The sequence below is a fragment of the Mirounga angustirostris genome, unplaced genomic scaffold (assembly GCF_029215605.1).
Source record: "Mirounga angustirostris isolate CCGP_5_RB_7025 unplaced genomic scaffold, mMirAng1.0.hap1 SCAF_7, whole genome shotgun sequence".
Lineage (NCBI taxonomy): Eukaryota > Metazoa > Chordata > Mammalia > Carnivora > Phocidae > Mirounga > Mirounga angustirostris.
Window position 1 is genome coordinate 49,227,406 of NW_026991715.1, and position 281,318 is coordinate 49,508,723.

A 281,318-nucleotide genomic window follows, 5' to 3' on the forward strand; every position below is an offset into this window, starting at 1 on the left:
TGCTCAGCTTTTTGCAGGCTTTTTTTTAGTTCACCTCCGTTCTCTGGAAACAGCCTCACTGCCTACCTTTACTACCTGAAACTGTGTTACTCTGAACTGTAACTCCAAAACAAGCCCTTCCTGTCTCAATTTTCACCAAAAGTCCTTTACTTTTTAGCATTACACTCCCCAAACCCTAGCACCACAACTCCAAACCTCTTCCTTTCCCCAATTCTTGCCCAGTTATTTCCTGGTGGAAATGCCTTTAATAGGAGTAGTAACTTTGTAGGGAGAAATAATATTTGAAGGTTGAGAGTGGGTTAGAGAAATAGACAGCTGAGTTCCTTTGGGATAGAGCAACAGCTGCCTAATTTTCTAAGTGATTTAGATCCTGAGACCCTGGATCTAGGAACAGACTGTAGTAATTAGGAAGAGTCTTTATGCAGATTTTTTTAGGTGTACTCTATTTCATTAATCTGAGCCTAGATGAGCCATGAAAAGAACCCGTATGATATTGCTCATTGCTCTCAGTTTTTGGAGGTGATGCACACATACCCTGTTTCTTTTAGTGGAAATTGGGAGAAATAGAAGCCATAATTGAGGTATATGGACCAATGCTTTATTAAACAAGGAGTCTCCTGTGGAAGCTTATATTCTCAAGGTGCCTTTGAATTTTAATCCTTTTTACTCAAACACAAATATTTTTTTTCCAAATTTGGTGTTATTTTTGAACCTGAGTACTATGCATAGCAGATTGTATTTTACAAAGATGGTCAAAAAAATATTTTGCTTTTCACATGCATTTCTGCAATGTGACCTTGATGATACTCCCTTATCAAGAAGCGGAGTTGATTTCCTCCACGTTCTTGAATCTGGGTAAGACTTGTACCTCTTAAGCAATAAAGTATAGCAGAATGGGTCTGGCACTTTCCTAACTTGTTTTTTGGAAAATTTCTCTTGGGGAGCTCATTCTAGAAAGCTAGCTGCCATCTTAGGAAAAGCCCAAACTACCAAGAGGAAACATGTAAGGAGTTCCAAGGCAATAACTCCAGCTGACCTCCTAGGGGACAACTAGAATCAATTCTCACTGTAAGAGTGAGTCATCTGAAATATCCAGCCCAGTAGAACTTTGAGATCATGCACACCCCAGCAGCTATGTGATTTGATTTAATGAGAGCCCTAATGTAGAAACGACCCAGTTGAGCTCAGTCAATCCATGGAACGGTGAGAGAAGATCATACTTTTCTTTTTTAAGCCCCTAAGGTTTGAGGTAATTTGTTAAGCAGTAAGAGATAATTAGAATACTATCTTAAAAAGAAAACAGAGGGTGAGTCTAAATAATTTTAAGACTAAGAAAGACTAAAAAAAATAATATTAGTAATAATGGTCCAGGGCGCCTGGGTGGCTCAGTTGGTTGGGCATCTGCCTTCAGCTCAGGTCATGATCCCAAGGTCCTGGGATCAACCCCCGCCTCAGACTCCCTGCTCAGTGGGGAGCCTGCTTCTCCCTTTCCCCCTCCCCCTGCTTGTGTTCACTCTCTCTCTCTGACAAATAAGTAAATATCTTTAAAAATAATAATAATAAGGGTACCTGGGTGGCTCAGTTGGTTAAGCGACTGCCTTCGGCTCAGGTCATGATCCTGGAGTCCCGGAATCGAGTCCCACATCGGGCTCCCTGCTCGGCAGGGAGTCTGCTTCTCCCTCTGACCCTCCCCACCTCATGCTTTCTCTCTCTCTCTCAAATAAATAAATAAAATCTTTAAATAATAATAATAATGGTCCAAATAGAGTATAAAATTTGTGTGTATGTATCTGTATGTATTGGTTGCCATACCAGTTCACTAGGGCTGCTGTAAAAAAAAAAAAAAAAAAAACCACCCAAAACTAGTTAGTGGCTTAAAACAGAAATTTTTTTCACAATTCTGGAGGCCCTAAGTCTGAAATCGAGGTCTGTGTTGACAGGGACATACTTCCTCTAACACTTCTAGTAGAGGATCCTTCCTTGGCTTTTTCAGCTTCTGGTCCCACTTGACATTCCTTGGCTTCCTTGGCTTGTGGCTACATCACTCCAGTCTCTTTCTGTCTTCATGTCACTTTCTTTTCTATGTGTGTGTCTTATCTACATGCCTGTCTCTCTCTACCTAGATAAGGCAGGATTATCTCCTCATCTCAAGATCCTTAAATATATTTGCAAAGACCCTCTTCTAAGTAAGATGTCATTCTCAGGTTCCAGGGATTTAATATGTTATCTTTTGGGGGCCATATTTAGGCCAACTGCAATTGGTATAGGAAGCAAGCACTGCAAGGAAGTCCCTATAACCCTAAGGGAAGGTAAATAAAGCTCACAATTACCAAGCAAGTGAATGAGTTCATTGCACAGAGTTTCAAAAAACAGACAGTAGTTTATGCTGCAGTGTGAGTTCTTTCCCTAAAGTTAATGACCAAGTGTGGGATACTGTATGTATTTGCCTTCTGTTCAGTTATTATGATCACTAACACTACATATATTAGTGTGAGATAAATGTAAGCTGAATGAGTATTTGTAAATGTATTTCAGTGAAGCTCAGTTAAGGGTTACGTGAATACTAACAAGATTAAGTTCATCAAACAATAAGGGATAAATTTTGTTACACCCCTTGGGGATTCCCCTGCAAACTGTTTTACACTGATCATATTTCAGTTGGTATTTAGCTGCTCTCTGACTTAGTCATCCTCCTCATTTATCCTCATATTATTACCGTAAGTATATTGCTTATTTCCTTTATTTAAATTCTGATGATTTTCCTCTGCTCTGTTCCAGTGATATCCTGGTACTTAAAACATTCTAAGCTGCTTATTCACCTTACATTCTCTAAAGCAGAACATCTCATAGGAAAAATTCATAGCTCTATTCTCACACTAAGAAGCATTAACTAGTTAAGTGAGATGCCAACTAAATATGCCAGTAGTATTGGCAGGTGGTAGGATGTCTGGTGGCAAATGCACTGAAACACCCAAGTCAGTTAATGTTGGAATTGCATTATCAGATGTTTATGACTTGTAAATGCAATCAGTATTGATTGAAACTCTGCAGTATCTGAGCCAAGCTTAAACAGATAATTAAATTCCTCTGTTGAGCCATCCATACGACCCATTAAAAACTTCTATTGGTGGGGCTCCTGGGTGGCTCAGTTGGTTAGGCGACTGCCTTCGGCTCAGGTCATGATCCTGGAGTCCCGGGATCGAGTCCCGCATCGGGCTCCCTGCTTGGCGGGGATTCTGCTTCTCCCTCTGACCCTCCTTCCTCTCGTGCTCTCTGTCTCTCATTCTCGCTCTCGCAAATAAATATAAAATTAAAAAAAAAAAAAACTTCTATTGGTCAAAGTTGATTCTGAAATAGAGAATGTTTAAATATGCTAATTCTCTCTGTGTCTCTATCCTTCTCTGTCTCTTTTACACACACACACACACACACACACACACACACACACTGAGAAAGAAGCAATGGTCATGATATGATCTGCCAAAAAAAAAGCGCAATACAGAAAATAAGAAATGTCAGAATTTTGAAATTCCTGCTTTTCTCTAGTTTTAGAAAATAAAGGCAAAATGAAAATAGAGCCAATATTTATTATATTACATTCCTTTCCTAGTCTATAAATCGAATGTTTGGAGACTATATTCTGGGTCAACACCTAAGCAGTTTATAAAAAATACCAATGCCATAAAAGAAAACCATCACTTATCTTGGAGCATATGCAATGAGATTGGCGACACATGTAGCTATATGTCTAACACCAAGGGTCCCAGTATTGCATGCATAACCAGGTTTTTGAACAATCTGAACAAGACAGAGTTTTATTTCAAACATAATTTACGAGATCTACCTTCCATGCTCCCTAATGACCTCTCATTCCCATTTTAGTGAGTATAGTTCAATTTTAGGTAGTTTTAAACGTAATATCTACCAACTGAAGTCTCAGGACCACTGTTTATTGGCTTTGATAAAATCTGTTTATGTCATGTGATTACCCTTGAACCATCACTGTGGACAGAGAGAACCAATATGCTGATTTGTCCAGTTCAGGTCTGCTCTTGGCACCAACAGAAAACTAAGCCCCACCCAAATGACCAAGAATTAACCAGAGGTAATGGATAACCAGGAGTAAAAATAACACTGGCAACATCTAATCTCAAGAAACTGTGGAGCACAATAAGACATAAAGTACATAAACAGCTGTTCTCTCCTTCCCTACCTCCTTCTTTCCCTCTTCTCTCCCTCTCTCTCTTTCCCTCTCCCTACCCCCTGTCCATCTATGTACATATCTACACAGACACACATGATGATGTGATGGTAAATGTCTAACTAGCTTTCTAAGGAGAAAACAAAAACCCTGATTTGTAGTGTTTGCCAAATCAGTCATGTAAGTATTCCTACAATAGCTGATTTCAGTCTACCAATGTGATGGCCCTGAATCTGGAATTGGAAAGAGATGCATGTTCACACTCAGCTCTTGTGATCCAGTATTAACTGTTGATAGTACACCACTATAATAATTAAAGAATAGGTGAGAGAAGTTATTTTCATTTGAGGTTGTCAGAGATGGTTTAATATAGTACATGGCATATGATCTGACCTTTAAAAGATCCATAGAATATTTACAAGTTCATTGTAGGTGTGGTAGAATAAAAAAAAAAAGTAAACATTTATTCTTATCCCAAAGAATCAGAGCTGGAAAAAAGGAGCTATTACAAGATACTTTGTTCTTAAATGTTTAGCTTGTATCAGTTAAAGCCCCATATCAAGGTAGCCTTGATGTAACATTTCATGGGAGGAATGGTTGTATTGGAGAAGATGAATTCTCCGTTCTGAGGGTCCCATCAGTAGAATTTTGAAAAAAATTCCAACATTTGCTTCATTTTCTAAAATCATCTTGTTTTATTACTTCAACTCTGCTAATGTCAGACCTGATTTATGTGTAAATGTAACTACAGTCATTTCAATTAAAAAAAAAAAGTCTTGTTTCCTCAAGAGAAGTGACCTGGGAGGAATAACATAAGATAAAATTTGCATAAAAGAGTAATGGAATTCCACTTTCAGCTCTGACCTCTAAAGAGTTTGGAAGTCATCACTACTGTCCTTAAAACAAGAAATAGTTGAATAAACTGAAAAGCAATTAATTTTCTTAGACCTCCATTAGAAAACAGTGGTTATAGGACAAACCATCATCCCAGAATCTGGAGAGAGAAAGGAGTCCAGAAAGTAATAGCCAATATGTGCTTACCTGGAGCAAAAGCTGCTAGATCCATTAACTGGTAGGAACACTTAAGTGGTAATTTTAATGACTTGCTGGAGGCCGAACATGGACTAGTATGAGAAGAGAAACTCCTGGAGGTCACAGTTTTAAGGTGAATCTATGCTTCACGAGTTTACCTCCAGCATTCCTACCATGTTCTCATAGTAAATATCTGACAAAGAGCAAACACTGTGAGATAAGCCCGAAGAGTTCTCTATATCAAAGGCCTATGCAGTAAGAGAAGAGGCTCCCAAAGCCTTATCAGAGTGGGGAGAAGGGCATTCCTTACCCTCCTGTGTACTCTAGCCTTTCTGATTTAGCTAAGGGGGGCAATAAAAACTGTATTATGGAATAATAGTTGTGAAGGTCACATACTCGAGACATGGGACCACAAATAATATCATAGAATGCATCACCTCCCCCCTAGTTTACCACTAACTGTAGAACCTTGTTACCACTACATAAACAACACTACAGTGAATTACAGCTCAAAAAGCTTCAAGACACAGACTTTATCTGAGGAGGTGTACTTAGGGAAACCCAAAGTGAAGAAGAGAGATAACACAAGATCCCTAGAGGAATTTTAAGACTTTGGCACTTATAACTACAGCAAACATTAAACAGCACAATTCCTAGCCAGATAATCACAGATCCTCACAGTAAAGGCTTATTTAATTCAGACCTATTACCTGATGTAAAGATGTCTGGCTTTCAACAAAGAAGTTACCTGGCATTCCAAAAGACAAGGGAAAAGCACAAGAGACAAGGAAATAATAAAAATCAGACTCAGGTAAGACATAGGTGTTAGAATTCTCAGAAAGGTATTTTAAACTTTCTAATTCCAGTATAGCCAATGTACAGTGTTATATGAATTTCAGGTGTACAATATTCATCAATTCCATATATCACCCTGTTTTTTGTTTTTTTTTAAAGATTTTATTTATTCATCTGAGACAGAGAGCATGAGCAGGGAGAGAGGCAGAGGGAGAGGGAGAGGGAGAAGCAGGCTCCTCACTGAGCTAGGAGCCCAATGTGGGGCTCGATCCCAGGACCCCAGGATCATGACCTAAGCAGACACTTAACCATCTGAGCCACCCAGGCGCCCCTCACCCTGTTTTCTGACTCAAAATTTATCCCAGTGTCTAAAAGATATAAAATAATTTTTTTTAGTTTTAAGAATCAGTATCTTTTTAAAAACTTTTTTTCAACATGGTAAGTGTAATATTTAATCCCCATCACCTATTTCCCCCATCCCACTTCCCACCCCAAACCCCCACTCATCTCTGCTCTAGTAACCATCAGTTTGTTTTCTATAGTTAGGAGTCTGTTTCTTGGTTTGTCTCTCTCTCTCTTTTTCCCTTTGTTCATTTGTTTTGTATCTTAAATTCTACATATGCATGAAATCATGTATGGTATTTGTCTTTCTCTGACTTATTTCACTTAGTACTCTCTAGCTCCATCTACGTAGTTGGAAATGGCAGGTTTTCATTAATTTTTATGGCTAAGTAATATTTCATTATATATATTATATATATATATATATATATATATATATATATATATATATCACATCTTTATCCATTCATCAGTCAGTCTTTAAAAAGAAAAAGGCCTGGATACTTGGGCAAGAAAAAGATGGGAAACGGAATAAAGCAGTTTATCAACATCATGGGAAAATGGGAGAGGGGGAGGAAGGGCAGGAGGACCGTGAGGAAATAAACCCAAAACTTGGTGCTTGAAATCCAACAAAATAAAGTATCCACTACCATGTTTTTCCTTGTTTAAAAAAAAAAAAAAAAAAAGACATCCAAATGGCCAACAGACACATGAAAAAGTGCTCAATATCGCTCGGCATCAGGGAAATCCAAATCAAAACCTCAATGAGATACCACCTCACACCAGTCAGAATGGCTAAAATTAACAAGTCAGGAAATGACAGATGTTGGCGGGGATGCAGAGAAAGGGGAACCCTCCTACACTGTTGGTGGGAATGCAAGCTGGTGCAGCCACTCTGGAAAACAGTATGGAGGTTCCTCAAAAAGTTGAAAATAGAGCTACCATATGATCCAGCAATTGCACTACTGGGCATTTACCCCAAAGATACAAAAGTAGGGATCCGAAAGGGTACGTGCACCCTGATGTTTATAGCAGCAATGTCCACAATAGCCAAACTGTGGAAAGAGCCAAGATGTCCATCGACAGATGAATGGATAAAGAAGAGGTGGTATATATATATACAATGGAATATTATGCAGCCATCAAAAGGAATGAGATCTTGCCATTTGCAACGACGTGGATGGAACTGGAGGGTATTATGTTGAGTGAAATAAGTCAAACAGAGAAAGACATGTATCATATGACCTCACTGATATGAGGAATTCTTAATCGCAGGAAACAAACTGAGGGTTGCTGGAGTGGGGGGTGGGATGGGAGGGATGGGGTGACTGGGTGATAGACACTGGGGAGGGTATGTGCTCTGGTAAGCGCTGTGAATTGTGCAAGACTGTTGAATCTCAGATCTGTACCTCTGAAACAAATAATGCAATATATGTTAAGGAAAAAAAAAAGGTAGCAGGAGGGGAAGAATGAAGGGGGGGAAATCGGAGGGATAGACGAACCATGAGAGACGATGGACTCTGAAAAACAAACTGAGGGTTCTAGAGGAGAGGGGGGTGGGAGGATGGGTTGGCCTAGTGATGGGTATTGAGGAGGGCACGTTCTGTATGGAGCACTGGGTGTTGTGCACAAACAATGAATCATGGAACACTACATCTAAAACTAATGATGTAATGTATGGGGATTAACATAAAAATAAAAAAAAAAAACCTATTAGGCTACAAAACAAGTAGCCGCTTGGGCTGTTTACATCTTCTACAACCTAAGTATTTTATTCTTTTTGGTACAATCGTAAATGAGACGGCTTTCTTAATTTCCCTTTGCACTGCTTCATTATTAGTGTATAGAAATGCAACAGATTTCAGTAGGTTGATTTGGTATCCTGTGACCTTATTGAACTCATTCATCAATTCTAGTATGTTTTGGAGGAATCTTTAGGGTATTATATATATATATATAGTATCATGTCGCCTGCAAATAGAGTTTTACTTCTTCCTTACCAATTTGGATGCCTTTTATTCTTTTTTCTTGTCTGATGGGTGTGGCTAGAACTCCAGTACTATGATGAATAAAAGTGGTGACCCTGGACATCCTTGTTTCTGACCTTAGGGGAAAAGCTCTGTTTTTTCCCCATTGAGGATGGGTTTATATAAGGCCTGTTTTATGTTGAGGTATTTTCCTTCTGAATCTACTTCGGTAAGTGTTTTTATCATGAATGGATGTTGTACTTCGTGAAATGCTTTTTCTGTATCTATTGAAATGATCATATGATTTTTATCCTTATTGATATGATGTATTATATTGATTTTGTGAATATTGAACCACCTGGATTTTGTGAATATTGAACCATCCTGGAAATAAATCTCACTTGTTTGTGGTGGATAATTTTTTTAATGTATTGTTCAATTTGGTGTGATAACATTCTCTTGAGGATTTTAGCATGGATGGTCATCAGAGATTCTGGCCTGTAGTTCTTTTTCTATGATACCTTTATCTGGTTTTGCTATCAGGGTAATGCTGGGTTCATAGAATTAATTCAGAAGCTTTCCTTCCTCTTCTATTTTTTTTGGAATATTTTGAGAATAGGTTTTAACTCTTCTTTAAATATTTGATAGAATTTACCTATCAAGCCCTCTGGTCCTGGACTTTTTGTTCATTGGGAGTTTTTTGATTACTAATTCAGTGTCATTGCTAGCAATCAGGATTTTCAAATTTTCTCTTTTTTCCTGCTTCAATTTGGTTGGTTATATGTTTCTAGGAATTTATCCATTTTTTTCTAGGTTTTCCAATTTGTTGGCATTTAATTTTCATAATGTTCTATTACAGTTCTTTGTATTTCTTTGGTGTCCATTGTCATTTCTCTTTCATTTCTGATTTTGTTTGAGGCCTCTTTTATTTTTTTAATGAGTCTGGCTAGAGGGTTATCATTTTGGTTGATCTTTTCAAAGAACCAACTGCTGTTTTCACTGTTCTATTGTTTTTTGTTTCTATATCACTTATTTCTGCTCTAATATTTATTATTTCCTTCTTCCTTCTGGCTTGGGCTTGTGTTGGTTGTTCTTTTTTTAGCTCCTTTAAGGGTAAGGTTAGATTGGTTGAGATTTTACTGCTTTTTGAGGTAGACCCATATGGCTATAAACTTCCATCTTAGAACCACTTTTGCTGAATCCCAACACTTCAGACCATCGTTTCATTTTCACTTGTTTCCATGTAAATTTTTTATTTCTTTGTTGATTTTTTTGTTTGACCCATTCATTGTTTAATAGTATGTTATTTAATCTCCATGTATGTGTGTTCTTTCCAGACTTTTTCTTGTGGTTAATTTCTAGTTTCATAGCATTGTGGTCAAAAAAGATGCATGATATGACTGATCTTTTTGAATTTGTTGAGACTTGTTTTGTAGTCTAATAGGTGACCTATTCTGGGGAATGTTCCATGTACACGTGAAAAGAATGGGAATTCTGCTGTTGTAAGAAGGAATGTTCTGAAAATATCTGTTAAATCCATCTCTTCCAGTGTGTCATTCAAAGCCACGGTTTCCATATTGATGTTCTGTTTGAATGATCTGTCCATCAATGTAAGTGGGGTGTTAAAGTCTCCTACTATTATTGTATTACTGTTGATTACTTCTTTTATGCTAGTTAGTAGCTGCTTTATGTACTTGAGTGCTCCCACGTTGAGTGCATAAATATTTACAATCGTTATATCTTCTTATTGGACTGTTTCCTGTATTATTATATAGTGTCCTTCTTTGTCTCTTGTTACAGTCTTTGTCTTAAAGTCTATTTTGCCCAATACAAGTATTGCTACCCTGGCTTTCTTTTGACTTCCATTTGAATGATAAATGTTTCCCCATCCCCTCACTTTGCATCTGCACATGTCTTCAGGTCTGAACTGAATCTCTTGTAGGCAGCATTTAGATGGGTCTTGCTTTTTTTTATTCCACTCTGTCACCCTATGTCTTTTGATTGGAGCTTTTAGTCCATTTACATTCAAAGTAATTACTAATAGGTATGTATTTATTGCCATTATGTTAGCTGTTTTATGGTTGTTTTCATAGTTCTTTTCTGGTCCTCTCTTTACTCACTCTCTTCTCTCATGGTTTGCTGACTTTCTTTAATGATATACTTGGATTCCTTTCTCTTTATTTTTTGTGTATCTGTTACTGGTTTTTGATTTGTGGTTACCATTAGGTTTGTATATAATATCTTCTGCATATAGGAGTCTATATTAAAGTTGATGGTTGCATGATGTTTTGAGCAACTAATGAAAACTACACCAAAAATGATGTACTACATGTTAGGTAATTGAAGTTAAAAAAAAAAAAAAAAGTTGATGGTCGCTTAAACTTGAACCTATTTTTTACTCCTCTCTTCCCCATGTTTTAGGTGTATGGTGTCATACTTTACATCCTTTTATTTTGTGAGTCCCTTGACTGATTTTTTACAGATACACTTATTTTTACTGCTTTTGTGCTTCCTACTTTTCTTACTCTTACTGACAGTCTTTTCTTTCCACTCATAGTGCCCCCCCTTAACAACTCTTGTAGGGTTGGTTTAGTGGTGATGAATTCCTTTAACTTCTGATTGTTTATTAACTTTATAAGCTCTCCTTTTCTAAAGGATAGCCTTACTGGGTAGAGTATTACTGTTTGCATGTATTTTTCTTTAAGCATTTTGAATATATTATGCCATTCCCTTCTGGTGTATAAAGTTTGTGCTAAAAAATCTGATAACCTTATGGGGCTCCCCTTCTATGTAACTGTCTTCTTTACTCTTGCTGCTTTTAAATTCTGTCTTGATCACTACCTTTTGCCTTTTTAATTACTAGGTGTCTTGGTATGGACCTCCTTAGATTGATTTTTGTTGGGGGATCTCTGCCTCCTGGATCTGAACTTTTGTTTTCTGTTTCCAGGTTGAGGAAGTTTTCAGAGATTATTTCTGCACATAATTTTTCTGCCCCCTTTTATCTTTCTTCTTCTTTATGCTGATGGAGTCACTGACTTCCCTAAGTCTATTCTCATTTTGCATAGTTTTTTTTTTCTTTCTCACCTGCTTAACTTGATTACTTACCATTATTGTGTCCTCAAGTCATTGATTCGTTCTTCTGCTTTCTCTAGTTTACTTAACTCCACCTAGTGTATTTTTCATTTCATTTATCGTGTTCTTCAGTGATTACTTCTTTTTTATCTCTTTGTTCAGGTTCTCACTGATGTCCTCCACTCTTTTCTCAAGTCTGGTGAGTATCTTTATGACCATTACTTTAAATTCTCTATGAGGCATATTACGGGGCGCCTGGGTGGCTCAGTGGTTAAGCGGCTGCCTTCGGCTCGGGTCATGATCCTGGAGTCCCGGGATCGAATCCCACATCGGGCTCCCTGCTCGGCAGGGGGTCTGCTTCTCCCTCTGACCCTCCCCCCTCTCATGTGCACTCTCTCATTCTCTCTCTCAAATAAATAATTCAAGTCTTTAAAAAAAAACTTTAAAAAAATAAAAATAAAAAAATAAATTCTCTATGAGGCATATTACTTATTTCACTTGTCTCTTGCTTAGGTTTTGTCCTGTTCTTTCATTTGGGACATATTCCTCTGTCTCCTCATTTTGTCTAACTTTTTGTGCCTATTTCTGTGTGTTAGGAAAGTCAGCTACATCTCCTGATCCTAAAAGTAGTTGCCTTGTGAAGATGAGGTCCTATAGTGCCATGCAGTGCAGTGTCTCCTGTTTACTGGAGTCTGGCATTTCAGGGGTATCTCCTATGTGTGTTGCTTGAACCTTGCTGTTGTGGCTGAGTCACTTTTTCTTCAATCCAGTCATCTGTAATTGTTCTCTTATACAAATGAAGAATAAAGAACAGAAAGAATGCCTTTGATGGGATCATTAGTAGACTGGAAATGGCCAAAGAAAGAATCAGTATGGGAGTGTTGAATCACTATATTGTCCACTCAAAACTAATATTACACTGTAACTGGAATTTAAATAAAAACTTTAAAAAGGGGGGCGGAGCAAGATGGCGGAGGAGTAGGAGACCTGGATTTCGTCTCCTCTCAGGAATTCAGCTGGATAGGGAGCAAACCATTCTGAACACCTACAAACTCAACAGGAGATCGAAGAAAAGAAGAGCAACAACTGTCTCAGCAGAAAAGCGACCACTTTCTGGAAGGTAGGACGTGCGGAGAAGTGAATCCGAGGCGATATTCGGGAGGATAGACGGCGGGGGAGGGGCCTCCGTCGGCCGCTTCTGGCAAGTGATAGAGCCGCGGAGCACAAAATCGGAACTTTTAAAAGTCAGCTCCGCCGAGGGACGTCACTCTGGTGGCTCAGCGGGGGGTGGAACCCTCCGGGACAGTGTGGTCTCAGGACCCTCGGGGTCACAGAAAGACCGGGGGTGCCTGAGGGCAGCAGAGCTCCCAGGTAACGCAGCAGGGAAGCCGGCTGCAGAGGCGGAGCCCAGGCGCGGGCTCTCAGCTGGGGTTGCCATTAACCGCGATCCGCGGCCCAGTCGGGCCCCTGCTCCTCCAGCAGGGACCCAACAAGCGGCCGATCCGGGGAGACTCACCTTCCTCCCCCGGGAGGAGCCGCGCGGGAGGGCACCGCAGGGATCTGCTGGGTTTGGAGACTCCAGACCGGGTCCGGTGCCAGAGATAGAAACGCGTGGTCACAGGCCGGTTGAGCACGGAGTGCAGCTGCAGACCGGGGAGACGGGAGTGACTGACGGCTTTTCTCTGGGGGCTCACTGAGGAGCGGGCCCGAGTTCTCGGCTCCTCCGGGGCGGAGATTGGGAGGCCGCCATTTTCACTCTCCGCCTCCAAAGCTGGACGGAAAGCTCGCAGGGAACAAAAGCCCCGGAGAGCAAACCCGAGCAGATTACTTAGCCGGGAGGGGGCAAGGGCGGGGCTATTCCGCCTCCGGCAGAGACATTTGGAAACCACGGCAACAGGCCCCTCCCCAGAAGATCAGCGAGAACAGCCAGCCAAGACCAAGTTTACCGATCAATGAGAACAGCAGAACTCCAGCGCTAAGGGACTACTGCACATAGAATTCACGGCTTTTTTACCATGATTCCTTAGTCTTTTAAAGTTAATTTTTTTTTTAACTGTCTTTTTGTCTTTTTATTTCTTTTTGAATTTTTCTTTTTCCCTTTTTCAAACAACATCTTATCAATCCCTTTTTTTAAAAAAAACATTTTTATTCTTCATTTTTAGAGTCATATTCTATCCCTTCATAGTAGTTACCCATATTTTTGGCTTATATATATAAGTTGTTCTCTCTTTAAAATTTTGAGATAGTTTCTTCTAACAGATTAAAATATACCCTAAATCTCTAGTATATGGTGTTCTCTATTCCCCTGCCTGATCACATCCTCTCCCTTTTTTTTTCTTTTTCTTTTTTCTTTTTTTAAATCCTCTTTCTTTTTTCAAACAACTTCTTATCAATTCCTTTTATAAAATTTTTTATAATTTCCATTTTTACAGTCATTTTCCATCCCTTCATCATATCAACCCTTATTTTTGTACATATATAAGTTTTTCTTTCTTTAAAATTTTGGGAGACACTTTCTTCTAAAAGACCAAAACACACCCCAAATCTAGTGTGTGGCACTGATCTATATACCATATAGATCATATTTGATCACATTCTGGTTTTTCTTTTGTTGTTGTTCTTTTGTTTTGTTTGTTGTTGTTTTTATCTTTATCTTTTTCTTTTTTTTCTTTTTTTTTTTTTTTTTTCTTCTCTCTTTCCCCTTCTTATCCCACTGCTTCAGGTCTTTTCTGATTTGTTTAGAGTATATTTTCTGGGGACGTGGTTACTCTGCTAGCATTTTGTTCTCTCATTAATCTATTCTCCTCTGCACAAAATGACGAGACGGAAAAAATCACCTCAACAAAAAGAACAAGAGGCAGTACCGACTGCCAGGGACCTACTCAATACGGACATTAGTACGATGTCAGATCTAGAGTTCAGAATCATCACTTTAAAGATACTAGCTGGGCTTGAAAAAAATATGGAAGTTATTAGAGAAACTCTTTCTGGAGAAGTAAAAGAGCTAAAATCCAACCAAGTAGAAATCAAAAAGGCTATTAATGAGGTGCAATCAAAAATGGGGGCACTAACTGCTAGAATAAATGAGGCAGAAGAGAGAATCAGTAATATAGAAGATGAAATGCTGGAAAATAAAGAAGCTGAGAAAAAGAGAGATAAACAACTACTGGATCATGAGGGCAGAATTCGAGAGATAAGCGATACCATAAGACGAAACAACATTAGAATAATTGGGATCCCAGAAGAAGAAGAAAGAGAGAGGGGGGCAGAAGGTATAATGGAGCAAATTATAGCAGAGAACTTCCCTAATTTGGGGAAAGAAACAGGCATGAAAATCCAGGAAGCACAGAGAACCCCTCTCAAAATCAATAAAAATAGGTCAACTCCCCGACATCTAATAGTAAAACTTACAAGTCTCACAGACAAAGAGAAAATCCTGAAAGCAGCTCGGGAGAAGAGATATGTAACCTACAATGGTAGAAACATTAGATTGGCAACAGACCTATCCACAGAGACCTGGCAGGCCAGAAAGGACTGGCAGGATATATTCAGAGCACTAAATGAGAAAAATATGCAGCCAAGAATACTCTATCCAGCTAGGCTGTCATTGAAAATTGAAGGAGAGATAAAAAGTTTCCAGGACAAAAAAAAACTAAAGGAATTTGCAAACACAAAACCAGCCCTACAGGAAATCTTGAAAGGGGTCCTCTAAGCAAAGAGAGACCCTAAAAGCAACATAGACCAGAAAGGAACACAGACAATATATGGTAACAGTCACCTTACAGGCAATACAATGGCACTAAATTCCTATCTTTCAATAGTTACCTTGAATGTAAATGGGCTAAATGCCCCAATCAAAAGACACAGGCTAACAGACTGGATTAAAAAACAAGATCCATCGATATGCTGTCTGCAAGAGACTCATTTTAGACCCAAAGACACCCCCAGATTGAAAGTGAGGGGGTGGAAAACCATTTACCATGCTAATGGACACCAAAAGAAAGCTGGGGTGGCAATCCTTATATCAGACAAATTAGATTTTAAACCAAAGACTGTAATAAGAGATGAGGAAGGACACTATATCATACTTAAAGGATCTATCCAACAAGAAGATCTAACAATTGTAAATATCTATGCCCCTAACATGGGAGCAGCCAATTATATAAGGCAATTAATAACAAAAGCAAAGAAACACATCAACAACAATACAATAATAGTGGGGGACTTTAACATCCCCCTCACTGAAATGGACAGATCATCTAAGCAAAAGATCAACAAGGAAATAAAGACTTTAAATGACACACTGGACCAAATGGACTTCACAGACATATTCAGAACATTCCACCCCAAAGCAACGGAATACACATTCTTCTCTACTGCCCATGGAACATTCTCCAGAATCGACCACATCCTAGGTCATAAATCAGGTCTCAACCGGTACCAAAAGATTGGGATCATTCCCTGCCTATTTTCAGACCACAATGCTTTGAAACTAGAACTCAATCCCAAGAGGAAAGTCGGAAAGAACTCAAATACATGGAGGCTAAAGAGCATCCTACTGAAGAATGAATGGGTCAACCAGGAAATTAAAGAAGAATTAAAAAAATACATGGAAACTAATGAAAATGAAAACACAACTGTTCAAAATCTTTGGGATGCAGCAAAGGCAGTCCTAAGAGGAAAGTATATAGCAATACAAGCCTTTCTCAAGAAACAAGAAAGGTCTCAAGTACACAACCTAACCCTACACCTAAAGGAGCTGGAGAAAGAACAGCAAATAAAGCCTAAACCCAGCAGGAGAAGAGAAATCATAAAGATCAGAGCAGAAATCAATGAAATAGAAACTAAAAGAACAGTAGAACAGATCAACGAAACTAGGAGCTGGTTCTTTGAAAGAATTAACAAGATTGATAAACCCCTGGCCAGACTTATCAAAAAGAGAAGAGAAATGACCCAAATCAACAAAATCATGAATGAAAGAGGAGAGATCACAACCAACACCAAAGAAATACAAACAATTATAAGAACATATTATGAGCAACTCTATGCCAGCAAATTAGATAACCTGGAAGAGATGGATGCATTCCTAGAGATGTATCAACTACCAAAACTGAACCAGGATGAAATAGAAAACCTGAACAGACCTATAACCACTAAGGAAATTGAAGCAGTCATCAAAAATCTCCCAAAAAACAAAAGCCCAGGGCCAGATGGCTTCCCAGGGGAATTCTACCAAACATTTCAAGAAGAATTAATACCTATTCTTCTGAAACTGTTCCAAAAAATTGAAACGGAAGGAAAACTTCCAAACTCATTTTATGAGGCCAGCATTACCTTGATCCCCAAACCAGACAAAGACCCCATCAAAAAGGAGAATTACAGACCAATATCCCTGATGAACATGGATGCAAAAATTCTCACCAAAATACTAGCCAATAGGATCCAACAGTACATTAAAAGGATTATTCACCATGACCAAGTGGGATTTATCCCTGGGCTGCAAGGTTGGTTCAACATCCGCAAATCAATCAATGTGATACAGTACATTAACAAAGGAAAGAACAAGAATCATATGATCCTCTCGATAGATGCCGAAAAAGCTTTTGACAAAGTACAGCATCCTTTCTTGATCAAAACTCTTCAGAGTATAGGGATAGAGGGTACATACCTCAATATCATAAAAGCCATCTATGAAAAACCTACAGCAAATATTATTCTCAATGGGGAAAAACTGAGAGCTTTCCCCCTAAGGTCAGGAACGCGGCAGGGATGTCCACTATCACCACTGCTATTCAACATAGTATTGGAAGTCCTAGCCACAGCAATCAGACAACAAAAAGAAATCAAAGGCATCCAAATTGGCAAAGAAGAAGTCAAACTCTCACTCTTTGCAGATGATATGATACTTTATGTGGAAAACCCAAAAGACTCCACCCCAAAACTGCTAGAACTCATACAGGAATTCAGTAAAGTGGCAGGATATAAAATCAATGCACAGAAGTCAGTGGCATTCCTATACACCAACAACAAGACAGAAGAAAGAGAAATTAAGGAGTCGATCCCATTTACAATTGCACCCAAAACCATAAGATACCTAGGAATAAATCTAACCAAAGAGACAAAGGATCTGTACTCAGAAAACTATAAAATACTCATGAAAGAAATTGAGGAAGACACAAAGAAATGGAAAAACGTTCCATGCTCATGGATTGGAAGAACAAATATTGTGAAGATGTCAATGCTACCTAGAGCAATCTACACATTCAATGCAATCCCCATCAAAATACCATCCACTTTTTTCAAAGAAATGGAACAAATAATCCTAAAATTTGTATGGAACCAGAAAAGACCCCGCATAGCCAGAGGAATATTGAAAAAGAAAAGCAAAGCCGGTGGCATCACAATTCCGGACTTCAAGCTCTATTACAAAGCTGTCATCATCAAGACAGCATGGTACTGGCACAAAAACAGACACATCGATCAATGGAACAGAATAGAGAGCCCAGAAATGGACCCTCAACTCTATGGTCAACTAATCTTCGACAAAGCGGGAAAGAATGTCCAATGGAACAAAGACAGTCTCTTCAACAAATGGTGTTGGGAAAATTGGATAGACACATGCAGAAGAATGAAACTGGACCACTTCCTTACACCACACACAAAAATAGACTCCAAATGGTTGAAAGACCTCAATGTGAGACAGGAGTCCATCAAAATCCTAAAGGAGAACACAGGCAACAACCTCTTTGACCTCAGCCGAAGCAACTTCTTCCTAGAAACATCGCCAAAGGCAAGGGAAGCAAGGGCAAAAATGAACTATTGGGACTTCATCAAGATAAGAAGCTTTTGCAAAGCAAAGGAAACAGTTAACAAAACCAAAAGACAACCGACAGAATGGGAGAAGATATTTGCAAATGACATATCAGATAAAGGGCTAGTATCCAAAATCTATAAAGAACTCATCAAACTCAACACCCAAAGAACAAAGAATCCAATTAAGAAATGGGCAGAAGACATGAACAGACATTTTTCCAAAGAAGACATCCAAATGGCCAACAGACACATGAAAAAGTGCTCAATATCGCTCGGCATCAGGGAAATCCAAATCAAAACCTCAATGAGATATCACCTCACACCAGTCAGAATGGCTAAAATTAACAAGTCAGGAAACGACAGATGTTGGCGGGGATGCGGAGAAAGGGGAACCCTCCTACACTGTTGGTGGGAATGCAAGCTGGTGCAGCCACTCTGGAAAACTGTATGGAGGTTCCTCAAAAAGTTGAAAATAGAGCTACCATATGATCCAGCAATTGCACTACTGGGTATTTACCCCAAAGATACAAAAGTAGGGATCCGAAGGGCTACGTGCACCCCGATGTTTATAGCAGCAATGTCCACAATAGCCAAACTGTGGAAAGAGCCAAGATGTCCATCGACAGATGAATGGATAAAGAAGATGTGGTATATATATACAATGGAATATTATGCAGCCATCAAAAGGAATGAGATCTTGCCATTTGCAACGACGTGGATGGAACTGGAGGGTATTATGTTGAGTGAAATAAGTCAAACAGAGAAAGACATGTATCATATGATCTCACTGATATGAGGAATTCTTAATCGCAGGAAACAAACTGAGTGTTGTTGGAGTGGGGGGTGGGGTGGGAGGGATGGGGGGACTGGGTGATAGACACTGGGGAGTGTATGTGCTCTGGTAAGCGCTGTGAATTGTGCAAGACTGTTGAATCTCAGATCTGTACCTCTGAAACAAATAATGCAATATATGTTAAGAAAAAAAAAAAAGAAGAAGAAGAAGAAGGTAGCGGGAGGGGAAGAATCAAGCGGGGGAAATCGGAGGGGTAGACGAACCATGAGAGACGATGGACTCTGAAAAACAAACAGGGTTCTAGAGGGGAGGGGGGTGGGAGGATGGGTTAGCCTGGTGGTGGGTATTTAGGAGGGCACATTCTGCATGGAGCACTGGGTGTTGTGCACAAACAATGAATCATGGAACACTTCATCTAAAACTAATGTTGTAATGTAAGGGGATTAACATAAGAATAAAAAAATTAAAAAAAAAAAAAAAAAAAAAAGAAACCAACCTGAAAAAAAAAAAAAAAAAAAAAAAAAAAAAAAAACTTTAAAAAGAAAAAAGGAAAAATACAATCAGTATGCTTGAAGATAGGTCAAGAAATAATACACTCAGAGCTAGGTCTAAGCAATGGATAATTCAGGTTTATTGAGAGCCCGTTAAGGCGTCCCATCACTACCTAGTAGTAGGCTTCTAAACAAAAGTGATAGTGCAATGGAGTAAGCAAAGTTAAATTGGGCACTTAAGTGCAATCATTATATAATCTCTGAGGCTTATATTAGGCATTTATAATTTTATGCAAATAACATTGTTACATTATCTCTTTTGGAGTATATTTGTATTACAAACTTTATATAATTGTGGATTTAAGTGTTGACTCCATTGAAGGAAATAACAGACTCCAGGGAGTAAATAGGAGATGGCAGGCCTTCTTATTAACCCTAGAATTACATCTCTGCCCCTACTCATAGGGCAGCCCTGCTGGGAATGTCAGGTATACTGCTCTCTAGGCATAGATGAGATCTGAGATCAAAGATAGCAGTATCAGGAAGGTGAGCAGTAGGGGAGTGTGCAAGGTAAGGGGAGGCCGAGCCTTGGGGACTAAACAACCAGGACTCCTCTGGTATCAGGACAACTTCATTAAGTTTTACATCCAAGGGCAGGAAGAACCTGGAGAGAATTTCAGGGAGATTATCAGTATAAGTTCAGGGGTGAGAAAATCAAATCCTGTGTGAAAAGGTTACATAAATTTGGATTGTTCAAGCTCAGAAAATAGATGGCAATATTTTTAACATCAATAAGGAAAAAGAAAATGTTGACCAGCTGGTCTTTTTCCAGATGACAGAATTCAGAAAAAGGCTTTAGAGTAAATGGAAGAGATTCAGAGTGTATATTGTTACACATTTAAGTGGGCTGCCAGAGAATTGTGGAAACAGAAGCAATTCTTATTAGCTCTGGATGATTTCATCTTTTACTGAAGGCCAGAGGATATATAAACTAGATCCCAGACCTTGATTAGAAGATGTGTCTTGGCCTGCATTCTGTTAACAGTTTGCTTTTATTTCATCAAAAAAAATTGCCAGCTATTTTATTCATCTGTCAAATGCAAATAGAGTAAAATCTCTTTCCAAAACCATTCACTTCAGTATCATTTTCATAAAGAAGCCAGTCTGTCTTAGACCCCATCCAAAGAGTATGTCAATACTGACAAACCTCTTATAATGGTTCTTATCTATTAATCATTCTCATGGCACACAATTCAAGGATGATGACACTGTGTTCCTGCACTGGAAACATCTTACTGATGTAAATAGAATCACTACTTTGCTGCCAAGCTTTTTGAAAAGAGAAAATGTTTTTTTACCCGATAACCAGTCCCTATTTCACAGCATTTAGCTGACTTTCTAGACAAGCTTCAACTGTAATATCTCCTCAGTGTATTCAGAAGACCAACAAGCATTTATCCAGTAACTGTTGAGGATAACTCTGTTTCTTGCACAAGAGGAAGAGGAGGAAGAATATTATAGACCCGCTCAGGTTTCACTTGGTGACTTAGTTTCTTAAATTGTTCATCTCGTTTTTTGTCAGTCTTCTAAAATTGTTGAAATTGGAGGGCCCATTTCAGTTAACTAAGTAATTATTTCATATAGAATCCAAGAGTTTTTCAAATTTAGTGATATTTTATTTTTACATGATACCCAAACATTAGTGTTATTAACCTCAAGTCAATATGTGTGTAATAAATACATCTTAAGACTCTTAGCCAGATTTTTTTAAATCACAAATTCTGATAAAATGGACAATTGTGCAAGTTTTACAAATCTTATACTTGGCTCAAAAAATCTATTCAACCCTTATCCTTCCACTGTAATGAGAATGATTTATCAGAAGGACAGTAAAGGTGAAAGAAAATCATTAAACTTCAACATAAAGCAAAGGATAAGATTTATGAAATATTCATAAACACAACAAGGAGCATTGACTGGGAACAAATGATGATAAGAGGCAATACCTGGAAAAAAAATGTAGAAATAATTCAGGAGAACTTAATTGAATGATTGTTCTCCATTGCTATCTATAGCTATATAGTGGCAAGTAAAGGATATTAACAGTAAATCTGGTTTTATTTACCATATTCTTAAAGACAGTCTTAAGTAGTAGGACATTGACTGCTCATAAAAAATGGGTCATGCTTTGAGAATACACAGGGACTGAGATACCTGTTAAGCTTGCTCAGATTATTTAAACCGGAGTGTTCCCCTATTGGGTAGTGTAAAGATGGCAGGTATAAACAATATAGCCAATATTGCCACTACTGAGTTACTAGATACTAACTTCAAACCTACCTACCCAGAATACAAGAAAACAAGCATGTTTATTATAAATTGCGTTAAATTCTGTTTTGTAAATAGATACACTAGACATAAATAAAAAGTGAGCAAGCCAGAACAAAGTAACCACCTAAATCAATTCTTCCAAAGGCTATTGAACAACATAAAATAATGGGAAGTACACAATGAATGGGACACTTACTTCCTATCCTAACCCTGCTGCTCTGGGCCTCTATTTCTTCATGACCTTTACTGGAGTTGTTATTAGACTAAGGATCCACAAAGAAACTTCAGGCTCTAAAATTCCATGGCCATAGACACTGCTGTACTAAAGTAATTAACATTTGTTCAGAGTTTTCTCATTTATAATGACCCCTTACAACAATCCTGTGAGACAAGGGTTACCCTTCCAAGTGTTCGTAATAGTAAAGACTTGAACTCAAAACCAATGAAGTCCAATCCCATGTACTTCTCAATGCCTCACTCTACATACCTGGCATCTCTTAATAATATAGGATATGATTTCAAAGCCCTGAAGTGATCCCTAAAATGCTAACCAACAGAATGAGGGTTTGCAAACACTTCAGGCTATGTATATGATCAAGCCTGTAACTTTCCTGAGAGAATATAAACTTGTGGATGGAAATTCCCTCAACTTTTTTTAAATTTAAAACCCAAATTTGTCTACACTCCCCATTTCAGTGGCAATCCTATCATTCTCCTTTCTTTCACATTTTCACTTCTCAAGACACTTAACAAAATATACCAATTCTATTTCTTTACTTTTCACCTGTTTTATCTGACAGAGGCAGACACAGAGAGAGCGGGAACACAAGCAGGGCCGGTGGGAGAGGGAGAAGCAGGCTTCCCACTGAGCAGGGAGTCCGATGCGGGACTCCATCCCAGGACCCTGGGATCATGACCTGAGCCACCCAGGTGCCCCACTTTTCACCTATTTTTAAAAAATTTTACATACAATGTTACATTAGTTCAGGTATATAATTTAGTGAATTGACAAGTTTATACATTACGTTCACCCCAAGTATAGACACCATCTGTCCCATTACATCTCTATTACAATACCATTGGCTGTATTTCTTATGCTGTGCTTTTTATTCCCATGACTTACTCATTCCATAACTGGAGGCCTATACCTCCCTCTCCCCTTCCCCTACTCATCTTCTCTCTGGCAACCACTCATTATTCAACCCGTGACAATCGGGCCTCTATCCCCACTGATCTAATAAAACCTTTTACATAAAGCTCACCTTTGAGCAGTTGACCCCATATTTTTATATTCATCCTTAACCTCCCTCTGAGTTTGATGACTGATTATGAGTTTGCCTCAAATTTCTGATGTCCATAATCTTCCAAAACTTGGTCTTCTTCCAGTATTGTCCAAATAAATGATTGAATGCACAAGTTACACAAACCAAAAGCCTGAGAGTCATTCTTGACTTCTCACTCTGCCTCACCTCTCCTATCCAGCCATCACCAAATCCTAAAAATCTGATGAATCCATTCCCTTCTCTTTATTTTCACTGTAAAAACAATGAGAAGTCTTAGCTACCATTGTCTCTTCTTTGCATTACTGCAGTGGTTACCCAATTGGTCACCTAACATCTGCTCTTAATACCATCAAACAAAAGGCCCAAGTGGTCCTTTTAAAATGCAAATATTAACTACATTACTTTTCTCAAAGTGGGACCACATTTTCCTACTGGTCTTAAGATACAAACGAATCTCCCTATTAACTACAGTGCTGCATGATTTGGCTCTTAGCCATCTCTCCAGCCTCCATTTATATCCTGCTCTTTCCTCGCATCCTCTCCATTCCAACCACATTTGTCATTTTGTTGTTTGTGCCATTCTTACTCCTAGCACAGCTGTTCTTTTGTCCTGGGAAGCTCTTTCATCCTCCTCTAAGTGCTAAATACCTACATGTTTTCATGTGTCAGTGATGCCATGTGCGTAGAATATTATGAAAACAGTAGAGGAGACATAGAACCTCTCTCGGGAGGAAGCCAAAGACTTCCTAAAAGTCCTGGGCCTCTAGTCTGATTCACAGAGAAACAGAGTCAGGGGAAGAGGTGAGAAAAAGCATTCCTGGCAAGGGAGTACTATGGGTAATGGAACAGAGGCATTGGTGTTGTTGGTGCCAAAAGTTAAGGGAGGAGTTGAGTGGGGGGTGGGGTGGGAGGGATGGGGTGACTGGGTGATAGACACTGGGGAGGGTATGTGCTCTGGTAAGCGCTGTGAATTGTGCAAGACTGTTGAATCTCAGATCTGTACCTCTGAAACAAATAATGCAATATATGTTAAGAAAAAAAAAAAGAAGAAGGTAGCGGGAGGGGAAGAATGAAGCGGGGGAAATCGGAGGGGTAGACGAACCATGAGAGACGATGGACTCTGAAAAACAAACTGAGGGTTCTAGAGGGGAGGGGGCTGGGAGGATGGGTTAGCCTGGTGATGGGTATTGAGGAGGGCACATTCTGCATGGAGCACTGGGTGTTATGCACAAACAATGAATCATGGAACACTACATCTAAAACTAATGATGTAATGTATGGGGATTAACATAAGAATAAAAAAAAATTTATAAAAAAATTTAAAAAAAAAGTTAAGGGAGGAGTTGAAAGAAGTTGCAGACTTAGAGGGGATCATTTCACCTGGTGCTAAAAGGGTTAAATTGTGTTCAGTAGCCTATGGGGGGTGGGGGAGTCTTAGAGGGTTTTAAGAAAGGGAAAAGTATAATAGATTTGCTTTAAGTTTGGTGAGCTGCCAATAGTCACCGGTTAGTTAAAGAAGCTCAACCTAAGACTTCAGTTTACTAACATTAGGATGAAATGGTATTCCACAAACCTAGTACGTCCATATAACCTGAGGGCTTGTTAACACAGAGATTGCCTGCCCCTACTACCAGAGTTGAATTCACCAAATCTGGGTGGGCTCAAGAATTTGTATTTTCTATTAGGTTTTTGGTGCTATTGATACTGTTGGTCTAGGATCTATGCTTTGAGAATCAGTGCCCTAAACTCTATCACTCAATAAATTAAATATAGGGCCATTCAAGGAGATTTGAGTATAAAAAGAAAGAAAAACCTAAGGCATAGAAATGGCAAAACAATGGATAACCTAAGAATCATTTATATTTAGTTGGGGAGCATTTTTTTTCTTAGTAGCAAACATAACCTTGGGCTGCAAATTAATCTCCTTGCATTTCAATCCCTTACCTATAAAATACAGCCATTGAACCAGATGAGCTCTAACATGTCCTCCAATTACAAACTTCTACAATCCTACAATTAGGCTTCTTAATTGTATTTTGCTAACGTTTTTGTTACATTACTTTTTACTCCTTAAATATATGTGTGGGTACAAATAAGGAGAGAGCAGTCTAAGAGATTCCTGGAAAGTAGTTAAGTGTTAAGACCAGGATGTTATTCATGACTGACAAAAAGAGGCTGGACCATCATATTAAACACACATATTATGAAGGAGGGTCGTCAGTGAAATACCAAGACAAAATTATGTGATTTGCTAAAATTCTTGAATTTTGAAATATTTAAAACTCAATTTTGAGACATCCTTCTAAATGATTCTTCATCTGAAACATAATCCAACTGTTATTTTCCCTTTACCAAACATCTCAATATCCTTCTTCACCATCTTATTAGCTAAGATTCCCATGGTGAGACAAATTTTAAGTACCACACAAATAGTAAACAACGTCCAGAGTCTATGTAGTATTACTGGGTCATTTTCTCTCCGAAAGCAACATCAAAAAATGTTGTAATAAGACTTTACATAATAGCAACTTTTTTTTTTGCTCAATTTCACTCCTTTTAAATTGATTGTTTAAGACCATCATATTTCTTTGTTAATTTTTTATTTCTTATTAATTATGTATTGGGAATTAAGTAGTATCCAATGTTATTATAGGTTTTGATTTTTCTGTCCTCCATGTAATTAGGTGTTAATCACATTAACATTTTCAGCTAGGTTATAAACAAGTGATACTAACCTTATCATCGCTCTAAAATTTGAAAAAACTGCAGGACCAGGGAAACTCCAGTGCCGTTGGAGACTGGAACCAGAGGCCCAAGCACAATCAGTTCCCTCTCCCTTCCTCTCTGATCTGAGCCCTTCTTTGTGCAACTTCATTCTGACCTACTGCAGGAAGGCTTTCTGCATACTGTGGGAACATGGCCACAGGCTACTTGCTAACCTAATAGGAAAAAGGGTTTTCTCCTCTAGCTCTAATCAAATGTGTAGGAATGGACCCACACTGTCCTTGGTCAGGCCTTGTGCCATCTCTTGGTCCAATCACTTTAGCAAAGGTAACATAGGAATATGATTGGCCCAATCTAAGCCACGTCCCACCCTTATACTGGTTAAAGTGTCCAAAGGTAGCATCCTGGTTGTACTGGAGGAGAAGTCAAAGACACAGGATATTTTCTCAGACAAGACAGTATGTCCACTACTATTCCAGTTATTCTTGCCATGTAACAAAACAGCCCAAGGATGCATAGCCAAACAGCAGATTTGGGCCATGAACAGTTACTCTCTGCTTATTTAGTCTGTAATGACAGAATAACAAGCCTTATCCCGAGCAGAGCGCCCTGTGGAGACCTGTGAGAAACTCTGGGCAGCAGCTCCCATGGCCATTGACTCCATGACGGTAACTTAAGAGGTCCAACAGCTTCCAGCAACAACAGTTCTGACTCTCTCCTTCCCCAGAACAGCTTCCACTTCCCTCCACACAGGCACACAGCCCAGTGAAATTCTTCCAAAGGGAGTTCACCAAAGAACTGTGCTGTGCTGGCCACAACAATGCTCCAGAACCCTTTCAACGGACTTGTTCAAAATGCCCTAGGATTACATTAGCAAAGCCCGCCCATGGAAACACCTGGTGTTGCATCTTAGCTGCCTCCTCAGCATTCTCTTACTGTGTCCTGAGAGGGTCCAGATTCAGCTCCTTCAAATCCTTAAATGCACCCAAAGGCTGGAGTGTTGGAAGTAATGCTCCACAAAAAGAATGCTGTTTGCATCCAAGTTTCCAGAAGACTCCCAAAGCGAAATTTAGGCTTCATTTGTCTCTGCATAGGCAAGTAGATTCTATTTTCCCAGCCCAAGATTAGTACATGTGATGTATTTCTGGAAGAGCATATTAGAAATTAATGCCCTTCTAAAATCCCAGGATATTTTTAAACACTGTAATCCTTTAATATGCAAATATATTTAATGAAGATTGAAGGTAGCAACGTAAGAGTACTTTCAAAAATGCTTCAACTCATAGCCGAAGTATTATCTTTAAATAAAAACTACCAAAGGGGGCACCTGGGTGGCTCAGTTGGTTAAGCGACTGCTTTCGGCTCAGGTCATGATCCTGGAGTCCCTGGATCCAGTCCCGCATCGGGCTCCCTGCTCGGCAGGGAGCCTGCTTCTCCCTCTGACCCTCCCCCCTCTCATGTGCTCTCTCTCTCATTCTCTCTGTCTCAAATAAATAAATAAAATCTTTAAAAAAAAAAAAAAAAGAAAAACTACCAAAGGTATCTTGCTGCTATTAATGAAAATAACAATAAAACAATAGAGAAAAAAACACTGGGAAAACTGATGACTGCCTTTGGAGATAGTGACTGTGCTAAACCCAAGGACAGTGAAGGCCAATGGTACATTCATTTCTTTGATGTGTTCGGCAATGAGATCAGATAGTCAATTATTAATGGTAGTGCCGAGACGAAAGGTCTTACAATTCCTTAATGGTTATTAAGTTTTATTTGGCATCCTGTTATCTCAAGTTGATTTTGTGTTGATTGCTTAGTACCTCCTATTACTCTTCTACAGATATCCATGAATTTCTGAAGACTTTCTTGATCAACATGATGGAGGAAAACATCCCCAAGTGCCTCTTTGAATATAATTTTATATCCAGTTTGTAAAATTGATGATAACAGATAGATCATCCTACAAAAAAGGCAAATCGTTCCAATCCATCTTTTAATGATGCAATATGAAGAAAGCATATTGACCTGTTAAAGACTTCTATCAACAGCAGTTAGATAATGTCATAAATGCTCTATAATACTAAAATAGTTCACCATTACTGAAATTTTTATTTTTGAATGGTCCATCTTAATCTTTATCCTTTAGTATTCATTTGATATATTGCATACCTTAATAGTTTTCAAACAGTGCTCTGATTTTTATGCTTGTTATTTGGTGCTCGTTCATGAAGAAGGCATACAACTAGTGCTATCTCGTAGTTGTGATTGTATTTCTCCCATGATGAATAATATTGAACATCTTTTCATTTGTCCGACATTTGTATATCTTCTCTACCAAAACATCTGTTCAAATATTTTGTCCATTTTTTTTGCATGTTTTTATTATTACTAAGTTTTGAGAGGTCCTTACTTACCATGGATACAAGTTTCAGATACGAAACTTAAAATATTTTCTCCCAGTCTGTGGCTTGTATTTTCACTCTCTTAACAGTGCCTTTGAAGAGCAGAAGTTCTTAACTTTGATAAAATTCTATCTGTATTTTCATATTGATCATACTTTTGGTGGTGTATATGAGAACGCTTTGCACTAACCCAAGGTAACAAAGTTTTTTGCCTGTTTTATGAGTTTCAGGCTATACATTTATATGATGCAAGGTAAGAATCAAAGCTCATTTCTTTCATATGACTTTCCAATTCTTCTAGTAACAATTGTTGACAATATAATCTTTGCTCCACTGAATTGCCTTTGCATCACTGAAAATTAGTTATTCATTCTAGCGTGCACCTGCTGCGGAATCCCTGTTCTGCCTTATTGACTGGTTTGTGGCCATATCACACTGGCTTGCTTATTGTAACTTCGTAGTAAGTCTTGAAGTCAGGCGGTATTAATCTTCAAATTTGTTCATCTTTTTCAAAGTTTCTTGGGCTATTCTAGTATCTTTGCATTTCACATAGATTTTAGAATCCATTTGTAAACTTATAAAAAATATTGACAGAGATTGCATAAAAGTATATTGGGAGATTGGGATTGGGAGAGAAACGGCATATTCCATCTCATGAACACAGTATAACCCTCCATTTGTTCAAGGTTTTTTAAATTTTTCTCACCAGTGATGTGTGAACTTCAAAGTATATGACAAGGGCTGTAAGAGAGGTAAAAAGAGGCAGGGTGAAAACACAAAAAAAGGGAGCACTAGGTACTGACCAGTCACATCAAGGACTTCCAGAAGGCCTGATGTACAAACTGAGTCTTCGAGGACATGCAGAAATTTTCTAGTTGAACAAGAGGATGTGGGAATGGGCCAAGCATGATAGGCACTGCCTAATGCTGCCAGTATTTGTACCTGTGTTCACAGTCCCAGAACTGCTAGCCAATACCTGAATTACAATGAATTAAAGGAATAAAGTCAGAGGTACAGTTAATTCATAGAGTCATGCCATGCGAAGACCAGACAAAGTGAGTTATGTGAATTCTGGTTTCATAAAAGTTCAAATAAAGAAAAGTGATAGGAGAATAAAGTCCTACATCCAGTAACAAAATAGGCCTTTAAATCTAAAATAAAGCTGCACCACTGAAGTCGGAGCCATGTTCACCTTGCAAGTGACAATTCAGTTTTAGCACCAACTTCTGCCACATTGAATTAATGTTCTTTATTTGTTCTCATATGGAGTTATAGCTCTAAATACCATCTATCTATAGGCTATATCTTCCAAAAATTATATCACTACCTTAAATTTCTATTCTGATCTCCAATTTGGTATATGTCCAATAGGCATCTCAACCAGAACACTCCCAAATAACTACTTCTGTTTTCTTCTCTATCTGTATCCCTCCAACCTGCTCTTCCCCAGATTTCTCCATCTCAGTAAATGGCAACTGCAACCATTTGTTTGCTCAGCCATCTGATCATCATTGAGCCTTCTCATTCACACCCATAATTAAATCCATCAGCAAATTTTCTACCTTCAGCATACACGCAGAATTTGACCACATCACACTATCTCCATTCTACCATGCTGGTCCAAGTCAGTGTTATTCCGCCACCTCCCTGTCCCTTGCCACCCCTGCAGTCTGTTCATCAGATAATCCTCAGAGTGATCTATTTAATTATGCCATGTCATGGCTCCCTTCTATTCAAAACTCTCCATTATCTTTCAGTCTGATTCAGAGTAGTGTGTATATTTTATACATATAAATTACATATATATACTGCACGGCCCTATGTAATCTCCTTCCTGTGCTACCGCACTTAGCTCTCTGAACTATGTCCTTCTACTCTCCATCATTCACTCTGCTCTAATGCTTCAGCCCCACCATCTTCCTTAATGTTATTCAAACATACCAAACAGCTTTCCGCCTTGCTGTTTTTTTGTTCTTCACTACTTCCCTCATGTCCCTTAGGTCTCAAGGAGAACCTCCTTGGCCTTATCTAAATGCCTCGCTCACTCCCTATCTCCCTTCTCAGCTTTATTTATTTTTGTAAAACTCCTGATTTCCCACATACTTTGTTTATGTATTTCTTGTCAGTCTCCCCCTGACTACTCTATGAGGGCATAGATTTTTGTCTATTTTACTCACTACAGTGAAAAATTTTTATGCAGCTTTTCATTATACACTAGCAGTTGGGAAAGCATATAATTAAAATACAATTCGAGAATTCATGAAGCCAATAGTTATTGTGGCTTGAAACCAGAAGGGGGCAGCAAAGCTTCACCAGCTCAATAGGTAGCCACCATGTTGGGTCAGCAATTCAGAAGGGACAGCAGAAAATTAGACCCAGCTCACACTGAGAGTCTGAGCTGAAGAGAGTGAGGTAAGAGAGCTGGTTCCGACTGTGTCCCCACCAAGAAGTAAGGAGAGAGGTAGGAAGAGAGGAAGACAGAACTTTTCTAGAGGAATGAGACCCACACTGGGGGTCTATGGAATGAATGGCTGGGTCGATAGGGAACCAAATCAGGTGCCAGAGAATTAGGCGAAGTATCACAATAAAGTCACCCAAACCTGTTGATAGTGGGCACAAAGAGATAACCATCTCAAATACAAGCCAATTTATCTTCGTAGCCAGAGTCTAGAGTCAAAAGGTACCTATCTCTAAAAAGACAGATGGGGAATTGTGCAGGTCCCATCATGGGTGGCACCTCTTCCCTGAGGGCCAAGTTTATTTTAAACATTGAGATGTTTGACATCTAATATTTTGTTAAGTAAAAACAATAATAGCAAGTCTTGGGTCCATGTTGCTGCAGAAGAAAACCAGATACTGGTGCTTCTGCGCTATCAAAACAAGTTAAAATAATTGTAGCCACAAATGGCCAGAAAAATACAGGGATTTTTCCCATTATCCACTCAGACTCTTGTCATTTACCCCCTGATAAATCCTCATTCCTCGAGGTAGGAAAAAAAAGGATACCATAGTTCCGCCAACCCTCTGTTTTCATTCTCTTCAAGTCCTTTTCCGAGTTCCTCTGTCCTCACGTTCCATTCAGCATCCTTCTGGTCTATGTTGCCTGAGTTAGTTACTCAGCTTAATATGGTAGCTATTGAGCATTTGAAATGTGGCTAGTGTGACTGAGGAACGAATTTTAAATTGTATTCCCTTTTAATTAAACTACATTTAAAAGCTCATACTTGATTCAGTTATTAGGAAACTTTTAAGTATGTTTTGAATAACTTGAGTTACACGAATCTACTTTTGACTGAAGATGATATGGAATGCAAATATATACATATTTCCAATGAAAATTTAGCATCTGAACTGAGATGTTCTACAAGTATAAAACACAAACTGAAGTTTGAAGACTTAGTACAAAAATATATAAAATATTCTATTAATACTTTTCATATTGATTGGTGAAATGATAGTATTTTAGATATATTGAGTTAATTAAAATATAAAATTAATTTCATCTATTAATGTGGCTGCTAGAAAAAAATATAAATTGCACATAGGTCTTACATTTTTGTTTATTTTACTTATTTGTTTTAAAGAATTTATTTATTAGCACACACAAGCAGTGGGGAGAAGGAGAAGCAGGCTCCCCGCTGAGCAAGGAGCCCGATATGGGGGCTGGATCCCAGGACCCTGGGATCATGACCTGAGCTGAAGGCAGACGTTTAACTGACTGAGCTACCCAGGCGTCCCAGGTCATATATTTTTATTGCACCACTCCAGTGTAGAGCCTTACTGCTGGAACTATGGTCTGCATATCAACAATAAAAGTGTCATCTGGGAACTTCTGAGAAATGCAAAGTGAAAATCTGCATTTTAAAAAAATCCCCAAGTGACCTATTCACTCACTGAAACTTGAGATGCATTGATCTAGACTGTAGCCACCAAACCTCACTCATCCACTCTTCCTCCGTATCTCTGGCATACCTAATCTGAACTCTGCATTCCCTCCACCTGCTACAATCATAGATTCCTGTCGTGCTGGAACTACATAATGACTGCATAGTTTCATTGCCCTGAAAGCAGAGCCTGAGACAGGGATTTCTGTTCAAGTGATTTATTCACAGAGTGAGCTCAGATAAAAGATGAGTACAAGAAGCAGAATAGGGCAGAGGAAAATAACACCGTATTGTATGGGTAGAGGTTTCTGGGATGTGTCCTGCATAACTGACCACCCCAAACTTCAGGTATGCAGGCAGGCTAAAGAATGTTGTTTGTGAGAGTTGTGCTGCATATGTGACCGTGAGAGCCTCATTGGTTGACATAAGCTGGCTTCCAGGTGAGAATTTGCCCTTCTGGTCTGGACACCTAGATCTATAAATTTTGCTTTGCATCCCTTCCGGCTTCCGCCTGGGCTGGCCCCCTAGAATGGAATCCAGGGAGGTGGGGAACGCAAACACACCTAGCCCAGGCTCCTTGAAGATGTAAAGACATGATAACAGAGAAACGCAGCTCGCTCCAAACTGCATGTAGGCAAACAAATGTTTAACTTCAGACCCCTTCACTTGCCCTATAAATACGCCCTTATGGGGATGGTCAGATGGAAGTCTCACCTGAGGGGAGGACACTCCCCCCACCCCCACCCCAGGCCTCTGAATCAGGACTCCAGCCTGGCTGTCTCCACGGGGCTTCCCCAGCTGATGAGGTTGGATTCTTTAAGTACACTTTGATGTAACTTTGATGATTTGACGTAACTCTGGCTTATTCTCCTTCAATGCTTACTATTGCCCTCATCTATGAGCAGATTTCCCTTTTTTCTTTCTGTTTCTATTAGATTTTTATAGTATCAATAAAGTGGTTTTCCCCTTTGAAACAGAGTACGACTGCCATTGATTGAGGATAGAAACTGCATTCTGAGGACAGTATGTCATCCTGATTTGGTGTGATTCTCAAGCTGGTAAATCAGTTGCACCTTAAGCCATTCCTTTGCTTTATCCTGAGTCAGAAGATGAGAGAGATCCCTAAAAATTTTGCAAATGTGGGAGGCCTCTGAATCTTGGTGTTGTATATCTCTCACCCTTTGGAGCATATGAATCTTAACATGCTTGCTTCATGTTTATCAGATCTAATTAACATATCATCAATATAGTGGATTAATGTGAAATTTAGCAGAATGATCAGATGATTAAGGTCCCTTCAAACTACATTAGAACAGAGAACAAGAGAATTAACATAGCCCTGAGACAAGACCACATATATATTCTGTTCTCTGTCTCCTGTGAATGCACACTGCTTCTGATCCTGCTTCTGATGTGGGCCCTCCCAAAGGATATGTTCAGTTGATGACTTTTCCGTTTTTAAAAAATAATGGAACCATTCAAGCGTTCCCACTTCTCTAAGTCTTTTGATTCCTTCCTCTACAGTTGGCCACCCCAGCTCCAACATCTGTACATGCCTGTCATTCCAGAAATGTATTAAAATCCTCACTTACCTCTATTACAAAGGGTTTAAATCCTTATCACAGAGGAGTGCTCCCATGTCATCAAACTGTCTCCTAGCCAGTTGATCATCCTCCCCTCGTGATTCAACATTGGGATTCATTCTCCAGCATCTCCTGTTTTGGGGTGGTATATGTTGTCTAGGAGCTGCAGCACTTTTGGCACGTAATTTCTCTGCTCTTTTGAACATACCTAGCGCTTGCCCACTTAGGATATGCTGAGATCTTATTTTCTGGTGGCCAGTATAAAACACAGGGCAGACGCTCAGAAGGGTAGGCGTTCTATAAGGCACCTGCCTCCATTGAAGTTTCTGCATCGTCTTCAAGCAAGTGGGCCTTTATCTTCAAACACAAAGAGTAAGCCAATCCTGCAGATTCAGAGCATTTAAGGGAATCCAGGAGTTCAAGTTTCTCAAAGGTTCTCATGTACATCTACCCAAATACCTGCTTCCCATGTCTCACAGTCACACTCCTATCAGGGCACTGACTTTGATGTAAAACACTTGCCAGGGTGGAGAATTCAATCTTCTGTGAATTTCAATGTTGCCAAGGAGGCCCGCTGGTCCTCACTCTTTGCTTTATAGTGTTAATTAATAGAAATGTTTTGTCATCTCTCAAGCATTGATCACACTTAAAGTGACCCATTGTCAGTCTTTACAGTTCTCTCCCCACATTGCTCAACCCACTGGACATTGAACCAGGTAATAGATCCCTTTTCAGGTATATCCCATCCCACTTCACCATGGTGAACTAAGTAATGTCTTAGCAGTTATTCTACTGCATATGCTAGGGACCATCAAACTCCACCTACCATCAGTGATAGTATCCTCATTGTTATCTAGCTGCAGAATAATCCAGAATGAATGAGGGAACTATCGAAATCCATCCTTAGAGTCTGCACCCTTAGAACTCAAAGATGCCAGTCTTACTCTGTTTCCCTGGAAGCAGAGCCTGAGGCAGGGATTTCTATTCAAATGATTTTTAATGAGAACTTTGAGGAGAAGAAAAAGGGAAAGAAGATAAGGCTTGCTCAAATTGCACCAGAGAATTGATCCTACCCTGAGGTTTGCCTGTCTACCACATGCCAATTAGTCATTGGTTGAGGTCTCCCCTGCCTTGGGTCAGGGATTTGGGGTAGTAGTTTAGGACAGCCTCCCAGGCAAGGTGGCTCCCATTTCCCTGAGGATTTTCCTTTAGGGAAGAAGGCATCTTGAGTTCTATTGACATGACAACAGCTCACAGGTGAGTGGACCAGCCTGTAAAGGGGACCTGGGCAGGCACCAATAGCATTTATTACAAGGCCTTAAAAAAATACCTCCGTGATTTTTAAAATTGTTCCCGCTTTTGTATTGTATGCTCCTTTAAGAAGCCACTGGATGCTGTGAATCCTCCCCACAGAAATATACGCATGCATTCAGATACTTGCATATACTGAAAGGAGGTTGACAGGTTAAGACTCAAGAATTTATATAACTCACCCAGAATTTATGCTGCAAGTTAGAGCAGAATGCAATGGCCAGACAACCAAAATTATAAACACCAAAACTTTTTGATGAAAAAATGTGTATAACGTATTATGCATGATCAAGGTATTAAAACAAGATAACTGAAAAGTTAACTGTTGAATAAATTCACAGATATGTTAAAATCATTCAGGAGATCCTCAATTTTTTGTATATGAATACTGGTATTGTAACTTTAAAACAATCATAAAGTTCTACTTAGAAGGAGGGGTATTATGCTAATGGAATTAGGGGAAAGGACAAACATTAAAGCATAAGCAGGGCTCTAAAGTGCCTTGATTTTACCAAAATGGTTTTTGGATGTCAACTTGCTACTTTAGGAGTTAATGGGGGAAGATAGAGAAAACACACATTATATTCCTAAAATATGGCTAATTTCAGTGACAAATTGAGCTCTTTGGGATCGTAACATTTCTAGTGTGATGTTTGACCTCAAAGTAAATAATTACCTGTTTTTAATAGGTAATATGGATTTGGGAAGAGGTGATAGTTATACTTTCAGAATGGTGATTGAGACCCAGGAAAAAATGGTTTTAGTTCTGGCATTGTGTGAACTCAATGACATCCTTGTCCTCTGTCCTTTAAAGCACTTCATAAGAAAGATTCACCCAAGGCAGAGGCAATAAAGTTCTAGTTATAGGATTCTGTCAACTTTCTGGTAAGATCAGATAACAGACACTTCCAGAAGAATCTCTACACATGACCCAGTGGAGTCCATAGGCTTAGGGTTAGGCTACTCTCAACAGCCTAGTCTCCTAGGATTAGAAGATTTTTATTAGCTATTCATGCAAGCATGGAGCTAACTGTGAAGTGTTTTTTGTTTTCGTTTTTGTTTTTTGCCAGTCTCTATACTTTGAACCACTGACAACATGAATAAAGAATCATTTCTAACATCCATGTACTAATTGTCAAAATTTTTGGTGTGGATCACTGATAAAGCTAGTCATTCTGATGGCTCTTTCAAACATCTCAGGGATATGGATTCCTTATTAATTTTCTCAGCCATTAACCAATTGTCCTAGAGTATAGATTAAAACTAGTTTGCATATTTATCACACTACTTCTCTACTTGGAGATTAATAGCCTTACTAGTTAATGGATTGCCCTTCATTAATTTTTTTCAAATAAAACATAGGTTGTTTTATTGAAGCATTTTCTGGACATAAATTGTCTACCTGCCTTATAACCTCTCCAAATAATTCATCCCCTCCACCCCTCCTAATTTCTCAGATTTCTTATTTTCCCCTCCAGTCTAATGTTTGAGTGTTTTAGTGAATAGCCTGTATGTTAAATCCAGTCTTAGGTTCCTCCCAATACTATTCTTTTCCCTGGAGTGGCATTGAGACACTGAGAAAAAGAGCCTGACTTTCCTTTTGTGTGGGAGGAATGAGAAAATGTTGTAAATATCTCACGTAAAAAAATACTCATTGTAATTCACAATCTCCCACTGCCTTGGGAGAATGGACCCTAGTATCTGGAAGGTCCTTTGTTGGTGAGCTCTGTGAGGTGTGAAAAGTTAGAGCTAGAAACTAGAAAAATAGGAAATTGCTCTATAGGAGAAACATTGAGAAGCAGAGATAGAAATTCCTGAGGAAGAAAGGGCCAGGAGCACAGACACCAGGAGGTCAGAGCTGAGGCCAGTGAGATGGGAGTGCCCAAAGAGGAGTCTAGTGATGGTGTGGCCAGAAGCAGAGACTTGGGAAGGGACAGGAGAGTCAGATTTTGAAAGAGGTATGCTGGGGGGGGGGGGGGGGGGTTGCTGGGCAGCGTGATCCTGCTGGGATCCACAAAACTGCAAAGATTGCAATATGCTTGGTGAGATTTGACTTCTTGTGGAAACAGAAAAGAGCTGACTGAGAAGAGGACAGACAGCTGACGTCTGGGTTATATAGAGATGCTTAAGATGCCTTAGAATTCAGCTCTGTGTATGAAGGATTGGGATTTGGAACATCATGTAGGACAGTGGAAAAGATGGAGCCATGTTCTGCATATAACCAGGGATATTGCAGCTGGCTGATCCTGATATCTTTATACTAAGTACCAGAACAGACACACAATGAATCAATAAAAGGAATAGCCTAGATTTACCAAAAAGCAATAAACACACATGGTTGCTATGTAACATTCTTCCCTTAGTCATTTTTCAAGTAAACACTTAAAGCATTTGGTACCTTAAAAATTTATTCACTTTTCTCTACTTTTTTTAGCTACCCAATTCTATCTTTTGAGGCTATCATACCAAAAGTACACAGCAGAAATAGGAAAGACACATATACCAAGAAGAAAGAAAATAAGAAGGCACAGGGGTGGCCAAAAATGTAAAATATATGCTAATAGCCCCGAGAACACTCACAGCTTGGAGAATGCTCTTGATGAGGATTTAGCGCTGTCTGGTTTAATAGTCACCAATGGGAGGATTACATGGAAAGCACATTACCACATTTCAGAGGGTTCAGAATAGAATCAAGATTTTTGGAATTTTGGTAGGTATGTATCATAAAACCAGTATGATGGTGACAAGCAATATAGTTTGCTGGTTATATGGAGACCTGTCTTTTGAGCTCCAGATCCACATTTCCATCTGCCTGCTTGTCCTTTCTCCTTCGATATCTTTATGGGCAATCTTAGGTTTCATCTACCCAAATTCACCATCTTTCTTTCTAAAGCATGGGTCTCTTAAAGTAGTCTGCATTTAATTTGAATGATACTACCATCCAGCCAGTTATGCAAACCAGAAATATAATGCAGTCATCATAGGCACCAACTTTCTCTTTTGTGACAATTTCGCCTCATGATCTCTCAAAGAGGAAAGGTACTCTATTTCTTCCGTAATCCCAACATTTCTCCTCAAGGTTACTATAGTAGCCCCCCAATTGGTCTTCTCGAGTCTCTTCTTAACTCCCTCCCTAGGAGGGAGTTCTGTACACGGTTGCCCGATGGGTATTATCAAAACACGTATCGGACACAGATGCTTGAACTCTTCAGTGGATTCTTAATGCTTTGGAAATTAAAAAATGTATGGGGATTAACATAAGAATAAAAAAATTAAAAAAAATATATATATACATTTACCATAGCCAGTGAAGCCCTGCATGATCTAGCCATTTTTTATTTTGTTAGCCTCATTTTTCCTTATACTTTTATTCTCTGGCTCTGTGTCAACCCTAAGGGCTTCTTTCCAGTTTCTTGAACTGACAATTAATTCATGGTTCATTCCTAGAGCCTTTACACATTCTTTCCTTCTTCTAGAATGTTTTTAATTTCCCATCTCACCAAATTGCCCACTATCTATATATATTTTTTTACTTTTATCTCAGTCATCATTTTCTCAGAGCAGTTTCCCTGAGTGCCCACACTTAGCCAAATTCTCCAGCTATGGTCTCTCATACTACCTTGTACCTTCCTTACCTAGCACTTATGATTTGAATTTTACTTTTATTTGTGGGATTATTTGTTGCCTACACTAGGCTAAGACTTCCAGAAAAGTAGAAACAACTCTCATGGTATTGACCATCAGATTCCCAGTAAGTAGCATGGTATTTGACATAGTAGGTGCCTATTAAATATATGTTTAATGAAAAAAAAGATAAAAGTTGATAGATATACATGTATAATCCTGTATTCTGTTCTAAAATCTTTAAAAAATTGAATTTGAGTTTATAACTAATCTATTAACGAAGAGCATGGCTACAACCTTTGACTACACCGATGGGCATATAATGCAGTGGTCAAGGGAGATGAGAGGCCTTCTGGCTCTGCACTCCCAGACTGTGTGTGTAACAACATACCTTTGTACTGGCGGCTCCTGGAGTACGCATGTCCTCAGGTATGCACATGGCTTACCTCTTCCATATCTGCTCAGACATCACTGTATCAGTCAGGGTCCCAACGGGAAGCAGCATACTTGGAAACAGGGTACTTCAAGGGAGGTTTATGACATGTCACCCCACCCCCACCCTCAGAACGTTTTGTTGGCCTTCCCTGCTTTACTCTCCTCCATAGCACGTTTTACTTTCTAACACACTAGTGGGTTTTACTTAGTTGTTGTCCTTCCTTGTGAGAATGTAAGCTCCACAGGGGAAGGATTTTTATCTGTTTCGTTCACTGCTGTATCTTCCCACTATAGATACACACATTTTATTGAGAGATTCTCAATAAAAATCTCTTGAGCGAATGAAGGCTCTAAATCCTGGGTTCTGCATTTTTAAGAAGGGCATCAGATATTAGAGGAGAGGATAATGAAGCGTCTGGTCTGCGCATGTCATAAATAGCTGATGGGCCTGATCACACTTAGCCTAAAAATGAAACGGCAATGGATTGCCTTCAGATCTTTAAAGGTTAACCCTATGAAACAGACATTCTATTAATATGTTCCATCAGAGGACAGAATTAAGGGCAGTGAACCAAATGTTATGAAGATTTCAGGATGATATAATAAAGAATATTTGATTAATTAGAGCTGTCTACTAACAAGACAAGGAAAATTTTGTTTTGTTCACAAGTAAATTGCTCATCATTGGAAGAGCCCTAACAGAACTGAATGGCTTTCTTCCAGGATATTATGGAAGCAATTGCTGAATTGAATCGAAAGTTTAACTAAATTTCCCATTGCAGTGCACCACATATACATTTTGGTTGAACAACTGAATGTTTATATCAATATTTGGCCAAAGTCAAGGCCAAAACTGAAAATCACCAGTGTAGAATGAATTCTAAAGTATCAGAATAAAGCTGAAAATTTATTTTAAAATATTACTGCAATGTTGTATTAAATTATATTAATAATTTTAAAAGTCTGGTATTATAATACAATCATTAATCATTGCTTAGCACCACAGCGGCTAGGTGCTCTCTACAGTGCACATTTGTGATTCTGAATGCTCGTCTTCACTTGAGATTGGTAGAGATGCAAGATACGTTTCAGCTAGCTCTGTCAATACAAGATACTGCCATTATGTCATTAATCTTTCCTTCCTCTCTGATAGTAACCAACTAATGTTATTCATTCTTAAGTCTCCCAACCTATGCCCTGTTAATGCTCTGGACCCAAAGATTCCACTGATAATCCCAAACGCTGAAGCCTCATTCCTTGACTGAATAAAATGCTCCCTGAGGGCAATTGTATTAACTTTTTTTTTGCTTCATTTCTTTCATGAACTCATTGCTTCACAAAATCACTTCAGAGAATTTTTTTCATTAAACTTTGAATATAGTAACATCACAAAATAGTAACGTAATTGGTTTTCAAATAAAGATGATGTCTGTGTTACACAAATGACACTCGAGTCAGCATTTGGCTTTTTGGCCCTTGAAGACTAAGGCTGAAGCTAAGTCCAGAGCTAACGCCTCTCGCTGTATGTGGATAAACACCACAGAAGTAGAATCGGCTTCATGACCCTGACTGGTATTCAGAGTGCCTTCCGGTCCTAAAATTCTAGGACTCTGTTATTTTATAGATAGGAAACTGAGATTCGGGCAGATGAAGTGATTTGACCAGAAGCAGCACAGAGAATGAACGAGCCAGGCTGAGGTCTTGCAGCAGAGTGGCATTCATTCTGTTCCTGTGAAATATCTAATTAAGTTGCCCAATTTCATGAAGGCACTGTGTCTAGAATTTTGCCCTCTGGGTAATACTCTCAGAACAAGTCTCTAACCATAACCTTTTCTTTTCCCTTTCTTTTCTTTTCCCTTTCTTTACCTCCCTTTCCTGTCCTTTCCTTTCCTTTCCATTCTTTCAAGAATTACTGACATGGCATCTTCACTTACCAGGTAGCTAACAGTAAAGTCTGCAAATGAAACTCTAAGACTGCAAATTTGTGAATTCTTCATTAAAGGACAGAAGTGGCATCCACTCTGAATAGTAACAGTTTATGGGACAGAGAGGTATATGAAATGATTTGCTCCAATATAAATGATGCTGTTTTGGTAAATTTGTGAATGTCATGTCCTCAGTGCCTAAGACCGTAAACTTAAAAATAAGGACACACTGCAAGTTGAGCCTTTTGCAGAGAAAGCAAGAGTAGGCAGTCTGATGGATTCAGACCCACTGCTGCTAAGTGAGCTAGAATAAAAACTGTTATAATATTTAAATGGTTATATTTGCTTAAATTATTTTGGCAAGGCAGCACATATAAATCACTTTTTTTTTTTTTTTTTTTACTTTTTCTCTTTTCTCCCTCTTTCACATTCTCTGATGAAAAACAATTGCTTCTGTAAGCCAATTTCCTTTAAATTCTGAAACCAGGGGTGCTTGGGTGGCTCAGAAGGATGAGCTTCCCACTCTTGACTTTAGCTCAGGGTCCTGGGATGGAGCCCCACATCGGCCTCCGCGCTGGGTGGCGAGTCTGCTGGAGAGGCTCTCCCTCTCCTTATGCCCCTCTGCGCATGCATGTGCGCACTGTCTCCCTCCCTTCCTCCCTCCCTAAAATAGATGAATACATCTTAAAAAATGAATAAATTCTGAAACAAAACAACTAACATTTGGAATAGGTTCCATAACAATATTTGAAGATGGAAGGGATATGTAACTTCTTTGAAACTAGTAATAGTCTCAGTTTCAATAAATGAATTGGTTGTATTGATTCCGATAAACATATTGATTGAAAAACTGCTTTGAATTATTAACGGAGAAAACACAGCTCAGGTGAGGGGCAGCAGACTCTGGGGAGTTACTCAATAATCTGGAAGAAAGCACTTAACTGAAGAGTTAGTGTTAAAATGTGTATCCTTTACGAGTAGGCTAGAAATTGTTAAGTCTACCTCATCATTATTGTAGTAGGTATCTAAATTGTAAAGTGTTCCTAATAAAAAATGACCTATTTAAATGATTTTGTTGTTTACAAGACATTGTCACATACTGTTTGCATCTGATAATCACAACAACAGGACCAAGACCTACCATTTAAGGTGAATCAGTTTGATAAGTTAGGTGACTTGCACAAGATAATGTAGCTAATAAATCTAAAACTCAAGTCGTCTTTGATATTTTCACAGTATCATGCTTTTCTTTGAAAGAAGGTTTTTCCTACTAATGTTTTAAAGATTAGGGAATGAACATACTTGGTAAAAAAATTTCTGTCCTGATTTTAGTAATACTAATTTATTCAAACTGTATTTAGGATAAATACATGTTATGTATTTTAATTAGTATATATAACTATATTATGTATAATTATAATTTAATATAGTAACTAAATAAGCCTCTGATTTAGTGTCACTAGAGTGTTTTGAACGGAGTCACATTTCATTACAACAGTAATAAAATACAAATTAGTGTGTATTGATTACTTGCAAATACAAAATCAGATTTATTCAGCTTTTTCAGATTTCAGTTAACTTGAGTTCAATTTACAGTATGTCTATTTAGTCTTACACATCATGAAGAAAGAGAGTAAAAGTAACACACAACTACCTTTTCTGAGGGCTTTTCCCATCTCCATTCCTGTTACCTACACATCTCTAGGAGCGTTGCTTTGCTCTATGCTTTCAGCATTAGTTGTGTAATATTTCTACTGCAGGAACATAGAGATTACTTTGCCAGTGTCTTTCTGGCCTTGTTGCATCCCTGCCCAATCTGGGTCGCACAGATTCACCAGCAGTTCTTTTATGAAATACTCATTCCTTTGATCCTTGTCTTTTGACCATGCTCACTTTCCCAAGTCTGGGCCTAATGTAAATCATAACATTAGACTGCTTTTATTTTTCTTCCTGAGATGATGAATATTTTGAAGAAAGTCTCAAAACTTACATAAAGATTTCTTCCATCATTCAAGCTTCAGCCTGGCTCTTTCTCTGATGTCCAGTAATCTTTTATTCTGTGCTCAGTTAACCACAGAGTCACCCCTTAAAATAGACATTTTATTTTTGCCTGCCTAAATACCCATTTCCATATTCTGATAATAGTACCCATATTCTTTTTGGGAATTATGCCTCCTCCACTTTCAACCTTTATGGCCTGGATAAGGAGGCTAATTCCTCCCAACACCCACATCTCAATACACTCACACATGAGTTTTTTTTTTTTTTTTAAAGATTTTATTTATTTATTTGAGACAAAGAGAATGAGAGAGAGAGAGCACATGAGAGGGGGGAGGGTCAGAGGGAGAGGCAGGCTCCCTGCAGAGCAGGGAGCCCGATGCGGGACTCGATCCAGGGACTCCAGGATCATGACCTGAGCCAAAAGCAGTCGCTTAACCAACTGAGCCACCCAGGAGCCCTCACACATGAGTTTTATGAGAAAATGACACTCACTTGGCCAACCTGCTAGTTACCTCCTTCTATTCACAGTGATTGATGGGAATGGGCATGCAATCCAAGTCTGTATACTAAGCCTCAGTTCTAGAACTTTGCTGCAACTATTGGGAAAGAGGTATTCTTTTTCCACTGCAATTGCTAAAGAGCCTGAATTTCAGCCTGGAGTTACTGGAGGCCAAATTTGCCACTGCATAGACTCATCCTGCCTAAAAATAAAGCCAACACAGAAAAATAATGCCAAAAGATTGAGATATCCTGCTGATGGCAACATTTGAGCACTTAGATCCAAATATGCATAAAACTATCATAGACTTATTCCTATGAACTACTGATTATTGTCCTTGGGTCAACTTGAATTGGGTTTGTGTCATTTCATTGAAATGAGTCCTAACTAAAGTACTATTCTACACAAACTCTTTTCATAAAGGTTAACTCCTCTCCAGGGTTCTGGTTTTTAACCTTGATCATACACTGGAGTCACCTGAGGTCCCACCCCAGGAAATTCTGATTTAGTTGTACCAGGGTGACCATGGGCATGAGTATTTTCATCAGCTTATTAGGAGATACCAATATGTAGTCATTGTTGGGGACCATTGTTTTGAGGGTTCACTTTTTAGGTTGCTGTGGATAACCAGTTGAATTTTAACTTCTAATGAAGCATTTGTTTAGTATAAGTATCTTTATACTAAAATCTTGTCCAAAATTTGATTTTAACTGGGTATCCTCTTTATTTGCCAAATTTTTCAACCCTGTCATTTCTCTGACTATATTCTGTGGCTTCTTGGGAAATAAGAGGCTAAATTACATGCCTTAATCAGAAAGTGTTAAGGCTTTTTGTCTTGTTTTTCTTCTTTCAGTCCGGTTGGTAATAAACTTTGTACTTCTAAAAATTTATTTCTAAAAAAAAAATAGGGGCACCTGGGTGGCTCAGTCGTTAAGCATCTGCTTTCAGCTCAGGTCATGATCCCAGGACTCTGGGATCGAGTCCCTCATCAGGCTCCCTGCTCAGTAGGAAGCCTGCTTCTCCCTCTCCCACTCTCTGCTTGTGTTCCCGCTCTCGCTGTGTCTCTATCAAAAAAAAAAAAAAAAAATCTTAAAAAAATTTTTTTTTTTTTTAAAATACTGTGAATCAGCCAGGTCTCTGGCTCTATGAGCTACCCATATTCTTCCTAGTGTTTTTCATATTGTTTTCTCTAGCACTGGGAGATTCTAGCAAGTCTCAGGCCTTAAATATCTCTGACTTTTCCTTATGTCTCATCTTTCTGATTGCAGCTGGAGAAGGTTTTCTGCGTCTAAAGAATTGTGATTACATTGGCCTACCTGGATAATCTAGGATAATCTTCCCATTTGAGTTCCTAACTCTAATTACATCTGCAAAGTCCTTTTTGCTATGCAATGTGACATATTTACAGGTTCTAGAGATTAGGATGCGAACATCTTTTGCGGGCCACTGTGCCTACCACAGTTGACTTGGGTGTAAATTTCACTTCTCTCTTCTGGCAAACCCTTACCTCACCCCTTTGTTGTAATGGAGCATATCCTTCAATTGTTATTTTCTAGTTTGGAAACCATTTTCCCTCAGAATTTATCTTTTATGTTTCCGTCAAAAAGGCCAATGCCATTTTAATTTCTGAATTTTCATAAATGATCTATATTTTTCCTCTCTGGAATCTATTAAAATCTTTGACTGATATGCTTTGAAATTTCACAATAATACACCTTGGTATAGATCATTTTAATCCGTTGAGCTGAAAGCTTGTGTCCTATTGCCCTTCAGTTCCAAGGACTATTGTCTTGGTTTTCCTCAATAATTCTTTGTCTTCTATTTGCTGTTAGGTATTTTACCTCTCTAGCCTAATTGTCCTAGCTAAAACCTGCAGTACAAAGTTGAAAAGAAGTAGGAAGAGAGGACATTCTTGTCTTATTCTTTTTTTTTTTTTTTTTTTTTTTTTTTTTTAAGATTTATTTGTCAGAGAGAGAGAGCACAAGCAGGGGGAGCTGCAGGCAGAGGGAGAAGCAGGCTTCTCGCTGAGCAGGGAGCCCGATGCGGGCTCATCCCAGGACTCTGGGATCATGACCTGAGCTGAAGGCAGACGCTTAACGACTGAGCTACCCAGGCGCCCCTTGTCTTATTCTTGATCTTAGCAGAAACTATTCATTTTTTTTTCCAACGTTAGGTATGATCTTAGCTTTGGGTTTTTTATAGATGTCTTTTATCACGTTAAGTTCCCTTAGATGAATGTTTTTATCATGAAAACGTGTTCGATTTTATCAAGTGCTTTTTCTTCATTTATTGAGATGATCCTGTGGCCTTTGCCTTTTATTCTAAGAGTATGACTTCAATAAACCCAGTTGCATTCCTCAGAGAAGTCCCTCTTGGTCATGTTGTAAAATGTTTTTTCTATGTTGGATTTAGGTTGCCAGTTTTATATTGTGGATTTTTGTATTAATATTCATAAGGTATATTGGTCTGTAGTTTTCTGTACTTTTTGATGTCTTTGGTTTTGTTATTGATTGCTTTGGATTCTCAGGTGGGAAATCATTACATACAACCCTGGGCTTGGACAGGAATCCAAATAAGCCACTTCAGGCAAATGGAAATTTCTATCTAGCAGAAAAAGCGATACAGTCTTTAGAGATTCCCGCCCCCCCCCCCCCCCCGAGCTTCCTTCCCCTTCCTCAAACCAACTAACAAAACTTGCTTTTTATGTCCTGAACCTTATTTATAGCCTTTGGATCATCTGTTCTCATTGTTTTGATGTACCTCTGACAAGTCAAGATGTACCCCAAGAGGGGCCCCCCTCGCTCCCCGAATAAGCACTTTTGATTTACCGCTGGTCATCAGCTCATATACGAACCGTAATTCGTCACGAGTGAAGTCAAGAACACTTTAGGGATTAATCCCAGTTGAATAAAGGTGGAACCTGAGGCACAAGAAGCAACAGACCCAGCAGGTGGGCTCAGAACTCAGCCCGCCAGAGGCACAGGCTGAGGCCAAGGTTGCAGAAGGCCCAGGAAACTTCAGTTGCTCCGGTAAGGGGATGGCAGGAGAGGACAACTTCGGCCCGGTCTCGCCGAGCCTGGCACCGCCGGCGCTGCTCGGGTAGGCACCGGGTCAGGGCGGGGCGCCGCCACACTCAGCCGGGGCGGAACCCACCGAGGTGAGCGAGCGGGGCGGTGTGCGGCGGGGAGCGCCCGGGCACCGAGACCCGGGCGAGCTAGGGCGCTTTCCGCGGGGTTTGGCTCCTGTCGCTTCCCGTCTCGTAGAACCGGCATCGCGGCGGCGGGAGCCGCGGCGCTGCGAGTCCTCCGAGCCGGGCTGCGGGGCGCGGGCCGCGCCGGGAGGGGGCGCGGAGCCGGCGGCGCCCGGACGCAGACGCAGGTAAGGGCCGGCGGCTCGCAGCCCGGCCGGGCGCGCCTCCCCGAGACCGTCGCCTCCGCCGGCCTCGGAGGACCGGCCGCGGTGGCTCTGCCGGGGCTCGGCGCGCAGAGCTGGGACCGCCGGAGGGCTGGGCTGGCCTGGCTGCCTCCCGCCCCGGCCTCAGGTGATGCGGCCGCCGCGCTTTAACTTGCGCACGTGAGGCGCTCCGCGGAGCCCTCGGGGCGTGACTGTAGACCGGGTGGAATTACACCGGGTCTGGAAATGTGAGCCAGGGCCGTGAGATCGGCGACCAGGCTTGGGGGAGGGCCGGTGGGGGGAAGCAGGGTTCCGGTGGAGGGCAGGGAGCGGGTGGTGGGCGGCTGGGTCGGCTGTTGGACGGTCTCCAGGTCGGAGTTGAGGAACCGAGTCCCGTTTCATCTGAGAGCTTCTGGGAAGAGTCGGCACACACCCCCTTCCGTGGCCCGTGGCCTCTGCACAGAGCCACTTTCTTTTGTCTGGTCCATTTTGGTACTGGCCTTTCAGCTGCTTTTGTTGCAGCCTTGGATCCAGAGCGCACAGGGTTGGCTAGGCTGAGGTTCTAAGGACGCCTTGGGCAGCGGGGTGGAGGTGAGGAGAGGGTTGGGGGCGGGGGGCTGTTGTTATTACTGCCGTATTTAGCACTAACGTGTATGTATTACAGTGTTCTTTTCCGGATAATACTCAATACTTTTGTAGCATCTAATAGTTTCAGGTGCACCCAAGACAGCATTCATTAGTTAACTTCAAAGGAGCGTTGTGTGGAAAGGTTCCTATTACCCCATTTTATAGACCAGACAGCTGAGGCACCCACGCCGAAACATGATTATATCAAAAATCAGCAGTCAGCCCTTGTGAGAGCTGTGATTAGAACTTGTCTGGCTGAGAGTTATTCTCAACCTTGAGTTATTCTCAACCTCATACAAAATGTAGGGCTCAGAGTGCCCGTCGGATACTTTTTATGTTTTGGTTAGTCATTAATTACTAACACCTCTCATTAAAAATAGAGTTGCGTCCTTTCAGACTCCTGGAATAGTACCCCTAAAAAGTGAAACTTAAAAGACCAGAATCATTTTGTTGTGGAAACCCAAGTTCAGCTGCCTGTCGCCTGCCTGAAAGACCAACACTCAAGAGAGGAGTTTTGATTGGAAAGGAATATGAGCTTTCTTCAGGAGACCAGCCACCTGGGGGAGAAGGTGGCCTCTTGTCCAAAGGCCTCCCCCCTAAGTTTCTGCCTGGCCCAGAGATTTTTAAAGGGGTTTAATCAATTAAGGGAGTACAGTACAATTAAGGGAGTACAGTTCCAGACTTGGTGATACCAGCTACAGAGTTATCTTGGTATTTAGAGGTTGTACGAGAAGATCTGGTTCCTTGGTACCCAGGGGTGGTTGTACAAGAGTACCCTGTTCTTTCTGCAGTGGAGGGCAAGGTTTACAGATGCACAAAGGGAGATCAATAAAGTCATTTGAGTGACCTTAAGATGAAAAAAAAACATTTTGCTAAAAGATTGCTGGGCTAATCAGAATGTTCAAGGTAGCTTCAAGCATCCTTGCTGGCCTCTGTGGCCTGGGAAAGTTCTAGTCTCTTATTCCCAAGGCCAATGGTCTGCAGATCCCAAAGAAAGCAAATTCGTTCTATTGCAGATCAAGGGCCTTAAATCAACAAGCAAGGAGTGTGTTCACTTAAAGCAAGTTAACCCTTATGACCAGCTGGAGTGCTGTTAGAGTTTCATTTGTTGAATAGGATCACCAGAGTAGTTGTAAGGACTAAATTTGTCTTTGGTCTGTCAAATCTTTAATATCCTATATAAATATGGTGCCACTGGGAGCCTTAAATATTTATTTAATGAATAAGTAGAATGGACGAAGTGGGCGCATAGGTATTGTAGAATATTGAGCAGCAAGTTTTCTTTTGTCAACAGAAGAATTAAACATTTCAGAGAACAGGCATTTCAATAATTTCAATGAAATTTAACTTGTAATCATGTGCATCTATGTCCTTGTACTTTTTTTAACTCTCCAGAAGCAACAAAAGTTCACCAGTTTCCCTAGGGTTTGCTCTTAATGTGAGTTTGCTGATAGATCTTTTACTGCCCATATTTCTTCCTCTCTTTCATTTATATATTTGGTTTTTCAAAGTGAAGATATTTTTTCTTCTAAAATCAAGTATTTAAAAAACCAAATATCCTTTTTTTTTTGATAAAATAGATTCCATTAGGATGCTTATGAGTGTATTTTAAGGTAGACACCAGCCTCTTTAATAAGTAGCTGTCATTACATCAAGCAAGAATTCTTTCAGGCAGCTATGCAGTGAATTAATAATCATTTTAATAGATCTCTGTAATATTTCATGACCCCCTTACCTCATTTAATGCCTTTTTATCAGGCAGTATAAAGCTAAAACATTTTATTTAAATTTTGCTCACTACATAGCACAAATGTTAGGGCATTATTGCCTAGACTTAATTATTGACTCGTGAAATAAACACAATTCTTTCCTTACTCATCCTTCATTCAGCCACCTGAAAAAAAGAATGATAATCTGGCCTTTCTCTTATAAGGGATATTTGGAGAATTAATGAAGTAAATATTGTTAACTACATGGAAAAAAAGATGCCCTGTGCCTGCAAAGTGTGACCATAGAGTCGTGAAACCCTGCCCCTCTCCCAAACATGCTGTTAATTATTTTTTGAAAGAGAGTGGTCATTCCAAGTAAATACTTCCAAAAGTACTGCGAGTTACAATTATTTTGAATCTTTTGAAATTTCTAGTCAATTTATAAGTAACAAAAACATGCTTTTAGGATCACTTTTATAAGTACTGGTTTTTGTATTTTTTAATTTAAAAAAAAACTATATAACTGAGTTTGAACCTGTATTTTATTTACTAAACTTACCTTGATAAAATGATGTCTACGTGATTCTGAAACTCATTTCTACCTTTAAGATTTTACCATTATTAAGGATGTTTAAAAGATTTTTGAAGCTGTGAAAGCAATTTCAAAAGGGTGATTTAGAAATAGTTTTAAATAATGGCAACATTGTTAGAATAACTTTGCATCCTTCCCAGAGTGACTACTCTGAAGGGGACAGTGCCTACCTGAAGGCTAAAGTTCTGTGTCTGTGTGTATATTTGTACATAGATATATTTATTTCTATGTGTACATTTGCATGTTTGTTAAATATTTTGAAACTAATAATTTGTATTGTACCCTAACAATTTATAGTAGTCCACAATAAAATGGGGACATAAAAATACCCACATTAAAATATCTTGTTTTGGAGCACCTGAGTGGCTCAGTCGGTTAAGCATCCGACTCTTGGCTTCCGCTCAGGTCATGATCTCAGGGGTCTTGAGATGGAGCCCCATGATGGGACCCATGAGCACAGTTTGCAAGATTCTGTTTCTGCCCCTCCTCCTGCAGCCTGCACAAGAGCGCTTGCGCCATCTCTCTCTCTTTCTCTCTCTCTCAAATAAATAAAATCTTCAAAAAAAATCTTGTTTTCACCCTAGTATATGATAGTGTATAAAAATAGAATCTTATTGATGAAAACTAAGTATTCTTGGTACTGTAAACATTAAGCACTTAATTAACAAGGTGTTTCATTGCTTTCTTAGATTTTGAAAAAATTTAAGGAAATGACTTCATTGGCAAATCTTTTAGAAAAGCTAGCTAAAGAAATCAGATCCGTTGCTTTTTATCCTGATAAATTTCTCTGTAGCAAGCAGAAGTATTAGGGATGGTTGTATTAATAGAACTGACCTCAAATTCTACAGTCTCTCTACCTGATTAATTCACTGATGGTTTGATAGCTGGAAAACTTTAGAAACAATCAGTAGATCATTAGCACGCATTTTTAAAGCCGCTTCAAAGCATCCCCTCATAAAATTGCTGAGATAAGCATGAGAGTTACTCTGAATGAGAATTGCTTGTCCTATTTAGAAGCCTATTAACAAATCTATCCACGGGGCCAGACTTGGAGTATGGACACCAGTGTAGCCAGCTTTTAATGACTAGTATAGACAGGTGGGCCAATGATAGAATGAGTAAACTGAGGACTGTTTACTTAAAGTTTCTTTAATAGAGATAGAAATTAAAACTGAGGTATATTTTTCTGGCCATCTTCTCTTTGAATTTTTGGTTTTAAGGCAGCAACTATTCTTTCTCAGACTACTTGTCTTTAGGAGAATATATAAGTTGTATGATAAATATTTATATAGCTACACTTGTCTGACTTAAAACCAGCTAAGGCTGTATAGTCCTAAATAAAGCTTTCTCTCTCCTAGTCGGGCATTATACTGTTTGCTTACCAAACAGCCATATCCTTTCCCAACTTAGTGTTTTGGCTTATATTATTTTCCTTGCTCAGAGTACTCATTTCTCTCCACTCTGCTTGACCAGTGCTCTCTAAATCCTCTCTATCCTCTAAGACCGGCTGTAATACCACTGTTTTCCACAAAGCTTTCCCTGACTCCCTAATTCTTGTTTTTAGTTTACCAAGTAGTTCTATGTGTTGGTTACTTTCTGTGTTTTTTATTATTTCATTTACTTTGTCCTTGAACTTGTTCTCCACCTAGATTTTTTTCCTCAAGGGCACAAGACATACCTTAAATACATATTTTTTTCTGAATCATGTGCATCGACTAGAACACTGGATAATAGCAGGGTGTATCAGCTTACAACATTAGATCTATGAAATAAATTTATTAATCAGATACTCAGGCACAGTGTCTTCATGCTTCATAATTATATCAGTTACTGTTCTAGTAGAAAATAGATTGCAGTCTCAAATAGGGTAATGGAGAAGAGTTTAACTTGAAAGAGTTTAACTTGAAATGCCTGCATTAAAAGAAACGAACAGTGGATGGTGAAGCATCCCAGGACTAGCAGCAGTGAGAGCCATTATCGTGTGTAGGCCTGAACGGATATAAGAAGGGAACCATGACTAAAACACAAAGAGGGTAGCTATGTGGAAAAGGCTGTCTAGCTACAGCTCTGGCCTTTCTGTGATCAGGCAGGGAAGGAGCTGCGGAAATAAATAACCCAGCTTCACTCTCTTGCAGTCCTGTGATGTCCTGTTTTTTTCTCGTCTAATTTAGTTACTAACATGCAAGAACACTTTATTTACGAATAATCCATTTCATTTGAACCACTATGTTTTTCTTCCCCCTTATGGTGTTAGATGGTATGGTATTATTATACATGCCTTCTCAGTTACTTATTTTTTCATACTTTATGTTTTGCTTGTACAGTGCACAGGAGACATAGAACTGTCTGCGTGTTATTGGCAAATCTGTTACCTTCACCATTTCAACCATGTGACTTGTCTAAATCAATCAAGGTTGCTCATTTTTCTCTTTGTGCCATTTTGATAGATCAGTGGTTTTCAGCCTTAGTGTATGTGGTTCTCAATGCAATGATTCTGATGCAAGCAGGTTTAGGATAAGGCTTGAGCATCTGTTTGTTTATTGAGCATCTGTTCTTTTAAAAAATATTTAGATATTTCAGATATACAACACATGAGAAGCACTAGCAAAGGTAATCACTTTGACCCAAAGGTTATGGTTGTAGCCCCTTTTCTCCTCATTGTATATATAGCACTGTGCATAAGGCTCAAATGCAATTCTAATATTGATTTATGTACTCTTGAAAGCAAAATAAGTGTTTTAGATATTTAACATTGAGAAATGCTTATGATGCAGAATGCAAAGTATTTGATTTCCATGTTATTAATAAAAAATTTGAAGTTTAGAAAAATTACACATTTCAAATAAACAATACAGTGAACCCTCATGTTCTCATTACTTAGTCATATAAAAATTAACATTTTATTATTTTTTCTGATTTTTTTAAACGGTAAGATTTAAGCCCTCTTAGACTCCTTCTCAGTGGTTACCATTATCCTAAACTTGGTGTCTTTTATTCCCATTCATGTGTTTAAACTTAGGCTACCTCAGCATCTATCTGTAAAGAAGATAGAACATTGTTGCACATGCCTTGAAAGTTTTTGTGACTGTTACTATGTTGTGTCATTCTTTAACGAGTATATTTCTGTAGCCTTTTTTCCTTATTTAATGTAATTTAGAAATTTTTCTAGATACATGTACCTTTAGTTTGCTTTTATTGCTATACAGTATTAAATTGTATCAATGAACAAAAATTTGTCAAATCTATTGTACAGTGTTGCTAACATGGGATGTTCCTATATATTTTTTATGTACATAAGAACCTAGATGTAAAACTGAAAATCAGTAGATAAACATTCTCTCTTACCAAATTTTGCTAAGTTGCTTTCCAAAATGCTTGTGCCTAGTTGTACTTCCCCATAGAAGTTTATGAGACTCTTGATGTTGCTTCATATCGTTTTTACATGGGATATTGTCAGACATTTAAATTTTCCCCAATGTAATGGTCGTGAAATGGTATCTTATTTTAATTTTAACTTTCCTGATTTGGGTGAAATTGAACACGTTCCATATGATTGCTAGCCATTTGCATTTCCTCTTCTAGAAATAGTGTTTTCCTAAGTTTTGCAGCTTTTTACCTTACTTATATAAATTATATCTAGATAAGAAGTAAACATGCCAAAAACTTAACACTGGAATATGCATAAAATTATTAATCTTTTAACAAGTTGTACAAAAGTTTCCCAGTTCAAAAGTGGTATCTGAATAGCAGCCTCCAGTGTAGTTTTTTCTCATTTGTATTAAGTTCCTATGAAGTAGAGTAAAATGAAAACACGACATAAAGCAAAACAAAACAAAAAAACTCATAAAACACAAAAACTAGGAGGAAGTGACCTTAGGAAACAGATTGTCCTCTGCTAAGAAGAATTTCCCTACATTAGAACCTTCATTCCCTATGCCACCCTTGCCTATTGATACAGACTGCCTGATGAATACAGACTAAGAGGCTTCTTTCTGCCCTTCAGTCAATTCCCTCAGGTGGGTAGGTCCTTTACCAACTGGCAAACTGGGAAGACATCCCTCTCAACCTCTCAGATACTGCTCTGAAACTCCTGGATGTTCTTTCACTTTCTGTGTTTGACGCAAATTTCAGCAAATGCACAGGTGGGATTGTAGGGGGTTTGTGGTGGATGCCACAGAGCATTTGCAGAGCTGAAATGCAAAGAAGCCTGTTGATAGTATTTGGCAGCAATTGCAGTTTGTACCTATTTTCATGGGTCCTGTCAGTTTCTCTCCCAGGGAAATGGATAGGTGATAAAGGGTGGTGCATGATGCCCCCTCTGAAGAACCGAAGAGAGAAAAGGGAACCAATTGGTGGAAGCCTGCTAGAGATAGGGAAACCAGATTGAGCGCTTTGTGTATCAGCAAGCTCTGCCACCATAGATCTGAGTCGGTGGGCAGAAGAGTGACCACGGTAATTTTTTTACTTTGTCTGTTTCACACCAAGTCTAGTCAGGCCTTCCTGTGATTCATTCCTAAAATGAAATCTCTGAAATACTGTGGAACAAAGGAAGATTGATTATTAAAAGGCATTGTGATATAACATTAATTTCAAAGGCTTGATAGGTAGTAGTTGAGTGAATACTATGTTTTGTATCCAGAGTATTCAATTTATGCTTCAGGGGTTCTGCAAATAGTGAAATATTTAAGCTCTTCTCTTCTTTTGTCAAGTTGATATTTGGGAATCCCTTTCAAGATTTTGTATGAGGGCAAAAGTGCCACTGCTGCTTTCTTAAATACTGGTATTCTTAAAAGAAATGTCATAAATCGAATCAGTTTCATTAGGAAATCTTACTGATCATCATTAAACATTTTGTTGAGAAATTATGGATGTTAGAGGTACTGAATCATGCGTAACTGCTCAGAATGTGGGATAAATTAGTTTATCACAGGTGCAGAAAGGCAAGCTAACCTATACATTCTTCCGTAGCCTCTGAGGGCCTCAGGGAAGGGGAGGACAGAAAGAACAACTATGCAGCATGTCTGTTTTAGGATTATCATAGGCCTCGTCTTCTTAGTTCAGAGCATCACTGAATTTCAGAGCAATCCATGATGAAGGACTGTCTCTGTAGAACAGCAGGTTCTGCGTAGACAAGCATTTGCTTGCCAGACAGTGGTAAATGGGAGAATAAATAATGGTCCATTAGGTATGTCGTGATGTAAAGTATGCAAAAATGCAAATGTTAAAAGCAAAAAAGTACCAGTATCCAGATGGTAAGCTAGGAGTGTGTGCAGTTTTTGTAGGCTCTGTTGATTTATTGGACCCTGTTTTATTGTTAGAATGGTTAAAGGAGAGTGCTTCCGATGCCACCCAAAAGCTGATCAAGACTGAAAATAGATCTTGATGCTTGTTGTAACTAGTTACCACTTCCATGCCTTACCTTCTGCCCTTCTTAACTGTAGTCATCTAAGATGCCAGCAGGAGGGGGGGTGGGGGTGGACAGCCAATGATGTTTTTGCCTTCTCTGTTCCAGTAAATAGCTTAACAGAGAGCACTTTGCACCCCCATCCCAACTTTAAACTGTCTGTGAGGGCTTCAATCCACTTCACTCCTCTTATCCTTGTAACTCTTAAGACTCAAGAAATTAAGAACTTTGTCCTCACAAAGTGGTGAGAATAGTTTAGGAAGTTACTTAAGTTCTCTAGGCCTCAGTTTACTTATCTATAAAATGAAGTTAACAATTCTAACTTCACAGGAATGTCCTGATGATTAAAGGAGCTAATGCCGTTAAATAAGTACTGTCCTCAAAAAATACTAGCTAGTATTTAAAATAATATCAACCCTTTGACTTCATGTTGTATATATAGAGATTTTAGTTTAAAAATATAAAGAACGTATCTCTTTCTGGCCCTTTGCTAATTAAAAAGAGAAAAAGTCTAGTTTTCTGATGGATTGCTCCATAGAGGTTTATAAATAATTTGAATACATCCAGTAACACACAGTCCTCAAACCACATATGATGTCATGCAACTCAGACAGTCTTCTAAGATGGAGCCTCTAAAACGTCAATCTCTATAACAGCTTTATGAGGCTGAGACCAGCTTCCTTTGGTGGTGTTTGTGAGAGTTCCCTGGTGATGCCAATAAATTGTGCCTTGACTTTAAGCAAAGTAAGGAAGTGATTTTTTTTTCTTTTTTTTTGGTCTTGCCTCTGCTTACTTGCTTACTCAGTCAACTGATTGGTGCCCCACACTGTGTCAGCACTATAGTAGATTGAACTGTCAAAGAGCTTGCAACTCAGCAAGGAAGATTGACATGGAACAAGTAATTAAAAGTGTGATGAATGTTCTGAGGGAGAACTAGAAAGGTCTTCAGTGGAAAATAATAGTTTATTATGCCCACCCCTTCAGAAAGGGTATTTAAGCTGAGACCTGAAGGATATGGAGGTACTCCCTAGAGGCTACAGGTAAGCTTTCCAGGGATCCAGCGATCGGAGGAGGAGGAGGGAGCCAGTAGAGTGGAGGATCTGGAAAAGGCTGGACGCTGGACTATAGGGCAGACGGGCCAGAGCATGGGCAGCAGCCTGGTCAGCAGAGCACTAGGAAGCCTCTGAAGGAAGCAGGAGAGTAATGATTGGTTTTGCATTTTCAACAGACTCTTCTTTCAGTGTAGAGAATTAAAATGTTTCAGATTTTCCTAAAGTAAAATTTTGGTGCCTAGAACCATATTTTCTGGCCTAGAATTTTTGAGGCCGCACATTTATTTGCTTATTGTTTATAGAATGTATAGAATGAAATGTCTTCCTTTCTCCACATTTCTCCCTTAGTCTGTTAGAGAAATTCCATTCTACCCTTCTTATTTTTTTTAAAGATTAGAGAGAGAGAGCACATGCATGAGTTGGGGAGGGACAAAGGGCGACCGAGAAGGACAAGCAGATCACAGAAGCCAATGTGGGGCTTGATCCCAGGACCCTGGGAATATGACATGAGCCGAAATCAAGAGCCAGACACGAAACTGACTGCGCCACCCAGGCTTCCCTCCATTCTGTCTTTTTGAAAAAAACTGGCAAGCAAGCTTTTGCCCTCAATCCACCTTAATCCTCTTCCCTCACCTTCCTTTCAGGATTTTCAAGTTTTCAGAACAAATTCTAAGACTCATGACTGTAACTCTGAGTGACATTGCTAAATAGCAGGAATAAGTAGTTTTTCTTGGAGTAGTTAACTGAAGGAAAGGCTACCAGTTGTGATAATCTGAAAACCTATGCTACAGATACCTAGAACTTGTCTAGAAATATTTGACTATGTATCATGTAGATTCATAGATGAAATTGTAACAAAGTAAAAGAAAGCGGAACCAAAAAGAACACAGGTGGGGAGAGCTTGGAAAGTAGACATGTGACAGCAACTGTCCTTGCTCCTAGGGTGAGGTCGCCTAGGCTCACTGACCTAGGGGCTTGTTGTTTCTTTTATTTTGTTTTTAATACTCCTACTGATCCAGGAGACCATATGGGTACATATGAGGGCAGGGAGTTGGCAACGGAAAAATCCCTGTAAAGCCAGGACTTAGAAAGGGCAACATTCTCAGTATAACAGTAGATAAGAAAAAAAACATTGTCTGCTGACACAGAGAGATTAGACCGAAGTCTATATTGGCCTAGTCTCTGAGCAGAACACAGAGAAAAGTCTCATCTAAAAATTTAATTTATAAAAAATTTCAAACATACACAGAAGTAGAGAGAATGGCATAAGGAATCCTCATGTATTCATCAGCCAGCTTCAATAGCTATTATTCTTTCATTTTTCTTTTTCCTACATTATATCATTTGTTTCTACATTATATAGTTTTGCCTGTGAATAATGAAAGTTACCGTATTTATCTCTAGCCTGAGGACCTTTGAAAAAAATAACATCATTATATTATCACGTCCACAAGGTTAACCATTTTTAGTATCATCCAATACCTAGTTAATGTGTAATTTTCCCCATTTGTATCAAAAACATATTTTTTAGAGTTGATTTCTTTGAATCAGGATTGAAACACGGTCTACACATTGCATTTGACTGATATAGCTCTTAAGTTTCTCTTCCCTCTTAAAAATTCATTTGTTTGTTGAAAAAAAAAAAAACCAAGTCATTTGTAGAATTTTTCACATTCTGTATATGGCCAGTTGTATGCTTATGGTGTCATTTAACATGTTCCCTTATTCTTCATTTAGTAAAGAAAATGGTTCTTGGATTTAGCGGCTTGCTTGATTTGATTACGGTTAATTTTTTTTTTTTAAAGAATATAGATGGTGCTGAATACTTTTAATTGCATTATATGAGGAGGTGCATGGTGTTTGTTGTTATGGGCTGAAATGTGTCCTTGCAAATTAATATGTTAAAGCGCTAATTCCCAGTATCTCAGAATGTGACTGTGTTTGGAGATAAAGCCTTTAAAGAGGGGCTTAAGTTAGAATGAGGCTGTTTGGTAGGCCTTTATCCAATCTTAACTGATGTCCTTATAGGCAGAGGAAATTTGGATTCACAAAAAGACATCAGGATGGGTGCCTCCAGAGACCATATAAAGATCCATGAGAAGGAAGCCATCTAAAACCCAAAGAGAAAAAACTCAGAGGAAACCAGTCCTGATGGTCCCTTGATTTTAGACCTCTAGCTTCCAGAACTGTGAGGAAAAATTTCTGTTAAAGCCATCCAGTCTATGGTACTTCGTTATGGTAGCCCTAGCAAACTAATACAGTTGTCCTGTATTTACTTATGGTTGTTTAGTTATGATGTTAGGGTTGAGTTCATGTGGTACAGCCTTATACATACATTGTAAAATGTTCACCACCCTTTTTTTCTAATGTTTTTAGTATGACTGATGGTCTTTTTCCCTAAATCTGTCATTTTATTAGAGGTTGAAAAATGGTGATTGTATTAATCATCCTACATTTGTTAGCATGATGCCTCATGAGTTTTTCCTCGTTAACTATTTGATTACCCTAAAATAGTTTGTATAGCAAAGGAAGAATAAGTGCTTATTTGATTCTTTCCCTTTATCCATTTTCAGATTCTCATGTCGTCTAAATCACCTGAGAAGCCTTAACTTCTAGATTTTAGGTCTCGAATTTATACTACCAGAATGAGCCAGGGACCCCCAAACTGAGAAACTTCCCTAAAGAGTATTCTTGTGCTGGCGATGTCCCTTAAACACCTGTTTAGTGTGAAACTGTTCCTTCTGGGGAGACAGGTCCACAAACAGGGCCCTATATTTGTCTCATGGTAGTTTATATTCCAAGATAATAAAACTCAGAAGGAACTGAGTGAGAATGAGGGGTCAGTATTTGGTTCTTTTTCATACTTAAGGCTTTAAGTAGATCTTAAGTATTTTCTGGCTTTCGAGAACCATCCCACATTTAAATCTGCTCAGACACTCTTTACAAGTCCAGATTCCTGAATCCAGCTGTGTACTTAATAGTTATATTTGAAAGTCAAGGGGCACCTGGGTGGCTCAGTCGGTTAAGCATCTGCCTTCAGCTGAGGTCATGATCCCAGGGTTCTGGTATCGAGCCTCACATCAGGCTGCCTGCTTCTCCCTTCCACTCTGCCTACTTGTGCTCTCTAGCTCTCTGTCAAGTAAATAAATAAAATCTTAAAAAAAAAAAAAGTCAAATAGGCCTCTCAAATTTAATATATCCTAAACTGAACTCCTGATCTACCCTCCTGTTGCACCTGCATCTTTCCCCGTATCAGTTGATGGCAGTTCCATCCTTAGAGTTGCTCATGCTAAAAAATTTGGAGCTATGCTTGATTCTTCTCTTAGACCCTATGTTCAATCTGTCTGGAAATCCTGTTTGCTCTATCTACAATGTATATCCAGAATTTGACCGTTATTTACTACCACCACCGCTACCACCCTGATCAGAGTCTTGTCTTTTGGCTGGATTACTGCAGCAGTGTTTTTCCGTTATAATGGCGTTTATCTGGTAGAAGAGGTAACGGATAGTTTTAATAACCATATTTCTGCTTTATACTTAGAATTTTATCTAAAACTTGGGGTACCTGGGTGGCTCAGTCAGTTAAGGGTCTGCCTTTGGCTCAGGTCATGATCTCGGGGTCCTGGGATCGAGCCCCTCATCGGGCTCCCTGCTCAGCGGGGGAGTCTGTTTCTCCCTCTCCCTCTGCCCTGCCCCCTACTTGTGCTGTCTTTCTCTCCCTCTGTCTCAAACAAATAAAATCTTTTTTTTAAAAAAGAATTTTATCTAAAACTAAATCTTACACCTTTTTCTGGGAGCTTACAGTTTATAGGAAGAAACAAATGTATGCGTTAGTGTCATACCTGCTGGTGCAGTGACTTGAGTATTAATCAGAGGCTTAAGTAACTCATGAACTATTCGGAGGTAAAGACTGCTCAGGAAAGAGCAAGCAGTAAAATACCAGGAGCTGTAAACCCTTTTGGGGGGAAGATGATGAGATAATTGAGTAAAATAAACAAGCCCAAAGTTTTTGGCTTCCAGGTCAGTGCTTTATCCACTGGGACAGAGCTACTTTTTTTTTTTTTTTTTTGGTCTCGTTATCTAGCAGTCTTTCACAGTAACCTAGTATATAGCTGCCTCTGTAGCTAACAAAAAGCCTCTCTGTATAACTGTTCCTTTTGCCTAGAGGAAAAATGGATTTTGAAGCCAGGTCCGTGTACTTGTCTTTGCTCCCATTTTCTCATCTGAATCACTTCTTGGCTGTGGATACTTGACCCATCAAAAATAATATAGCCACCCAATAAAAGCATGGCAAGTTAGACAACTACTTAGTACCACCTTTTGATTAAGACCATGACTCACATCATATTAAAATATTTCACATAAAGTAAATCCCTTATAGTCTGAGGGATTTTTTTACTTTTCTTTTTTTTCTAAGAAATCAGTCTGAGAAACATTTGGGGAGATAAGCCTCCATTTAACCTCAGGATCAATTCTTTCTTGAGGTGTTTCCCTCCCAGAACCCTGATGATTTTGTGTATGCTCTCCCACCCAACTGGCTTAGAAACCCTCTCAACCTCTCATATGTGTTCATAGTACATGTATGTGTTATTCTTCGTATTCCCTGAAAAAGTAGTAGGTGCTTGGCAAATACTTATTGAATGAATGAATATCTGTAGCTTCAAAGCTTAATTTTAAATTAATTAAATTTTAATTTAATTAAATTAATCCTGATTTTATTTTCATCTTCCTACTGTCTCTTCCAGTTAGGAATATTATTGGGAGTTTTATTTAAAATACATTAGACATATTTTAGATTGCTCAAAAATTCCCAAAATGACTAAATCTATTCCTTGAAACAAAAAATGGCAGACTTACTTAACAATGGTGACTTCTAATATTTACATGTGAATACAAAAATACACCATTTATTTGTAAAGTGTATTTTGCTTTCCTTACAGTTCTGTTAAATTACAGTATGTAATTTCTACCTTTTCTCATATTTTCTCCTTAGAAAGTAGCGTGAAGAAATTAGTGAATATATGTGTCCTACACACTATTATTTTCATTCATCTTTAGAACATCATTTCATTCCTTTTTTAATTTTAATTTTTTTTGACACACAGAAAGAGGGCATGTGCATGTGTGCACATGCGCGGGAGGAGTGGGGGCAGAGGGAGAGGGAGAGAGACTCTTAAGCAGGTTCCATGCCCAGCACAGAGCCAGTCGGAGCTCAATCTCATGACCCTGAGATCATGACCTGAGTTGAAATCAAGAGTCATAGGCTTACCTGACTGAGCCACCCAAGTGCCCCAAATTCATTCTTTCTTTTACCAAAGAATGGTAGCAGTTAAAATGGGCAAGATTAATCAAAATACAAGTTACAAAATGTCAATGTCTGTGCTTCTTCGATGATTTTTTTTTTTTTAACAATTCTTAAAAGTGTGACTTGTATTGAAAAACTGCAGTGAGCATTCAAGGCTGATTGAGGTATGTTTGTGAGAGAAAGAAAAGGAAAAAGGAGGAATTTAAAAAAGAATAAAGAGGTGGTATTACATTGTAGTATGTAGCTTAAGCAGTTAACAGGAGAAGGTAGGAAGTAACTGGTAGCTACTACAGGATCAAATTCATATTACCTTTTCTCCTTAAAATTGAATATGCTTTGCATCATGCCTAGGAGTTCAGCATTTCCAGGGGAGGTAGAAGAGAGGACGGGTGAGAGGTAAGTAGATGGAGATGAGGTAGTGTGAACTACTCAATACTTGGTTATCAACAAAAGTTGGGTGCTTTTCAAGCAAAATGTTTCTGGATGTGAATACCAAAGTATATGCAGCACCATTTAAATAAAGCTGTTGAAGTTGACTTTATCACATTTGAGTCCAGAAGTGTGTAACATCAACAGTTACTGAAGAAGACTGAGTGCTCTCTCTGTGATTTGTGACTTAGATATTTTTAGAATTAATAATTTGCTGGCTCTGATTGCCATTTTAGTCTCTATAGCTACTAAGTCTAGAATTGCAGGATTGGCAGTTTAGAAATCACCCAATTCAGTCCCTTACTTGTACTTACATGGGATCTGATACCCTTGAGAGAGACTGAAAACTAATGGAAGAGGAACGCTGAATTGTAAGCTAGCTTTCACTAAAAACGTGTGTTCTAGAAATAACTACTAAGCCACATAAGGCATATAAATTCCATAGGAATCTAGTCGTATCTGTAAGACCCCTTTTTAATTTCTGCTTAACATAAGGTTACTTTTGGGTCTTGATGTGTTATTATACAGGTCACAAACAAATGTAGTGACTGTTTATTACTTTGAAAACTAAGTCATTTATATTTTTGTAACTTTTTACTGACAATTGATTACAGTGTTATTGATACTTCTTTACTTTGGCTTGCTTGGATTTGGGCACATTTTATTCTTCTGTGTTGACAACACACATCAAGATCGACCATCAGCAAGGGGAGCCGACCTGGCATCAGTGAACAAAATAATATCTGTGCAGGCTATTTTCATTAGATTTACTACATCAGATGTCCTATTCATGTTCACAATCATGGTTCCAAAGCCCACTTCTGTGAAATAGTTGTGGATTACTTCTGGGGTTACTGTGTCCTATATAACAATGAGATTTCTCTTTCATTAAGAACATTCTGCTTTTTATATTACAAAAGGAATAATCCTTCTCATTTTATGGAGACATAATGTACCAAACACTTCCAGTATACAACCTTTAGCTGACAAACTATGCCTTAGTCTAAAAGCTGAAAATACACCATGATGCTTTTAAGCAAAAAAAATCATATACATATTTTTAATTTAAGCCCCCAGAAGGTATGACCAGTGTGTTCCTTAACCAGTAGTGGAATATACCTATTTTGCAAGTCATTTTCTCTGATTTTAGTAGTCATTCTCTAAAAAAATCCTGCCAGACATCAGTACATTTTTATTAACTTCATATATATAGGAAAGATATATATATCATATATATACCTATATATGATATATATATATATATATACACACACACATATATATGAACTACTTGATGCCTGGGTGGCTCACTGGGTTAAGTGTCTGCCTTCAGCTCAGGTCATGATCCCAGGGTCCTGGGATCAAGCCCTACGTCTGGCTCCCTGCTCAGTGGGGAGTCTGCTTCTCCCTCTCCCTCTGTCCCACCCCTGCTCATGCTCTCTCCTCCTCTCTCAAATCAATAAATAAAATCCTTTTTTTAAAAAAATAAATACTCAAATTTCTTTTAATAGAAATTTTTTACTGCTGTCATCATTGCAACAGAGTTAAGACTGACTGTCTCTATTTATTTATTTTTCCTCCATGTAATCATTCCTTTATAAGCGCTAATGTCTGTTTTGGTTGTACATTAAAGAGGAATCCTATCTCATCAGCAGAAAATAGACTCCCACTGTCATATTTATCTATGGCCTACTGCTTCCAAGCCAGTCTTCAGCAGATATGAGAGATATAGATGCCTCATCATTTAGATAACATAATAGTAACATGATACTGAGTTAACATGGTATTGAGAGTTGAGGTTGACATCAACTCTTACTGTAGTATAGTTTCATTAGTTTTTTCTTAAAAAAAAAGTTAGAAATGTTATTTGCTCTGAGATGGTTTGAATTGGCTAAATCAGTTTAGGGTTTTATTTTCTAATTTGGTATGTATTACTCGTATCACATTTTTACCAATTTTACGTCCTTTGGTTCTAATTTTTAAGAAATTCATAAATAATTGATAAGGGACCTGTACATTCTTTGGCCGTATTTCTTTCTTTTTCACTAACAAATAACTTTTGCCTTTTGAGGAATTATGAACTAAGTATTTTTTTCCTTTATGCCAGAACTTTTATTTTACACATTCTTTAACAGGAAACACAATAAAACATGAGCATTCTAATAATGTGAAAGTTGAGAAAATTGGCTTGGTATCTCTAGGTACTATTATGGACTGAACTGTCTCCCCGCCCCCATATCCATATGTTGAAGCCCTAACCCCTAATGTAACTTTATTTGGAGTAAGGGCCTTTAAGGAGGTAATTAAGGTTAAAGGAGGTCATAGGATCGGGCCCTAATCCAATAGGTATGTTGTCTAATTCCTCCAAAAAGAGAATGCCTTTGCATCTAATTAGCTTTCTCTACAAACACAGAGAATAGAGATGAGATACCAGCAGAGACACTGCCAGTTTGAACTGAAGGGGACAGAGGGAAGAAAGGCTTTTAAATTTATGGGATCCTATAAAACAGGACAAGAGAGCTACCCAGCTGTGAGCATATCTTATCCTTCAAGAAAAGGGAAGAATGACCCTGAGGGTAACTGAGATCAGCAGGATGGCCACTGCCTTTGCAGGCCCTGAGTACACAGGCCCAGGGGCCAAGGCTATGCCCTCCTGAGTTTCATAGTGTGGGGCCTCCTGTGTAGTTTCGTCTGGCCAGGCTGTCATTGCCCATAGCCTAGGGGGCAAGACTGCCTCCCGTGGTCAAGGTACTGAGCCACCTGTGCAGTGGACAGAAGACAAAACCACCACCTCGGTGGGCCCTCAAGGGCAGAGCAGTGAGCGCAAGAAAATTATTTTTGAGCCTTAATATCCAATGAAATTTGACTTGCTGGGTTTTAGACTTGCCTGGGACTTGTCTCCTCTTTTCTTTCAGATTTTTCTCTTTACACTGACTTTTTTTTTAAAGTTGAACACATCAGTCAGACAACAAAAAAAGACCTTTTTGTATTTCATGCATAGAACGGAGTCTGCCCTCTGCCTGTCCCACCATTGTATTTTAGAAGCACATAATTGTTCTGGTTTCACAGGTTCACAGCTGTAGAAGAATTTTGCCTCAACAATACTTCAAATGTCACACATAGTTGACTTAGATGCTACTTGGAATTGATTCTGGGATGGGTTAAGATTTTTGGAGCTATTAGGATAGGGTGCATGTATTTTGCATGTGAGGAGGCCATGCATTTTGGGTACCAGAGGAAGAAATGTTATGGACTGAACTCTGCCCCCCCCCCCCACCTACCCCACCAAATCCATCTGTTCAAACACTAACCCCCAATATGATGGTATTTGGAGAAAGGGCCTTCAAAGATGTAACTAAGGTTAAATGAGGTCATAAGGGTAAGGCCATAATCTAATAGGACTGTTATCCTTATAAGAATGGGAAGAGGCACCAGAAATGGGTGGTGGAAAGGCCATGTGAAGATCCAGGGCAAAAGCAGCTGTCTGGAAGGTAGAGAGACCCAAATTCCTGGCACCCTGATAGTGGATTTCTAGTCTCCAGAACTGTGAGCAAATAAATTTCTCTTGTTTAAGCCACCCAGTCTGTGGTAGTCTGTTACAGTATCCCAAGTAAACCAAAACAGGTATCATACCTGTTCTACAATGTAGAAATTGTTCTTATATTTAAAAAAACTATATCAAATTTCAGAGGAAGAGCTATTTTGAATTATTTAAGTAACCAAGGCAAAAATAAATTTACCTTGTTTTGTTAACGAATGCTAATAACTTTGAGTAAATAATGCTATTATTAGACATCAAAATAATTATATATTTTTTAATGCACTTTATTTTTAGAGCAGTTTTAGCTTAACAAAAAAAAAAAAGAAAAATGAGCAGGAAGTAAAGAAAGCTCCCATGTATTCCTCTCCCCCTGTACAGTTTCTCCTATTAACATCTACTGTTAGTGTGATAACGCTTGTTGTAATTAATGAACGGATATTGTTATATTATTTTTAGCTAAAGTCCACTGTTTACATTAGGGTTTGCTCTTTGTGTTGTATATGGTTCTGTAGGTTTTAACACACATATAACATCATGTATCCACTATTCTAGTATTCTAAACTGTAGTTTCACTGCCCTAAAATTCCCCTGTGTTCCACCTATTCATCCCTCCGTCTCTCTGCCCAAATATTAGGTAATAATATATAAAGATGATGAAATTGCTGGAAATCACTAATTTAAAACTGTCTCTTTTTTTTACTATTTTGATAGAAAAGTTAGAATACAAAGTTCTATGCATGAAACACAAAAATGGTTTTTTGTTGTTGTTGTTGTCTGATGTGTTAAACTTGAAGTTGGGGTGGAGAGTAGCACATTGCGCACTATTATGCTTATGTGAGAGGTCTTAACATTAGGTTTTTCTATCTTGACCCATTCCAACTTGTTCAGGATTTGGATTACAAAAGGCTTCTTTAGCATTTAACCAATTCTTTGGTGGTGAAAGGGGCTAGGACTGTATCCATGTATAAACTGATTTTTGGCACATCAGTTTTATAATGAGAGACCAGCAGGGGCACATTGCTACATTTTCTGTATTCTCCAATTTTTCCTTGGTAAAGGGTAAGTAATCCCGCTCTAAACAGAGGTAGGAAAACACATCTCTGATTCCTAGTCCCATTCCCACTGGAATTCCTTGACTTTCACCTATCATAAAAACTGACCTCGTAACCAGGACTGGATGATGAAAGTTGCCACTATAGATATTGCTCCATATTGAGCATTCTTTACCCACTGTTCTCAAATAGAGGCAACCGTGGGATTATATGGTAGGGGAGAGGGAAACAGGCACTGACTTAAAGTCACTGCAAGTTTTTAAAGTAATTTTTATATTGAAAGTTGTTACATAGAGAAAAGGAAATGGATCACAAGTGTACAGCCTGATGAATTTTCACAAAGTGAGTACATGTACCAGTAAGTAAGTACCCAGACTGAGAAACCAATACTACATTAGAATTAGTTCATTACTAGTGCCGCCATACCTTATTCTTAAATGTAACATTGTGTTCTAGAGGATTTCTTTGAGCAGCACACTATGTCCTTCCAATAAGGAGAACGGGTGAGAGAATATTTTCCACGATTTTTATTCTTACCATGTAAACTGGTAAGAAATGTACTTGGGGAAGGGGGTGTCCTTCTGCTCACTACTAACACTGGAAGTATTGAATGTAAATCAGAAAGTTGAATTCCGGGGCGCCTGGGTGGCTCAGTCCGGTAAGGGTCCAACTCTTTTGATCTCAGCTCAGGTCATGATCTCAGGGTCATGAGATCGAGCCCCAGGCCAGGCTCCGTGCTCAGGGTGGAGTCGGCTTGGGATTCTCTCTCTCCCTCTTCCTCTGCCCCTCCCCCTGCTCAAGAGCGCATGCTCTCTTTCTCTCTCTTTCTCTCTTTAAAATAAATAAATAAAATCTTTTTTTTAAAGTTGAATTTAAACATTTTAAGCCAAATACATATACCGATATATGAAAGTTTTATATACAGTACCACGTAAATAAAAGTGATGTAGTGGAGATGAAAATCAAGAGAATGAGCAACGTGGTAGGGGAACAAAGAAATCGTGTGTGTGTGTGCGTGCACGTGCGTGCGGGAGAAATGTTGTTTATCCAGACCTTTTCTCCTCAGTATCAAGGAACAAACTTGCTACCCACTGCGATGTATGTAGTCCTAAGAGGATGGAAACATCTGCAGCACAAAAAAGAAAAAAAAAGGATGTCGTTTATTAGAAAAGAAATTTAGTTTCGTTTTCACTTATTAACTCTTTTCTGTCCTTAAACCTTTTATGTTCCTTCTATTGTGTTAGCTAGTAGTTCTGCTATGAAGCTGAATAATATGGTGAATAGTGAGCATCATTGTCTTCTTTTCTTGATTTTCAGGGGATACTTTTAAAAGTTTTGTGATCAAGTATTATAATTACTAAAGTTTTCAATAAATTCCCTCCTTGTCAAGTTAAGGAAACTTCCTTCTATTTCTACAATGCTAAGTATTTTCATTTTTTAATGGTGATTAGTTTTATTTTGCGTCTTTTAAGGTGGTTGTGTGGTTTTTTTCTTTGAATCTTTTAGTTTGTTGAATATATTGAATAGATTTCTTTTCTATTTTGTACCTTCCTTGAATTTCTGAAAATAATCTTAGTTGGTCAAAATACTTTTTTCTTTTAATTGATGGGTTCTGTTGGCTACTATCTTATTTAGGCTTCTAGCATCTATGTTCATAAATAAATTGGTATATAATTTTCTTATACTCACCTTGTTTTATGTATCCTTGTCTACCTGATAGGTAAAAGTTGTATTTTCGGAGCTAGTCTTTCTTTTATATAAGTTATATAGTTACATAAGTTATAAAGACTACCCATTTCTTAAAGGATCAGTAAAATTTGCCAATTAGATCATTTTTGTCTGGACCTCCCTCCCTATTTTTTATGGGTTTTGGAGACAATATTTTGAGTTCTGTTTTAGTTTTTAAAGTTGTTAAGTGGTTTATTCATGTTTTCTAATTTTAGGTTAATTTTTAAAATTGATAATTTTGTCCACTTCAGGTCCAGTTTAAGCTCATGAACAACAGAGAAAGTGAGCAAATCTTGAAGACCCAGGAGTGTGGAATTAGTTCTGTACCAAATACTGATATTTTACCAGGAAAAGTGGTAAATAGAAATAGACAGGAATGAAGCTTCTTTATGGAGTTTATAATTCAGTTGTTAGCTTTACAGAAAATTTCAACTTAATTCATTATAAATATATTTCTCCATAGGGACTCATACATCCTTCTTAAATATTTTAAAAGATATTGGTGAGAAATAAAATTTTCATAGGCAACATTTTGGGGACAGCAGTTTTACATAAAATAGAAGTTCTCAAAATGTGGTCCATAGTCCCTTGTGTCTCTAAGACCTTTCAGAGAATCTGGCCAAACTGTTTTCTTGGTAATATTAAGATGTCATTTGCCTAAAATTTTTTAATGTGTTAACATTTTCATTAATGCAAAAACAATAGTGATTAAAACTGCTGGTCCCTTAGGAGAATCAAGGCATTGATGACAAACTATACTAGTAGTCATTTTATTCTTCACTACCCTCATATGCAGTTAAAAAAATTGCTTATTGAAGTGGTACATATTATTGATCTTAAATCTTTCCTCTGAAATACCTTTTTAATGCTCTATGTGAGTAAAAAAAGAAAGACTGCATAACGCACTTCTTTTTCTTTTTTTTTTTTTTTTTAAGATTTTACTTATTTGTCCAGGAGAGAGAGAACGAGAGAGAGAGCCCGAGCGCACACACAAGCAAGGGGAGGGAGAAGCAGCCTCCCCGCTGAGCAAGGAGCTTGATGCTGGACTCGATCCCAGGACCCTGGGATTATGACCTTAGCTGAAGGCAGATGCTTAACCAACTGAGCCACCCAGGCGTCCCTGCATAAAGCACTTCTACAGTATGCTAAAAGCTGATGGTGGTCTTGAGGAAAAGCCCTTTCAGGTGTTTTAGTTGAGAGCTGAACCATACACCTTTCCATGGCATACCATTTTTACTTAAATGATTGACAAACCATGGTTCTTTGGACTTGGATATTTGGCAGTCTTTATTTCAAGTGATGGAATTTTAGCTTTAAACAAAAATGAGCACTTTGGAAAACTTGTATCCACCACTATGAGCTTGACTGTGGCCCAATATTTAAATAACTTTTGCTGGGGGTGGTGGTGATATTAACTCATGTGACCTTTGTGATATTCTGTAATGAAATGTGTTGATATTTGGGAGATATGCATAACTCAAGAAAACATTATTTTCCAAATGCCCAGTGCATTGAGGAAATACCAGAAAGTGATGAGAGTATCAGGATAGGTAGTGAAGTACAGCCAAGGGGAAATCTATGAACAGGCAACATGGAGAAAATCAAGCAGGTATTAGTAGCTAGCTTGGTCCAAGAGACAGGTGTGGGATAGGAGATAAGAAGGTTAGCATGACAAAGACTGACATGGTGGGAAGAACTAGGGTCCAAGGGCAGCATTCCATGTTAGAAAAATGTATATATCTGATCTGACCAGAACTGGAGGAAGAAATGAGGACTAGGATTTGTGAGAAAAGCAGCCAGAGACTACTATGCCTGAATTCTTTTTTTTTTTTTTTTTTTTTAATTTTAGAGAGCCAGAGAAAGAGGGAGAGAGAGTGAGTGTAAGCAGCAGGAGGGGCAGAAGGAGAGGGAGAGAGAGAATATCCTCAAGCAGACTCCCCACTGAGCGCAGAGCTCTATGCACGGCTTGATCCCATGACCCTGAGATCATGACCTGAACAGAAATCAAGAGTCAGACGCTTAACTGACTTAGCCACCCAGGCACCCCTATACCTGAATTCTTAAGGCCTTACGCACTTGTAAGTTGCACTGTAGTCATATGAACAATAATATCAGAATTCTACAGTTTGTCCTCTGCATCTGTTGACTCAGAACCCAGCCCCTCTGAACAGTCCCTGTATGTGGTGAGACAGCCATATGCACTCGGCAGTTAGTTCATCTTTGTATTGTACTATTTGCCAAGATCACCTATCTCTGTTCCTTTTTTGTTTGCTTCTGTAGTACTCTAGTTGCTACCCCAAAGTCCTCAAAGTATTAAAAAGCTCTGTGGTGCAGATGTGTGCTACCCAAAATTGTTTGGACCCCAGGGTATCACAGAGTTAAGAAACCAGTTTGCACTAGTTTACTTATACAGTTCCCTCTTCCTAGAACCACTACTAGCGTCTAGGGTGCTGAGGTGGGATGAGTTTGAGTTATCAGCCAATGAAGATGCTGTGTTCAGATTTATTCAAAGACTACCATTTTGTTAATAGGTTCATTTACCATATTTGACTCTTTTAGCATAAATTCTTTGACAGAAGCCACCTCAGCTCTCTTATATCGCTGTTGGGTAACCTCCAGTTCTCCTTTTAAGCTAAGATATATATATATAAACATAGCTTTATTTCTTGGGCTCCTCACATTTTACAATAGGATCTCTATTTGATTTGTCCCACTGACAGTTGGCCAGACATACTTAACACTTGGTATTGGAAAAAGACTTTGTGTGAGCTGAGCTATCTCCCAGATCTTGTTGATTCGATTTCAACAAACGTTTGTTGAGTGTCTTTTTTGGTACCAGGTATCATGTTTGGTTGGAAGAATATAGAGTTGAATAGAATACTGTGCTTTTTAGGAACTTGTAGTTATTGATAGGACACGCGTACGCAGAGATAAGTGTGATGCCGCATGACTAGTGCTGCCATAGAGGTGTGTATGAAGTACTATAGGAACATGGAAGACGGTGTAATTGTATTTTCCTGGGAAGCATCTGTGAAAGAAAAATTTGAGTTTAGCCTTAAAGGGTAAAAGTGTTTCTTAACATAAAGTCAGGGGAAAGAGAAATGATATTATAGGAAGAGAGAACAGCAAATTGAAAGTGTGAGCGCGAAAAAGGTAATTTTAGGGAAGCGCACAAAGATCTGCATTAGTGTTGGTGGAGTGTTCATGGAGGGGATGCCAAGATTTGAGAAACAGTTGGGAGTCCGATTTTAAGGGTATAAAGAGGCTTTGGTTTTTGCTTTTTGCTTTTTTTTTTTTGAAGAGGAAAGACTATATGATATTCTTACTCTCCTTATAGAAAATATTCCTTGTACAAAGAGGCAATCAAAAAGTATGCAGCCAAAAGTATTGAGAAAAGGCAGTATAGAGGATTATATAAGTATGCCAGGACATTGAATTGGTAAAAATACTATGACTTTTAAAAATTTTGAGTTATTAATGTATGTGGTAAAAATTTTTTTTTAACTTTTCCTTTCGAGATAGTTGTGGATCTGACTGTGAATTGTGAATTATAGATTCACAGAAAGATCCTGTATACCCTTCAAATCGTTTACTTTATTCAGATCTCACCAATTACATGCACTCGTGTGTGTGTGTGGGGGGGTGTATTTAGTTCTGGGCAGTTTATCACATGTATAGATTCATATGAATACTGCTGCAGTCAGATTCAGAACAGTTCCATCACAGAGATCCCTTGAGCTACACCTAAGGGACCTTTTTTGACATATGGAGCGTAGACTGTATTCTGTAGGTTGGTGTCTCTCAAAGTGTGGTCTTTGGATCACCCTAATAATAACCTAGTGTGCTTGTTAAATATGCCACTTCCTACCATAGAAACATTGAACTAGAATCTCTGGGAATGTGGCCCTGTGACCTACATTGAAATAAACTCCCTCAGGTGCTGAGTATAGCATGCTACTAAGGGATAACTTTGAGCTCAGATCTGAGTGATAAGAATGAGGCACACACCTGTGAGGAGGAGGTCTGGACAAGTCCCATCCAACTGCATGACACAAGTCACAGATGTAATTTGAAAATTGTAGTAGTCAAATTAAAGTAAAAAACAAGTGAAGTTAATTTTTACAAAATAGTCTACTTGACTCTATATTAAAAAATATTTCAATGTGAAATTAATGTAAAAATATTGATATTTAGCATTCTTTTTTCCTACTAAATATTCAAAATCCACTGTGTACTTTATGCTTACTGCACATCTCAGTTGAAATTAGCCACATCTGAAGTGCTCAGTAATACAGCTAACTAGTGGCTACCCTATGGGGTAGCACAGATCTAGACAGCAAACAGCCAGTACAAAGGCCCTTGAAAGAGATTCATTTAGAGATGTGCAGTTGACATCTGGAAGTGGAATTATTTCTCTAGAGCTTTGGAATAAGACAAAAATCAGATATACAGATTTAGAAATCATTGATGTAAGACTTGTCACACAGTGTAATTTTCAGTGATTTTCAGTGAATACTGATTAGACCCACCTACAGGATTTTTTCTAATTACATACTTGCATCCCAAGAAAGCATGGAAAAATGTTGATATGTGGGGGAGGGGTGGAGGAACCGGGAGATGTGTGTGGATCTTAGGGAGAGGGGGGAACATAGGCAGATAGGGAGTTTCTCCATCATTGATTCTGATAGGACCCCTCCTTGCAAGTCCCCACTCTTGGCTGAGAGCTGCTTGTGGTTAAAAGGGAGATGAGGACATAAGACACTAAGAATGAAGAGAGGAGAAAGGAGTGCCAAAGAGGAGAGGGTTTCAACAATGAAGAAAGGCACATCAAGCAGGAGGAGATAGGACATTTGCAAATTAAGATATTATTGAGATTATTGAGGACATAGTTTAAACAGAGTAGGCAATTGGACTGAGTTGGGCTCTGACGATGTCCGTGGAGACAGAACTGGGATTAGCTGCAAGAGGGGCATGCTGTGCCCTCCCAGGCAGGGTTCCTTAAATCCTTTAAATGTGGTTAAGGTTCATCAGTGTTCCCTCTTTTATAGTCCTTAACAGCTGTTCCAATTTAGTTAATAGCTTCTGTAATACATCTCTGTCTTCACCCTGACCATACTTTAAAAAGTGCCCACTCCTAATTCCCTCCCCATCTCCAAATAAGTTAAAATTTCTAGGAGTGGGGCCTAGGCATCATTTTTTAAAGCTTCCCAAGCGAATGTAATGATCTCAGGTGGAAAACTGTTGAGCTATAGCACAGTGAGTACCTCTAAGACAGAAAATACATGTTACTCAGCTTGTTGCCCCCCGGAGTTTGACTCACTGTGTGGCATTTGATTAGCTGTCAGTAAATGTTGAATGAATGAATGAATGAAAAATGACAGAGCTAACAAATGGGGAAATGTGGCCAGGGAAGTTAGTCAGTCCCTTATGGATAGCTTAGTAGACATTTCCTTTCTTTCGAATAAACTGTTACCAAGCTAGTTAATAGCCTATTTTGGGATCCTTATTAGTGTGAAACTCTTCTGCCAGAATGGTCTAATTTACATTATTTACATAAAATCTCAGGTATAAAAATAGACTACACAATTGGTAGGGCTGTTCTCTAAGTCTTTTTGTTTGACTACATATACCACAAGATGTAGTATAGTAACTATTCCATTGAGTACGATATACAAGAGAAATTACTGCATTCAGGATAAGGAATTTTTGCCATCAATTTAAAATAAGTACTCCCCATTTTCACATAATTAACTACAACTCAATAAATTCTATTATATTTCAAATTTAATGCTGTGGGTATTTAAAACTTCCTATTTAGAAGAATAGTTATAGTTCTTTGTTAGGACTCTTTTAAAGCCACTGCATTAACTTACTTTTTTTTTTTTTTTTTAAGATTTTATTTATTTGACAGAGAGAGACATAGCGTGAGAGGGAACACAAGCAGGGGGAGTGGGAGAGGGAGAAGCAGGCTCCCCCCTGAGCAAGGAGCCCGATGCGGGGCTCAATCCCAGGACCCTGGGATCATGACCTGAGCCGAAGGCAGATGCTTGACGACTGAGCCACCCAGGCTCCCCTGCATTAACTTACTTAATTGGCCCTTCAGCAGTTGCCTTTTATGACTTTTAGTGAGAGAAAGGTGGAAATAAATAGGCATAATATGTTCTGCAAAAATAAAATAAGCTGGTAGTCATTAACAAAATGCATCATCATCATAATTAAATGGAATTTTCAATCCAGGGCATAGTTTATAGAGTGCCACTAGCCTAAGACCTGGTAACTAGTAGGCACCTCATTAAATGATAATTCTCTTTCTTCTGATCCACATGTAGCTAATGTTGTGGTTACGGTTTAGAAAATCACATTTAATCTGACACAGTTCAACATTTTAAAAACTGTATTAATTTTTCCACAGATGAAAAGAAGTGAAGAATTGATAACTCAAAATCATAATCAAGAAGACATAAGTATTCTTCGTTGTTGGAAATGTAAAAACTGTATAGCAAGTTCTGGTTGTTTGATGAAATACCTTGAGAATCAAGTGATTACGGTGAGTACTGGGAGCTCCAGTCTTCAAACACCGGTGCACACCTATCCTTTAACACTTGGCTTAGGTTCTTTTACCTTATTTTACTTTACCGCTGGAAACATTTCAAAGGGATGTTCAGAAGGCATCCCATCTTCCATGGCTAAAATTAATTGCACCTTTACCTGCTCACATTAACATGCCCTTAAAGTTTGAAGTGCAATATTTTAGATGTAAGTTGAAGATAATGGTCAGTGTTTTTTGTATCCCCACCATGAATGAACCTTAGTCATAATTAAGTTCAAGATCCTGGTAAGAAATGGAAAACCTATTTTTTTTATATATGTATAAATACATATGTATATATTTGTGTGCATATATATATATTTAGTATTCAATATGGGCCTAGAAGAGGAAGTTAATGTGTAATTTGAAAGTCAATAGGAAAATCTAGATATTTAAAAGCATTTAATTGGACATCCGGGTAAAAATAAATGGTTTTTAAACGATAAAAATAAAATCCCTAAACTGCTCTAAGCATTATGGAAGAGGCAGTATGAAAGAAATACAAACTAGATAGTAATCCATAGACTTTATAGGGAGCTCTCCTTTCAATACAGTGGCTATAATCACCTGTCATTGTTTGTTTCCCCTTCTTTGAGAGACACTCAGATTTTGGTTTTTGTTAGTTTTGGTTTTTTGCCTCAGCCATGTGTAATCATGATTATTTCCTTACCACCCTAACAAATTACCCAACTGGAATTGATAATAGTAGATAATTTTGGTTGCATACTTACTACATACCAGATACTTCTCAAAAACTGGCAAAACTTTTAACTGGGGGGAGAAAACTTTTGCTAAGAGTATTTTGTTGGGTATTATTTACATAGAGTAAAAAAAAAATTAAGTATACAAATTGATAAATTTTTTCAGTCCTTCCTGCTTTGAATCAGATCAAGGTATAAATTCCCATCACTCCAGAAAGTTGTCTTACCCTGTTCCAGCCAGTTCTCTCCTCTCCTCTCTCTCTCTCTCTCCCTCCCTCTCATAGGACAATCACTATACTGATGTGTCTATCACCGTGCACGAGTTTTGCCTGTTCTTCACCTTCATTCATATGGAAACATACAGCATGTACTCTTTTGTACCTGACTTATTTTTCTTAGCATGATGTTTTAGAGATTCATTTATGTTTTGTATTTGTAGTTTTTGGGGGGTTTTTTGTTTTGTTTTTACTGAGTAATGCCATTTATCATTTATGGGTATACCACAATTTATCAATTTTTTTCTCTTTTTGGATATTTGAATTTCTAGTTTTGGGTTATGAATAAAACTTCTATCAATATTCTTGTAAAAGACTTTCTGTGTGTTTTGTTTTTTTCTTTTCTGGTATATATATATAGGAATAAATTCTGAGGGCCCACAGAATAGGTATTTTTTTAAAAAATCTATTTACCAAATACTAGTATAACATTGCTAAGTCAGGCATTGTTTCTAAATGCTTTACAAATATTAATTCACTTTATAGGCATGCAAATCTCAACTGCAATCCTAAAAGGCAGTAACTAGGCCTTCTCATGCCTACCTTTTTCTGTCATGCAAAATCTAAATTAGGGAGCTTTCCAGGGTTCTTTTGGGAAGTCAGTCACAGTCCTTCATGTTCCAAGCTGAATCTTCCTAAACTTCATTGGTCAGTATTCCTTCCTGGGTCGTTAGAGCAGGTATATTTTAATTTTTTTTAGAAACTGGTAGCGATTTTCCAAAGTGAATGTTAATTTCAAACAGCAATGATGAGAATTTCAGTTGCTCTACATCTTTGTCAGCCCTTTTTCAGACTTTGTAATTTTAGCCATTCTGGTAGATGTATACTGGTATATCATTATTGTTTTAATTTGTATTTCCCTACTGGTAAATGATGTCAAGTACCTTTTTATGTGTATATTGATTAGGCATTGTTTTAAGTGTTTCATATTATTCCTTATGTATAAGAATATACTGTCTCGAGGGAGATAATCTCCACTTCATAGATAAGGAAACTGAGGCACAGACAATTAAATAATTTGCCCCAGATGATACTTTTTCTAAGCAGTGCAGCTAGAATTGGACCTGACATTGAAGGGCCGGGGCAAGTAGTCTAAACTGCACCCTCTCTTTGCTCCCTTTGTTCCTCCCTCAGGATATCATGCAATTTCACACCTTCTCAATATGGTGGCTGATACTTTTATTTACCTGCAGAACTCTGAGTCATTAATTCATTTAATAGTTATTTAATGAGCCAGAAAATTTTAAGTGCTACTTTAGGAGGTATTGGCATGGATTGTGGAAGAGAGTGATGCAGAATACAAAAAAAAAAAAAACATTCTAGTTCTCTAGGAGCTTTATTTTGTATTTATTTTTTATTTTATTTTTTTTAGGAGCTTTAAACCTAGTTGAAAACAGGCCAAGCAGTGTATCCTGATTTGATAAGTACAGTAACAAAGGGATGTGAACCAACTGCTCCCTGGGCTAGTTATGGAAGGCTTCCCAGAAGAACAAAAAAAATAAATAAAATAAACACACACACACATAAAACTTTTTAAGTATAATTTGTAAGCCATAAAATTCATCCATTGTAAGAATACAGTTAAATGATTTTTAGTAAATTTTGAGTTGGGCAACCATCACTACAATATAGTTTAAAAACTTTCCATTACTCCAGGAATTTTCCTTAGGCCCATTTGCCCTGCACCCATGCCCAGCCCCAGGTAACCACTGACCTGCATTTTTGTCAGCATAGCTTCATATTTAAAATAAAATGTATATTGGGGCGCCTGGGTGGCTCAGTCGTTAAGCGTCTGCCTTCAGCTCAGGTCATGATCCCAGCGTCCTGGGATCGAGCCCCGCGTCGGGCTCTCTGCTCGGCGGGAAGCCTGCTTCTCCCTCTCCCACTCCCCCTGCTTGCGTTCCCTCTTTCTCTGTGTTTCTCTCTGTCAAATAAATAAAATCTTAAAAAAAATAAATAAATAAAATAAAATGTATATGTATACTTTTATATATATACATAGACATATATAGCTATTGAAACTGTCTTATAAGATAAAAAATACATAAAATAATTTATGTTAAATATATATTTATAGAAATAAATCTATATTCAATGTTTGTATTTCCATAAAATATTAAAATATACACATGCAAAATAAGATATACATACATAAAACCTACTAAAAACTAAGCTTCAGAATAAGTCAGTGTCATTGTTAAGTCTAGGAGAAGGAACCTGTAATCAAGGATCCTAAAGGGGCTTCTGAGGTAGTGGTCATATATTAATTAAACTGAGTAGTGAGTATATTGGTATTTGTTTCTCTTTCAATCTTTCTTTAAACTATAGAAACGCTTTACATTTTACAAATGGAAACATTTCATAAAAATTACTAACGAACAAGAGATCAGTTTTAATTAAAGGAAACTAAAATAAAATACGGATTCTAAACATAATTTTATCAGATGCTATGCTGAAAGAATGCTAAATTTATCACCTATTATCTTTATTGCCTACTAAACTATGCAGTTAAAAATACATGTGTATAAAATTGTTTCTGAAAGTGTTGTGTTGTTTTAATTTCTGTAAATGAAATCACACTGTAAGTGGGTCTTCTTCCAGGAATTGTTGCTTTCACTTAAATCGCCATGTTTAGTACAGTTCCCGTTTGTTCTCACTTTGGTGTAGTATTCCGGCGAATTGACATATCACAGTGTATAATTCATTCCACCTTTGATAGACATTTGAGTCTTATAGAGTTTTGCTCTTATAAACAGTACTGTTGTGAGCTCTTGTACATACCTTGGCACACATGGGCGGGAGCGAAGTTGTAAGAGTAAATGCAGCAGCGTCCTCAGGCGTGTGCCCACTCCGCCTCACTGGGCAGCGCTAAGCTGTTTCCACTGGCAATGTTACCAGCGGTGGTTGAGCATTGCTTATCACCCCCCATCGTCACTAGCACTCAACATCTTACCTCTGAGGCTCTTTGTGTTTTCTGTAAAAGTGTATTTTTTTTTCTTGCCTATTTTTTAGTAGGTGGTTTTGCTTTGGTTTCTTAAAGGGTTTTTGTTTTTGTTTTTGTTTGTATTCTAAATACTAATCCTTTATTGATTTTTCTATTGCAAATATCTTTGGCCAGTTTGTGTAACTTGTATTTCACTCTTTGTGGTAATTTTTAATGAACAGAAGTTCATCATGTACTTAGTTGAATTTATTAGTCATCTCCTTCGTGTTTTGTACTTTTTGTTTAAGAAATTCTTCTGTGCCCTGAGGGGAAGATTTTTTCCTTTCCTTTTACTGAATACCAAAGTTGACATTAGCAAGTTTCCTTCTGTCTTCCTCTGAGCAACACATTTATTGCTCGTTCACCCTTACACTGAGATTATAACCCAACTTTATGTAGGAGGTCCCCCTTAGAATCTCCTCACCCTGAGTGAACCTCGGACTGTGTTTCCTGTCTTCAGCACCCCATGCAGACTTGAAATGGCCCTCAGAAGAACATAGAAGATCAGGAAACTGGGAGACAGCATCCATAGCTTTTGGCTCAAGGACCACATTTCTTTAGCCCTGTGCATGCCAGGAAATGGAGGTCTCACAGTCTGCTTTTCAGTCCCACAAAACTGGATACTGGCATCACAGTAACTTTTGCTGCAGAATAACCAAATGCCTTCAAAACCAAGCTTACTAGAGGAAACAGTACAGATGCAGCCATCACTTCTGCTTTCATAATACTGAGAAGGTCTATCAGCTTGGTGGAAGGTAGGTCATGTGTGGAACTTGAGCTGTAAGGGAATCTGGGACATTTGAACTTCAGCTTTCCAGCCACTGGCAGGTAGTAAGGCATGCAAGAGGGAATTTGAAACGGAATTTTGAGACAGTTTACAATGTCCACAAGAGAAAAGGGGCTCCTACCCCACCCTTTAGGCCTGAGATACATGGAATATGAGCAAGAACCAAAACCATAATCAACATAACAAAAACCCTAAAAACATAAAAATGAAATGACAGAAATGCTCTCCATTTGTGAAGTCTTGGCCAGTGGCTAAGAATGGTATCTCCTCAGTTTTAGTTCTTTAGTCAGTTTTGATACAGCTTTGGACATTTCAAGTTTATATGGCTGATAGAACATTCCAATAGAGATTTGTAGGAGGCTGCGGATTCTAAGGATATGGGATTGAGAACAGAGAGATTGAGAACTAAAAGTGTGGATTTGGGAGTCATCAGCATACAAGTGGAGAGTGCAACTGTGACAGTACATGAGATCACCATGCGTGCTGTGAATGGAGTGAGGAAGAGGGCCTAGGAGCATTTAAAGGATGGACAGAAAAAACGAAGTGCACACAGTAGAAAGAAAGAGGAGCGAGAAAGGTAGGACTGAAAATCACGATACAGTGTTACACAATTCAGTGGATGGGTATCTCCTAGGAAGAGGAATTAGTTAATAGCACTGGGTATCGTGCGGCGATGTCAAAGACCAAACACAGGCTTCCGAGTGCAGGTTGTACATTGCACAGTTCTGCAGGGTGCTGGTCTGTGAAGGGTGCCCTCCAGATTTGGGTAGAATTGGCATACAAACTGGCCATATGTAGAGACCCTGCATGACAATTAATAGTGTACGTTGGCTTTAGCAAAGAGGAGGTCAAGGTTTACTGTAGTTGAGAGAGTTGAAGGCCAAGTACCAGGTTCTGGTGAGTTGAGGAAAATGGAGACAGGAATGGTCCAACACTTAATTTAAAGCATTATAATTATTGGGTTATGACTCTTTTTCAGTTACAGACTGTGAGGTGGTTCAGCTTTAAAACTCCATTGCCAGCACCAAGGTGGCCATGAAATGATCACTGAATGTTGAATTGAGTATTGGGTTATACACCTCTTCCGCCTTTTTTGGCTACATATTTTGTTCATTTTCTCTCTGACTTTATTAACCTGATGTTATCTTTCTTTTGATGGCCATAATGTTGAAGTAAATCATATTGCTTATTTTTAAATATTTTTATGTTCCCTTTTGTTAGTGTCGGCATATATTTATTTCATAATCTTTCCACATGCTGTAGACTTAATGGTATCACCTCTACAAGCTCATGGTGAAGTCTTATTCCCTAGTGTGTTTGTATCTGGAGCTGGGTCTTTAGGAGGTAATTAAAGTTAAATGAGATCTTAAGGATAGGGCCCTAACCTGAAAAGACTGTGTCCTTATAAGAAGAAGAGAGAGATCTCTCTTTCTGTCCACCATGTGCACTCTCAGTGAGAAGGGGGCCATCTGCAAGCTAAGAAGGGATGTCTTACCAGTATCTGAGCATGCTGCCACTTTGATCTCAGATTTCTAGCCTCCAGAACCGTGAAGGATAAATGTCTTCTGTTTAAGCCACACAGGCTGTGGTATTTTGTTAAGGCAGCCCAAGCTAAGACACAACAAACAGTTCCAGTAATAGACACTAGAAATTCAAACAAGACCAGAAGAGAGATGCCCTGTCCTTGCGAAGCTTTTGGGATAGTGGTCGATCATAAATATTAATTTACTGGCCATGTTAATGGCAAAAAGGAAAAATATAGGGAGCCATAAGAACAGGACATAAACAGGATTGAACTGACTTATAACAGGAAGGCTTGTCTGAGGAAGTGACTTGTATGGAGATATGATGGATGAGTAGTGACAGCGGTACATGAGGTAGCACATTCTAAGCTTTGGGACCAGCATGTTGAAAGGCACTGTGGTGGAGAGGATGTGGGATATCCATGGAACTAGAAGATTTCCATGACTGGAGTTCAGAGATCAAGAGGGAGTTTGGCAAGACTTGAAGCTAGAAAGAAAACTATTAGATCACTTATGGTCTTGTAAACCAAATTAAGGACTTTGATCTTATATTCTAAGAGCTGGGAAGTTACTGAAAAGGAGTTGATCGACCATTGAATTTTAAAGAGATTATTTTGGTTGTTGTGTGAAGAGTGAAATTTTTAGAAAGTTGACAAGATTGAATGTGGGAAGACCTTAAGTGAGGCTTTCAATAATTTTTGAATTCATTCTGATCTTTTGAGTAAAAAAAAGTTTTCACCCTGAAGTCCTTTCTTAGAGTACAAATAGAAAAAAAAAAAAAAAAAAAAAAAGGCAGTGTAATCAAAAGGAATGAGATCTTGCCATTTGCAACGACGTGGATGGAACTGGAGGGTATTATGTTGAGTGAAATAAGTCAAACAGAGAAAGACATGTATCATATGATCTCACTGATATGAGGAATTCTTAATCGCAGGAAACAAACTGAGTGTTGTTGGAGTGGGGGGTGGGGTGGGAGGGATGGGGTGACTGGGTGATGGACACTGGGGAGGGTGTGTGCTCTGGTAAGCGCTGTGAATTGTACAAGACTGTTGAATCTCAGATCTGTACCTCTGAAACAAATAATGCAATATATGTTAAGAAAAAAAAAAAAAGAAGAAGAAGAAGGTAGCGGGAGGGGAAGAATGAAGCGGGGGAAATCGGAGGGGTAGACGAACCATGAGAGACGATGGACTCTGAAAAACAAACAGGGTTCTAGAGGGGAGGGGGGTGGGAGGATGGGTTAGCCTGGTGGTGGGTATTGAGGAGGGCACATTCTGCATGGAGCACTGGGTGTTGTGCACAAACAATGAATCATGGAACACTTCATCTAAAACTAATGATGTAATATATGGGGATTAACATAAGAATAAAATTTTTTTAAAAAGGCAGTGTAATAGAATTCAGTTCCTTTACATTCGTAACACTTTAATAATGTAAATGACATGTTTGTTACCCAATCTTTTCCTTGTTACACTTATAGCTATGTAATTAACTGTATAGTTGGCTCACTTAAAAGAAATTAGCTGAGGGAGTATTGATGCTAACATTGGAAATGCCAAATGTTAAACATCTTTCAAAATATCATATAATACTAAATTATCAGTGTCAACTTTTTACATTAAACCTGTCTGCTTAATTAAAAATCTTAAAATCACTTAATGATAAAAAGATAATAAAATTTGTAATTTTTAAAATTAAATGAAGTTCTCCCTATACACAGCAACCGGAAACATTACCTACCCTTAAAGAACAAACAAAACAACAATGCCTTAGCTCCCCCTGCTGCTTGAACAAATTATTTCATTTATGAAATATTTTGTCAGTGATTTCTCTGACAGCATTAAGTGAAATTGGCTGTTGGTTACTTTCTCCTTCTTCTCTTCCTTCTTCCCCCACATATAAATTTGAGACATGAAAAAACTGTCTAGTAAGGTTTTTTTAAGTCCTAATAATACAGTTTTTGTAATTTTCAGTTTAATTTTTTTCCAAAGGAGATAACCTCTCATGCCATTACTTTAAAGGTTTTAAATTCCTAAAATCACGTTGTTTCCATTGTAGTCATTCATCTTAAAATACATCTGTTAAAACTTGTCTTATCACATACATTTGTGATTCTTAAAAATTAGGTGACAGTAGACTTACAAACTTAATAGTGTGATACGTCCTACTTTACCTGTTAAACTATATTAGAAGTAAATATCATGAATATTACATATATTTTCTAAGACTATGTGTAAGTACAGGTGAAGTAGTTGGCAGTCTCATTTATAACTGAGGCTCCTTTGTTGACCCTGGCTGTCTTTGTTTGCTGATGTAAGTTTCCTGAAGAAAAAAACAGAACACTGTACATTCTTCACCCAGCCTTTCATATTCCTCTCACCTGTATCAGTTGCTGTAATTGATTTTCCTCTATTTCTGTTGACGTGAAACTATGCTTTAACTCTTAGTTATTTAGGCAAAAATGTGTGCTTGCTTTATATTAATAGTTCTCAAATAAAGATCAGGTTGGGGTCCCATTCAGAATCAACTGTAGAATTTTTTTCTAAATGTACCTTTCCTCTTGTATAAGTTAGTGTATCGTATTTGGTTAACTTAAAAGTAAGTTATGTCTCCGGGTTTTGTTTTTTTGTTTTGTTTTTTGTAAGCCTAGGGAAAAGTAGTATCATGGCTTAAAACACACTCATGCTAAAGATATCAGAAAGTTGATTGCCTGAAAACGATAGTATGTATTCGATACAGGAAGTAATGGTGGAAACTCAGTGACTGAGGACAGAAGTTCTGAAGCCTGACCGCCTGGTGGAAATCCTTGCTTTACTACTTCTGTGACCTTGGACAAGTTACTTAAAAGTTACTTAATTTCTCTTGTCTTTGTTTCCTTGTCTGTAAAACAGTAAAAATCCTTAAACCAATGCCTGGGCATAGTAAGCACAGTATAAATGTTAGTGAGCTAGTAAAAGTAAGTACCTTCTAAAGTACCCTTCACCTACCTAGAACTATACCTCCAATTTATTCTCACAAGAATGTTCAAGAAGCATCTCTACAATTTATAGCCAGTGATGGTTTCTTAGTTATTATGGTCAATCTTACAAGATTAAATATCATGATCACTTTATATGATTAAATAATATAATGGAGTATGCACAATGAAATAACAAAAGGAGGTAATAAATGTAAGGTACCCAGCATAGTCCCTGGCATGCATGTATATATAACCACATATTTATTACTTCATTTTTTGTGTGTGTATACACACACACACACACACATATATAAATTTTCACTCCCTTTATATGGTTAACACTGTGTCTAGTATCATTCAGTAAATATTGATAGGTTGATTGCCATTAACTTACTTAACTTACTTTGACATTAATATGCTACTGTTCTTTGTACCAATGTAGAAATATTTACTTAGTTCATATATAGATAAAACCTTGAAAAGTCAGAGAAAGTTTTGTATCTAATGATGAAGTAAAGATGACTTTATTTGTGCATTCCAGTTTGTATTCTCGATAACAGTCTTTTAAAGAATTCATCACAGTTAGACTAATCTCAATAAAGGTCAGCTCCTAATGTGAGTGTGTATGAGGCCAGATGTTTGTGAGATAATTCTATTCTGCCTGTGAGATTAATTCTATTCTGCAAAAGTATTATCTGTACCTTCATTTTGTTTCAAAGGCAAAGTATTTAGGTAAAGCTAAACTCATTATTATTGAGTCATTTTCGGTAAGTTTCTCAAGGTTCTTTAACAAACAGATTTGTATAGTCCACTTAAATTTGTTATGATGAGCTTTGGCTCATATATGACCAAACTGTTAAAAATTCGTATTTTTAAAGGAATTTTTTCTAAGAATACAGGAAGTAAAAACAAGCACACTTGAGGTTGAATCATGTTGTTGCATATATCAGTAGTTGATTTCTTTTTATTACTGAATATTACTACATTATATGGATCGTGTGGTGGTTTATCCATTGTAGGGTTGCCATAGTTCTTTGTGACATTTAGGGTGTTTACAGTTTTGAGCTATAATAAAGTTGTTAGGAATATTTGTACACAAATCTTTATGTGGACATACATTTTCCTTTCTCTTGGTTATTGCCAGCTACTACCAGTTCTTATGGTAAGTGTAGGCATTGCTCTTCAAGAGACTGACCGATGGTTTTCTAAAATGACTATACCATTTGGGGCGCCTGGGTGGCTCAGTTGTTAAGCGTCTGCCTTCGGCTCAGGTCATGATCCCAGGGTCCTGGGATCGAGCCCCGCATCAGGCTCCCTGCTCAGCGGGAAGCCTGCTTCTCCCTCTCCCTCTCCCCCTGCTTGTGTTCCCTCTCTCACTGTCTCTCTCTCTGTCAAATAAATGAATAAAATCTTTTTTTAAAAAAAATGACTATACCATTTTGCTTTCGCACTAGCAATGTATAAGATTTTCGGTTGCTCTTTGTCAGTGCTGATACCACTAGTTCTTTTTTTTTTTTTCCTTCTCCTTCATTTCCTCATCCTCCTCTTTTTCTTCCTTGTGAACTTTTTAAATAAATGTACAGTGGAATACGTTGTGGTTCGAATTTGCATTTCTCCAGTGACTAATGATGTTCTGCCTTTTTTCATGTAGTTTTCAACATTAGTATGACTCCCTCTGTGAAGTGTCTGTTAAAATCTTGTGTTCATTTTTAAAATTGTGGTTTTTTCTTATTTAGTTATAAGAGGTTTTTTTTTTTTTTAATATTCTGGCTAAAAATTTCTTGTTAGATACAGGTTGTGTGAATTTTCTTCCAATCTGTGGTTTGTGTTTTCATTTCCTTAGTGATACTTTCAAACGGTGGTTTTAATTTTTATGAAATCCACCTTATCGTTTTTGTTCTTTATTGGTTGTGTTTTTCTGTTCTGAGAATATATTTCCTATCATAGGGTTTTCTCCTCTATGTTTTCTTCTAGACACTTTGTACTTACAGCTTTTATTTTTTAGGACTCAGATCCATCTTGAGTTATTTGTGTGTGTGATATATCGTAAGCATCAGGTCTTTTTGTTTTGGGTTTTTGGTTCTCTTTTAAGCTCATATGGTTATCCAGTGGTTGCATCACCAATTATTGAAAAGTATATCTTTTCTCATTACGTTGGCATATTTACCAAAAATTAATTGACCATGTATACAGGTCTACATTTGGATTCTGTTCCATTGATCTAATAAGTGTTGAAATTAGATAGTGTATGGCCTCTACCTTCCTTTCTCTGTTGCGGAATTTCTTGGGGTGTTTTAGGTCATTTTGCATTTTCACATAAATTTTGCCAATCTATCAATTTCTACAAATAAGCCTGCTGGGATTTTGAATGAGATTGTGGTGAATCTGTAAATTAATCTGGGAAGAACTGATCTCTTAAAAACATGGTATATACCTTGGTTCAATTAGGTCTTCTTAATTTCTTTGTATAGTGTTCTGTAGTTTTCAGTGAACAAGTCTTAAATATATTGCATTAAATTTATACCTAACGAGGTCATGTTTTTGGATGCTTTTCTAAGTGATATTTTTTTTTCCATCCCACTTGTGTTTTTCTTTTTTTTTATTATGTTATATTAATCACCATACATTACATCATTAGTTTTAGATGTAGTGTTCCATGATTCATTGCTTGCGTGTAACACCCAGTGCTCCATTCAATACATGCCCCCTTTAATACCCATCACCAGGCTAACCCATCCTCCCCACCTCCCCCTAGAACCCTCAGTTTGTTTCTCAGAGTCCATAGTCTCATGGTTCATCTCCCCCTCCGACTTCCCCCCCTTCATTTTTCCCCTTCCTACTATCTTCTTCTTCTTCTTCTTTTTTTTTTTTTAAACATATAATGTATTATTTGTTTCAGAGGTACGGGTCTGTGATTCAACAGTCTTACACAATTCACAGCGCCCACCATAGCACATACCCTCCAATTCTTAATCTCAGGAAATCTAAATGGTATTTTAAACATTTTCGCTTTCCTATTATTTGTTGTTAATATACAGAAATGTGACACACAAAAATTTATATTGACATTGTATACTGATATTATGCAAATTTCTTAATTTAAACAGCCTTTTTGGTGAATCCCTTAGTATTTTCCTCATATTATGTTGACTGTGAATAAAAATGTTACATTGTTCTTTTTTAAAAATTGTACTAAAATATACGTAATATAAAATTTACTACTAGTGATATTTAGTACATTTACAGTGTTGCACAGCCATCATCACTGTCTAATTCCAGGACATTTTCATCCTCCCAAGAGGAAAGCTCATACTCATTAAGTTGTCACTCTCCATTTACCCTTCCCCCAAAGCTCAGGCAACTACTGATCTGCTTTATGTCTATAGATGCACTAGACTCTGGATATTTTACATAAGTGCAGTCATACAATATGTAGCCTTCTGTGTCTGCCTTCTTTTACTCAGCATAATGTTTGCAAGGTTTATCCATGTTATAGCATGTATCACTATTTTATTTCTTTGTCTTCTTCACTTATGTTCTCTGTTATTTTTTCTTTATTAGCCATCTTAGTGGATGAGGAGCTTTATCTTGTTGTTTTGTTTATTTTTAATCTGTGTGTCTCTTTTCTTTTTCTTGCCATACTCTGCTGACTTGGACCATCAATACAGTGTGGTATAGAAACAGTGAGGATGAATTGTATATGTGTACCACATCTTTATCCAGTCATCTATCAGTCAACACTTAGATTGCTTCCATATCTTGGCTATTATAAGGCTGCAATAAACATAAATGTGTATCTGTCTTTTCAAAGTAGTGTTCTCATTGTTTTTTGGAGAGGGGGCAGGTAAATTACCCATTAGTGGAATTATTGGATCATATGGTATTTCTATTTTTAATCTTTTAAAGAGCCTCCATACTGTTTTCCACGGTGAGTGTACCAATTTATATTCCCACCAACAGCGCTCGCCAAGTACTTTTTTCTCCACATCCTTGTCAACACCTATTATTTCTTGAGCTTTTATTTTAGCCCTTCTGACAGGTATAAGGTGATACCTCATTGTGGTTTTGATTTGCATTTTCCTGATGATTACTGATGTTGAGCATCTTTTCAGGGGTCTGTTGGCCATCTGGAAAAATGTCTACTTGTGACTTCTGCCCATTTTTTTCATTGGATTATTTTTAGGGTTTTTTTGGGGTGGAGTTACATAAGTTCTTTATATATTTTGGAGATTAACCCCTTATTGGATATATCATTTGCAAGTATCTTCTCCCATTCAGTAGGTTGCCTTTTGGTTTTGTTGATGCTCTCCTTTGCTTGTACGAAAGTTTTTTATTTTGACATAGTCCCAATAGTTTATTTTTTTCTTTTGTTTCCCTTGCTTTAGGAGACATATCTAGAAAAACATTGCTATGGCCAATGTCAAAGAAATTACTGCCCATATTCTCTTCTAGGATTTTTATGGTTTTAGGTGTCATATTTAGGTCTTTAATCCATTTTGAGAGGTTTTTTTTGTGCATTTGTATGGTGTTAGAGTGTGGTCAAGTTTCATTCTTTTGCATGTAGCTGTCCAGTTTTCCCAGAGGTATTTATTGAAGAGATGATGAGATCTTGCCATTTGCCACAACATGGATGCACCTAGAGGGTATTATGCTAAGTAAAATAAGTCAGACTGAGAAAGACTAATACCATATGATTTCTCTCATTTGTGGAATTTTTAAAAATGAACAAACAAAAACCAGAATCAGACCCATAAATACAGAGAACAAACTGATGTTTGCCAGAGGGAAGGGGTTGAGAGGATGGGCAAAATGGGTGAAGGGGAGTGGAAGATAGAGACTTACAACTCTGGAATGAGTAAGTCATAGGGATAAAAGATATGACATAGGGACTATGTTATATGGTGACAGATAATAGCTACACTTATGGTGAGCATACCATAACATATAAACTTGTCAAATCACTGTGCTGTACACCTGAAACTAGTAGAACATTGTTGATACACAATCAAATAATCAACCATAATCAAATGTAACTATAATGTCAACTATAATCAAATAAAAACATGAAAAAAAATTCTAGACCCAGAACTATAACCAGAAAGAGCAGGAGCATGGAGATGGCTAAACCAAGACCCAGGAACACAGTGTGTGCTGACAGAGACAGGACAGGAAGATAAATGTAAAGTAGGGAAGAGCAAGGAAAACCTGGCAACCAAGAGGATGAATTGAAACCTAAGCCACTTTCATTGACTCCGATCTTGATATTGTAAATATGTGTCAGAGAAACTAGACCCCTTCATCATAGTTAGATATACATCCCTCTGGCCCAGAGGTGGAGAAGCTGAACTGGGATTCAGGGGAAGTTGAAGTTACAGCCTTGTTGAACTGACCGTCCCACTTGAACAAGGTGAGCCAGCATAATAAAACTATGGGGATGGAGGACAGACTGGGAAATGGGGAGGAAGATACTGACTATGAAGGGCCAGCATGCAGGAATTTGAGGAAGATAATGGAACTGTTTCATATCTTGCTTGTAATTATGTATAGTCAACCCTATGCATTTCTCAAAACCCAGGGGACTGTATACTACAGAGTAATTTTACTGTACATAAAATGTTGTAAATGAAGGTGAAATAAAAACTATTTCATAGAAACAAACCCTACAAGTATGTATCCCCAATAAATTTTAACTACCAAAGGAAGTTCTTCAGGTATTAGGAAAAATTCATCAAATGGAACTGGAATCAACACAACTGAGTAAGATGATCTTGAAATGGTAAATATGTTGGTAAATGTAAAACATCTATTTTTCCTTTTAATTTTCTTTAAAGGACAATTTACTTGTTAAAGCAGAATGTTAGAAGTATATCATGGAATTGTTAAGTGCAAAAATAAAATGTCTAAAAACAATAATGCAAAGAATAGGAAGTGAGAAATGGAAGTATACCAAGTAAGCTTCTCACTCTATACATACTGTGGTGTAATATAATTTAAAGGAGGATTATGATAAATTAAAGATGCATATTGTAAACAAAGGAGTAACCACTGAGGAGAAAAAAATGTACCATAAAAAGCCAACAGAAGACATAAAGGAATCAAAAAAAACTTAATCCATAAAGACAGTAAAAGAAGAAAAACAGAAGAAAGGTCATGAGACAAATAGGAAATAAGGTATTGGATTTAAACTCAAACATATTGATACTTATATTAAATACAAGTGGTATAAATGTTCCAATTAAAAATTCAAGAATATCAGACTAGATGACAAAGATCAAACTATATGTTGTATATAAGAAATGCATTGTAAAGACAAAGGTTAAAATTAAAGGATAGAAAATTTGTATCATGCAAACATAAAGGAGAGCTGGAGTTGCTCTATTAATATCAGACAAAGTAGATTTCAGAACAATACTATTAAGAATAGAAAAAGAACATTTTTATAATTATAAAGGAGTTGATTCATCAGAAATACATAACGACTGTAACCATGTGTGCACCTAATAGAACTGCAAAATAATTGATGCAAAACAGAATTTAAAGAGGAAATGGGTAAATCCATAATTATAATTGGAAATTTCAGGATTTGTTTCATAAATCTGTAGAACAAGAAGACAGAAACTCAGTAAGAATACAGAACATTTAGGCAACACAACTGACATTTGTGAAACATGATACCCAACAACAGCAGAAAAGGTATTTGTTTAAAGGGCACATTTGATATTCTCCAGGATATACCATTTGTTGGATCATTATTTAGATTTGAAAGAAATGAAATAACATCAAATGTGTTCTCTACCTACAATGAAATTAAATTAGAAAACAATAGCAGAAAGTTATCTGAAACATCCCCAAATATTTGCAGATTAAAAAACATACTTCTACAGCACTTAAGGTCAAAGAAGAAATCACAAGAGAAATTAGAAAATGCTTGAAATTGAGTGAAAAGGTAAGCACACATACCACATTTTGTAGGATACAGATAAAGCAGTGCTCATAAGAAACTAGAGTGTAAATACTTACATTTGAAAAAAGAAGGGTTTAAAATCAGTAATGTATGCTCTCTCAAAAATAAATAATAAAAAGAATAATAACAGAGTGTAGTGGAAAATTTTTGTGAAAAAATTTGACAACCTAGATGAATTTGAAAGATACAAATTATTTAAACAAATCAGGAAGAAATGGACTATATGCACATACCTAAGTCAATTAAATAAGCTGAATTTGAAATGAAAACTTGTCCCCCTCCAAAAACCAAAAAAACAATTCTAGGCACAGGTGCGTTTTTTGGTAAACTGTGTCAGACAGCTAAGGAAGATACAAATCCTACACAAATTCTTTCAGAAAATTATGTAAGATGGAAAACTTCCCAACTCATTTAATGAAGCCAGTATTATAACTTAAAAAAATATATATTACTAGAAAAGACACCCACAGATCAACACCACTTATGAAAATAGTATCAAAAATCTTTGATAAAATATTAGTAAAATTTAGCAGTGTATATGTAGAAAATGCTAAGGAATTCACAAAAGGAAACCAGGGAGTGAGTGTAGTATGTTTGCAGATTATAAGGTCAGTATGCTAATTCAATTCTATTTAAACTGGCCACGGAAGACTGCAACAGGCAACTTGTAAAATACCAGTTATAGCTGCATCGAAAAACATGAACAACTTAGGAATAAAGGTACACATTATGTACAAGACCTATCTATTGAAAACTACAAAATACTGTTAAAAGAATTAGGGAAGAAATAGTGGTGTATATCTCAGGAATAAAAATTGGTTTAGCGTTAAAAAACCAGTAATATAATTCAATATACTAGTAGAATACAGAAGGAAAAAAATGAACATTTTGATACATGTGGAACAATTATTTGATAAAACTCAATACCCATTCACGATAAAAACTCAAAATGGAAAAGGAAACTTCTTTAAATTTACATTTTATTTTTTATCTGAGTGTAGTTAACACAATGGTACATTTTTCATTTCAGATAGAGTTTTTATCTTTAGATATACCATTTGTTTGGTGTTACTTTAAGACTTTTCTGTTTTTGTTTTACTTGTGTTTTACGTTTAGTATTTGGATATATTTATAGTAGCTGATTTAATGTCTTTATCTGCTTACTCAGTCATTTTCACCTTTTTTTAGGTATATTTCCATTGACCAGGGTTTTTTTCTTGGTTATGGGTCATTATTGCTTTGCACATTTTTTTTTTTTTTGGTAGGTTGGACAGTTAGATTTAATACTACTGAGTGTCTGAATATTATTGTCTTTAAAGAGTGTTTTAGCAGGCATGTAAGTTACTAGTGATTGAATTTCATCTTTTGCAGGCTTATTTTTAAGCTTTTGTAGGATTGCTTTTTAGTAACCTTTACTCTAGGGCTAATTTAGCTCTCCTCTTTAAGGCAGGACTCTTCTGGAATCCCCTAAATACCTGAGATGTTCATTGAGATCTTTCTACTCTAGCTAATTGGAACATGAACATCTTCCCTACTTGCTGTGAGCCCTGTGTCAGTAGTTAAGTTTACAGCTCACTAGTAGATGTCTTTTCCTTGGTAAATTTTCTTTATCTGGTTCTCTCGTATCTCACACAACATGTATTCCTACTGGTATTCAACCAAAGATTTAGAGGAATCTTTATGCAATTATCTGGAACTTTTTCTGTTTGTAGGCTTCTTCTTGTCAATACAGTGTCCCATAAACTCTAGCTATTTAGCCTCTATATACTTCAATCCAATCTTCATTTTATTAACAAGGGTGCTATGTTCTTGGGTCCTCCTCCCTACATCAAGATTCTGAAAGTTCCCTAGGGCAGAAATCAAAGGTGATTTTTAAGGCTCACCTCATTTATGTTTCTTCTCTCAGGGATTACAGTCCTGCAGTTCTTTTGCCCAACATCTTAAAACAATTTTTTAATATAGTTTACCTAGTGTTACCTATTATAATGCTGAGAGCATGTCCAATACCACTTACTTCTGCCTTGCCAGAATCAGAAGTAGTTTATTTTATTTTTACTTGAATCAATTTTCAAGTAAAATTTTAATTATATAAGTATAATTTAATATATTCTCCCATTAAAGCAATAATGAGAAAGTTAAAGTTTCCTTTTAGTAACTTCTAATCTTGGTCTGTCTTCCTTCAAATCTAACCAATGTTGTCAACTTGGTACATGGCCTCTTAGGTACTTTTTCTATTTATGTTTGTTTCCTTAGAAAAGTTGTAATACTGCTTATTTTTAGGTTGTATATGCTTTTAATAGCATAGCTCAGAGTACACTTATTTCTCTTTCACTTGACTTTTTAAAAATAACAAACAGTATGTAGTAGATGTGTATCTTATTAGTACAAACAAATCTAGCTCACATTCTTAACATGTCATGGTACTATTTTCGGCAAGAATAGAGATTGATCCCCAGTAGCTCATCTTCTGGACTTGCTGCAAATCCTTTCCATTTTTTCTGGGCATTTCCAGCCCTCCTGGGATGTTGCCCTATTTCTCTCTTCCTCACGTACACCTCTTGCCTGGAGACAGACAGACATCCATTCCACCCCTGATAAAAATAACCCAGGGCCTTTTTCTGTTTCTGGTTTTCACCACTTTGATATGGACCATTCTTTGTGTTCTTCTCATCTATTCTGTACTTGGAACTTGGATACATTGTGCTGTTTTCTCATTGATCTTTCAGAGGATCCTCATGATTTCTGGTTCACTGAAATCTCCCCATCTATATTTTCTAGTTCAGCTCTTGGTTACTTTTTATAATTGTCTTTGATAGGTTCTTTGTTTTGAGAGGGAGGATAGACTAGAATATGTACTTACTTTACTATCTTGAAACCAGTAGTTACTTCCCTCTGCCTGAATTTTTCCTTCTTTCATTTTATGAGAACCTAGAATAAAAGAAACCTTTGTATGCCTGCCCGACGCTCTCGTGAGGGCACAGGTATTTGGGAGCACTAAGATGATTGAGCTAGAGACTGTTCCTAGTATCTCCTCCTCTCTTCCTAACTTTGCTTCCGTTCAATAATACCTTCTTTATTTTGACATGGACTTGCCTTGCCCTTATTATTCTTACTATTCACATGGTAAGTTGCATTCTGTTAGCCAGATTTAGAGTTCAGGCATCATTAATAAAATTATAAAGTTTCTCTTTGGCCCACCGTAAACCCTTCTCAGCAGACTTTATATTTGCCTTTGAAATATTTTCAACCTGTGTTGTTGGTTTTTGAAACATTACAAATGGAAAATTTTCAGACCTTTTAACAAAAATATTTTTTCCCTGTTACATTCTTGAATTTGGCTTAGCACTATTGTTTATAGTATATAAAATACAGTTGTGTATGGTATATGAAATAATGAAATGTGGTCTGACATAGAACAATAGCTCATGTCCCTTTCCCATTTTAAATAATTTGTGGTTTTTTGGGAGCCTGACAGAAATCAGATAAAGATGATTTCTTTATAGATCTTTCTGATATGTAAATAAATCATACTGAAACTTTTCTTGTATACTGGGCCACCGTTTAGTATCTTAAGATGTATTCATGGAAGAGAAAAGTGATATAGGTCCCAAAGGAACCAACTTGGGAAATTAAACCTAGAAATTCTGGGTGATCTTGGTTCCAAGTCACCATCTAATGTAGATTATTCAGCAAAGGTGCTTAAAGAGATTCTGTCTTGTTTCATTCTTATCAATGTGAATATAGACTTAGCAGGTATGTTTAGCAATTTCCTTACCTATTTTGTTAATCTAATTATAGTATCTAATAATGCCACTGCTGGGGAAATCTAAAAAGCATTGTGCTTTGGCAACTTGGAAAAGCTACTTCTATGTAAAATCTGATCCTGGGAATGGGTATGTGGGCAGAAGCCTTATTTTCCCCTGTTCTTCTCAAGAAACTCTTTTCTGCCATCATAAAATGAAATTTTATATACCCAGAAGGGAGCTTAGCAATTATCTAGAGGTTTTTTACAGGTGAGGAAACTGAGACCCAGAGAGGTAAAGGCAAATTGGCCAAGGTTTACTCAGGTAATAAGGAGTCCTGTACCTCCATGCTGGCCTGCCCTGCATTCTTCTGATATGTATATACTTTCACCTCTGTATCACGTTTATTTCTACACATCTGTTTCAGAAAGCCAAAATTATCTCGCTCTGAAATTTTTTTCTTCTAATGCAGCTGAAATTTAGTTGAGGCTTTTCCACTTGCCTATACAACTCTTCTTCTCCCCCATCCTCTTGTACTTTTCTTGAGTATCTCAAGAGATTATATAGCAACTTCTTTATTTTATCATTAGTAGAGTCCAGATGGAATCAGGGATTAAAGACCTGGGAGAGTTGTCATGAATGGCATTATTTTTTCCTCACACACAGGAAAAAGAATAGGGTGCCAGATTTGTCTATTGAGTGACTTTTTGCTAAATTTTAAATCTAATTTGATGAAATCAATGAAATGGAGGCCTTTTTTTTTTAATTTACAAGCGGTTATTCCCTGAAAATTTGTTTTTGCCTTTGTGAGTTTGTTTTGGGGATGGGAATGAGAAGAGGAGAGCAGTGTATATTTTCTTCCTATCTAAAACTGAATTTATATTTTTGTGTTTTACTCAAATGTGAAATTTGTTCCGTAAATCTGGAACTGGTAATGACTAATATCATGCATTCTGATACAACAGGATAGACATGATTCTGCTGATGATCAAAGTATTTGTCATGTGTGGCACGTGGATATAGAAGCTCTTCCAGAATGGATAAACTGCCTAATACAAAAAGTAAGTTCCTTAGTTTCTGAGTAAAATTAGGAATTTACTACTTTCAGGATTTTTTATCCTCATTCTAGAGCTATTTTTCTTTTTTTTTTAATTTCTTTTTTTTTTTAAAGATTTTATTTATTTATTCATGAGAGAGAGAGAGGCAGAGGGAGAAGCAGGCTCCCAAGGAGCAGGGAGCCCGATGCGGGACTCGATCCCAGGACTCTGGGATCATGACCTGAGCCAAAGGCAGACGCTTAACCATCTGAGCCACCCAGGTGCCCCTCTAGAGCTATTTTTCTTGAATGCACTGTTTCAAGAGATAAGAAAGGGTCTGTAACTCTTGATTACACCTACTGGCTTCTTCGTTATTACTGGAGTGTTGCAGGTACTTTTCTGTCTCAGACTTTAAAACATGGTATTCCCCCTTCCTTGATTGCTCTTCCCACAGTTATTTACTGCTTCCCTTATTTCCATATATCTTTATTCACAGTGAGGCATTGCCTGTGGAAACTCTCCGTTGCCCTACTCCACTATTATCACTCTTCACACTTCCTTTCTCCCTTCTCTGACTTATATAGCTACTTATATTTTGCGTACACATACAATACGTAATATATAGTACTTGTAAATATGCATGAGAATATATGACCTATATAAATATAGACATAACTATACACATACATACACACGCACACACTTACCCATATACATGTATTGCTTACTGCTCTTGTTAATTGCCTAGCTCCCCTACTCGAATAAAAACTCGGTAAAGTCAGAAGTTTTTCTCCTCTGTTTATTACTACCTCCAGCACCTAGAACAATGCCTCCTGAGTAAATGAAATATCCTATATTATTCATGTATGCATACATATATAAAATAAACTGGATAATTAATGATTCTCAGTGGTACAATCAAAATCAAATTACCACATTTTTAGGGCTCCCTAATGAAATATTATAAGAGCAGGAACTCACCTTGTTAACAGTATGGTATTATTTCTCACATTTTGAAGCAAGTATTAGAAAAGTATAAGTAATGCGATTTTTAAAAAAAAAAAAAATGTAGTCGCCATTCTCCACTGACTTTGTTGTTGTTGTTAAAAAATAACATTTGATAGATATCCTCTGCATTCACTCTCACACTGTAATGATTTCCTGGGAACGTGCCAGCACGCTGGTTTTAACTGTCCTGAACTTTACAACATGTGTGAGGGTGCTGCAGATATTCCACTATCTCTCCTGAAAAAAATAATTTTAAGCCAGTTCATTAATAATTTTGCACTTGAATATAGAAAATGCACTCTTATGTATATAACCAATATCTTTTGGTTTTATGTAAAAAGGCAGGAAGAGCTTTATTCTGTTGGTTGGGTAAAGTTCCCTCCCACAGTGTTTGGTATGCAAGAAGGGTATCAAAACAGACACTTTTCTGTGAGATTTTACTTGCAAATTAAGCTCTGTAGACTGATTTGCTTCCTGGTTCCATAGTGTATTTTTCTTTTCATTAGTTCACACTATATCCATATTCAACCTATTGTTTAAGAGACTCTCTTAGAATGCTTAGGAGTATTATTGAGATGGGTGTGATGTGCAATATTTTATCATTCTAGAACATTGGAGTTGCTTATCTCTATTTATTAGAAGGCTTTTTTCCCTTTACTGTTCTGTCTACCAATCAGAAAACAGAAAGCTAGCCTTTTCTGTGGCATAGAAAACTTTCATGTGATTGGCTTTAAAAAAAAAAAAAAATACAACTCACATTCTCTTTGATTACTTTACAATGAAAGCATTGTCTTACTTTCCTTTATTACCTGTAGGCCCAGTGGACAGTTGGAAAACTGAATTGCCCTTTCTGTGGGGCCCGTTTAGGGGGCTTTAATTTTGTCAGCACTCCAAAATGTTCCTGTGGCCAGCTTGCAGCTGTACATCTCTCTAAGAGCTGGACCGATTATCAGCCAACACGGGCAGGCCGACTAATGAGACCATCGCTGAAATACTTGTCACATCCTAGAGTTCAGTCAGGTTGTGACAAGGAAACTCCGCTGACAGGTGGCGCCTCCAGAAACAGAAATCACGGGTTTTTAAATATGGCCCAAAATAATAATGGCCCTGGAAGATTAACAGAAGCACTCTGCCTGGAGGTACGGTCAACATATTTTCAGATGAAGAATGAGAAACTGCTCTTCAAAGCATCAGATCCAAAATACCAGCTTTTTGTTCCTCAGCTTGTGACTGCCAGATGCACTACAAGAGCTTTTCACAGGAAATCACATAGTTTGGATCTGAACATCAGTGAGAAACTGACTTTATTACCCACATTTTATAAAATACATAGTAAGACTACTGCCTGTCCCAGGCTAAATGAAACACAGCCTATTCACCTTTCTGGCTTGCCTTTAGAATCTAGTAAAAATAACTGTTCCTTTCAGATTTCATCCAATTTTGATCCTAATATGCTGCTGCAAAGATTTTCAGTGGCTCCCCGTGAGACCCAGACACAAAGAGGAGGAGAATTTCAGTGTGGTCTAGAAGCTTCTGCAGTGTACTCTGACCATGCGAGTTCTAACAACCTGACTTTCCTGATGGACCTGCCCTCAGCTGGCAGGAGCATGCTGGAGGCCTCGGACCAGGAAGAGCCCCTCTCTGCACTGGACTTCCTCCGCTCGGGCAGCTTCTCATTGGGGGCCATTAATCAGAGGCTCAGTAAGAGAGAAAGGAGCAAGTTGAAAAATCTGAGAAGGAAACAACGAAGGCATGAAAGATGGCTACAGAAGCAGGTAATTCTTTGAAGAGTTTACTAAAAATTCTGTGTTGTGAATCTTGGGGTTTGGAGAGAGGAGCTAACTTTGAATACCTTTATTATAAAAACAGTTTTAATGAGGGTTGAAATGACATTTCTGTCTAGGTGAACTTAATAATCATGCACCTCTCTTAAAATCGGCAAGTATAAACCTGTCTCTGTTCACATATGTTTAGAAAATGTCCTTTTGTGACGATTTCCTCAATTCTAATATTTTACATGAATATCAATTTCATGATATCGAGATGAGATCATCATATACATTTTAAATTTATTCATGTTGGGATTATTTGCAATGATTTTATTTCAGGTTAGGTTGAAACAAAGAAGTTTTTCTAATTCAATCTAGTGACAAATTCATTGACTTTCATCACTTTTAGCTTAAATGGATATTTTCAAGGAACATTATGTAATTATGTGCTCATATGATCCAGATATGGTTAACTCTACTAATCTGTGAAGTTTATCTTAATAATAACTGACCCTTACTGTAATTTTATAGGAGTGTGTGCTTGTCTATGGTTTAAATTCCTGTACCTATAATGATATGTTCAAAAATGGTTATGAGAAGGTATTGAACAATAAATTGCAGGTGCTCTGGAGACCAATTAAAGCCAATGGGTGAGGTGCTCATGAAAATTTGGAAGTTTGAGGACCAGTATGTTTCTATATAAACTTTTATTTGCAAATTGCCTTTGTTACCTACTTGTTTATAATAAATAGCAATCCTCATTAATCAGTATGTTGAATATTAACAACGTCCACAGAGCTTAAATATAGAAAGCTGCAACTTTGCCTAATAGTTCATTTTTTTAATTAAGCGAACTCGTTGCTTATGATCCTAGTCAGACTGAATAGAATAAAATTACTGCATCAAGTGCTTCAATCACGTTCATTATTTTTCATCGTTTGGTTAGATAGTATAATTATAGGTAATTATTATATTTTTGACTGGATGCTGACGAGAGCATTGTAGTTTGGTTTACTTGCAAGTGATGGTGTAATGTGACATCAAAGCATATATTGTAGAATGTTAAAAATGAATATATTTTAGCACCACTATGATATACTTCATGGCTAATTTATTGAAGCTATAAAATACAGTATCTTTTATTGAAAATTTGACTTAAACCCATAGATAAATTGGAGATGGTCATATGTTAAGTGAATATTCGAAAGTCAACCTTAAAAACAATGTAGAGGGCTTAAAATAATTCTCTAACAAATAGAAATTTAAAAAGTATAAAAATTATACTTGCTCTGTACTATAAATATGTGCAGATAACATCTTTGCGATGTAAAAAATGTGTTTAATTCTTGAGCTGGGTACTTCCGAAAACTTAAACTATATTACTGATTATTTTCCAGCATAGGAACAGTATTTTTATACAATTTAAAGCTAAGCAAGACCAACATCAGTATTTTGGTTTTTTTAATAAAGTTACTTTTATTCATTCACATACATGTGATTTAGCCAAACTGCTTGGCTAACTGATCAGAATGAATGAATTCTAGTCAGACCTGTCGCAGGTCAGGATAGGGAGTAATAGGGCAGGGTCCTAGGAGGTTTGTTTGGTTGCACAGGAGCTACTGACAAATGCCGAACGTCTCCTTAGCAAAGAAAATTTAAAAGTCTGTAGCATCATGAAAATGACGTGAGTTAGTGATGTGAGTGCACACATTGGTTATAGCCCGAAAGAAGAAGAATTTTTAACAGTTTTGCTAATTCAAGCAAAAAGATAAGTCTTGGAAAGATTTCCTATCTGAGCTAAATTAATGGCTTAGCTCTTCAGCTCATTCCATGTTTAGTAAAGAGTAGTTAATTCTGTAAACACATATCAAATATGTGTTTCATATACCATGCCTTTGAGTAATGACTTCAATGCAGATGCTGGTCTTTTTAATTCTTTTAAAGACTTATTTATTTTAGAGAGAGAGTGCTCACACAAGTGGGGGGAGGGGCAGAGGGGGAGAGAGAGAGATCTGAGCTGAAACAAGAGTCCAGCGCCTAGCTGACTGAGCCACCCAGGTACCTCCTGCCCTTTTTTAAATAAGGAAGATAAGCATACAAGATATAAAGGAAAGGTTACCTATTGTTAATGAAAATTTTTTTTTTTAAGTTTAAAATAATTGTTTGGGAAATCTAGATTTCTGACTTTCATTTGATATTTTTAGTGATTTTTTTTTTCACAAACTAGACATCTTTATGTGGCAGATACCATGATAGAAAATGTTAATGACACTACAAAAAGTTATTTAAATTTTTGAAGCTTAAGGGTATAAATGAGATTAATATTGAAACAGAAACTACAACCAATTTTCAGTGTTTTATTCAACAGATGTTAATTAAACTTCTACTTTGGGGAAAGACAGTGCTGAGCAAACCTCTTTTTTTATTCACCATAGCCTTGTTGGGTTTCTGTTTTAGTTTTTGTAATTATTATGTGATAAAATAGATTTATTCTTGGCATATAGCTCTATGATTTCAACACACAGATTCATATAACAACCACCACAGTGGGGATACAGAGCAGTTCCATCACCCCAAAATCTACCTTGTGCCTTTATAATTGTGCTTTGATTATATCTTTATAGTCATATCCTTGTCCTATCTCTAATCTCTGGAAACCATTGATCTGTTCTCTATTACTTTAGCTTGTCTTTTTGATGATGTTGTAAAATAATAATGCAATGCTATAAAATTATAATCTTATAGTATATAACCTCTAGAGACTGGCTTCTTTTATTCAGTACAGTTGCCTGTGAGATCCATCCAAGTTGTTGAATATATCTATTGTTTGTTTTGTTGCTCAGTAATACTGGGTTATATTAATAAACCACAGTTTGTTCATTGACCTGTTCAAGACAGGTGAGTTATTCCAAGTTTGGGCAATTACGAATAGAGCTGTTAAAATCATTCCTGTACAGGTTATCGTGTGAACCTAAGTTTTCATTTCTCCAGGGTAAATACTCAGGAGTGAGAATACTGGATTGTATGGTAAGTTATATTTAACTTTATAAGAAACTGTCAAATTGTCTTCCAGTTTGGAAAATGGTTATACCATTTTGTATTTCAAGACGTGATATATGAGAATTTCCTTTGCTGTGAGTCACACCTGGTATTCTCAATATTTTTTAAATTGTTCTAAGTAGGTATGTAGTCGTATCATATTGTGGTTTTAGTTTGCATTTTCCTGATGGCATTTTCCTAATAATGTTGAACATTTTTCATGTGCTTATATTTCTATTTGTATATATTGTTTAGGGAAGTGTCTGTTTAAGTATTTTGGTCATTCTTAATTGGGTTGTGTTCTTTGTGTTGAGTTGTAAGAGTTCTTTATATATTTTGGATGTAAGTTTTTCAACGCATATGTGACTTTCTCTGAGTCTGTAGTTTGTCCTTTTAGTCTCTTAATTTTTTTTTTCCTGTAGAGCAAACATATTTAATTTTGATGGTCTAATTTCCCTCTTTTTTTTAACGGATTATGCCATTGGTGTCATACCTAAGACCTCTTTCGCCTAATTCTAGGTTATAAAGATTTTTTCCTGTGGCTTCATCTAAAAGTTTTATAATTTTAAGTTTCACATTAAGAATTATGATTCATTTTGAGTTTATTTCTTTTAATAAAGTGTGAGGTTTCAGTTGAGGTTCATTGTTTTACATAGAGATGCTTGATTGTTCCAGCACCATTTGTTGAAAACACTGACCTTTGTCCATTGAAGTGTTTTTGCAGCTTTGTTGAAGACCCATTGGCTATATGTGTGGGGGTCTATTTCTGGACTGTCTATTCTCTTCAGTTCATTTTTGTGTCTCTCATTGCCAGGAGTCCTTTTTCTTAGTTATTGTAGCTTTAATAAATCATAAAGTAGGATTCTGTGATTCCCCTAACTTAATTGTTCTTTTTCAAACTTGTTTTATTTATTGTAGTTCCTTTGCCTTTTCATATAAAATTTAGAATCTGCCTGTTTCCTATTGGGATTTTGATTGTAATTATATGAAATCTATAGATCAACTTGGGGAAAACTGAAATCATTACTGTGTTGATTTTCCTAATCCTCGAACGTGGTACGTCTCTCCTTTTATTTAGGTCTTTGATTTCTTTCATCCATATTTTTGCACTTTTTAGCATTCAGAACCTGGGCATGTTTTGTTAGTTTATGCCTATTTACTTTTTGATGTTGTTGTTAATTTTTTAAAAATTGTTTAAAATTGTATATTGCTAATGTACAGAAACACAACTGATTTTTGTTTTAACTTTGTATCTTGTTATTTGAAAGTACAGATCTTTGACATCTTGTCAGATTTATCCCTAAGTATTCATATTTTATACTATTGTAAAATGGTATTGTTTTCTTAAGTTTGAATTTCCAGTTGTTCATTGATAATATGTAGAAATAAAATTGAGTTAGTATGTTGATCTTTTATCTTACAACCTTTCTAATCTTACCTAGTAGGAACAGTAGTTGTTCTGTAGATTCCATTGTATTTTCTACTAGATCATCATGGTGTCTGCAAATAAATACAGCATTACTTCTTCCTTTCCAATCCAGATTTTTTTTCCTTTCTTCTTTCTTTGTTTTTTGTTTTTTGTTATTGAAGTAGCTAGAACATCCAGTACAGTATTGAGCAGAGATGAGAACAGACATCCCTGTCTTTTTCCTGATACTAGGAAGAAAGCATTCAGTCTCTCACCATTAGGTATGATGTTAGTTTTAGGTGTTTTGTAGATGCCCTTTATCAGGTTGAGGAAGTTTCTTTATATTCCTAGTTTACTGAAAGTTTTATTATGAATGGGTGTTGACTTTTGTCAAATGCTTTTTCTCTTCATGATATGATTGTGTTTTCAATATTAATATTGATTATTAAACTGAGTCAGTTTTTCAGTTCCACAGTAAACACCACTCTTATTATGTTGTACTTTTCTTCCTATATATTGCTGGATATTATTTGCAGTAATTTTTGAGAGTTTTTTTCTAACCTCTGTACATGAGGGATATTGGCCTAAGGTTTTCTGTATTTTTGTGCTGTTTTTGTGTGGTTTTGATATCAGGATAGTACTGGTCATGTAAAATGAGTTGGGAAGTAATCTTTCCTCTTCAGTTTTCTGGAAAATATTTTGAAGAATTGATGTTATTTTTTCTTAAATATGTGGTAATGAAATTTTCTGGGCCTGAAGATTTCTTTTTTGGAAGGTTTTTAACTGTGAACTCAATTTCTTTAGTACTTATAGAACAATTTATGTATCTCTTTCATTTTGGGTAAGTTTTGGTAGTTGTTTTCAGTGAATTATCTAAGTTGTTGGAATTGTGTGTTAGTATTGTTCATAATATTCCTTTATAATCCTTTTAATGTCTCTTGAGTCAGTAATGATATCCCCTTTAAAATCCTTATAATTAATGGTGGTTTGTATCTTCTCTCTTGCTTGCTGTCTTTTTTCTTTTTTCTTTTTTTAGTTTTACTAGAAGATTATCAATTTTATTGATCTTTTCAAAGAACCAGCCTTGGATTTCAATTATATTTTCTATTGTTTGCTACTTTTAAATTCTTAATTTCTGCTCTTACCTTTAATATTTTCTTTCTTTCATTTTCTTTCCCCTTAGAAAAAAAATACTTAGCAACTTATTAATTGGAAACTTAAAAATTTAATGGTTGGAAATCTTTTTTTCTCATCTAAGTATTTAATGTTGTAAACTTCCCTTTAGTTTCTGCATTAGCTACATCCTATGACATTATATTGTATTTTATTATAATTCAGTTCAAACTATTTTCTAATTTCCTTTGAGACTTTTTTTTTTTTTGGCTGACCTTGTTTGTCTAAGTGGTTAGTACAATCATGAAAAGACTGAAATACTAGCATTTTGAGGAAATTAATCAAAAATTTCTTACTGTGGAAAATATTTCTTCCTCTGGATTGAGGGAAAGTAAAGCTGTCTCTAGTATAGTTGTATAATATTTTAAAATAATTCTTTGTAAACAGCATTTCATTCTATTGTGTTTTCATTTTTTAACCTTAAGTCTATTTAATATGAGTGAAAGAAAATGTCTCTTTAAAGCCCACAGGAAACTATTGTGAAAAGAGAGTTTAGCTCATTTTTCTCTGGAGTATTGTGCATGAGAATATAAAATAATTGACCTAATATCATGGTTTGTAATAAATCACTGAACCATCTACAATGACTATATTATTTTGTTCTCAGTGAATTAAATGAGTTAAGACTACTTGTATTATTACAAAGGTGTAATTTAGGCCCTGGGGAGAGTAGAAGCCAATAAAGTGTATTAAAGACATGCTTATTTGCGTTTATCTAGACAAGATACATATTTTCCACAAAGGCACTAAATTTCATTTTCATGGATTTTTACATAGCAATAATTTTGAACTTTGCATAGATTTTAAAGGAGTTCATTTAATCTTTTATCACTTGATACATCATCTTCAAATCATGCACAGATCATATTCCAACTACATACTTGGTTGTCCCTTTAAAAGAGAAATTTTTGTATATCTGAATTATAATAGTAATCCACATATTGAGCAATTATTCCCCATTTTTTTCTCTGCCTCCAGCAGAAAATTAATGGTTTATTGAAAGAAAAAGCCTTAGTAATGAAAATCTGACAATTAAAACTACATGACACAGATTACTGGTTTCATTAAACACAGAAACTTGGTCATGAAACAGTCTTTTAGGAAAGAATGTCATGACCTTTAGTCATACATGGCACAGAAAGATATTTATTTCTCAGTCTACTTTGTGTAAATTTATTGTTTCAGGTTGTTCGCTACTCTCTTCATTTTATTTTTTTATTCAAGTATAATTAGCATACAGTGTTATTTTACTTTCAGGTGTACAATAAAACAACCAGTTCTGTACATCACTCAGTGCTCATCAAGATAAGTGCACTCCTAATCCCCTTCACGTGCTTCACCCATCCCCCCACCCACCTCCCCTCTGGCAACCACCAATTTGTTCTTTGTATGTAAGAGTTAGTTTTCTATTTGTCTCTTTTTTGTTTATTCATTTGTTTTGTTTCTTAAATTCCACATACAAGTGAAATCATATAGTATTCATCTTTCTTTGTCTGACTTATTTCACTTAGTATTATAGCCTTAGTATTATAGGTCCATCCATGTTGTTGCAAATGGCAAGATCTCATTCCCTTTTTTATGGCTGAGTAATATTCCATCATTTGTGTATATTGTGTGTGTGTATATATATTAATGTTTGTGTGTATATAAATATATATACACATATACATGTACATATACATATACATACACACCACATTTTCCTTATCCATCTATTGGACACTTGGGTTGCTTCTCTATCTTAGTTCTTGTAAATAATGCTACAGTAAGCATAAAGGTACATATATCTTTTCAAATTAATGTTTTCATTTTCTTTGGGTAAATATCCAGTAGTGAAATTACTGGATAATATGCTCATTCTATTTTTGCTTTTCTGTGAAACCTCCATACTGTTCACCCATAGTGGCTGTGCCAATTTGCGTTCCCACCAACAGTCCACAAAGATTCCTTTTTCTACATATTCTCAACACTTGTTATTTCTTTTTTTTTTTTAAAGATTTTATTTATTTATTTATGAGAGACAGAGAGAGAGAGGCAGAGGGAGAAGCAGGCTCCCAAGGAGCAGGGAGCCCGATGTGGGACTCGATCCCAGGACCCTGGGATCGTGACCTGAGCCGAAGGCAGACACTTAACCATCTGAGCCACCCAGGCGCCCCAACACTTGTTATTTCTTGTTTTGTTTTTAATTTTAGCCATTCTGACAGGTGTGAAGTGATATCTCATTGCATATTTGATTTGCATTTCCCTAATGATTAATGATATTGGGCATCTTTTCATGTTGCCTGTTGGCCAACTCTTTCATTTTATTAATGAAACAACATTTAGGGTTTGCTCACTAAGTTGATACTTTGGCATTGTTTCTACCTTCCAGGAAGCCACCATCTAGTGAGATAATAAGATATAAATAAGCAGTCAATTGTAATGGGCATCACCAAATACCTTAACTTTGTTTTCCTGCCATTTCAATTGATTTCAAAATACAGATAAATGAATAACTATGGAGCAAAATTACATTGACTTGATAATTCCTTTACTTTAAGATCTAAATTTTCTAATGCTTAGCACAATACTTTGAACACAGTAAGTGATCAATAATTTTTTTAGGGGCACCTGGGTGGCTCAGTCCTTAAGCGTCTGCCTTCGGCTCAGGTCATGATCCCAGGGTCCTGGGATTGAGCCCCGCATCTGGCTCCCTGCTCCATGGGAAGCCTGCTTCTCCCTCTCCCACTCCCGCTGCTTGTGTTCTCTCTCTCGCTGTCTCTCTCTGTCAAATAAATAAATAAAATCTTTAAAAAAAAAAAAATTTTTTAATAAAACTTTTTTTTATTGTAGGATACTTTTAGATTTATATAAAAGTTTGAAACTAGTACAGAGATTTCCCATATGTCCACACCTAGTTTACCCTATGTTAGTGGGGAGCCTGGGTGGATCAGTCAGTTAAGTGACTGGGTCTTGGTTTTGGCTCAGGTCATGATCTCAGGGTCCCAGGATCAAGCCCTGAGTCAGGCTCCATGCTCAGCAGGGAGTCTGCTTGAGGATTTTCTCTCTCCCCTCTGCCCTTCTCCCTCTTGTGCATGCATGCTCTCTTTCTCTAAAATAAGTAAATAATCTTAAAAAAATAACATATTGGTATGGTATATTTACAATTAATGAATCAGTATTGACACATTATTATTAATTAGGCTATACCTTATTCACAATTTTTTTAGTTTTTACCTATAGTTCTTTTTTCTGTTCCAGGATCTCATCCAGGGTACCACATTACATTTAGTTACCATGTCTCATTGGGCTTCTCTGGCCTTTAAGAATTTCTCAGACTTTCCCTGTTTTTGATGACCTTGACAGTTTTGAGGAATGCTGCTTAGCTATTTTGTAGAATGTCCCTCAATTAAGAATGACTAATACTTTTCTCATGATTAAGCTGGGGTTATAGATTATATAATGGGTCCCCAAGACCACCCCCACATTCCATGATTCACTAAGAGGACTCACGGGACTCACCCTATAGTCATACTCATAACTATGTTTTATTACAGTGTAAGGATACAAACCAACTAAGCGAAGGGAAAAGATGCATAGGGCAAATTCTGGAAGAAGCCATGTACAAACTTCCAAGGTCCTGTCCCCATTAAGTTACATAGAATGAACTTCTTCCAGCAAAAGTTGTGACAACACGTTCAATGTTGTGTACCAGGAAAGCTTATTATAGACTCAATGCCCACAGTTTTTATTGGAGGATTCCCTAGGCCCACAAAAGTAGTGTGTGGCAGATCTAGATCCCAGAGTCCATGCTATTAACCATTATACCATGACCTCTCAAGAAAGATTCTCCTCACATGGCTTATCATTCTTAGATGATTAAGAAAATATCTTATTATCACATACCTTTATTTTTCTTTCATCCTTTTCTGCATTTAACTAATGTCCGTGGGGTAGATCACTCTTGGCCAATAACTACACTAAATATTGAAGATACAGCAATGAATGAAATAGGATTTCTCCACTCAGGGACCTTTGAGTGAAGAGGGGAGACACATACGAATATCAGTGATCTTTTTCTTAGGCATTTGCGGAGAGGTCATATCATAGTGAATTTTGGCCAACAGCTTATTTGATCTAGGATTGTTTTTGGCCAAGACAGTGAGATGCACTGGAGAATCCCAGAGCATTCACAAAGAAGCAAGCCTGATTGGGAAAGGGTAGGAAGATTGTGTGGAAGTGGTAAGATTGATGACAAAGAAGAGAGGAGAAATGGTTAGCTGAGAAAGAATTGTGATGGAGTGGTCAGAAACGTGTTTGATTATGAAGATGCCATGTAGCTGCTAAGTAGTTTTAGGCTAGGTCCATGGTAAGAGCTCAATATGGGGTTGCAGAGTGTATGAACTGAACAAACAAATGACATATCCAGTGCTGCAGGCATGGAAAATGAACCAAGTTTCCTTAACCCTAGCTACAAGTTGGAATCCTCTGAGGAGCTTCTGAAAATGCCACTGCCTGGGCTCTATCAGGTTATATTTCCCTTGGTCTAGACTGGGCATCACTACGTGTGTTTATGTTTATTAAAATATATATACATACAATATATTTTAATTTTCGAATGATCCCAACATGTAACCAGAGTTGAGAACTGTTGGGAAGAAGGAAGATCAACAAAAAAACAATTAAAAATGGGTTAAAAGTGAATTTCTGGAGTCTTTGACAAAGGATTTATTTACGAGAGCAATGAGAATTTATTCTAATGGATGGTACAGAGGAAAGGCAGCTGGCTAGAACCGGGCTGAGAAGGAATTAAATGAAGAACCATACTGGAAAAGGCAAGATCCTTTGACCTTACCCTCTAACACCTAATATAGCTCCTTGCATGTAGTAGAAGACAGTACAAATACTTCTGTCCAAGTAACAGCTTTTCTTAGTCTGGCATTAAGAGAATGAGAGTTTTGACTAAGCAAGCTGGAGGGAGGGAATGGAATGGAGAGTTTGTGGCCGTGGGAGTGATGGAAAGATTAGTTAAAAGTTACTGAGCTTCAGCATATGCTAGGTGCAGTCCAAGGTGTTTTACTTGTATCAGCTCTTTCCCATGAGCTGGTAGCTAGCTGGAGCGGGAGGAAGCGGGGAGGAAGGCAGGCTTTGGACATTACGGAGGAGCATGAAGGCAGTGACTCCCTCAGGCACTCAGGGGAAAAGGCAGTGGGTGTAAGAGAATGGCAAGGATGTATGCTGTCCTATCCCCCAAATTTGGAAAAGGCCGATTGGTTTGGGGAAGAGAAAAAACAGAATCATCAGTGAGCTACTGCCAAAGAGACACTTAGAGAAAATTGGAGCTTATCACATAGGACTGAACTTAGTGCTGGGTGTGTTGGATGAATAGAACTAGACTATGCTTTCAGCTCTTTTGGCCTTGTATGTTCTGGGAAGACTGCCTGGTTTCCATTCTCAAACTCCACATTTGGCTTCATTTACCATATTAACCATCGTGGTATACACTGTCCACCTGTTGTCCCTCATTATCCTGTTTCTGTACTAACCTATTTAAAAAAAAAACACACACATCACAGTCAGGGCCTTCTTGTCCTCCTCAAACCTCCTTGGAACTTTCCAGTGCTGAGACGTAAGTCTCACCCACTCTTCTCATGCATAATAACCTTACAATATCAGCTTCCATGTGCCCCCAAACTGGGGAGGTAGCTGGAGTCCTCTCCCTGGCTGTGTATTACTGGTTGTAACTGCTATCCCCTGGGCCTTCTTGAACAAAGTACTGATTTAAAGGGAATTTTTAATTTTAGAAGCAGCATAACAGTGTTAGAGAAAGTTCAGGAAACAAAAAATACATATCAATTATTTAAACATCAAATTGAATAGAGTCGATATTTCTGAAAGGAAGGGAGAATATGATTCAGGGTGCTAGGTAGGGGGCTCCAACTCTTTTAATTATGTTCTGAAGATGGATACAGTTTTTCACAGGTCTTATCTTAGGTTTTATTCTATTTTTTATCTCTCTCACATTTTATAATACAGTTGAAGAATCAATTATAAATCGTATCATCCTAATAATGTCACCCTTTTTATTCGTTACTTTTGCTGCAAAATCTTAAACCATTCACCTTTGTTCTCCTTTTTGTAAAGCTAGAGAGAGGCTCCCACGGGTGGTATAGGCAAGGAGTCTTCTACCTATGAGGCTCAGTTTTTTTTTTGATAGTACTTGTCTAATACTCTGTCAGAATAAATATTGATTAATAAACCAAGAGCAAAACTTTCCATTAAAAATAACTATATAACTTTATATATCTTTCCGCTAAAAAATAACTGTATGTCTATACTGGGATAAGCTATTCCACTCTAAGCGTATGCTTTTATGACCCTCCCTGGAGTGCTAGTTTGTAAAGGTGACGTGGACCAGCTAGTTTTCCAACACCAGAGGGCACCAAATTTCCTCTTGCAGGGAAACAAAGCCATTTCTTTCCAATGAAGAATTTCATATACTGGAGTAGAGTATGGAATGGTATAAATTTTAGTCTCTTGTCAGATCATAACAGTAAGAGAATTTGTGCTTTGTGAGAAGGAGTTCACAAAATAATAGTAATGTTTTCTCTTGTTGCCATGAACTAAAAATCTGTCAGTGTTTTCACTACGCTCCTTTTCAGTGGCACTTACTATGTTGGAATAAAACAGCTACTCTGTGATAATATTTGGGATAAAGTATTTTGAGGGAGCAATAGATATTCCATCTGTTTTGGTTTAAGGTTCAAGTGGCATGTATAGTTTTCTGGAAATGGGCCTGTCCCCTAAATTCAGGATAAAACCAGTGGCAGATGTGTTTCAGTGTGGAAAGGGATGCTGGCAGAGGCAGTGGAATGATATCAGCTTGTAGATCACAATGAACCATTCACACCTTGATGTTTAGCAGTTTTGTTAACTTCCATCTGATAAACCATCCTTCCCCTATTCTTGAACAAAAGAATATTCAGGGGCGCCTGGGTGGCTCAATCGTTAAGCGGCTGCCTTAGGCTCAGGTCACGATCCCAGGGTCCTGGGATTGAGCCCCACATTGGGCTCCCTGCTCAGCGGGAAGCCTGCTTCTCCCTCTCCCACTCCCCCTGCTTGTGTTCCTGCTTTCGCTGTCTCTGTCAAATAAATAAATAAAATCTTTAAAAATAAAAAATAAAAAGAATATTCAGAACAAGGCCATACCAGCCAATGAGTTCTTTTCACAATTGTATTTTTTTTCCAGTTGAACATTTAAAGATATTTTTTATAGTGTAAGGGAAGTTATTTATAGTTGGTCCATCTTTTTCCCTTTTATCTCCAGGCACAACAGTTGATCATCTGTCCATGTTGTCTAATTACGAGCAAATACTAATGAGGCAGCTTCTATAAAGCAACATCATAATCCAGTAGGAAAAATCCCAAGCATGTATTTTAAGGAAATTAGAGTGCTAGCTCCCTCTGTGTACTTGGATGGTATATTCATTTCCTAATGTTACTATAACATTTAGTTACTTAAAACAACACAAATTTATTATAGTTCTGGAGATCAAAAGCCTGAAATGGGTCTCACTGGGCTAAAATGAGAAGTGTTGGCAGGGTTGCATTACTTTCTGGAGGTTCTAGGAGAGAAACCATTGTATTTATTCACCTTTTCTAGCTTCTACAGTCCCCATTTCTTGGCTCATGCCTACCCTCCATCTTCAAAGCTAACAATGGCCGGTTGAGTCTTTCTTATGATGTCGCTCTTTGGTTCTGACTCTTCTTTTGTCCTTTTCCCATTTAATGACTTGTAATTACATTGGGCCTACCTAATTAATCCAGGCTAATCTCCTTATTTTCAGGTCATCTGATTAGCAAATCTAATTCCATCTGAAATCTTCTTTTTGCCCCTTAACATATCCACAGGATCCAGGGATTTGGATGTTGGCATCTTTGGTAGGAGGAGATTATTCTGCCTACCACATACAGTTTCAATGGAATTTATGAGTTAAGCCAATCTTGAGAGAAGAGAAATAGCTATTATAGATCTTGAAGGCTTAGGGGAAAATGAGTGTTTTTTCTGACTTTCCCTGGAATTTTCCACATTACTCATTTTTGTAGTTTTCTTGGGTTTTTCCAAAAATGAATATGTGTTCCAGAGGCATAATTAATCCTTTATTAGACATTACTATCATAATTTGACAGAAGAAATTATATTAGTCCTTCAGGTCTTCCCTAAGTAGGTTAAAGGGCAATTAACTTTGGATGGAGGAGCTGAATCAGAAAAAAAAAAGAGGCACAAAGCATTTTTAAAAAGGCTTAGTGGGCTCTGGACAGAGACAACAGCTTGAGAGCAAGGGCTAGTTGGGTAAATGGTATGGTACTGAAGGTAGTACTGATCTAGCTGACAGTGTTGTCTGGAACCAGGACTGAGTAAACCAACACTGAACAAGAAACCACATCTTGGCACATAGATCTCCCAAGTAGCACAAGGCTATACCAAGACCTCAGACTACTAGGGCCATTTCAGTCCATAGAAATAGAGACCACAGGGGTGTTGATGATAGAAATGATAGCTTTCATTTAGGATGTCCATGTTAGTTTTTTATACTTACTGACATCCCAGGTACCCTAAAAGACCAGTCTTCCTAATGTTGTTTTTTTTATATTACTTTGAAACAACTAAATGCCATGTGAAAGGCATTATAATATCTTCTCAGATGGTGTAAAGTAAATGGGAAAGAGATGCCACAAACTTGCTTAGTTTGGAAAATGAGTTCTCTTACGCTTAACTCATCAGTTATCTAGGTCTCTAATCATTATGCTAGATCTAGAAGCTAGAACTTTGAGTTAGCCTTTAAGCTAATTAGCAATAGGTTGGGGGAATAGTGTTATGTTGTATTGAGAGGATCAAGAATCCCTGCTTACTCAGAAGTGAATTGCTGAATTTTGCTCTTTTAGCAGGTTCTAAAGCATTCTTTGCAGTCCCTAACTTTCATGCATTGCCATCATCTAACCTAGATTAGATGAATGGGTTTACTCCTGGGGTGAAGCCTGAATGGAAAAGAAAAGAAAACAATGTGCCAGCTCATGCAAGAGAGTAGATAGCCTTTGTAGCCACTATAATAGGTAAGTGTGAGCCAAAGAAGAATGTTTATTTCAGCACACATGAAATTATAGGAACCAATCGTTTTATTTTAAAGTGACTAGTTTCAGTGTTAGGATATTTTCCTTTTTAAAAACACTTAGATTTGGGGCGCCTGGGTGGCTCAGTCGTTAAGCATCTGCCTTTGGCTCAGATCATGGTCCCAGGGTCCTGGGATCGAGCCCTGCATCGGGCTCCCTGCTCAGCGGGAAGCCTGCTTCTCCCTCTCCCACTCCCCCTGCTTGTGTTCCCTCTCTCGCTGTGTCTCTCTGTCAAATAAATAAATAAAATCTTTAAAAATCTTTAAAAAAAAAAAACTTAGATTTTCTCAAAGTTCAGGGCTGCATACTTGAGAAGGAAAATATCTTTGTACACAATGCTTGACTGGCACCTGGTAGGTGATTGTTGTCATACCAAATGCCAAAAGTTTCTTTTCCACGAGGCGGTAATAAATATTGAGAATATAATGGCTTCCTTTTCACAAGGTTCCCAAAGCTTAAAGTTTTCTATTTTTAGCTTTTTGATAGAACTTGATCTCAGTAACATGTTTAGGGAAGAGAGGGAGATTTTAATCTCTCCAGCTAGGTTTTCTTTATGCCTCAAAGAATTACACAGTATGGTGGTTGTCAAATGCTCATCTCTAGACAGGCTGCATCAGGGTCACTAGCAGAGCTTTTACAATCCCTCAGAGATTCCAGTGCCCTAAGTCTGGGACAGGCCCTAGACAGTTTTTTTTTAAAGCACCCGAGTTAATTTCCAGTACGCAGACTTGCTAACTCTTAGATGCTTGTTCTAAGGTTGACTGAAGTTGAAGTTTAAACATCTCTCCTTGATGTTACTAGACTACATCTATCAAAAGTCGTAAGATCAATATTAATGAAAAAAAAGCGAACAAACCTTCTTAAATGGTATGTCACACTTACAAGTTGGTAATATGCTTTGGAGTCGCACAATGGTAATGATAATGATAAACAACAACAGCAACAACAGTGAACACTTACATAGTGCTTACTCTGTCCAGGTACTGTTCCATTCCCTTTCAATGTATTATTCACTTAATCTTCATGGCAACCCCATGAGGTAGTTACGTTATTATTGCTGTTTCACCAGTAAAGGTTAGATATCTCGTCCAGGGTCACCCAGCTAGTGGTGGGTGTCCACCACCCAGCTAAGTGGTGGAACTGGGATTCAAACCCGGGCCGTAAGGCTTAGGAATCTGTGCTCTTAATCACCGTGCTCTATCTACAGCTTTTCATTTTATCTCATGATTCTGTGAGGCCTCGGAGCCCCATGCATATCATGGGAAGCAGCACCGTAAGGTGGTTTAAAACCATGAGCTTGCGGGCAGACTCTGTACAGCACTGGCTAGGTAATCACTTAGTGGATTACTTACCCTCTCTGGGCCTTGATTTTCTCATGCAAAAAATAAACTTTAAAATATATTCTTTATAAGGTAGTGGTAAGACTAAGTTAGGAAATGTTTGCACAATACTGAGCGCATGCGTTTTACAGAAGGAGCACCCAATAATTGGTAGCTGTTACTATTATTATCATTACTGTATTCTAAGTTTTGAGGTGTCAAACAGTCAAGAGGCCTAAAAAGTAAAATATTTTAGCTAACATGACTGCCCAGAATTGATTGGCTGGTTAGATTTTAGCAGTTACAGCAGCATATGGATGATCTAGCAAAGAGACACAAAAAGCGTTAGTTTGCTTGCAGAAGAAGTCTAAATAGACCAATTTAAAGCATCCATATTTTTAAGGACTCTTGTGGTTTGGATATTAGATGTAGATGGTGTGTCATGAAAGCTAAAACCAAAGATCTAAACACCAGGGCACAGGCGGTTTATTCCTAGGGACTCTTTGCTTCGGGGAGCATGGAAAAGCCCCAGGGGAGTTAAGTGGGCTACCAGTAGTATGTCTCCTAAGAAGATTTTAGTAACCAATGGTGAGAACTCCCAAGGAGCAGAGGATATAACTGAGAAATACAGCTTTGGGCATTTCTTGGTCTCCTTGGTGATAAGCTGCACACTTTCCTTTACATGAAGTCATCTTGATCCTGAGCAGTAAGGAGGAAAAAAAAGCTGCCAGGATTTGACATCTTACTTAAAAGTTATTTTTCTGAATTCTGGTGAATCTGAAGAGTTGTGCATAGCGTCATCATACTGCCACCTGTGGGAAGACTTAGTGTCCTTAGGATTTCCCTTTGCTTTTATTCACATACCTTCAATATCTGCTTCTTTCTCTTGTTACTCCCAAGACTACTGTTTATTACAGCAATAGATAAGATTCTTCACATTTGGACTCTTGCAGTGGCCTCCCAGCTATCCTCTCTTACTTTTCAATCTCAGTTAATTTGTTTGTAGCTCCACATTTGTTCCCTTCACCGTCACCTTCCCAAACCTCTGACTACAATTGCCTACAGGATAAATAACCATCTAGGGCGCCATGCCATACCTTTGCAGACCTACTGTCAGTTGTATCCCAGAGTTTCTGTTGCAGCCAAGTTGGACTGCTTACTGTACTCTGAAAATGTTTCATCTCTTAGCTTTATTATATGGTTTTACTTACATGGATTGTCTTCCTGAAACCAGAGCATCCTTCTGAAATGCTGATCATCTCTGAAGACACAATTAAAAGAACATTTTTTTTTTCTTCAGAGTCTTTCATACTTAGGTAGAAATGATTGTCCCTATAGCTCTAACTCCCCAAATTTGTCTTATTACCTCTACTGTGTTGTATGTTCCTAGAAGTCAGTGAAAAATTACCCAAACCAAACTTCTTTTGGGTCTTCCTTGGATAACATCTAAGACATGCTTTGTATATAGACACTCAAGGAATAATTAATTATTGTATATAGACACTCAATCAGTAATTGTTAAATGAAGTTAGTGAATTTTCGCAAAAAAGGCAATATACTGAAAACTGGACAACATTTTGGGTAATTTCATGGATTCACCCAAATATTATATACTCTGTGTTAGGTGACTTTTAAAAAGTTTTGAGACTTAAGAACTTCCTCATATATGAAGTGAGAAATCGACAATTTTTAAATGTTGAACATGCAGGAAATGATACAAAATTATTTTTAGGGGTGCCTGGGTGGCTCAGTTGGTTAAGCATCTGCCTTCAGCTCAGGTCATGATCCCAGAGTCCTGGGATCAAGCCCTGTGTTGGGCTCCCTGCTCAGCGGGAAGCCTGCTTCTCCCTCTGCCTCTGCTGCTCTTCCCCCTGCTTGTACTTTCTCTCATTTGCTTTCTCTGTCAAATAAATAAATAAAATCCTAAAAATAAATAAATAAAAATATTTTTACAGTAGTTTGTTCTGTGGTGTAAAAAGTTGCTTACATTTCGATCTTATATTTCAAGTTCTAACCTAAATATGTTACTGAATCATTAACAAAGAAAACAGAAAGACCATGTTTGCAAAATTATACTTCTGGGTTTTTTTTTTTTTCCTTCTTAAATACATAAGCAGGTTTTTAGAGCACATAAATATTACTTTTGGCAAAGTAGGAAAGAATGTATTGTTTTGTCTTTAATATTTATTATGTCCATTAAGACTACTGTATTAGTTATCTCTTGCTATAATGCTGCCTCAAAACTTACTGGCTTAAAACAACATCTACTTTGTATGTTTCCAACTCTTTGGCTAGCAGTTTGGGCTAGGATCAGCTGGTCACTACTTAAGCTAGTCTTGTCCCCATCATCTGGCACTTAACTTGGCCTAAAAGGTCCATGATGGCCTAACTCATTCATAAGTAGTTTGATGGTGTTTGAGTTTTTCCTCTTTGTCCCTGTGATCTTTTATCCTTAAGGATTTTCATGTGGCAACATTGCCTTGTAAGATGCCTAGAGTAGAAGCCGTATACCACTTGCAATCTAGTCTTGGAAGTCACAGAACATGACATTTACTATATACCATTGGTCAAAGCAGATCATGAGGGTAGATCAGATTCATAGGTGGAGAAGCAGTTTCTTCCTCTTGATGAGAGGAGCAAAAAAATCACATTGAGAAGGAACATGGATACAGCCATAGGAGGAGTTATTAGGACCATTTTGCAGACAATCTATATTACAAATGTTGTGTATTTCAGAATGTTAAGAGTTAATCCTCAGTTGTCTTTTGTTTCATCCAGAAAACTCCGTGGAAAACTGGTTGTATCCAAAGTGTTTAACCCCTGATGACTTTGCCGTTTGACTTAAATGGACTTTTTGGGGAGATTTTTTTTTAAGATTTTATTTATTTATTTATTTGACAGAGAAAGAGAGAACACAAACAGTAGGGAGCAGGAGAGAGAAAAGCAGGCTCCCACTGAGCAGGGAGCCTGATGCGGGGCTCGATCCCAGGACGCTGGGATCATGACCTAATCTTAAGGCAGAAGCTTAACCAACTAAGCCACCTGGGCACTCCTCTGGGGAGATTTTTCAATAATACCATATTTTCAGCTCCCCTCCCCAAGAGTCCTGTTAAATTCATCTGGAGTTGTCCTAGTCATTAGAATATTTAAAAACCTTTCTGTGTCATTTTAGTAATGTACAGCCAGGATTTTGAACCACCATCTTAGTGTTCCCTGTATACTGTTCATTATCTCTTTTTTTTTTTTTTTAAAGTGAGCAGTGCTTGTGCTGGTAGATCAGAAATTAGGTGAAACAACTGATAAAGAGCAGTTTGTTGCCTTATTGATTTTCAGATTATGCTTCTAGTTTAAAGCAATGTGAAGTACTAAAAAAGGAAATAAAACAGCCAACACAGATAATTTTTTAAGGGAACTAGAAGTGAAAGACATTTAAAAAATTAATGCAATGAGAAATTAATCATAATTACTGTTGAGAAGCATTATAGTTATAAATGGCACAGTGGGCCAAGTTTTGCTTATGGGCTCTTGTGCACACTCTCCATGAACTGATATGGGATTGCGTGCAAGCCTCTGAGAAGAGACTTTAGATCTTCTCTCTCATCCAGCGTGTATTGGGTGATATGCACCAAAATCTGTGAAGGAAAACTAATAGCATTGGGAGCTGAAAGAAAACAGTTCAGGAGCCCTACTGAAGAGTGCAGAGTCACAGATATTAGAACTGAAAAGGCCCACTGGAATTTTGTAGTCTACCACTCTGCCCGCCTTGTTCTCGTTCACCACCACTAGAATTGAGACTGAGTGCCCTGAATAATCTCCTTGCATTAAAAATGAATACCCTGGGCCTTTGCAGAAAACGTGTCATTCTTTGTGGCTTGTATTGAGGAGGGGGACAGCATTAGCATACTGGAAAGACAACCAGAAGTACTAACAGACTGAGATTTGAATCCTGGCTCCACTGACAATTTAGCAGTGTGGTGTTGTACAAACCTTGAACTTACATACCTGAGCCTTAATTTCTTCTATGTGTTTAGAGCCTTATTCACAGAAAGTAAGAATTTGATGGATAGATGCTACTTGCATGTCTCTTCCTCCCCATTTGTCATTCAATTAGTAAGGAATGTTCTCCCTTTTAATTGAAGATGAATAGCATGGTCAGTGGCAATACTATGATATTAAGCTTTCTAACTTTATTAAATAACAGTAACCCTTTGTCATTTTACCGTAATTCTCAGAGTATTTTTGTTGAAGTTATTCCTTTAAAATGTTATGTCATAGGGCGCCTGGGTGGCTCAGTCGTTAAGCATCTGCCTTCAGCTGAGGTCATGATCCCAGGGTCCTGGGATCAAGCCCCGCATCAGACTCCCTGCTCCGCGGGAAGCCTGCTTCTCCCTCTTCCACTCCCCCTGCTTGTGTTCCCTCTCTCGCTGTCTCTCTGTGTCAAATAAATAAATAAAATCTTTAAAAAAAAAATGTTATGTCATAATTTAAGTGGGGAAGAAAGCAGGGCATAAAAGTATGTTTGTAGATAATTTGATCACAATTATGAGAAAAATTGGAAGAAAATATACCAGAATTTTACCAAGATTTACAAAGATCTTTCTTTTTTCTTCCAAAGATTTAAAATAAACATGAATTGATTCTATAACAAGGAATAAACAGTACACACCCTATGTTTATATATATATTTGCCAAAGGTAGCCATACTCTGAGACAGGTTTATGCACTTATTTTGTGAAAGATACCTATTATTATAGTGACTGAAACCACATACAGTTCTGAAGTTTTCTAAGATAGACAACCCAGAGTTGAATATCTTACCACTCTTCATGGATTTTCTATCTAAATTTATAGCATCATTTAACACTTGGGAATTTTTCATGCTTCCATTTCCTTTGCTACCCACATATTATTTGTTATCACACTTGTAATTGGTTATTAAAGTTGATACCTCCTGCTTTTAAACTATTTCTTTTCTTCTGCTCCTATTATGTGAGGCCCTGTTTCAAGCCCTTATTATCTTCTTCATGAATTAGCTAAAACATACCTGGTCACAACAGTCTCTTACCTAAAAATCTATGATCCTTGTTTATGAAGTTAGTGTCCACACTCATTCACAGTTTACTCCCACCCTACAGTTCTTTTTTCATCCTCCTCATCCTACTCATCCTTCAATCCTCATTTAAATGTTAATCTTTGGTCAGTTTACCCTGGCACATTTAGCTGCTTCCCTGTCTCCTAGGTTCTTTATAAGCACCCTGCTTATAACATGTAGCACCCCGTAAGTTTGTGTGCATGCTTGGACTAGACTATGAGCCTCTAACAGGCAAGGCCTCTGTGTCCTTCATCTTGATGCTTCATAGGTTCAGCCAAGATAGGCAGTTACTAATTGTTTGGTGAATATGATATAAAGTGTTTCCTAATTTCCTCCTTATCCTCCTCTTTCATGACTGAATTGAATAGTTTGTCAAAGATCACTCACGAATCTTAAATGTTCAAATAATGAAAAATAAAATAACTGAGAACAAGTGTGGCTGAGTGTATGCGTGTTGGAGTGGGAGCGAGAGCTTTCTCAAATGGAATATTTACTCTTAGTTGTCTTATATAAAAAAATTCCACATTATAAAGTTCTCTACTTCAAAACCAGTATTAAGACTTAGGATGGTGCTGTACTTATATTAATGGTAATAATTTTGCTTTTGACTACATTCAAACCCCTAAATCCTGAAACTACTGATTATTAGCTGTGTGATTAAGAGAAGAGTGTGAGGCACTTTACATATATTGTTTCTAATTTGCACAGTAACCGTATCACATTGGAATTCTTATTTTGTACAAGAGGTGAACTATTTTAATCTGAGTCATGTAGCAAGTATGTGGTAGTGTTGAGATACAAAAGAACTGTTGTTGATGTTTTAAAATAATCACAGAAAGGTAATGTTTAATTTAACAATATGTTGCAGTTGAATAATACTTGAACTATGACATGTTAAAAGGATTGTTATCGACATAATCTACAAATGAGCAGTTAACATAGTTCCTAAACACTAGTCTATAAAAGTAGATTCCTATCTATAAATTCATGATCAGTTTTTTTAATCCAGCCACCATTCCCACTCCCCACCCTCCACACACATGTAGATTGGCACTTAGCAATGCAGTTAGTTCTGGTGGGCCTCATTTAGCGGGGATCTGATGTCTTGCATTCACTAACTGCTAGTATATGTCTTCCTTTGAGTCGCTTATATTTGGAGTCAAAAAAGATGCTTATGTGTTACAAGTTTTTACAGGCATTGTCTTGAATCTGCGTTTCTTTATTTGTGAGTCAGCATGTATATGTAAGAGTTTCTGACTGTTAACATGTTTCTGATGTTATGACTTTATAAAGTATTTACTTTTTAGGTCATCTGTGTATTACATAAATAACAACAATTCGCTCATATCTCATCAAATTATTTATTCTAACTGCTAAAGAAGCAAGGCATACTGAAGAACAAGTACCCTTCCAAATTCTACTTTTAAATAAGACTTCTTTTATTATATTTTAAGGGTTTATTAAGATATGTGCTCTTATTAGGTTTGTTTATATATTTTATAGTTTCCTCAGGAATGAGTTGGTTCTTTCTGAAAAGTACCTAAGACTCTGTTCAAAATACCAAGGTGACTTTGGATGTGAAAGGTAATATTTGGATGACTAAATGATGTAAGCTTTTTGTTGTTGTTGTTAAATTGGCAATCAGTGTTCCTACTCATTAAAAATATTCAGTGATGTATAAAACTCAGACTGTCTCAGGAAGGTGAAGTTTGCATAAAAATTAATTGTTGAGAAATGAAATCTTGAAAGCACTATTAAGGGGCAGTTAATCTTTACCAAAAAAAAAAAAAAAAGGAATACAAATATATACATGTACGTATGTTTGTGTAAACATAGTTTTTATGCAAATAGCAAATAGCATTTTCCATGAGTTGTTTACTAGGTACTATCACTATAGCATAGAACTCAACCTACTATCTACCATTCACTTTTATAAAGAAAACCAATTTCATCATGAGTTTTAAAGTAGAGCTTAGGGGCACCTGGGTGGCTCAGTCATTAATTGTCTGCCTTCGGCTCAGATCATGATCCCGGGGCCCTAGGATCGAGCCCCTCATTGGGCTCCCTGCTCGGCGGGAGGCCTGCTTCTCCCTCTCCCTCTGCCCCTCCACCCCACCCGTGCTCTCTCTCACTCTCTCTCTCTCAAATAAATAAATCAAATCTTTTTTAAAAATTAAAAAATCAAGTAGAGCTTTATTCTATACCGCAGCTACATTAATTATAATATTTGAAACAGTTGCAGATCTTTTGATAGTTCCTAGAGAACCAAAATTAATAAATACCCTTATCCTTTACACTGGTAGAATTTAATAGAATAATATTAGAGCATACCTGAAGAAAAGTGCATCCAGTGAGTAGACTGGCATAGCTGGGATCATAACACTATAGCCCAGACGAGGGCATGGCAGAATCCTTGTGAAGTGGCAGGCTATCTAGACAGTCTCTTCAACAGGCGAGACTGGGGTGAAGGCCAGACATAAGCCAAGGTGGTGTGTGGTCACTAATGAAAAAGGTCCAGAAAAGTATTTAAAAGGCAGGGGTGGAACATGGTAGGGAAAGCCAGGTTGCGTGGGAGTCAGGTTGCACAGGAGACCCACAGGAAGGACTCAGGTTTCAACCCTAGGGTTCCCTTTCCCAAGAAGATTGAGGAGGACAAGGCAACATCTAATATGCCCAAGGAGTGCGGTAGGGACCCTGGCAGATGGCAGTGGGAGGGAAATGGATCATGGCCCCTGTTAGAACTGGAGTACATGTAAAAGCCCAGCCTGTTGATTTAAGTGATTTTTTTATTGCAGTCAGACATTCGCAATGCTCTTAGCTCAGGGCTTGGAGGTATTCTTAAACTCCGCATGCATAAAAGTGGCTAAAATTAAAGGAAGAGGGTTTTCTGGTTTTTTTTTTTTTTTTTTTTTTATGTCTTGAGGATACATGGTCACTTTGAGAATTGTGTTTTCAGGGCTCTCTGCACTGTTTTGACACGCTGAATTCATTTCTTGACATCCTTAGTGGGTCAAAACGCACAGTTTGAGAAACACTGCTCTGAAGGGTGTTGATGGACGGGGACTTGCGTGTTCATCTTGGAGCCTCCACCTGCTGTTCAGACTGAGGCCGCGCGTCCTTGAGTGTTGGGCGCCGTCGGCCGTGGCTGGTGCTCTTGCCACTTCGCCTCAGCCGCACTTCCCAGCAGAGTCCTCTCAGAGGACGAAGAGGAAGAAGAAGGATAAGTAGGTGAAGCGACGAATTTGGTTCAGTACGGATTTACTGAGCAAACCCCTGCTACATGCGGGCGCTACCCCAGGCACTGAAGATAGGGGAATAAATGGAGCAGGACCCTTTTCTTGGAGAACCTAGGTTACCGAAGGGAGAAAAATGGAAGTAAAATGATAATGTCGGGCACTATCCCAGGCACTGAAGATAGGGGAATAAATGGAGCAGGACCCTTTTCTTGGAGAACCTAGGTCACGGAAGGGAGAAAAATGGAAGTAAAATGATGATGTCAGGCACTATCCCAGGCACTGAAGATAGGGGAATAAATGGAGCAGGATCCTTTTCTTGGAGAACCTAGGTTACCGAAGGGAGAAAAATGGAAGTAAAATGATGGGCATTTTATCAGATATACTGGGGTACAGAGGAGGAAGTAATCCGTTCTGCCTGAGAAAGATGAAATATTTCACAACAGACATGGTGCTTGAGCTGTCTAGTATAATGAGTAGATATTAAGTGATCTTGGAAGCTGAAGGGTTTTTGCTGGTTATTCAGGGTGGTGGAGAGCAGTCTAGGCAGTAAGGGTAATGTAAAGAAAGGCACAGAGAAATGAAGTAACCTGGTTCTGTCTTTGAACCGTACATAGTTCAGTATGACTAGACAAAAGACTGATAAGGTTGGGGGGGAGGGGGCGGAGGGGATTTGATGACAGACTCCCAGGTAATGCTGAGGAGACCTGTCAGCAATAAGAGGCACTGACAGCAGCTTACATTTTAGTGAGATTACTCTTGGGGCTACATCGTGGAGACTGAGGCAAGTTGTCTAGAAATCAGGAGATCAGAAAGAAGAATATCAAATAATCTGGTGAGGGCTTTAAATAAGACGGTATCTGTAGGTATGAGGGGAAACAGAAAAGAAACGGCAGAGGAAAAAAGCCAAGGTGGAATTTAAGAAATGTCCTCCTGAACAGACATATTTCAAACTTAAATTATGCAAAAGTATACTAACTGAATATACAAGGAACTGAAATTTGATTATTAATCTGTTTAGGTCTTCTGATTCATACCTAGAAAGAGTCGAGGCATACAAAAAATTATATTTTAAAAAAGATTTTATTTATTCGAGAGAGAGAGAGCACAATTAGGGGGAGAGGCAGAGGGAGAAAGATTATATTTTTAAGTAAGGAAATATGGAGAAGGACAGATATGGAGAAGGACAAAGTAAGGAAATATGTACTTACTTACAAATAAGTAAGATGAAGCTGGGAGTGAAGTTAGTACATAAAATCGACACAGCCAGGAAAAAGAGGGAAAAGACTGGGTACATAATAAATAGTGCCCATGAAGTAAAAACCGTTTGGGAAATGAATATTTTTGGTATCGCTGAAAAGTCATCTCCCTTAACCTCCTCACAAAGAGGATTTTCGAAGTGCTAACCCATGTTCTCGGTAGCTCTCCTTGTAGTAAGTAGAAAAATAAATTTGGGAGAGATGTTTTATGATGAGCCTTGATATAAATCCACAGCCTCATGCCAGATCTACAAGGAACCAAAGTGCCATCAACGCGTATAGCTCTCATCCATTCATCCACATGGTGTTTGAGTACCTGTGTTATGTGAGCTGGAGTGCTAAACACTGGGAATCCAAAAGAGTGCAGAACAGCCATGTTCCCTGCCCTTGATGGAGTTCACAGTCTATTAGCGAAGACAGTAAGCAGGTAAATACTGTATGGTATGAAGAATGTTATAATAAGGGAGCCATAGTGTGCCTGTTTATATATAGCGGTGAAGTTTAGGCGTCCCAGACAGAGACCCTGAGGAAGTGATGTTGCCCTGAAGGAGGCAGTGTTAACCAGTGGAGAAAAAAAGTGTTGCAAACAGAGAGTGGCAGGGAGTGCACGAATATACTCTCTTGTGGATATTCTAGACACCAATTAAACATAAGTCTGTGGGCTTTAATAGCCACCTGGAAGTAGGACCCCAGTACAATGTACAATAATTACTTTAGTTTAAAACATGAATAATAATGGTAACACTTGATCAAGTAATCTCATCTTTTAAGGTACCTTTCAGTGTCTTAATTTATTCTCAGAATATGTTCCTACATGTCCTTATTTTATAAAAGTGAAATTTAAAGCTATCCTGATGTCAGAATGGTGTACCTTATTTTCCATTTGCTCTGATGACCGTAACTGCTTAAAGGACGTATCTACATAGGCAGGCGTATCTAGATGACAATTAACCAGGAACAGGCAACATGAAGCATCACAGATGGTACTAGTTATATAGTGCTTACCTCATCACATTTTTCTACCTTGATTTACTGTTACTGTGTCTCTCCTTGATGACACTTTATCCTCCCATTCTTCCTTCTCTTATACCAGTTTATGCTTAAATTTCCTACTAGGGTGCCTTTAGAATCTACACATAACTTTTCTGTCTTGGACTCTTTCTCCCTATATCAATATAACTATCAATTCATTTATGTATCTCTTTGTAACTAGATTTACATATATAAACTGTTAACTAGTTTTTATTACAGTACAGCAAAAGCATGGGCTTATTGTTCAAAAAGAGAAAGCAAAAAGAAATAGAAATCAACAGTAATAATTTCTGTTAACATCTTTGTTTTTATTTTAATGCCAATTAACATACAGTGTAATATTAAATACTGGTGTATAATATAGTGATTCAACACTTCCATACATTACCCTACACTCATCACAAGAGCACTCCTTAATCCCCACCACCTATTTCACCCATCCCCCCGCCTACCTCCACTTTGGTAACCATCAGTGTGTTCTCTATAGTTAAGAGTCTGTTTCTTGGTTTGCCCCTCTGTTTCTTTTTTTTTTTTTTTTCATTTGCTCATTTGTTTTGTTATTCAAATTCCATAGGAGTGAAATTATATAGTGTTTGTCTTTTTCTGACTGGCTTATTTCACTTAGCATTACACTCTCTAGCACCATCCAATGTCATTGCAAATGGCAAGATTTCAATCTACTTTTTATGGCTGAGTAATATTCCACTGTATATATATGCCAAATCTTTTTTTCCCTCCGATCTAGGATTAGGGTTCAGTTTAGGACTAGAATAAGGTTTAGGGTTAGGGCCAGGGTGAGGCATGTGACTATTATCCTGCAGTTCAGGGACATCACCAGAAGACTAAGTTTAGGGTTATGGTTGGGGGTTAGTGGTTAGTGCTTAGGGTTAGGGTTTGTGTTAGGATTAAGTTTAGAGCTAGCATCTGAGTGAGGGTATGTGCCTCATATCCTACTGCTGTTAGTATCTGTATAAATTTCCTATAATTCCATCTTTTTGTACATTTTCTGTCACTCCTTTGTACAAAATGAAGTCAAGTTGTATGTTACTTTCAAAACTGCTTTTCTTTTGGTAATCATGTCATGATGTCCTTCCATGTTAGTACATACACCTCTATAATGTTTAAATAACTGAATAATTTTTAAATGAATTATCAGAACATATCAAAATATATTTAATTGTTGGACAATTTGGGAACATGTTTAAATGACATACCTCAAGTTATTGTGCTTATCCAGGATTATTTCCTTAGAAAAATTCTAGAATTAAAATGATTCATCAAAAATATGCAGAGTTTTAAGGTGTTGATACTTATCACTGAATTGCCTTGTGGAAAGACTGTCATATACTGTCTAACTACATGAAGTATCTTTATAGAGTGTGAACTATTAAAACATTTTAAGTCTTCCCACTTGGTAAAGCATCACCATTTTGAGATAATATTAGAAAGTAAAGCTAAATAGAGTTAAATGATCACAAGACATTAAAATGGCATTACAGAAATCAGAATTTTTGGAAGTGTAAAAACGTGTGGCAGAGGCTTATTTATACAATGCCTATCCCATAAATGGTATTTCTAATTTTGTAATATTCTGCATTTACTCCCCATTTACATATGAAACAACTGGAATACAAAGAGACTCAAAATGTGCCCGATGTCCTACAATTGCTATATGGCAACGCTGTGATTCCAAACCAGATCTGTCCAATTTCAAGGTCTCTGCCTCTTCAAAAGAAAAGTGCAGAGTAACTGCCTCACAGGGTTGTTGAACTGATTAAATGATACATGCCCTGTGCATTAGAGGCCTTCAGTATTTACCGTTGAAAAAGAGAGCCAAACTAAGAAATTTAGTAAGCCCCTAACAGTTGAGAGGGGTATAGAATGCTGGGAATTGAGTTTGAAAGGCAAGTGTTACCAGTTTGCTTTTGTTTTGCCTCTTTTACTTTCCATCTCCCAAGTAACACCAAACAGTGTAAATTACTGTTACAACCTTTGCATCTGGACACATTGTTTCTGAATTTTATCCTTGCCAATGACTTTGAAGACTTTGGAAACACACTGAATCTAATTCACTAGACCCAAAGGGGAAAATTCACAGATCTCTTTCAGGTGATTTGCACAAAAATACCACTAAGAGTATATGACAGAATCCCTGAAGTAACAAAAGCAGTCCTTGTGCAACTGGTGTTATATGCTTTATGTATACCTTAATATTTTAACCTCCTGATGGTTCCATATGCTTGTTACACTTGAAGTACATTAATCCATTCATACTTCAATTTGTGTCTTTCAGATTTTAAAGAATGACCTCTAGTCCTTGTTTTTAGTGGTCAGAATAAGGTAATGATGATAAACATGGGCTCTGGGCCCTGAGTATGGGTTTTAATCTTAGTCCATCATCTGTTATTTAACTAACGTTAGATATATTTAAAATCCCTGTGCCTCACTTTCTATGCTAAAATGGCTGTGAGGGTTTAATGACTAATAAATATTAAGTACTTGGGGCAGAGTAAACACTTAACAAAAAACACTTAATAAAAGTTAGCTATAATAGCAGTAGATAACCAATATAATATAATCGATATAATAATAATGGAGAACCAACAATAATCCCTAATGAAAAGTAGCTGTCAATATTCTTTCTCTAAAGCTTTTTACTTTTTCAGTAAATACTTGCTTTGTCTGAGAGAAAGCATTGAGGAATCTGCTGTTAACCCTTGAACAATGTGATAATACTTCTGAGGAAGCCTAACCAAGAGAGGGACTGTTGAGGGAGGAAATGCCTAAATATACTCCTTCTCCTTTATATGAAGAAAACAAATGAAGTGATTAGAGTAAGTAATTTGAGATAATGAAGTCTATTCACATTTAAATTATTTAACATATATGTTTTGAAGTTTACAAGTAGAAAGTAAACTTAATTTGTATCATTATAGAGTATACACTAAGAAATTTGGTTTTGGGGGACGTTTGGGTGGCTCAGTTGGTTAAGTGCCAGACTCTTGGTTTTGTCTCAGGTCACAATTTCAGGGTCATGAGATCAACTGAGCCCTGCGTGGGGCTCTGCACTCAATGGGGGGGTCTGCTTGAGATTCTCTCTCTCCTTCTGCTCCTCCCCCTCCTCCATGCATGCTCACTCACTTGTTCTCTCTCTAAAATAAATAAATCTTTCTTAAAAATTTGGTTTTGTTTTATAAAAACACACAGAAGAATTACTTGGCACTTTCTTCCTTCTCTCTATATAAATGTCTGGTCTGAGCCACCATAGGGAGGCATCATTTATCATTTTGTGGCAGCTTTTCACTACAGCTGCTTGCAGGCAGTGACTGTTTCTCATTTATATCTTTACCTGGCCTCTATTAAGAGCTAAATAAATATTAAGCAGATCTGGTGAAGGAGAAAAATACTTGAAAAGCATTGGAATGTCACTTTTGAGAAAAGTAAAATACATTATTACTTTTCAAGTATAGGGAATAGTACAGCATGTGTTACTGTAAGGAAGTGGAACAGCTTGATTTTTAGATGTATTTGTACAGTTGTTGCATATATCCTAAATGAGCCCGAATAAAGACCCAAATAAATGCAGCTTCATTTAGAATGAGATCTTGCCATTTGCAACGACGTGGATGGAACTGGAGGGTATTATGTTGAGCGAAATAAGTCAAATAGAGAAAGACATGTATCATATGATCTCACTGATATGAGGAATTCTTAATCGCAGGAAACAAACTGAGGGTTGCTGGAGTGGGGGGTGGGGTGGGAGGGATGGGGTGACTGGGTGATAGACACTGGGGAGGGTATGTGCTCTGGTAAGCGCTGTGAATTGTGCAAGACTGTTGAATCTCAGATCTGTACCTCTGAAACAAATAATGCAATATATGTTAAGAAAAAACGAAGAAGAAGAAGGTAGCAGGAGGGGAAGAATGAAGGGGGGGAAATCGGAGGGGTAGACAAACCATGAGAGACGATGGACTCTGAAAAACAAACTGAGGGTTCTAGAGGGGAGGTGGGTGGGAGGATGGGTTAGCCTGGTGATGGGTATTGAGGAGGGCACATTCTGCATGGAGCACTGGGTGTTATGCACAAACAATGAATCATGGAACACTACATCTAAAACTAATGATGTATAAGGATTAACATAAGAATAAAAAAATTTAAAAAAAAATGCAGCTTCATTTATACTTTATTTGGGGATATATAAACTGTCTCCTGAATACCCAAATAAAGGAAATATATCTGACAGGGAATTTTCTTTTAAATATTAAATCTTTATTTTTCTTTTAAAATATTGAATTCCTCCAAGCTCTCCTATCCGTATTATATTAAAAATCTTTAAATTAATATGGAGCTTATAGTCTATCTTGAGTTCTGTATTCAGATATATTGGGTTTTTTTTTCAGCCATATCTCATTGTTGAAACTTAGATTGTGTACAAATTTTCTTTCATATAAACTGACCCCCTTGAATCTCAATTCTTTGTGTTCTGAATATCGCTGCTGCCTTCCTTAAGCTAAATTCCTAGGAGCAGAGTTATTAAGATTTTGGTTTAAAACAAACTACCAAATTCTATCCTAGAAAAATTGAACTAGTTTATCCTCTTACTGGCAGTTTACAAATGGTCATTCTGCATGTTTAAAATTACTGGGTAGTTACATACAGAGTCCTGCTTTGCCTGCTGTTTGACCACTTCAGGGTATTCTCTCTCTCATTTACACTCTTTACTCTGCTAGTTATCTGGAAAGGTCCCAGAGTTAGTATATCGACTCAGGTGCCAAAGCAGAATTGTTAATGATAAGGTCATCTCAGACATGGCATCAGCAAGAGACCAGTTCAAACATTTAAAAGAAGGAAGAGGCACATTTTATGTAGCCCTTACTGTGTGAGGTTCTGTTTTAAGCACCGTACATCTATCAGCCCATATTCGTCCTTGCAGCCGCTCTATAAAGTTTGTACTGTTACTGTGCCCTCTTTGTAGCTGAGGAAACTGATCCACCTACAAAGAGGTTCAGTAGTTTACTCAAGATCTGAATTTGTGGGATATAACTCTAAAACCCGAATATTTGTGCCAGAAAAAAAATGCATTTATTCATTTTCTCTTATTAAAGTAATCCTTGTTTGGGGGTAAAAAAAAAAAAAAGAATATTCAGATAAGCAAACAAACAAGCAAAAACCTCCCAAATGACTCATAATCCACTATTCCAAAGTTCGCATTTAGTTAAGTGGCATAATTTTGCACATGATGTGTTTTAGCTTTTTTTTTTTTTTTTTTTTTAAATAACAGTGTTCTGTAAACATGCTCCCATGTTGTTAACCATAGATCTATCTCAACATTTTACTGGCCACCTAGTATTTCATTTTATGGATATACTGAATTTATTTAACCAATCCCCTTCTTTGGTAACTTTGTTAGTTGACACTTTTTGGCTGATACAACCTGTTCTAAATGTACACCTCCAGTCTTGTTATTTCCTCAGGATAACTTCCTAGAATTGACTGTTGGTGGGTACGTGTTGTATAACTTCATACCTTTGGTCCTGTCCAGTTGCTACACTGTCGCTATCCTCTCAGTGATTAACAGGCCTTTTAACCCAACATCCTCAGCCTTAGGCTGGGAGATTGACATCTCCTCAGTAAGAAACCTCAGAGTTCTTAATACCCAAATTCATCTCTTTTCTTCTAATCTCCAATATCAGTTGAAATTTTTATAATTTTGAAGATTAACTTTATAATGGTGATTGGTGCTTTCTGGGTGTTTTGTTTGTTTGATTCTGTTTTTAAAGAACTTACCATTGCTTCTCTTGCCAGTGAAACATAACAATATGTTTTAAAGAAAGCCTTTAAGTATCATTTTGACCCTTGTAGTGTAGTTCTCACAACAGCTTGGCGGTTGTCTACAAAACAGTATGTGTTAGGGTCTGCTACAGAAGGGGAGTCCATGAGCAAGTCGCTTCAGCCTCACCTGAGAACTCGTTAGAAGTATACTGTCCTAGGCCCCACTCTCCCTACTCAATCAGAATCTGCATTTTAATAAGTCCCCCAGGTGATTCATGTGTTCTTTAATGTTTGAGATTCATTGCTTTAGGCTATTTTGTACCCAGCTCTCATTTGTCATTTATAGACAGCTCACTTTGCTCCTTGTTCTAATTGCTTTTGCTGTATGTTGCATTTTCCTGTCTGCTAGAAAGTACTGCGCTTTCTTTTTTATGTGTCTGGCTCAAAACAAGAATGGAATCTATTTTATAAGGCAATTGTCTTTAAAGTATTGTTGCTTACTTGAGTTAGAAGCTGTTGTATTGATTGTGGCATTTTAGAGCAAACTGAATTATTAATTTGGCTTCATTTGGCAAATAGAAACATTTTAAAATCAGTGATCTTATGAAACATGGTGTCCTCTGTCATGGAACTGTTATCTTTCTCTTAAAGATATGCTAGTGCTTATGAATATTTTATAATGTGTCTGCCTGGATATAAATAAATAACAGTCATCTTAAAAACAAGCATTATATTTATCTGAAAATGCTTACCTTGCAAATTCATTGTTTCAAGGACAACAGATGTGCATTTAAAATAAGAAACATGATAAAAGTTTTACTTGAGATTACAGTTTTCTGCTGAATATAACAAAATACGTTTTTCGATGTTATCTTTTCAAATCATAGGTGAACCCGCTAAGGTACTATTCATCCATAAAAATGTACAGGTACCCCCACGCTTTAAACTCAGGAAACAAATAGATTTGAGCACATTTTTAGAGATACACATTTTCTTTGTATATTTTTGCTTCTCACTGTCTGAATTCAGGAACCAAATAGGTTTGAATAGCAAGTGATGTTGTATCTCTCTTACACATTAACTGTGAGCACAATGAATAACATAGACCTATAATATATAGAAGTATTCCATAGTTAGCTTTCCACAAAATGTTAACCTCTGTTTCAGTAGTATATTAAATATGGAAACACTCTGTAAATACTGCTCTCTTTTTGCATGGTCAAAATGCAGGTCGGTCTGGATGGATCCTCTATGCAAGAAGTCTGTTAAATCTTGCTTAATCCAACATTGCTGACATAGTAAATGACAAGGAGCAGCCGGCCATATGCCAAAATGATGAGGCCATATTGTGTTTATAATAGAGACTGTGGGGACGCCTGGGTGGCTCAGTCGGTTGGGCGTCTGCCTTCGGCTCAGGTCATGATCCCAGGGTGCTGGGATCGAGTCCCGCATCGGGCTCCCTGCTCCGCGGGGAGCCTGCTTCTCCCTCTGCCTCTGTCTCTCTCTCTGTCTCTCATGAATAAATAAATAAAATCTTTAAAAAAAAAAAATAGAGACTGTGAGTGCCTTATCCAATGTGAGCTTCAGATCCCTCATTTGTGAACTGGATTATATGCTGACGTGTATTGGAGTGCCTGGTACACTGTCACTGATTTTACATTTCCAGTGGACACTTGGTGACAGGGCTGCTTCAACCAGTGATTATTCACTAAAAGTGAGATTGACTGTAACACCCTGCCCTGATACTCTGCCTTCTCTCTGATGCCATCAGTACTCGTCCCCTCATTCACTGAGCTATAGCCACACTGGTCACTTGGTTGTCTCTTACACCAAGGGCTTGAACCTTCTGTCTGGAAGGCTCTGCCCCAGGTACCCATGTGAGTCTCTCATCTCTTTCACATCTCTACTCAAATGTCACTTCCTTGGAGAGACCTTATTTGACTACCCTAAGTGACCTGCCTACCGTAAACATATATTCTCTATTTTCTTAAAGTTTCTTTTTCTTCACAGTACTTATTACCACCTAATATATATTTGTCTTACTGTTTCATTATCTCCACTAGACTCTAAGCTCCACAAGAAAAAAGTCTTTTTAGGTTGTGTTTACTACTACATATGTAGGAATTCAATATGAACAAGTGAATGCATGGCATTTTATTAGGTATATAGAAATAAACTTCTATTTGGGCCTCTCCTGGTTGTATATTTAACATCAGATAGATAATTTTGGACCTATACCAAGTGTCATTATGGCAGACATTGTTAGTTCACTCATTTAGCACCTGTTTCCAGCCTCCTCCTTCCTTGCCTGCCTTTACTGTGGAGGACCCCCCCCCAAAAAAATAAACCCTAGGAAAAAAATTTTGCCATTCTGCCCTGTATCTAGGACTGACTGTGTGGAATAATTGAGATCAATGGAAAATAAGCAGAATCTTCCAGGACCTTCTAGGAAAAGCTTTTTCTTGTGTGCACAAGGAACCGATGTGTCTGGTTTAGACATTTGTTCTTCCCGTCTTAAGAACACAATGCCTAGAGCTGTGGAAGACATTTTGCAGCCCACAGTTTCAGACTTCCTAGTGCCTGAGAAAATATGATCTTATTTGTTAAAACTACAAATAATCAGTTATTCTGTTCATTGCATTTGACAGATTTCTTAACTCATACAAAACTCTGCAGAAGGAAGAGGTAAGGAAACTCATTGCCTAGCACAGATAGATGATTCTGCAGCAACTATTATTATAGTAATTTATGCCTTTGAATGTTAAGGTTGAGGAAGGGTCACATTCTAAATACTTTTAACAGCTTAATGAATTTGATGTTCTTAATTTTCAATGTTATACTACATTGTAAATTAAGGATGTAAAAAAAAATTAACCTTCCCAGAGCTGTCGTTATCAGTTATATAATTTAAGAAGTACAAAAGTTTCACTGAAGCAGGTAATCTTATGAACTGTTAACTGAGGCTCTCCTCCTTTGTGCCCCTTCTTGTTTTCCCTCCACTGTTCAGCTGGCTGTGTTCTATACATGCATTGTCCATGACTAGAAGGCAAACAATTCAGAAAAAACAAATCAATGAAGTAGAGCTTCTGGGTTTTTTGCTTGCTTGTTTGTTTTGTTGTTGATGATACAGGGTTTTTAATTCTCTGCAAAAACAATTGTTTTAGACGCAAATGTTCTTGATTTCTAAGAACTAGGCTTCTTGACAGAAGAGTTCTGAGAGAATCCAGATAAAGTTTTGAAGGTGTTAAACATGAACTTTATGCCATAAATAGTTGATTGAAAAGGAAACTGATAGAGAAGCTTATTTTTCTTATAGTTAGCAGATGATAATCTTTCTTACACTTTGGGAAGGAGACCTGCCCTCCCCAGCCCAGAGCCAGTATTCACAGAGGACACTCTCCTCCCTCCTCCCTAAGATTCCCTGATTCATGTGAGCTCTGTGACTCCCCAAGTCCTCTGAGGGATCAAGAATGGATGAAGGGAAAGAAATGATAAAAGGGTGGAATTCTGACTATTGGCCACAAGAAACTGAGCTTTAAACTGGAGGTGAATGATTTTCCTTGAAGATTGTTGTCCTTGTCTACACAGAGGAAATGAGAGCTAAATAGACAATTTAGATTCACTTGGGTTCTTGCACATATCAATTTAGTGACCTTAATATTTATACTTGCTGGATGATAAACATGAAGCTCTGGAGTTCCATTCCATAAGGTTTTTTTTTTTTTTTCCTTAATGCTAAGAGTTTAAGATATGTCAGTGGATTTTATGTCTCCTGTAGATATTTTATGATAAATTTGTCAGTTGAGCCTTCAGTTTCTAGAAATTTTTCACATCATTTATATCCATCTTGTCCTGTAACCATCATAATATTCTCTATAAATTATTGGAATACAACATTTCTTTTTCTTCAAAGAAAAAAATAAAAAACTAGAAATTTTCTCAGATAACTCTTCTGGTTTTGAAGAAATAAATGAGGTAAAATTTGATCGCCTAGAGTTTAGCATTTTTTGTTACCAAACTATTACTCAGGGTGCACTTTTTCAGTCTGTAAAAATACTTTCTGATTGAGACTTCTAATGTGTTTTATTTATTCCATCAACCTGGTAAATGCAGTGGAGTCCTAGAAGCTTTATGGACAGGGTAAACTGAAAATCCGTAAGATCTTAGAGTGAAAGATGGAGTTAGGACTGGCAGAGCTTTCACTTTTCTCTCTAGTCTATATCCTCAAGGTGCTTTTAGTAAGAGAAGTTTCTTCATTATAACCTTTGTGTGCCCCTATAAAGGTAGGGGAAAACCCTGAGTTATAATAATACAGGCATATTCTACTTTTAAACAAACTTGATATGTCAAAATCCAAAATTATATTATGGCTGAAATGAGGACAGATTCTTTCTTTTGCAAAAGTATTTCCCATAGGTTTCCTTGAAATAGCAAACTTCTGTAATCTAACAAAAATAGACATTTTCTATCAACCAAGTATAGTTGTCTTTATATGTCCTGAATCCATTTATTTCCACCTTCCAGCAGTAATCAAATCATCACTGCCAGTTGCCTAGACCACGGTACAAACTCAGTTTCTCTTCCTGCTATGGTGCTTGCCACCCCACCCCCACCCCCACCAAATCCACTCCCCAGCCAGCCTCGTAGTAGCCGGGTAACTCAGATCATGTTTCTCCTCTGTATCAAAATGAGAAAATAAGAATTCCTCATCACAGTGTCATGACCCTAATGATTTGCCCCCTACTCCAGCCTGTGTTCTTAACCATTCCTCCACCACTCTCCCCCTTGCTCACTTCATTTTGACTACACCAGCCTTCTTGATGTTTCCTAGTTATATTCAAACATAGTCCCACCTTCAGGCTTTGCCTCTGCTCTTGACTCATTCTCTAGATGACTGGTTGTGCTTGTTTTTTGTCAAATGCTACATTCTCGGGCCTTTTCTAAACACTCGTAGCTCTCAAGGAGCTCTATTTTATTTTCTTGACAGTACTTATCTTTACTTGCAATTATCTTATTTTCATTTGTTTAGTTGTATATTAGCTCTCATTTCCATTAGAAGGTAACCTCCATTGCAGAGAGTGTTTTATCTTTTTTACTCCTGAAACCCTAGTGTGTGGAACAGTGCCCGATACCTTATAGCGCCTGGCCTAATAAATATTAGTTGAATGAGTAAGTTCTGGGTATGTGACTGAAAAGAAAAAAATATGTAAATTACTGCTTATAAGTCAAATCATTTTACAAGCATTAAGTGTAAAGTCTATTGGTTATTCAAAATGCTATTTACTTTATAAATCTCTCTTTTTCTTTTTCCACATTGCCTGCTACATTAGTGAGCATAGAATGATCACCTGGGAAACCTCTTGGGTTGCCAGTCTTTCCTCCCTATTGTGGCCAGAGTGATCTTTACAAAATACAGACACCTTCTCCCTTCTTAGAAACCCTCCATAGATGTCTTGCTCTTAGGATGAATATCAACATTCTAACATGGCTGGAAAAGGCCAGCCTGGTCAATAGCCATGTGCCTCTCTAGCATCATCCTGCTGCACTGTCTGCTAGATCTGTGCTCCTTCCACTGGGCCTTTGTAACCTCTACCTGGGCCCCTTTCCACCTCCTTCCCCATTTTGCCTTTTTAATCCTGCTTATCCTTCATAAATCAGCTAAAGGATCCCTTCCTTGGAAATTTTTATGCACCCACCAAATTAGATCAGGTTGCTTTGTGATTTGCCTCCGTGATCATATTTCTTCCCTTCAGAGCATTTATCTCAATATCTATTACCATGTATAGTTAAAATTTCCTTTTCTTGTGATGTGAACTTTTAAGATAGATTCCCTCAGCAACTTTCAAATACACAATTCGGTGTCATTAACTATAGTCAGTGCGGTACATTATGTCCCCAGCATGCACTTTTTATAACTGGAAGTTTGTACATTTGACTACCTTCACTCTTTGGTGTTTTTTTTGTTTGTTTTTTTTTAATTATATATCACATGGTTAAGAATCTAAGAGGTTAAGTACCTTAGCATAGTGTCAGCTCAGAACCTGGGCTCTGGAATCAGAACAGTTTTCCTGAGTCCTGGCTTTTCCTATTAATAGCTGTCAAATAACTCAACGTCTCTGGGCTTCAGTGCCGGTGTCTATAAAGATAATAGTGCCCACCTCCTCAGGTTATTGTGGGGATTAAATGAGATAATACACTTTAATTTTAGTACAGTACTTTGCATACGGTAAGAATTTGAGAAATGTCAAGTATTATTAATAAAGGTATTTTTTATATTAAATTTGCCCTTTCCATTAGGTGTGTATCTTCTCTTCTGTTTTCCTAACACTTATACCAATGTTATCATAAAAGGTAAAATTGAACATTTGGTGTTCTGAGCCTGAAAACCAGGCCCAAATTCCACCACATCACCTTTGAAAAATGGAAAATATTTAAAAATTCTCTATGGTTACATAAAATATATAAATACAGAGAGATTGCCTATTTGTAGGTCTATTTATATATCTACAGATATTTTATATGTTTTGATTTTCTTTTAAAATCAAGATTATGAAGTGTCACCTTATAGCTTAAAGAGTAGTTACTCCTTCGGCAGCTAAAACCTTTTGCAAACTAAACCCATCTGAAGTCTGTCTTTAGCTATTTTCTAGGAAATTGCTATTTAAGAAGCAGGGTCAGAATGGCGATGAATAGGGCCTGATGACAAGATGAAGAAGAAATTCGCAGCGATGGTGTTTCATCTGATGATTCCTTCTCCTCAGGGACTGACAGAACCATATTGTTGTCTTGTTTCTGGTAACGTATGGCTCTTCAGACAAGAATTGTTTACTTTATTTCTTCTTTTGTTTAAATAGCAATAAAGAATTTTATACCTTGGGGACATCAGAAAATCTCTGTTGTTTTGCAACATGCTTTTTGCAATGTGTCATGTTACAGAAAGCATTTAAGACAGTTTGAGCTGGAGGAAAATGAATTTATAAATAGACTCATCAAATAAAACTAGGTTTTGTAATGATGCAGTCATAAAGCAAGCCATAGTAAAAATATAGGACAGTCTCTTGTGATTATCCATCCTTCTTATATAATCTTTTTGTTTGGATATTATACACTGTAATGGACTTAGCTAACTATAGAATATGGCAAGCTTCAAGCATATTGCATAAAACAAAATGCCTAAGAAAATGTACAGAACATTAGTGAAGAAAATTTAATTCCCATGTTTTTCCCTAGATATTAATATATGTCCTACCTTGGATTCATTTAAGGGACCTTAAAAAGTCATTTGGTAAGTGTATCCGAGCCATCTGAAATGATACCTGATACCTTGATATTTAGGGAAAGAGAACCCACATTATCAGAAGTCAGCTGCTACTGTTCTATACTAAATTTCCCATAAATAAATCATGTTTTCCATATTTCTAAAGGAAGATCACAATTTTGAACTAAATTTTTTGAAAACATTCCTCAAAAAAAATTAACCAGCCACTAAACGAGCTATGGATCCTTACTTTTAAAAAATACTTAAACCATTCATCCACAAAGTAAAACAAATTGACCATGGATAAAGTTACAAATTCTTTGATATATTTCATTTATTAACTAATACTGAACACTTTTGGTGTACGGATTACACACAGGCTAGGAAAATAGATAACGAAAAGGCATAGTGCTTGCTCTGTAGGAGCTCACAGTCTAACAGCTGAGGTGGATATAAGGCGGTGATGACCTTATAATTTTGGCAAGTGCCATAAAAGAAATACAGACAGGGTGTTGGAAAAACAGGCAACTCGGCATAGGAAAGTTAAAGGGGCAGAAGATATTTTTGCCTGGGAATCCTTGCATGAAGTCCTGTGAGATAGTCAGGAGCTGAGTAGGAGGTGAGGCAGTGAAGAGTGAAAGGGGAGAGCTCATGGCTTATTCAGAGACTAAACAAGAAAATGGTAATGTTGGAAGAAGGCTGTAAATGGGAGTCAAGGTGGAAAAGTGTGTAGAAGCCAGACCTAAAAGACAATTTCATGCCGTGCTAGGAACTTTAAAACAAAATTAAGAATGGCCTTATAAGTTTGTGTTTTAGGAGTCAGTGTAGCAGAAGTGTAGAGGGAGAAGGGAGGAAGATAAGATTTAGAAAGGATAATCAGAGAAACTAGTTAGGAGATTGTTACATTTGAAATCCTGGTAAGGGAGCTTAAAAATAACATTGGATATCAACATATTTGAGAGACCCTGAGTGCCAACAGTACTTGAGAGCTAATTAGATGTGATGGTGAAAGAGAGAAAGAATAAAGGTTTGGTGGTGGATGAATTGAGGATGCTATTTCCTAGAATCATAAATGCAGGTTAAGGAGCAAGTTTGGGAGGGGAGTGAGGTAAGGAATAGGTAGACATGCCAAGACTGACATGTTTGTGGGATATATAAGCAGATGAATCCAATTGTTGATTTTGTATATATGGTTATATAAGTTTGAGTTTTAAAGATATATTTGGGGGGCCCCTGGGTGGTGCAGTTGGTTGGTCATTGGACACTTGGTTTTGGCTCAGGTCATGATCTTGGGGTCATGGGATTGAGCCCCGCTTCAGGTTCCACACAGTGCAGAGTCGGCTTGAGGTTCTCTCTCCCTCTCTCTCTGCTCCTCCCACTCATGCTCTCTCTCTCTCTCAAATAAAATCTTTAAAAAAAAAGATTTTATTTATTTTTTTGACAGAGAGAGCACAAGTATGCAGAGCGGCAGGCAGAGGGAGAGGAAGAAGCAGGCTCTCTGCTGATGATCTCACCCTGGGATCATGAACTGAGCCAAAGGCAGCCACTTAACCGACTGAGCCGCCCAGGTGCTTCAATAAATAAATCTTTTTAAAAAAAGGTATCTTTGGGCTGAGATACAGTTTGAAAAACATCTTTTTAGGTAATTGACTAGATATGGACGACTAGTTCTACGGAAAGAAAGTGGGTAAAATGAAAGGGAGAGTGTTGTACATGCAACTAGAGAAACACCATCATTAATTAAGGGATCGAGTGTTTGTCAGAGTGGGCTTTTTGAATGTGAAAGTACAGAGGTAGGGTACTCGTAAGCAATGGAACAAGGGGGACAGCAGTGAGTAGAAGAAGCAGCTTCTGTAGCCACATATGAGTGTTATTGGTGGGATTTTTGTTTGCTTGTTTGTTTTTCTCAGAAGTAGAAAAGCACTAATCTGCAAGAGGAATTAGGGCTGGAGAATACCAACCCCACTTCATCTTCCTGGGAGGAATGTACTGTAGTGGAGCAGTCTTTTATGAGAAGGCTGTAGAAGTGATGTGCTGGGTAAGAAATGTTCAGGCAAGGAAGGAGGTATCTGTAAGTCTGTGAAGAGGCAGAGAAGACCTTAGTCACTGTGTGAGTCCAAGGACAAGGAGAGCCACAGTAAAAGAATGAGTTGGAGAGAGACTGAAGAGGATGATGGTGTTTGCAAGAGATCAGTATCTGGAGGAGTAGAATACTTTCCTTGAAACCTATTCTGATTTAGAGATATTTTCTTGGTCCTAAGAAAACTTAAACTAGTCCATTCAGATATCAACCTGGTGATGTTTAACATTGCAGATACACACCTTTGCTCTCTATCTACACAGCAAGGCATCTTAGAGACCTGGTCCTGTTTTCTGATCTTTTAACATAAACATAATTTGTTTCTTCAAAATTAAATTTCCATTTTGGTTTATTTATGATTTTAAGGGTTCTCTATGCTCATTATAAAAATTCAAACACTGTGAAAAGAATAAACATCTCTGATAATCCTATTTCTAGAATTAAAAAACAATTACTCATAACTTTTGGGGATTATCCTTACCTCTTATAGACCTTACATATATATAATAAACACAATAAATAAATAAATATATGAATATAGTATTGTGTCTATATGCACATTATATAATGCCTATATTTACACATACAGAATTTATGTATATAGACATTTTGCCAAAAAGACTAATTCTGGGGGCGCCTGGGTGCCTCAGTCGTTAAGCGTCTGCCTTCGGCTCAGGTCATGATCCCAGGGTCCTGGGATCGAGCCCCGCTTCGGGCTCCCTGCTCAGCGGGGAGCCTGCTTCTCCCTCTCCCACTCCCCCTGCTTGTGTTCCCTCTCTCACTGTGTCTCTCTATCAAATAAATAAATAAAATCTTAAAAAAAAAAAAAGACTAATTCTGCATAGACTCATAAACTGCTTTTTCCCTAACTTAACCTTGTGACAATTTTTCCAGGTCTGGGACCTACATCATCATTTTTAGTGGGTACAAAATATTCCACTGTATGGTTGTGGCATAATTTCTTTAGTCATTCCCCTATCAATGAGGTTTTATTGTATTCCACTGTTTTTTTATACCTGAATGCAGAGGTTTTTTTGGGGGGGAGGGTATAATTGACACATAATGTTACATTAGTTTTAGGTATAGAACATAGTGATGCAACTTCTGTTATGCCACGCTCACAAGTGTAACTACCCTCTGTCACCATACAGCACTATTCAAATATGGTTGATGATATTCCTTGTGCTGTGCCTTTTATTCCTCTGACTTACTCCGTAACTAGAAGCCTGTATCTCCTACTCCTCTTCAGCCCTTTTGCCCATCCCCCCGAACCCCCTTTCCTCTGGCCACCATTAGTTGATTCTTCTGTATTTACAGGTATGATTCTGCTTTTTTGTTTGTTTGCTCATTTGTTTTGTTAGATTCCACATATGAGTGAAATCATATGATGGTGTTTGTGTTTCTCAGTATGACCTATTTGGTTTTGGAGAGTTATTTATAAAAGAATAGTCTTTCTTTTGAAATGAGTTACTTTGTATTTAAATAAGGAAAAAATTAATTTCTGCAATCTTTGGTTAAAAGCCTTATGTTCCACTACTAACATTATCTGAGTTATCTCATTTGTAAAATTATCTATTAATTTAGAAGAATCAATTCCTCAGTGTCTTGCTTTGGAATCCTATCATTTTAGGATTGAGCCCTGGTCCCACATAAGAAGTAGCTATATGACTGAGTCCGGATTATTTATCATCTTCTCTCTGAGCCTTAGTTTCCTCATACATAAAAAATTTCATTGTTTCTATTGGATTTATTTAATATATGCCGCAATAGTAGATTTAACAGTTTGGCTTTTTAGTAGTTCTCTGTAAACTCAGAAATCATTTAATCACTTAGCATATCATGCTTCTGCCTACAAGAGCTACTTTGGATAGAAGTCACTTCATTTGTTAATTGTGTTCTTTCACATACTTTTAATACCAATATTTTTTATTCATTGGTTCTCAGGATATTATAATACTTACATGAGATTATAGGATTTTTTTCCTTTTTTCTAAAAACAAACCAAAAAACCACAAACACCTTTTTAGGCACAGTAACCTCATTGAGTGACCCTCCCGCCCAGTTCTGTTTCTTTCTGAAAATGCCATTATCTGATTAAATATTGCAAATATATGTCTTCAGTAGCAGTTACTTTTGGGTCTCTTGTTAATGAATACCACATGGAGATAAATGCAGATCATCCAAATGTGAATAAGCAAAAGCTATTTATTTTAAACTTGCTACAGCATGGGAGTTAGCCACCATCACTTGCATTTGGCAGACTCAAAGGCCGGCAGATGAATGGGAAATCTTTTTCTTTTTTTTTTTTTAAGTAGGCTCCACGCCCAGTGTGGAGCCCAGTGCGGGGCCTGAACTCATGACCCTGAGATCAAGACCTGAGCTGAAATCAGGAGTTGGACACTTAACTGACTGAGCCACCCAGGTACCCCAAATGGGAAATCTTTATTGTGGGGAAAAAAGGAAAGGCTTCAGCTGTACCCTGATTAGAGGTTGTTGGCATGGAGAAGCTGTAGGTGGGCTAACTAAAAGCAGGGTATCCCCTGTGATTGGTTAGGAGTGAATATTTGGCTTTCTTCAGTTTGTCCTAATTTGGAAGTGGGGGCAAAAATAAGGAGGCTGTTACTAATCAAGCCTTGGCCATTTGGGGCCAGTTGTTTCAAGGGTCATTGCGTGGCTTTCTGGACTGGTTTTGATAGAGATAGTGGTCTGATCTCCAGAACTGAAACTGTAGAAAATGAGTTGTTAGTTCATACTGTAAGTAGTACTAATAGATATATTTGATATCACTTAATGTGGTAAAAATATAAATTAGCAAAATATGTATTCCATTATTCACAATGTTAAATATTAAAATAACTTCTTCATATTTTTCAGAGAGATTGGTAGTTAGGTGCATATAGTGAATAATTTAAAAGTGCATTGTGATTAAAGCACATCATGATTAACATATATTTATATTCTTGACAAATTTAAGGCATTATCCATAAATACGAATATTGTAATATGATAAAGAAGTAAAAATAATAACACATGTAGGGATGCCTGGGTGGCTCAGTCAGTTAAGTGTCTGCCTTCAGCTCAGGTCGTGATCTCAGGGTCCTGGAATCAAGTCCTGCATCAAGCTCCTTGCTCAGTAGGGAGCCTGCTTCTCCCTCTGCCTGCCACTCCCCCTCCTTTGCTGTCTCTCTCCCTAACAAATAAAATAAATAAAATCTTTAAAAAAAATAGTAACACATGTAGCTTCTACTGACTTCTGGGCACTCATCTATACACCATATGAATATTAGCTAATTTAACGTCAAAACAATCCTATGAGGAAGATACTTTGATTTTTCTTCTTTTGCAGGTAACAAAACATAAGCATAAAGAAGTTAAGTCACCGGGGTGCCCGGGTGGCTCAGTCGTTAAGTGTCTGCCTTCGGCTCAGGTCATGATCCCAGGGTCCTGGGATCGAGCCCCGCATCAGGCTCCCTGCTCAGTGGGAAGCCTGATTCTCCCTCTCCCACTCCCCCTCTCTCACTGTGTCTCTCTCTGTCAAATAAATAAATGAAATCTTAACAAACAAACAAACAAAAAAAAACTTTGTCCTTTTTTCTTGGTGTACTTGACATTCCACTTTTTTCTTTTTTCTTTTTTTTTTTTTTTTTAAGATTTCATTTATTTATCAGAGAGAGAGAGAGCATACAAGCAGGGGGAGCGACAGGCAGAGGGAGAAGCAGACTCCCTGCTGAGCAGGGAGCCCCATGCGGAGGCCCAATCCCAGGATCCTGGGATCAGGATCTGAGCCGAAAGTAGCCACTTAACTGAGCCAGCCAGGTGCCCCTTTTTTTTCTTTTCTATTATAAACTTCCAAATGTCTTAGGTAGAGAGAATTGCATGGAGGGGACAAAAACCTATCTATATATCCTCTGCTGACATTTCAACCTTGACATTTCTGATACTACCATCTAAGTGACTTCTTTTTAGCTTTTAAAATCAAAGTACATCTTATACATGAAGGAGAAGAACATACCAAAGTAAGATTTTGAAATTTTCAACTTCTGAGGAGCATCTGATTAATTCCAAAAGAACTGATATATTCTGATTTACTGACTAAGAAAAATTTATCATCTGCTGTTGCCCATTTGTTTACAGTGCTACAGCCAAAAACTCGGTCCAGTCTGTTGTCATCTTATATTTGGACTGCAGCAACAGCCTTGGGGAATGTGTCCTGCCTTTAATCCCTCCTAACTTCTGTCACTCAGATGCAGGGCTGGCCCCCTCTTCCTTAAGCACTCTTCTTTATCATAGGAACCATTCCTTGAAACCTATCCTGATTCACAGCACAGCATCAAAATCCTCGATCAGGGAACCGCCAGCCCACAGTGATCTAGTATTACTTCCTCTAACATCTCTACCTTTTGTTGCATACCTACATCCAAATTGCTAATTCCCAGGCCCATAGCCTTCTTCATACCATTCTCAGCTCTCGTGTGCCCTTTCTTTAGTAGTTGATATCTTTCAGTTCCTTTGAGGGATCATTTCAAACAACCCATCCAATGAAACATTGTTAAATTCACTCAATCCTAATCTAGTCACTTTTTGGACATACTTTACTATTTTTATACTGGCTTTATTTATAAATCACTACCACTTGCTGAAAACTATCATACCTCTCTGTCACAATTTTTAAAAGGAAATGCGTGATGGTTTTGTTTTTCCTAAGATTTCCCCTGTGATAGTCTGTCATAGTGGGTAGCACCCCACGTGTGACAAATTTGAGTTCCCTTCTCTGTGTTTCCTTGTGCCTCGTAGAGCGCCGCAGTCTCTCTTTAGTATTCTCGTGTGCCCGGGTTAAAAGCCTGAAAATTATTTGTTTGTTCCTTTCTAATCAAAAGTGAAAATGATTTTCAAAAATTCTTACTAAAGGCCCTGATGTGTTCGTCTGAGATAAATTGCTCTTCTAATACGGTACTGTTCAGCCGAGCTGTGGGGTATCAGAGTAACTCACATGTGCCTTTGGAAATTGGGATTAGTGTCACAGTTGTTCACCTCTGACTTATTTTCTAACTTCTAAATCTATTTTTGAAATAAAGCTGATTTTGCAATGGAGCATGAATGGTTTTGTCATATATGTGAAGTAATGACCTACTTTTAAAACTTTGGAGCCTAGAGGCACCCATCACTTTGCACTTATTGTAGGCCTTCGGTGCAGGCAACACTGCCTAGTTGAAACCCGTGGGCCAGGTGAACCCTGCCCACCACAGTGACATGCTGACAAGAGTTTCCTCCTCTCACCTCTCCCCTTCTGAATACAGGTGCAAAAACAAAAGGCTTCCTTTGTGTTGTTTTGTTTTGTTTTTAAGGAACTAATATATTTCACAGAAAGAGTTAAAAAGATATCTTTGAAATAAATGAATAAACTACTGCATTTGTCCTGTCTTGTATCTATCCCATTTTAGAGGGGAGTATTATTATTAATAACCAGCCCTGCCCAACTGAGGAGAAAATAAATGGTTTTACACCACCAAAGCAGCATCTCCTTCTCTAATTTGACAGTAAATATCTGGGCAAGGAAAAGGGAACTTAACTTGTAAATGCACTATTCATTTCCCCGTACACATGTCTAACTAGTAAGCAAATTATAGCAAAATATTCTTTTCTTTCTTGCCTAAGAATTTGAGGTCAGAGTCTGGATTTTATTTGCTGAGTATGCCCATGGCTGTAAAGGGGTCATTTTTTCATGTGCTCTTGTGTTAGGCTCTTTATTGGGTGCTTTATGTGTAAGGGCTCAATTAATCTTTACAACAAATATGTGAAGTAAGTGGTATTATTCTCATTGTGCAAATGAATAAACTAAGACTCGGGTTAAGTAATTTATCTAAGATCACAAAATATATTAAGTGGCAAAATTGGGAATTGAACTTAACACCTTTCTGAAGCATAAATTTTTAAAGATTTTTAAAAAATGTTTTATACGGATGCCTGGGTGGCTCAGTCGGTTAAGCATCTGCCTTCGGCTCAGGTCATGATCCCAGGGTCCTGGGATTGAGTCCCACATTGGGCTCCTTGCTCAGCAGGGAGCCTGCTTCTCCCTCCCCCTGCTTGTGTTCTCTCTTTCTCTGACAAATAAATAAAATCTTTTTTTTTTTAAATGTATATTCGCTGTAATCAGTTTTTTTAGCTCTTGGTCTATTTTGCTTCCCCAAATTAGATTTTGAGCTACTGAGCAAGGGATTTAATTTAGAAATTTTGTTCATACAAAAAAATTATCTGAAGGTAAATTGAGATGATTTTGATGAATATAAAGAAGAGCTTAACATGTGACCAAAAAATAACTGATGTATTTTCTTGTTGATCTTGTGTCATTGAGATATCTGCTAACAGACTTATAGATACTTTCAACTGACTTCTTTATTTTTTATGTTCAGTTAGCCAACATATGGTACACCATTAGTTTTTTATGTAGTGTTCAATGATTCATTAGTTGTGTATAATACCCAGTGCTCATCACAACACGTGCCCTCCTTAATGGCTATCACCCAGTTACCCCATCCCCTCACCCCCCTGCCTTTCTGTAACCCTGTTTGTTTCCCAGAGTCCTGAGTGTCTCATGGTTTGTCTCCATCTCTGATGGATGGAACTGGATGCTAAGTGAAATAAGTCAAGCAGAGAAAGACAATGATCATATGGTTTCACTCATATGTGGAACATAAGGAATAGCATGGAGGACCATAGGGGAAGGGAGGGAAAACTCAACTGACTTCTTTGAATGTAATTTCTGGACTTTGATCCCTAATAGAGTTGAAAGAGACAAAACAAAATGGGGCAATAAAATACTTAATTTGAAGGAATTTGGTCTTTCATGTGCTTGACATTCTATACCTGTGTATTAATCTGAAATAAAGAGTAAATAGATGATGGGCGCCTGGGTGGCTCAGTTGGTTAAGCGTCTGCCTTAGGCTCAGGTCATGATCCCAGGACCTGGAATAGAGTCCTGCATCGGGCTCCCTGCTCAGCAGGGAGTCTCCTTCTCCCTCTACCCTTCCCCCCTGCTCGTGATCTCTCTCTCTCACTCTCTGGCTCAAATAAAATCTTTTAAAAAATTTAAAAAGTAAGGGGCGCCTGGGTGGCTCAGTTGGTTAAGCGACTGCCTTCGGCTCAGGTCATGATCCTGGAGTCCCTGGATCGAGTCCCGCATCGGGCTCCCTGCTCAGCAGGGAGTCTGCTTCTCCCTCTACCCTTCCCCCCTGCTCGTGATCTCTCTCTCTCTCTCACTCTCTGGCTCAAATAAAATCTTTTTAAAAATTTAAAAAGTAAGGGGCGCCTGGGTGGCTCAGTTGGTTAAGCGACTGCCTTCGGCTCAGGTCATGATCCTGGAGTCCCTGGATCGAGTCCCGCATCGGGCTCCCTGCTCAGCAGGGAGTCTGCTTCTCCCTCTGACCCTCCCCCCTCTCATGTGCTCTCTCTCATTCTCTCTCTCTCAAATAAATAAATAAAATCTTTAAAAAAAAATTTAAAAAGTAAATAGATGAATTAGTGAATGGAGAAATTAAACTATTACTGGGTATGAATTACATTACTGTGTTAAGTCAGTCATGAAAAAAAATCACAGATTGTGAGGTGTACAAATACATGTTGTTGGTGTTTTCTGCCATTTTAACTATGCATAACCCTCCTTTTAATGTTGAACATTTGATGTAGTAAATGTGTATGCTGATTTGATATTAATTGAAGTTAATACACATTACTTTCATTTGATTTATATTTATAGTTTCTTTTGTTTTTGTAACCAAAGTGTAAAAAGTAATTACTGCATTGTACTGGTTACTGCTATTATTCATTCCTTCATTTAACATTTAAGTTTGCTATGCATAAGGCCTTGTGCTAGGAAACATAACATAATGATGAGAAAAGACAGGGTAGAAGTTGTAATTTAGTGGAGGAGATATGTAAATCAATGTGAAATTACATTGTGATAAATTCTAGGAAGGAGAGATACAGAGTGCTATGACAGTTGGATATGCTGAGTTAAGAAATTATCTCTGTGATGGAATGTTAAAGCATTGTGTGAAGGATTTTTCTTTGCTTTCAAAAGCTACCCTATGGGAATACATCACAAAGAATTTTAGGAATATTAAAAGAGACTTTATGCATCCCACAGACAAAGTACAGTGGAGATTCAGTAATATTTCTTCAGAAATTAATGGCAGTACAATGTAAGATTTGATTTCACCTTCCATTGATTGCAGCATTTAAAATGCACTGCGCACTAAAATAGGGTTTCTCAACCTTGTCCCTATTGACATTTTGGACTGGATGATTTTGTTAAGGGGGCTGCCTGTGCATTATAAGATATTTAGCAACATTCCTGGCCTCTACACACCAGATCCATAAGCACTCGTAGCACTTATGCATCCCCAGTCATACAGTTATGTCAGTAAAAATTGTTTGCAGACCTTGACCAATGTCCCAAAACATCAACTCAGTTAACAACCACTGCTCTGGAATATCTTGCATCCATTAAATTGAGGATAGAAAAGAATACAAGTTTACAAAATGTTCACAGTGGGAAAATATGTATATCATGATCTTATTTTTGTAAAAAAATCATGCATACACACACCAAAACCAAACTTCAAATAACAAAATATTAACCATATTTATCTTGGTTATCAAGAAAAAGTGTTATTTGTGGTTTTATTTCCTTTGTGTTTTCCTTGCATTTATTACCTCTTTAATTAGAAGAGTAATGTACTCTGTATAATATTCAGCCTTTAAATGGGTGATACAATGTCTTAGTCTCCTCAGGCTGCTATAACAAAAATACCATGGACTGGCAGATTAAAACAAAACAAAACAAAAGAACATCTATTTCTCACAATTCTGGAGGCTGGGAATTCCAAGACCAAAGCACAAGCAGATTCTGTGCCTGGTGAGAGCCTGCTTCCTGGTTCATAGAAGGCTGTCTTCCCATTGTTCCTCATATGTGGGAAAGGGCAAGGGAGCTCCCTGGGGTCTTTTTATAGAGATGCTGATCCCATTCATGAGGGCTCTACCCTCATGGTTTAAGCAGCGCCCAAAAGCCCCACCTCCAAATACCGTAAATAGATTAGGATTAGGATTCAACATATGACTTTGAGGAGTACACAAAATTCTATACTATACAGTGATTTCCACAGATAGGTCAACATTTTAAAATTTAACTTTGAATATTATACACAGCATCATGCTAGAAGAGCTGAAATAAAGTAAATATTATGTCTGTGAACTGAATTTTTATTGATGTCCATGAAACTGGAATAAAGCATGTGACTGATTTCTTCTTTTGTGTAACCATCAGTATAAGGAACATAATAACCTGTAAACTTGAAGCACTATTTTGGAAGACTGGATTGTTCTACTTTCTGCCTGTTATAGTTACTTACCCAAAAAACTTGCTTATTCCCAGGGGGGAGGTTAAAACTAGGACACCACACAGTGGATACAACAGAGTGAATAAAATGGGACTTCCCTTAATCACATGTTGCTGACTAGCCTAAAGAAGCATGTCTTAAGTTGTCTTAAAATTATTTTTTTCATTTATATAACTTTGTGTGAATGGTTTTTTATTTTTTTATTTTATTATGTTATGTTAATCACCATACATTACCTCATTAGTTTTTGATGTAGTGTTCCATGATTCATTGTTTGTGTATAATGAGTGAAATAAGTCAATCAGAGAAAGACATGTATCATATGATTTCACTGATAAAATTATTTCTTCTAAGAGCTTTAGGTTTTATTTTGAAAAATAAACTTTATTAATTGGCAGTCCAGAGCAGCAGTTATCAGGTATGTGTGTGTTTTCCCTTACTGTGACACAAATGAAGGAGAATTTCACACATGTTCTCAAGGTCTATACATAGCTCTCAACTCTCCAGCTAGAATCCCTCTATTTCCCCAATCAAGAAAGAAAATCAGAATGCAAATAGACTTAGAGAGCAGGGATAATAAAATAGAATAAATTCAAAATAAAGAATTGAAAAACTAAATTATTTAAAAACACTGGTAATTTATTAAATACATAATATCCCACAGATATTAATTGAATGGCTAGTACATAACAGGTAATGTATGAGGCACAGAGGTGAAAGCCTAGGGGGTGTGGCACACCTTAAGCTCTCATACACAGAGACGTGAAATTCAAAGTATGACATATGCTGTGAAAGGGAAGTATATGTTGCTATGAGAGTGTGTAATTGGGAGACCTATTTTAGATTAAGGAGTCAGAAAAAACTTCCCTGAAAAAGTGTCTTTTTAGGCAAGAGCTAATAAGTGAGTAGGAGATAACTAAAGAGGTATGAGGGCCCAACTTTCCAGATCAATAAACCAAAGTGTGCCAAGATTTGTATCTTGAAGGAGGATGATACATTTAGGGAAGTAAAAGACAGGCTAAATAGAGCTCAGAGAGCAATAACTGGATGGTGAGGTTGGAGTAGAGTAGGAGGGACCATGGTATAGATATTGGTTCTTTAGCCTGGTAGCAAAAGGAAAGCATTGGAGGTTTCATTTGTTTGTTTGTTTGTTTGGTGTTTTTTGTTGTTGTTGTTAATTTTATTATGTTAGTCACCATACAATACATCATTAGTTTTTGATGTGGTGATCCACGATCCATTGTTTTCGTATAACACCCAGTGCTCCATGCAGTACGTGCCCTCCTTAATACCCATCACCAGGCTAACCAATCCCCCCTCCCCCCTCCCCTCTAAAACCCTGTTTGTTTCTCAGAGTCCATAGTCTCTCATGATTCATCTCTCCCTCCAATCCCCCCCCATTTTTCCCTTCCTTCTCCTAATGTCCTCAATGCTATTCCTTATGTTCCACAAATAAGTGAAACCATATGATAATTGACTTTCTCTGCTTGACTTATTTCACTTAGCATAATCTCCTCCAGTCCCATCCATGTTGATGTAAAAGTTGGGTATTCATCCTTTCTGATGGCTGAGTAATATTCCATTGTATATATGGACCACATCTTCTTTATCCATTCATCTGTTGAAGGGCATCTCGGCTCTTTCCACAGTTTGGCTATTGCGGACATTGCTGCTATGAACATTGGGGTGCATATGGCCCTTCTTTTCACTACATCTGTGTCTTTGGGGTAAATGCCCAGTAGTGCAATTGCTGGGTCATAGGGTAGCTCTATTTTTAAATTTTTGAGGAACCTCCACACTGTTTTCCAAAGTGGCTGTACCAACATTGCATTCCCACCAACAGTGTAAGAGGGTTCCCCTTTCTCCACAACCTCTCCAACATTTGTTGTTTCTTTCCCTGTCCATTTTTGCCATTCTAACTGGTGTAAGGTGGTATCTCAGTGTGGTTTTGATTTGGATTTCCCTGATGGCTAATGATGATGAACATTTTTTCATGTGTCTGTTAGCCATTTGTATATCTTCTTCAGAGAAGTGTCTTTTCATATCTGCTGCCCACTTTTTGACTTGATTATTTGTTTTTTGGATGTTGAGTTTGAGAAGTTCTTTATAGATCTTGGATACTAGCCCTTTATCGGTAGTGTCATTTGCAAATATCTTCTCCCATTCTGTGGGTTGCCTCTTTGTTCTGTTGACTGTTTCCTTTGCTGTGCAGAAGCTTTTTAACTTGATGAAGTCCCAAAAGTTCATTTTTGCTTTTGTTTCACTACCTTTTGGAGATGTATCTTGAAAGAAGTTGCTGTGGGCGATGTCAAAGAGGTTACTGCCTATGCTCTCCTCTAGGATTTTGATGGATTCCTGTCTCACATTGAGGTCTTTCATCCACTTTGAGTTTATCTTTGTGAATGGTGTTAGAGAATGGTCGAGTTTCATTCTTCTGCATGTGGCTGTCCAATTTTCCCAGCACCATTTATTGAAGAGACTGTCTTTTTTTCCATTGCATGTTTTTTCCTGCTTTGTCAAACATTATTTGACCATAGAGTTGAGGGTCCATATCTGGGTTCTCTATTCTGTTCCATTGGTCTATATGTCTGTTTTTGTGCCAGTACCATGCTGTCTTGGTGATCACAGCTTTGTAATATAGCTTGAAATCGGGCAACATGATGCCCCCAGGTTTGTTTTTCATTTTCAACATTTCCTTGGCGATTCCGGGTCTTTTCTGATTCCATACAAATTTTAGGATTGTTTGTTCCAGCACTTTGAAAAATGTCATTGGAATTTTGATCGGGATGGCATTGAAGGTATAGATTGCTCTGGGTAGCATAGTCATTTTAACAATGTTTATTCTTCCGATCCATGAGCATGGAATATTTTTCCATCTTTTTTGTCTTCTTCAATTTCTTTCATGAGTGTTCTGTAGTTCCTAGAGTTCCTTTACCTCTTTGGTTAGGTTTATTCCAAGGTATCTTATGGTTTTTGGTGCTATTGTAAATGGAATAGTTTCTCTAATTTCTCTTTCTACAGTTGAGTTGTTAGTGTATAAGAAAGCAACTGATTTCTGTGCATTGATTTTGTATCCTGCCACATTACTGAATTGCTGGATGAGTTCTAGTAATTTGGGGGTGGAATCTTTTGGGTTTTCCACATGAAGTATCATGTCGTCTGTGAAAAGAGTTTGACTTCTTCTTTGCCAATTTGAATACCTTTTATTTCTTTTTGTTGTCTGATTACTGTTGCTAGGACTTCTAGTACTATGTTGAACAATAGTGCTGAGAGTGGGCATCCTTGACGTGTTCCTGATCTTAAGGGAAAGGCTCTCAGCTTTTCCCCATTGAGGATGATATTCGCTGTGGGTTTTTCATAGATGGATTTTATGAACTTGAGGAATGTTCCCTCTATCCCTATACTCTGAAGAGTTTTAATCAGGAAAGCATGTTGTATTTTGTCGAATGCTTTTTCTGCATCAATTGAGAGGACCATATGATTCTTCTCCCTCCTCTTATTAATGTGTTCTATCACATTGATTGATTTGCAAATGTTGAACCACCCTTGCATCCCGGGGACAAATCTCACTTGGTCGTGGTGGATGATCCTTTTAATGTATTGTTGGATCCTATTAGCTAGGATTTTGGAATCCATATTCATCAGGGATATCAGTCTGAAATTCTCCTTTTTGATGGGGTCTTTGCCTGGCTTGGGGATTAAGGTAATGCTGGCCTCATAGAATGAGTTTGGAAGTTTTCCTTCTCTTTCTATTTTTTGAAACAGCTTCAGTAGAATAGGTATTTTTTCTTCTTTGAATGTTTGGTAGAATTCCCCAGGGAATCCATCAGGCCCTGGACTTCTGGTTTTTGGGAGGTTTTTGATTACTGCTTCAATCTCGTTACTGGTTATTGGCCTATTCAGGTTGTCAATTTCTTCCTGTTTCAGTCTTGGCAGCCGATAGGTTTCCAGGAAGGCCTCCATTTCATCCAGATTGCTCAGTTTATTGGCATGTAGTTGTTGATAATAATTTCTAATAATTGTTTCTATTTCCTTGGTGTTAGTCGTGATCTCTCCCCTTTCATTCATAATTTTATTAATTTGGGTCCTTTCCCTTTTCTTCTGGATAAGTCTGGCCAGTGGTTTATCGATCTTATTAATTCTTTCAAAGAACCAACTTCTAGTTTCGTTGATCTGATCTACTGTGTTTCTGGTTTCTAATTCATTGATTTCTACTCTAATTTTAATTACTTCTCTTCTAATGCATGGCTTAGGCATCATTTGTTGCTTTTTCTCTAGTTCTTTAAGGTGTAGAGTTAGTTGGTGAATTCGGGATTTTTCTGTTTTTTTGAGTGAGGCTTGGATGGCTATGTATTTCCGCCTTAGGACCACCTTTGCAGTATCCCATAGGTTTTGGACCGATGTGTTTTCATTTTCACTGATTTCCATGAATTGTTTAAGTTCTTCTTTGATTTCCTGGTTGACCCAAACATTCTTGAGCAGAGTGGTCTTTAGCTTCCAAGTGTTTGAATTTCTGCCAAATTTTTTCTTGTGATTGAGTTCCAATTTTAAAGCATTGTGGTCTGAGAATATGCAGGGAATAATCTCAGTCTTTTGGTACTGGTTGAGACGTGATTTGTGACCCAGTATGTGGTCTATTCTGGAGAAAGTTCCATGCGTGCTCGAGAAGAATGAGTATTCTGTTGTTTTAGGGTAGAATGTTCTGTAAATATCTATGAGGTCCATCTGGTCCAATGTATCATTCAAAGCTCTTGTTTCCTTGTTGATTTTCTGCTTAGATGATCTGTCCATTGCTGAGAGTGGAGTATTGAGGTCTCCTACAATTAACGTATTGTTATCAATATGACTCTTTGTTTTGGTTAACAGTTGGCTTATGTAGATGACTGCTCCCATGTTGGGGGCATAGATATTTACAATTGTTAGATCTTCTTTTTGGATAGACCCTTTAAGAATGATATAGTGTCCTTCTGCGTCTCTAATTACAGACTTTAGTTTAAAATCTGATTTGTCTAATATAAGAATTGCTACCCCAGCTTTCTTTTGAGGTCCACTGGCATGGAAGATGGATCTCCATCCCTTCACTTTCAGTCTGGATGTATATTTAGGTTCAAAATGAGTCTCTTGTAGGTAGCATATGGATGGGTCCTGTCTTTTTATCCAATCTGCAACCCTGTGCCGTTTTATGGGAGCATTTAGGCCATTCACGTTGAGAGTGATTATTGAAAGATATGAATTAATTGTCATCATGTTGTCTGTGAAGACGTTGTTTTTATAGATTGTCCCTGTAAATTTCTGTTGTATATCACTCTTGGGGTCTTTCTCCTTTTATAGAACCCCCCCTTAATATTTCTTTCAGGGCCGGCTTAGTGGTCACATATTCTTTCAGTTTCTGCCGGTCATGGAAGCTCCGCATCTCTCCATCCATTCTAAATGACAGCCTTGCCGGATAAAGTATTCTTGGATGCATGTTCTTCTCATTTAGTACGCTGGATATGTCTTGACAGGCCTTTCTGGCTTGCCAGGTCTCTGTGGATAAGTCTGACATTATTCTGATGTTCCTCCCTCTGTACATAAGGAATCTCTTCCCCCTAACTGCCCTTAAGATGGTTTCCTTGATTCTAAGATTTGCAAGTTTTACTATTACATGCCAGGGTGTTGGCCTGTTTTCCTTGATCTTGGGAGGGGTCCTCTCTGTCTCTAGGTCGTGAATGTTTGTTTCATTCCCCAGATTAGGGAAGTTCTCAGCTATGATTTGCTCAAATACATCTTCTAGTCCTCTCTCTCTCCACTCCCTCCGGGATTCCAATTATTCTGACATTGGGACGCCTCATGGTGTCACTTATTTCTCTGATTCTATTTTCATGGATTCTGAGTTGTTTTTCTCTGGCCTCATCTTTTCCCTTTTTATCTATTACACTGTCTTCCAGATCGCTTATTCTCTCTTCTGTCTCAGTAACCCTAGCTGTTAGATTATCTAGATTGGATTGGATCTCATTGACAGCATTTTTAAGTTCTGCCAATTCACCTTTTATTTCTGCCCTTAGAGACTCTATGTTGCCATTAATTGATTTCTCCATTCTAGCCATTGTCTTCACAATTGCTAGCCTGAATTCTATCTCTGACATCTTGGTTATATTTGCATCCATTTGTAAATCTGCAGCATAAGTCATAATCTCTGAGTCTTTTCTATTTTGGGGGTTCCTTCTCCTAGTCATTCTGTTGATGGGTGTTTGAGGGAATGTATAGAGTCCAAATTATTGACCACAACCCAAGCAAGATGCACCTGTTTTCTGGGGACCTTAGGGTTGCTGGCCTCTTGTTTTCCCAGCCTGTCTTCTGGGGGAGGGGCCTGCCACGCTGTTACTCAGGCAACCCTGTTTGGGCAGAGTTGTCCTGCCCTGCTGTGGCGGGGGATGGGCTCAGCGGGAATCAGTTTTGGGGGCTTTTGTTCTCTGGCAGCTTTCCCTGGTGGCTTTATGCATCTCTTCCGCGAGTCAGAGCAGAAGAGACGGTTTCCAACGCTCTGCCTCCAAGCAGAGAGACCTCAGTTTGTTCTTCAGTGAGCTCTCCAGGCCACACTGTCTCCGTTTCTGTCCGTGCTGCTATAAACTGCAGCAGCCTGTGTTGTGCGCCTCTCCACGGCGCCCCCAGTCCTGCCTCCAAGTCGGGGCACCTCTCTGCCCTTTGTGCTTCTAAAACCGCCAGCTGCTCCCAGTTCACACGCGCACAGCCCCGCTGCTCCGGGTTTCCGCCCCGGGGGCTGCAGTTCGCAGGTGTGACCCCGGCGCTCCGGGTTTCTGCCCCCGGGGCTGCCCTGAAGTCCTTTCCCCGCTGCTACCAGTCTGCGAGTCTGTGCCCGTCCCCAGCACGCGAGGCTGTCGCTCACCGGCGGTGTAGGATCCCCACACCAGGCACCCTCCTGCTGCCGTTTATCCTCCAATATCTGCCCGCGGAATCAGGGCTCCCCTTTTCGTACCTCCAAACCAACCATTTGCGATATTCTGTTTGTAGAGATCTAGATCTTCTTACATCTCAGGCTGGTTTCGTGGGTGCTCAGAGTGGTCTGGTAGATATTCAGTTCAATTCTGGGGACCAGTTGAAATAGGGTCCCCTACTCCTCCGCCATCTTTCCTTCTCCCGATGTTTGTTTTTTTTTTAAGTAGGTTCCATGCCCAGCATGAACCCCAGCATGGGGCTTGAATTCATAACCGTGAAATCAAGACCTGAGCTGAGATCAAGGGTCGAAGCCTTTACCGACTGAGCCACCCAGCTCCCCCATTGGAGGTTTTTTAAGCCATGGTGTGGTGTAATAAAATGGCAATTTGAAAAATTATTTGGCAAAATATGCAAAAATTGTTAAGATGCAAAATGGATATAAGGACCAGTTAGTAGTTTATTGAAATAGTCCAGCTGAAGAATTGTAAAGAATTCTATCTTTATCTTTCTAAGATAGAAATGGATTCAAGAGAAATTCAAGGACTGGAATAAACAGGATGTACTAATAAATTAGGAAGAAATATCAAGGATAACAACTAGAATACTAGCTTGTGCAGCTGGATGGATTCAGTAAGTTAAAACTAGAATTGGCTCAGTTATGGAGAGAAGGTTGTGAATTCAATTTGAGGCATATTGAATTGAGGTGCTTTAAGAAATCACAACAAAAATACCAAGTAGACACTAGATACATAGTTATAGAACTCAAAAGAGAGGCTAGGACAGAGTTAAAGATCTGAAAGTCATCTATATATAGGTATTAGCAGAAGCTGTAGGCCCATTGCCTAGGGAAATCGTATACATAGAAAAGAAAAACAACGTGAAGGCAGTTTAGAACTAAGCATTAAGGAGCCCCCCAATTTGCGGGAGGAAAGAGGATGATGCACTTGAGGAACAAGCAGGAATATAAGAAGACGAATGTAGTATTATATTTTTTATTTTTTTTGTTTTTCTTTTACTTCCAGTTAACATACAGTGTTATATTAGTTTCAGGTGTAAGAATGTTGTATTATAAAAACCAAGAGAAGTGATACATATTTCAAGACATTTAAAAATGTTTAAGAAGAGAATAATCAGTAGTGTCAAATGTAGCTAAGAGATCAAGAAAGATGAAAACCGAAAAATATTGATTGGATCTAGTAACAGTAATCCAACAGAAGGGAGTAGAGGAATACTTGCAAAAGTGAAAAAAATGAGGAAAACAAGTAGAAGCAGTTGTAAGTTTTGCTCTGACAAGGAGAGAGGGAGGGTTGTAGCTAGCACAAAATGCAAGACCGAGAGAATTCTCTGTGTGTGGCACGGTGTGTGTGTGTGTGTGTGTGTGTGTGTGTGTGTGTGTAATGTGAGAAGCCCTCAGAGAAAGAGAAATTGTAGACCCAGGAAGAATTTTAAAGGAATGGTGAAGGTTTTAGAAGAGTCACATGAGGGAGAGCCAGTCAGTGACTTAGTAAGGGGCAGGAAGAAACAAAAACAGCATATTAGAACTATTCCCACAGATTTGACATGGGAGTTGAAAACTGCCAGACTAGAAAAGTATAATAAAATTTAATTATTTGAGAAATGTATGGAGTATTATTTAAAAGAGATTTTTAGAAAAGCCTTGACTGTAGTTCTGAATTATTTTATTTTCTTAAATTCCTTATAGCCCTATTTTCTGCTTGGAAGGGTTCAAGGAAGAGTCTCTACTTTCTCTAAACTAAGCTGAGAATCTTAAAGATTAGTTGTTCTGTATGTTTCTTTTAGCACTGTTTTATCAGTTTAGTAATTTTATCTTTTTTAACCTTTTTTATATTTACAGTCTCCATTTAGGTTCAGTTTCAAATTTGCTTTTTTTAATCATGTTTTGATTATAACCTGTTCTTGCCTTATTGATGCTATTCTACTTTTAAAATCTCTTTTAAATGCACTTAAAGTTTCTTATAGGGCGCCTGGGTGGCTCAGATGGTTAAGCGTCTGCCTTTGGCTCAGGTCATGATCTCAGGGTCCTGGGATCGAGTCCCGCATCGGGCTCCCTGCTCGGCGGGGAGTCTGCTTCTCCCTCTGCCTTTCTCTCTCGCTCTGTCTCTCATGAATAAAAAAAAAAAAAAAATCTTTAAAGTTTCTTATAAATTTCTGTTGTATGTAGTTGTTCAAGTAAATTCTTTGATTCATACATCTACTTACACTTTTTAGTTAGCAGTTTGTTTTATGGTATACTTAGTAATTTTTTATTATAAACTGCCTTCAGTAGGAGTTGGTTCTCTGTGACTCTCAGGTGCCCTGAATTGTGGAAGAAACCCCTTGAGGCCAGTTTTGTGTTTGGCTTTGTTGTCATCTTATTGCTTTCACTAGTACAGGACTTAATGTTATAACTTTATGTTTTATATATATATATATATATATATAAAATAACTTTATGTTATTTTCTCTGTTGAGGGTTTCCAAGCTTCTTTGGAAGTGCTAATTAAGACCTCACACCAACAAACAGTGCAGGTTTGAAGTCCTGATATCCTTCTGCTGACTCTGTCCAGAGTAGCTGACTTCTGTACCACATTCCACAGACCAAAGAGCCTTTCTAGCTTGCTTGCTATATAAAGAGCCTAGAGTTTTGACTCCTAACCTGTATCTTCAACATATATATTAGGTTTTTGAATATTTTATCTAGCTTTTTTAGTTAATTAACACTGGGGGGAGGCTTACTGCCTTGGCTTGCTTCCCCATATTGACCAAAAGTCTTTTGTGGTAATATAAAAATCTTTTCCAGTTGTTTCTTAAAATATATTTTTGATGACTGATACGGGAGTGAGCATATGTTAGAAATCCAAAACTGTCAAATTTGGAATATGTATTTATGCAAATTTAAAGTCATATTTTGAGACTAGAAATACAGATTCTTATGACACAACAATGACATTTTAAAAATGCATATTTCTTTAAGAATCAGAAATGAAAAGAATTCTGTAATAAATATGTCTGTATATTTAAAGTAGCTTCCATGTTACATTTCTAAATCACTGCTATTTTCTGATAATGTTTAATATCTAAACTTTTTCCATGACATAGCATGGACTTTGTGTCAGGCATTAAAAAAAAAAATGCAAGAGAATAAGATTGAGAGAAAGGTAGACATACTTCAGTTTTATGAGAAGAGATTAAATGCTATAATGAAAAGATGAGAGAGGGAGGAATTTATTCTAGGATTGAATTATAGTCCACAAAGTCACATATTCAGGAAATGTAATTTTCCTTATTTTTAAATAGAAGTTATTCATATATAATAAGTACATAGTGGATATTTGTTGAATAAATGAATGTATGAATGAATTTCATTTCTATTTTGAGCCTTTCTCTATTGGAGGCTGCAAACTAAATCTTAATCTGTACAGGCTTTCTCCCTTCCTTTTCCCCCTGGGGTCTTCATCCTAAATTTCTAGAGCCTTCCAAGTGCAGCATCATTGTCTAATAACATGATATATTGGTAAGTGAAAAAAGTGGCAGCAGAGTATTTATGTGTACCTGTGCTTTTATATTTGGTATGAGCCAAAAGAAATCATGAAAGGATTCACCAGTGTTGCCTCAGGGATGGTTGCATCTGGAAGATAGGGAGTGGGCAGGCAGAATGGAGATGGTTATTGTGATTATAGCCATAAATGAAATAAACTTGACAGACAGGAGGTTGACAGGTCAATATTTATTTTTATCATGTAATAAGTCTAGAGATAGTTTCTGTGATCAAGGATATAGGTTCTAATTTTGCCTCCACTTCTGTTCTCATGTTGTAAGAGGGCTGACAAGATCCAAATATTGGGGTCATTATGTTCAAGGAAAGGGGAGGGATACTATCAGCTATTTCTGCTCTTTTCATACAGAAATCCAAAGTTTTACCAGGAATTTTCAGCATACTTTCCTCATGTTTCATTGGCCAAAGTTGGGCCAACTCTAGCTATAAGAAAGCCAGGGTAGGGGCGCCTGGGTGGCTCAGTCGTTAAGCGTCTGCCTTCAGCTCAGGTCATGGTCCCAGGTCCTGGGATCGAGCCCCACATCGGGCTCCTTGCTCAGCGGGAGGCCTGCTTCTCCCTCTCCCACTCCCCCTGCTTGTGTTCCCTCTCTCCCTGTGTCTCTCTCTGTCAAACAAATAAATAAATAATCTTTAAAAGAAAAGAAGAAAGAAAGAAAAAGAAAAGGCAAGGAAAAGAAAAGAAAGCCAGGGTAAACAACTATTTAAGCTTTCTGGCTCCTGTAATGGAGAACAATTCTTATAAAGGAGAAGGGCGTTGAGAAAAGTATTGAGTTATCCAACCGATAGTGTCTGCTGCAATGTGCTTTGCCTTCATGAGTTTCATTTGTTACCATAAGCATGTATTCCTTTCATAATTAGAAAATAAAACTCCAAACTTAAACTTACCACCAGCCACCAAGCTGGTCTCTCAGCCCTAAAGCACCACATTTCTAAGCATTATAGTATCATGTGAAAAAGGAAAAGAGGATGGTGGCAGGGCTTGTATTCTTGACCTAGTGACTTCATCCAGCAGTTAGTAATCATGGTTTGATCGGTTACCTCTAAATGGATATTACCTGATTTGTGTATTATTCTTTATCTGAGGCCGGACAGAAGCTTCTCGGACTGAAAAGAATGGCAAAAATTTCTCTTCCCTATAAGGAACACAGACAGCAGTGTATTCCATGTCCCATTTAGAAAGATCTGTCTGGCAGCAGCATAGAGCATGAACTGTAGTGATCATGAAAGAGGAGTAGACTGTCAGGCCAGGCAAGAGATTATGAGGCCTGAACTGAGGCATTAACAGTGGGAAGGGAAAAGGGGAATAAAATATAGAGATTTTAAACAATATCTATAAATTGGTTGCTGGTAAGATATTGAAAATGAAGATAAGGGAAAAATCTAAAATGATTGCTAAATTTCTTTCTTGGATAAATAACAAGTGGGTTATGGTAACAGTCACTAAGATTTTGATTGAGTTGCAGGTTTAAGGGAAAAGTTAAATTACCTTTGACCACACTATGTTTTCCTATGCCTGGGTGGCAAATCCATAGAGAGATAGATATCTAATAGATTAATGGATAGCTGTAGACTAATGGATTTGGGGTTCAGGAGAGTGATCTGGGCTAAAGCTGTAGCTACAACTATAAGAATGAAAGATGAGGTTGCTTAAGGAGAACAGGTACTGTTAAAAAAGAAAAGGTCCAAGGCTGAGAGCTACAGAATACCAACATTCAGTGGGTGGTCCATGGAAGAAGAGCCGGAAGAAGAGCCAGAAAATGAACCAGAGTAAAAAATTAAAAGGAGACTCCATTCAAGTGGCATTCTTGAAAATGACAGTTTTTAACACAAGGAATTGGCTGAAAATGTTTAATGCTGTGGAATTATGTATAATGAGAACTAAAAATAATCTATTGGATGTGGCAGTTGGGTCTTAGATGACTTTTGGCTAGAGCAGTTCTAGTCTAGTAGTGGGTTGTGGGAAAGAATAGACAGAATTGATATTCTTTTCTTTCCAGGGACTTGACTCTGAAGGAAAGAGAGGATTGTAGCTAGATGAAAATGTAGCCGCAAAGGAGAGGTTTTTCTCTTGTGTTTAATGGAAGAGATTTGTGTATGTGTATCTTAACATGTGAACATTTTAAGAGAGGATAATCTTAATTTTTTTTAAGAAAAATTTAAAGGTATATTTATACATAGGAAAAATACTAGTTATGTATATAGTATTAGTGATTATTCTGGCAGATGTGTGGCTTTCATTTTTACTGTGTTTTTTTCTATATTTATTAAATTTCCACAATAAATAGACTTTAAACACATTTGAAACTACTTAGAGTTATCTAAACTCCTACTTCTACATTCTGTTGGTAAGTTAATGAGGAGCTGACTGAGTCCTTTTCTCAATTTCTCACCTAAAATATAGTCTATCTTCTAGTGACAAGTAATCTATCTTTTACATTCATTCATTCAACCAGTATTTATTATTTCCTGCTACATGTCAAGCAGCGTTCTTGGTACTTGGGGTTACATCAGTGACTAAAACAGATAAAGGCTCTTGCTCTCTTGGATCTTCCGTTCTAGCATAGGGGTCATACAGTAAATATAATAAGTAAATTTGTTTGTATATTGGAAGTAGATAAATGTCATGGAAAAAAGTAGAGCAAACTAGGAATGTCAGAAAGTAGGGGTCAGGGCGCCTGGGTGGCTCAGTCGGTTAAGCATCTGCCTTCAGCTCAGGTCATGATCCCAGGGTTCTGGGATTGAGCCCCGCATCGGGCTCCCTGCTCCGTGGGGAGCCTGCTTCTCCCTCTGCCTCTTTCTCTCTCTCTCTTACTTTCTCTCTCTCTCTCTCATTCTGTCTCTCATGAATAAATAAATAAAACCTTAAAAAAAAAAAGATAAGGGTCAGGCTGTGGTATTACATAGGGTTAGTCAAGGTAGAACTTACTGAGAATATGAGAATTGATCAGAGACTTGAAGGAGGTGAGAAAACCAAAAAAAAGCATTCTAGACATAATAGTAAATGTAAAAGTCATAACACAGGAGTATTGATCTAAGATAGTAGGACCAACAAGCAGGTCACTGTGGCTGGAGGTGGTGAGAGGTAGATAGTGGTAGAAGATGAGGTCAGAGAAGTAAGGGTGGTTGGGAAGATCTTTGTAAAGACTGGTTTTTATTCTGAGTAGTTTTATGAACATTGTAGTTTTGAGCAGTCTTATGAAACATGATGTGACATTTTAAAATGACCCCCCTAGTTTCTGTGTTAAGAATAGACCTTGGGGAATATAGAGGGAGGAAAGAGAAAATAAGTGTACCAAGTAGAAGCAGGGAAACCTAGTAGGAGGCTCTTGGAGAAATCTGGGCAAAAGATGATTAGGCCTTGGACGAGGATGAAGAATGTGTATTTTTGGAAAAATATAGGAAAAACAGAGAAAAAAATGTGATTGAAAACACAATATTAAATTTCATAGATGCAATATAAAGAAGCAGTTCAGAGTTTGAGTTTTTAGGTTAAACAGCTCTGTGGCTGAAATAAGTTATCTTGACCTTAACTTTACTCAATCACACTGAGTTTCCTTTCCCTAATCTCTGCTAGGGAGATTATTTTAGTCGGCCTAGGCTACTGTAACAAAATACCATACATAGAATGGGTGGTGGCTCAAACAACAAACATTTATTTCTCACAGTTCTGGTGACTAGGAAGTCCTACAAAATTGGGTCCGGCAAATTGGATCCTGGTGAGCTCCCACTTCCTTGGTTAGACAGCCACTTTCTTGCTGCTTGCATGGTGTTTCTTTGGTGCTTTACAGGGAGAGAGAAACTTTTCTCTCAGTTTTCCTCTTCTTATAAGGACAGTAATCCCATCATGAGAGGGTTCCACCCTCATGACCTCATCTAAACCTGATTACTTCTCAAAGGCCCCCATCTCCAAATACCATCACATTGAGGGTTAGGGCTTCAGCATATGAATACTGGGGGGACACTACCATTCAGACCATAAAAGGGAAGATAATGGTTGTTTTGAGAATTAAATTTGATATTATATGTATATAAAAGCAGTAAGCAGTAGGCCTAGCACATAGAAGTATAAAATGAATGTTATGTTCTATAGCCCCTAGAGGTTGTTGAATTTTTTTTTAACTTAGAGGCAAATTTGCCTTTTCTCTTGAATTTTTAAGACACTATGGATTGACAGTTTAATTAATAAAACATTTGAAGAAAGGTGGGAAGATTTTCAAATAAAAGAACTGTATCTGGTTAAAATTGCATGTGTATTTCAGAAATGTTAAAATGCCAAGAGAAACCAAATCACAATCAAAGATACATATAGTCAGACTATTTTGATTGGAATCCTATTCGGTATAAACGTCGATAATGTAAATCATTGCCTGTCCCAGCTTTGCCCAACTCAGTCTCACATTTCATCTGAACCAATCCTACCTAAGCTTGTTAACTTAGGAGGTGCCAGAGGACGTAGGTCAGAAATTGTCCTGCTACCAAGTATGGCCTGTGGCCTTCCTTTTTTCCACTCATGTTTCAGCTTGTACTGGAGCTCTGATTCACTTAGCTGGTGCTGTAATAACTTTGTAGCTATCTTTTCTCCTTCCTTCTGGGTGTTAGATGCTTTCACCTTGCCCCTACCTTGACTAGAGGCTTACCTCAAATACATGGAATCTCTGAAATGCCACAACAGCCTTTTTTAAAATTAGAAATGCCTTCTTTTTCTTTAGAAATTAGACATTTGAAAAGTTTAGATATAAGGGACTTATTACAATCCTGAATTGTGGAAATTTTCATATCATAATAATCTGTTCATTTCTTTTCTAGTTCCACAAAGTAAGATACATGTTGAAAGTCTACTTGTTGAAAGGGAAGTCTGATTTAAAAATAATTATATTTTATTTACATTGCACTGAGTCATAAAAGTCTTTCTAATACTACTTTCTATTAAAATGAGATAACCTCTTTTCACCTGGATAGTAAAGATGGAAATAATGAGACTAGTAAGTGCATTATTCATTATGACATAGTAAATAATTACAGAAATGTTTTATATCCACATAAAATTGAATGATAGAAATTTCAGACAGGAAGTCTGATTGCAAACATCAGAAGACAAGTGCACAAGCAGAAACCAAGATGGAAACACTCAAGAAAAGAAACGACTCATAGTCATAAAATTTTTTAAATATTAAAATATTTGTGAAAATGCTCTTAGCTTACCATGTCTTTAAAATGTTGAACTGGCTTCATTAACATAATTTTATATGAAATAAGATTCAGAGACACTAATAGACCATTAAATCTTAAAATATCAGAATGCAAATATTGCTTAAATGTCACTTAGCTCTTATCCCATATTTTGCAAATGAAGACATTTGTGAAGTACGTATAGTTAAATTTTATAGTACTTTCTAGAAACCATATGAAAATTTAATTTTATATATATAATTAAATTTTAATTTTTTGGTCTATGGTATTTACACTAAAAAGCTAATTACCAGCCAAACTATTGAGTACATAGATGTGATTTCTAAATCATAATACAAAAGTTTCTTTGTTGGTATAGATTTTTTTCATTAAAGTAGACTTGACACACAGTGTTACATTCATTTCAGGTGTACAACATAGTGATTCCACAACTCTGTACCTTATGCTATGTTTACCAGATGTAGCTACCATCTGTCACCATATAACACTATTACAGTACCATTTGAAATTGTATTTTCAATTTCAATACAGGACTTTTCATCCCCATGACTTACTCATTCCATAACTGGAAGCTTGCACCTCCCACTCCCCTTCACACATTTTACCCATCCCCCCAAGCCCCCCCCCCCCCCCCCCGCCTTTCTGGCAACCATCATTTTGTATTCTGTATTTATGGATCTTTTTCTGCCTTTTTGTTTGTTTGCTCATTTGTTTTTTAGATTCCACATATAAGTGAAATTATATGGATTTTGTCTTTCCCGGTCTGACTTACTTCACTTAGCATAATATACTCTAGGTTCATCCATGTTGTCCTAAATGGAAAGATCACTTTCTTTTTTTCTTGCTGAGTTGTATTGCATACAATGCATCTACTATATACTACATCTTCTTTAGACATTCCTCTATCTATGGACATTTAGGTTGCTTCCATATCTTGGCTCTTGTAAAATGCAGCAATAAACATAGGGCTGCATATATCTTTTCACTTTCTTGGGTAAATACCCAGTAGTGGAATTACTGGATCATACAATATTTCTATTTTTAACTTTCTAAGGAACATCCATCTCTTTTCCATGATGGCTGTATCAGTTTACATTCCTGCCAACAGTGCATGAGGGTTCCTTTTCCTCCACATCTTCGCCACTACTTGTTGTTTCTCATTCTAGTCATTCTGACTAATGTGACGTAACGTATCATTATGGTTTTGATTTGCACTTCCTTGATGATTACTGATGTTGAGCATCTCTGCATGTATCTGTTGGCCATCTGTATATCTTCTTTGGAAGAATGTCTATTCAGAGCCTCTGCCCATTTTAATCTGATTATTTTGGGAGGTTTTTGTTGTTGTTGACTTGTATAAGTTCTTTATATATTTTAGATACTAACCCCCTATCAGACATATCATTTACAAATATCTTTCCCATTTAGTAGGTTGACTTTTCATCAAGTAGGTGTTTCCTTCACTGTGCAAATGCTTTTTTTTTTTTTTTTTTGGTATAGTCCCAGTAGTTTATTTTTACTTCTATTTCCCTTGCCTCAGGAGACATCTAGAAAAATGTTGACAAGGTTGTTGTCTAAGAGATTACTATGTATGTTTTCTTCTAGAGGTTTTATGGTTTCATATCTCTCATTCAGGTCTTTAATGAATTTTGAGTTTATTTTTGTATATGATGTAAGAAAGTGGCCCAGTTTCATTCTTTTGCATGTACCTGTCCAGTTTTCTCAACACCAGTTATTGAAAAGATTGTCTTTTCCCCACTATACAACCTTCCCTCCTTTGTCATAAATTGACTATATAAACATGAGATTATTTCTGGGCTTTCTATTTTGTTCCATTGATCTACATGTCTGTTTTTGTGCCAGTATCTTACTGCTTTGATTGTTATAGCTTTGTAGTATATCTTGAAATTTGGGATTTGTAATACCTCCAGCTTTGTTCTTTCTCAAGATTGCTTTAGCTATTTCAGGTCTTTTGTGGTTCCATTGTAACATTAAGATTATTCTAGTTCCATGAAAAATGCTGTTGATATTCTTCTAATCCACGAGCATAGTATGTCTTTCCATTGTTTTCAGCTTTTGGTTTTTTTTTTTTTTTGGTCACTGTTTTACAATTTTCAGTAAGAGTCTTTCACCTCCATTAAGTTTATTCCTAAGTATTTTCTTCTTTTTGGCACAATCGTAAAAGAAATTGCTTTTTTAACTTTTCTTTCTGCTACTTTGTTGTTACTTTTAGAACTGAAACCAATTTCTGTATATTTTGTATCCTGCAACTTTTTTGAATTCATTATTACTTCTAATAGCTTTTTGGTGGAGTCTTTAGGGTTTTTATATACAGTCTTCTGTCCTCTGCAAATAGTAAAAGTGTTACTTCTTTATTACCAATTTAGAAACCTTGTATTGATTTTTCTTGTCTGGTTGTTAGGGCTAGGACTTCCAGCACCATATCAACTGAAAGTGGTGAGAGTAGACACTTCTGTCTTGTCCCTGATCTCAGAGGAAAAGTTCTCAGTTTTTCATCACTGAGTATCATGATAATAGCTATGGGTTTGTCATCTGTGGGCTTTAGTATGCTGAAGTATGTTCCCTCTAAACCCACTTCATTGATAGTTTTTATCATGAATAGATTTTTGAATTTTGGCAGATGCTTTTTCTGCATCTATTGTGATGATCATATGATTTTTATTTTTTTGTTTTTTTAATGTGTATAATGCTGATTGATTTGCAAATATTGAGCCATCCTTTTTTCCCTGAAATAAATCCCACTTGATTGTGGTGAATGATCTTTTCATGTATTGTCGAATGTGGTTTGCTAATATTTTTGAGGATTTGTCCATCTGTACTCATTATGGATATTGGCCTGTAGTTTTCTTTTTTATAGTGTGTTCATCTGGTTTTTGCATGAGAGTAATGTGAGCCTTGTAGAGTGCATTTGGAAGCTTCCCTTCCTCTTCTATTTTTGGAATAGTTTGAGAAGAATATGTACTAATTCTTCCTTAAATGTTTGGTAGAATTCACCTGTAAATCCATCTGGGTCTGGACTTTGGTTTGTTGGGAATATTCTGATTACTGGTTCAATATTGTTACTAGTAATCAGTATGTTCAGATTTTCTTTGTCTTCCTAGTTCAATTTCAAAAGATTGTATGTTTCTAGGAATTTATGCATTTCTTGTAGGTTGTCCAATTTGTTGGCATATAATTTTTCATATTAGTCCCCTAATCCTTTGTATTGCTGTAATGTTAGGTGTTACTTCTCTTTCACTTCTGATTTTATTTATTTTGGGTCCTCTCTTTTTCCTGATGACTCAGGCTCAAGGTTTATCAATTTTGTTTATTTTTTCAAAGAACCAGCTCCTGGTTTTCTTGATCTGTTCTATTGGTTTTTATCTCTATTTTATTTATTTCTGCTATGATCTGTATTATTTTCTTCCTTGTGCTGGCCTTGGGCTTTGTTCTTCTTTTTCTAACTGCTTTAGGTGTAAGATTATTTATTTGAGATTTTTCTCGTTTCTTGAGCTAAGCCTGTATTGCTATAATCATCCTTCTTAGTACAGCTTTGGCTGCATCCCAGAGATTTTGGACTGTTGTGTTTTCATTTTCATTTGTCTCCATGTATTTTTTATTTCCTCTTTGATTTCTTGGTTGACCCATTTGTTATTTAGTAGCATGTTATTTAGCCATGTATTTATGTTCTTTCCAGATTTTTTCTTATGATTGATTTCTGGTTTTATACCATTGTGGTCAGAAAAGATGAATGATATGATTTCAGTCTTTTTCAATTTATTGTTACTTGTTTTGTGATTTAACATGTGATCTATTCTGGAAAATGTTCCATGTGCACTTGAAAAGAATGTATAGTCCACTATTTTTGGATGGAATGTTCTAAATATACCGTTAAGTTTATCTGTTCCAATGTATCCTTCAAAGCCACTTTTCCTTGTTGATATTCTAAGTGTGGTGTTAAAGTTTCCTCCTATTGTATTATTATCACTTTCTCCCTTAGTTAATATTTACTTTATGTATTTAGGTGCACCTATGTTGGGTACATAGATATGTACAATTGTTATATCCTCTTGTTGAATTGATCCCTTTATCATTATGTAATGCCCCCTTTTTTTTCCCTCTTGTTACAGACTTTGTTTTAAAATCTATTTTGTCTGATAGAAGTATTGGTATCCCGGCTTTTGTTTTTTGTTTTTTGGGTGTTTCTTGGTTTTGTTTTTTGTTTTTTTGTTTTGGGGTTTTTTTTTTCTTTCATTTCCATGGTGAACATTTTTTCCATCCCTTCACTTTCAATCTGTATGTGTCTTTAGGTCTGAAGAGAGTTTCTTTCTTTCTTTTTTTTTTTTTTTTTTGTGACTCAATTTTTTATTAATTCAAAGCATGCCCTGAAACAAACTTCTTTAGGATTCTCCTGCTTTTACTTTCAAATTTTTGTTTCCGAGATTGAATAACTTATTTGCTTTCTCAGACCATCAAGAAAGGAGCTAGAATTTGAAGATCTCAATTCTTGTTGCCCATTTGTACCACCTGGAGAGATTTTCAAACAACCAAAGCCTTTGCCCCCTTCAGAGATCTTTGACTTAGTTTGCCTGGAGTGAAACCCTGCTACTGGGGCTTTTTTAAAAAAAGTCCCAGTGAATTTTTTTTTTTTGCATTTTTTTAAATTTTATTATGTTAATCACCATACATTACATCATTAGTTTTTGATGTAGTGTTCCATGTGAAGTGAGTTTCTTATAGGCAGCATATAGATGAGTCTTGTGGGTTTTTTTTTTTAATCCATTCCATCTATTGGTACAGACTTCCCATGGAGATAAAGGATGTACCAAGCTGTTATCTTCATATCTTTTAATAGTGGAATCTCAGGCTGTTTTGATTGCCAAGAGCAGGAATTTACTCAGAAACTAAAGTAAACAAACAAACCTGGATTAGAAATGTTTTTGTCCTTAGCCCTGCTGGACAGAAATGGGGTGTGTGTGTGTGTGTGCGTGTGTGCGTGCGTGCATATGTGTGTGTTGCCTTCCATAAAGAGACCATAATAACATGCTATGCTGATAAACAATTTTAGATCACTTAACCTTTTCACATATTATATGTAATATAACAACCATGAGTATACTAAGAAGTAGATTAGGCAAAAACTATTACTCATATACAGAGAAGATGAAACTTAAGTGGTTTGACAGTTGTTTTCTTTTTCTTAAATTTTTTAAAGATTTTATTTATTTGAGAGAGCATGAGCAGGGGGAGGGGCAGAGGGTGAGGGACGAGCAGACTCCCTGCTAAGTGGGGAACCCAACAAGGGGCTCAGTCCCAGGACCCTGAGATCATGACCTGAGCCAAAGGCAGCTACTTAACCAGCTGAGCCACCCAGACACCCCTGCCCATTATTTTCTAAACTCAGTGATAAAGTGTTATGTTTGGTGTGTGCATTGGGAGATGGTGGTGCTGCTTTCATTTAGATAGCATCTTATGGGTAGGACTCTGAAATAATATTTGAGCTGAGACCCAAAGAAATAAGAAAAGAACCAGCCATTTACAGAGATAAAAGGGAGCATTTGAGGCAGAGCAAATAGCAAGCACAAGTTATGTGAAACAGTAAAAAAGAGAAAGGCAAGTACTCTAAATAGCTAATAATTGGAACTTATTTAAGCAAACCATATAGTTACATTATTATATAACCTTTGAACGTATTGTTTATTGTGAGATTTAGTATTATGGGAAATTCTTAATCTAACATAGTAAATGAGAATGTAAAACCATAATTTTAAATACTATATAGTTAGGAATATCAATTAAAATTAAAAGAAATATAAAAGAAAGTATATGAAATATTAGCAGTGTTTTATTGAGAAGTGGGGTCATAGGTCATTTATTGGTGATCTACTTGCCATTATTTTCTACATTTTCTGCATTTTATTTTTCAACTTCATTTCAAAGAAAGTTCTCAAACATCTTTCATCAAGAACAGCATTATCCTGGGGCCTGGGTGGTACAGTTGGTTGAGTACTACTCTTGGTTTCAGCTCAAGTCATGATCTCAGGGTTCTGAGATTGAGCCACATGTTGGGCTCTGCACTCAGCATGGAGTCTGCTTAAGATTCTGCCCCTCCCCAAAAACTAATGATGTAATGCATGGTGATTAACATAACAATAAAAAATTAAAAAAAAACTAATGATGTGTATTATATGGTGACTAATATAATAAAATTTAAAAAAAAAGATTCTGCCCCTCCCACTCATGCTCTCTCTAAAATAAATAATAAATATTTTTTTAAAAAGCAGCATTATCCTGAATACTGAAATTCATTTAAGTATTGGTGTGTCTTGAATATACTTTTCTGAAAAGTGAATATATTAGAAAGTTAAAGTACAATATTGCTACCAAAGAATCATCCAGTGCATCATTTTGTAAAAACTTCCAATATTACACATAATCATATTCATTTTATAAACACATTTAAGAGAATAAGATTGTAGCTATGTATGTATCAGATACACACCTACGTACTTCACACCACCTGGAGGTATTAAATGGAAGGAGTTCCAAAATTTGTAGAGCTCTCTCAACCACCTGCCAGCAGTTTCAGAGTTTCTTTGTTTGTTTGTTCTTAACCAGTGACATTTTTTAATTCTGTGTTTCAGACAAAGAAGTAAAAATAGTTTGGGATACAAATTGCCACATTGAATCTATTTATACTTTAATGTAATTTTTAGATTTCCTATAACAAGCATGTGTTACTTCTATTTTTCTGTATTTGGATGATTAATGTAGATACTGACTTCATTTTTAACTAAAAAAAAATTAAACCATTATTTTTAAAAAAAACATAAAAAGCTAAAGACCTTTTAGCCAGTACTCCCAGTCCAGATCATTTTCCACTGCCCACAGAAAGGATCAGCCTTCGGAGTTTATTTTATAAACTTCTGGCCTTTTAAAGGAAAAAAAAAAAAAAAATATATATATATATATACACACACACACATATATATAAGAGAGAGAGAAATACATATATAGAAATATATATCTAGAAAGATATATATGTCTAGAAATATATAGAGAAAGATAAGTATCTAGGAATATATATATCCATATAATATATGGCATTGTTCTGCCTATGTTATTTCTGTAAAAGTGGTATTATACTGTATTAAATTGTGCCACAGTAGTTTGTTCCTGTTGAATCATATTCTGTTGCATGAATATGCCACATTTTTGTTTGTAGTTTTTCTTTTGATATGAACTTTATATACAGTGAAATTTAGAAATCTTAGTTGTTCACTTACTATTTTAACAAATGCACACACCTGTGTATTTAGTCTCCACTAAGATATAAAACCTTACATCATTCCAAATAATTTCCTATTCCCCTTTCCAGCCATTTCCTGTTTCATACCTTGGAGCCAACTACTATTCTGATCTTTTTCAACCACAAAGTAATCTCACTTAGTGTAGAATTCTACAAAAATAGAATTAGGTGTTATGTACTCTTTGGTGTAAGGCTTCTTCCATTAAACAGTGTTTTTGTGATTCACTAATGATGTTTTATATATAAGTAATTGATTTTTTATTGCTGAATAGTATTTCACTCTATGACTATACCAAAATATATTTATCTGTGCCTCCACAAATCCCCTTAGCAATATTTGTTCTGGCCTAGCTACCACCTGGGAGAACAACTCAACTTTGGCTCTGTCCAGCAGCTACTCCAGCAAGCAGGTTAACAAGAGCTTCTCTGTTATCACTGAAGCATTAGATGCAGTGAGGACCCCTCGATTCTCATGTGTGTGTAACCTGGAGGTGAGGGGGTGTTAATGCCCAGTGGGGCACATTTTGGATCAATAGGAGATGGGCACCAGCAGATACATTTTTCTCCCTTCATCCCTCAGCAGACTATAGATCACACTACATGTAGTGGGGACATGGTAGTTCATAACCCTCTCCTAAAACTGTACTCGATACCAATTAAAGGCCTACTCAGAAATCTTTCCTCTCATATCTTCTCTTCCTCTTAACTTCACTCTCTTTTTCTCTCACTCCTGCACTCCCTAATAAACTAATAGCATGTAAACTTCTGCCATATTTTGGATTCTGGAGAACCCCAGCTAATGCATCCTATCTGTAGAAATTGATGTTATTTTTAATCTTTGTCCTTGTATTCACCTGAATGGTTTCGCTGGGGTCTTTCCAGTATGGCAAGTACGTTTTTCTCTTTTACCAATTTTTCTATTCTCTAACGTAAGTGATATTTACTGAGCATCTTCTATATCCAAGCGTTCTTCTAAGTAATAGGAATATAGTGATTAAATATATTAAACATAATATTCATGATTCCTTCTTGATGGCCAGAAGTTATATAGAAATGGTTTGAAGGCTATTGATTAGCCATTTCTAGTCACTTCTATTACCTTGCCTCCATTGCTTTGCTCTGACAATAGCAGAAATAATAGTATTTTTAAAAACATGAATATTGGTATATTTTTAATAATTTCAGATTCAAAGACCTTTATATTGAATGTGACCACAGGCTATTTTATATTTCTATGACAGGGACTTACAAATGGATAGTAGATATCCTGTATAGAGAATCTGGAGGACACTTTGTTTCACAGAAAGTACAGTCTCTCAAGTAAGGCTACTGATATATCAGGATTAGCCTCCTGGTATTCATCCCATATTATTTCCCCTGAATCACTTAAGGTCAATTGGAGCACATAGTTATGGCTATAAATGGGGAAGGGTGAATTTCCCAATTAAAAAAAATCCATAAATTGTTGGCAGAAGATGGGCGGAATGAACGCTGGAAAGGTTTCCCCAAAAGTGTCCACTAAAGCAAACCATACCAGATCTGAATGGTGTGTAGGAATTAGGGAAGAGTAGAGGTGAAGAGTAGGCAGAAGGAAGAGCTTATGCAAAAGTTCCAAATTAGTGAGGAATTTGGTCTAACTGAGAAAGAAAAGGATAGTTTTTAGAGATGTCATTTAGGGTACTGAGTCAGTTCTTGCCTAAAGCTGGATGTACTTCTAGATTTTTCGATTACTGGCACCAGTAGATTCCATTTTAACTTTTGAGCCACTTAGAATTGGGTTTTCTGTAATTTGCAACAAAAAGATTTCTAGCAAGATGTTGACTTAAATACCACTACCTCAAGGAAGCCTTTCTGGACCCCACACTAATTTGAGTTCCTCTGTTTTATGCTTTCTTAGCATCCTTTTATTCTCTGCCACAAGACCAAAGCTACGTAGTGTATTCTCAGAGCCTGGGAAAGTGGCTGGAACACAGTGGGCCCTCAATAAATATTTTTTGAGAGTATATATAGAGATTAAAAAGCTGAATTAGGAAGTGGCAATGAAAATAAAGGGAATCACAAGGGAGTACAGGGGAACATTGAAACAGTTGAAGAACTAAACTTGGCAAAGATTGGATGTAGGAGGTGAGGGGCAAGAATCAAATCTGGGGGAGAAGTGAATTCAAGTTAGAATATGTTAAGATTGGAGTCCTAGTATGGTCATTTACAAAAAGCAGTGATAATTTTTTATTTGGAGATCAGAAGAGGGATAAGATTAATCAAAGATTTTGCTGGCATCATTACAAAGGAAATAGATTCTGAGGACAGTAAGAAAGGGTAAGTTCACGTAGGGAACTAGAAAGTGCAGAATACAATCTTCATAAAGACCATTACTAAAAGGGCATTGGCAGAGAATACATACGTAAGAAGTCAGTAACAATAAACAAAATGAGGGATATCCATACAATGAAATATTACTTGATCATAAAAAGGAATGAAATACTGATGCATACTATAACAGAGAAAAATTTTGAAAACATTAAGTGAAAAGAAGCCAAATACAACAGGACATGTTTTGTATGATTCTGTTTATATGAAATGTTCAGAATAGGCAAATCTATAGAGACAGAAAGTAGGTTTGTGGTTGCCGAGGGTGGGGCACCAGGAGGAGGGGAGAGGGAAATGGGAAGTGACTGATAATGGGTATGCAGTTTCTTTTTGGAATGAGGAAAATTTTCTGATATTCGGTGGTGGTAATGGCTGTACAACCTTATGAATATACCAAAGCCCCTGAATTGTGCACTTTAAAATGGTGAATTTTAGGGTACGTGAATTATATGGCAAAAAATGTCAGTAATAGGCAGAAATTGTACACAAGACACACTTAAAGGAAAAGGTAAATAAAGCAGCCGGACAGTTACAGTGAAGCCAGAAAAGACAAAGGGAAGTTCATTCTCTCTCCCTCTCCTTCTCTCGCCAACATTGAGACAAAGTAAAATGTGTTCCATAGAATAATGATTGCATTTTGTAGTCTTTAAGAACATGGTAACTAGTGCCTTTTAACTATGTGGTTGTGTATTACCAACTATAAGCATAAATAAAGATACAATATCTTGATTTTTTCCTTTTTGGAGCTAACCAATGACCTGGAATTTGCATTTTTCCTCCCTCAAGTAAACATGGCAGAAGACTGCAAATGAGGTGAAAACTTTCCAGAATTACCAATGTGTTAGAAATGTTACATAGCAAAACACTCTTCCTTTAATTTCAGACAGGATAGTAATTTTTTTAGTGTATGTGATTATTAAATTTAAATGCTTCCACAAAAATATGCACAGAATATATACTGCATCATTTATCATTTTATAAAGATCTAATAACTTGTGCAGAACATGTATTTTTAAAATAACTGCTAGCACATCCTTGGTTTTCAAACTAAAAACAGAATATACTTTCAAAAAGTGACCAGCACTACAAAATATTGCAAATATTTTATTTAAAATGCCAAAAATGGGGGTGGTGAGCAATACAACTTATATAAAGCAAAAGTCATAAGTTTTTCCATAAAAAACAGTAAATTTTAGAGCTCATATGTACTCTAAAGAGAGCCAGAAATAGCAGAAATACATTCTTTCAATTTTGCTGAAGAAGGGTTTCCATTCTAATTCATTACATTTAGTCTCCAAACCCAAGTAATCTGGGGAAATTTATAAAGTCTAACCTGAGCATTTGCAATTGTTTACTGTGAATGTGGGTCATTTTCATTTCTTTCAATGCAAAGACTGTTTCCTTAGTTTTTTACTTCATTTAACTTGATTTTTTGTTTCATAAGTAAATTGATTATCATTTGGTTTAATATTCATATTAAGAGAGCAAATAAGTTGCACAAAGTTGCATTCCCCAGAGCTTTTAATGGGATAAATATAAGTCTTCCAAAGGCCAGTATAGGGAAAATGACCGTATGCACTTCTTTGGAGTTTTCTATTTTATACATATATCTAGTTTCATCAGTATATAGAGTGGAGCCCTGAAGGGATTTATTTATGAAGTAACATAATGAATAAATGGTTTCTGAATAACTCTGTATCTGATGGCTTGGGTAATACTCAGTATTGTATTAACCTGCAAACATACAGAGAAGTATGATGGTGAGTGGGGAAAAATATTCTAAGCCGTCATTGGTCACCTCTTAAAGGTATATGGAGTCTTCATTTAGTCTCTTCCTTTCTGTGGGTATGCTGGTGAATTACAGGAATAAATACTGGGAAATTTCCACTCAAAATGTGGATTACAACAGCCCCAGTATTCATTTGAGACCCCATGAATTCTGTTTTTCCTTTACCACAGGTTGTAGGGATTTGGTGTGTTTCTTCTTTTGTAGGTCCTAACTACTGATGTTCACTCTAGACCTTGGGATGTTATTTTGAACTTTTTTTTTAAAGTAAAACAAGCACTCAAGCTAGAACATCTAGATCATTTTGACATAGATTCCTAGAATTAACTCTAATCTAAAGGTATTTCTGTTTTGCAAAGTTCTATAAAAAACAATTCAGATAAAGTAATTTTCAGTCTATCTAGAATAGCTCATTAATGAGGTGTTCTAATTAAGTAAATATTTGTATTAAGCAACCCCATATGAATTGCCAGTTATCAAATAATTGTAATGTAGAAAGTATAACTAAAACTCTATCGAAGATCATTTCATCTTTCCTTGATGCTTTAGAGGCTACCTCAGAGTATTATAGTAGCTCTTGCTTTTCATTTTAAATGATACTATTTATCAAGGCTCCTGGGTGGCTCCATCGGTTGAGTGTCTAACTCTTGATTTCAGCTCAGGTCATGATCTCAGGGTTGTGAGATGAGCCCTGCATTGGGCTCCACAGTCAGCATGGAGTCTGCTTGTCCCTCTCCCTTTGCTCCTCCCACTGCATGCATGCGTGCTCTCTCCTTTTCTCTTAATAAATAAAAATATTTAAAAAGATAAAAATAAAAAAAATAAATGAAGTTATTTGTCATCTAATAGAATTGTAAATATTAAGCTGATTGATTTTTCTCTTGATACTGTGGTCTATCTAGTTGTGGCTATCTGAAGTAAATGCTCCATACCTTCTTCCTCTCTCCCTCCCTACAGTATTCCGCCATTCTTTTTGTACTTCTTAGAGCTTTTATTTCTTTAGATCCCAGAAAGAAGAGAACTGACCATCATTTAGACCCCGCATTGTATTTTTTCCCTAAATTATCTTGCTTAGTAAGATGAGATTATTGTCGATGTTGCCAATTCACTAAAACTTACATGTTTCGATACAATATCTAATACAGGCCTACGGCCCAAATCACCTTTGCTTTCTACCTCCTACTGTATTTGTTGTCATACTTTTTGGACTCAAGATCCCTTTAAAATCTTAAAGTTATTGAGAACCCCAAAGAACTTTTGTGTATATGGATTATAAATATTTACCATGTTATAAATTAAAACAGAAACATTTTTAAAGATTAATTCATACACAGATAATAATAAACCATTATATGGAATCATAACATATATTATGAAAAATAATTGAAAAAAATTGAGAAGAATGGCATTTTTACAAATCTCTTTAATATTTGGCCTCATAAACAACATATGTATTCTCACATCTGCTTCTGCATACAGTCTGTTGCCATTTGTTGTTTTGATTGAAGTATATGAAGAAAATCCAGCCAGACACATAGTCAGAAAAGGGAACTGTATTATAATAGCTTTTCAAGATGATTTTGGATAGATGTTTTTGATATTACACCAAAACTTGACAAGTGCTAGATTATTAAAGGCTAGTTGCAATATGGAATCTGACACTTGATGTGAACTTTAAATACTCTGTTACGTTAAAAACCATTGGTCTGTCTTTACACTTTGAGTGCTTCATTTACTTATGCATAGTTTTGTAATATCATGCATTAAACATTTGGAAACTATTGGCTCATTGAATTTTACCACTCTTCTAAATGTTGTCATATATCATCTTTTCAGAAAAGTCTTGTAAATATTGGGAAGCTATAAACATATAGAAGTTTTCTAAAATTTTGATTTTTGCTTGAAATCCCAAATTTTATCATTTTATTTGGCAGCAAATACTGTCAGTTTTTTCCCTTGAAGTGACAGATTTGCTTTGTTCATTTTTGTGAAAATGCCTGTCAAATAACCGGATCTGAATAATGAGTTTTCCTGGCCATTTTTTATTACATAACAATAGTATTCTGTGGGAAAAACAGCTAGCTCAGCTCACAACTAAAACAATATCAAAGGCGCTTTTTCTTAAAATAACCATTATGCTTCGGTATGCAACAGAAATGCTTTCTGTGTACTTCCTGTTTCTCTCACATGGAGTATTAAAAGATAATTAATAAAAATTAATCTTTTTCCTGCTTCATCAAGGGCATTCTTAGATTCTTAGCAAAAACTGGCTTTTGGCTTTTTTCTCCCCTGTATGTGGTAGAATACACACACACACACACATATATACACACACACAGAACAAATTAGGTGCAAATTTTAACCTATTTTAATTATATTGATTACTTCCTTTGGAGACAATTTGAAACAAAATTAAATTATGATATTGATTCAATGCATATTTTTAAAGAAAATAGAATTATAAAAATATGTTTTTGAAAAGAATAAACATATAACACTGCCAGAAAATAAGACAGCATGCTATCAGTGGACCACAGTCTTCCAGGAATATCTAGGGGTGGAAGGCATTTTGCATTTATTTAGAAAATCAAGCAAATTTATTGTTTTTTTTTTAAAGGCCAAGATATTAACTGATGTAGAATTAAGAGCAGTTCTCGTTAGAGACCTGGAGTGACTTCAAGATCAATTAGGAAGAACTTTGAATGCATATTGCTAAGTGAAAGAAGCCAGTCTGAAAAGGCTACATCCTGTGTAATTCCTATTATATGATGTTCTGGGAAAGGAACACTATATACAGAGATCAGTAGTTGACAGGGGTTGGAGAAAAGGTAAAAAGGATGAATGGGGGAGCATGGGGCTTTTAGGGAGGTGAAAGTATTCTATGTGATATTGTAGTTGTGGATAAATGACATTCATTTGTTAAAACCCATAGAATGTACAAAACCAAGACTGAACCCTAATATAAACTATGGACTTGGGCTCACTTTGGCAGCACATATACAAAAATAATAAACTAAGGACTTCAGTTAATAGTAATGTATCAGTATTGGTTATCAACTCTAAAAATGTACCATAATGGATGGGGCGCCTGGGTGGCTCAGTCATTAAGCATCTGCCTTCCGCTCAGGTCATGATCCCAGGATCCTGGGATCGAGCCCCACATCGGGCTCCCTGCTCAGCGGGGAGCCTGCTTCTCCCTCTCCCACTCCCCCTGCTGGTATTCCCTCTCTCGCTGTGTCTCTCTCTGTCAAATAAATTAAAAAAAAAAAAAAAAATATATATATATATATATATATATATATATATATATATTAAAATGTACCATAATGGTAACAGAAGGTGAAACTCTGTGTGCACATGCACATGCGTGTGTGTGTGTGTGTGTGTGTGTGTGTGTGTGGTGGAAGGAGGTATATGGGAATTCTTTGTATTTTCTGTACAATTTTCCTGTAAACATAAAATTCATTTAAAAAAGTCTTTAATATAATATTAAATATAATGACAGCAGCAAACACATTCCACGTACTGTTCTGAATGCTTTATATATATTAACTCTTTTAATCCTTTCAACTATGAGTTAGGTACTTTCATATCCCCACCTTACAAATGAGGAAAGTGAGACTCCAGGGAGTTAAGTAATTTGCATAAGGTCCTACAGGCAGCAGTGGCAGAGCCCAAACAGGCTCTGGAGTCTTGCTCTTATGCACTGCCCTACTATCACTTATTAAAAAATAACTGAGGGTTCTAGAGGGGAGGGGGGTGGGGGGATGGGTTAGCCCAGTGATGGGTATTAAGGAGGGCACATTCTGCATGGAGCACTGGGTGTTATGCACAAACAATGAGTCATGGAACACTACATCAAAAACTAATGATGTAATGTATGGTGATTAACATAACATAATAAAAAAAATTAAAAAAAAATAGTAAGTTGGAGGAATAAGGCAGCAGTAATCACAATATTATAAATGAGCTAAAGGCACTGCTGTTTTGTTGTCATTATTACTAATAGCAACTCATGGTCTGTTAATTTTTGTGCTAGTTTTTACTGGGGTTTTTTTGAAACATTGCTTTATATTATTTATCAGTTTACTTTTTCCTCTTCTGAGACTGGAAACCCCTAGAAAGGAGTTTGAGAGACTGCGTGTTTGATTCTTGTAGAATAATTCCCCTGGAGCCAAAAGTAGTTGTACATTGGGCACCTGTTAAATCCACCTGCTAATTTTAGTAACAATGCCTTAACATTTACTTCCCTGTAGATCCTACCTGGGTTATCTTTTTCTTTTAACCTGCATCATAATCATCAGCAGTTAACATTTATTATTTGCTAGGACATTCTGAAGTCCTTTAACTCACTTAAGAATGTGGTAGTGAAGAAGAGTGCTGCTCCAGATCCATAAGGGCTGGATTGAAATCCCAGCTTCACCACTAGCGGTTTGAGTTTCTCATTTTCTGAGTGAGCTCTCTGTTTCTCAGTTTTCTTTATTCTGCAAAATGATGATAGTAATAGTACCTACTTCATGGGGGTGTTGTGTTGAGGAAATTAGTTAATATGTACGACTTTAATCGTCTTATTTCTAAGTCCCAAAGTATTTCTTGGGGAACACAAGATAAATGTTTAGTTCCATGACAAATGTACTGTATTAAGAGGAAAAATGTTATGCTGTGGTTCATGTCATTTTGGTTTGTAAATAGGTATTTCTTGTATAATCTATTTTCTCTTAACATCTATTTGTTTTTAGATCTAATCATGAAAACTACACAGGAAAATTAGGATCACTCTCATGCAGATACTTGTTTGTTTATCTCATCTCCTCTTAATATTTTTCTGAATACCCTCCATCTTTTTTATTAAAGATTTTAGTTATTTATTTGAGAGAGAGTGCTTGAGAGAGAGATCACCAGCAAGGGGGGGTAGGTAGAGGGAGAAGCAGACTCCCCTCTGAGCAAGGAGCCCAATGTGGGACTCGATCCCAGGACCCTGGGATCATGACCTTAGCCGAAGGCAGACGCTTAGCCAACTGAGCCACCCAGGTGCCCATCTTTTAACAGTACTTGCAAGGAGGTGGTTTCAGAAGTCATGCTGCCGTGGCCCTCAGTGTTTCTGTGGATAACTCTAGTTTGTCTGTGTTCCTCAAAGTAACTACAAATGTGTTGTGATATTTATAGAGTGAGAGGCACATAAACCCACCCTATCCTGCGTTTGAAGTTAGATTTGCTTATTAAGTAACCACATCATACTCTGAGCTTAGTTAAGTCAGTAAAAATCCCTAGCTCTTCTTGACATAAATTGCTCTTAGCTAAGTTTTATTCATCTTCTATGTGTGCAGTCCATTTTGGAGTCTTCAATTAGGAATTTATATGTATCCCTGTTAAATTTAATCTTGATTTCCACCCAGCCACCTATTGAGACTTTTTTAATCTTGACTCTGCCAACTGGTTTAGTGTAGTTTACATTTCTATATTATTTGCTAATGGCATACCTTGTTCCAGAAAGGATTTTCATTCCTAACTAGATAGCTCTCTTTTCTGTCCCCTTTCCCACATTTCTGATAAGCATTTCTGGGGTCTTCATCTATGGCAATTGAAATATTGAGAGGATGAAGATGGGTTCATAGACACACCTATGAAAAACCTCTTTCTAGGTTGGCAGTGATCCATTAATGAGTAATTAATTTTTAAAATATAATTGCCCAACTAAGGGAAATTTAAATAAAAACTTGAAAAAAAAAGTAACTATCCATCCAACAGCAAATTTTCTGTTATACAACCCTACATCTCTGCAATTTGGAGAAAAACCCAGTAGAATTCTATCCTTGAGGTAATTTATTGTCTTCTTATATAACCATATTTATTAACCGATGTGTGCAGTTTTCTGAATTAATAAAAACTCTTAAACCTATTTAACTCCTTAAAACATAGTGAATTCTACAGGTCTTTATATATGTTATTTCTATGGTGAGGGCTGCTTCACTTAGCTTAAATAATAGATGAATAGTTGCAACCTCATTTTCTATTTTCAAACTTACATCAAGTTTATTTTCAAAATATTGTTTGTGTTTTTAAATAACAAAGATTTTATTTCTTTGATGTGTATTTTACTGAAATCTAGTTACTTTTGTCGTATATGTAGAGACAAAGTCCTTCACAGAAATAAAATTCTGCACAAATATTTGGGTCACAACTTGAAATGCTTTAAGAGGTTGTAAAAATTATGGGGTTTTTTTATGCCCTGGGTTTCTTCAAGGTTAATTAGTTCAAATCTCAAGGCACAGTCCTGAGAGTCTAATGCAAGCAGAATAAGCTGGTACTATGAAATAAAATTTAGGTAAGTCAGAATCTAGGTCCATAGATGTTTTTATCTGGGATGCCTAATTCAGTACTAATTACTTACTTATGCCTTTCACTTTGCAAATATCTTAGAAGTTTAGGAGAGGATATTCATACATCATTAATGAGTGAAAATTATGGATTTTGTGGCCTTTCCTGCAGATTTTTCTTTATTATTTTTCAGATCATAGCCACAAGCTTTCTGTTGGTGAGAGACATTTACTTCATATCCTCTCTGTAGTAAACTTTGTTTATGTTATATGGGATTTCACAGAATGCATGTTGTCTAGTGGATTACCTATGTCATCCTCGCAACATCCCCACAGATGGGGAAATTGTGAGGCTAAGTTATAGGAATTCTTTTACCAGACCCTATGCTGCTAATGTCTAAACTGCCTCTTTCCTAAGGACCTCTTTCTTAACTATTCTTTCTGGGAGGGGGCAAGGGACTCATCCTATTTCCCAGCTACTAGGCTGATTCCAGAATTACTGCAAGTCTTTTTGCCTTGTCTACTTCCTGATGTATGTTAGGCTTTGGCCATTTCTTGGCCTTGAGGTCCACAAAGGGACAAAGTATAGAGAATGCATGCATGGTATGAGGATGAAGTATGATATCATGTTGCCCTCACTTTTCCTCATCTGCTCATGCCCATAGAAGGCTCCATAACCTTGTGACAATCACTGTATTTGCTGTGGTTGGGAGTGGGATAGATGGGGAATCTATAATTCTGGGACTAGTATACCTGATACTTAACTAGTACTGGTTAAATAGAGATATGGGTATGCTTCAATATGTCTGGGTATGTTTTAGCATTTAGTGTTATATAAAAATAGTAAAAAGAATAAGACTTCTGGATTTTTCGTGTATTTTTGAGTTTCTTCTCACGTTGCAAGGTAGCCTTTCTGTCACTTTGAATATGTCACAGAAACAGATATTATGTGCTTCTCATAAATATTTTTTATTAATTTTAACAAAATACAAAGGCACTCTTTCTCAAGGAAACCAATCTCATACTGAACTAGAAAAAATTGTTTTTGCTTCTGTTTTGCAGACTTTGAATAATGAAATGAGTACAGATGATGACAATGAATATGCAGAAGAAAAGGAAAGTTACATCTGTGCAGTGTGTCTGGATGTTTATTTCAACCCATACATGTGCTACCCTTGCCACCATATCTTCTGTGAGCCCTGCTTACGGACTCTTGCCAAAGACAATCCTGCAAGCACTCCCTGCCCATTGTGTCGGACAATTATTTCCAGAGTCTTTTTCCAGACAGGTAACTCTTCTCTTTCATTAACATAATTGCTTGATTATTCTGACTACTGCTTTGTTCCAGTTCTAAAAGTACTTGATAAATTATTATGAGAAATTATAAATTATTATGAGAACACTACTGCAAATCATATACAGGGTAATTTGTTACTCTACACTTTATAAAATAGTCCTTCCCCAATTCAGAGAACTGTGTTGAAAATCATAGAATCCTAGATGAAGAGAGGGTCTCATGTCTAAACCCTACTTCATATTCTAAGCACTCTTGACTTGGACATCTCCAGTGTCAAAGACATTCCATTAAAATTTGAACAGCCCTGTTGATTATTTATTCCTCATATCTGCCTTTTACTGCTACTCGTTCTTTAGCCCTTGTTATCTCCTCCAGAATCTTAGAGAATAAATCTGTAAATATCTGACAAAAAACTTGTATGCCTTTCCTCCACACTCCACATCTTCTCAACCTCCTTACGGTTCTTAAGGTCTCTTTTCTTGAATGAAAAGTAAAATTGGGGCAAGGATCTGTTTACCTAAGTATCAGTAAAGATGGAATATAACATAGTGTTTACTCTTTTCTTTTTTTTATTTAAATTCAATTAGCCAACTTACAGTATACCATTAGTTTCAGATGTAGTGTTCAATAAATCGGTTCAAATTATCGGTTTCGTGTAACACCCAGGGCTCATTACATCACATGCCTTCTTTAATGTCCATCACCCAATTAACATAGTATTTAAAACACATTATGGAAAGAAGAAAAACTAATGAATGCGGAACATAGAGAATTGCTAAGGAAAAGAGAAGAATGATAGAAGTAAGCAGAAGGGCGCCTGGGTGGCTCAGTCGTTAAGCGTCTGCCCTCGGCTCAGGTCATGATCCCAGGGTCCTGGGATCGAGCCCCACATCGGGCTCCCTGCTCTGCGGGAAGCCTGCTTCTCCCTCTCCCACTCCCCCTGCTTGTGTTCCCTCTCTCACTGTGTCTCTGTCTGTCAAATAAATAAATACAATCTAAAAAAAAAAAAAAAAAGCAGAGCTAATACTTATTGAGTACACTACTGTATGCCAAATGTTAGGGAGGAAAATGCTATCTCCACATTCTGGAGGTGAGTGTGGATGGACAGATACATAAACCATATGACTGTGCATAGTAACTATAATTAGATGAAGTATTTGGTTTTAAACATTCTGCCGCTTAAGGAAAAATAAAAGTAAGTATACAATTAAATGATTCTCATGATTCATTAAAAGAAACATCCCACTTCCTAAGGATAAGCGAACATTTTTCTGGCACTTGAAAAGGGATTTTTTATGTGATTTCTCTTCTAGGGCATACTGAGAAACAGAGTAGTGAGTGTCCTCACATTCTCAGAGCAAATGCAGTATCAGGTTTCCTGACACTGTGCCTTTTGGTATACTCTGATAAAAGTTGAGGAAATACCAGCGTATAAATTAGGAAAAGTGACATTGCTAGGAGCCAAAACATTATGGTCTAGTTTTCTTACAGAAATAACTTTAAATTATATAGGTAATACAGTTTCATTAGAGAAAAATCAGAACATCCAGATAAAATTGTAAACTCAAAATCCTCTGTAGTCCTAACATCTAAAGACCACCTTGAGTTAGTTTCCTTCCATAATGATTTATATCTGTGTACCTAATTATTTTTCTTACAGAAAGAAAATATGATTAAGTTGTATATAATGCTTTTAACCTACTTGGCTTTACTTAAAAATACTTGTCATTATATCATGATCTACTTAAGCTATCCACTATATGGGACATTTAATTTATTTATTTGTTACTATTTGCTGACATATGAGGATAAATATTTGCACACATCCTTGAGTATTTTTTTGCAAGGGATTTCCAGAAGTAGAACTGGTAGTTAAAGCCATGTGTGTTTTAAAGCTATGTATATGTTGCAAAATTATACTCCAAAATTATTGTAAGCAGCATTATACAAGGGCTTATTTTCTCTACACTCTGGGCATTTTTGTTTTGTTTTGTTTCTTTTTAAATCTCTGACCCTGAACTTTGCTGATTTTTCTTATGGTTTGTTCATCTTCTTCTTGTTTATTAACAAGATTTTTTAGGGGTGCCTGGGTGGCTCAGTGGGTTAAGCATCTGCCTTCAGCTCAGATCATGATCTCAAGGTCCTGGGATCGAGCCCCACATGGGGGCTCTCTGCTCAGCGGGGAGTCTGCTTCTCCCTCTCACTCTCCCTCTGTGTTCTCTCTCTTGCTATCTCTCTCTCAAGTAAATAAATAAAAACCCTTAAAAAGAAAAGATTTTTTTAAAAATTAGTGTCAGCTTCTGTCATAGGTGGTAAATCATTTCCCTGTTTGTCATTTGTACTTTAGTTATGTTATTGTGTTTTATGAATGTGCAGAACTTTTATATTTTTATGTATCTCATATAGCAACCTTGGTGTTTATTATTTCTAATTTCAAAGTTAGGTGTTAAAAGGCCCTATCCACTAAAGAATAATATAAACATTCTCTTTACCTACATTTATTTTAGGTTTCCAGTTTGTCCTCATATCCCCACATTTAACTCCATCTAACATCTTGTATGGTGCCTGGTTTGATTAAGAATGGAGTGCTTTTTTTCATGTTTGTAGACATTTATCCCGGTAACTTTTGTTGAACAGGCCATTTTTCCTATTCTAATGGAATTGACATTCTTTAAAAAGTAATAATAACAATTACTAAAATGTACAATACACTAAATACCCAAAAGTGTATTTCTTGGCAGCTCTTCTTTTCCATTCATATTTCTATCTTGTCATATACCATTACTTTATTCTTTTTTTTTTTAAGATTTTGTTTATTTTAGAGAGAGTGCACCCGCAAGTGGGGAAAGGGGCAGAGGGAGAGAGAGAATCTCAAGCAGAGTTCGAGCTGAGCATGGAGCTTTTAGTGGGCGAGGCTCCATCTCACAACTCTGAGATAATGACCTGAGCTGAAACCAAGAGTTGGACACTTAACTGACTGAGCCACCCAGGCATTTCCCCCATTACTTCACTCTTAAAACTATTATATCATGTATGTTTTAATAACTCAAAAGTAAATTAAAATTATAAGTTATGTGGGGATAATTTATATTTTTAATTGACATTGATATAATATTGAGTGATTGTTATTATGGTATATCACCTCTCAATACATTTCTGCAATTTCCTTCCTGAAGTCTCTGCACATTTCTTACTAGGTTTCCGCCTGTGTATTTTTGTTGTTGCTATTGTAAATGAGATTTTTTTTTCCTTTTCTGAATTCAAATGCTTTGGGTGATTCTTTGGAGAAGTTAGTTTACTGTCTTAGAGTATTCTGTTAATCTTACTGAACCCTGACAGTTATTGATTAAGTGAATGAATCATCTCAGTTACTTAATGTCGCCATTCAGATTGTGGACAAACCAGGGGATAGTTCCTGTCAAAGGTCAGAGTGGGAAAGCTATCATTTCCTAAAGGAACTCAAGATCTTTGGCGAATGAGTAAGGGGTTAGTTATAACATAATTCTGTTATAGTAGCTCATTGGATAGAGATAATAATTAGATTCCCCCCAGATTTATTCCAGAGACTGTACTTCATCAAAATGATTTTAAACTGGAACTATAACATTCACTAGATAGGCAATTTTGCTTAAGTTACTTAACACTATTAGATGTGATCTTGATAAAATACTTAACGTGTTAAAAGTTGGGAAGAGGAAGTGGGAAGGATATGTAGAAGGAATTGATATCTGTTTTTTTTTTTTTAATGTAAATCAAGATATACTGTTGATGGGGTGCCTGGGTGGCTCAACTGGTTAAGCTTCTGCCTTCAGCTCAAGTCATGATCCCAGGGTCTTGGGATCGAGCCCCGCATCGGGCTCCCTGCTTGGCGGGGAGCCTGCTTCTCCCTCTGCCTCTTCCTCTGGCTTGTGCTTGCTCGCTCTCTCAAATAAATAAATAAAATCTTTTAAAAATAAAAGATATACTGTTGAAAGTTGATAGAAAAAAGTTACAGTAGACACTGTTGGTTGCTAATTAGTATCCATTACATCCTCCTTCTTTTCTAATATAACTCTGAGTTTTATTCAACTATTGAACTACCCCAACATAGACCAGGTGGCTCCCGGGTAGCAGACCCCATCCTTGGCTCCTTGGTAATCTATCCCCTTTGCCAGTGATTGGTTCACAAATCAGCATGTGGTCCAGTTCTGACCAATGAGATGAGAAGAAAGTTTGTCTTTATTCTTATGAGATGGAAAAGCCTTTCTCTTTCCCATTGGACATAAACAAGAAAGTGTGTAACAGGGATAGTTATCGGCAACCATCTTATGAGTAAGCGGGGACCAGCTTGGTATGAAGCCTTTATTTTGGATGGCAGAATTGAGGAAAGAAAAGAACATGGGGTCTTGATAACATTGTTTAACCACTGCCTTAGTCATCTTTGAAGCCCACCCTACCTTTGGATTTCCTGTTCCATTAAATAATTAATTTCACTAATTAGTACAGTTGAGGAAATTTTTTGTTAATTTCAACCAAGAGCATCCTAACCAATAAAAGCATACTAATAAATATAGTTAACAAAGAAACTAAAAATGATGATATGATACAAAATCTTGAGAGGTTAAAGGGAAAGAAGATAGTATAAAAAGACCTAACTCCTCTTAGAAGGAAGTCAATAATATTTAAAGATAATAAATAGTAAAGAGGTTTCTGGAATGGTGGTATGACAGGCTCAGTCCTCATCCCAGCAAAACAACCATTTAACTGATGAAATGATTTTTTTAATTGAAACCTCTGGAAATTGTTCTAAAGATACAGAAAATAGAGAAGCACTTATTTTTTAATCTAAGTATATACCACTATTCTCGGTAAGAACATAAAAACCCTGTAGCGTTTGGATATCCACACACAAAAGAAAGGTGACCTTGGAGCCCTACCTTACACTATTTACACACCCACACTACCTTACACTATTTACACATACATGCACACACACACACACACACTAATTAAAATGGAACAAAGACCTAAATGTAAGAGCTAAAATTATAAAACTCTCCGATGAAAACATAGGTGTCAAATTTTTTGAAATTGGATTGGGCAATGATTTCTTAAAAGTGACAACTAAAGCACAAACAACCAAGGAAAAAAACAGATAAATTAGACTTTGTCAAAGTTAAAAACTTGTGTGCATTCAAAGGATATTATCGACAAAGGATATTAACAACTTTCACAGAGTGAAAGAAAATATGTATAAGATACATATGTGACAAGGACCTAGTATCCAAAATATAGGAAGAATTCTTACAACTCAACAATAAAATGACAACCCAATTTCAAAATGGGCAAAGAGTTTGAATAGAAACTTCTCCAGGGAAGATAAAAAAAAATGGCCAATATGCACATAGAAAAATGCTCAACATCATTAGTTATTAGTTGCAAATCAAAACTGATAACACTTCATGCTCACTAATATGGCTACAATCACAATGATAATAACAAGTGTTAACAAGAATATGGAGAAATTGGGACTCATGTATTTTTTGTTAAAATATAAAATGGTGAAGTCACTTTGGGAAAAAGGAGGATAAGTTTGTACAAGGCAATTCTAAGCTTGCTTGTGAGATTGGGGAAGGTTCTGGTGTGTCCCAAGTTAATTAGAGTGCTTTTTTCTTCGAAGATGAGAAGGACACCAATGTAAGCAGGTTTGAGGAGGAAGACCTCTGGATAGGTGAGACCCTTTCCATTCATTGACTGACAACCTCACCACATCCTTTCTGACCCAGAGTCCCCACATCAGTACCCCAACACTAAGTCTATTCAGGAAGGTGCTATATGCTTCATAACAGGATCTGCAGGCCACCTAAAATCAGCACACCAAGAAAAGGAAAAGGCCATGGTTTACAAGCATTATGTGGAGAGGGGGTCATCGAGGTGACAGAAGAGAATACCTCAGACAAGAACATGGTTTTGTTGTGAGGGAACATATCGTATTTTCTTGAATTGACTTTATGACTGAAGCCTTCAAACCACGTGTGTAACTTCCCCTATTGTGGACTGACACTGAAGGATCCTCCTGTAGGCAGTCCTACTACGGACTCAGTATCCATTGTTCAGAGATCCTAACCCATGGTCATATAGTAAATGAGAGCATCTTGGGTATTGCGAAGGGAGCCACAGGGTCAGTATAAGCTACTCCCCAATTGCAAAATCACTCAGTGCCATCCCTCCTTCCCACTCAGATGCACCAGACCTCAGCAAGGTTTCCCACTCTTGTTCCACTATTTGCATCCATTCAATCTCTGTCTCCCTTTTGATACCCCCACCCCTATACCCACTACTCTTGTGCCTTTACTTAGCAGAACATGCTGATGAGCAGATACACTGGTAAACTCTATTGGAAAAAAGAAAAGGAAATTTTACCTTGTATATAGAAGTCCCTAACTAAATAAGGAAATGACATTTAAGCTAATCTAGGACTTTAAGCATGAGGAGGCCTATGATTTTTCACCAGGAGTATTTTAGCTGTCTCAATAATTGTGGGATGATACTGGCATCTAATCAGTGGGGGCAGTGATGACAGATATCCTAGAGTGTTTGGGCCAGTCCTACACAGTGAAGAATTTCTCTGTGTTCTGTCTGACATTCTCATGTCCTGCTGGGCTTTATCCAGGACATGCAGCTCATCCAAAAGAATATCACACTTCTCTTTTTATCTACTGTGACAGTCTATAATTGGTCTTGGTCTATTATCCCTATTCCCATTAAGAGCATTTCACACTTCCTCTTATTCTCTACCAGTAAAAGTCTGGTCTGTGAATTCTTATGCTAATAGTGGTTTTGTTCTTGTGTCCATCCATGCCTCCACTCTCTCATTTTTTTGTCTGTCTTGTACAGAATAGTCACTGAGCCTGAAATCCAAATTCATTCTTATCAGTAAGAGTATCTATGTCATGATGTTTTCTAGTGCAGTCATTCTCAACTTTAATATGTGGAAATAGGGGCGCCTGGGTGGCTCAGTCGTTAGGCATCTGCCTTCAGCTCAGGTCATGATCCCAGGATCCTGGGATCGAGCCCCACGTCGGGCTCCCTGCTCAGAGGGGAGCCTGCTTCTCCCTCTCCCACGCCCCCTGCTTGTGTTCCCTCTCTCGCTGTGTCTCTCTCTGTCAAATAAATAAATAAAATCTTTAAAAAAAAATGTGGAAATAAATATTTTTATTATAAAAAAGAAATATCAGAGTAAGCATATTTAAAGCAGTGTTTTTCAAACTCAATGAAAACACACGAACTCTTAAAATCTTCAGGGCTTCAAGAGCAATGCTTACTTTGCACCTGTGTAAGGGGGACAAAAAAGTGCCATTTGCAAGGGATCTTAACTCTGCTGGTGAAATTCATTTTGTACCCATGTGAAGCACCCATGTGGTACACCTTTACAATTTTTACTGTATCCATGTACCACCTGAAGTATTTTTTTCTTAAGAATTTTCTTCATATCAACACTTTCTCCTTAAATACCAATGTTAGCCTCATCCTTAGCAATATATTTGTGAATTTATGTTTGATCTAGTTTATACATTTCTTAAATAGGTAACTTTGACATTTTTAAACATTTTCATTCAATATCATCCAAAATCATTTCACATATTGCTAGTGCTTTGCAAACCAGGTCTTAAAAATGACTGACTTTTAGTTAAGAAGGTTAATCTCCAGAAAAAAACTGGTAACAGGAACACTTAAACAGCCCCTGGGGATTGGAAGTGGAGGTAGAAATAAGGAGTGGAACAGATCATTGTTGTTTCGTTTTTTGTTTTATTTTGTTTTGTTTTTGCCCTTTTATACCATTGGATTTTTTAAACCATAGGTGTGTGTGACTTTGACAGTTTTTAAAAGTGATAAACCAGTGGTGCAGTGGGCCGGGAAGATAGAACCCAATTTCTTTTCACACAGAAGAAAGACAGAATTACGGATTCTTTGAAGCCAGGGATGGATGCTGTGATAAACTTTTGAGGATCCAGTAATATATCCGTTGTCCATAGGATTTCAAAAGCCTTTTTCTGAATCTTGAAATATAACTTTACATACAAAATGATAACAGTATGCATCATCACAGCATAAAGTACTTAACATTTTGTCTTTATCATAGTAAGGCTCAAGAAATGTGATGGTTAAACTAGGCTTAATTTACTAGATCTCCTCTTAGCCTTATTATTCCTCTAGCAGAAAGTAAACTATTCTTGGTGATGAAACAGTCACTAAAATGGTTCTTGGTGCTCCAGAGTCATTAAAGAACCTCAGTAAGTACAAAGTGAACACAACTGCTTGAGGTGAAAGCTTGGATAAATGCTCTAACCTGAAAAAGTCTTAAAATACTAGCAGATTTCTTCTGGGATTGAAGGGTTAAAAAATGATAACTCATTTACTATTCTGGTACAAAAATTATATTATAAGCATAAAGTATTGTAGTAGCAAATGATAAATGGAATTATCAGATTAAAGTGGATAAATCTTTATGGTTTACCTAGTTAATAAAATAGGAACTCTTAAATACTAACATCAATTCAGCATAAATTATACAATTATAATGATTCAGATGCTGTAAAATCCATAACTTAATTTTGAAACTGTCAAATATAAAATTTTTGGTGGCTTTGTCTCTGTTATATCTGCCTTTGTCATCAGGCTCCATATTTAGCTGGAAAATGGGACTTCCTAAACCAGACTTTAGCTTTGAATGATTTACTAGTAAAGAATGTGAAAATAAGGTTTAAATTTATTTTCATAGGATAAACAGATAAATAGTCATCAGTACTGAGTGGGATATTCCTGACTGACCTCTCTTTTCCCAGCATGAAGAGCTCTTCTGAACCCCACATTCTATAGGACATGTACTTACTAGTAGAACTTGCATCCACCCCAGGGTGAGAACCTGCTAGGTGTCAAGAGTTGGTTTTAAGACTTATATTATGGCCTTAAGGAGGGCACTTGATGTAATGAGCACTGAGTGATGTATGCAACTGATGAATAACTAAGTCCTACCCCTGAAACTAATAATATAGTATATGTTAAATAAATTGAATTTAAATAAAGAATTTTCTAAAAAGACTTATATTACTGGTATTTCTGTGATTCAAACTAGCCATATTCTATTGAATGCAGGCTGTAATAGCAGATTTAACTTTTTCCCTAACTTGTGTTGTTGTTCTTAAAGGTGAGCATTTCTTCCTATGTCCTCGTGCTTTCTGTGGCCTTCTGATACTTTCTAGAATTTAAAGTGAAGGGACGCCTGGGTGGCTCAGTTGGTTAAGCGTCTGCCTTCAGCTCAGGTCATGATCCCGGGGTCCTGAGATCGAGTCCTGCATTGGGCTCCCTGCTCAGCAGGAAACCTGCTTCTCTCTCTGCCTGCTGCTCCCCCTGTTCATGCTAACGCTCTCTCTCTCTCTCTCACAAATGAATAAATAAATAAATCTTAAAAAAATAGAATTGGAAGTGAATATCATCATACCTTTTCACTGATTGGTCTGTGTTTACTTCAAATGAATATTTTATTTTTTGCTCATAAGCAAGTCTCTGAAAGGTTGAGAATTTGATTCCGTATTTTTTAAACTCCCTCAAAATCAGCAGCATTAGATTCAGTAAATGCTCAACCACCACATATAGAATGAAATAGAGATTATGAAGTAAGAAAAAGTACTCAGAAGGTTTTTCCTTTTCATCATCCATCCTGAGCCATGATTGCACTCATCACTACATCTAGAACACATTTTTCCCTTTTTTTGTCTGTTTATTTCTATCTTTCAATCTTCAGTCTTCTTGAGGATAGGGATGGTGTCTCACTCTTGTCTGTATCTGGCATAGCAAAGGACATAGGAGATACCCAGTAGATGTATATTCTATGTGTAGACACATCAAAGTTGCATCAAATGTGAGTTTGGGGGAATTAGGTTTGCTTGAGTTAAAATTACAAAGTTGACTCTACCTTTGTCTTCTCTCTTAAAGAGATCTGAATTTATTATCAAAATACTAAGACAATAATTTTTCATGTTCTTGCCATTGTACTCAAATTAATGTTTAACTACTGTTTTCTTTTGTTTTACTCTAGAACTGAACAATGCCACAAAAAGATTCTTTCCTAAAGAATATTTGAAAATAAAACAAAGCTTTCAGAAATCCAGCTCTGCAAAATGGCCCCTACCAAGCTGTAGAAAAGCATTCCATCTTTTCGGAGGTAAGGAAACTAATGCAAAAAAGTTTGATAACTTTGTCCAAGGTCTCTTTTTGAAGCTATTTTTTCCTAACTAAAATGTTAGTGGAAACGTATTTCTGCATTGATCAGTCTTAAGTAAGGATTTTGCTAAGTATCTTCTGCTGAAAGCTTCAATATGTATATGAAGAAAATAGAAACTATATAATAAGAGCAAAATTTGAGAAAAACACATGATTATATTTATGTTGCATTGCTGTCAATAATGTTTAATATGTGGATAATGAAATTCATTGCAAAAGTAACAGATTTAACAAAAGCTGTATTTGATCAAAGCACTAGTGTTCTTTATAAAGATTCTGAACAATTCAATATCACAGGTAAGTTTATTTAGTTTTATATTTTACAGTTGTCCCACAAATTTAAGACAAATAGAAAATAGCAGTGCCGGGGCGCCTGGGTGGCTCAGTTGGTTAAGCGACTGCCTTCGGCTCAGGTCATGATCCTGGAGTCCCGGGATCGAGTCCTGCATCGGGCTCCCTGCTCGGCAGGGAGTCTGCTTCTCCCTCTGACCCTCCTCCCTCTCATGCTCTCTGTCTCTCATTCTCTCTCTCGCAAATAAATAAAAAAGAAAAAGAAAAGAAAATAGCAGTGCCTTGGGGCGCCTGGGTGACTCAGTTGTTAAGCATCTGCCTTTGGCTCAGGTCATGATCCCAGGGTCCTGGGATCGAGCCCCGCATTGGGCTCCCTGCTCTGCAGGAAACCTGCTTCTCCCTCTCCCACTCCCCCTGCTTGTGTTCCCTCTCTCGCTGTGTCTCTCTCTGTCAAAGAAATAAAATCTTAAAAAAAAAAAAAAAATCTGTAAGAAAATAGTAGTGCCTCGGTGTACTGAGTGTCTCAAGGATATTACTGTGGACTAGGAATACCAGTTTCTGGATTCAGGTCTGACTAGCCCAATGACCTCAGAGGTGTCATAGGAACCCATTCTTGTGTTTCTGTTTTCTCATATGTAAAATTGCACATATGTATGTATGTGCAATCTAATTAATATAGTTGTAAGGATCAAATGAGCTAATGTGAAAGCACATTCTAAATTACAACTAATTGTACATACAGATATAAGGAATTATCAAAATACGGGCAAGGCTGGGGCGCCTGGGTGGCTCAGTTGGTTAAGCGACTGCCTTCAGCTCAGGTCATGATCCTGGAGTCCCGGGATCGAGTCCCACATTGGGCTCCCTGCTCAGCGGGGGATCTGCTTCTCCCTCTGACCCTCTTCCCTCTCTTGCTATCTGTCTCTCATTCTCTCTCTCTCAAATAAATAAATAAAATCTTAAAAAAAAAAAATACGGGCAAGGCAATTTCTAATACCTTTTTTACCTTTGGGAATTTATTACTGTAGAATGATAATCATACAATATGGACGTAATATATAATTTCTCCTTTTATAAAACCATGGTCAGTACATGAACTACTGTGCAGTTTTAGCATTTACCACTTGTAATATTATGGAGTCTGGAAAGCTTCAGATATGGGGAACTCTGATCTTCGGGGAGCCGGGACAGCAGGGCGGTGGGGAGCTTCTACATAAGACCTAAAAGATCGGTACCACAATGACATTAAACGAGAAGGAGATAGAAATGGGGCCTACATGGTTGAGGCAAAAAATAAATTGATTTATGAAATCCCTGAGGTATAAAGAAAGTAGTTTAAGGACAAATATAACTTTATACAGTGGTTTGAATTAAGAAAATAGTTTAAAGACATTTTATAAACATGTATTATTTTATAAAGTAGTAACTGTAGAAACTCATCCACAGATTTGGTATAGATACATTTAAACATAATATGAAAGTGAATATAAGAAAATCAGTCTTACTTGAAAGATTTTGTACCAAGGAAAACTTAAAATATGAATTATATGCTTTAATTTTTTTTTTAAGATTTTATTTATTTATTTGAGAGAGAGAGAATGAGAGAGAGAGAACACATGAGAGGGGATAGGGTCAGAGGACGAAGCAGACTCCCCGCCGAGCAGGAAGCCCGATGCGGGACTCGATCCAGGGACTCGATCCAGGGACTCGATCCAGGGACTCCAGGATCATGACCTGAGCTGAAGGCAGTCGCTTAACCAACTGAGCCACCCAGGCGCCCCATGAATTCTATGCTTTAAAAGATTCCTTTGTATCCTACCTTCTACCGTACACCCATATTTTAAAAAGAATGATGCACCTTTCTGATAACCCCACAGTTTCCTTCACCTTTTTTTATCCCAAGATACTGAAGCTATAATTTAAACACTTGCTTCTTTGTGATTTCTTATTTGTCATCCCCATATGATTCTGCAGAACTTAAGTTGTTATAAGTTTTTATGGAGGATGATCAAAGTAGCTTTATTACACAACCTAACTTAAATATATTACTATCAAAAAGAGAAAGAAAGAAAGAAAGAGGAAGAGAGAAGAGAGAAAGAAGGAAGGAAAGAAGAAAAGAGAGAAAAAGAAATATATATATATATATATATATATATTTCTCTTGCTTAGCTTATATATAAGCTATATATAGTATATTACTGTCAAGGGTCTGCTGAGCTAAACAAGAGCTGAGCTGTGAGGCTCAGCCAAAATTGAGAGTTAAGCCTTTGATATCTTCATGCAGTGGTATAAACAGAAGTCTAAAACTGGAGGAAATGCTGCTGCCCCTCAATCCCATTCCATTTTCGCTTTTGTAACAGTGCACTTAGTCCAGGGTCAGGTGGATCAGCACAGATGTGGGGGTCATGTCATTGTTGAGGGAATCCCCAAACAAAAGGCACTGGCAGTTTTGTGAGCCCTAAAGGTGCGTGGGGGCCGGGGGGGATGGCAAATGCCTAAGAGCAGGAAAGCCCTGAATACTAATTCAGAATGGGGGAAAAGTGTCTTCAAGGTTCCCTCTTCTACCCCTTTCAAGAGGTCTCAGTAGAGGCATCTGAAGAAGTCCTCTGGCCAAGGCTTCAGATAAAGAACCTAGGAATGCAGGTGCTGGGCCGAAGAATGTAAATATATGAAAGAGCATCCCTGGGACTCACTGGGCAGGGAGACATAGGGCAGTTTGTCCTGTGAGGCCTGCCATGTAAAGCATCTGTGATTGCATATGGTCAGGCGGGAAAAACTATAATAGGATTTTAATCATAAACCAGACTCCTCAATTATCAGTATTCCTGAATCACCTCCTCTCCTTTGTTTGTGTCCTGTTGCCCTGAATTTTGCATTATCATTTCTTTATACAAGTATACATACGTATATTTAATCTGTGTTATTTAATTTTGCTTGTTTTTGAACTTCTCTAGTGCTAACCGTGTATGTATTCTTCTACATTTGCTTTGTCACTCAGCGTTATGTTTCTTGGATCCATCCATTTCAGTAAGCATAGGCATATTCATTTATTTTTACTGCTATACTATCGTCCACTATATGAATATGGCACAGTTTATCTATTCTCCTGTTGATGAATAATAGAGCTATCCAGTTTTTTGTTATTACAAACAGTGCTGCTATAAACATTCTTTTCATGTCTCCTGGAGCATAAGTGTTCCTCTAGAATAAATGCTGGTAGAAAACTGCTGGGTCATAAGAAAAGCACATTTTTAATTTGATTACCTAAACCAAAGCATTTTCCTCAATATACTGATTTATCATCACCTTTGTCTATCACATTTGATATTTTTAGTCCTTTAGATTTTTCCGGTCTGACAGGTATAAAATGGTATCTCACTGGGTTTTTTATTTCAATTTCTTAATCATTAATGGGGAATAAACATAGCTTTATATACATATTGACAATGGAGTTTCTTCATCTGTGAAATCCCTATATAAATTTTGTCCATTTTCCTATTGATTGCATTTTTCTTACTGATGTTTCAGAGTTTTAAAATATTTTCTGGTGATTCATATTTCTCTTAATTGTATGAATAGCAGCTACTATCTCCCAGTTGTGGTTTGTTTTTTGTCTTTATGGTATCTTCTAATAAATTGTGGTTTTGCATCACCATCTTTCTGTTCTGTATTATCTGCCTTATGAAATTCTCCTCTATCCCCAATGTCATTAAGATACCTTCCTATTTTTCAAATAGTCTAAAGGTATTTGGAATTGATTCGTGTTGTTGTTTTCTGAGTTTTGTGAGGGTTTTTTGTTTGTTTGTTTTGCTATAGTTTAGGTAGGGATCCAATTACTTTGGGCTTTCTTCCTATTTAGCTTTTTTCAGTCACCATTTATTGAAAATAATTCCTTTTCACACTGATGCACACTGGTCTGTCATATTTTATATTTCCATGTATGTGGGCCTATTTCTGAGGTCTTTATTGGGTTCTTTCCTTCTGTTTGTCTAATTCTTTGCCAAAACCATACTTTTTTTATTAAGCATAATTGAAATACAATGTTATATTAGTTTCAGGTATACAGCATATTGATTTGACAATTCTGCTCTAACCAAGAATATTCTTGTTTTTTTTTTTTTTTTCCTTCAGCACTTTAAATATATCATGCCACTCTCTTCTGGCTTGCAATGTTTCGCTAAAAAATCAGATGTTAGCCTTATGGGGTTTCCCTTGTATGTAACTATTTTACTGCTTTTTTTTTTTTTAAGATTGATTTATTTATTTGAGAGAGAAAGCATGAGTGGGGGGAGTGGTAGAGGGAGAGAATCTTCAAGCAGTCTCCCTACTGAGCACAGAACCAGACAGGGGCTAAATTCCACAACCCATGAGATCATGATCTGAGCCGAAACCAACAGTTGGATGTTTAATCAACTGAGCCACTCAGGCACACCTCTCATATTGCTTTTAAAATTCTCTCTTTATCATTACTTTTTGTCATTTTTATTATTAATGTGTCTTGGTATAGACCTTATGGGTTCATCTTGTTAGGGACTCTCTGTGCTTTCTAGGCCAGGATATTGGTCTAGAATATCCCAAGAATTATCCCAAGAATCTCAAGAAAAAATATTTTTTCCTCTTTAGATAAGTTTTATAACCCTGTTTCTCTCTCTCTTCTCCTTCTGGGATCCGTATAATGCAAATGTTACTACTCTTGATAATGCCACAGTTTCCTTAACCTGTTCTCATTTTTTAATTAATCTTTTTTCTTTCTGCTGTTCAGCTTCATTGCTTTCTAGTAACTGTCTTCCAGATTGCTGATCCATTCTTCTGCATCTTCTAATCTGCCCTAGTATGCATTTTATTTCAGTTATTGAGCTCTTCAGTTTTGACTGGTCTTTTTAATATTTGCTGTCTCTTTGTAGATGTTCTCCCTGATTTCATCCACTTGTTTCTCAGGTTGAATGAGTATCATTATGACCATTATTTTTTTTTTAAGTGTTTTAATTCCATTGTAGTTAACAGACAGTGTCTTATTAGTTTCAGGTACACAATATAGTGATTCAACAATTCTGTATGTTACCCAGTGCTCATCTTGACAAATGACCTTCTTAATCCCCATCACCTATTTCACACATCACCCCACCCACCTCTCTCTGGTAACCATCAGTTTGTTCTCTATAGTTAAGAGTGTGTATCTTGATTTATCTCTCTCTTTTTCTTTTTCCTTTGCTCATTTGTTTCCTACATTCCACATATGGGTGAAATTATATGGTATTTGTCTTTCTCTGACAGACTTAGCTTATACTCTGTAGCTCTCTAGCTCCATCCATGTTCTTGCAAAAAGCAAGATTTTATTCTTTTCATGGCTGAATAATATTCCATGTTATATATATACCACATCTTCTTTATCCATTCATCTATTGATGGACACTTGGGCTGCTTCCATATCTGGGCTATTGTAAATAATGCTGCTTTATTTTTTTTTTTTTAATAATAATGCTGCTTTAAACATCAGGGTGCATATATCTCTTTGAATTAGTGTTTTTCTTATTTTGGGTATAGATACCCAGTAGTGCAATTACTGAGTTGTAGGGGAGTTCTATTTTTAACTTTTGGAGGAACCTCCATACTGATTTCCACAGTGGCTGCACCAGTTTGCATTCCCACCAACAGTGCAAAAGGGTTCCTTTTTATGCACATGCTTGCCAGTACTTTTTTCTTCTGTTGATTTTAGCCATTCTGACAGATATGAGGTGATACTTCATTGTAGTTTTGATTTGCATTTCCCTGATGATGAGTGATGTTGAGCATCTTTTCTTGTGTCTTTTGGCCATCTGTATGTCCTCTCTGGAGAAATGTCTGTTAATGTATGACCATTACTTTTAATTCTTTATCAGAAATACTGCTTATCTCTGTTTCATTTAGCTCTTTTACTGTGATTTTTGTCTTTTTCTTTCATTTGAGACCTATTCCTGTCTCCTTTTTTCTAACTCTCTGTGTTTGTTTCTGTGTATTAAGTAGTTCAGCTATAACTCATGATATTGAAAGTAGTAGCCTTGTGTAGAAGAGGTCCCATGATGCCCTAGAGTGCAATTCCCCCTGGTCACCAGAGCCAGGTGCTCCAGGGGTATCTCTTGTGTGGGCTGCATGTGCTCTCCTGTTGTGTCTGAGCCATGATTGTCTTCAGCCCAGCCAGCTGCAATGACCAGCTTTGCTTGCTCTAGGCACACTGGGCAGGGTTTGCTCCCTCAGTTGTTGAAAGGCCCTTGTGCCATGCAGGGAGCTTATTGGTGGGTGGGTCAGCACTCACCTAGCTGTCTACAGTAAACCTCTCTGCCACAGCTGCAAGCATACTGAAGGGCAGGGCTTGTTCCCTGTGAAGCCAGCTAAGAGGCCCAATTGCAGGAACTATAGGCCTACTAGTGTCTGGGGTTATCTCCTGCCCTTCCCAGGGTAGGATTCATTTTGGAGTGGTGCCATTCCAGCAGGGGCCACCTACAGGGTGTATTAGGGCTGGAGCCTCTTTAGAGGAATGCCTGCCAAGGCCGGTGGGTTGGAAGGGACAGGTCGGCAGGGAAATGCTAGGGCAGGGCACACAGTAGCAGCAAGGTAGTGTTACCACTGACTCTGGCTGTCTAGGCCAGGGGAGAGGAAGAGAAATGGCACCCACCAGTACTTTTGTTCTCAGAAAAATCCACAGATCCCTGCCCCTCTGAAACACATTCTTAGATTAGCCAATAAAGCTTCTTCGTGTATATCCCAGGCACTTTTCAAACTGCTGCTTCTGTGCTGTGTCTCGAGGTAAGTTATTTAGTATGCTGGCCCTTTAAGTATGGGGACTCAGTTTCTTATCACCCCCTGGCTCTCTGGGAGTTAAGCCCACTGATTTTTAAAGTTCCTAGAGTTAGGTCCTGCTGGCTTTTTTTTTTTTTTTTTTGCATTTTTTTTTTATTTTATTATGTTATGTTAATCACCATCATTAGTTTTTGATGTAGTGTTCCATGATTCATTCTTTGCATATAACACCCAGTGCTCCATGCAGAACGTGCCCTCTTTAATACCCATCACCAGGCTAACCCATCCCCCACCCCCCTCCCCTCTAGAACCCTCATAATCTCTCATGGCTCGTCCCCCCCTCCAATTTCCCCCCTTTCATTTTCCCCTTCCTACTATCTTCTTCTTTTAACATATAATGTATTATTTGTTTCAGAGGTACAGGTCTGGGATTCAACAGTCCTACACAATTCACAGCTCACCATAGCACATACCCTCCCCAATGTCTTATCACCCAGCCACCCCATCCCTCCCACACCCCCACCACTCCAGCAACCCTCAGTTTGTTTCCTGAGATTAAGAATTGCTCATATCAGTGAGATCATATGATACATGTCTTTCTCTGATTGACTTATTTCGCTCAGCATAATACCCTCCAGTTCCATCTACGTCATTGCAAATGACAAGATTTCATTCCTTTTGATGGCTGCATAATATTCCATTGTGTATATATACCACATCTTCTTTATCCATTCATCTGTCAATGGACATTTGGCTCTTTCCACAGTTTGGCTATTGTGGACATTGCTGCTATAAACATCGGGGTACATGTACCCCTTCAGATCCCTACATTTGTATCTTTGTGGTAAATACCCAATATGCAATTGCTGGGTCATATGGTAGCTCTATTTTCAACTTTTTGAGGAACCTCCATACTGTTTTCCAGAGTGGCTGCACCAGCTTGCCTTCCCACCAACAGTGTAGGAGGGTTCCCCTTTCTCTGCATCCCCGCCAACATCTGTCGTTTCCTGACTTGTTAATTTTAGCCATTCTGACTGGTGTGAGGTGGTATCTCATTGAGGTTTTGATTTGGATTTCCCTGATGCTGAGCGATGTTGAGCACTTTTTCATGTGTCTGTTAGCCATTTGGATGTCTTCTTTGGAGAAATGTCTGTTCATGTCTTCTGCCCATTTCTTGATTGGATTCTTTGTTCTTTGGGTGTTGAGTTTGATAAGTTCTTTATAGATTTTGGATACTAGCCCTTTATCTGATATGTCATTTGCCAATATCTTCTCCCCTTCTGTCGGTTGTCTTTTGGTTTTATTGACTGTTTCCTTTGCTTTGCAAAAGCTTTTTATCTTGATGAAGTCCCCATAGTTCATTTTTGCCCTTGCTTCCCTTGCCTTTGGCGATGTTTCTAGGAGGAAGTTGCTTTGGCTGAGGTCAAAGAGGTTGCTGCCTGTGTTCTCCTTTAGGATGTTGATGGACTCCTGTCTCGCATTGAGGTCTTTCAACCATTTGGAGTCTATTTTTGTGTGTGGTGTAAGGAAATGGTCCAGTTTCATTCTTCTGCATGTGGCTATCCAATTTTCCCAACACCATTTGTTGAAGAGACTGTCTTTGTTCCATTGGACATTCTTTCCTGCTTTGTCAAAGATGAGTTGACCATAGAGTTGAGGGTCCATTTCTGGGCTCTCTATTCTGTTCCATTGATCTATGTGTCTGTTTTTGTGCCAGTACCATGCTGTCTTGATGATGACAGCTTTGTAATAGAGCTGGAAGTCCGGAATTGTGATGCCGCCGGCTTTGCTTTTCTTTTTCAACATTCCTCTGGCTATTCGGGGTCTTTTCTGGTTCCATACAAATTTTAGGATTATTTGTTCCATTTCTTTGAAAAAAGTGGATGGTATTTTGATGGGGATTGCATTGAATGTGTAGATTGCTCTAGGTAGCATTGACATCTTCACAATATTTGTTCTTCCAATCCATGAGCATGGAACGTTTTTCCATTTCTTTGTGTCTTCCTCAGTTTCTTTCATGAGTATTTTATAGTTTTCTGAGTAGAGATTCTTTGCCTCTTTGGTTAGATTTATTCCTAGGTCCTGCTGGCTTTTAAAACCAAATACTATGGAGACTCATCTTCTCAGTGCAAGTTTCCAGTGCCTAGGGTGCCTGGCATGGAACCGGATCCTCTTGCTTCTCCATGCTTGTGGTGTCCCTCCCATTTGTGGTTAGTCATGCTGGGGCTTTGGTCCCAACAGCATCCACCCCTCCTACACTTTTCAGTGTGACTCTCTTTCTAGGATTAGCTGTGGAAGATCTGTTCTGCTAGTCCTTCAGTTATTTTCAGGGTTAGTTGCATAGATGCAGTTGTTACCTCTTCAGGTCCATGGAACAAGGTGAAATCAGGATTCTCTCACTCCACCATCTTTCCAAAACCTCAATACCATATTGTGTTAATTACTAAAGCTTTATAATAAGTCTTGATGTCCCCTTTCAAACTCGTTATGCTGTAAGAGTGTCTTTTTTTTTGTTTTTTTGTGGGGTTTTTTCCTGGCTCTTTGAATTTTAGAATCATCTTGTCAAGCTCTATGTAAAATTACATTGCACTGAAGGAAAGAGATTTTATTCAATGTATGAGTCAATTTGGAGAGAACTGACATCTTACAGCAATAACTCTCCCTGTCTACTAACTAGTTTTTAATCCTCTTTTATTTAGATCTTCTAAATCTTTAACGCCTTATAATAAAACTTTATAATTTTCTTTACAAATGTCTTAGACATCTTTTGGTTAGATTTATTTCTCTGTACTTGCTATGTTGTTGTCCTCTTTTCTCCATTTCTGAACATTGAGTGCAGAGTTGGATGAGTCCTACTTCTTAATTTATGGCATATCATCATCACTAGTCCATACTCACTGGTTTCCTTTTATCCTCATACTCTACTCTCCATTATGTTTGGTTTATTTAATGTGCATCTTTTTGTTAATATTCTTATATAATATTTGTTATTTTCTGTGCATATATTTTAATTTATGGAAATGTATTATATATTGCACTCTATTTCTTACTTTTTTAAAAAGATTTTATTTATTTATTTGACAGAGATAGAGAGAAAGAGTGTACAAGCAGGGGGAGCGGGAGAGGGAGTAGCAGGCTCCTTGCTGAGCAGGGAGCCCGATGCAGGACTAGATCCCAGGACCCTGGGGTCATGACCTGAGCCGAAGGCAGACGCTTAACTGACTGAGCCACCCAGGTGCCCCTGTTTCTTACTTTTTTACCTAGCACCAAGCTTTTAGATCCATCCAGGTAGCTATGTGTACCTCTAATATGTGGGTTCTAATCAATGCTCTACTAAGATATGCATCTACCAGATTTTATCTATCTATTCACTGACTGGAATACAGGATACCTCCCAGTCCCTGCCACTATACATAACATTAATGAATATCCTAATGTGAACCACGTGAATATTTATTTGGTGTGTAGACATAGGAGCAGAATGCCTGCATCACAGAATATGCATACACCTAACTTGACTAAATAGTGCCATCAGTTCTCCCAAATGATTGATGAAGGTACCTATTAACAATGCTTGAGAGTTGGGAAGAATTAGAACTTTGGAAAATGACAAGTGTTAGCAGAGAATAAGACTAGGAACCTTCATTATTGTTTTAATTTGCAGGTATCTGATCTTTAACAGGTTGAGATCCTTTCAAATACTTGTTAGTCTTTTGGATGCTTGTTTTTTAAATGCTTTACTCATTTTTCTAAAAGGGTTTCTGCCTTTATCATTCTTCCCAAATTTCTTATATAGTCTCAGTATTAATCCCTGATCAGCTTTAGACATTACAAATTTCTTATCCCATTTTATCATCTGTATATTGTTTATGTTGTCCTTCATTAAAAGAAATCCTTAACTTTGATGTAATTAAATCCACCTTACTTTTGCCTTACTGTGTTTTGAAGTTCCCAAAATCCAAAAGTTTCCTCTTAGATTTTTTTTTTTATATTAACTTCATAGTTTTACCTTCTCATTTAGGTCATTATCTAGAATCCATCTCTTATGTTGTGTTACAGAAGGTTCTATCTTTCTTTAAATAATAGCCTACTCTTCTGGATATTTATTGTACAGTGATGCTGGGTTTTAAAAATTATTCCATAATTATTGTGTGGGATATTTATCTCATATTTAGCAGTCTTACTAAATTATGTTCACTCTAATTATAGGGTTTGGGGAGCTTTCAGGGAAGACCATCATATCTGTTTTATCTGTAAATTAAGACAGTTTTATACCCTTTAATATACTTTTTTCTATTTTATCTTACCATACCTTCTGAGCTAGGACTTCTGTTTGATTTTGAATTGTAAAAGTGATAACATATCTAATATTAAAATATACACTTTTAATATTTACCATTGAGTAGAATGTTGCTCTGTGTTTTCGGTGGATACTCTATATCAGGTTTTAAGAAAGTTACCATCTGTTCCCAATTTGCTAATAATTTTTTCTTGAATAGATTTTTAATTTTGTGAACTTTTTTCAGCATTTCTTGAGATGATCATAATGGCTTTACTTCATCAATCTGTTAATGCACTGAATTGCATTAATAGATTGTAATACTAATGTGAAACTACTGTTGTATTCCTGGGATAAACTCAATTTGATCATTTTTGTGCACTGCTAGACTTTTACATATATATTTATGAGTAATATTGCCTCCATTTCCTTTTTCAAAATATATTCGTTTTGTCAATTTCTTCTTGAGTCAGTTTATATATCTTTTTGCTAGAAATTTGTCCACTTTTTTGTTTTAAAATTTGTTGACAAAAAGTTGTTTATATCTTTTAATCTATCCTGTATCAAAAGTTATGTTTCTTTGTATTCTTATTATTTACTCATGCCCTGGGTTGGTTGTTTTTTTTTTTTTTTTTCCTGATCTTGCTAGATACTTCTCAATTTTATTCTTTTTAAACAAATTTTTGAAATTGACTCTATTGTATCTTTACTTTCCACTTCATTAATTTCTGCTCTTTATTAAATCCTATTGCTACTCTTCTTGGGTTTATTCTGTCCTTTTTATGCCATGTTAAGTTGGCCTTTTAGGTCATTAATTTTTATTATTTTTACTTCTTAAAAATTAATAGTTAAGGTCATAAATTTCCTTCTCAGTTATCCTATACATTACATGTAGTATTTTTATTCTTCATTTCTAATTATTTTTATAAGAAATAAACCACATTTAATAAGATATTGATTGAATTATCTTCATAAAAGATAATAAAATTGTAGGAAATTAGGATATTTGAGAATTTGGGTCTGTGATTCCCACAGTTTTACCACCATACTCAACATACCATGCCACCCTTGCCATGTTAATTGTTTCCCTAAGAAAATATTCCTCGGGCGCCTGGGTGGCTCAATCGGTTAAGCGACTGCCTTCGGCTCAGGTCATGATCCTGGAGTCCCTGGATTGAGTCCCGCATCGGGCTCCCTGCTCGGCGGGGAGTCTGCTTCTCCCTCTGACCCTCTCCCCTCTCATGTGCTCTCTCTCTCTCTCATTCTGTCTCAAATAAATAAATAAAATCTTTAAAAAAAAAATAAAAGAAAATATTCCTCATAGCCTAATTTTCTGAGGTTGGTAGGAGGAAGTAAGGTGGGAAGGGGGATCTTGTATGAAAGAATGGACATTCCCAGAGCTGCCTTTGGATCCACAAAATTAGTGTTCTTTCTACAAAAACAAAACATTTTAACATAGTTTTAGATTTCAAAATCAATAAAGTTCATATAAATTCTTACAGAATTCATTCAGCCATATAGCTAACTCACACTAGAATAGACCTATTCCTTTTACACTACTAAGTAGTATCTTGGAAATACTAATGAATCAAGCAGATACGTTTTCTTTTTTCTTTTCAAATTCTTATTAAATCCTACTTAGTTAACATATAGTGTAATATTGATTTCAGGAGTAGAATTTAGTGACTCATCACTTACATACAACACCCAGTGCTCATCATAACAAGCGCCCTCCTTAATACCCATCACCCATTTAGCCCATTCCCACTCCCACCTCCCTCCATCAACCCTCAGTTTGTTCTCTGTCATTGAGAGTCTCTTATGGTTTGCTTCCCTCCCTCTTTTTTGTCCTCCCCATAGGTTCATCTGTTTTGTTTCTTAAATTCCACATATGAGTGAAATCATATGGTATTTGTCTTTCTCTGATTGACTTATTTTGCTTAGCATAGTACCCTCTAGCTCCATTCACGTCATTACAAATGGCAAGATTTCATTCTTTGTGATGGCTGATTAACATTTCACTTTGTATGTGTGTATATATATATGTGTGTGTGTGTGTGTATTTATGTATATATATGTATCTATATATTTATATATAAAGATAAATACATACTATATGTTCCTTATCCATTCATCAGTCAATGGACATTTGGGCTCTTTCCATAGTTTGGCTATTGTTGACAATGCTGCTATAAACATCTAGCAGCATGTCAAATCCCTATTTTTGTATACTTTGGGTAAATACCTAGTAGTGCAATTGTTGAATCATAGGGTAGGTCTATTTTTAACTTTTTGAAGAACCTTCATACTGTTTTCCAGAGTAGCTATACAAGTTTGCATTCCCAACAACAGTGGAAGAGGGCTCCCCATTCTCGGCATACTTGCCAACATCTGTGGATTCCTGGGTTGCTAATTTTAGCCATTCTGACAGGTGTGAAGTGGTATCTCATTGGGGTTTTGATTTGTATTTCCTGATGATGAGTGACATTCAGCGTCTTTTCATGAGTTTGTTAGCCGTCTGGATGTCTTCTTTGGAAAAGTGTCTATACATGTCTTCTGCCCATTTCTTAACTGTATTATTTGGTTTTTGGGTGTTGAGTTTGATAAGTTCTTTACAGATTTTGGATATTAGCCGTTTGTCTGATAATGTCATTTGCAAATATCTTCTCCCATTCTGTAGGCTGCCTTTTAGTTTTGTTGATTGTTTCCTTCACTGTGCAGAAACTTTTTATCTTGATCAAGTCCCAGGAGTTGATTATTGCTTTTGTTTCCCTTGCCTCCAGGAATGTGTCTAGTAAAAAGTTGCTACAGTGGAGGTCAAAGAGGTTGCTGCCTCTGTTCTCCTCTGGGATTTTGATGGTTTCATCTCACATTTAGGTCTCATCTATGTTGAATTTATTTTTGTGTATGGTATAAGAAAGTGGTCCAGTTTCATTCTTCTGCCCATGGCTGTTCAGTTTTCCCAACACCATTTGTTGAAGAGACTGTCTTTTTTCCATTGGATATTCTTTCCTACTTTGTTGAAGATTAGTTGATCATACAGTTACGAGTCCATTTCTGGGTTTTCTATTCTGTTTCATTGATCTATGTGTTTTGTGCCAGTACCATACTGTCTTAATGACTACAGCTTTGTAATATAGCTTGAAGTCTGGAATCATGATGTCCCCAGTTTTGCTCTTCTTTTTCAGGGTTACTTTGGCTATTCAGGGTCTTTGTGGTTCCATACAGATTTGAGGATTGTTCTAGCTCTGTGAAAAATGCTGGTGGTATTTTGATAGGGATTGCATTAAATGTGTAGTTTGCTTTGGGTAGTATAGACATTTTAACAATGTTTGTTCTTGAGCATGGAATGTTTTTCCCTTTCTTTGTGTCTTCTTCAATTTCTTTCATAAGTGTTCTATAGTTTTCAGAGTATAGATCTTCTACCTGTTTGTTTAGGTTTATTCCTAGGTATCTTACGGTTTTTGGTGAAATTGTAAATGGGATTGATTCTTTGGTTTCTTTTTCTGCTGCTTCATTATTGGTGTTTAGAAATGGAACATATTAAAAAAAAAGAAATGGAATATATATCTGTATGTTGATTTTGTATCCTGTGATTTTGCTGAATCCATGTATTCTAGCACTTTTTTGGTGGAGTCTTTCAGGTTTTCTACATCGAGTATCATCTCACTGGCAAATTGTGAAAGTGTGACTTCTTCCTTCTCAGTTTGGATGCCTTTTATTTCTTTTTGTTGTCTGATTGCTGAGGCTAAGACTTCGAGTATTATGTTAAATAGCAATGGTGAGAGTGGACATCCCTGTCTTGTCCCTGATCCTAGAGTAAAAGCTCTCCATTTTTTCCCATTGAGGAGGATATTAGATGTGGATCTTTCATATATGGCCTTTATCATGTTGAGATTTGTTCTCTCTATCCCTACTTTGTTGAGGTTTTTATGAAGAGAGGATGCTTTACTTTGTCAGGTGCTTCTTCTGCATCTATTGAGAGGATCATATGGTTCTTATCCTTTCTTTTATTAATGTGGTGTATTATATTGATTGATTTGCAAATATTGAACCAGACCTGCAGCCCAGGAATAGATTCCACTTGTTTGGGGTGAATAATTCTTTTAAACATTAAAAGATTGGATTTGACTTGCTAGTATCTTGAGAATTTTTACATCCATGTTCATCAGGGATATTGACCTAGAATTCTCCTTTTTAGTGGGGTCTTTATCTGGTTTAGGAATCAAGATAATGCTGGCATTGTAGAATGAGTTTGGAAGTTTTCCTTCCTTTTTTTTTTTTTTAACAGTTTGAGAGGAATAGGTATTAGCTCTTCTTTAAATGTCTGGTAGAATCCCCCTGGGAAGCCATCTGGCCTTCCCAGTTTGTTGGAGATTTTTGATTACTGATTCAAATTCTTTGCTGTTTATGGGTCTGTTCAAGTTTTCTGTCTCTTCCTGTTTCAGCTTTAGTAGCTTATATGTTTCTAGGAATTTGTCCATTTCTTCCCGATTGCCCAGTTGGTTGGCATGTAAATTTTTCATAATATTCTCTTATAATTGTATTTCTGTGGTGGTATTTATTTGTGTCCTTTCTCTTTTCTTTTTGACAAGTCTGGCTAGGGGTTTACCAATTTTATTAATTCTTTCCAAGAACCACTCTTAGTTTCATTGATCTGTTCTGCTGTTTTTTCTATTTCTATATTGTTTATTTCTGCTCTAATCTTTATTTCCCTTCTTCTGCTGGCTTTAGGCTTTATTTGCTGTTCCTTTTCTAGCTCTTTTAGGTGTGAGATTAGGTTGTGTATTTGAGACTTATCTTGCTTCTTTGAGGTAGGCCTGTATTACAATTTACTTCCCTCTTAGGACTGCCTTTGCTGCATCCCAAAAGTTTTGGACCATCATGTTTTCATTTGCATTTGCTTCCATGTATTTTTTTATTTCTTCTTTAATTCCTGGTTAACCCATTCATACTTTAGTAGGATATTCTTTAACTTCTATGTATTTGTGGTCTTCCTAATTATTTTCTTGTGGTTAACTTCAAGTTTCATAGTGTTGTGGTCTGAAAATATGCATGGTATGACTTCAATCTTTTTGTACTTGTTGAGGGCTGATTTTTGACCCACTGAGTGATCTTTTCTGGAGAATGTTCCATGTGCACTTGAGAAGAATGTGTATTCTTCTACTTTAGAATGAAATGTTCTGATTATATCTATTAAATCCATCTGGTCCAGTGTGTCATTCAAAGCCATTGTTTCCTTGTAGATTTTCTACTTAGATGATCTGTCCATTGCTGTAAGTGGGGTGTTAAAGTCCCCTACTATTATTGTATTATTATCAATGAGTTTCTTTTTTTTTTTTTTTTAAGATTTTATTTATTTGACAGAGACACAGTGAGAGAGGGAACACAAGCAGAGGGAATGGGAGAGGGAGACACAGGCTTCCTGCCAAGCAGGGAGTCCGATGTGGGGCTTGATCTCAGGACCCTGGGATCACGACCTGAACTGACAGCAGATGCTTAATGACTGAGCCACCCAGGCGCTCCTCAATGAGTTTCTTTATGATTGTTGTTAGTTGATTTATCTTTTGGGTCCTCCCAATTTGGGAGCATAAATACTAATAATTGTTAGATCTTCTTGATCAGTGGACCCCTTAATTATGCTGTAATGCCCTTCTTCATCTCATTATAGTCTATGGTTTAAAATCTAGTTTGTCTGATATAAGTATGGCTATTCTGACTTTCCTTTGACATCCATTAGCAAGATAGATGGTTCTCCATCCTCTCACTTTCACTCTGCAGGTGTCTTTAGTTCTCAAATGAGTCTCTGTAGGGTCTTGTTTTTTTTATCCATTCTGATAGCCTATGTCTTTTGATTGGAGCATTTAGTCCATTTACATTCAGAGTGATGACTGACAGATATGAATTTAGTACTATTGTGTTACCCGTAAAGTTGGTGTTTCTGCTGATGTTCTGTGTTCCTTTCTAGTCTTAGTTGCTTTTGTCTTATTTTTCCCCAAAAAGTCCCCTTTAATATTATCTTGCAGGGCTGGTTTAGTGGCTATGAATTTCTTTAGTTTTTGTTTGTCTGGGAAATGCTTTCTCTCTCCTTCTATTCTGAATGACAGCCTTGCTGGATAAAGTATTCTTGGCTGCATATTTTTACCATTCAGCACATTGAATATATCATGCCACTCTCTTCTGGCCTGCCAAGTTTCTGTGGACAGATCAGAGCCAACATGTTTTAAATGTTTTTCTTCTTACAAATTCATATTTTATACATAAAATGGGTGATGTGGAAAGGAATGGAAATATTCTAGATAAACATAAGCTAGCACTTTGTATTTGTTATCAAATACTATTTGCACTGATGACTCTGTCAGTTCTTTGTTCTCTTACCTGAAGTGTCCACCATTTCCAGGCACTGGATCCTCAGTTTATCAGTATCCAGTTGACATGATTTCCAGCCATGTCATGTTGGTTGGTTCTCTAAGAAAACACTTTTACATAAGTATACATGTAAAACTAACTAGCTAAGAGGTTACCAAGATCTTTTGCAGAAAAAAAAAAAAGTTCCATGTTGAATTTTTTTCTGAATATACTCTTAAGTCAAAGAAATAAAAAAAAAATAAAGTCATGGTTTAAAAATCCATGTCTTAATTTTTCTGGCAGTAATAAAAACATGGAGCTGAATTTCAGGCATCTGAGATCTATTTATGACAAATTCATTCATTTCTTATAAAAGCCTGGGGAATTGTTTTATTTTGTCATAATTTTATCTGAAGGTGTTAGAATAATTCTGCAAGTTTATACATGCTCAGTATAAATGAAAGAATATCCACGTGGAAAAGAATGCTTATCTCTAATAGAAAACAAAACAATACATGCTCAAGCAGCAGGAGTTCCAAAATTGGAATGCCTTTTCTTTCCAAACCAGAAATTTGCCTTCTCAGAAAGTTGGAGGTAAGTCAGAGAAATTTCCAAATATGCTACAGACTTGGTGGTGCCTCTTAGCGGAAAGTGCATTAACCTTTGCATTTCCTCTGAAACTGGAACAATTTTATTCACAAGATAATTTTTTGAAAGGGCTTACAAATTCCAAAGTACCTTTTCCTTTCTATTTATTTTCCAGTGGCAGAATCAGACCCTATTTTTGCTGTAGGATTTACTTAGGAGTTTAAAATTTACTTCAGAAGCCAACCAAGTATCAAAGCCTGACAATATCAAACTACTTTAAAAACAAGTAATTACATGCATTCCCACTAAAATATAAATTATAAGGAACTAGAGAGGATACATAATATATCTACTTCAACCAGTACACAAATAGCCTCAACCATCACACTCAGAGATGGACTTCTATACTCTGCTTATCACATGCAATGTCACGGAGCTCACTACCTAAAACAGGAAGTTTGTACATTTTAGTAACTCTATCAGACAAATCTCTATGTTGAATAAAATCTGGACTTCTCACAGTTTTCTTTGATTGGTTCAGGTACGTCTTAATCTTCCTTCATGTGACTGTTCTTAAAATATACAAAGACACATTTCATGTTCTTTTCAAGTCTTCATTCCACACAAACAATATTCACATTCCTTCAACTGTTCCTTATGGAACCTGGTTTCTAGGTCCTGTTTCAGAGATAGTAACAGGACTGGGAACCATGTCAATTGGAAACTGGATACTAATAAACTGAGGATGAAATGTCTAGAAATAGTAGTTATTTAAGGGGAAAGAACTAAGATTGACAGAGTCATAACTGCAACTAGTACCTGATAAGAGGTGTAAAGTCCTCGCTCACATTTATTTAGAATATTTCCATCCCTTTTCACATGACCCAATGTTAATATGGTGCTGGGTCACTGAATCTGGGGTCTCTATCTAAAGCAGAATAGTTCAGTTAGGCATTGGACTCAAAATTGGAACGCCTTTTCTTTCTATATTAAGTTTATGATCCAAGTGAGTTCTAATACAAATTGTACATTTCTTTCAAACATCACCATTCTATAGCTCTTACTTTAAAAACTACCAGCACTTTCATTCTCTCACACTCTCTCTCACATACACACACACATACTCACACACACAAACTTCATCCCCTTTATTGTTTTGCATATATAGAAGTTGCTTTATTTATTCCACATGAAGTTGGATGTTGGCAGAAAATACATTTACAAACACTTGCATATATAACATAAATGTATACATATGCACATAAATTTAAAACCCACCCACTGACCACCGGGCATCTGACATTAGCACTAGAGACAAATTCTTACGGTGAGAGAGGGTAGCTGCAGCTGACCTTGGCCCTGAGCTGACCCTTTTAATTGCTTTCCCTAATACCAGTGCATTCCCTAACTACCCTGCACAATAGATGACCCACAGTTACTGTTGAAACTTATAGTAAGATGACTCTGATACTGGATGGACACTGGAATTTTCGAACCTCTGATTAAGAAAGGCTAGAAAGGAAGTAAAGGAATTCAGCACAGCCAAACTCAAACTGGACTGTCAATGTCTAGTAAATGGTGTTATTTAATTAAAAAAAAAAAAGATTTCAGCAGTGTTCATTTGTTCTAATGTCTGACCACTGTATGACTGCTCTGTTGGGGCAGTGGGCAATATACATATTGATTATGAATCATCCTGGGAAACTGTGGTCAATTTTGGAATGAAAAATGAAGATTAAGGAGGTGAACCTTAAGAGAAGAAATGGAAAACTTAATCCTCCACTGAGACACCTAGTGATCACTTTAACCTATTCCATGATCATGGTATGTGGCATATTCTTGTGAGTAATGACAGGCAGGGAGCATAAAGGTACTCTGATGATGATTCTGGGTCTGTGCAGTGGCTGCAGATTATTGTTTGTGTTGTATTACACCTTTTATCCCAAATGATCAGAGAATATGAAAAATTTTAGTAGACCTCCACTGTGTTATAGACCTATTACATATTTGAGATACAGTGACAAAATGGGATGCAGGGCTGTTCTGTCTTGATTCAGCAATCTCATTTGATCATCAGCAAAAAAAAAAAGATGGATGTTCTGGATGAGGGGACCAGATTAGAGGGGTACATGTGCCTGATTCAGACCACAACAATGAGAAAATAGCCAAAGAACCCTGAATAACAGCAGGAATAGACACAAGTCAAGCTACTATTTCTGATAATAACAACAGTGGAGATTTCTTCTAGGATATAGAAGATATAATGAGATATAGTAAAATATAATAAATGATGGGAAGAATCAGTCTCAATGACACTGTCTTAGGGAGAAATGATAAATTATAAAAATCATATTAATAAATCAGAGAGCTATGGACATTTAAAAAGGCAAAGTGAATTAAAATTCCACTGTGGGCAAAGTCCCCCAGGAAAGCTAATGTTGCCAGCTATTTGCTTCTTTGGAAGTATTTTCTAATTCTGGGAATTATCTCAGGATCAGTCTTGCCATAGGGAGAGTAGTCTACTAGGAGTATGAGAAATGAGCAGGGGTTTCAATAACCAAATGGATGGCATGTCAGATTGGAAGAACAGTCCAAAGATATGGCAAATTTTCCCCATGAGACATTTGCTGAAAGCTGTGGCAAAACTAGAGATTAAGTAGTTAGCCCCAAAAAAGCAATTTCCTGCTGTCTTACAGAGTTTAAGAATAAAGTCATAGTATAAAAAGGGGCCTACAACAAATATATAGTAAGAATTCTTCTTAAGACATTTCTCTTATTTTAACTTTATTTTAATTTCAGTATAGTTAACACACAGTATTAGTTTCAGGTATACAATATAGTAATTCTACAATACTATAGAACACTCAGTGCTCATCATGGTAAGTGTACTCTTGACTCCCTTCACCTATTTCATCCATCCCTGTCCCATCTCCCCTCTGGTAACCATCAGTTTGTTCCTATAGTTACAAGTCTGTTTTTGGTTTGTCTTTTTCCTTTGTTCGCTTTTAAATCATATGGTATTTTTCTTTCTCTGTCTTATTTCACTTAGATTTATACTCTCTAGCTCTATCCATGTTGTTGTAAATGTCAAGATTTCATTCCTTTTTATGGCTGAGTAATATCCCATTATACACACACACACACACACAATCTTCTTTATTCATTCATCTATCAATGGACACTTGGGCTGCTTCCATAATTTAGCTATTGTAAATAATTCTGCAATAAACATAGGGGTGCATGTATTTTTTCAAATTAGTGTTTTCATATTCTTTGGGTAAATACCTGGTAGTGGAATTACTGGATCAAATTGTAATTCTGTTTTTAGTTTTTTGAGGAACCTCCATACTGTTTTCCACAGTGGCTGTCCCAATTTGCATTCCCACCAACAGTGTAAGAGGGTTCTTTTTTCTCTGCATCCTTGCCAACACTTGTTGTTTCCTTGTTGTTTATTGTAGCCATTCTGACAGTGTGAGGTGATATCTCATTGTGGTCTTTTGTTCTTGGAGAAGTCTCCCAAAGATCCCTGCCCCTCCAGCACGAGCTCTGAGTTTAGTAAACAAACCTTCTCATACACCCCATGTGTTTTTCAAACTCCTGCTTCTATGCTATATCTCAACGGGGCTGTTTGTTTTGCTCTCTCTTTAACGGTGGGGACTCATTTTCCTCTAGCCCTCCCAGGTCTCCAAGAGCTGAGCCCACTGATTTTTGAAGTCCCAGGTGTTAAGCCCCACTGATTATAAAAATTCAAGAAATTATGCCCCTTTGGTTTTCAAAGCCAAATGTTAGGGGATTTGTTCTCCCTATGCAGGTTCCCCATATCTGGGGTGTCTGGTGTGAGGGTCTGTTTTTCTCCAGTCTCTGAGCCTGCAGCATCCTTCCCTCCCACGGACAGCCCATGGGTCTGTTTACCTTTCCACCATGTCTCCACCCTTCCTACCTTCTTTGATGTGGCCTCTTCTCTACATTTAGCTGTGGAAAGCCGGTTCTGCCAGTCTTCGAGTCATTTTATGGGTTATTTATACTGATGTCAGTGTTATCTAGTTGTATTTGTGGGATGAAGTGAGCTTAGGATCCTCCTACTTCATCATCTTCTGCAGAAGTCTAACATTTCCCTTATTTTAAACCTTGAAGGTGAAAGGATAGAGTTCCATTTACAACCTCTGAAAAGCAGACCTTTCAGATTAGAGGGGATAGAGACCTACTAAACTCTTAACTAAAAACCCAAAGGACCATGCTCAAGGAGTAGTCAAGATCTGAAAAACAGAGTACAAATCTACTATGGTCCCATAGTGAACTCCATAGGGCTATGGAGTCCCATTGAAGGACTGCAAAAACGATAGGATAGGCCATACCATTAAGCCATTTGAAATCAGAGGTAGACTGAGTGTAGTTAAAGCTGCAACCTTAACTTTACCTTCACCCCAGCTTATTCATTATTTGGCTCAGGTGATCAGCCTCTCACCCTATCTGCCTGACAAAACAAAGAGTCAACCCTCTTGGGAGGAAATAATGTCTACTTCAATCTGCATGAATCATTCACACAATAAAGAATTATGAGACAAGCGAAGATAAGGAAAATGTGACCAATAATCAAGAGAGGAAGCAGAAAATAGGAATAGATCCCCAGTGATCTAGATGTTGGTGTAATCAGACTAGGATGTTAAAATAACTATTTAAACAAATGCTAATGAAAAGAGAAAAAGATGGGCAACATAGATAAAAGAGTGGACAATAGCAATAGAAAAGAGAAGCTATTAAAAACAACAAAAAGGACACTGGGAATTAACAATCACTGAGCCTGTGATATTAGTGGCTCAGGTCTCCGTGTTCACAGCCATTGCCTTGGATTGGCATGGCTTTTTTTCCTCCCACTTCTACTTAATGGGTGCCCTTGCATTCTATCTCTGAAACCAAGGAGGGCCTTTTTTAGCCAGTCCACTATTCTCATGCTTTCTACCTTTTGTAGGTTGAATGATACAAATCTGCTATACTTCTCTGAGTTCTACTTCATCCATGCAACTGGGCTGATGAAGTGAATTGAGAGTTCAGTCTGTAGCCTTAGTTCTGCCTCTCACTCTGTATACAGATCCCAAGTTGAAGACAAGACATTGTCTCTTTAATAAATATTAAAAAAAAAAGACTTTTTTTAATATTTATTTATTTATTTGACAGAGAGAAAGAGAGAGAGAACACAAGCAGGGGGAGCAGCAGGCAGAGGGAGAGAGAGAAGCAGGTTCCCCAGGAGTCTGACATGGGGCTGGATCCCAGGATCGCAAGATCCCAGGATCATCCTGAGCCGAAGGCAGGTGCTTAACCGACTGAGCCACCCAGGTGCTCCAAGAAGCCCATTACTCTTTAAATCAATTTACTACCGCCCCAGATTTATGAAATTACCTGTTGCTTCATTAAGCAATGTTTTATATCTCATTTGGCTAGTGATCCATTCACCAGAATCTAGATAATATAATTTACACAGTATAGCTTATTCTTCCTCAGCTTATAGCCTCCTAAGGGGCTTTTAGCCTACCTCATCATAGAGAATTACCTACAAGAGTTTACCTCCTAGACTTTTCTAAAAGCAGTCAGAGCTTTGAAGTCAGGAATGCCACATTGCAAAACCCCAGGAAGGACCTTTTATATGGTTGTGTTTTTGAAAGGTGCTCTCTGGAGTTCTGCAGTGCACAGCATAAAAATGAATGTATGTAGTCACTGCATATCTTGTTTCTTTTCACGATAAATAGGGCTTATACTTAGAGTTGTGGCTGCTTGATCCTTAGGACAATCTTTCCAATGAGAAAGATAACTATCCACAAGAGTGTTTCATGCCTCTTATATAATTATATGCTTATGCCTCCATACATAACTTTATTAGAAAGCACCATAATAACCTCAATATTTATATGAGAAAAATGAAGTAACAAGGAAGTGCTCATTAAATAAAATTTAAAATGTATTAATTATAGGCAGATTGAAGAGATGGAATCTGTAGTCTCAACAATTTCTTAATGAAATGACGCTCAGTGCTCAGATATAAATGATTTGAAAACTAGAACTTCTCTTTAAAATAGGGGCACATCCCAACCAAAAACACTCATACCACCTGTCATGACAAATGCAAAATAGAACAAATTATAAAGTTTGCGTTTCCTCATATAACTATGTAACATTACTCTTATTTACTGCCCAAAAGCCCTCCATTGTTTATGTTATTTTAAGTGGATGTAAATCTTAAAAATTTTATTTTAGACTAAAATTCTGAAGTTATGGAAGGAATTTTTGTTTTTTCTTTTTGCAGAGTATTATTAAATTTGCATAGTAAAAAATGTCTTTTTCAAAATGACATAACCAGCTTCTAGGGAATTTGGTTTGCATCCCACGTCCCTTAGAGCAGGTAAAATGTAAACTACTCATACACATTTCAGTCCAGTCAGGTGAGCAGTTAGCTTGATCACACTAATAAAAAGATAAAGAACTTCCAGGAGAGATAGTCATCAGCATTCATAATCTTAATCCAGAATTTCAGGAATTAGGCTTCCTAAAATAGAGCAAATACAAAATAAGACCATTATTATGAAACAGAACTTCTCATCTCGGAAAATTTCCAGGTCCTCAACTGACTTTAACAGATGAAAAATAATTTTTTTTTTTTTGTATGAAGGAAGAGAAGAGCTAAGGTTTTGGTTTTGGTTTCTTTGAAGCAAAACAGTTTCTGGGCATTAATTTCTGTTATTTCACACTGTGACCTTGAATGAATCCTGGTGCCCTAGCCATATCCCAGACCAATTAAATCAGAATCTCTGGAGATGGATGCCAAAAATCAGTATTTAAAGTTCCTCCAGAGATTCCAACGTGCAGCCGAAGTACCAAAGGTGAGGTACATTGCTCTCGAAGCTGTGAGGACTTGTGGCTCTCCAGCAGTACAGAATTGTGGACTCAGAATGGAAAGATACCTGAAAAGATCCTTTTGTTTAATTCTCTGACTTCCAGGCAGTAACATATTCATAATATTATGAAGAGTAGATTAATTAGATGGAATGCAATGCTATAAATAAAGGAGATGGTGTTTGTTTTACACTGAAATGAAATTAACTCTGGCATAGTGTAGTGATAGTTTAATAGTGCATGGCAGTTGTCCATTTGTTTTGGATAGCAAATACAAACTTAACTGAGACTACAGTGAAAATTTAAGAAATCTGCGAGTAATTGCACAAACTAGAGTTTAGCCAATATGTTAAGAACACTTCTCTGAGGAAAATTCCAGGACATTTGGAGAGACCATAAAGTGGTATTGTATCCAAGGCACTAAGTATTTGTGTCTTCATCTGTAAATATATTAACTGGATTGAATTGGCTATCAAGGTAATCTCAAAAGATAAAACAAATTCCAAAAAGAAATTCCTTTGGGGACATGAAGAGTATGCTAATAATCTGAAGATATTCTTAGAAGTTCCAGATCCTTCTTGCCAACTGGCAGAAAGACTGCTATGATTTACTATACCATAGCTGTAGCTGCGTCTTTAATTTTTGCAGTGCACATGAAGTAGAAGGACTTGCTTTTTATGGCTTAAAATAGATGAATATCAAATGAGATGTATACCTACAAATTTTAACAGCTATTAGAGTATTAGCTCATTAAAATTGATAGGATAATATGAAAACATTTTCATGTTTCCAGATTTATAATTTACCATTGAAAACTTTCAAATGCCCGAACAGATTAAAACTTTAAATTTTTACCTTACCAGTATTAGGCTTGTGTTACAATTAACCAAAGAAGCTTGAGGTACTTAAAACAGAAAAAACTTCACAACTGCACTGGTAGTGAAATAGCTGAAATATTTTATAGCTACACTAGGTATAATGCAAGGTTATATATATAGGTTTTATAGTAGAATCTGGTAATATAATCTAAAAACATTTAATTTCTATCCCACTATTTTTTTTTCATTATTACATTTAAATTTCCCGAATACAGTAATATATGACACAGAGACTGCTTTTTCTTTTGTTACTTTTTCTGATCCGGGAAAATGAAAGACTATAAGGATAATTTTTCAAAGTATAGCAAACAGAATTTAAAGAGACTGATTAAACGACTAGAAACTTTGAGTTTCTAGAAACATGTATTATGCTTCTAAGTCATTTTATTCTACATTGCTTATGTGGTATATCCTAAGAGTTCACACAGAACAAAAATAATAAGGTTACTAGTTCATTGTTCTTAATTTAAATTGTACTGACTTTAAATCACTCTACTTAACATAGAGTGCAATGTTGGTTTCAGGAATAGAATTCAGTGATTCCTTACTTAACGTACAACATCCAGTGCTCATCACAAGTGCCCTCTTTAATACCTATCACCCATCTCCCTCCATCAATCCTCAGTTTGTTCTTTATCTTTAAGAGTCTCTTATGGTTTCCCTCTCTCCTTTGTTTTCCCCCTTCCCATATGCTCATCTGTTTTGTTTCTTAAATTCCATATATGGGTGAGATCATATGGTATTTGTCTTTCTCTGACTGACTTATTTCATTTAGCATAATACACTCTGGCCCCATCCACATCATTGCAAATGGCAAGATTTCATTCTTTTTGATGGCTGAGTAAAATTCCATTGTATATATACACCACATCTTCTTTATCCATTCATCTTCTATAGTTTGGCTATTGTGGACGTTGCTCCTATAAACAATGGGTTGCATGTGCTCCTTCAAATCAGTATTTTTGTATCCTTTGGGTAAATACCTAGTAGTGCAATTGCTGGATCACAGGGTAGTTCTACTTTTAACTTTTTGAGGAACTTCCATACTGTTCTCCAGAGTGGCTGCCCCAGTTTGCATTCCCACCAACAGTGCAAGAGGGTTCCCCTTTCTCTGCATTCTCACCAACACCTGTTGTTTCTTGTGTTGTTCATTTTAGCCATTCTGACAGAAAACCATAGAACTCTTAAAAAGAAAATATAGGGGTAAATCTTCGTGACTACTGGATTCTTAGGCATGACACCAAAAGCATGACTACTAAAAAAAAAAAAAAAAAACCTTCATTAAATGCAGCCTACTTAATAGAAAATATTTACAAATCATACTTCATAAGGGCTTAATACCCAGAATATATAAAGAACTCAAGACAACAACCCAATTAAAAAAATGGGCAGCAGACTTCAATAGACATTTCTCCAAAGATACACAAACAACCGATAAGTATATTAAAAGAAGCTCAACATCATTAGTCATTAAGGGAATGAATGCAAATGAAAACCACAACGAGATCACACCTACTAGACCAGCTCTAATGAAAAATTAATAGAAAACAAGTGTTTACAAGATTGTGGAGAAATAGGAATCCTCAAAGATTGCTGGTAGCAATGTAAAATGATGCATCCCACTGCAAAAATACTTTGGAGTTTCCTCAAAAAGCTAAATATAGAATTACCATGATTTAACAGATCTACTCCTGGATAGATACCTACAAGAACTGAAAATAGGGACTTGAAGAGATACTTGTATCCCAGTGTTTACTGCAGCATTATTCATCATAGCCAAAAATGGAAGCAATCCAAGTAGCCATAAACAAATTAATGAATAAACAAAATGTGGTATATACATACAATGGAATATTATTTAGCCATGAAAAGAAATGAATTTATGATACCTGCTTACAGTATCAGTGAACCTTGAAAACATTACACTGAGTGAAATAACCAGACCCCAAAGGATGAATATTTTATGATCTGACTCATTGACATACCTAGAATAGACAAATTCATTGAGACAGAAAGTAGATGAGAGGTTATCAGAGACTGAGGAGAATGGGGAATTGGGAAATTATTCCTTAATGGCTACAAAGTTTGTCTTTGTGATAATGGTTGCACAACTTTGTAAATGTAATTAATGCTATTGAGTTGTATACTAAAAAATGGTTAAATGGCAGATTTTATGTTATATATTTTTTGCCACAATAAAAAAATATTTTTAGGGGCACCTGGGTGGCTCAGTCGTTAAGCGTCTGCCTTCAGCTCAGGTTATGATCCCAGCATCCTGGGATCTAGCCCTGCATCAGGCTCCCTGCTCGGCAGGGGGCCCGCTTCTCCCTCTCCCACTCCCCCTGCTTGTGTTCCCTCTCTCGCTGTGCCTCTCTCTGTCAAATAAATAAAATCTTTAAAAATATATTTTTTTAAAAAAAGAAACCATGGTATTCATTTTTGTACCTGGTTAACAGAAACAAAACATTAGAAGTTTTTATGATTTTTCCTGATAACTTTATAAACTGCAGTTGACCCTTGAACAACACAGATGTTAAGGTTGCCAACACACCCCATAGTTGAAAATCTGCACTTAAATTTTGACTCCTCCATGACAACTACTAATCAACTGTTGACCAGAAGCCTTGCTGATAAGATATAGTCTATTTGTATATGTATTATATACTGTATTCTTACTATAAAGTAAGCAAGAGAAAATGTTAAGAAAATCATAAGGAAAAGAAAATATATTTACATTACTGTATATATTTTTTTTGAAAAAAATCCAGTTGTGGGGCACTGGGGTGGCTCAGTTGTTTAAGCACCCAACTTTTGATTTCAGCTCAGGTCATGATCTCAGGGTCGTGAGATCGATCCCCTGCGTGGGGCTCTGTGCTCAGTGGGGAGTCTGCTTGAGATTCTTTCCCTCCCTCTGCCCTTCCCCCTGCTCTCACTCTTTCTCTCTCTAAAGTAAATAAATCTTAAAAAAAAAAAAAAAATCCACCTGTAAGTGACCCTGCACAGCTCAAATCCATGTTGTTCATGGGTCCACTGTATATTGAAAATTAAACAGGTGTTACAGAATTATAAGTAATCCACACATACTTTAACATATTCATTAGAAAAAATTAATTTTGCAGGATTTATACATTTGACTCTGGTATCCTAAAAATACAGGAGATAAAGATGACATTTAAAATCCATTTTGTATTAGCTTTTCAAGTATATTAACAGAGTAACTCTATACCTACTTTTGACTATAAAAATATCACTCCACCTCTGCTAAGGCCTACTTAGATCAATCAACTTGGCACTATAAAAGTCTTATGTAATATGAAAAAGACAGCATTAAAATACGGTGCTTCAGCCTTTTGTCTGTCCCATCACACATGAAGGATATCACATACATCCTTTTTTTTTTTTTTAAAGCATCTAACTACATGTAAGATGTAGGATGGGTAAGGCTGGAAAATATCTTACTGTCCTCATTTATTATCTCCAGAAACTCAGTAAGAAAGGTGTAGTAACTTGCTCAGGATCACATAGTTGTTAACTAGCAGAATTGGGAATCAAATAGTCCCCAGATGAGAGAAAAAGAACTAGGTTCAAATCTTAATACAAGTTACTTTACCTCCATAAGCCTTAATTAATTCCCTTATTTATAAAGTATTGACGAATTTGATGCTTATTGCAATGACTGTAAAATAAGAATCAATCAATAGTATTCTGTCATCATTTTTCATTCCACTAGATTTTAAGCTCTGAGCGTGCAGTGTGTCCGTCTTGCTCAGTGATATATCTGAGGGTTTACCCAATGCTTGGCATATGACAAATGATTCTTTCCCTTTTAATAGTAATTTCAAAGCTCTCTGAACTAACCTCTAAAGAATATTTTTTCTTAAGAACTACAAAATGCATCTCAAATACATTCAGAATAATATTCCATCCCTCCTAAAAATATATTTGAGAGGCCTGATTTGAGACATTCTGAAAAAATAGGCTAATTCATTCTATTTTCTGATGTTTTTCCTTATATACAGGTACTCACTCATCCATCCATTAAACAAATACATTTAGTACCCAGTATAAGCACTGTGAAAGTTGCTAAAATTGAAAAAAATATATGAGATAATTGTTCACAATCTTTTCTTCAAAATAATGGAACCTACTTTATGGTCTTTGATGGTGAATATAAATTTGAACCATATGGGGGGGGCAGGGAGTGATGGCCTTTATCTTCGAGGATATGAGAAAAATCCTTCAGAGGTAAAATTGTTTTTATAAAACAGAATTTATAAAATGGCAGAAGTACCTGTTTGAGATTCTAGAATGCTGGTTCTTCTTTACATTTTTTCTCAAACTAACTGACTTGGAGATTTCTTTCATAGTCCTTTCTCTTCAATTTCACACAATGAAATTTCTCCAAGAGCACTTTCCCACGTGAAGGAAAAAAAAACAGAAAAAAAAAAAAAAGATTCAACTTTGGGGATTATCATCCTTTTCTTGAATAGCTTTGTAGGTTATCTTGTGATTCTCAATCAGAATTCATAGTGATGTTGAAATAATTTTCCCTTACCTCCTGAGTCCTCTGCTCCACATCATCTTAAGTTTTCTGACCAAAGCTGACTGAGCAGTCTCTGTCTGGTATATTGGTAGTTGCTGGGGCGGAGGTAAAAAGACTGCTGCAGCCTCTCAAACTGATAAATGCTATACCCAGAAGCAATGCACAGTATTTTGTTTGAACAATCATTTTCATTGGTCAAGTCTCACGGCCATGTCTAACTTTCTCAGGGGCAGGGAAGTGCAAAATAAACCATGTACTCAGAAGGAGACCAGATTATTTGTGCAGAGCCCTAAATGTATCACGATTATGCAAATTTTAGTCCACTATGTTTGAAAACTTGGATAGAATGGATAATATATAAAAATTCCAAAACCAACTTAAGAAAAACCTAGAAAATATTAATAGACCAGCAATTAATAAAGAAACTGATGCAACTTGTAAAGAATTGGTATTTAAAAATTTACCCCCAAACCTGAAAAGACAACAGGCCCAAATGGTTTTACAGGCTAGCTTTACCAAACCATCAAGGATTTTAATTTCATGCACATTGTTTCAGAGAGTAAAAAGGACACAAGAGTGTCAAGGTTGAGAACTCTTACGGGTCTGAGATTTACCCTATTTGCAAGCTAACAAATTAGTCTTCCACTTTCATGGATGTTTGCAAAAAGTGTAAGATTCCTGGGTCAGAAACAAAGGATGGCCTATTACTCACAGCAATAGCCGAAACAGCAGAATTGGTGATGGATACCTGAGCCCTCTTTCTCATAGGACATTACAGATAGGGCCAGGTGATACCTACACACACACTGGGATGTGTTACTTGGAGAGCTCTGAGCCTATAAAATTCAATTCAGTTCTTTTATTTTATTTTATTATTTTTTAGAGAGAGAGCACAAGTGGGGGGTGAGGGGCAGAGGGAGAGAGAAAATCTTAAGCCAGTCTCACGACACTGAGATCACAACCGGAGCCTAAATCAAGAGTCGGATACTTAACCATCTGAGCCACCCAGGTGCCCCCAAATTCAATTCTTTTATAACACCATTAAATATACTATGTTCTAAGGTTACAGTCAAACCTTTCCAGAGAGGGAACCTGCCTGCCAAGACTGTATGCTATAGGAAAAGCTTTCAAAAAATAGTACAGAGGGGTGCCTGGGTGGCTCAATCATTAAGCGTCTGCCTTCAGCTCAGGTCATGATCCCAGGGTCCTGGGACCGAGCCCTGCATCGGGCTCCCTGCTCAGCGATGAGTCTGCTTCTCCCTCTCCCACTCCCCCTGCTTGTGTTCCCTCTCTTGCTTTGTCCCTGTCTGTCAAATAAATAAATAAAATCTTTTAAAAAAAATAGTACAGAATAGAAGCAGTCATTACTTCTGTGTGCAAAATATGCAGACATACAGATACCCATGCAGAATTGCCACCTATTTGCCAAAGTACTTTATAAAGCCAATAAAATCATGATAAACCAAAAACAGAAAAGTATACACCAATCTTCCTTACAAACATAGGAATAAAAATTCCATATAAAATATATAAAGCTGAATTATCAATGTATGAAAATGAGTATCATAAACACATAGAATTTATCCTAAGTATGAAGGAAGGATAAAACATTGGAAAATCTATCACTTTAATTCATCACTTTAATAGATTTTAATTATTCAACATTTTAAAAAATCTGTGTGAATTCATCACATTAACAGATTAAAGAAGAAAACCATATGAACATCTTGCAAGATACAAAGAAACTATTTTGACTTGACCAAATGGTTATGTTTAATATTGGCACAAGAATCCAAATTTTCTGATCTCTTGATGAGAATGATTTTCCCTGCACTGTGCTTTTTTTTCCCCCTACTATAATATATTGGGGGGGGGAAGTATGAAGTTTATGTCTTTACTATGTTCTTTACTTTAAAATAGTATAGTTTGAAGGTACTTAATATTATTAGATACTCTTTAAAGCATGTCTGAATACCAGACTAATTATTATTAGTTTATCACCAGTAATAGGTTGTGGTGTAAGTCCATGTAAAAGTGAATTCCTGGTGAGAAGCTTTCACTCCATTAATTCCAATCCAAATTCTCTTGGAATAAAGTAGTTGCCTATATTACAATATATACATTCACTATTATGATGGTTTTAGACATACTGTCTCCTAGGCCATGTATTTTAATGGGGGCAAAGATTGGTTGGGGGGGGGGCCCACCAAAAAATCCTAGACAATACATTGGTTTATGTCCCTCAAAAGCTTAAACTGTACCTGACAAAATCTTACTCTTTCCTATTTATTTTCTCTCATTAGGAAGAAAATAGGTTTAAGTTAATTTATTGATTAGAATACATAAACTTAAATTTATTTGCCCCCTTATGGGGGTGCTTTTTTAAAAAAGATTGAGAAACACTGTTCCAGACTCATAGTTTCTTAAAACAGGAACTGTGTCTTAAAATATCTTTGAATCCAAAGAGGGCACGTACTGCATGGAGCACTGGGTGTTATACGCAAACAATGAATCATGGAACACTACGTCAAAAACTAATGATGTAATGTATGGTGACTAACATAACAGAAATAAGTAAATAAATAAATAAATATTAAAAAAATATCTTTGAATCCTCAGCCACTAACAGATAGTAAATATACTCTTTATACTGTTGAATAGATCTCATAGTCTCAGTGTCTCATACCCTGACAGTCTACTTAAAGTTAGCCACTGCCTTGAAGAAATCAACTCATACTTGAAACAATTAGAAACCATTAATATAGACATAATATGAAGGACAGGCTCTGGCAAGAAAAGGTAACCTCCTCCTCATAATAATAATAACAATAATAATGTAATAAGAAAAATCTAACATTCATTGAACCCTTATAATGGGCCAGGTGTGAGCTTTATATGTGTTAACTCATCTAATCCTCATGATAGCCCAATGAATTAGGTCCTTTTATTTTGATCATTTTACAGTAGACTCAGTTACTGATTACTGGAATTAATCACTAGTTAGTATTCTGGCAATTTTTCTTATGTCATAATCTAATACTTACCAAGTAACAACATCTATGAGGTGATTTTCCTTTCATCAGATTTTGGGTTGAGAAATTGCAATCATCCCATCCAATTTATAGCTTTGGAAATCCCAAAATTGTTACAGAAACCCACTCACCAACTCCCCACTTAAAAAAAATTTAAGGGGTGCCGGGGTGGCTCAGTGGGTTAAGCAGCTCAGTCTTGATTTCAGCTCAGGTCATGATCACAGGGTCATGAGATGGAGCCCCTCACCAGGCTCCCCTCTGGGCATGGATCCTGCTTAAGATTCTCTCTCTTTCTCTGACCCTCCCTTCCACCTCCCTCTCTCCCTTTCTCTTTTTCAAAAAAGAAAAAAATATTAAGCAATGATCCTTATGCATCTTACCTATAAAAACTTATTGCCTGAACCATCCTGGGTCACATCACTTTCTGGTGTTCAAAGCTGAAAATTAGCATTAATGAGAACACTTTTAGAATGAAAGGGGCTCTATTAGTGGTTATACCAGGACAACAAAGGCAAATTCAGACTGTCCTGGGGAAACCACATAGGATCTCCCTACTCATAATGCTTCATCTTTTGTGCCATGTCTTCTCTTAGCCCTACTTTTTTCTAGGGCTATTCCGTTAATACCATCATTCCTTTGACCCAAGCAACTGAAACTTGAATCTGAAACATCTAAGGTTTATAAATAATCCTTTAGGTCAGAAAAATCACTTTAGTATATAATAATAATTTCCAATAACAGTGCTACCTGTTCTCCATCCTCTATTTGTGAAGATTTTGAAAAGGAATATCAACTACTTTGGGAATATTTGTGTTTATGTGTTAGGTTAATTTCTGAATGTGAGAAAAACTCTTCCCACTTCTCCTCTCTTCTACACCAACAGAAAGACCCCTTTTTCTCTTAAGATAATGACTATAGTTTAGAGAATGGTGGTTAGATAGTCTTAAAAACTGTTGGGATTGAAATCTCCTTAATATGCTCTCCAAAAAAGAATACCCCCCAAGTTGGGTACAAAGCAATCCACTGGAATGTGGAAAGAGAACATAAAAATATATATTCTATTTATCTAAACAGAAGAAAAGTTAAGCTTAAAAATATTGAGTGAAGACTAACAGTAGCATCCTTACATGTTATGATGGTATGTAATGTTGGCTAAAGAAAACTGGAAGTCTAATAACACAGACGGGCTGACTTGATTAGTGTGTTTTCTGTGTGTTACAATATGTTGAAGTTTGCATATGCGCAGTTAAATGGATTTTACATTATATTATCTAGTTTTAGATAAATACCAGGGCAAAGTACACAAGAGACTTAATAATTCTATAAAGGAATCACATTAGAGATAATAGTAAAGCAAACAAAAAAAGTAGAGGGGAAGAAACGTCATCCTATTGTAAATGTTTTATAAGCTATAAAAATTAATAATTAAAAAATAAAATGTGATAGGAAGTTAGCCAAAAAATTATGAATTATTAAAAACCTATTTGAAAGATGGCCCTCTAATTTATTCTAAAACAACATTTCCCTGTTATCTCATCCTTTTTAATTTCATGTTTTAAATCTACATAATACAAGTAAGTATAATTTACTGAAAATTATAAAATATTGATGAAAGTAATTGGAGAAGGCACAACTAAATGGAAAGCTATTGCATGTTCATTGATTACAAAAATTAAGATGTTCATGCAACTTAAATGTGTACAATTTTTATTTTAAAATATTAAACATATAAACAGTAATCTAGAATTGTCCTTGATCAAAGAAGTTTGACTTTAAATAATGATACTACCCAAGTGAGTGTAACCTTGCCATCAAAATAAGCAGCCAGATCTAGAGCACAGTATTAATGTTCTTCCATTGTTAAAACAGATGAGCCAGAATCTGGTTCAAGCTTGAGCCTCACAGAACCTTTACCACCAGAGTTACTAGCAGCTACCAAAATTATAGCTTTTCCATAGTTTATTTATTGTCCCCACTCCCTAACACTAATAAGCACAGAAATACTTAAAGTAGGCATTAGTAAGTAAAAACCAAAGATTACGATCAGATTATCGGTCCTTTGAAAATTGGATTTTTTTAAGAAGACTTTGCAACTACATATTGGTCAGCCAACAAAAAGAGGTTGCCATTGGGCAAGCTTATACTCAAGCTCTAAATAGTTAGCATGCACATAGTACAAAGAAAAAGGACAGTATTTCACAAGGAGATGTAATATTTCTCAGAAATATATTCATTTAGTCATATAAGAACTATCACTTTTTTTTAAGCTGGGCGCCAGCAGTTTATTTCCTTGTTTTTTTATTCTGCCTCAAAATATTAACATTATACCCTGGGAGATGAGAGAGTTTGGATTTCCTCATTTAAGGCCCATTTTTCCAACACATACGTGTTCAGAGTTTGCAAATAAGAAAAGAATTCTCATATTTGCAGTTAGATGTATATACACAAATACATCTGTATCTCCATCTCTATCTGCATTTGCCTCCCTAGGTTCTATCATGTATATCTCTCTGTAGATACATAAATCTATTCCTAAATTCCCTCCACATCTCTCCTGCCGTACTCCTCCTCCTTCTAGATTGCTTTATATGTAGATCTACCAATAGCTTCTGTAGACAGAGTGGAAGGGTCTACTTCACTGCCTGAAAATAGAGGGTTATAATGTCTGGAACATGACTAGCCAGCTCGGTCTCAGGACAGATGGGACGTTAGCTTTGTCTAGGGAAGCCATATGGAAGAATGGCTCCCTTAATAAGACGGGAGGAAGCCTGTGTCAGAGTGTTTGGAAGGCCTTTGTACGCCTGGGGGTGACACTTGTGCACATGTCACATAGAGCTAAGAGGGGGGCTGCAGCCACATTGGAGTCCAACACCAGCCACCCCAGAGGAGTCTGTCCCGTCAGTGGGTGGCCTGTACAAACAGTAGCCACCACTCTGGAAAATAACCTGTCAGAGAAGGTGTCCACGTGGAAGCTGGTGCAACTGTGGCTAGCGGGTTGCTGGTAGTAGCATTTGAGGGTGAGGCGCCAGGGGCTTTGATCTGCAAGGATATCCTCACCAACTGTACAACCACTGGGGTCCCACAAAATGATCCTATCACCCTCTGATCACCCTGGCCTGAGAATTGGGAACCAGGATCCTAATGTCTACAAGATATCCGCTTGGGACCTGTAGGCTGCTTCCGGTCTTGGTGATCTTCACCCTCAGGCACCGACTGGTGACTACCTTCACTATAGGGCCCAAAAAATCCACAAAATAAATACAGAGCAATGCAAACGGCCATTTGGCCTGATCAGCTAAAATCAGGACTCAGCCCTTGGACTGTCTTGGCGGTTTTATGGTTTCCTGAAATGCTCTGCATTTAGGACTCCACCCCAGGAAAGGTCTGTTGCACCCTTTGTAGAGTCCCCCCTGCACATGTGTTTCCTTGTGCTGTAAAGCGGCTCTCAAACAACCTCAGCTAAAAACTGAGATCAAAGAGCCACCAACTGCCTGGGGAGGATCCTATGGTGGTGTTTCCACTAGATGGTCCCTTTATCCATACAGATGATGTTTCCTTTAGCGGAGGCCAGTGGTTTTTCTGGTACCACAATGTAAGCACTGACGAGTACACACTCTCACACATCAACAAACTCACACCTACCATTATTAAATACTAATTGACTGCATTAATGCCAGGTATAATTAGTCCCTTTACCAAACACTTCTGATCGGGTCCAGTTGTCTTCTGTAGTACACTAGTTGAGTTTCAGAGCCCTGAGTGGCAAAAGGATACAGTAGGGGATTTTTGGTCTGTTTGTATTTTTGTTTGTTTGATGGCTGGTTGGTTGGTTGGTTGGTTTTATAATTTTCTGGCACTTGGAGTCCAGTAAAATGACTGACTGGTTGCATTTCTCATTTCCTTTCAACCACTGATGTGACTTTGACCATATGAAGAAGGGTTATTACAAAGAAACACCTTGTAGTGAAATATAAATTGGCACTTCCAGGTTCTATTTTATTTATGTATTCCCATGTTCTTGGAATGGTCTTCTCCTTCTCCTATGTTCTTAAGCAGTGCTTTCGTTTTAGAGCTCATGTCTCTCTTGACATCCCCAGCAAAGAGCAGTCAAGAGCATGAAAAACCAGCTAGAGCCAATTCAAACACAATGTGATGGAATATAACAGAGAACAAACTATTTCTGTATGTGAAAACTAGGGAGGCCTGAATCATTATCAGACTGGGAATAGAATTATGTCCATTGCAGAAGTACCTGGTAGCGTCTCAACTTACCCCTAACATTCCACATTCACATACGCAGTGCGTTTTCTTCAAGGTTGTTGCTACAGTTGAGATTGGAGATTTTGAGATTTGCTTTTTACGTACCAATCTCCTTAAGTAAGCCCGTGCTTTAAAATTTATAAAAATTAAAGCTAAATTTCAATTTTGTACCATTTTGTCCAGTTTATTCAGTGCTAAAATAAGAGCTATTTTTCTCATAGAATTTTGTTCAAATACCAATGAAATTCTCGAGGTATGAGATGCAAGGTTAAGTTGGTGATCACAGATTACAAAGAGCAGTTGTGACAATACAACCTTAATCAAGTTCAAATTTAGAAATAGCTCTCCTGTGAAAATAATTTAAAAATTTGTGAGGATCAATTGTGATTAATTTATTAGATGGTACAGATGAGCAATCAGAGACCCAAAGAGATCAAATAACTTGCCCAAGAAGGTGACAGAACAAGGATAGTCTCCTGACTCCACACCCCATACTTTTTGCTAATTTTACTGACCCTGCCCTTAAAACCATAACTAAGAGAGACTTCTGACAGTTGGTTATCATTGAAAAAAAAAAAAACTGTCAGGAATACAACATATCACTCTGTGAAATCAAGATACGCTCTTATTCATGGCACCAGTGTTCATAATGCAGCTTCCTCTCTGAGCACGTATCTGAATTCTGTGAGCTTTAAAATAATGTGTTCATGCATCTTGTAGGTTTCCACAGACGTGCAACTCCAGTTACAAGAAGGCAATTCCCACATGGTGCACATAGGATGGATTATCTGCACTTTGAGGATGATAGCCGTGGATGGTGGTTTGACATGGATATGGTGATCATCTATATTTATTCAGTGAACTGGGTTATTGGATTCATTGTTTTCTGCTTTCTTTGCTATTTTTTCTTTCCGTTTTAGGAATTTTCATACCTTACTACAGTTGAACAATCACAAATGATGTAGATAGCAATTAAATCTTTTTAAAATGTGCTTTGAAGTTTTTATAATGTTGCATTATATAAATTGTTGGTGTTTATAGAAAGTATGAGAATAATGGACTTATTTATTAATGTTTTCCACGTAACGAACTACAGTTTATTCAGGAGCTAGTCTGTCTAGCACTTAGCAACAATGCACTATTAATTTCATAATTTCATAATTCCTTCTGGTTTAGGATTTATGGGCTCTAATTTTACAATACTGCTTTTATACTTAATTGTAAAGAGGTTTTCCCTCCACTGAAAAGTAGTAAAAATACAAAGTGAAATGATAATCTGGGTAGGTAGTATCTTTGCTGAAAAAATATTTAGTCAATCACCACTTATTCTTAGGCAAATTATGTGCATTAGAGATAAATTATATTTTCTGGGAACTAATCTAACAGGGTATATTCAATTTTGGTTTCCAGTTATCTCTACCTATTTCCTGTTCTAGTAAAAAAGCTGGCTATTCTTTATACAGACCTAATAATAGCATTAGTGCAACATTTTTAATTATTATAAGAACAGAATAGTAAATGCAAAAAGCCTGAGACCCCCAATAGAGAAATATATTAATAAATACTTTCCAAATTGCCGGATGACTCACCTGAAGAAATAAAATACTTACTGATTTTTTGGTAGTTTAAAAGAGCAATGCATGTCCAAAATGTAACCAATTTAGTGATTTGTTTAACACAGAGGTTGTCAAATATATTGTAAATGTGCAATAAAGAGTGACTTTTAAATTTTTTTCTTTGTTATTAATTTAGTATCTGGAATAAGGAATTGTTGGAAATAGGCTTATGGATATAAACAAAGAAAACCTGGCATTTCTTTTTATTTATTGTGACAGTACTATAAGCCTTGGAATTGGTTTTTCCCTTAATTAAAAAAAAAGGAAATCTGAATTATTCCAGAATAGGAAACAGCACAAGTATCCCAATTTCAGGATTGAGAAAACGAAAGCACAAAGAAGTAAGCTAAAATCTCAGTTCCTAAGGCAGTCTTTGTGTAACCTATGAGGAAAGTTTTGATTATGAACTACTAATCCAACATTCCTACACTGTGTCATCATATATCTGATAATGCAGTGAGCGTCTTTTTACACAAGGTAAGTGAAACTGTCATGGCACTAAAAATATCACCATCCAAACAAATTGTGACTGATGAGGCCGCAAGAGTTCAGTCTAGGAAAAGTCCAACTGGGACCTAATTTCTAGTAAGTATTTTTGAATAAAAGCACCTATCTGATGGTATGTGATGTTCTAAGAAATACGATAGAATAATATAGATTTTTATTCTTACACTGTTATTGTGTTTAAAATTATATCTGTGAAAGGAAACAGTAGTGTACATTAGACACGATCAAGTCTAGAAAGCAGAAAACTAAATACAGTTTAGAAACATCAATTTTTGCTCTTGTATCAAAATAGATAAATAAATTAATGCTTGTAGTCTAGTGACATATGACTAATATCTTGGCAAAACAGTGTTTTTGACAAAGCTCAGTATTACCTTACAGAAATAAAATTTGGTATTTGTAATTAACTTATTGCTCAAAGTGGAGGTAATACGTGTCAGGACTGAAAAATTAAGAAAACACATATGGACGGGGGACAGTATTTTAAGAACTTTAAAATGAACTGCAGCCATTTCCCAAACAATTCCTGGCTTATCCTCTCTAGCAAATATGCTTTCATTCATTCCTAAATCTAGAAGTTGATTTTAGGGGCACCTGGGTGGCTCAGTCAGTTAAGTGTCCAACTCTTGATCGCAGCTCTGGTCTTGATCTCTGTGAGTTCAAGCCCTGCATTGGGCTCCATGCTGGGCATGGAGCCTACTTAAAAAGTAAGTAAGTAAAATAAATAAATAAATAAATGTCAATTATGATTATACATGAAGCAAAGCTAGTAGTATAATAGATACAGAATTCTCAGAGACAGATTTGATTCCCAATATGAATGTAGTAGCTCAGTGATAATATCAATCTGTATTATAGATCTGTATCTACAAACTAAATACAAATAAAGATAATACCCTTAAATAGATAAAACAAATACCCTCTAAAAAAAAGAAAGCATGGTCTGGAGGAACACTCTAAATGGGTTATATGAATCTTAGCAACTTAGTCTGAGAATAACATCATTTGGCATATTGAAATTAAAAGTAAGTTTAGAAAATTATAAATTTCTAATTTTACTTTAAAATATGTAAATTGTATGCAAATGAAGCTAAAAGCTGCCAAATATTAAGAAGCGCAGCATTTCCTAGAGCTACCAATTTATTAGAAGCCAGATAAAACCTGAGATGAAAAGAAACCATTTTCTTCTGGTATCTATCACGCAGTAGCCATTCAATAAATGATTAATAAATTTATAAAGAAAAGTAAATTAAAAAACTTATAAATACATGAATGATCTTTAGAGGGAAGCAAATTATATGTTGTTCTCGTTTAGTGTCCTTTCACAGTATCAATCACGTAAAAACTCATTTTCCAATAAAGAACAAAGGAAAAAAAGAAAAATTCTAAAACTAATGGAGTACAGTATGTGCCCTAATTAATATTATTTAATAAGGTTTAATTTTCTAAGCTATCACTATCAACAATTTTTATTTCTACAGAGCTTAATTACTGTGAAGGTTAATTTTAAATATTCTCACACATGCATTTAAAAAATGCCCAAAGTTAAGTTACATTTCTGAATTCTTTCAGCAGGTAACTTATTTGATTGTAAAAAAATGAATTCACAAACTGAAATCAGTTCATTTCATACTCAGTAGAAGCTAGGGGAATCTAAATTAGACAAAACATAGAAAGAATCAGAATTTGTTCTACAAAGAATCACCAAATTCAAGAATGAAAAAAAAAACACTTAATATTTCTCAGTCTGCTGTATTACTAATGCCACTCTAGTATTTATTATATGCTCAGGATAACAATAAAGCCACCATTACTTTCGTTTCTGCTTTGGAACCTTGTTTCCAAGGTACTTGGAAAGGCATGATCAAAAAAAAAATGAAGATAGAGATTTTTAAAAACTTGGTTTTTATCTGGATCATTTGTTAAGGAATGCCTTAGAGAAGAGAATACACTGACTAAATTCGATGACAGTCAGTCTTTCACTCTTCATAGATGCTGCAGTTGAATGCAGAGGACACCATCATACAGCACAGTGGTCCTAAGATTCTGAAGATTTTAACACGCTCAACTTTGACTTTCTTGAAAAGTTTCTGATTTTCAGTAATTCTCCATGTATGCATTCAGTAAGTTCTACCAGTGTATGCTTTCTCCAGGATGCCTTTGTTTTCCTTTTTTATTGAAGACAACACCTATAATAAGAATCACTTTTATACATTTTTAGTTTTTACACAGATCTTATGAGAAACATCATTAAGAAGTATCTTCAGGCCATGGTATGTGTCTACTGCAATGTGCATTTATTTATCTTATAATCATGCTTCTGTAACAGGGTCAGAAAAACAAATACTTTACCATTCCCAATCCTGTTCAGGATTTCTCAAACCGTGCAATAGATATATTTGAGAATCATTTTTCTTATTTCAACACTTCTCAAGATAGTTATTGGACTGTTATCACCACGTTTATGGTTACTTCATGCAATAGATATATTTTGAGAATCTTTTTTTTTTTAAAGATTTTATTTATTTATTTGAGAGAGAGAATGAGAGACAGAGAGCACGAGAGGGAAGAGGGTCAGAGGGAGAAGCAGACTCCCTGCTGAGCAGGGAGCCCGATGCGGGACTCGATCCCGGGACTCCAGGATCATGACCTGAGCTGAAGGCAGTCACTTAACCAACTGAGCCACCCAGGCGCCCGAGAATCATTTTTCTTACTTTAACACTTCCCAAGATAGTTAGTGGACTGTTATCACCACGTTTATGGTTACTTCTCCTTACTTACCTATCAATAAATTAAGTGCTGTTAAGAACACAGTCCTCAGTTTCTCTTACTCTTTCACATTTTTATAAGCCTGAGAGCCTCACCCAAAGAGTATGTAGTAAGTATACAGACTGCCGCATAAGTTGCATTTTTATTATTGAGAGCAGAGCAAGAGAGGTTATTGCTCTTATAAGAACCAGGTTAATATTTTCATTGCTTTACATGTATCACCTTGTCTACCAGCAAAACCTTTAAGAGGAAAGGGGAAGTGAGAAAGGATAATGTTTATTTATGGAACTGCTCTATCTTAGATACTTAGCTCATCACATTAACATATTAACTAATTTAATCTCAATACTCTTTGAATAAGATGATGTTAACCTCATGTTATAGATGAGGATGAGATGCGATGTGACCAAAGTCACACGAAGTTAAAAGTGATTGATTTATCTTCGTTTCTGACCGATTTCAAGACCTGTACTCTATACTGTCAGTGGCATCTGATAAAATTGATGAAGTTGGATATTCACTGAAGACTCTTTGGTAATAATACTGCTAAAGGAGCTCTGGGAATGTAAGAGATGATCTGAATCAAGAATGCAGGAATGAACTATTTGCACTTTGTCTATAACAATTTTCATTGCTTATACCAGTGAAAAGCAGGACGCTATATAATACACAACACTACATTTGATAAGAGCTTCCATTCTGTTTGCAAATTTAGATTGGTTTGTCGTGGTTACCTTTATTGAGAAGGATTCTGAGGTTCTGTGTTGGCCCCAAGAAGAAAAGTGCTCTGGTCCACTGGTGATGTCCCTCAAATATAGGGGAAGGAGACTGATGAAGAAGAATTGATCCATGTCAGGTATTTGGATAAGGGTGCAGAAAGGCGTTCAGGTTTTGGAAGCAGGTCTCACTATTTGTTGAGGGAAAAAGAAAAATGTAGTTAAGTGACTATAATCAATAACACCATGATATATACTAATTTAGGTATGAGATATAACTAATAGTAAGCTACAATCCTTTACTTTTCATTTTGCCTTAAAACAGAAGATTAATAGGTACCTAGTTGTGAATTCCATAGAAGATTTTTAAAACATAGTAGTGTAGCTATAATGTAATTTAATTTTCTCATTTTAGAAAAATTTTAACCTGTCATTTAAAAAAAAAGTATATAGCCCTGATTCACAGGTTCTGCAGGACTAAATGATGCTACTGGTAATGTCTGTTCTGATCCCAATATTTGAAGGTAAGTATATATAGTGTAACAATCAACCTAGATCAAAAGTAAACCTCAGCACTACTTCTTAAACCTTCATGTGCCCACATTAAGTCTTGTTAAAACGCATATTTTTCAGAAGGGATGGGGTAGGCTTGAGTTTCCGCATTGCTGATAAGCTACCAGGTGGTACGGATCTGCGGGCCCGTGAGCCACGCTTAGAAAAACAAGGAACTAAAAAAACCTCAAATGGATTTTGCAATCCTGTCATTACAGTAAGTGTCCCCAAAAGATAAATTTCTCATTGTTTTGGCATTTGAGAATTGTACTATGCCAGTTATCCAATATATGGGAATTATAATGAGTTATGCTATAATTTTACATGAATCTATTGAATAAACTTCTGAAATTACTTGGTGGCAGCAGTATGTAAATAGCTTGTTTAAAGTCCACAAATCAAACTCCCCACCCCCTTTTAAGGAAAAAACTTATTTCTCCTCTTTTCCCTATTTTCTCCCAATACCCACCCTTTGCTCTTTATATCTTTCTCTAAAGTCTATTTGAAGAGAACAAATGTGAGATTATCCTTATCATTAATAACACTACATCTGGAGATATATAATATACTGTGAAATTTCTTCTTAAATTCTTACTATTCATTACAACTGCAAAAAATCAAGAGAATTCCTTACCATCTTGAGTTATAGGACTAAAATTTACTTAATAATGAAATTAGTTATCTAACCTCTCTACTCTTGTTTCTTCATTTGTAAAAAGGAAAAGGAAAAAATAGTATTGTGGATTAGAGATAATGCTGGTGAAAACAAGCACTCAGTAAATGTGTTCCTCTTTTCCTTCCCCTTCTCTACAATCTTACTTTCAAAAAGGCCATAGGAAAGGTCTTATTTTCTTAAGATATTAATGAGGTACAAATGCCTTATTATTGTTCATGCATGAGTAGAGTTCTTAATTACCACCAACTAAATCTTACAGTCCCTGAAGCTGACAGCCATAGTATAGCAAAAAATTGAGTCATTAAGTGGTCCATTAGGCAAAATTGAATTGTAAGTCAAGTGTTCTAGCCAACAGAATGAAGAGTTGCTTCTATTCTTTCATGGGTCCCACTTTGTTTGAACCAAAGATTTAGTAGCATCATAGCACTTGGCTACTGGCGCATGGCCCCACCGAAAAAAGCATCTTACTGAGAACCTAAAGCAAATGCTTTATGCTGTATTTATAAAATTATTCAGAAGGTTGAGGAATAGGATTTCCTATTTTTGATGTTATCCAGGAAGTTTTATGTTTGACAAAATAAATATCATGTTTGGCATTTTTTTTCTTAGCATTTAAAATGATACTGATGATACCTACCTACAAAATTTGAATTACAGTGTTATTTCTTATAGTCTAACATAGTAAGTACCTCAAATAGTGCTCTGAATCATTTTTTGCACTTGTACCTTTTAGAAGCAGCAGCCATTCCATACCAATGCAGAGAAAATGGGGCCTCCTTTTCCTTACAGTTACGACTTTGTATAATAGTACTATAAACTTAATAATCTAGCCCGTAAATCGTAACATTCACTCAGAGTACATCACTGAGCTCTGTCTCTGGCCATAAACCTGAGAATATCATACCAAATTATCCTTAAGCTCAAACAGCTCTTGCTAGATTTATTTCAAAAAGATTTTATACATACATGGTAAAGACAATAAAGGATTTATAGACTAGTTATTTAATTTTCAACTATAATTAACATATTTCTTTACATAGGCTGTTAATTCTTGATATAATAATAAGGGCAATTTTTAAATATTTTGAGTCAGTCCAAAGCTTATATTTTACAGGCACTAAATATTTTACAACATATTCCACGTGTTTGGTTTCCTAATATAGTAACAGTCTTCAACTAAGAACAAGTTGTTTTCACTAAATCTTCCTTCTAAGTTTATTTTTCTTGGGAATTAGAATACGTTTCATCATAGAAAAAAACAATTATAGTAATATTTGGATTCCCACATTAATCCCAAAATTTCATATAAACCTATATAATGTATTAGAGACAAAGCACTCACACAACTTTCAACTCTACCTAACCACCACCAGAGCATGACTATCCTTCTATTTCATTCAACAGCAACACCTACCCCAGATGTAATAAGGTGGTGGATAAAGAAAGGAAAAACCCTCCTTGTAGCCACCAGCACATAAAAAGCATCTCTATATAATAAAAAGACTTAGATTCATGCTCTCAGAGAAATGTATAATGTGAGCTACATATGTAATTTTAAATATTCTAACAGCCACATGTAAAAGTGAAAAGAAACCCATTTTCATAATGTGCTTAAACTAATTACATTCAACATGCTGTCATTTTAACATAGAATTAATACAAAATTAGTTTTAGAATAATGAGATACTTCCTGTGTTTTCAAAATCCAGTATTTATTCCGCACGGCATGTCTCAATTCAGACTAGCCCCATGTCAAGCGCTCAGTAGGCATGTGCGCCTAACGGCTGGCCGCTGTGCTGGACAGCAGAGGCTTCCAGTCAGGGAAGAAAATTCAAGATGTACATTGCATTATGGAATAAGGGCCTTATTTAGGAATGAGAACTTACACAATTGTGGGAAGAGCTGGGAAAGTAAAGGCCTAAAAAGGAGAGGTGAAAAATCAGAGAAAAATCTTCCTGAAACATTGGAAAAGGCAAGTTTCAGGAAAGGGGGGTAGTTCGGCCAATCCAGCCCTGAAAGTGGGGCCACGAAGAGGAGCTGGGCTCCACAGAGCACTGACTCCATGCAGTGATTTCTGTTAACCCATGGCTGAAGGACAGGTGGTGAGCCGGGGGCCTCCTGGTCAGAGAACCAGCAATCAAGACCAGCTGAATGCACATCAGGAGAAGACAAGCACAAACTGCAACCTGCTGGCCCCTCTCCATCAGCCTCTCATTGCCTCTGACCTCAAAGACCTTCAGAGTGTAATGACAGGTCGTGCTTCTGCTTTTCAAATCTCATGAAAATCTCTCTTTTGGCCAACTGTACCTGACACCATATAGGAAAGGAATTCTGGGGGAAGTATCCCGAGTTTAGCTTAAGAGGCATAGTACACACCACTACAATGGAACCATATACAGAAGGACTCCGGGCAACATAGTTGCAGCTTAGCCAAGTTGACACAGTAAAAAGCTCTACAGCCAACTAGGTCTAACTGATGGCAGAGTCAGCTGCAGACTGAAAGTCCCCCTTTACCCAACCATTTGTATGGGTGATTCTGCAGAGCAGAAAGAGGAACTAACATCTGTTCAATGATAAATGCGTACCAGACACTGTCAAGGGGTTATATATCTAGTATTATGTTTGTATATAGTACCGTATTTCTCACAACAACCCTAGAAGACTTCTGTTACTACATCCATTTTATAGACAAGAAAATTTGAGCTAAAAGAGGTTAGTTAGGTGACTTAGTCACCTAGCTACCAAGTGGTACAGCCAAAAGTCAAACCTAGACATGCCTACTTCTTGAGGCTGTATTCTTTTCACTACGTCTAAGAAGTCCAATTCCTAATTTAGGGACTTTACCAGTAACAAAACAATGCAGAGGCATCCCTCCTCAGTAAAATTTTTAGGGGTCCAGTGTTTGTAGCATATCAAGATATCCCTTGCAGTATTGAGTGGTACTATAGTAAGAGAAGGGTCTTCAACAGGTCCACACTGCCATGCAAACTGCTGTGTCACTTGAGCCATATGATCCAGCACCTCCAAAGGCATTTGAATGGTCAGAGCTAGTAGATGGGACTGCTGTTTGAAGCTTTTGGCAAGCTTCCATAGGTAGATCACAGAACGGGCCCTTACAATTTTGGACCAAAGCCCCACCATCCTCTGGGGTAACTATTCTCCTTTTGAGAGACAGCTTTTGGGCCTTATTAGAGACTGAACATGTGACCGTGGGCCATGAAGTTGCCATAATACCTGAGCTACCCTTTACCAACTGGGTGTTGTCTGATCCATTACCAAGCCATGATGTTAGGTGTGCACAGCAGCTGTTCATCATCAAATGAAAGTATATAAAATCAGGCTTGAGGAAACCCTGAGGGCCCGAGTCACTTGCATGAGGAAGTAGCCCAAGTGTCCATGGTCGCTATTCCTGCTACATTATCTTCACCCTCTCAGCTCATAACTATGTCTTCCTGTCTAAGCCCAGCTGACTGAGGAAAAGACTCAGGCCTGTTGGACAAAGGGGTCTGTGTGATTTGCAGGTACCGTCCAAAGGTGGACAACTTAAAACTCTACAGGATGGAACTAGAGGGTATTATGCTAAATGAAATAAGTCAATCAGAGAAAGACATGTATCATATGATCTCACTGATATGAGCAATTCTTGATCTCAGGAAACAAATTGAGGGTTGCTGGAGTGGTGGGGGGTGGGAGGGATGGGGTGGCTGGGTGATAGAAATTGGGGAGGGTAGGGGCGCCTGGGTGGCTCAGTGGTTAAGCATCTGCCTTCAGCTCAGGTCATGATCCCAGGGTCCTGGGATCGAGCCCCCAGTCGGGCTCCCTGCTCCACAGGGAGCCTGCTTCTCCCTCTCCCGTTCCCCCTGCTTGTGTTCCTGCTCTCGCTATCTCTCTCTCTAATAAATAAATAAAATCTTTAAAAAAAAAAAAAAGAAATTGGGGAGGGTATGTGCTATGGTGAGCGCTGTGAATTGTGTAAGACTGATGAATCACAGATCTGTACCTCTGAAACAAATAATATATTATATGTTAAAAGAAGATAGTAGGAAGGTTAAAATGAAGGGGGGGAAATCGGAGGGGGAGACGAACCATGAGAGTCTGTGGACTCTGAGAAACAAACTGAAGGTTCTAGAGGGGAGGGGGGTGGGGGGATGGGTTAGCCTGGTGATGGGTATTAAAGAGGGCACGTACTGAATGGAGCACTGGGTGTTATACGCAAACAATGAATCATGGAACACTACATCAAAAACTAATGATGTAATGTATGGTGATTAACATATCATAATAAAATAAAATTTAAAAAAAAAAAAAAAAACCTCTACAGCCTTACTCTGGTCCTCCCTGAAAGACAATGGTAAGGGGAAATCCTCCCAGTGTGCCAAAGTTCAAGCAGTGCACTAGGCTATTCATTTTTCCTGTAAGAAGGTAAAAGTCTATACTGATTCATCGGCTGTGATATGCGATTGTTTATATAAATATCACCAAATATTTTTATCTTTGCCTTATCCTATTATCATCTAGCATGTGTTCATAATACCTAACTTTATATCACAAGACATACTGAAGATAATTACTCTCAGTATTTAAATTACAAAGGAGTAGGAGAACATCACCCAAGGACTTTGTACCCTGTTCCGGAAAAAGCCAGCGTGTTTGCAGTAGTATATGAAACAGCTTTATCATGGCAGGCAGTATGGTTTAAGGAGATAGTTTGGTAAACCTTGGTAGGTGACAAGGGGTAAGCTGTGATGGCTTTGAGGGGTGTCAACGTGGCTAGACTAAATTACATTCCCCAGAATTCTCTTTTCTCCAGTGTACAGTCAACCTGGTAAAGGGCTATGGGTTCCTTTAGGGGAAGACAGGGACAGACTCACACTACATATATTTTTGGCAGTGGAGCAGGTGTGGGGGGCCTGGGTCTGTAACCAGCTCAAACCTGGGATTTGTAGAAGGCACTGACTCTGTGTTTTGGTAATTTAAGTCAAACTTCCATTCAGTAGACTTAGAACTCCTCTGCTTATACAGACCAAGTAAGAATTTAATAGACATTTCTGTTCTTTGTTCTTTGTTCTTTGTTCTGTTCCAGATATTTCTGTTCTGGAAACATCATGATAACATCATGATAACTGGCCAACCCCATAAAGCTCTGTTAAGTCAGACTAATCTGATTACCATTTTGACTCCACTGTTCATTATGTTAACCATGCCGACTGCATCTTTGGCAATTAAGTGCCACCACGTGGGCCCTGACATCCCAGAATCCCATTGCCGCCACTGTGTTTAGTGATCCTAGTCCAATGGAAGAGGTTTGCTCTCTAATTTCTGACCTACCCTAGAAGAGAGACCACAGAGTTTTTCAAAGAGGCTGAGGCTCCCCCACAATTTTTTTTTTCACAGCTGTTGTGAAAGGTGTGTCCTTCCATGGTTGGAAAGCAAGTCTTACAGAATATATATACTGTAACATTACAATCTCCTTAGCCTTTGGATACCTTCCTCTACAATATAATAAGGCATTTTGACTTCATTTAATATAGGTCACACTTTGGGTCAAGCCTGCTGACCAACTGACCAACCACTTAGAGCCCTTCCTAAACTCCTTCAGCTAAAACACTGAACCCAGAATCCCTGATGAGGGAGCCTATGTCAACAAAGTGAGCATGATCTAACTTTATATCCCTTCCACCTTGATAACACACCTATCATACCCACTCCACATACACCCTCTGGCTTTTTGTCCATATGTTTCTCAAATCATTCCGTTCTTTTTGGTGTGTTTCACACCTCTTCCTGAGCCACAACTAGCACCTCATCTTTTGAGAGTTGCTGTGATTCGAATCTAGTTGTAGATCTAGACACAAAAAGGGGTGTTGGGTTGTAGGTCCTGAGGATGGTCAGGAGTACCTTGTAGGCAACTATGCATTGAGACCATTCCAGGTTCTTCAGGTAAAAAAAGGGGCTACCTTCCTGTACTACTCGGAGTTCTCCCGAGAAACAGACCAATGGGATAAATATAAATGGCTTTTATAAGGAATTGGCTCACGTGATTAGAGAGGCTGGCAAGTCCTAAATCTGCACAGCCATTGTCCCAGCTTGAGTCCCAAGTCCAGAAGCTGCTGTAGCAGCAGGAAGAGCCAATGTCCAGGTCAAGTCTGAAGGCCAGCAGGCTGCTGTAGAAACATGAAGAGGTGATGTTCCAGTTCAAAGGCTCTCAGGCAGGAGAAGTCTCTGACTCAGACTAAAGTCAGCCTTTTGATCTCGTCAGGCCTTCACTGGACTGGATGAGACCCACCTGCATCAGGAAGGGCAATCTGCTTTACTCATTCTACTAATTTAAATCTTAATCTTACGCAATAACACCCTCACAGAAATACCTAGAATAATGTTTGAACAGTATCCAAGAAGCCCACAGCCCCGTCAAGTTGACACACAGAAATGAGCCACTACACTTCTCCAGGTAGAGGCAAAAGGGCTACTTCTACTGGCAAAGATGATTCGGTTTTATTTGAGAGGTTTTAGATCCTCAGCTTTACCAGAATCTACCGATAAATTCTCACTTTAGTTTTAGGAAGCTATTCCTTCACAGTCAGAAACCTAAATTTAAAACAGATGGTTGGGAATTGAATTTGCATTGTAAAAGAGCCACGTCCAGGAGGACATTCTGACTTTAGTTCTCAGAAACCCTATAGCTCAGCGGTACCGCCACAGAAAAGCACTTCTTTGAGGGTAGATACAGACGTTTTCAGCTCATCTTTTTCATTGCCCACTTCCTCCTGGGCACCCATCATGCACCTTATTTTGACAGAAATGTTCTCAAGTAGCTCATATGTAGGCACCCTGAGCCCCACCTTCTATAGGTACTCAGTGACCGTCATCCAAAAGTGAGACTTTGAGCAGCTCTTGAGCCACATCGTGAACAATCAGTGTCCTTTTTCATCCCTGGAAAGAGGCCCACTGGTGCCTTTAACTATTACCAGATTCGAGAAATATTTCCAGAAAATCAGAACCTATTCCGAGGACTCATCCTTAAGCTCTGTTCTCCTGGAAGCACTGGTGGTACCAAAGTCTGTGTCAGCACCAACCCGACAAGCAAAACCAGCAGGAGGAATCTCCCCGTTCCTGCAGACACAGCTACATATGTATCTACACATCTAATACAGACGTGTGTGTGTATCTATACACATATGCATAGCAAGGAACTGAAATGGCCTATACACTTTCGGGATCCGGTCAAGCAAATCTAGTCCATAGGGCAGGCAGCCATAAATGGAAGATCACAAGAAGGCTGGAATTGCAAAGACACTGGTCAAAGCTGTTGTCTACAGGTAGCTTTTATTTCTTTGTCCAGGGAAGGTCTACACCCTCTTTTAAGACCTTTCAACTGATTAAGTCAGGCCCACCCCTGTAATTGCCCTAATGACTGATTAGGGACTTTATATCTGCTAAATCTCTTTACAGAAACATTTAATGTTTTACTGAATAATGAGGAGTCAGTGTGTATATGTCACAAACATTGCTATTTCCCTTCCATCTTCCAACTCCTATTGAAAGAATAACTCTTATTCTTTATCCAGAAACATACTGGAAACATTCTTTATCCAGAAACATACTGGTAATATAGTTTAGTCTACCCAAACTGACATACCACAAAGCCATCACAAAGAGTATGCTCAACTAACTACCCTTCCACTAAATTTTATCTCTGGGCTATTTATATAAAATGACCAATCTTAAAATGAGGACAAACTCCACAAAGTTTATTGCATAACTTGTAATAATTCTTCTCCGGAACTGTAAAAGTGTTTAAACATCCTACAGAGGTGGTCTGGTTATCTACTGCTGGGTAACAAACTATCCCAAATGTAATGGCTTAAGAAAACAATCATTTTATTATTTGTCACAATTTTGTGGATCAGGGATTCAGACAGGGCTCAGCTGCATGATTCTTCTGTTGCACGTGGCATCAACAGAGGTCAGCTGGTGACATTCTGCTGGCAGGAAACTGTTCTAGAGGGTCCAGGACAGCTCTGCTCGTGGCTGGAGTCTTAGGGGGGATGGCTGAAAGGTGGGCTCAGGTAAAATGGTCAGATGGAGCCCCTACACTTGGCTCTAGCCTGGCAGCCTCGGAGTGGTCAGACACCTTACATGGTAGCTCAGAACTCCCACAGGGCACGTTCATGAAAGCCAGGCAGAAACCGCACAGCTGCTCATCACCAACTGATCACCAGAAGTCCGGGGATGATATTTCTGGGGCTTTCTGTTGATCAAGAAAGTCACTAAGGCCAGTCCAGATTCAAGGCAAGAGGAATAAGATTCTCAGTGGAACAGCCTGAATCTATCACTCTAGGAAATCACTGTGCAGAGGTTAAAACATGAAAATAATCCTTGGTAAAGGAGTATAAAATCAAAAGCTGTCTCAACTGTGTAATCGATCTTGATTACCTGTATCAGTAAAGGAAATTAACAGGGAGCTTAATATTTAATATCATCAACATGATGTGTATTGGTGCTCTTCCCACTTTACTGTCCACGTGAATCACCTAGGGATCCTGTTAATATGCAGGTTTGAGACAGGGCCTGAAATCCTGCATTTCTAACAAGTTCTCATGTGATCCTATGCATTTGTTTGAGAAAACATGATAATTTGTATCATGGGCCAAATAACTTTTTCTGTCAACGATTATATAGTAAATATTTTAGGCTTTTGGGTCACATATACCATCTGTCACATGTTAAAAAACAAAACAAACCCAAGAACCCTTTGCAACCCCAGATACAGGTCACTGGTTTTCAACTCAGCTGCAGAGTAGAATCACTTGGGGGCTGTTTAAAAATACTCATACCTAGGGCGCCTGGGTGGCTCAGTAGGTTAAGTGTCTGCCTTTGGATCAGGTCATGATCCCAAGGTCCTGGGATTGGGTCCCCACATTGGGCTCCCTGCTCAGTAGGGAGCCTACTTCTCTGCCCCTCCCCTGGTTTATTCTCTCTCTCTCAAATAAATAAATAAAATCTTTAAAAAAAATACTCATACCTAGGTCCTATTCCTAAATGTTCTAACTGGTATAGCAATAGGGATTCTCAAAAGTTCCCCAGGTTAAATCTAATAGGTGGTAAAATGTGAGAACTAATCATCTTGATCACTTTCTATTTGTACCACCCTGTATCTCTTGGTCATTAAATCTTTTTCAATACATCTGAATGACTTAATAAAGATCTTTTTCACTTCAATGCAAAACCTGACTATCTAATTAAAGAACAACAACCAAAAATAAATGTTTTCATCAGCACACCCCTGCTCCCATTTGGAAGCCTGCCCCCTATGGAAGTTATTTGTCAGTAAAATAAAACCAAGTTAGATGCTGAATTGAGGGCCTGATAGAAAATGATAAGTAGGTTGCTAGGGGAAAAAAAGCGAAACACAAAAACCTTGAGGTAAGTAGAGTGGCAAATTCTACGGCTATAAAAATGATAAATTACCATAAACCTCATCAATTCAAGATAATTGGGGGAAGCCCTAAGAGGCCTCACAGCTAGTTGAGTTCTGTTTTAAAGACTGAAGATTTATAATCAGCATGTCAATATATAAATGGCTTAAGAAGCTGGCTTAAAATGTTCTCGTATTTTAAACTCTCGTATTTTTATACTATATATTTTCATTATAAAGTGTTTCCAAAGAAACTTCTGCATTCTTAATCAGCCCTGTCTAAATTAATATGCATCTAAATTAATACTTTTTAAAGCATCCTACCTGCTACTTTTCTAAGCACGTAACTTTAACCGTAAAAACTTTATTTTATTAACACAATCTGAAAAGCCATTTGACATTTGCCATGTTTCCCAAGTAAAATAATGTGATCTGTAACATAGAAGGTAGATGTTCAGAGTTCATAACAATCATTAAAGAAAAATGCTAAGGTAGAGGGTAGCCAGCTAATACTCCATTTTTCATTACATGCTACCTTTCGTCTTTATCCTTTCTGATGTTCTTGTTCGACTTTTTCTCTGTGAATTAGCTCCCTTTGGTTTTAAGCTCCTGGATTGCATTTCCCTCTACTCCTAAAGCTTTCATATAAAGTAGTACATATTCACACAGCAAAACTCAAAAATAACACCTAGATATAAGGTCTTGTTATTCACTTGTTCACTCGACAAGCAAAAACTGAACATGCTCAATCACTACTTATTTAATGAATAAATGCCCACTTATTCATTCTGGTAATGATGTTCAAGTTTGTCCATGATCTGTACTCCACTTAAATGCCAATCACATATCCTGAGGATTTCAGAACAAATTCTTATTATCTAGGAGTCTATATATTCCTTCTAATTTAAAAATAGAGTTCAGAAATCTACCTGGTATCTGATGATTCATGTGAAAACTAAAGCTATCGCTGCCAAGTTTTCCACTCCTCTTTGCTTTCTATTATCATGGATTGATCCGACATGATCAGAATCTATGAATATCATCACATGCATTTCAGTTTTTGAGGGCTAAAAGTAGAAGGACATGAAGTGAAAGTTGCCCTACCTCTACCAGATAAAGCTCCACTTAGGTGAATGATGTTACGGTACAGAGCTCATGGTTACTACTAGTCACTACTCCTAATCCAGACAGTAATCGTGTGTGTCTTTTTCCTTCGACAAACTAGGAAGACACACACATGACCTCCCCGGGAAAAAAAAGTCTCTTTGCTGTAATTTTGTACATATGTACAGCTTATAGCTGAGAAGAAGCAGGAGCTATGTTTTACTTTCATAAATTATAAACTTAAAACTATCAGAGATATGTGTAGGAAAATGATTTTATCAATTAATGAATTATAAACCCTTTATAAATTTGGCCCAATCTCATTTTAAACTATTGCAAGGTGAACTTTTTGACATAGTTCATTGATGAATTCTGCAATATTCCCTCCTTTCTTTCTGGTGAGAAGAGAAAATGTCTTAACTGAAAAGATAGCAACAAGTAAACGGCATAAAAAAATATACATTGTCTATTTCATTAAGATGAAATACTCATGGAGTGCTTGGGTGGCTCAGTCAGTTAAGCATCCGACTCTTGATTTCAGCTCAGGTCATGATCTCAGGTCCTGGGATCGAGCCCCGTGTCAGGCTCCCTACTCAGCAAGGAGTCTGCTTCCCTCCCTCTTCCTCTCTCTCTGCCCCTCCCTCTGCGCTCTCTCTCTCACTCTCTCTCTCAATAAATAAATAAATCTTTTTTAAAAAGACAAAAAACTCAGGTCTTCTAAAAATGTAGTATTTAATATCCAATCCCATTGTTATATCTTACAACTTCATCTATCAAATTTTCTAGAAAAAATAAATATTAATGATCACAGTTATATACATTTATCTATTTTTTCCTATTCTGAATCAAGTCAGATTCACAAAACAGAGTGAAATTAGAGTGGTCTTAAAGCAGCAATGGAAGGAAAAGGACATATGTATTACATTCAGACAGAAAAAATACGCAAAGAAAGACCAAAAGGAAGAAAGGTCAGGTATCAGTAAGTACTGTGAAAAGGTGAGCACGGAACTCATTTAATCTGGAAACATGATGCAGGGCATATGCTTAAATCGCAAACAACGTGTTTACAAATGCACAAGTATTATTTTCTGCATAACACTCTGAAGAGTCAAAAGTTACATGACTTGATAAGAATCAAATGCAAAGAAGGACTTTTAGAGCAATATACCTAGAATTAAAATTAATTCTAGAATAATACAAAATCATCAAAATCATATAATATGCTTAACAATGCTAAAATTTTGTCAGATCTATTTGGGCCTTGACAACAAAACACATGACTGTAGAGTATTTAAATCAGAATCAGTACTTTTACACACATTATCATTAATAATGAAAAAAATTCTTTTTTTTTCTTTATTTATTTGTCAGAGAGAGAGAGAGCACAAGCAGGGGGCAGCGACAGGCAGAGGCAGAGAGAGAAACAGGCTCCCTGCTGAGCAGGGAGCCCGATGCGGGGCTCGATCCCAGGACCCTGGGATCATGACCTGAGCCGAAGGCAGATGCTTAACCCAGTGGGCCACCCAGGCGTCCCAACAATGAGAAAAATTCTTAAGCCTTGTTTTCTGGCAGTTCTAAGCTGGAGCAAGTGTTCTCTTATTTCCTGAGAAATATGGCAAGTTTGTCCTCCTCTGCCAGGTACTGCAATTACTGCCAATGGTCTATCTGATTATTCTTCAAGTACGTGGGACGTCTGGGTGGCTCAGTCAGTGAAGCATCTGTCTTCGGCTTAGCAGGGAGCCTACTTTTCCCTCTGCCCCCCCCCCCCGCTTGTGCTCTCTCTCTCTCTCTATATATATATACTATATATATAAAATGCTACGTATTTTATCTTTAAATTTTTGTTTACCCTTATCATTATTAGTATTTCCTTCAGGCATGGCCTTATGGCTTGGCAAACAGAGCTCAGTCTTTGTTCATCTTTTACTCTATTTCCTCAAACATAAAAAATGAGAGTGCCAAATATCATTTATCCAATGTCCAGATTTCACCAAAAAAAAAAAATTCAAAAACCAAACTTCTAATAACATAAAACTCTAGTATCACTCGTTAGTGATGGTGATTTTGTTGTAGTTCGTGATTACACTTATTTGGTGGCCTTAAAGGAGCTGTTTTCTTCCCTGCAAAATTTTTCCAGATTCAAAGCGATTCATAACTATTGTAGGAAGCACTTTTTCGTTTGTGTGTGTGACATTCAAGGACAACTTTTAAGAATAATATAACCATCCTTCCCCGGAAATACTAAAACATATTTCAATTCTCTAATCTAGAAGTATGAACAAAAACATATATTTTTTTTCTTTTTTTAGAGTAGGCAGTGACATGCAATTTTATACAAAGAAGACATACATTTCCGTATGTGTCAACTAACGTTTTAAATTTCTGCCCTCCTCTCTCGATTTAAACGTGGTAACCTTGACCCTGTGTTCTTGGCTCTACTACCTACCAGCTTTAGGAACAGGCTACCAACAATCCTTAACCATGGCTACACAAGGAGAATGGTTGGGAGATCTGTTTAGACTGAACATCATCTGAGTCCTACTACATGGTTCTCGGCCTTGGGACTCCACACCCTGCACTTTTAACCAGCTTCCTGCCTCCCTAACACAGCTCTCAACTTGCATATTCCAGAACCCAATGGGCTAAACCTAATAGTCCTCACAGATTAACTGACCCAAGTTTTATTATACATAATTAAAAGTGACAATGCAATGAAAATATATTAAAAATATGAACAGTAAATATGTTCTTTTAACTTACCACTAAATGTAAAGTTTAGAAGTCCACTATTGGGTTTTATTTTGTAGTTCTTTAGCCACCGCTGGCTATGTTTGCCAAGCATTTACGGAACCGTATTAATAAGCATAAATTTTGGATGTTCTATACCTTAAAATGTGATACCATGAAAAAGAGCAACAATGAAATCATATAACAGATTCCTATAACAGATAAAATAAATTGAATTCATGAATTATAAAAATACAATGGAAAACATTTATTTAGGCCACCAAGGGTCTGAAACATTCAAAAGAAAACTGCATGCATGGATGTGGGCATGTGCATGAATGTATGTGTTAACATAAAACAATGTATTTATTTAAAACATTTTCAAAAGAAATCAATCTCACTTTTGCAATGTACTCTTTAATAGCAAGAAGATAAACATTTTTTTCTCCCTAATAATTGTCCTTGAATTTTGCCAGTATCTCTACGATTTGGTGTCCTGTGCTGCATCTGGATCAAACCCAAATTCTATTCCATCAACTTGATGGAAAAATATATGCTTGGATAATTCTACAAACTATATATTAGTGAGAGGTAAGATCAGGTATTAAAATTTAAATGAGCACATTTTGTTATGCTACACTGGAAAAGTAAAAATGCTTCCCTTCATATCACCAGACAAACTGTGTGGGGGGAAAAAAGGAAAACAAAAAATATTTAAAAACCTCCTATTTAGGGCCTAGGACTTGCCCAATCCCTGTGGCTCTGGAAAGGAGGACTTAGCCTCAGAGCACAGAGCCGCACGGCCAGGAAAGCAGGGTCTGAGGGCAGGGCTTCGGAGCTACTCCTCCGCTCCTGCCCTTCAGGGCTCTCGCCCTCCCGCTGCATATCTGAGGCTCAAAGATGTCTTCAGAAAATATATAAGCATTTATTACCACTAATCTTAAGCCATATGTGTGAATAAGGCATATGCTACACAATTATATAGTTAGATGACAGATACTTTATTTGGGAATTTATCATCGGGCTTAACTTCCGCTCCTATCTACCCATGTTTCAATGAACACTTATGATTTTCGTTCTTCCCAATTTACAAAGCCTGAGTCCCAATTTACAAGCCTGAGTCCCAATTTATATTGGTGTTTCAATTCTGTGTAGCACAAATGATCAATGTGCTCTCATTGTCACCACTATACATTATCTCCAGTACCTATACATCTCACACCTGCATGGGACAGAATAAAAGGAAAGGTAAATCCCTTTCATTTCCTCTTTACTTCCTGACCTCTTTATTTTTAATCTCTATTTTATTCCATCTACTTCCAAAAGTCTGAATTCTCCTTGATTCCTATCTTAAGTAATGTCCCTGATGTCCCACTCACCATTAAACATTCCATATATTTTCATATATCTACGTAGATTTCAATCCTTATCTTTTCCTTCCTTCCCAGACCCTGCCTTAGTACGTAGGTAATTAGGTAGGTAAGTAGGTAGACAGACAGACAGACAATTATTCTTTCTTTTTCCAGCTTCTCTGGGAGGTGAGAACAATGTTAAGGATTAAATAAATTACTCTTTGGGGTGCTCCCGGGCAGCGCAGCCTTGTCTTTTCCCGGCCTAGGGGCGCTGCCGCTGACCGCCGCCGACTGCTTCGCCAGCGACCAGCGCGCATGGCGGATGGCCCTTCTGTTGCAGAACAGATCCCAGGTAGCTGTTGGTCCAAGGAAAACGAAAGATGAGTGGAGCTGACCTGAACCTGACCTGTGTCCTGAAGCAGAACTTCCCCAGGCTACTCTCAGAGAGAGAGACAGCGAGAGAGGGAACACAAGCAGGGGGAGTGGGAGAGGGAGAAGCAGGCTTCCCCAAGAGTAGGGAGCCTGATGCGGGGCTCGATCCCAGGACCCCGGGATCATGACCTGAGCCCAAGGCAGACGCTCAACGACTGAGCCACCCAGGCGCCCCGCAGTAATGTCTTTTAACATCACCTGAGGGTTATTTCTTTCGGATGTATATGCAAAGGTCTCAGTTTCTGTGCAATCGAATTATGAAAGAATTAAGAAGGAGGCAGACATGAGCTGAAAATTGGTTCCTTGCAGTCAGAAGTTGTGTGTGCATTGGGCCCCAGAAGGTCTGCCAGAAGAAGATAGAAAAACTGCTGGAGGGGCACCTGGGTGGCTCAGTTGGCTGAGCGTCTGCCTTTGGCTCCCGTCATGATCCCAGGGTCCTCGGATTAGTCCCGCGACGGGCTCCCTGCTCAGCGGGGAGCCTGCTTCTTTCTCTCCCTCTGCTCCTCACCCCTGCTCATGCTTGCTCACTCTCACTCTATCTCAAGTAAATAAAATCTTAAAAAGAGAGAGAGAGAGAGATAAAGAAAAACTAACTGCTAGACCCTAGAGGGGGTCCTCCCTTCGCTTAACAGCCGAATGTAAAGTGCGGTGATGCCCCTGACCTGGCTTGTGCCTAGCTCAGTGAAGAGGACATTTGACCTCCAAACTTCTATCTTACTGTGTGAAAAAACAACCAAACAAACAAAGAACTACAAAGACAAGGAATCTATATAGACTCACCTGTACTTTTAACTTATCTTTTCATCATTGTTTGACAGTTTGAAAATAAATCAAGGTGAACACAACAACAACAACAACAAAAATAAATAAATAAATAAATAAATAAATTACTCTTTGCTTTCTTGATGTGTCATTTGCTTCTATCTGCCTGCTTCACATTAAAATATAGTAAGGGTAGCATCTAGAAAAACAAGAACTCCATCTAAGAATCTTTACACTATTCATTAGTCTACTGTTCTGACTTAGCTACCATTCATTCCCTGTTAATTAAAAGATGATCACTTGGTTTTTGGTTCATTTTCCACGTGCAACAATATATATGAACCTAGGAGGCATTATACTAAGGGAAATAAGCTAGAGAAATACTGTATGGTATCATTTATATTTATAATCTAAAAAAATAATAGAAAGTCACTGAATTCAGGAAAAGAGCGCAGTCGTGGTTGCCAGGCGCCAGGGTGTGGGGAAAAGAGGGAGCTGTTGGTCAAAGAGAGAAAATATTTGCAAACCAAAGAGCTGACATAGGACTCATATTTAGAATATATGAGGAACTCTCAAAACTCAACAGTAAAAAAAATAAACAATACAATTAGAAAATCCCAACCCCCAAAATCCCATGAAGACACATTTCACCAAAGAAGATAAACAGGTAGTAAACACTTCAGAAGATTTTCAACATAACTAACCGTTAAAGAAATTAAAACCACAATATTACTATATACCTATTAGAACAGATAAAATTTAAAATGATAATACCAAGTGTTGGTGAGCATGCAGAGAAATTGGGATTTCTCATACACTTTTGGTGTATAGCCTGAGCCAAAACCAAAAGTCAGATGCTTAACTGACTGAGCCACCCAGGTGCCCCAGTGATAGAGTAATTCTATGTCTCAAAGGGGTGGTGGTTACTTAAATTCATACAATGCAATAAAATGGCACAGAATCCTATGCATGTACTATACCAATGTCAATTTTCTGGTTTTGATCATGTGCTATAATTATGTAAGATTGAACCTTGGGGAAAACCAAGGAAAAAGTTATAAGGGACCCCTCTACTATTTTTGCAACTTCCTATGAATCTATTATTAGTAAAATATTTTTAAAAAGAAAGCCTGAAAAAAATGACCATTTCTATTGGAGATGTTACAATAGAGACAGATTCTTATTTTCTCCTTTAATATTTTTTCTGTATTTCAAAAACATTTTCAAAGACATTAAACTACCACATAAATTGCACATTTAAATTCAAATTAATCAATTATTGTTCTTCATAAGTGGCTCTCAGTGAGGAGATGTGAGAACGCCCGTATTTGTGAGCTAGGGCTGCCATAACAAAATACCATAAACTGAGTGGCTTAAGCAATGGTAATTTATTCTCTCTCAGTTCTGAAGGCCAAAGGCCAAGGTTAATGTGTCCACAGTGTTGGGTCCTTCTGAGTGCAGTGATGGAGAATATGTTCCTACGTTCCATGCTTCTCTCCTAACTTCTCCAGACGATGTTCTCTTCATGTGTATATCTGTGTACAGATTTCCCCTTTTTATAAGGACACAGTCATTCTGGATGACTGGCCCACCTTACTCCAGTATAACCTCGGCAGCAACCCTATTTCTAAATAAAATCCCATTCTGATTCTGGGCATTAAGACTTTAACATGAATTTTGGCAGAGTAATACAATTCAACCTGTAACAGTGCCTTACCTCTGGTTCAAAGATAATTGAAAAATCAGAAGAAAATATATATGTGTATGTATGTGTGTGTGTGTGTGTGTGTATAAAAGCAATTATAATTTATTTGTGCCATGTGTTACAGTCCGGGTTTTTGGCTTTGACATTTTAAACTGAGACCAACCATTAAAAGAAGAGACCTTCAGAGCTGATGAAATTCTATCAGTAAGTTTCATGGCATTACAAAAGAATATATGCCCTTTTTTCTTCTTCCTTCCACAAGTATCTGAGAATACCTAATGTGTATACCCAGTGTTATTCCAGGAGCTGGGAATAGAAAAGTAATAAAAATCTTTGCCCTCATGGAGTGTCCACAACAGTGGAGGAGACAGATAATAAAATAAATACATTAAACATACTGCATGTTGGACAGTGATAAATGCTAGGGAGGAGGAAGGGGGTATGAAATGTTAGAGTTGTATTTTGTACAGGGAGACCAATGAAGGACTCACTGAAAAGGTAACTTCTGAGTAAACACTTGAAAAAAGTGAGAGAACAAGCCATCTAAATATCTGGAGGAGTATTCTAAGCAGAAATACAGCAAGTGCAAATGCCCTGAGGCAAAAGGAATTTCTTATTCAAGGAATCACACTGACAAAAAGGCCTGTGTCACTGGAACAGAATAATCAAATAATCAAGCAGAGAATAGTAAAAGATGGAGTCAGGAAGTTAAGAGAGAACAAAGCAAGAAAGGATTTTGGCTTTTACTCTGAATGAGGTGGGACAACACTGGAGACTTTGAGGCAGAGAAATGATATGATCTAAGTTATGTTGTAAGAAGGCTCAGCACAGTTTACACCTTTACAATCCTGAGGAAATAGATCTATTTACTCGAAAGTTTACAATTTCTAGTCCAGCAAGTACTACTAAGTCAAGTCCCTCCAAGTTTGAAACAGGTTGACTCTTCTTCCTCAGGCTAGTGCTATGCAGTCCTGTAAAATGAAATCCTTCAAGTTAGAACATTTCAGCATATCCAATTCAAGGGTTCTACACAACTGTCCACTGTTGATTATTTTTTGTTCACCCTGTTCCTCTTTCAGTGTCCCTTGTCTCAGTTACAGGCAATATGATTTACCCTGAAAAAGGCTCTCGTCTTCAACTCAATCATCTCTCTCACAATCGGTGTGGCACAGACTTGTCTGCATGTGTGCAAATTCACTCATCAGATAGTAATTTTTAGTCTACTTATAAACAGAATGGGAGATGGGGAAATTATTTTTCAAGAAAAGTAGTAGACTGACAAGGAAACAGCACGGTATCTAATCCAGGAAATGCCATGAATGTCAGTCCATAGAAGTGTAAGTTCAAGACTAGTAACAAATTCTGCAGAACAACAGGGTCCATAACTAAGAGACTGGTTTAATTGGCCCCCAGATATCGTATTTCTTGTCTCAAAGCAATTTAAAAGTATCTGACACTATCTCTGCATCCAAATCTAATTAGACTTCTGACAACATCTCTACATACAAGTTCAATCAAATTTTAACACGTGCTGATTATACCTGAGAAATACCTCCCACATATATCCTCTCTAGCCCCTCAACAGCTTATTCTCCACACTGTCCCTGCCACTGGTTATTTTTCTAAAATATAAATCAGATGTCGCTCCCCTGCTTAAAATTAAATGACGGTTCCCCTTAACCCGCAGTGAAAGGTCTCAAATATTTAGGACACACGTTCCCAAGGTTGGCCCTACCTTGCCTTTCAAAACTCATACCACTTTCTCACATGCACTGTGTACTCCTTCTCTTCCACATATGAAGAACCATTTTATTCTAACTCCTAACATGTCTTATGACTGTGTGTGCCTCACTCCACCTTAGTGAGAAAAAACACAAACAGCAACAACAAAACATTTATGCACTCCCAAGGGAAATTAAAACCTAAGTCCACACAAAAACTTTTACATGAATGTTTATTATGCATCATTTAAAATGGAGAAAAAGCAGAGATAATCAAATAGTCATCCACCAGTAGATAAATAAAGTAACACACACACACAATGGACCATTCTTTATCAATAAAAATGAACAAAATAAGGATGCATGCCACAACATGAATGTATCTTGAAATATTTGCTGTGTGAAAACAGCCAATCATAAATGACACATATTACATGATTCCATTTATACAAAAGATCCGTACTAGACAAATCTATAGAGAAGTAGACTGGTGGTCGCCTAGGACTGGGGGTTTTGAGGGAAAACCAGGAGTGACTGCTATTCGGCACATGTTTCTTCGTGGGGGATGAACAGTTTCTAAAATTGACTATCGTGATGATCACACAGCTCTGAAATACCCAAAATAATTCAATTGTGTACTTTATGTGGGTGAATTGTGTGCTATATGAATTCTATCTCAATAAAGCTATTACATTTTTTTAAGTGATGTATGGAACTTTATAAAGAAGACTCAATCTAAGTGGGTACCCTTTTCCAACCCAAGTGAATTATTTCCATGGTATCTGCATTTGCACATAATATCTCCTGCACATTCCTCAAGGTTAATGAGGATGACCTTGAGTCATTCAACAGGGTCAACCTGAGTAATACATTTGAAGGCAGAAAAGCACACAGTACTTTTTGGAACATTTTACTAAGTTTTCATCCAAAATGATAAAATTTCAGTTCCAGTATTAACTCTTAGCTGGAAAAATCTGGCTTTTCCTCATGGCAGACCCGGGATGTGAATAACTGAGGATTTCCCTAAAAACTAATAATTTTTAACACTGAAGAGTAGAAGAATTGGTGTACATAGAAATTTGATTACCTGAGACGGCATATGCAAATGTTTGTCCAATAGCTATTCATTGAAAAAAGCTGACAAAGCACTGCCCTAAACCTGAAGCTGGGTTGATTTTGGCATTTGACTCGGTCTCCTTACTGGCCAGCCCAGTTCATGCTGACAACTAGAAAGCCTTTTCTTTTCTTTTCTTTTCTTTTTAAGATTTATTTATTTATTTATTTGACAGAGACACAGTGAGAGAGGGAACACAAGCAGGGGGAGTAGGAGAGGGAGAAGCAGGCTCCCTGCTGAGCAGGGAGCCCGATGCGGGGCTCGATCCCAGCACCCTGGGACCATGACCTGAGCCGAAGGCAGATGCTTAACGACTGAGCCACCCAGGCGCCCCCAGGAAGCCTTTTCAAATGAGCTGACATCCAGGCAAACAACAGCGCTGGTCAACTCTTTCAGATTAGTTTTGCTGCTACAACACCCACTAGCCAGATCCCCAAGAAGGAGATGGAAAGCATCTCTATATATTTGTAATTAACTCTTTTTCACTGCTTCATCCTTCCTCCTATCGTATTCACCCTATCAAATCAACATGTTAGTATTTGGCTAAAATCCAGTTAACCAAGGTAAAGTCTAAAATACTCTAAAATAATTTTCACAACATCTTTAGTTCTGAGTTCAAACATTCATCCTGCTAGTAACAACAACAAACATTCATCCTGGTAGTAAAAAACAACATGCCTCCCTCCTCCACCAGGCCTTTATTCTAGGAAAATAAGTCAAAATATGATTAATTCCTGTCTACTTCTCATTTCATACTAGCCTATAAAATTAATGAAGAAGTTCTAAAATGCCTACTGGGTGCAAGATACTGTTTTGGGTATAGGAATCCTCAAAAAGAGAAATGACACAGAATGACTTCGTACCAGGGGAACTCGGAAAGAAAGGAAAGTTGCCTCAAAGATCAGAATATACATGGGAGCCTCAGAAAATCTATTTCCACCCATCTGTATGCTTTTCCTGGAGCAGATGACCAACATAAAAGGAGAACATTGGATAAGAACCTACAAGGTCAAGTAATACAACTACAGGTTGAAGAAAAACCAACAATCTAAATAAAGTAAGTATAAAATCTAGGCCCAGTTAAAATCATGTGTGAAATCCCTTTGTGGATATACATAACAACACTTACTATCAAGAGATGAACTACTTTTAAGAAAAAAACCCCTACTGGCTATAGCTCAGTCTTAATTGCACTTACTGTGGGAAATGAGCATTTCTAACTTTGGAAAAGAAGGTACTTACACTTCCTAAGCACTTCACCTTAAACGGTACACACAGAAAGCCAGTTAAATTACCTTAAGTTTCCTGAGTTTATTCTCCATGTTAGCATCAGATTGGTTTGGTGTTAAAATGTAATGTACTCAGCATACCAAAACCAGTTGTGTTTCTACACACAATCAATAAAGAACACAAAAATGAAACTAAGAAAACAATTCCATTCACAATAGGATCCAAAAAAAATAAAATACTGAGGAATAAACGTAACAAAGGAAGTATACTATTTATAATCTGAAATGACAAAACTTCATTTGAAGAACTACATGGTAAGACACCCTGTGTTGATGGACTGAAAGAATTAACATGAAAATGGCAATATTCCCCAAATTAGTCTAGAGATTCAAAGTAACCCATATAAAAACCTCAGCTGCCTTTTTTGCAAAAATTGACAAGGCAATTCTAAAATTCATATGCAAACGTAAGAAACCCAGGGTAGTCAAAAGAAACTTCAAAGAAAAGAACAAAGTTGAGGACACTCATTTGCCAATTTCAGAACTTACCACCCAGCTACTGTAATAAAGACAGTGTGGTTTTGTGAATAAGGACAGACATACAGATCAATGGAACACACCTGAGAGTCAGCAAATAAACACATTTATGGTAAATGATTTCAGACAAGGGTGTCAAGATGCTTTAATGGGGAAAAATAATCTCTTCAACAAATATCTCTGGAAAAACTGACATCCACACATAAAAAAATAAAGTTGGACCCTTCTATTACACCACACAAAAAAATTAACTCAAGAATCAAAGCACTAAAGGTAAGAGCTCAATGTATTAAAAAAAAAAGCTACTTGTGAGAAGCACAGGCATAACTCTCTGTGATCTTACTTTAGGCAACAGTTTCTTAGATATGACAACAAAAGCACAAGCAACAAGAACATTTTAATAACTGGCCTTCTCAAAAGTTAAAAACCTTTGTGCTTCAAAGAACACCATCAAGATAGTAAAAAAACAAACCACAAAATGTGAGAAAATGTTCTCCATATATATGATAGGACACTTTTATCTGATAGATATAAGGAACTCCTATAACTCATTAATAAAAAGACAACCCAATGTTTAAAAGAGCAAAGGATACGGGTCGACACTTCTCCTAAGGAAACATACAAAAGGACAAAAAGCACATGAACAGATGCTCAACATGAATGGCCATCAAGGAAATGCAAATCACAACCATAATGAGGAACCACTTCATATCCACTAGAATGGCTATTATCAAAAACACAAGTGTTGTAAAAAGTGGAGAAATTGAAACCCTCATACACTTAAGTGGGAAAGTGAAATGGGTATAACCACTTTGGGAAACAGCCTAGCAGTTTCTCCAAAGGTTACATTACAATTACCGTATAACCCAGCAATTCTATTCCTAAGCATATACCCAAGAGAAATGAAAACATATCTCTACACAACACCTATACGTAAATTTTCACAACAGCATTACTCATGAGAGCCCAAAGTGGAAATGACTCAAATATCCATCGATTGATGAGTCAATAAGAAAATGTGGGGTGCCTGGGTGGCTCAGATGGTTAAGCGTCTGCCTTCGGCTCAGGTCATGATCCCAGGGTCCTGGGATCGAGTCCAGCATCAAGCTCCCTGCTCAGCGGGAAGCCTGCTTCTCCCTCTCCCACTCCCCCTGCGTGTGTTCCCTCTGTGTCTCTCTCTGTCAAATAAATAAATAAAATCTTAAAAAAAAAAAAAAAAGAAAATGTGTTATCATCCATTCAATGGAGTATTATTCAGCAATAAAAATAACTGAAGTACTGATACATGCTACAACGTGGATGGAACTTGAAAACATGCTAAGGGAAAGAAGACAGTAAAAAGGTCACATATTGTGTGATTCCATTTATATGACATGTACAGAAAAGGAAAATCTATAGAGACGGAAACCAGCTTAGTGATTGCCCAGAGCTGGGTCAGGGGAGGGAAGGAAATGCCAAGAATGACTACTAAGGGCTACAGGGTTTCTTTTGAGGGTATTGAAAATATTCTAAAATTGAAAGTGGTGATAGTTGTACAATTCTGTGAACATACTAAAAAACACCATAAATTGTACACTTTAAATGGATGGAACTGTATGGTATGTGAATGATACCTCAATAAAGCTTTTCAAACAAAACCTAATTAATACAACATTTTGTGAAAGCAAAAAAAGTTTTCTCTAAGCTTTCTCTACAGATAGCTGGTCTCACTCTATTTTGAAGGCTCTTATTAATGCCTGCTGCTTGGTACCCTATAATATGTACAGTAAATAATACTATAGATCACAATATTGAGTTTCTGCCATGACATATATTTTGGTTGAAAGGGAAGAGGAAGGGAGAGAAAGATCCCAATCCTTTAAGCCTACTGTTCCATCCTCATTTACCTCAGAATTCTATACTGGGACTTGCTGTAAAGCCAGCCAAAAAAGTATTTCTCAAGTAAGAAAGAAAGAAAAAAATAATTTTAGTTAGTTAGATACCGAAATTAAGGGCCTACTCACATATACCAATATACAACTAAAAACAGTCCAAATTTTTAACAGAAAGTATAATTTTTACTGGCCAATATTTTGGCAAACTCAGGCTATTCATTAAAAAAATAATTTGCGATATTTCTTTTTTTTTTAAAAAGATTTTACTTATTTATTTGAGAGAGAGAATGAGAGAGAGCACATGAGAGTGGGGAGGGTTAGAGGGAGAAGCAGACTCCCCGCCGAGCAGGGAGCCCGATGCGGGACTCGATCCAGGGACTCCAGGATCATGACCTGAGCCGAAGGCAGTTGCTTAACCAACTGAGCCACCCAGGCGCCCCAATTTGTGATATTTCTAAACATCCTTATGCACATTTAAAAATTAATAAAACTAAATTTTAAAAATGTTAAAGGCTATCTAAATTCAGAGTTTTCATTCAGTTTCCATTATGGAAAAAAAAAAAGTAGTGAATACTTTAATTAGTAGAAACTTATACACAGGGTGCCTAGGTGGTTCAGTCAGTTAAGCGTCTGCCTTTGGCTCAGGTCATGATCCCAGAGTCCCAGGATCGAGTCCCACGTGGGGTTCCCTGCTCAGCGGGGAGTCTGCTTCTCCCTCTGCCCCTTAGCCCTGCTTGTGTCCTCTCTCTCTCTAGCTCTCTCTCAAATAAATAAATAAAATATTTTTAAAAAATTAAAAATAAAGGAACTTACACACAAACCTCCCATCTACGACTGGGTAGTTAAGGGGTGGGTTGTTTTGTTTTGGTTTTTTAAGATTTATTTGAGAGACAGAGAGACAGAGTGCACAAGTGGGAGGGGCAGAGGGAGAGGGAGAGAGAATCTCAAGCAGAGTCTGTGCTGGGCACAGAGCCCGACATGGGGCTCAATCTCTCAACCCTGAGATGACAACTTGAGCCGAAACCAAGAGTCGGACTCTGAACTGACTGCACCACCCAGGCGTGTCATACCACTGGGTATTTGTAAACCCCACTTTCAGCTGCCTCAGGCAGCTGTGCACCTGTTATTCTCACAACTGAAACAGGGTCCACTATGGGAAGGAGAGCCACAAGATCATCCACATGCTGGATGTATTTGTATTATCAGAGAGTGTCTATAGTCATCCCTGAGGGAAAAATACATATATTGATTCATTTTTTCCATTAAGTGTCACCTTTATAACTCAATATTGTGTTCAAAACTTCAGAATTTGGCATCACACTGACAAAAATTTTCTCCTGCATGTTCTTCCATTCCTTACCCCAAGTTTCAGTTCCTATCTTCACAATTTACTTTTATCTTAAGCTATAGCTGTATCTAGAATATTCATTTTTGGAAGATTACTTTCACGTTAGTCACTATTTTCTCTTTAATTACAGATGGCTCTCCTCATGCTTTCCGACATGATCATGCCTAAGGCATCTCAAAGCAAAGATCTTCCATTTCTGAAGATCTCCACGGGGGCCACTCCAAGGACTTGCTATGGAAAGGAGTTGAGGGTTTAAAAAATCTCGTCCTTAGGAAATGTTTTCACAAACTAATGTATATTATTCATGTGGAAGATTAAGATCACTTGTATTATCAGCAAAAATGTCATTGTAAGAGGTTGGGATGTTAAACGGCATTACATTCTAAACTTTTGAAATAATAAATAGGCACCTAGTCACTGTGACAGTGTCTGAAGCCGTAGATTATGGCATATGAATCAAGGTGGGTTGCAAAAAAGGGTTAGGGGTGCCTGGGTGGCTCAGACGGTTGAGCGTCTGCCTTCTGCTCAGGTCATGATCCCGGGGTCCTGGGATCGAGCCCCACATCAGGCTCCGTGCTCAGCGGGAAGCCTGCTTCTCCCTCTCCCTCTGCCTGCCTGCCTGTCTGCCTACTTGTGATCTCTCGCTCTGTCAAATAAATAAATGAAATCTTTAAAAAAAAAAAAAAAAAGGGTTAATCTTCTTTTGCCTATAAAGATTCTTAATATCTTATGACCCATGACAAAAATGGTTAGGTTACAGAGAGTAGTTTTTTCCCCCACTCACCCTACAAGATTTACTTTACCACATCTCCTTACTGCACAGGTAAGAAGGGAAAATTGATAAAAGAGCAAGAACTTGAGTGAAAGATTTCATTGCACTGTTTCTCATATAATCAAGGCTTGAATGAACATTGAGTTTAAAGTAGATAAAAGACTGCTTCCAATATGAAAACAATGGATCGTGGATCACCACATCAAAAACCAATGATGTGGGCGCCTGGGTGGCTCAGTTGGTTAAGCGACTGCCTTCGGCTCAGGTCATGATCCTGGAGTCCCGGGATCGAGTCCCGCATCTGGCTCCCTGCTCGGCAGGGAGTCTGCTTCTCCCTCTGACCCTCCTCCCTCTCATGCTCTCTGTCTCCCATTCTCTCTGTCTCAAATAAATAAATAAAATCTTTAAAAAAAAAAAAAAAACAATGATGTATTGTATGGTGACTAACAGAACATAAAAAAAAAAAAAGACTGCTTCCATATCTTGGCTATTGTAAATAATGCTGCAGTAAACATAGGGTATATATACCTTTTCAAATTAGTTTTTTTTTTCCCTTTGGGTAAATAGTAGTGGAATTACTGGATTATATGGTATTTCTATTTTTAACTTTTTTGAGGAAGCAACAAAAATGTCCACCAACAGATAAATGAATAAAGAAGATGTGGCACACACACACACACACACAATATTACCGAGCCATAAAAAAGAAAGAGATCTTGCCATTTGCAATAACAATGGATGGACCAAGAAGATACAATGGGCAGAGACCTTCTTCTAACATATACTAAAAGAAGAAAAAAAATAAGCTACCTAAAATCAACATTTCTCCTTTTTAAATTAGTTTTTCTCCTCTTCATTTCTTCTTTACCTCCAACTCAAAATCAGGTAATTTATTGAAACTCTTCCTCTGTAAATATCAAAGTACTAAAGAGATATCAAATTACTATGTATTTCAACAATCAGTAACTTTTCAGAGTCATTTAAGGGGCTAAGTTATCATAAATTTTAGGAGCCTGCTTCTGTAACTTCTAGAGCCAGAAAACTGTTACAAAAATATTTAATAACCCTGATACCAAGCTGATCTGAACATAAAGTCATCCATTAACACTTAGACCAAAATCAGAACAGATAGCTCCTTTCCTACTGAAGCAATTTAGGTACCAGAGGTTATATGAGATAATTCTTGCACAGATGTAAACAGAACCCAGATCACACTTCCCATCAAGCTCTTGCAAATGTAACACAAACAAAGACACCCCTAGGGCAGGATTTTGCAATGTGAGTGGGGATCTGGAACAAAAGACAAGACTCAAGGTCTCAAAGACATATAAAAGTTTATGCAGCCTGGTTATAAACCACTCACAGTTTGAAGCACTTCTATAGGAAAAAAGAGAGGAGGGAGCTACTTTTCATTACAAACTGATTTAAATTCATCTGCTCTTTCATTAATTTAGTGCTGCTTAAATTCGAGTAGCAATCACTTTATTAAAGAAATAAATTCTTTTGTAATTTGGAGTGTTGAAAAATATTGTCACAATGATAGTTAAAATAAGTTCAAATATTAAATTAGGTATAAATCTTTGTTGCTTATAAAACCAAAATGAATTTATAAACTGATTATAAAAATTAAGGTCCAATGAAGTAAACACTATCATTTATTTATTGTGATGAAAGATGATATTTGTTATGTTGGTTATAAACTTGAGTTATTACCTTACACCTGTCAGAATGGCTAGAATCAAAAAGAAATAACAAATGTCTGTCAGGATGCAGAGAAAGAGGAACCCTCTTACACTGTTGGTGGGAATGCAAACTGGTGCAGCCACTCTGGAAAACAGTGTGGAGCTTCCTCAAAAAATGAAAAATAGAACTACCGAACAATCCAGGAATTCCACTAGCGATATTTACCCAAAGAATATGTTTTGAGTCCTCAATACTATATTATCCTCTCCTTATGGTTTCCTCTTTCTCTCCCCATAACTTTGTAAATAGTCCTGTTATTAAACTATATACTACAGGTAGTCACTACTAAACCTAAAAGAAACTACAGTTGAGTTTTGTCTTTCTCCAGAGATCAGTGATGAGAATAATCACCCACTGAAACTTTCATAAGCTATGTTTAATTCTGAAATACATTACTACAAAAATAATTGATTCTAATTTGGAATGTGTACTGGATTTAAGAACTGAAGAGATGTTTATATTTTAGCTCTGTGAAAAAAGCACAAAGCAAACAATATATTGTAAGAAGCATAGCTCAAACTATTTGAGAACAAAATTAAAGGATTTCGATCATGCTCATACAGTACATAAGCCTTGAAGTCGGATATCATAATATGTTCACACCATATTTAACATTCAATTCTTGTTTAGATAAATGAAAGAAAATGGCCTACATAGCCTTGTAAGTCTCCCATCTATCAAAGCTTTATCAACAAATGCCTCATACTAGGTATTCTTTTAATGAATAAAATTACATTTTTAAATGCTCTCCCATTTCAAAATGAAATTTACTACTTAATTTCATCATTTTGGTAATATCAAGTTTCATTAGGATGAATTATTATCAATTAACCTCTCAGAATTAAAGCAACAAATGTAAACAAATTAATGAAATTCAACAGAATAAATTCAAGTTTGTGCCCTACTATCAAAGAGAGAAAATGATTAATCCTACATAAAATGTTACTTTTAATAATGGAAATAAAATAGGCAATGTCAAAATTCTACCAATTTTCAAATTCTTGAGTACACTTTAAAAATCTCTTATCCATAAATTGCATGATTGCTATTCTAATCAAAATCGCAGTTTATCATTTATATAAAATGAAACTATATACCCAAAATAATTCCCATAATCCGATTACATTATAACTTCACCCAACACTTTCACAGTACAATATCATTCATGAAGTGGAATGTGCAGGCCTTGAAAGTTATATTTGCAAAGCCTTTTTTTTTTTTTAAAGATTTTATTTATTTGACAGAGCGAGATACACAGCGAGAGAGAGAACACAAGCAAGGGGAGTGGGAGAGGGAGAAGCAGGCCTCCTGCAGAGCAGGAAGCCTGATGCGGGGCTCGATCCCAGGACCCTGGGATCATGACCTGAGCCAAAGGCAGACGCTTAACGACTGAGCCACCCAGGTGCCACCTGCAAAGCCTTTTAATGAGTTATTATACTTCGTATCTTCAGTAGGCTATTCCAGATTCACTCTCTTTTTCTACCCTGCTTTGGCCTCAGGTAGGCTGAACTGACTCCCTTACCTACTGGCTTCCTGTTGGATTTAACCCATGGTAGATACAGCCAGGAATTTGAGAGAAAGGGGTTGGAAAAGAGAACAGGGGCAAAGTATTTATTCCTCAGACTCTCTCCTTTCTGGGTCAATGTACACTAGTTACAACCCTCTACTGAGGATCATGGTTTTTATCAGCTGATCTTTAGAGTATACTCTATACTAATATTGCCTAAGAGAAATATAATCCAAGTAATGCATATAATTTTAATTTTTCTACTAGCCACATTTTTTATAGAAAAAGATATAATTAATTTCAATATATTTCATTTATTTATCACAAGGCATCCAAAATATTACTGTTGCAATATTGAACCAATGTAAGAAATGATTAATGAGGTATTTTACATTCCATTTTCACACTAACTCTTAGAAATCCAGTGTATATATTAAACTTATAGCACTCCTGAATTCAGACTAGCCACATTTTAAGTCCTCAGTACTATATTATCCTTTACTTATGGTTTCCCTTTCTCTCCCATAACTTTGTAAACAGTCCTTTTACTAAACTCTCTCCAAGGGCGCCTGGGTGGCTCAGTTGGTTAAGTGACTGCCTTCGGCTCAGGTCATGATCCTGGAGTCCCGGGATCGAGTCCCGCATCGGGCTCCCTGCTCGGCAGGGAGTCTGCTTCTCCCTCTGACCCTCCTCCCTCTCCTGCTCTCTGTCTCTCATTCTCTCTCTCTTAAATAAATAAATAAAATCTTAAAAAAAAAATTAAAAAATTAAAAAAATAAACTCTCTCCAATAAAAATATGATAAAAACAGAGAGAGAGTCAAAACATAAGAGAATCTTAACTCTAGGGAACAAACTGAGGGTTATTGGAGGGGAGGTGGGTGGGGGGATGGGGTACCTGGATGGCAGGCATTAGGGGGGCATGTGATGTAATGAACACTGGGTGTTATATGCAACTGATGAGTCACTGAACTCTACGCCTGAAACTAATAATAGTGTATGTTAACCAAACTGAATTTAAATGAAAAAAATAACTCCTCAAATTACCACATAGCTGATTATCTATATTCTGTCAGAATGAAAATGATATACATGGGGAAATGGCTGATATAATGGTTAAGAAAAAGTAATGTCTGAAATTATACAATTACAGTACAATCTCGACTACATGAAAAATGCACATAAAAGAAACTGCAAGGAAGTATCACAAAATGTTTACCTAAAATAATGAAATTACCAGCATTTTCTGGTAATATGAATCACGTCACAAAGCAGGCTATATACTGGCTCATAAAACACGTATCAAACATTTCATGGTAGTGTAACATATAGAGTATGCTCTCTGACCATAAGGAAACTAAACAAGCATTCATTAATAAAAAGATAACTAGAGGGGCACCTGGGTGGCTCAGTTGGTTAAACATCCACCTCCAGCTCAGGTCATGATCTCAGCATCCTGGGATCGAGCCCTGTGTCAGGCTCCCTCCTCAGTAGGGAGTCTGCTTCTCCCTTTCTCTCTGCCCCTCCCCCTCCACCCCCTCACTGCCCCCTTCATGCTCATTCATGCTCTCGCATGTGCTCTCTCTCAAATAAATAAATAAATAAATCTTAAAAAAAGATAACTAGAGAAGCTCTAAATGTTTAGGAATTAGGAAACACAAATCTGAGTTGCAGATCAAAGAAAAAAATCACAATGGAATTTTGAAGTGAGTAATAATGAAGAAACAATACATTAGAACTTGTGGTCACTGTATGCTAACTAACTTGAATTTAAATTAAAAAAGAAATTGTGGAATGTAGCTAAAGCAATGCTTAGATGATAATTTATAGGTCAAAATGGGTAAAAAATAGAAATATTGAGAAATATATAAACAAGCTTCCACCTCAAGAAGTACTAGGAAAGGCAAAATAAGTTGAAAGAAAAAATATTAATAAGAGCAAAATAAACAAAATAAAAAGCAAATATTCAACAAAGAGAAAAGCAATGAAATTATAAGCTCACTCATTGGAAAAATCAATAAACCCTAGTAAGAATAAGGAAAAAAAAAAACAGAAAAACCACAAATGATCAGTAACAGAAATAAAAAAGAGAACATTGTATAGATTGTACAGTTCTTCAAAAAATAAAGGAAGACATTATAAACATATCTCTATCAATAAATTTAAAAATCTAGAAAAAAAGACCAATTTCTTGAAAAATACAACTTAACAAAATTGACATGAAGGGATATAAACCAGAATTTTCCTCTCCCTATTGAAGATATTGAAACCATTATTTAAAACTTTTCAACAACAGCAACAAAAACTCTAGTCCCAGAATTTCCTGGGTATGAAGACTCATTATAAAGCTATGGTCATTAAGACAATATAGTCTTAAATCAATGGAAAACAATACAGTCCCATAATTGGCATATACACACACACCCCCACACACACACACATAGTCACTTGATTAATTATAAAGACACCAATTCAATTCAGTGTGGAAAAGGATAGTCCTTTTCATAAAGGTGTCGGAGCAACTAAATAAAAATAGATATGAATATTACAAACATACATGAATGACAGGAGGAGAAAAAGTTGACCTCCCGACCTCAACTACTTAAAAAAGTTAATTCAAGGTAAATCACAGATCTAATATACAAACCAAAGCAATACATCTTCTAGAAGAAATCATAGGACAATCTCTTCATAACCTTGGAGCAAAGACCTTTAAAGTCAACCAGAATCAGCACTAATCATAAAAGAAAATATTGAATAATTGGACTTCATTTATATTAAGAGCTTGTGTTGATCAAAGTTCACCATTAAAAGAGTAAAAAGGCAAGCCACTGACTAGGTAATATATCTGCAAAGCTTATACTCAAAGATGGAATAATATCCAGGTTATATTAAGGATTGTTACTTATCAATAAGAAAAAAAAAGACAACCCTATTTTCTTTTTTTTTTTAATTTTTTTATTCTTATGTTAATCCCCATACATTACAACATTAGTTTTAGATGAAGTGTTCCATGATTCATTGTTTGTGCACAACACCCAGTGCTCCATACAGAATGTGCCCTCCTCAATACCCACCACCAGGCTAACCCATCCTCCCACCCCCCTTCCCCTCTAGAACCCTGTTTGTTTTTCAGAGTCCATCGTCTCTCATGGTTCGTCTACCCCTCCGATCTCCCCCGCTTTATTCTTCCCCTCCCGCTAGCTTCTTCTTCTTCTTCTTCTTCTTCTTTTTTTTCTTAACATATATTGCATTATTTGTTTCAGAGGTACAGATCTGAGATTCAACAGTCTTGCACAATTCACAGCGCTTACCAGAGCACATACCCTCCCCAGTGTCTATCCCCAGTCACCCCATCCCTCCCACCCCACCCCCCACTCCAGCAACCCTCAGTTTGTTTCCTGAGATTAAGAATTCCTCATATCAGTGAGATCATATGATACATGTCTTTCTCTGTTTGACTTATTTCACTCAACATAATACCCTCCAGTTCCATCCACGTCGTTGCAAATGGCAAGATCTCATTCCTTTTGATGGCTGCATAATATTCCATTGTATATATATACCACATCTTCTTTATCCATTCATCTGTCAATGGACATCTTGGCTCTTTCCACAGTTTGGCTATTGTGGACATTGCTGCTATAAACATCGGGGTGCACGTACCCCTTCAGATCCCTACTTTTGTATCTTTGGGGTAAATACCCAGTAGTGCAATTGCTGGATCATATGGTAGCTCTATTTTCAACTTTTTGAGGAACCTCCATACAGTTTTCCAGAGTGGCTGCACCAGTTTGCATTCCCACCAACAGTGTAGGAGGGTTCCCCTTTCTCCACATCCCCGCCAACATCTGTCGTTTCCTGACTTGTTCATTTTAGCCATTCTGACTGGTGTGAGGTGGTATCTCATTGAGGTTTTGATTTGGATTTCCCTGATGCCGAGCGATATTGAGCACTTTTTCATGTGTCTGTTGGCCATTTGGATGTCTTCTTTGGAAAAATGTCTGTTCATGTCTTCTGCCCATTTCTTGATTGGATTCTTTGTTCTTTGGGTGTTGAGTTTGATGAGTTCTTTATAGATTTTGGATACTAGCCCTTTATCTGATATGTCATTTGCAAATATCTTCTCCCATTCTGTCGGTTGTCTTTTGGTTTTGTTAACTGTTTCCTTTGCTTTGCAAAAGCTTTTTATCTTGATGAAGTCCCAATAGTTCATTTTTGCCCTTGCTTCCCTTGCCTTTGGCGATGTTTCTAGGAAGAAGTTGCTTCGGCTGAGGTCAAAGAGGTTGTTGCCTGTGTTCTCCTTTAGGATTTTGATGGACTCCTGTCTCACATTGAGGTCTTTCAACCATTTGGAGTCTATTTTTGTGTGTGGTGTAAGGAAGTGGTCCAGTTTCATTCTTCTGCATGTGTCTATCCAATTTTCCCAACACCATTTGTTGAAGAGACTGTCTTTGTTCCATTGGACATTCTTTCCTGCTTTGTCGAAGATTAGTTGACCATAGAGTTGAGGGTCCATTTCTGGGCTTTCTATTCTGTTCCATTGATCTATGTGTCTGTTTTTGTGCCAGTACCATGCTGTCTTGATGATGACAGCTTTGTAATAGAGCTTGAAGTCCGGAATTGTGATGCCACCGGCTTTGCTTTTCTTTTTCAATATTCCTCTGGCTATGCGGGGTCTTTTCTGGTTCCATACAAATTTTAGGATTATTTGTTCCATTTCTTTGAAAAAAGTGGATGGTATTTTGATGGGGATTGCATTGAATGTATAGATTGCTCTAGGTAGCATTGACATCTTCACAATATTTGTTCTTCCAATCCATGAGCATGGAACGTTTTTCCATTTCTTTGTGTCTTCCTCAATTTCTTTCATGAGTATTTTATAGTTTTCTGAGTACAGATTCTTTGCCTCTTTGGTTAGATTTATTCCTAGGTATCTTATGGTTTTGGGTGCAATTGTAAATGGGATTGACTCCTTAATTTCTCTTTCTTCTGTCTTGTTGTTGGTGTATAGGAATGCCACTGACTTCTGTGCATTGATTTTATATCCTGCCACTTGACTGAATTCCCGTATGAGTTCTAGCAGTTTTGGGGTGGAGTCCTTTGGGTTTTCCACATAAAGTATCATATCATCTGCAAAGAGTGAGAGTTTGACTTCTTCTTTGCCAATTTGGACGCCTTTGATTTCTTTTTGTTGTCTGATTGCTGTGGCTAGGACTTCCAATACTATGTTGAATAGCAGTGGTGATAGTGGACATCCCTGCCGCGTTCCTGACCTTAGGGGGAAAGCTCTCAGTTTTTCCCCATTGAGAATAATATTTGCTGTAGGTTTTTCATAGATGGCTTTTATGATATTGAGGTATGTACCCTCTATCCCTATACTCTGAAGAGTTTTGATCAAGAAAGGATGCTGTACTTTGTCAAAAGCTTTTTCTGCATCTATTGAGAGGATCATATGATTCTTGTTCTTTCCTTTGGTAATGTACTGTATCACATTGATTGATTTGCGGATGTTGAACCAACCTTGCAGCCCAGGGATAAATCCCACTTGGTCATGGTGAATAATCCTTTTAATGTACTGTTGGATCCTATTGGCTAGTATTTTGGTGAGAATTTTTGCATCCATGTTCATCAGGGATATTGGTCTGTAATTCTCCTTTTTGATGGGGTCTTTGTCTGGTTTTGGGATCAAGGTAATGCTGGCCTCATAAAATGAGTTTGGAAGTTTTCCTTCCGTTTCTATTTTTTGGAACAGTTTCAGAAGAATAGGTATTAATTCAAGACAACCCTATTTTCAATAGGTTAAAAAACCTTTAAAGAACAAATGCAACTGACCAATAAACATAATAAAAAAATACTCAATACAATTATTTAATGGGAAATACACATTAAACCCACAATGGTAAAACTAAAGAGACAATACCAAATGGCAAGAATGTGGAGAAATTAAAACTCTCAAGCATTATTCATGAAAATATAGCTGGTAAAACTATTTTGGGAAAATGCTTGGCAGCATCTATTAAAGCTATACATATACCTATATGTGACACACAAATTCCACTCCTGGGCATACACCCAACAGAAATGAACGTTTCTGTCCACTAAAAAAATTATACAAGAATGTTGAAGGTAATAATTCATAACTGCAAATACTGGAAATAATCCAAATGTCCTTCAACAGCAGATAAATAAATTGATATATTCACACATTAGAATACAACTCAGCAATAAAAACAAGCAAATTACTAACAAATGCAACAATAAAGTGAATCCAAATAAACAATGTTGAGCAAAAGAAGCCATATGCAACAGAGTGCAGTTTGTACACTCTACCATGATGAATGAAAGAATAGTGGTATGTACTTGGGAAGGGCATGGGGAAGTCATGTAGCGTGTTAGAAACATTTTATACTTTTGTTTGGGTGATAATTACATTTGGAAAAAATCATGGAGCTTCCCACTAGGATCTGTGTACTTCAGTTTAATACATCACTTTTTAAAAAATGAATAAAAACCGGGATGCCTGGGTGGCTCAGTTGGTTAAGAGTCTGCCTTTGGCTCAGGTCATGATCCCAGAGTCCTGGGATGGAGCCCTGCATCAGGCTCCCCTGCTCATGTTTGCTCGCTCTCTTTAAATAATCTTTTTTAAAAAATGAACAAAAAACAAATTGAAAATAATACAGACACACTATGCAAGGCAATTAAAAAAAAAAGTGAGTGATACAAGAGTTCAGAGGACTCTCAGGACAGTTAAATCTAAAGCGGAAAGTAAAGCCATAAGATTTGGAATGACTCTTGCATAGACAGGAATGAGATAAGCACCAAGAGTAAGTATATGAGTAAACTATACAGTGAGGAAATATAAATCATATGCAATTGATGAGTATTTCAAGTAAAATGATACAGATGAGCAGTTTCTAAATTATGTCCTCAGACCAGCAACATCAACATCAGCTGCCAACTTGTTGGAAATTCAAAAATTATATGATTTCAGTCATATGTGGAATTTAAGAAACAAGTGAGCAAAGGGAAAAAAAAAAAAAGAGGAGAAAGAAGTGAATGAAGAAACAGACTCTTCACTATAGAGAACAAACTGATCATTATCAGAGGGGAGGTAGGTGGGAGGATGGGTGAAATAGGTGGTGCAAATTAAGAAGTGTACTTGTGATAAGCACTGGGTGTTGTAATGGAAGTGCTGAATCACAATATTGTACACCAGAAATTAATATTACACTGTATTTTAACTAAATGGAATTTAAATTAAAACTTTAAAAAAAGAGGTCTGGGCTAGGCATTTGATATAGGAATAGAATATACAAAGTAATTAATTCCAAAAGAATTTATAAATTGCTACATATTGCTAGTTTCTAGGGATGCAAAGATGAACAGAAATAGACCCTACCATTATTGCCAACAATAAATAATCTACATCAGAGAATCTCTTTCAATCTCAAGACTCCTTTCACTCTTAAAAAGTTACTGAGGACCCCAAAAAAGCTTTTTTTATATGGGTTATATCTAGCAATATTTACCACATTAAAGTTAAAATTGAGAAATTAAAATGTGCACCTATTAATTCATTTAAATAACAATAAACCCCCCACATGTGTTTTTTATGAAGAATTTCTTTCCAAAAGCAAAACAAAAAAAAATTTGTCAGTGAATAATGTGGATTTCTGCAAATCTCTTCAATGCCTAGCTTAAGAGGAATAGCTGGGGTCTCATATCTGCTTTTGCATTCAATCTATTGGAAGACAATGCTTTGGCTGAAGTATGTGAAACAAATCTGGTCTCTCACAGACAGGTAACTGGAAAAGTATTTCAATAAACTTTGCAGATCATGATGGATATTTTTCTTTGATATATCCCAAAACTCAACCAGGGACAGTTTCCTAATAATTAGTTTTAATGTGATATCTGAAACCAAATGAACAAACTTTTCATACTCTATAGACAGGAGAAAATTAGAGTGAACAAGGCAAATAACATCTATTAAGACTGTTATTAAAATAGTTTTGGCTTTGAGGACCTTCAAAAGGATCTCATGGAAACTTGCAAGGATCCCCAAACCATTCTTTGAGAATATTTGGCAAAAGTCAAAATTGTCAACATGGTGTACACAGCTTTGTATACTCTGATCTATGCTACCTCTCCGAGCTCATCTTCTATCAAACTTCCCTCTGCTTCCTGTGCTCCAGCCACTGTCACCTCCCGCTGTTCATGGAACCCTCTAAGCACAGCCCTACCTCAAAATCTTTGATTTTGTAACTTCCTCAGCCTGAAACACTTTCCTCATAGATTACCACATGTCTCATATTACCTTATTTCATTCAGATCTGTAAAGGTTACCTTATTTGGAAATAGGGTCTTTAAAGATGTAATCATATTAAGGTGAGGTCATTAGGGTAAGCCCTAATTCAATGACTGGTATCCATAAAAGAAGAGAGAAATTTTGACACAGAAACACACAGAGGGACAAAGCCATGTGAAGAAAGAGACAGAGATTGTAATAATACAGGTACAAACCAAAGAACACCAGGGATTGGCAGCCATCACCAGAAGCTAGGAGAGAGGCATGGAACAGATTCATCCTCAGAGCCCTTGGAAGGAGCCAACCCTGCCAACATCTTGATTTCAGACTTCTAGCCTCCAGAACTGTAAAAGAATAAACTTCTACTGTGTTCAGTCACAAAGTTGATGGTACTTTTGTTGCAAAAGTATAAATAAGGAAGAAGACACTAATCTCTCATGCAAAATTACTCCAAATAATTTATGTAGCTACTTCACCCTCAAGGAAGTAGAACAGACCTCCCCACTTACACGTAAATTTAGGCTGCACACAGTGACTTCCTGTCAAAGAGTATAGTATGAAAGAGCAGTGTTGTGGAGATTATCTTTATAGTAGAGAAACCCAACAAAGGTCAATATCAACAGTGATAAGTCCTGTGGATAATATGCAACAATGATAAAATGTGAAAATGGCACTTCACCTCTATGGTCTTCCTTCCAAAAACTCAAACCCTAGTCTAATCATAAGAAAACCATGCAACAGATTTCAAGGACATTCTACAAAATACCCGACCAGTACTCCAATAAACTGTCAAGATCATCAAAAACAAAGAAAGCCTAGAGAAATAAAATAAATTTTAAAATAAAGTTTATTAAAAAGAAAGCAATGGCCAAGAATCACTAGAATTTAGCTCACCACTACTACCAATGCAGATTAAATTATAAAGTCATCATTCAGAGCCATTCTATCTGGTACTGATTGTACCACGCTTCCCATATTTTACCATTCAAAAAAGTATTTATTCAGTGCACACTATGTACCATAGCAGACGCTATTATGGATGCTAAGAATTAAGCGATGGCTAAAACCAAATCCTTTCTCAGAGTAGTTCACATTCTGATGTGAACACACTGCAGTTCTTAAACATGGTCAAAGATGTATGCAGGTTCCTACATAATCCTCAACATACAATTCCAAGTACTCAAACGAGAGGATCTACAACTAGACAGTCTTCCGTGAAAACCTTTAGGCAAATTAGCCTACTCTTAATATGGGGTACTTCGTAGCCCCCAAAATGGCCAATACCACAACAAATGGACTTTTCCTTACAGAAGCCACAGAATTTAAAGATTTTTTCCTCAAGATACAGGAGAGCTATACATGTACAAAAGAGCTTGTAGGAAAAAAAATTAAAATTCTAAAAAGAAAAACTATAGTTGAGAGATGCATTTTGCCCAACTATTTGCTATTTACTTCTACCTATAAAGTACATGCGTACCTCAAATTCAACTAACCTTTCCAACACCAATTCCCATCACATCAGCTACTCCGCCAGAAATAGTTCAATGCTCTTGCTTCCTGGTATGAAACAACAGAACAGTTGGAGACCCCTCTCTTTTCTGTATCTGTACACTGGTACACACATCATTGAATGAGCAACTACGTCTTGTTCATTGCGCCTGCGCTGTCTCTCAAATCCACCCATTCCTTCCAGTTCTTATTGCCCCACAAAAGGCCCCAGTGATCCAGTGATTTCTTTTTTCCCTTTTTTAATTAAATTCAATTAATTAACATACAATGTATTATTTGTTTCAGGGGCACAGGTCTGTGATTCTTCAGTGCTCATTATAACACATACCCTCCCCAATGTCCATCACCCAGTTACCCCATCCCTCCACCCTCCTCCACTCCAGCAACCCTCAGTTTGTTTCCTATGATTAAGAGTCTCTTATGGTTTGTCTCCCTCTCTGGTTTTGTCTTGTTTTGTTTTTTCCTCTCTTCCCCTATGATCCTCTGCCTTGTTTCTTAAATTCCACATATCAATGAGATCATATGATAATTGTCTTTCTCTCATTACTTATTTTGCTTAGCATAATACCCTCTAGTTCCAACCACGTCATTGCAAATGGCAAGATTTCATTTTTTGATGGCTGCATAATATTCCATTGTATATATATATACCACATCTTCTTTATCCATTCATCTGTTGATGGACATCTGGGCTCTTTCTGTAGTTTGGCTATTGTGGACATTGCTGCTATAAACATTGGGGTATAGGTGCCCCTTTGGATCACTATATTTGTATCTATGGGATAAATACCCAGTAGTGCAATTGCTGGGTCACAGGGTAACTCTATTTTCAACTTTTTGAGGAACCTCCATACTGTTTCCCAGAGTGGCTACACCAGCTTGCATTCCCACCAGGATTACAAGAAAGTTCCACTTTCTCCGCATCCTTGCCAACATTTGTCATTTCCTGACTTGTTCATTTTAGCCATTCTGACTAGTATGAGGTGGTATCTCACTGTGGTTTTGATCTGTATTTCCCTGATGCCAAGTGATGTTGAGCCTTTTTTCCTATGTCTGTTGGCCATTTTATGTCTTCTTTGGAGAAGTGTTTGTTCGTGTCTTCTGCCCATTTCTTGATTGGATTATTTGTTCATTGGGTGTTGAGTTTGATAAGTTCTTTATAGATTTTGGATACTACCCTTTATCTGATATGTCATTTGCAAATATCTTCTCCCATTCTGTTGGTTCTCTTTTGGTTTTGTTAACTGTTTCCTTTGCTGCGCAAAAGATTTTATCTTGATGAAGTCCCAATAGTTCATTCTTGCCTTTGTTTCCCTTGCCTTTGGAGATGTGTTTAGCAAGAAGTTGCTGTGGCTGAGGTCGAAGAGGTTGCTGCCTAGGTTCTCCTCTAGGATTTTGATGGATTCCTGTCTCACATTGAGGTCTTTCATCCACTTTGAGTCTATTTTTGTGTGTGGTGTAAGAAAGTGGTCCAGTTTCATTCTTCTGCATGTGGCTGTCCAATTTCCCAATACCATTTGTTGAAGAGACTGTCTTGTTTCCATTGGATATTCTTTCCTGCTTTGTCGAAGATTAGTTGACCATAGAGTTGAGGGTCCATTTTTGGTTTCTCCATTCTGCTTCATTGATCTATGTGTCTGTTTTTGTGCCAGTACCAATACTTGATGATTACAGCTTTGTAATAGAGCTTGAAGTTCGGAATTGTGATGCCACCAGCTTTTTCTTTTTCAACATTCCTTTGGCCATTCAGGGTCTTTTCTGATTCCATTCAAATTTTAGGATTGTTTCTTCCAGCTCTTTGAAAAATGACAATGGTATTTTAAAAGGGATTGCATTGAATGTATAGATTGCTCTAGGTAGCATAGACATTTTCACAATATTTGTTCTTCTAATCCATGAGCATGGAATGTTTTTCTATTTCTTTGTGTCTTCCTCAATTTCTTTCATGAGTGTTCTATAGTTTTCTGAGTACAGGTTCTTTGTCTCTTTGGTTAGATTTATTCCTAGATATGTTATGGTTTTGGGTGCAATTGTAAATGGGATCAACGCCTTAATTTCTCTTTCTTCTGTCTTGTTGTTGATGTATAGGAATGCCACTGATTTCTGTGCATTGATTTTATATCCTGCCACTTTACTGAATTCCTGTATGAGTTCTAGCAGTTTTGGGGTAGAATCTTTTGGGTTTTCCACATAAAGTATCATATCATCTGCAAAGAGTGAGAGTTTGACTTCTTCTTTGCTGATCCGGATGCCTTTTATGTCTCTTTGTTGTCTGATTCCTGAGGCTAGGCCTTCTAGTGTTATGTTGAATAGCAGTGGTGATAGTGGACATCCCTGTCGTATTCCTCATCTTGGGGAAAATCTCTCAGTTTTTCCCCATTGAGAATGATATTTGCTGTGGGTTTTTCCCTTTATCCCTACACTGTGAAGAATTTTAATCAAGAAATCCTGCTGTATTTGGCAAATGCTTTTTCTGCATCTATTGAGAGGATCATATGGTTCTTGTCCTTTCTTTTATTTATGTAGTGCATCACA

The 281,318-nt window shown here is 37.3% G+C and overlaps 1 protein-coding gene across 1 annotated transcript; it reads left to right on the forward strand.

The window, feature by feature from the left end:
- The first annotated feature begins 46,812 nt into the window (after positions 1-46,812).
- On the forward strand, positions 46,813-234,512 carry RNF180 (ring finger protein 180). Its single transcript, XM_054512195.2, has 7 exons — positions 46,813-46,880; positions 74,747-74,881; positions 95,824-95,919; positions 97,719-98,678; positions 184,406-184,631; positions 194,719-194,844; positions 233,505-234,512. The coding sequence occupies exons 2-7, from the start codon at positions 74,747-74,749 to the stop codon at positions 233,702-233,704; spliced, it is 1,743 nt and encodes a 580-aa protein (XP_054368170.1). The 5' UTR covers positions 46,813-46,880; the 3' UTR covers positions 233,705-234,512.
- Positions 234,513-281,318: the final 46,806 nt, after the last annotated feature.

Excerpts from the sequence above, each read along its gene's own strand:
- RNF180 (XM_054512195.2), top strand. The coding sequence starts at position 74,747 with ATGAAAAGAAGTGAAGAATTGATAACTCAAAATCATAATCAAGAAGAC. Across the intron at positions 95,920-97,718 it reads TAAACTGCCTAATACAAAAA|GCCCAGTGGACAGTTGGAAA; the intron begins GTAAGTTCCTTA and ends TATTACCTGTAG. Across the intron at positions 194,845-233,504 it reads AGCATTCCATCTTTTCGGAG|GTTTCCACAGACGTGCAACT; the intron begins GTAAGGAAACTA and ends TGCATCTTGTAG.